The sequence below is a fragment of the Schistocerca nitens genome, chromosome 8, assembly GCF_023898315.1.
Source record: "Schistocerca nitens isolate TAMUIC-IGC-003100 chromosome 8, iqSchNite1.1, whole genome shotgun sequence".
In the NCBI taxonomy this organism is placed as follows: Eukaryota; Metazoa; Arthropoda; class Insecta; order Orthoptera; family Acrididae; genus Schistocerca; species Schistocerca nitens.
In genome coordinates this window covers 144,317,204-144,605,561 of record NC_064621.1, presented here as the reverse complement: position 1 = coordinate 144,605,561, position 288,358 = coordinate 144,317,204, and the positions used below count along the sequence as shown (strand labels likewise).

The 288,358-nt window shown below is 41.6% G+C and overlaps 1 protein-coding gene across 1 annotated transcript; it reads left to right on the top strand.

Moving 5' to 3' along the window:
• The first annotated feature begins 107,691 nt into the window (after positions 1-107,691).
• Positions 107,692-224,850, top strand: LOC126199453 (gastrula zinc finger protein XlCGF8.2DB-like). Its single transcript, XM_049936374.1, has 4 exons — positions 107,692-107,769; positions 192,531-192,917; positions 198,804-199,058; positions 224,683-224,850. Exons 1-4 carry the CDS (start codon positions 107,692-107,694, stop codon positions 224,848-224,850), a joined length of 888 nt encoding a protein of 295 aa, XP_049792331.1.
• The last annotated feature ends 63,508 nt before the right edge of the window (positions 224,851-288,358 follow it).

Sequence of the window (288,358 nt, the reverse complement as noted above, 5' to 3'; positions counted from 1 at the left end):
GGTGACTGTCGTCTATGCAAATCTACTGCAATAGGTAGTTTCGTCTTGAAAAAATAATGAGTTAACATTAGCGAAGATCACCATGCAAGGATGGTGTACACAGCGGATTCTATACTTTTTCAGAATATTATTCCTCACACAGATGGCTGGAAGTGGAACTGTAGCATTCTGATAATAGGCTACACCTCAGCGTGGCATGCAGGTACAACACGTTGTAACCAATGGTGCAGCAACACAGGTGCAAAGCAGACAGTGAAGCAAGGCATCCGATGTCACTCCAAGGAGGCAGAAGCACCTAGAGAATTTCCAGTTGATAATGACATGATCTACAGTTTGTAAGGCTCGAGATGTATATGCAGCACCTACGTGTAACATTTCAAACCACGTTGTGGTTTTCCCGATAAGTACGGAGGTGGGCTGATTTATATAAGGCATGTATTTTTTATATATTTATCCATTTATTCGATATTACAAATGTAAATATACAAGTATAAATTATCTCTTATTACTTACATAACCAGATGTAGTTTCCCATCTTTTTATACCATCCAACTATAATACAAAGTCCCTACCTACGCACGATACCTGCTTATTGATCCGAATGGCAACATTAATGTCAAAACCACCACTACATCACACACATACATAGACTGCTGTAGGAGGCAGTGTGTTGACGTTATTCTGTTGTAAACACACATAGCACAGTTGCACTATTTCACGTATTGGCTGCCAGCAGGGGCTGCAACTCCCTCCTCTGCTGACGCCGGAGTCATTGTCGAAGGCGGTGGGGGATCAGTTCTCTGTTGCCTCCAAATTGTGAATCCACCTGTGTTATGTATTTTAGATGTTAATGGTGGATTCAGCATCTCGTATGTAAGGGAAAATTATTCAGGATGTATCCAGCATTCGGTACATCCAGGGATACTGTTCAAGATGGATCCACCTGAAAAAAAAAAAAAAAAAGCTTCAAATGGCTCAGAGCACTATGGGACTTAACATCTGAGGTCATCAGTCCCCTACAACTTAAAACTACTTAAACCTAACTAACCTAAGGACATCACACACAGCCATGCCCGAGGAAGCATTCGAACCTGCAACCGTAGCGGTCGCGCCGTTCCAGACTGAAGCGCCTAGAACCGCTTGGCCACACCGGCCAAAAGTTCACGGTAATCCTTGGGGTGTTTCACGTGTGCAGTACCTCTGGATAATGTTCTGTATTGTTTCGGCCACGTATGATCCGAGGTATCATCTGAAAGGAGGATCAGTTGGCGTTACATCTGTGAATATTGTTTAGGATGGATCCAGCAAGTGGTATGTCAGGGAATGTTGTTCAGGCTGGATCCAGCTTTCGATTTATCAAATACTATTCAGAGTGGATCAACTTGTGGAAAGTATGGGGTAATGCTTGGGGTAGATCTCTATTTGCAATAATTCCTGGATCCACCAACTGCCAGATGTTGGCAGTGAACTACAATCTTATTCTTGTTTCTTGATAACCCGGCTATACGTAAGACTTTATGAAAATCCCTGCTTTATAAGGTAACCAAAGTTACCAACGTGACCGAGTGGATGAAATAATCTCACCTGAAGGGTCTTGTAGGAAGCGACTGGTCCTCCAATAATGAGGCTGGAAACCGGAAGAACAAGGCGAACAGATCATTATTTCCACATGTTACACGTGCTTTGGTTATCGGGACTTCAAGCTGCGGAAAAACTAATCATGTGCTAAAACTATTAACACACCCTAAGGGAGTTGACTTGGAGCATATCTAATCTGAGGGGGTAACATACCAGATGCTCATCGAAATCAATGATATTCTGCCGCCCAAAAAATTAAATCCATAGAGCGTTTTCGTATTTGACGATGTCGCAGTGGAACATAAGGATGAGATCGGCAGATATTTCTGCTTTGGTTGCGATATGGAAGTCATTATATGTTATTTAAGCCGACGTACTCCCACGGACACCAAAGCAGTTGACCGGGGTAATGCAAACTCTATTATCGTTTTCAAACAGGACACACTAAGTTTAAAGCTCATGTAAGAACTGATATTTCATTCAATGAATTCGTAATCATATTTAGAGGTTGATGGAATAACTCACAGTATGCCTTTCTGGTTATAGGTAAAACTAGGATATTTACGAGGGCCGAGACAGAAGAAACTTCAGGGAGATTCCGCATAAAAGACAGTGTATCAAAACGTAACTGTATCAGTGTGCTGTAGACAAAGCACACATCGCTGCTGCCGTTGCCTCCGACGACGCCTCTGGTGTTGGCAGAGGGAGTGTCAGCACTGCTATATCTCGAGCCTTCTAAACTTCAATGCATGTAATACTGAACTGATCACGTGATCATTAACTAGAAATTACCCTTTTGGTTCTGCCTATCTGTGAGTGACATCGGATGCCTTTCTTGTCTGCCCGATTTACGCCTATGGTGCTGTTATTTGGTTATAACGAGTTGTACCAGCATGCTAGGATGAGGTGTTGCCTTAGTATCTACCATTAACAGAACATAGTTCTGAACGGGTGTGCTGGTTGCCTGACGCGAGTCACCTGACGCATAACGCCCAGTGCCTGACACCTGACAGCCCTGCGAGCAAGTGACACACACGCACACACAATATTTGGGCTAGGAATTTACAATTAGACTGCAAGTACAAATAATGTTTGAAGCAATGAGCGGAAGATCATGTGATCAGAAGTACCGGCATCTTGGATCTTTAGAATGTAAAAGGTGGTTTCCGTGCAAGCGGAAATTACTAACATGTCTTTTTCCAGACGAGCGGTTCTAGGCGCTACAGTCTGGACCCGCGCTACCGCTACGGTCGCAGGTTCGACGGAGGAAGAAGAGCCCAACTGACAAACGCAGAACTGTAGAACGTGGACAACTTTCTCACTGATATTTGTCGTATAAATTACACCAAACATCGCACGCTTCTTAGCAGGAAGACTTCACGTGTTCTTACACCTCTAGGGGTAGCGTCTTTGATTAGTAATCATAACGCCCTCGTTCCTGGATTCAAATCACACCACCACTTCAATTTTGAATAAAAATCATATGCAATGTCGGTCGAAGACTTCCGGCAGAAGATACCCCCATTTCTCAGCCAACGGTCTTGTGAAAAAGAGCGGAGGAACAGACAGGGGTCCAGTGGTGATGTTGGGGTTGGAAACTGCACCTAAAGCCGAAATAATCAGCAGCAATAAATGGTATGAAGGTGCAGAAGGCAACGGAAACCCCTGCATTGAAGACACCAGGTCATGAGAAGAAGACTGACTAGCTAACGAGAGGTGGGATGTCAAAAGTTTGATCGTTGTAGGGAAACTAGAAAATCCGAAAAGCGAAATTTTGAGGCCCTGTCTAGACGTTGTGGGGCTCAGTGAAGTGAAACGGAAAGAAGACAAAGTTTTGTGTCCAGATGAGTATAGGATATCAACAGCAGCAGAAATCGGCGTAACAGGAACAGGATCCATTATGAATGTGAAAGTACGGCAGAGAATGAATTACTGTGAACAGTTAACCGATAAGGTTATTCACATCAGAATCGATAGCAAACCAACACCGGCAACAGTAGTTCAGATATACATGCCGACGTAGCAAGTCGAAGACAAAGAGACAGAGACAGCATATGTGGATATTGAAAGGGAATTCACTACTTAAAGGGATGTCAAACTACAATAGTCGTGGGGTATTGGAAAGGGTTACGGGAGAATATGAGCTTGGTACTAGGAATGAGAGAGGAGAAAGACTAATTCAGCTACGCAATAAATTTCAGCTAAAAATAGCGAATACTTTGGTCAAGAAACTCGAGAAGAAATGCTTGGAAAGGGTCGGGGCGTAATGGAGAATTTCAATTAGATTGCGTCTTGGCCAGGCAGAGACCCCGAAATGAAATACTGGATTGTAAGACATACCAGGAGCAGATAAGGATTCAGACCACAATTTGATAGTGATGAATAGTATGCTGAAGTTTAATCAGGAAGAATCAGTGCGCAAATAAGTGGGATACAGAAGTACCAAGAAATGAAAAGATATGCTTGAAGTTCTCTGAACTCTGAGGCTATAGGTTCTGCGATAGGAAGTAGCTCAGTAGGCATTTCAGCTGAAGAGGAATAGATGTCTCTTAAAAGGGCAGACACATAAATTGGAAAGAAAAATATAAATACAAAGAAGGGAACTTTGAAGAAAGCATTGGGTAACAAAAGAAAAGTTTCAGTTTATCGATGAAAAAAAGAAGTGCAAAAACATTGAGGGAAATTCAGGGATATAGGAATACAAGTCAAGTAGGAATGGAACAAAAAGAAATTTCGGGGAGCTAAGGAGAATTGACTCCGTGAAAAACGTGAAGAAATCGAAAAAAGATATCATTGTCGGATGGAGTGATTGGGCGTATAGAAAAGCCAAAACAAACTTCGGTGAAGTTAAAAGCAAGGTTGGTAACATTAAAAGTGCAATGCGAATTCCACTGTTAAAGGCTGAGTATAGGACCGATAGGTGGAAAGCGTACCTCATAGATTTCTGTCAGGGGGAAAACTTTATGATGACGTGTTAGAAGTGTCAGGAGTCGGTATAGAGGAGACACGGGATCCATTATTAGAATCAGAATTTAGAAAAGCTTTGGAAGACTTAAGATCGGTAACATTCTATCAGAATTTCTGAAAACGTTGGGGAAAGTGGCTACAAAACGACTATTCACGATGGTGACTAAGACGTATGAGTTTTGCCATATACCATCTGACTTGGAAAAAAACATTATCCACACAATTCCGAAGATTTCAAGAGCCGACAAGTGCGAGAATTGGCACACAATCATCTTAACAGCTCATGTATCTAAGTTACTGGCAAGAATAATATACAGAGGAATGGAAAAGAAAATTGAGGATGTGTTAGATGACTAATAATTTAGCTAAAAAGGCCCCTGATAGGCAGTTCTGACGTTGCGGTTGATAATGGAAGGGAGACTAAAGAAAAATGAAGACACGTTCATATGATCTGTCGACCTGGAAAGAACGTTCAGAAATGTTGTATGGTGCAAGATGTTCGACATTCTCAGGAAAATAGGAGTAAGCTGTAAGGAAAGATGGGTAATACAGTATTTTACGGACTATAAGACGGACTTTTTTCTTCTAAAAATTGCCTCCAATATTCAGGTGTGTCTTATACCCGAAATCAATATAATAAACGTCCAATTGTTTGATGTAAAATTCCCGCCAGTCATAAAAACGGCCATATATTCGATGCCGCGGAAAACCTATCTCTGTCTGGCAACATTCGATTCAATTGACAGCAGCAGTGCACTGATGCGACGAACATCAGTTTCGGAGAATCAAAAGCTTGCCAACGCTATCTCCTTCCCGCCCTGTCACCACAAACCCACAACACTGTCTAGCCACAACACATTGCAGAAGTGATTTGTCTTACGTGTAACAGTATAATACTTCATTAGTAACAGTTTCGTAAAGGAAAAAGAAGGTCCCAGCGGAGGTTCGAGTCCTCCCTCGGGCATGAGTGTGTGTGTTTGTCCTTAGGATAATTTTGGTTAAGTAGTGTGTAAGCTTAGGGACTGGTGACCTTAGCAGTTAAGTCCCATAAGATTTCACACATATTTGAACATGTGGAAAAAGAAGGTATTCATACGATGCGGGTTGTAAATTGAAAGTAACAACATATTTGCAGAATAACATGGAAACAAAGCAACTGAGCGGCATTTCGGCCCTCCACCGACAGAAAAACCATTTGCGACCGGCGGGCTAGTATAGAAGAACTGAAAAAAGTGAGGAAGACTAAATGTGCAAATAGAGCACTGAATGCAAAATGGCTAAAACTAAAAGATCAAGTATTGAAATAGCTTCTAGGAGACCGTGAAAATGCATTGGAAATAAAGCAAGAATGATCCAAATACACGTTATTCAGCTAGCGCTACAGTGGAACTCAACAGATTTTAAGGTTGGAGTTAGATGATGCTACAGGTTTATGAAGCGTCATGGACTTAGCATGCGAACCAAAACTAAAATATCTCAGAAAACGCCACAAGAGTATGGAAAGAAAATTTTAGCTTTTCACCGATTTATTACTCAATATCGAAAGAAAACCAGTGTGGAACTAAACCAGACAGTGAATATGGACTCGAAACACTTCTGATACTTGATGCGCCGAGTAATAGAACTGCCCGCATGAAAAGTTCTAAAAACGTAACTATGAAAACAAGTGGATATAAAAAAATACAGTGCACTATTGTCTTTTCATGTTGTGCTGACGGTACCAAACTTAATCCAATGATCGTTTTCAAGCCCAAAACAACGCCAAAACCTTCTGAAATACCGCCAGGTGTCAGATGGACAGAGAAGGTGTGAAATTATCTATTAACAGAGTGTGGGAGAGAAGGGAATCCGTTTCGTTGAAAAAGAGATCCCCTCATGTCCTAGATCAGTTTAGTAGACATTTGAAAAATTCTCTGAAAGAGAAATTGAGACGGGGATATACCGGTACAGAACTTGCTGTTATTCCGGCAGGACTTAATTCACTATTTCAGCCTATTGAAGACTCGATAAATTAACCACTCAAAGTGAATATGAGAGAGGAATGGAACAAGTATGTCAGTGGATAAAAGAGTCGTGCTTTAACGTGGAAGGAAGCATTATTGTTAATTTTTTCTGGAATTGAGGCATAAGTAACGCTCTCGATAGGAATGAAGACCATCTTATTTATGAAGAGTACAGTGATGACGACGTAAAGGAAGAATAACAAGAACAAGAAACTATAGACGACGATTTCTTGGGATTTTAAAGGTCATTTAGGTTTTATAAATTAAGAATTCCTTTTCTAGTCTGACTTTTCGGTGTAACAATAAAAATGTAATTTTTAGGAAAATTTCTCAAAAATCAACGTTCCCCTTAAAGTCAGTAGCGTCTCGAGTCCGTGAAATATTGTATACAATATGTACAAGAGCGAAGAGGGAACAATAAGAGTGAAAGACTGAGAACAAACTTCTTGGATTAAAAAGGGTGTAAGACAGGGATGATGTCTTCTATCCCTGCTGTTCTATCTGTACATCGAAGAAGAATTACGGAAATAACGCCAAATTGCAAAAGTGGAATTAAAATTCAAGGCGAAATGATGTCAGTGGCAAGATGACATTGCTGCCCTTAGTGAAAGTAAAGAAGAATTGCAGGATGTGTTGAAAGGAATGAACCGTGTAATGAGTACCGAATGTGAATAGAGAGTAAATCGGAGAAAGAGGAAGGTAATGAGATGTAGCAGAAATGTGAACAGCGAGAAGCTTAACATCATATTTGGTGAACACGAAGTAGATGAAGTGAAGCAACAGGATATCCCATGGCCGACGGAGCAAGGAGGACATAAAAGCAGACTAGCACTGGTACAAGAGCTTTCCTCGTCAGGAGAAATCTGCTAGTATCAAACTTGGATCTTCATGTGAGGGAGAAATTTCTGAGAACGTAAGTTTAGAGCACAGCATTGTATTATAGTGGAACATGGCTGTGGGAATACCGGAAAAGAAGAGAAGCATTTGAGATGTGGTGCTACAGAATAATGTTGAAAATGGGACTGATGAGGTTAGGAATGAGGAAGTTTTCAGCGGGATCGGTGAGGAAAGGAATATATGGAAAACATTGACAAGAAGAAGGAACAGGACGGTACGATATCTATTAAGACATTACGGAATAACTTCCATGGTACTGGAGGGAGATGTACACTGTAGAGGGAGAAAACTGTAGAGGAAGACAAAACGCCCATTACAGAACCGTTTTGCTATAACTTTATGGTTGTTAATATCTGTGATCAAGGAATCATTGGCAATCATTTCTAGAAAATACAAGCATCCTGTAGCTCTACCATATGAATTGGAATTCTCTGATGTTAAAATCCATGTTCTAATGGACGAGCGGCCTGGAATATTGCAGCACTTTTATACAGACTTCTATTATCTTTTGGATTTGGTCATAACACAAGATTTTTCTGGGATTAGGAGCAATTAGAGAAGGGGCGGTGCGTAATGATAAAGAAGGAGATGTGTGGATAACCGAGCTGTTAGCTACGAAGTAAATTCTCCAAATTCATCACTGGTAGGCATGGTGTTAACTCGAAGCTACCTTTTCGTCTACACGCGAACGACTGTGCGACAGCAAGAGGAATACTGGAGAAAATCGGCAAGGAATCCTTGGCAATCATTTCTAGAAAATACAAGCATCCGGTAGCTCTACCATATGAATTGGAATTCTCTGATGTTATAATCCATGATCTAATGAACGAGCGGCCTGGAATATTGCAGCAGCTTTATGCAGACTTCTATTATCTTTTGGATTTGGTCATAACACAAGATTTTTCTGGGATTAGGAGCAATTGGAGAAGGGGCGGTGTGTAATGTTAAAGAAGGAGATGTGTGGATAACCGAGCTGTTAGCTACGAAGTAAATTCTCCAAATTCATCACTAGTAGGCATGGTGTTAACTCTAAGCTACCATTTCATCTACACGCGAACGACAGTGCGACAACAAGAGGAATACTGGAGAAAATCGGCAAGGAATCATTGGCAATCATTTCTAGAAAATACAAGCATCCGGTAGCTCTACCATATGAATTGGAATTCTCTGATGTTAAAATCCATGTTCTAATGGCCGAGCGGCCGGGAATATTGCAGCAGCTTTATGCAGACTTCTATTATCTTTTGGATTTGGTCATAACAAAAGATTTTCCTGGGATTAGGAGCAATTAGAGAAGGGGCGGTGTGTAATGTTAGAGAAGGAGATACGTCCATAACCGAGCTGTTAGCTACGAAGTAAATTCTCCAAATTCATCACTGGTAGGCATGGTGTTAACTCGAAGCTACCTTTTCGTCTACACGCGAACGACTGTGCGACAGCAAGAGGAATACTGGAGAAAATCGGCAAGGAATCATTGGCAATCATTTCTAGAAAATACAAGCATCCGGTAGCTCTACCATATGAATTGGAATTCTCTGATGTTATAATCCATGATCTAATGAACGAGCGGCCTGGAATATTGCAGCAGCTTTATTCAGACTTCTATTATCTTTTGGATTTGGTCATAACACAAGATTTTTCTGGGATTAGGAGTAATTAGAGGAGGGGCGGTGTGTAATGTTAAAGAAGGAGATGTGTGGATAACCGACCTGTTAGCTACAAAGTAAATACTCTAAATTCATCACTGGTAGGCATGGTGTTAACTCGAAGCTACCTTTTCGCCTACACGCGAACGACAGTTCGACAGCAAGAGCAATACTGGAGAAAATCGGCAAGGAATCATTGGCAATCATTTCTAGAAAATACAAGCATCCGGTAGCTCTACCCTATGAGTTGGAATTCTCTGATGTTAAAATCCATGTTCTAATGGACGAGCGGCCGGGAATATTGCAGCAGCTTTATGCAGACTTCTATTATCTTTTGGATTTGGTCATAACACAAGATTTTTCTGGGATTAGGAGCAATTAGAGAAGGGGCGGTGTGTAATGTTAAAGAAGGAGATGTGTGGATAACCGAGCTGTTAGCTACGAAGTAAATTCTCCAAATTCATCACTGGTAGGCATGGTGTTAACTCGAAGCTACCTTTTCGTCTACACGCGAACGACAGTGCGACAGCAAGAGGAATACTGGAGAAAATCGGCAAGGAATCATTGGCAATCATCTCTAGAAAACAAAAGCATCCGGTAGCTCTACCATGTTGTTGTTGTTGTGGTCTTCAGTCCTGAGACTGGTTTGATGCAGCTCCCCATGCTACTCTATCCTGTGCAAGCTTCTTCATCTCCCAGTACCTACTGCAACCTACATCCTTCTGAATCTGCTTAGTGTATTGATCTCTTGGTCTCCCTCTACGATTTTTACCCTCCACGCTGCCCTCCAATGCTAAATTTGTGATCCCTTGATGCCTCAAAACATGTCCTACCGACCGATCCCTTCTTCTAGCTCTACCATATGAATTGGAATTCTCTGATGTTAAAATCGATGTTCTAATGGACGAGCGGCCTGGAATATTGCAGCAGCTTTATGCAGACTTCAATTATCTTTTGGATTTGGTCATAACACAAGATTTTTCTGGGATTAGGAGGAATTAGAGAAGGGGCGGTGTGTAATGTTAAAGAAGGAGATGTGTGGATATCCGAGCTGTTAGCTACGAAGTAAATTCTCCAAATTCATCACCTGTAGGCATGGTGTTAACTCGAAGCTACCTTTTCGTCTACACGCGAACGACAGTGCGACAGCAAGAGGAATACTGGAGAAAATCGGCAATAAATCATAGGAAATCATTTCTAGAAAATACAAGCATCCGGTAGCTCTACCGTATGAATTGGAATTCTCTGATGTTAAAATCCATGTTCTAATGGACGAGCGGCCTGGAATATTGCAGCAGCTTTATTCGGACTTCTATTACCTTTTGGATTTGCTCATAACACAAGATTTTTCTGGGATTAGGAGCAATTAGAGACAGAGCGGTGTGCAATGTTAAAGAAGGAGATGTGTGGATAACCGAGCTTTTAGCTACGAAGTAAACCCTCCAAATTCATCACTGGTAGGCACGATGTTAACTCGAAGCTACCTTTCCGTCTACACGCGAACGACAGTGCGACAGCAAGAGGAATACTGGAGAAAATCGGCAAGGAATCATAGGAAATCATTTCTAGAAAATACAAGCATCCGGTAGCTCTACCGTATGAATTGGAATTCTCTGATGTTAAAATCCATGTTCTAATGGCGGAGCGGCCTGGAATATTGCAGCAGCTTTATGGAGACTTCTATTATCTTTTGGATTTGGTCATAACAAAAGATTTTCCTGGGATTAGGAGCAATTAGAGAAGGGGCGGTGTGTAATGTTAGAGAAGGAGATACGTCCATAACCGAGCTGTTAGCTACGAAGTAAATTCTCCAAATTCATCACTGGTAGGCATGGTGTTAACTCGAAGCTACCTTTTCGTCTACACGCGAACGACTGTGCGACAGCAAGAGGAATACTGGAGAAAATCGGCAAGGAATCATTGGCAATCATTTCTAGAAAATACAAGCATCCGGTAGCTCTACCATATGAATTGGAATTCTCTGATGTTATAATCCATGATCTAATGAACGAGCGGCCTGGAATATTGCAGCAGGTTTATGCAGACTTCTATTATCTTTTGGATTTGGTCATAACACAAGATTTTTCTGGAATTGGGGGCAATTAGAGAAGGGGCTGTGTGTAATGTTAAAGAAGGAGATGTGTGGATAACCGAGCTGTTAGCTACGAAGTAAATTCTCCAAATTCATCACTGGTAGGAATGGTGTTAACTCGAAGCTACCTTTTCATCAACACGCGAACGACAGTGCGACAGCAAGAGGAATACTGGAGAAAATCAGCAAGGAATCATTGGCAATCATTTCTAGAAAATAGAAGCATCCGGTAGCTCTACCATATGAATTGGAATTCTCTGATGTTAAAATCCATGTTGTAATGGACGAGCGGCCTGGAATATTGCAGCAGCTTTATGGAGACTTCTATTATCTTTAGGATCTGTTCATAACACAAGATTTTTCTGGTATTAGGAGCACTTAGAGAAGGGGCGATATGTAATGTTAAAGAAGGAGATGTGTGGATAACCGAGCTGTTAGCTACAAAGTAAATTCTCCAAATTCATCACTGGTAGGCATGGCTCTACACGCGAACGACAGTGCGACAGCAAGAGGAATACTGGAGAAAATCGGCAAGGAATCATTGGCAATCATTTCTAGAAAATACAAGCATCCGGTAGTTCTACCATATGAATTGGAATTCTCTGATGTTAAAATCTATGTTGTAGTGGACGAGCGGCCGGGAATATTGCAGCAGCTTTATGCAGACTTCTATTACCTTTCGGTGTTGGTCATAACACTAGATTTTTCTGGGATAAGGAGCAATTAGAGGATGGGCGGTGTGTAATGTTAAAGAAGGACATGTGTGGATAACCAGGCTGTTAGCTACGAAGTAAATTCTCCAGATTCATCACTGGTAGGCATGGTGTTAACTCGAAGCTACCTTTTCGTCTACACGCGAACGACAGTGCGACAGCAAGAGGAAAACTGGAGAAAATCGGCACGGAATCATTGGCAATCATTTCTAGAAAATACATCCCGTAGCCCTACCATATGAATTGGAATTCTCTGATGTTAAAATCCATGTTCTAATGGACGAGCGGCCTGGAATATTGCAGCAGCTTTATGCAGACTTCTATTATCTTTTGGATTTGGTCATAACACAAGATTTTTCTGGGATTAGGAGCAATTAGAGAAGGGGCGGTGTGTAATGTTAAAGAAGGAGATGTGTGGATAACCGAGCTGTTAGCTACGAAGTAAATTCTCCAAATTCATCACTGGTACGCATGGTGTTAACTCGAAGCTACCTTTCCGTCTACACGCGAACGACAGTGCGACAGCAAGAGGAATACTGGAGAAAATCGGCAAGGAATCATTGGCAATCATTTCTAGAAAACACAAGCATCAGGTAGCTCTACCATGTTGTTGTTGTTGTGGTATTCAGTCCTGAGACTGGTTTGATGCAGCTCCCCATGCTACTCTATCCTGTGCAAGCTTCTTCATCTCCCAGTACCTACTGCAACCTACATCCTTCTGAATCTGCTTAGTGTATTTATCTCTTGGTCTCCCTCTACGATTTTTACCCTCCACGCTGCCCTCCAATGCTAAATTTGTGATCCCTTGATGCCTCAAAACATGTCCTACCGACCGATCCCTTCTTCTAGCTCTACCATATGAATTGGAATTCTCTGATGTTAAAATCCATGTTCTAATGGACGAGCGGCCTGGAATATTGCAGCAGCTTTATGCAGACTTCAATTATCTTTTGGATTTGGTCATAACACAAGATTTTTCTGGGATTAGGAGGAATTAGAGAAGGGGCGGTGTGTAATGTTAAAGAAGGAGATGTGTGGATATCCGAGCTGTTAGCTACGAAGTAAATTCTCCAAATTCATCACCTGTAGGCATGGTGTTAACTCGAAGCTACCTTTTCGTCTACACGCGAACGACAGTGCGACAGCAAGAGGAATACTGGAGAAAATCGGCAATAAATCATAGGAAATCATTTCTAGAAAATACAAGCATCCGGTAGCTCTACCGTATGAATTGGAATTCTCTGATGTTAAAATCCATGTTCTAATGGACGAGCGGCCTGGAATATTGCAGCAGCTTTATTCGGACTTCTATTACCTTTTGGATTTGCTCATAACACAAGATTTTTCTGGGATTAGGAGCAATTAGAGACAGAGCGGTGTGCAATGTTAAAGAAGGAGATGTGTGGATAACCGAGCTTTTAGCTACGAAGTAAACCCTCCAAATTCATCACTGGTAGGCACGATGTTAACTCGAAGCTACCTTTCCGTCTACACGCGAACGACAGTGCGACAGCAAGAGGAATACTGGAGAAAATCGGCAAGGAATCATAGGAAATCATTTCTAGAAAATACAAGCATCCGGTAGCTCTACCGTATGAATTGGAATTCTCTGATGTTAAAATCCATGTTCTAATGGCGGAGCGGCCTGGAATATTGCAGCAGCTTTATGGAGACTTCTATTATCTTTTGGATTTGGTCATAACAAAAGATTTTCCTGGGATTAGGAGCAATTAGAGAAGGGGCGGTGTGTAATGTTAGAGAAGGAGATACGTCCATAACCGAGCTGTTAGCTACGAAGTAAATTCTCCAAATTCATCACTGGTAGGCATGGTGTTAACTCGAAGCTACCTTTTCGTCTACACGCGAACGACTGTGCGACAGCAAGAGGAATACTGGAGAAAATCGGCAAGGAATCATTGGCAATCATTTCTAGAAAATACAAGCATCCGGTAGCTCTACCATATGAATTGGAATTCTCTGATGTTATAATCCATGATCTAATGAACGAGCGGCCTGGAATATTGCAGCAGGTTTATGCAGACTTCTATTATCTTTTGGATTTGGTCATAACACAAGATTTTTCTGGAATTGGGGGCAATTAGAGAAGGGGCTGTGTGTAATGTTAAAGAAGGAGATGTGTGGATAACCGAGCTGTTAGCTACGAAGTAAATTCTCCAAATTCATCACTGGTAGGAATGGTGTTAACTCGAAGCTACCTTTTCGTCTACACGCGAACGACAGTGCGACAGCAAGAGGAAAACTGGAGAAAATCGGCAAGGAATCATTGGCAATCATTTCTAGAAAATACAAGCATCCGGTAGCTCTACCATATGAATTGGAATTCTCTGATGTTAAAATCCATGTTGTAATGGACGAGCGGCCTGGAATATTGCAGCAGCTTTATGGAGACTTCTATTATCTTTAGGATCTGTTCATAACACAAGATTTTTCTGGTATTAGGAGCACTTAGAGAAGGGGCGATATGTAATGTTAAAGAAGGAGATGTGTGGATAACCGAGCTGTTAGCTACAAAGTAAATTCTCCAAATTCATCACTGGTAGGCATGGCTCTACACGCGAACGACAGTGCGACAGCAAGAGGAATACTGGAGAAAATCGGCAAGGAATCATTGGCAATCATTTCTAGAAAATACAAGCATCCGGTAGTTCTACCATATGAATTGGAATTCTCTGATGTTAAAATCTATGTTGTAGTGGACGAGCGGCCGGGAATATTGCAGCAGCTTTATGCAGACTTCTATTACCTTTCGGTGTTGGTCATAACACTAGATTTTTCTGGGATAAGGAGCAATTAGAGGATGGGCGGTGTGTAATGTTAAAGAAGGACATGTGTGGATAACCAGGCTGTTAGCTACGAAGTAAATTCTCCAGATTCATCACTGGTAGGCATGGTGTTAACTCGAAGCTACCTTTTCGTCTACACGCGAACGACAGTGCGACAGCAAGAGGAAAACTGGAGAAAATCGGCACGGAATCATTGGCAATCATTTCTAGAAAATACATCCCGTAGCCCTACCATATGAATTGGAATTCTCTGATGTTAAAATCCATGTTCTAATGGACGAGCGGCCTGGAATATTGCAGCAGCTTTATGCAGACTTCTATTATCTTTTGGATTTGGTCATAACACAAGATTTTTCTGGGATTAGGAGCAATTAGAGAAGGGGCGGTGTGTAATGTTAAAGAAGGAGATGTGTGGATAACCGAGCTGTTAGCTACGAAGTAAATTCTCCAAATTCATCACTGGTACGCATGGTGTTAACTCGAAGCTACCTTTCCGTCTACACGCGAACGACAGTGCGACAGCAAGAGGAATACTGGAGAAAATCGGCAAGGAATCATTGGCAATCATTTCTAGAAAACACAAGCATCAGGTAGCTCTACCATGTTGTTGTTGTTGTGGTATTCAGTCCTGAGACTGGTTTGATGCAGCTCCCCATGCTACTCTATCCTGTGCAAGCTTCTTCATCTCCCAGTACCTACTGCAACCTACATCCTTCTGAATCTGCTTAGTGTATTTATCTCTTGGTCTCCCTCTACGATTTTTACCCTCCACGCTGCCCTCCAATGCTAAATTTGTGATCCCTTGATGCCTCAAAACATGTCCTACCGACCGATCCCTTCTTCTAGCTCTACCATATGAATTGGAATTCTCTGATGTTAAAATCCATGTTCTAATGGACGAGCGGCCTGGAATATTGCAGCAGCTTTATGCAGACTTCAATTATCTTTTGGATTTGGTCATAACACAAGATTTTTCTGGGATTAGGAGGAATTAGAGAAGGGGCGGTGTGTAATGTTAAAGAAGGAGATGTGTGGATATCCGAGCTGTTAGCTACGAAGTAAATTCTCCAAATTCATCACCTGTAGGCATGGTGTTAACTCGAAGCTACCTTTTCGTCTACACGCGAACGACAGTGCGACAGCAAGAGGAATACTGGAGAAAATCGGCAATAAATCATAGGAAATCATTTCTAGAAAATACAAGCATCCGGTAGCTCTACCGTATGAATTGGAATTCTCTGATGTTAAAATCCATGTTCTAATGGACGAGCGGCCTGGAATATTGCAGCAGCTTTATGCAGACTTCTATTATCTTTTGGATTTGGTCATAACACAAGATTTTTCAGGGATTAGGAGCAATTACAGAAGGGGCGATGTGAAATGTTAAAGAAGGAGATGTGCGGATAACCGAGCTGTTAGCTACGAAGTAAATTCTCCAAATTCATCACTGGTAGCCATTGGTGTTAACTCGAAGCTACCTTTTCGTCTACACGCGAACGACAGTGCGACAGCAAGAGGAATACTGGAGACAATCGGCAAGGAATCATTGGCAATCATTTCTAGAAAATACCAGCATCCGGTAGCCCCAACATATGAATTGGAATTCTCTGATGTTAAAATCCATGTTCTAATGGATGAGCAGCCTGCAATTTTGCAGCAGCTTTATTCAGACTTCTATTACCTTTTGGATTTGCTCATAACACAAGATTTTTCTGGGATTAGGAGCAATTAGAGACAGAGCGGTGTGTAATGTTAAAGAAGGAGATGTGTGGATAACCGAGCTTTTAGCTACGAAGTAAACCCTCCAAATTCATCACTGGTAGGCACGATGTTAACTCGAAGCTACCATTCCGTCTACACGCGAACGACAGTGCGACAGCAAGAGGAATACTGGAGAAAATCGGCAAGGAATCATTGGCAATCATTTCTAGGAAATACAAGCATCCGATAGCTCTACCATATGAATTTGAATTCTCTGATGTTAAAATCCATGTTCTAATGGACGAGCGGCCTGGAATATTGCAGCAGCTTTATGCAGACTTCTATTATCTTTTGGATTTGGCCATAACACAAGATTTCTCTGGGATTAGGAGCAATTAGAGAAGGGGCGGTGTGTAATGCTAAAGAAGGAGATGTGTGGATAACCGAGCTGTTAGCTACGAAGTAAATTCTCCAAATTCATAACTGGTAGGCATGGTGTTAACTCGAAGCTACCTTTCCGTCTACACGCGAACGACAGTGCGACAGCAAGAGGAATACTGGAGAAAATCGGCAAGGAATCATTGGCAATCATTTCTAGGAAATACAAGCATCCGATAGCTCTACCATATGAATTTGAATTCTCTGATGTTAAAATCCATGTTTTAATGGACGAGCGGCCTGGAATATTGCAGCATCTTTATGCAGACTTCTATTATCTTTCGGATTTGGTCATAACACAAGATTTTTCTGGGATTAGGAGCAATTAGAGAAGGGGCGGTGTGTAATGTTAAAGAAGGAGATGTGTGGATAACCGAGCTGTTAGCTACGAAGTAAATTCTCCAAATTCATCACTGGTAGGCATGGTGTTAACTTGAAGCTACCTTTTCGTCTACACGCGAACGACAGTGCGACAACAAGAGGAATACTGGAGAAAATCGGCAAGGAATCATTGGAAATCATTTCTAGAAAATACAAGCATCCGGTAGCTCTACCATATAAATTGGAATTCTCTGATGTTAAAATCCATGTTCTAATGGACGAGCGGCCTGGAATATTGCAGCAGGTTTATGCAGACTTCTATTATCTTTTGGATTTGGTCATAACACAAGATTTTTCTGGGATTAGGAGCATTTAGAGGATGGGCGGTGTGTAATGTTAAAGAAGGAGATGTGGGGATAACCAGGCTGTTAGCTACGAAGTAAATTCTCCAAATTCATCACTGGTAGGCATGGTGTTAACTCGAAGCCACCTTTTCGTCTACACGCGAAGGACAGTGCGACAGAAACAGGAATACAGGAGAAAATCGGCAAGGAATCACAGGAAATCATTTCTAGAAAATACAAGCATCCGGTAGCTCTACCATATGAATTGGAATTCTCAGATGTTAAAATCCATGTTCTAATGGACGAACGGCCTGGAATATTGCAGCAGCTTTGTGCAGACATCTATCATCTTTTGGATTTGGTCATAACACAAGATTTTTCTGGGATTAGGAGTAATTAGAGGAGGGGCGGTGTGTAATGTTAAAGAAGGAGATGTGTGGATGACCGAGCTGGTAGCTACGAAGTAAATTCTCCAAATTCATCACTGGTAGGCATGGTGTTAACTCGAAGCTACCTTTTCGTCTACACGCGAACGACAGTGCGACAGCAAGAGGAATACTGGAGAAAATCGGCAAGGAATCATTGGCAATCATTTCTAGAAAATACAAGCATCCGGTAGCCCTAACATATAAATTGGATTTCTCTGATGTTAAAAAATATGTACTAATAGACGAGCGGCCTGGAATATTGCAGCAGCTTTATGGAGACTTCTATTATCTTTTGGATTTGGTCATAACACAAGATTTTTCTGGGATTAGGAGCAATTAGAGAAGGGGCTGTGTGTAATGTTAAAGAAGGAGATGTGTGGATAACCGAGCTGTTAGCTACGATGTAAATTCTCGAAATATATCACTGGTAGGCATGGTATTAACTCGAAACTACCTTTTCGTCTGCACGCGAACGACAGTGCGACAGCAAGGGGAATAAAGGAGAAAATCGGCAAGGAATCATTGGAAATCATGTCTAGAAAATACAAGCATCCGGTAGCTCTACCATATAAATCGGAATTCTCTGATGTTAAAATCCATGTTCTAATGGACGAGCGGCCTGGCATATTGCTGCAGCTTTATGCAGACTTCTATTATCTTTCGGATTTGGTCATAACACAAGATTTTTGAGGGATTAGGAGCAATTAGAGAAGGGGCGGTGTGTAATGTTAAAGAAGGAGATGTGTGGATAACCAGGCTGTCGGCTACGAAGTAAATTCTCAAATTCATCACTGGTAGGCATGGTGTTAACTCGAAGCTACCTTTTCGTCTACACGTGAACGAACGTGCGACAGCAAGTGGAAAACTGGAGAAAATCAGCAACGAATCATTGGCAATCATTTCTAGAAAATACAAGCATCCGGTAGCTCTACCATATGAATTGGAATTCTCTGATGTTAAAATAAATGTTCTAATGGACGAGTGGCCTGGAATATTGCAGCAGCTTTATGCGGACATCTATCATCTTTCGGATTTGGTCATAACACAAGATTTTTCTGGGATTAGGAGAAATTACAGAAGGGGAGGTGTGTAATGTTAAAGAAGGAGATGTGTGGATAACCGAGCTGTTAGCTACGAAGTAAATTCTCCAAATTCATCACTGGTAGGCATGGTGTTAACTCGAAGCTACCTTTTCAACACGCGAACGACAGTGCGACAGCAAGAGGAATACTGGAGAAAATCGGCAAGGAATCATAAGAAATCATTTTCAGAAAATACAAGCATCCGGTAGCTCTACCATATGAATTGGAATTCTCTGATGTTAAAATCCATGTTCTAATGGACGTGCGGCCTGGAATATTGCAGCAGCATTATGCAGACTTCTATTATCTTTTGGATTTGGTCATAACACAAGACTTTTCTGGGATTAGGAGTAATTAGAGGAGGGGCTGTGTGTAATGTTGAAGAAGGAGATGTGTGGATAACCGAGCTGTTAGCTACGAAGTAAATTCTCCGAATTCATCACTGGTGGGCATGGTGTTAACTCGAAGCTACCTTTCCGTCTACACGCGAACGACAGTGCGACAGCAAGAGGTCTACTGGAGAAAATCGGCAAGGAATCATTGGCAATCATTTCTAGGAAATACAAGCATCCGATAGCTCTACCATATGAATTGGAAATCTCTGATGTTAAAATCCATGTTGTAATGGATGAGCGGCCGGGAATATTGCAGGATCTTTATGCAGACTTCTATTATCTTTCGGATTTGGTCATAACACAAGATTTTTCTGGGATTAGGAGCAATTAGAGAAGGGGCGGTGTGTAATGTTAAAGAAGGAGATGTGTGGATAACCGAGCTGTTAGCTACGAAGTAAATTCTCCAAATTCATCACTGGTAGGCATGGTGTTAACTTGAAGCTACCTTTTCGTCTACACGCGAACGAACGTGCGACAGCAAGAGGAAAACTGGAGAAAATCGGCAAGGAATCATTGGAAATCATTTCTAGAAAATACATCCCGTAGCCCTACCATATGAATTGGAATTCTCTGATGTTAAAATCCATGTTCTAATGGACGAGCGGCCTGGAATATTGCAGCAGCTTTATGCAGACTTCAATAATCTTTTTGATTTGGTCAAAACACAAGATTTTTCTGGGATTAGGAGCACTTAGAGAAGGGGCGGTGTGTAATGTTAAAGAAGGAGATGTGTGGATAACCGAGCTGTTAGCTACGAAGTAAATTCTCCAAATTCATCACCTGTAGGCATGGTGTTAACTCGAAGCTACCTTTTCGTCTACACACGAACGACAGTGCGACAGCAAGAGGAATACTGGAGAAAATCGGCAAGGAATCATAGGAAATCATTTCTAGAAAATACAAGCATCCGGTAGCTCTACCGTATGAATTGGAATTCTCTGATGTTAAAATCCATGTTCTAATGGACGAGCGGCCTGGAATATTGCAGCAACTTTATGCAGTCTTCTATTATCTTTTGGATTTGGTCATATCACTAGATTTTTCTGGGATTAGGAGCAATTAGAGGATGGGCGGTGTGTAATGTTAAAGAAGGAGATGGTGGGGATAACCTGGCTGTTAGCCACGAAGTAAATTCTCCAAATTCATCACTGGTAGGCATGGTGTTAACTCGAAGCTACCTTTTCGTCTACACGCGAACGACAGTGCGACAGCAAGTGGAATACTGGAGAAAATCGGCAAGGAATCATTGGCAATCAATTCTAGAAAATACAAGCATCCGGTAGCTCTACCATATGAATTGGAATTCTCTGATGTTAAAATCCATGTTCTAATGGACGAGCGGCCTGGAATATTGCAGCAGCTTTATGCAGACTTCTATTATCTTTTGGATTTGGTCATAACACAAGATTTTTCTGGGATTAGGAGCAATTAGGGGATGGGCGGTGTGTAATGTTAAAGAATTAGATTTGGGGATAACCAGGCTGTTAGCTACGAAGTAAATTCTCCAAATTCATCACTGGTAGGCATGGTGTTAACTCGAAGCCACCTTTTCGTCTACACGCGAAGGACAGTGCGACAGAAACAGGAATACAGGAGAAAATCGGCAAGGAATCACAGGAAATCATTTCTAGAAAATACAAGCATAGGGTAGCTCTACCATATGAATTGGAATTCTCTGATGTTAAAATCCATGTTCTAATGGACGAGCGGCCTGGAATATTGCAGCAGCTTTGTGCAGACTTCTATCATCTTTTGGATTTGGTCATAACACAAGATTTTTCTGGGATTAGGAGTAATTAGAGGAGGGGCGGTGTGTAATGTTAAAGAAGGAGATGTGTGGACGACCGATCTGGTAGCTACGAAGTAAATTCTCCAAATTCATCACTGGTAGGCATGGTGTTAACTCGAAGCTACCTTTTCGTCTACACGCGAACGACAGTGCGACAGCAAGAGGAATACTGGAGAAAATCGGCAAGGAATCATTGGCAATCATTTCTAGAAAATACAAGCATCCGGTAGCCCTAACATATAAATTGGATTTCTCTGATGTTAAAATCCATGTACTAATAGACGAGCGGCGTGGAATATTGCAGCAGCTTTATGGAGACTTCTATTATCTTTTGGATTTGGTCATAACACAAGATTTTTCTGGGATTAGGAGCAATTAGAGAAGGGGCTGTGTGTAATGTTAAAGAAGGAGATGTGTGGATAACCGAGCTGTTAGCTACGATGTAAATTCTCGAAATATATCACTGGTAGGCATGGTATTAACTCGATACTACCTTTTCGTCTGCACGCGAACGACAGTGCGACAGCAAGAGGAATAAAGGAGAAAATCGGCAAGGAATCATTGGAAATCATGTCTACAAAATACAAGCATCCGGTAGGTCTACCATATAAATTGGAATTCTCTGATGTTAAAATCCATGTTCTAATGGACGAGCGGCCTGGCATATTGCTGCAGCTTTATGCAGACTTCTATTATCTTTTGGATTTGGTCATAACACAAGATTTTTGAGGGATTAGGAGCAATTAGAGAAGGGGCGGTGTGTAATGTTAAAGAAGGAGATGTGTGGATAACCAGGCTGTCAGCTACGAAGTAAATTCTCAAATTCATCACTGGTAGGCATGGTGTTAACTCGAAGCTACCTTTTCGTCTACACGTGAACGAACGTGCGACAGCAAGAGGAAAACTGGAGAAAATCAGCAAGGAATCATTGGCAATCAGTTCTAGAAAATACAAGCATCCGGTAGCTCTACCATATGAATTGGAATTCTCTGATGTTAAAATAAATGTTCTAATGGACGAGCGGCCTGGAATATTGCAGCAGCTTTATGCGGACTTCTATCATCTTTTGGATTTGGTCATAACACAAGATTTTTCTGGGATTAGGAGCAATTAGAGAAGGGGAGGTGTGTAATGTTAAAGAAGGAGATGTGTGGATAACCGAGCTGTTAGCTACGAAGTAAATTCTCCAAATTCATCACTGGTAGGCATGGTGTTAACTCGAAGCTACCTTTTCGTCAACACGCGAACGACAGTGCGACAGCAAGAGGAATACTGGAGAAAATCGGCAAGGAATCATAAGAAATCATTTTCAGAAAATACAAGCATCCGGTAGCTCTACCATATGAATTGGAATTCTCTGATGTTAAAATCCATGTTCTAATGGACGAGCGGCCTGGAATATTGCAGCAGCATTATGCAGTCTTCTATTATCTTTTGGATTTGGTCATAACACAAGACTTTTCTGGGATTAGGAGTAATTAGAGGAGGGGCTGTGTGTAATGTTGAAGAAGGAGATGTGTGGATAACCGAGCTGTTAGCTACGAAGTAAATTCTCCGAATTCATCACTGGTGGGCATGGTGTTAACTCGAAGCTACCTTTCCGTCTACACGCGAACGACAGTGCGACAGCAAGAGGAATACTGGAGAAAATCGGCAAGGAATCATTGGCAATCATTTCTAGGAAATACAAGCATCCGATAGCTCTACCATATGAATTGGATTTCTCTGATGTTAAAATCCATGTTGTAATGGATGAGCGGCCGGGAATATTGCAGGATCTTTATGCAGACTTCTATTATCTTTCGGATTTGGTCACAACACAAGATTTTTCTGGGATTAGGAGCAATTAGAGAAGGGGCGGTGAGTAATGTTAAAGAAGGAGACGTGTGGATAACCGAGCTGTTAGCTACGAGGTAAATCCTCCAAATTCATCACTGGTAGGCATGGTGTTAACTTGAAGCTACCTTTTCGTCTACACGCGAACGACAGTCCGACAGCAAGAGGAATAAAGGAGAAAATCGGCAAGGAATCATTGGAAATAATTTCTAGAAAATCAAGCATCCGGTAGCTCTACCATATAAATTGGAATTCTCTGATGTTAAAATCCATGTTCTAATGGACGAGCGGCCTGGAATATTGCTGCAGCTTTATGCAGACTTCTATTATCTTTTGGATTTGGTCATAACACAAGATTTTTGAGGGATTAGGAGCAATTAGAGAAGGGGCGGTGTGTAATGTTAAAGAAGGAGATGTGTGGATAACCAGGCTGTTGGCTACGAAGTAAATTCTCAAATTCATCACTGGTAGGCATGGTGTTAACTCGAAGCTAACTTTTCGTCTACACGTGAACGAACGTGCGACAGCAAGAGGAAAACTGGAGAAAATCGGCAAGGAATCATTGGCAATCATTTCTAGAAAATACAAGCATCCGGTAGCTCTACCATATGAATTGGAATTCTCTGATGTTAAAATCCATGTTCTAATGGACGAGCGGCCTGGAATATTGCAGCAGCTTTATGCGGAATTCTATCATCTTTTGGATTTGGTCATAACACAAGATTTTTCTGGGATTAGGAGCAATTAGAGAAGGGGCGGTGTGTAATGTTAAAGAAGGAGATATGTGGATAACCGAGCTGTTAGCTACGAAGTAAATTCTCCAAATTCATCACTGGTAGGCATGGTGTTAACTCGAAGCTAACTTTTCGTCTACACGCGAACGACAGTGCGACAGCAAGAGGAATACTGGAGAAAATCGGCAAGGAATCATAGGAAATCATTTCTAGAAAATGCAAGCATCTGCTAGCTCTACCGTATGAATTGGAATTCTCTGATGTTAAAATCCATGTTCTAATGGACGAGCGGCCTGGAATATTGCAGCAGCTTTATGCAGACTTCTATTATCTTTTGGATTTGGTCATAACACAAGATTTTTCTGGGATTAGGAGCACTTAGAGAAGGGTCGGTGTGTAATGTTAAAGAAGGAGATGTGTGGATAACCGAGCTGTTAGCTACGAAGTAAATTCTCCAAATTCATCACCTGTAGGCATGGTGTTAACTCGAAGCTACCTTTTCGTCTACACACGAACGACAGTGCGACAGCAAGAGGAATACTGGAGAAAATCGGCAAGGAATCATAGGAAATCATTTCTAGAAAATACAAGCATCCGGTAGCTCTACCGTATGAATTGGAATTCTCTGATGTTAAAATCCATGTTCTAATGGACGAGCGGCCTGGAATATTGCAGCATCTTTATTCAGACTTCTATTATCTTTTGGATTTGGTCATATCACTAGATTTTTCTGGGATTAGGAGCAATTAGAGGATGGGCGGTGTGTAATGTTAAAGAAGGAGATGGTGGGGATAACCTGGCTGTTAGCCACGAAGTAAATTCTCCAAATTCATCACTGGTAGGCATGGTGTTAACTCGAAGCTACCTTTTCGTCTACACGCGAACGACAGTACGACAGCAAGTGGAATACTGGAGAAAATCGGCAAGGAATCATTGGCAATCAATTCTAGAAAATACAAGCATCCGGTAGCTCTACCATATGAATTGGAATTCTCTGATGTTAAAATCCATGTTCTAATGGACGAGCGGCCTGGAATATTGCAGCAGCTTTATGCAGACTTCTATTATCTTTTGGATTTGGTCATAACACAAGATTTTTCTGGGATTAGGAGCAATTAGGGGATGGGCGGTGTGTAATGTTAAGAAGGAGATGTGGGGATAACCAGGCTGTTAGCTACGAAGTAAATTCTCCAAATTCATCACTGGTAGGCATGGTGTTAACTCGAAGCCACCTTTTCGTCTACACGCGAAGGACAGTGCGACAGAAACAGGAATACAGGAGAAAATCGGCAAGGAATCACAGGAAATCATTTCTAGAAAATACAAGCATCCGGTAGCTCTACCATATGAATTGGAATTCTCAGATGTTAAAATCCATGTTCTAATGGACGAGCGGCCTGGAATATTGCAGCAGCTTTGTGCAGACTTCTATCATCTTTTGGATTTGGTCATAACACAAGATTTTTCTGGGATTAGGAGTAATTAGAGGAGGGGCGGTGTGTAATGTTAAAGAAGGAGATGTGTGGACGACCGATCTGGTAGCTACGAAGTAAATTCTCCAAATTCATCACTGGTAGGCATGGTGTTAACTCGAAGCTACCTTTTCGTCTACACGCGAACGACAGTGCGACAGCAAGAGGAATACTGGAGAAAATCGGCAAGGAATCATTGGCAATCATTTCTAGAAAATACAAGCATCCGGTAGCCCTAACATATAAATTGGATTTCTCTGATGTTAAAATCCATGTACTAATAGACGAGCGGCGTGGAATATTGCAGCAGCTTTATGGAGACTTCTATTATCTTTTGGATTTGGTCATAACACAAGATTTTTCTGGGTTTAGGAGCAATTAGAGAAGGGGCTGTGTGTAATGTTAAAGAAGGAGATGTGTGGATAACCGAGCTGTTAGCTACGATGTAAATTCTCGAAATATATCACTGGTAGGCATGGTATTAACTCGAAACTACCTTTTCGTCTGCACGCGAACGACAGTGCGACAGCAAGAGGAATAAAGGAGAAAATCGGCAAGGAATCATTGGAAATCAGTTCTAGAAAATACAAGCATCCGGTAGCTCTACCATATGAATTGGAATTCTCTGATGTTAAAATAAATGTTCTAATGGACGAGCGGCCTGGAATATTGCAGCAGCTTTATGCGGACTTCTATCATCTTTTGGATTTGGTCATAACACAAGATTTTTCTGGGATTAGGAGCAATTAGAGAAGTGGAGGTGTGTAATGTTAAAGAAGGAGATGTGTGGATAACCGAGCTGTTAGCTACGAAGTAAATTCTCCAAATTCATCACTGGTAGGCATGGTGTTAACTCGAAGCTACCTTTTCGTCTACACGTGAACGAACGTGCGACAGCAAGAGGAAAACTGGAGAAAATCAGCAAGGAATCATTGGCAATCAGTTCTAGAAAATACAAGCATCCGGTAGCTCTACCATATGAATTGGAATTCTCTGATGTTAAAATAAATGTTCTAATGGACGAGCGGCCTGGAATATTGCAGCAGCTTTATGCGGACTTCTATCATCTTTTGGATTTGGTCATAACACAAGATTTTTCTGGGATTAGGAGCAATTAGAGAAGTGGAGGTGTGTAATGTTAAAGAAGGAGATGTGTGGATAACCGAGCTGTTAGCTACGAAGTAAATTCTCCAAATTCATCACTGGTAGGCATGGTGTTAACTCGAAGCTACCTTTTCGTCAACACGCGAACGACAGTGCGACAGCAAGAGGAATACTGGAGAAAATCGGCAAGGAATCATAAGAAATCATTTTCAGAAAATACAAGCATCCGGTAGCTCTACCATATGAATTGGAATTCTCTGATGTTAAAATCCATGTTCTAATGGACGAGCGGCCTGGAATATTGCAGCAGCATTATGCAGACTTCTATTATCTTTTGGATTTGGTCATAACACAAGACTTTTCTGGGATTAGGAGTAATTAGAGGAGGGTCTGTGTGTAATGTTGAAGAAGGAGATGTGTGGATAACCGAGCTGTTAGCTACGAAGTAAATTCTCCGAATTCATCACTGGTGGGCATGGTGTTAACTCGAAGCTACCTTTCCGTCTACACGCGAACGACAGTGCGACAGCACGAGGAATACTGGAGAAAATCGGCAAGGAATCATTGGCAATCATTTCTAGGAAATACAAGCATCCGATAGCTCTACCATATGAATTGGAATTCTCTGATGTTAAAATCCATGTTGTAATGGATGAGCGGCCGGGAATATTGCAGGATCTTTATGCAGACTTCTATTATCTTTCGGATTTGGTCACAACACAAGATTTTTCTGGGATTAGGAGCAATTAGAGAAGGGGCGGTGAGTAATGTTAAAGAAGGAGACGTGTGGATAACCGAGCTGTTAGCTACGAAGTAAATCCTCCAAATTCATCACTGGTAGGCATGGTGTTAACTTGAAGCTACCTTTTCGTCTACACGCGAACGACAGTCCGACAGCAAGAGGAATAAAGGAGAAAATCGGCAAGGAATCATTGGAAATAATTTCTAGAAAATACAAGCATCCGGTAGCTCTACCATATAAATTGGAATTCTCTGATGTTAAAATCCATGTTCTAATGGACGAGCGGCCTGGAATATTGCTGCAGCTTTATGCAGACTTCTATTATCTTTTGGATTTGGTCATAACACAAGATTTTTGAGGGATTAGGAGCAATTAGAGAAGGGGCGGTGTGTAATGTTAAAGAAGGAGATGTGTGGATAACCAGGCTGTTGGCTACGAAGTAAATTCTCAAATTCATCACTGGTAGGCATGGTGTTAACTCGAAGCTAACTTTTCGTCTACACGTGAACGAACGTGCGACAGCAAGAGGAAAACTGGAGAAAATCGGCAAGGAATCATTGGCAATCATTTCTAGAAAATACAAGCATCCGATAGCTCTACCATATGAATTGGAATTCTCTGATGTTAAAATCCACGTTCTAATGGACGAGCGGCCTGGAATATGGCAGCAGCTTTATGCGGACTTCTATCATCATTTGGATTTGGTCATAACACAAGATTTTTCTGGGATTAGGAGCAATTAGAGAAGGGGCGGTGTGTAATGTTAATGAAGGAGATGTGTGGATAACCGAGCTGTTAGCTACGAAGTAAATTCCCCAAATTCATCACTGGTAGGCATGGTGTTAACTCGAAGCTACCTTTTCGACTACACGCGAACGACAGTGCGACAGCAAGAGGAATACTGGAGAAAATCGGCAAGGAATCATAGGAAATCATTTCTAGAAAATTCAAGCATCTGCTAGCTCTACCGTATGAATTGGAATCCTCTGATGTTAAAATCCATGTTCTAATGGACGAGCGGCCTGGAATATTGCAGCAGCTTTATGCAGACTTCTATTATCTTTTGGATTTGGTCATAACACAAGATTTTTCTGGGATTAGGAGCACTTAGAGAAGGGGCGGTGTGTAATGTTAAAGAAGGAGATGTGTGGATAACCGAGCTGTTAGCTACGAAGTAAATTCTCCAAATTCATCACCTGTAGGCATGGTGTTAACTCGAAGCTACCTTTTCGTCTACACACGAACGACAGTGCGACAGCAAGAGGAATACTGGAGAAAATCGGCAAGGAATCATAGGAAATCATTTCTAGAAAATACAAGCATCCGGTAGCTCTACCGTATGAATTGGAATTCTCTGATGTTAAAATCCATGTTCTAATGGACGAGCGGCCTGGAATATTGCAGCATCTTTATGCAGACTTCTATTATCTTTTGGATTTGGTCATATCACTAGATTTTTCTGGGATTAGGAGCAATTAGAGGATGGGCGGTGTGTAATGTTAAAGAAGGAGATGGTGGGGATAACCTGGCTGTTAGCCACGAAGTAAATTCTCCAAATTCATCACTGGTAGGCATGGTGTTAACTCGAAGCTACCTTTTCGTCTACACGCGAACGACAGTACGACAGCAAGTGGAATACTGGAGAAAATCGGCAAGGAATCATTGGCAATCAATTCTAGAAAATACAAGCATCCGGTAGCTCTACCATATGAATTGGAATTCTCTGATGTTAAAATCCATGTTCTAATGGACGAGCGGCCTGGAATATTGCAGCAGCTTTATGCAGACTTCTATTATCTTTTGGATTTGGTCATAACACAAGATTTTTCTGGGATTAGGAGCAATTAGGGGATGGGCGGTGAGTAATGTTAAAGAAGGAGATGTGGGGATAACCAGGCTGTTAGCTACGAAGTAAATTCTCCAAATTCATCACTGGTAGGCATGGTGTTAACTCGAAGCCACCTTTTCGTCTACACGCGAAGGACAGTGCGACAGAAACAGGAATACAGGAGAAAATCGGCAAGGAATCACAGGAAATCATTTCTAGAAAATACAAGCATCCGGTAGCTCTACCATATGAATAGGAATTCTCTGATGTTAAAATCCATGTTCTAATGGACGAGCGGCCTGGAATATTGCAGCAGCTTTATGGAGACTTCTATTATCTCTTGGATTTGGTCATAACACAAGATTTTTCTGGGATTAGGAGCAATTAGAGAAGGGGCTGTGTGTAATGTTAAAGAAGGAGATGTGTGGATAACCGAGCTGTTAGCTACGATGTAAATTCTCGAAATATATCACTGGTAGGCATGGTATTAACTCGAAACTACCTTTTCGTCTGCACGCGAACGACAGTGCGACAGCAAGAGGAATAAAGGAGAAAATCGGCAAGGAATCATTGGAAATCATGTCTAGAAAATACAAGCACCAGGTAGCTCTACCATATAAATTGGAATTCTCTGATGTTAAAATCCATGTTCTAATGGACGAGCGGCCTGGCATATTGCTGCAGCTTTATGCAGACGTCTATTATCTTTTGGATTTGGTCATAACACAAGATTTTTGAGGGATTAGGAGCAATTAGAGAAGGGGCGGTGTGTAATGTTAAAGAAGGAGATGTGTGGATAACCAGGCTGTCGGCTACGAAGTAAATTCTCAAATTCATCACTGGTAGGCATGGTGTTAACTCGAAGCTACCTTTTCGTCTACACGTGAACGAACGTGCGACAGCAAGAGGAAAACTGGAGAAAATCAGCAAGGGATCATTGGCAATCATTTCTAGAAAATACAAGCATCCGGTAGCTCTACCATATGAATTGGAATTCTCTGATGTTAAAATAAATGTTCTAATGGACGAGCGGCCTGGAATATTGCAGCAGCTTTATGCGGACTTCTATCATCTTTTGGATTTGGTCATAACACAGGATTTTTCTGGGATTAGGAGCAATTAGAGAAGGGGAGGTGTGTAATGTTAAAGAAGGAGATGTGTGGATAACCGAGCTGTTAGCTACGAAGTAAATTCTCCAAATTCATCACTGGTAGGCATGGTGTTAACTCGAAGCTACCTTTTCGTCAACACGCGAACGACAGTGCGACAGCAAGAGGAATACTGGAGAAAATCGGCAAGGAATCATAAGAAATCATTTTCAGAAAATACAAGCATCCGGTAGCTCTACCATATGAATTGGAATTCTCTGATGTTAAAATCCATGTTCTAATGGACGAGGGGCCTGGAATATTGCAGCAGCATTATGCAGACTTCTATTATCTTTTGGATTTGGTCATAACACAAGACTTTTCTGGGATTAGGTGTAATTAGAGGAGGGGCTGTGTGTAATGTTGAAGAAGGAGATGTGTGGATAACCGAGCTGTTAGCTACGAAGTAAATTCTCCGAATTCATCACTGGTGGGCATGGTGTTAACTCGAAGCTACCTTTCCGTCTACACGCGAACGACAGTGCGACAGCAAGAGGAATACTGGAGAAAATCGGCAAGGAATCATTGGCAATCATTTCTAGGAAATACAAGCATCCGATAGCTCTACCATATGAATTGGAATTCTCTGATGTTAAAATCCATGTTGTAATGGATGAGCGGCCGGGAATATTGCAGGATCTTTATGCAGACTTCTATTATCTTTCGGATTTGGTCATAACACAAGATTTTTCTGGGATTAGGAGCAATTAGAGAAGGGGCGGTGAGTAATGTTAAAGAAGGAGACGTGTGGATAACCGAGCTGTTAGCTACGAAGTAAATCCTCCAAATTCATCACTGGTAGGCATGGTGTTAACTTGAAGCTACCTTTTCGTCTACACGCGAACGACAGTCCGACAGCAAGAGGAATAAAGGAGAAAATCGGCAAGGAATCATTGGAAATAATTTCTAGAAAATACAAGCATCCGGTAGCTCTACCATATAAATTGGAATTCTCTGATGTTAAAATCCATGTTCTAATGGACGAGCGGCCTGGAATATTGCTGCAGCTTTATGCAGACTTCTATTATCTTTTGGATTTGGTCATAACACAAGATTTTTGAGGGATTAGGAGCAATTAGAGAAGGGGCGGTGTGTAATGTTAAAGAAGGAGATGTGTGGATAACCAGGCTGTTGGCTACGAAGTAAATTCTCAAATTCATCACTGGTAGGCATGGTGTTAACTCGAAGCTACCTTTTCGTCTACACGTGAACGAACGTGCGACAGCAAGAGGAAAACTGGAGAAAATCGGCAAGGAATCATTGGCAATCATTTCTAGAAAATACAAGCATCCGGTACCTCTACCATATGAATTGGAATTCTCTGATGTTAAAATCCATGTTCTAATGGACGAGCGGCCTGGAATATTGCAGCAGCTTTATGCGGACTTCTATCATCTTTTGGATTTGGTCATAACACAAGATTTTTCTGGGATTAGGAGCAATTAGAGAAGGGGCGGTGTGTAATCTTAAAGAAGGAGATGTGTGGATAACCGAGCTGTTAGCTACGAAGTAAATTCTCCAAATTCATCACTGGTAGGCATGGTGTTAACTCGAAGCTACCTTTTCGTCTACACGCGAACGACAGTGCGACAGCAAGAGGAATACTGGAGAAAATCGGCAAGGAATCATAGGAAATCATTTCTAGAAAATGCAAGCATCTGCTAGCTCTACCGTATAAATTGGAATTCTCTGATGTTAAAATCCATGTTCTAATGGACGAGCGGCCGGGAATATTGCAGCAGCTTTATGCAGACTTCTATTATCTTTTGGATTTGGTCATAACACAAGATTTTTCTGGGATTAGGAGCAATTAGAGAAGGGGCGGTGTGTAATGTTAAAGAAGGAGATGTGTGGATAACCGAGCTGTTAATTACGAAGCAAATCCTCCAAATTCATCACTGGTAGCCATTGGTGTTAACTCGAAGCTACCTTAACGTCTTCACGCGAACGACAGTGCGACAGCAAGAGGAATACTGGAGAAAATCGGCAAGGAATCATTGGCAATCAATTCTAGAAAATAGAAGCATCCGGTAGCTCTACCATATGAACTGGAATTCTCTGATGTTAAAATCCATGTTCTAATGGACGAGCGGCCTGGAATATTGCAGCAGCTTTATGCAGACTTCTATTATCTTTTGGATTTGGTCATAACACAAGATTTTTCTGGAATTAGGAGCAATTAGAGAAGGGGCGGTGTGTAATGTTAAAGAAGGAGATGTGTGGATAACCGAGCTGTTAGCTACGAAGTAAATTCTCCAAATTCATCACTGGTAGGCATGGTGTTAACTCGAAACTACCTTTTCGTCTACACGCGAACGACAGTGCGACAGCAAGAGGAATACTGGAGAAAATCGGGAAGGAATCATAGCAAATCATTTCTAGAAAATGCAAGCATCTGCTAGCTCTACCGTATGAATTGGAATTCTCTGATGTTAAAATCCATGTTCTAATGGACGAGCGGCCTGGAATATTGCAGCAGCTTTATGCAGACTTCTATTATCTTTTGGATTTGGTCATAACACAAGATTTTTCTGGGATTAGGAGCACTTAGAGAAGGGGCGGTGTGTAATGTTAAAGAAGGAGATGTGTGGATAACCGAGCTGTTAGCTACGAAGTAAATTCTCCAAATTCATCACCTGTAGGCATGGTGTTAACTCGAAGCTACCTTTTCGTCTACACACGAACGACAGTGCGACAGCAAGAGGAATACTGGAGAAAATCGGCAAGGAATCAAAGGAAATCATTTCTAGAAAATACAAGCATCCGGTAGCTCTACCGTATGAATTGGAATTCTCTGATGTTAAAATCCATGTTCTAATGGACGAGCGGCCTGGAATATTGCAGCATCTTTATGCAGACTTCTATTATCTTTTGGATTTGGTCATATCACTAGCTTTTTCTGGGATTAGGAGCAATTAGAGGATGGGCGGTGTGTAATGTTAAAGAAGGAGATGGTGGGGATAACCTGGCTGTTAGCCACGAAGTAAATTCTCCAAATTCATCACTGGTAGGCATGGTGTTAACTCGAAGCTACCTTTTCGTCTACACGCGAACGACAGTACGACAGCAAGTGGAATACTGGAGAAAATCGGCAAGGAATCATTGGCAATCAATTCTAGAAAATACAAGCATCCGGTAGCTCTACCATATGAATTGGAATTCTCTGATGTTAAAATCCATGTTCTAATGGACGAGCGGCCTGGAATATTGCAGCAGCTTTATGCAGACTTCTATTATCTTTTGGATTTGGTCATAACACAAGATTTTTCTGGGATTAGGAGAAATTAGGGGATGGGCGGTGTGTAATGTTAAAGAAGGAGATGTGGGGATAACCAGGCTGTTAGCTACGAAGTAAATTCTCCAAATTCATCACTGGTAGGCATGGTGTTAACTCGAAGCCACCTTTTCGTCTACACGCGAAGGACAGTGCGACAGAAACAGGAATACAGGAGAAAATCGGCAAGGAATCACAGGAAATCATTTCTAGAAAATACAAGCATCCGGTAGCTCTACCATATGAATTGGAATTCTCTGATGTTAAAATCCATGTTCTAATGGACGAGCGGCCTGGAATATTGCAGCAGCTTTGTGCAGACTTCTATCATCTTTTGGATTTGGTCATAACACAAGATTTTTCTGGGATTAGGAGTAATTAGAGGAGGCTCGGTGTGTAATGTTAAAGAAGGAGATGTGTGGATGACCGCGCTGGTAGCTACGAAGTAAATTCTCCAAATTCATCACTGGTAGGCATGGTGTTAACTCGAAGCTACCTTTTCGTCTACACGCGAACGACAGTGCGACAGCAAGAGGAATACTGGAGAAAATCGGCAAGGAATCATTGGCAATCATTTTTAGAAAATACAAGCATCCGGTAGCCCTAACATATAAATTGGATTTCTCTGATGTTAAAATCCATGTACTAATAGACGAGTGGCCTGGAATATTACAGCAGCTTTATGGAGACTTCTATTATCTTTTGGATTTGGTCATAACACAAGATTTTTCTGGGATTAGGAGCAATTAGAGAAGGGGCTGTGTGTAATGTTAAAGAAGGAGATGTGTGGATAACCGAGCTGTTAGCTACGATGTAAATTCTCGAAATATATCACTGGTAGGCATGGTATTAACTCGAAACTACCTTTTCGTCTGCACGCGAACGACAGTGCGACAGCAAGAGGAATAAAGGAGAAAATCGGCAAGGAATCATTGGAAATCATGTCTAGAAAATACAAGCATCCGGTAGCTCTACCATATGAATTGGAATTCTCTGATGTTAAAATCCATGTTCTAATGGACGAGCGGCCTGGCATATTGCTGCAGCTTTATGCAGACGTCTATTATCTTTTGGATTTGGTCATAACACAAGATTTTTGAGGGATTAGGAGCAATTAGAGAAGGGGCGGTGTGTAATGTTAAAGAAGGAGATGTGTGGATAACCAGGCTGTCGGCTACGAAGTAAATTCTCAAATTCATCACTGGTAGGCATGGTGTTAACTCGAAGCTACCTTTTCGTCTACACGTGAACGAACGTGCGACAGCAAGAGGAAAACTGGAGAAAATCAGCAAGGGATCATTGGCAATCATTTCTAGAAAATACAAGCATCCGGTAGCTCTACCATATGAATTGGAATTCTCTGATGTTAAAATAAATGTTCTAATGGACGAGCGGCCTGGAATATTGCAGCAGCATTATGCAGACTTCTATTATCTTTTGGATTTGGTCATAACACAAGTCTTTTCTGGGATTAGGAGTAATTAGAGGAGGGGCAGTGTGTAATGTTGAAGAAGGAGATGTGTGGATAACCGAGCTGTTAGCTACGAAGTAAATTCTCCGAATTCATCACTGGTGGGCATGGTGATAACTCGAAGTTACCTTTCCGTCTACACGCGAACGACAGTGCGACAGAAACAGGAATACTGGAGAAAATCGGCAAGGAATCATTGGCAATCATTTCTAGGAAATACAAGCATCCGATAGCTCTACCATATGAATTGGAATTCTCTGATGTTAAAATCCATGTTGTAATGGATGAGCGGCCGGGAATATTGCAGGATCTTTATGCAGACTTCTATTATCTTTCGGATTTGGTCATAACACAAGATTTTTCTGGGATTAGGAGCAATTAGAGAAGGGGCGGTGAGTAATGTTAAAGAAGGAGACGTGTGGATAACCGAGCTGTTAGCTACGAAGTAAATCCTCCAAATTCATCACTGGTAGGCATGGTGTTAACTTGAAGCTACCTTTTCGTCTACACGCGAACGACAGTCCGACAGCAAGAGGAATAAAGGAGAAAATCGGCAAGGAATCATTGGAAATCATTTCTAGAAAATACAAGCATCCGGTAGCTCTACCATATAAATTGGAATTCTCTGATGTTAAAATCCATGTTCTAATGGACGAGCGGCCTGGAATATTGCTGCAGCTTTATGCAGACTTCTATTATCTTTTGGATTTGGTCATAACACAAGATTTTTGAGGGATTAGGAGCAATTAGAGAAGGGGCGGTGTGTAATGTTAAAGAAGGAGATGTGTGGATAACCAGGCTGTTGGCTACGAAGTAAATTCTCAAATTCATCACTGGTAGGCATGGTGTTAACTCGAAGCTACCTTTTCGTCTACACGTGAACGAACGTGCGACAGCAAGAGGAAAACTGGAGAAAATCGGCAAGGAATCATTGGCAATCATTTCTAGAAAATACAAGCATCCGGTAGCTCTACCATATGAATTGGAATTCTCTGATGTTAAAATCCATGTTCTAATGGACGAGCGGCCTGGAATATTGCAGCAGCTTTATGCGGACTTCTATCATCTTTTGGATTTGGTCATAACACAAGATTTTTCTGGGATTAGGAGCAATTAGAGAAGGGGCGGTGTGTAATCTTAAAGAAGGAGATGTGTGGATAACCGAGCTGTTAGCTACGAAGTAAATTCTCCAAATTCATCACTGGTAGGCATGGTGTTAACTCGAAGCTACCTTTTCGTCTACACGCGAACGACAGTGCGACAGCAAGAGGAATACTGGAGAAAATCGGCAAGGAATCATAGGAAATCATTTCTAGAAAATGCAAGCATCTGCTAGCTCTACCGTATAAATTGGAATTCTCTGATGTTAAAATCCATGTTCTAATGGACGAGCGGCCGGGAATATTGCAGCAGCTTTATGCAGACTTCTATTATCTTTTGGATTTGGTCATAACACAAGATTTTTCTGGGATTAGGAGCAATTAGAGAAGGGGCGGTGTGTAATGTTAAAGAAGGAGATGTGTGGATAACCGAGCTGTTAATTACGAAGTAAATTCTCCAAATTCATCACTGGTAGCCATTGGTGTTAACTCGAAGCTACCTTAACGTCTTCACGCGAACGACAGTGCGACAGCAAGAGGAATACTGGAGAAAATCGGCAAGGAATCATTGGCAATCAATTCTAGAAAATACAAGCATCCGGTAGCTCTACCATATGAATTGGAATTCTCTGATGTTAAAATCCATGTTCTAATGGACGAGCGGCCTAGAATATTGCAGCAGCTTTATGCAGACTTCTATTATCTTTTGGATTTGGTCATAACACAAGATTTTTCTGGAATTAGGAGCAATTAGAGAAGGGGCGGTGTGTAATGTTAAAGAAGGAGATGTGTGGTTAACCGAGCTGTTAGCTACGAAGTAAATTCTCCAAATCCATCACTGGTAGGCATGGTGTTAACTCGAAGCTACCTTTTCGTCTACACGCGAACGACAGTGCGACAGCAAGAGGAATACTGGAGAAAATCGGCAAGGAATCATAGCAAATCATTTCTAGAAAATGCAAGCATCCGCTAGCTCTACCATATGAATTGGAATTCTCTGATGTTAAAATCCATGTTCTAATGGACGAGCGGCATGGAATATTGCAGCAGCTTTATGCGACTTCTATCATCTTTTGGATTTGGTCATAACACAAGATTTTTCTGGGATTAGGAGCAATTAGAGAAGGGGCGGTGTGTAATGTTAAAGAAGGAGATGTGTGGATAACCGAGCTGTTAGCTACGAAGTAAATTCTCCAAATTCATCACTGGTAGGCATGGTGTTAACTCGAAGCTACCTTTTCGTCTACACGCGAACGACAGTGCGACAGCAAGAGGAATACTGGAGAAAATCGGCAAGGATTCATAGCAAATCATTTCTAGAAAATGCAAGCATCCGCTAGCTCTACCATGTGAATTGGAATTCTCTGATGTTAAAATCCATGCTCTAATGGACGAGCGGCCTGGAATATTGCAGCAGCTTTATGCAGACTTCTATTATCTTTTGGATTTGGTCATAACACAAGATTTTTCTGGGATTAGGAGCAATTAGAGAAGGGGCGGTGTGTAATGTTAAAGAAGGAGATGTGTGGATAACCGAGCTGTTAATTACGAAGTAAATTCTCCAATTTCATCACTGGTAGCCATTGGTGTTAACTCGAAGCTACCTTTTCGTCTTCACGCGAACGACAGTGCGACAGCAAGAGGAATACTGGAGAAAATCGGCAAGGAATCATTGGCAATCATTTCTAGAAAATACAAGCATCCGGTAGCTCTACCATATGAATTGGAATTCTCTGATGTTAAAATCCATGTTCTAATGGACGAGCGGCCTGGAATATTGCAGCAGCTTTATGCGGACTTCTATCATCTTTTGGATTTGGTCATAACACAAGATTTTTCTGGGATTAGGAGCAATTAGAGAAGGGGCGGTGTGTAATCTTAAAGAAGGAGATGTGTGGATAACCGAGCTGTTAGCTACGAAGTAAATTCTCCAAATTCATCACTGGTAGGCATGGTGTTAACTCGAAGCTACCTTTTCGCCTACACGCGAACGACAGTGCGACAGCAAGAGGAATACTGGAGAAAATCGGCAAGGAATCATAGCAAATCATTTCTAGAAAATGCAAGCATCCGCTAGCTCTACCATATGAATTGGAATTCTCTGATGTTAAAATCCATGTTCTAATGGACGAGCGGCCTGGAATATTGCAGCAGCTTTATGCGGACTTCTATCATCTTTTGGATTTGGTCATAACACAAGATTTTTCTGGGATTAGGAGCAATTAGAGAAGGGGCGGTGTGTAATCTTAAAGAAGGAGATGTGTGGATAACCGAGCTGTTAGCTACGAAGTAAATTCTCCAAATTCATCACTGGTAGGCATGGTGTTAACTCGAAGCTACCTTTTCGTCTACACGCGAACGACAGTGCGACAGCAAGAGGAATACTGGAGAAAATCGGCAAGGAATCATTGGCAATCAATTCTAGAAAATACAAGCATCCGGTAGCTCTACCATATGAATTGGAATTCTCTGATGTTAAAATCCATGTTCTAATGGACGAGCGGCCTGGAATATTGCAGCAGCTTTATGCAGACTTCTATTATCTTTTGGATTTGGTCATAACACAAGATTTTTCTGGGATTAGGAGCAATTAGAGAAGGGGCGGTGTGTAATGTTAAAGAAGGAGATGTGTGGATAACCGAGCTGTTAATTACGAAGTAAATTCTCCAAATTCATCACTGGTAGCCATTGGTGTTAACTCGAAGCTACCTTAACGTCTTCACGCGAACGACAGTGCGACAGCAAGAGGAATACTGGAGAAAATCGGCAAGGAATCATTGGCTATCAATTCTAGAAAATACAAGCATCCGGTAGCTCTACCATATGAATTGGAATTCTCAGATGTTAAAATCCATGTTGTAATGGACGAGCGGCCTGGAATATTGCAGCAGCTTTATGCAGACTTCTATTATCTTTTGGATTTGGTCATAACACAAGATTTTTCTGGGATTAGGAGCAATTAGAGAAGGGGCGGTGTGTAATGTTAAAGAAGGAGATGTGTGGATAACCGAGCTGTTAGCTACGAAGTAAATTCTCCAAATTCATCACTGGTAGGCATGGTGTTAACTCGAAGCTACCTTTTCGTCTACACGCGAACGACAGTGCGACAGCAAGAGGAATACTGGAGAAAATCGGCAAGGAATCATAGCAAATCATTTCTAGAAAATGCAAGCATCCGCTAGCTCTACCATGTGAATTGGAATTCTCTGATGTTAAAATCCATGTTCTAATGGACGAGCGGCCTGGAATATTGCAGCAGCTTTATGCAGACTTCTATTATCTTTTGGATTTGGTCATAACACAAGATTTTTCTGGGATTAGGAGCAATTAGAGAAGGGGCGGTGTGTAATGTTAAAGAAGGAGATGTGTGGATAACCGAGCTGTTAATTACGAAGTAAATTCTCCAATTTCATCACTGGGAGCCATTGGTGTTAACTCGAAGCTACCTTTTCGTCTTCACGCGAACGACAGTGCGACAGCAAGAGGAATACTGGAGAAAATCGGCAAGGAATCATTGGCTATCAATTCTAGAAACTACAAGCATCCGGTAGCTCTACCATATGAATTGGAATTCTCTGATGTTAAAATCCATGTTCTAATGGACGAGCGGCCTGGAATATTGCAGCAGCTTTATGCGGACTTCTATCATCTTTTGGATTTGGTCATAACACAAGATTTTTCTGGGATTAGGAGCAATTAGAGAAGGGGCGGTGTGTAATCTTAAAGAAGGAGATGTGTGGATAACCGAGCTGTTAGCTACGAAGTAAATTCTCCAAATTCATCACTGGTAGGCATGGTGTTAACTCGAAGCTACCTTTTCGTCTACACGCGAACGACAGTGCGACAGCAAGAGGAATACTGGAGAAAATCGGCAAGGAATCATAGCAAATCATTTCTAGAAAATGCAAGCATCCGCTAGCTCTACCATATGAATTGGAATTCTCTGATGTTAAAATCCATGTTCTAATGGACGAGCGGCCTGGACTATTGCAGCAGCTTTATGCGGACTTCTATTATCTTTTGGATTTGGTCATAACACAAGATTTTTCTGGGATTAGGAGCAATTAGAGAAGGGGCGGTGTGTAATGTTAAAGAAGGAGATGTGTGGATAACCGAGCTGTTAGCTACGAAGTAAATTCTCCAAATTCATCACTGGTAGGCATGGTGTTAACTCGAAGCTACCTTTTCGTCTACACGCGAACGACAGTGCGACAGCAAGAGGAATACTGGAGAAAATCGGCAAGGAATCATAGCAAATCATTTCTAGAAAATGCAAGCATCCGCTAGCTCTACCATGTGAATTGGAATTCTCTGATGTTAAAATCCATGTTCTAATGGACGAGCGGCCTGGAATATTGCAGCAGCTTTATGCAGACTTCTATTATCTTTTGGATTTGGTCATAACACAAGATTTTTCTGGGATTAGGAGCAATTAGAGAAGGGGCGGTGTGTAATGTTAAAGAAGGAGATGTGTGGATAACCGAGCTGTTAATTACGAAGTAAATTCTCCAATTTCATCACTGGGAGCCATTGGTGTTAACTCGAAGCTACCTTTTCGTCTTCACGCGAACGACAGTGCGACAGCAAGAGGAATACTGGAGAAAATCGGCAAGGAATCATTGGCTATCAATTCTAGAAACTACAAGCATCCGGTAGCTCTACCATATGAATTGGAATTCTCTGATGTTAAAATCCATGTTCTAATGGACGAGCGGCCTGGAATATTGCAGCAGCTTTATGCGGACTTCTATCATCTTTTGGATTTGGTCATAACACAAGATTTTTCTGGGATTAGGAGCAATTAGAGAAGGGGCGGTGTGTAATCTTAAAGAAGGAGATGTGTGGATAACCGAGCTGTTAGCTACGAAGTAAATTCTCCAAATTCATCACTGGTAGGCATGGTGTTAACTCGAAGCTACCTTTTCGTCTACACGCGAACGACAGTGCGACAGCAAGAGGAATACTGGAGAAAATCGGCAAGGAATCATAGCAAATCATTTCTAGAAAATGCAAGCATCCGCTAGCTCTACCATATGAATTGGAATTCTCTGATGTTAAAATCCATGTTCTAATGGACGAGCGGCCTGGACTATTGCAGCAGCTTTATGCGGACTTCTATTATCTTTTGGATTTGGTCATAACACAAGATTTTTCTGGGATTAGGAGCAATTAGAGAAGGGGCGGTGTGTAATGTTAAAGAAGGAGATGTGTGGATAACCGAGCTGTTAGCTACGAAGTAAATTCTCCAAATTCATCACTGGTAGGCATGGTGTTAACTCGAAGCTACCTTTTCCTCTACACGCGAACGACAGTGCGACAGCAAGAGGAATACTGGAGAAAATCGGCAAGGAATCATAGCAAATCATTTCTAGAAAATGCAAGCATCCGCTAGCTCTACCATATGAATTGGAATTCTCTGATGTTAAAATCCATGTTCTAATGGACGAGCGGCCTGGAATATTGCAGCAGCTTTATGCGGACTTCTATCATCTTTTGGATTTGGTCATAACACAAGATTTTTCTGGGATTAGGAGCAATTAGAGAAGGGGCGGTGTGTAATCTTAAAGAAGGAGATGTGTGGATAACCGAGCTGTTAGCTACGAAGTAAATTCTCCAAATTCATCACTGGTAGGCATGGTGTTAACTCGAAGCTACCTTTTCGTCTACACGCGAACGACAGTGCGACAGCAAGAGGAATACTGGAGAAAATCGGCAAGGAATCATAGCAAATCATTTCTAGAAAATGCAAGCATCCGCTAGCTCTACCATATGAATTGGAATTCTCTGATGTTAAAATCCATGTTCTAATGGACGAGCGGCCTGGAATATTGCAGCAGCTTTATGCAGACTTCTATTATCTTTTGGATTTGGTCATAACACAAGATTTTTCTGGGATTAGGAGCAATTAGAGAAGGGGCGGTGTGTAATGTTAAAGAAGGAGATGTGTGGATAACCGAGCTGTTAATTACGAAGTAAATTCTCCAATTTCATCACTGGTAGCCATTGGTGTTAACTCGAAGCTACCTTTTCGTCTTCACGCGAACGACAGTGCGACAGCAAGAGGAATACTGGAGAAAATCGGCAAGGAATCATTGGCAATCAATTCTAGAAAATACAAGCATCCGGTAGCTCTACCATATGAATTGGAATTCTCTGATGTTAAAATCCATGTTCTAATGGACGAGAGGCCTGGAATATTGCAGCAGCTTTATGCAGACTTCTATTATCTTTTGGATTTGGTCATAACACAAGATTTTTCTGGGATTAGGAGCAATTAGAGCATGGGCGGTGTGTAATGTTAAAGAAGGAGATGTGGGATAACCAGGCTGTTAGCTACGAAGTAAATTCTCCAAATTCATCACTGGTAGGCATGGTGTTAACTCGAAGCTACCTTTTCGTCTACACGCGAACGACAGTGCGACAGAAACAGGAATACAGGAGAAAATCGGCAAGGAATCACAGGAAATCATTTCTAGAAAATACAAGCATCCGGTAGCTCTACCATATGAATTGGAATTCTCAGATGTTAAAATCCAAGTTGTAATGGACGAGCGGCCTGGAATATTGCAGCAGCTTTGTGCAGACTTCTATCATCTTTTGGATTTGGTCATAACACAAGATTTTTCTGGGATTAGGAGTAATTAGAGGAGGGGCGGTGTGTAATGTTAAAGAAGGAGATGTGTGGATAACCGAGCTGGTAGCTACGAAGTAAATTCTCCAAATTCATCACTGGTAGGCATGGTGTTAACTCGAAGCTACCTTTTCGTCTACACGCGAACGACAGTGCGACAGCAAGAGGAATACTGGAGAAAATCGGCAAGGAATCATTGGCAATCATTTCTAGAAAATACAAGCATCCGGTAGCCCTAACATATAAATTGGATTTCTCTGATGTTAAAATCCATGTTCTAATGGACGAGAGGCCTGGAATATTGCAGCAGCTTTATGCAGACTTCTATTATCTTTTGGATTTGGTCATAACACAAGATTTTTCTGGGATTAGGAGCAATTAGAGCATGGGCGGTGTGTAATGTTAAAGAAGGAGATGTGGGATAACCAGGCTGTTAGCTACGAAGTAAATTCTCCAAATTCATCACTGGTAGGCATGGTGTTAACTCGAAGCTACCTTTTCGTCTACACGCGAACGACAGTGCGACAGAAACAGGAATACAGGAGAAAATCGGCAAGGAATCACAGGAAATCATTTCTAGAAAATACAAGCATCCGGTAGCTCTACCATATGAATTGGAATTCTCAGATGTTAAAATCCAAGTTGTAATGGACGAGCGGCCTGGAATATTGCAGCAGCTTTGTGCAGACTTCTATCATCTTTTGGATTTGGTCATAACACAAGATTTTTCTGGGATTAGGAGTAATTAGAGGAGGGGCGGTGTGTAATGTTAAAGAAGGAGATGTGTGGATAACCGAGCTGGTAGCTACGAAGTAAATTCTCCAAATTCATCACTGGTAGGCATGGTGTTAACTCGAAGCTACCTTTTCGTCTACACGCGAACGACAGTGCGACAGCAAGAGGAATACTGGAGAAAATCGGCAAGGAATCATTGGCAATCATTTCTAGAAAATACAAGCATCCGGTAGCCCTAACATATAAATTGGATTTCTCTGATGTTAAAATCCATGTACTAATAGACGAGCGGCCTGGAATATTGCAGCAGCTTTATGGAGACTTCTATTATCTTTTGGATTTGGTCATAACACAAGATTTTTCTGGGATTAGGAGCAATTAGAGGAGGGGCGGTGTGTAATGTTAAAGAAGGAGATGTGTGGATAACCGAGCTGTTAATTACGAAGTAAATTCTCCAAATTCATCACTGGTAGCCATTGGTGTTAACTCGAAGCTACCTTTTCGTCTTCACGCGAACGACAGTGCGACAGCAAGAGGAATACTGGAGAAAATCGGCAAGGAATCATTGGCAATCAATTCTAGAAAATACAAGCATCCGGTAGCTCTACCATATGAATTGGAATTCTCTGATGTTAAAATCCATGTTCTAATGGACGAGCGGCCTAGAATATTGCAGCAGCTTTATGCAGACTTCTATTATCTTTTGGATTTGGTCATAACACAAGATTTTTCTGGGATTAGGAGCAATTAGAGAAGGGGCGGTGTGTGATGATAAAGAAGGAGATGTGTGGATATCCGAGCTGTTAGCTACGAAGTAAATTCTCCAAATTCATCACTGGTAGGCATGGTGTTAACTCGAAGCTACCTTTTCGTCTACACGCGAACGACAGTGCGACAGCAAGAGGAATACTGGAGAAAACCGGCAAGGAATCATTGGCAATCATTTCTAGAAAATACAAGCAACCGGTAGCCGTAACATATAAATTGGATTTCTCTGATATTAAAATCCATGTTCTAATGGACGAGCGGCCTAGAATATTGCAGCAGCATTATGCAGACTTCTATTATCTTTTGGATTTGGTCATAACACAAGATTTTTCGGGGATTAGGAGCAATTAGAGAAGGGGCGGTGTGTAAAGTTAAAGAAGGAGATGTGTGGATAACCGAGCTGTTAGCTACGATGTAAATTCTCGAAATATATCACTGGTAGGCATGGTATTAACTCGAAACTACCTTTTCGTCTGCACGCGAACGACAGTGCGACAGCAAGAGGAATACTGGAGAAAATCGGCTAGAAATAATTGGAAATCATTTCTAGAAAATACAAGCATCCGGTAGCTCTACCATATGATTTGGAATTCTCTGATGTTAAAATCCATGTTCTAATGGACGTGAGGCCTGGAATATTGCAGCAGCTTTATGCAGACTTCTATTATCTTTTGGATTTGGTCATAACACAAGATTTTTCTGGTATTAGGAGCAATTAGAGAAGGGGCGGTGTGTAATGTTAAGGACATGTGTGGATAACCGAGCTGTTAGCTACGAAGTAAATTCTCCAAATTCATCACTGGTAGGCATGGTGTTAACTCGAAGCTACCTTTTCGTCTACACGCGAATGACAGTGCGACAGCAAGAGGAATACTGGAGAAAATCGGCAAGCAATCATAGGAATTCATTTTCAGAAAATACAAGCATCCGGTAGCTCTACCATATGAATTGGAAATCTCTGATGTTAAAATCCATGTTCTAATGGACGATCGGCCTGGAATATTGCAGCAGCATTATGCAGACTTCTATTATCTTTTGGATTTGGTCATAAGACTTTTCTGGGATTAGGAGTAATTAGAGGAGGGGCTGTGTGTAATGTTGAAGAAGGAGATGTGTGGATAACCGAGCTGTTAGCTACGAAGTAAATTCTCCGAATTCATCACTGGTAGGCATGGTGTTAACTCGAAGCTACCTTTCCGTCTACACGCGAACGACAGTGCGACAGCAAGAGGAATACTGGAGAAAATCGGCAAGGAATCATTGGCAATCATTTCTAGGAAATACAAGCATCCGATAGCTCTACCATATGAATTGGAATTCTCTGATGTTAAAATCCATGTTGTAATGGATGAGCGGCCGGGAATATTGCAGGATCTTTATGCAGACTTCTATTATCTTTCGGATTTGGTCATAACACAAGATTTTTCAGGGATTAGGAGCAATTAGAGCATGGGCGGTGTGTAATGTTAAAGAAGGAGATGTGTGGATAACCAGGCTGTTGGCTACGAAGTAAATTCTCAAATTCATCACTGGTAGGCATGGTGTTAACTCGAAGCTACCTTTTCGTCTACACGTGAACGAACGTGCGACAGCAAGAGGAAACTGGAGAAAATCGGCAAGGAATCATTGGCAATCATTTCTAGAAAATACAAGCATCCGGTAGCTCTACCATATGAATTGGATTCTCTGATGTTAAAATCCATGTTCTAATGGACGAGCGGCCTGGAATATTGCAGCAGCTTTATGCGGACTTCTATCATCTTTTGCATTTGGTCATAACACAAGATTTTTCTGGGATTAGGAGCAATTAGAGAAGGGGCGGTGTGTAATGTTAAAGAAGGAGATGTGTGGATAACCGAGCTGTTAGCTACGAAGTAAATTCTCCGAATTCATCACTGGTAGGCATGGTGTTAACTCGAAGCTACCTTTCCGTCTACACGCGAACGACAGTGCGACAGCAAGAGGAATACTGGAGAAAATCGGCAAGGAATCATTGGCAATCATTTCTAGGAAATACAAGCATCCGATAGCTCTACCATATGAATTGGAATTCTCTGATGTTAAAATCCATGTTGTAATGGATGAGCGGCCGGGAATATTGCAGCAGCTTTATGCAGACTTCTATTATCTTTCGGATTTGGTCATAACACAAGATTTTTCAGGGATTAGGAGCAATTAGAGCATGGGCGGTGTGTAATGTTAAAGAAGGAGATGTGTGGATAACCAGGCTGTTGGCTACGAAGTGAATTCTCAAATTCATCACTGGTAGGCATGGTGTTAACTCGAAGCTACCTTTTCGTCTACACGTGAACGACAGTGCGACAGCAAGAGGAATACTGGAGAAAATCGGCAAGCAATCATAGGAATTCATTTTCAGAAAATACAAGCATCCGGTAGCTCTACCATATGAATTGGAAATCTCTGATGTTAAAATCCATGTTCTAATGGACGATCGGCCTGGAATATTGCAGCAGCATTATGCAGACTTCTATTATCTTTTGGATTTGGTCATAACACAAGACTTTTCTGGGATTAGGAGTAATTAGAGGAGGGGCTGTGTGTAATGTTGAAGAAGGAGATGTGTGGATAACCGAGCTGTTAGCTACGAAGTAAATTCTCCGAATTCATCACTGGTAGGCATGGTGTTAACTCGAAGCTACCTTTCCGTCTACACGCGAACGACAGTGCGACAGCAAGAGGAATACTGGAGAAAATCGGCAAGGAATCATTGGCAATCATTTCTAGGAAATACAAGCATCCGATAGCTCTACCATATGAATTGGAATTCTCTGATGTTAAAATCCATGTTGTAATGGATGAGCGGCCGGGAATATTGCAGGATCTTTATGCAGACTTCTATTATCTTTCGGATTTGGTCATAACACAAGATTTTTCAGGGATTAGGAGCAATTTGAGCATGGGCGGTGTGTAATGTTAAAGAAGGAGATGTGTGGATAACCAGGCTGTTGGCTACGAAGTAAATTCTCAAATTCATCACTGGTAGGCATGGTGTTAACTCGAAGCTACCTTTTCGTCTACACGTGAACGAACGTGCGACAGCAAGAGGAAACTGGAGAAAATCGGCAAGGAATCATTGGCAATCATTTCTAGAAAATACAAGCATCCGGTAGCTCTACCATATGAATTGGAATTCTCTGATGTTAAAATCCATGTTCTAATGGACGAGCGGCCTGGAATATTGCAGCAGCTTTATGCGGACTTCTATCATCTTTTGCATTTGGTCATAACACAAGATTTTTCTGGGATTAGGAGCAATTAGAGAAGGGGCTGTGTGTAATGTTAAAGAAGGAGATGTGTGAATAACCGAGCTGTTAGCTACGAAGTAAATTCTACAAATTCATCACTGGTTGGCTTGGTGTTAACTCGAAGCTACCTTTTCGTCTACACGCGAACGACAGTGCGACAGAAACAGGAATACAGGAGAAAATCGGCAAGGAATCACAGGAAATCATTTCTAGAAAATACAAGCATCCGGTAGCTCTACCATATGAATTGGAATTCTCTGATATTAAAATCCATGTTCTAATGGACGAGCGGCCTGGAATATTGCAGCAGCTTTATGCGGACCTCTTACATCTTTTGGATTTGGTCATAACACAAGATTTTTCTGGGATTAGGAGCAATTAGAGAAGGGGCGGTGTGTAATGTTAAAGAAGGAGATGTGTGGATAACCGAGCTGTTAGCTACGAAGTAAATTCTCCAAATTCATCACTGGTAGGCTTGGTGTAAACTCGAAGCTACCTTTTCGTCTACACGTGAACGACAGTGCGACAGAAACAGGAATACAGGAGAAAATCGGCAAGGAATCACAGGAAATCATTTCTAGAAAATACAAGCATCCGGTAGCTCTACCATATGAATTGGAATTCTCTGATGTTAAAATCCATGTTCTAATGGACGAGCGGCCTGGAATATTGCAGCAGCTTTATGCGGACCTCTTACATCTTTTGGATTTGGTCATAACACAAGATTTTTCTGGGATTAGGAGCAATTAGAGAAGGGGCGGTGTGTAATGTTATAGAAGGAGATGTGTCGATAACCGAGCTGTTAGCTACGAAGTAAATTCTCCAAATTCATCACTGGTAGGCTTGGTGTAAACTCGAAGCTACCTTTTCGTCTACACGCGAACGACAGTGCGACAGAAACAGGAATACAGGAGAAAATCGGCAAGGAATCACAGGAAATCATTTCTAGAAAATACAAGCATCCGGTAGCTCTACCATATGAATTGGAATTCTCTGATGTTAAAATCCATGTTCTAATGGACGAGCGGCCTGGAATATTGCAGCAGCTTTATGCGGACCTCTTACATCTTTTGGATTTGGTCATAACACAAGATTTTTCTGGGATTAGGAGCAATTAGAGAAGGGGCGGTGTGTAATGTTAAAGAAGGAGATGTGTGGATAACCGAGCTGTTAGCTACGAAGTAAATTCTCCAAATTCATCACTGGTAGGCTTGGTGTAAACTCGAAGCTACCTTTTCGTCTACACGTGAACGACAGTGCGACAGAAACAGGAATACAGGAGAAAATCGGCAAGGAATCACAGGAAATCATTTCTAGAAAATACAAGCATCCGGTAGCTCTACCATATGAATTGGAATTCTCTGATGTTAAAATCCATGTTCTAATGGACGAGCGGCCTGGAATATTGCAGCAGCTTTATGCGGACCTCTTACATCTTTTGGATTTGGTCATAACACAAGATTTTTCTGGGATTAGGAGCAATTAGAGAAGGGGCGGTGTGTAATGTTAAAGAAGGAGATGTGTGGATAACCGAGCTGTTAGCTACGAAGTAAATTCTCCAAATTCATCACTGGTAGGCTTGGTGTAAACTCGAAGCTACCTTTTCGTCTACACGCGAACGACAGTGCGACAGAAACAGGAATACAGGAGAAAATCGGCAAGGAATCACAGGAAATCATTTCTAGAAAATACAAGCATCCGGTAGCTCTACCATATGAATTGGAATTCTCTGATGTTAAAATCCATGTTCTAATGGACGAGCGGCCTGGAATATTGCAGCAGCTTTATGCGGACCTCTTACATCTTTTGGATTTGGTCATAACACAAGATTTTTCTGGGATTAGGAGCAATTAGAGAAGGGGCGGTGTGTAATGTTAAAGAAGGAGATGTGTGGATAACCGAGCTGTTAGCTACGAAGTAAATTCTCCAAATTCATCACTGGTAGGCTTGGTGTAAACTCGAAGCTACCTTTTCGTCTACACGTGAACGACAGTGCGACAGAAACAGGAATACAGGAGAAAATCGGCAAGGAATCACAGGAAATCATTTCTAGAAAATACAAGCATCCGGTAGCTCTACCATATGAATTGGAATTCTCTGATGTTAAAATCCATGTTCTAATGGACGAGCGGCCTGGAATATTGCAGCAGCTTTATGCGGACCTCTTACATCTTTTGGATTTGGTCATAACACAAGATTTTTCTGGGATTAGGAGCAATTAGAGAAGGGGCGGTGTGTAATGTTAAAGAAGGAGATGTGTGGATAACCGAGCTGTTAGCTACGAAGTAAATTCTCCAAATTCATCACTGGTAGGCTTGGTGTAAACTCGAAGCTACCTTTTCGTCTACACGCGAACGACAGTGCGACAGAAACAGGAATACAGGAGAAAATCGGCAAGGAATCACAGGAAATCATTTCTAGAAAATACAAGCATCCGGTAGCTCTACCATATGAATTGGAATTCTCTGATGTTAAAATCCATGTTCTAATGGACGAGCGGCCTGGAATATTGCAGCAGCTTTATGCGGACCTCTTACATCTTTTGGATTTGGTCATAACACAAGATTTTTCTGGGATTAGGAGCAATTAGAGAAGGGGCGGTGTGTAATGTTAAAGAAGGAGATGTGTGGATAACCGAGCTGTTAGCTACGAAGTAAATTCTCCAAATTCATCACTGGTAGGCTTGGTGTAAACTCGAAGCTACCTTTTCGTCTACACGTGAACGACAGTGCGACAGAAACAGGAATACAGGAGAAAATCGGCAAGGAATCACAGGAAATCATTTCTAGAAAATACAAGCATCCGGTAGCTCTACCATATGAATTGGAATTCTCTGATGTTAAAATCCATGTTCTAATGGACGAGCGGCCTGGAATATTGCAGCAGCTTTATGCGGACCTCTTACATCTTTTGGATTTGGTCATAACACAAGATTTTTCTGGGATTAGGAGCAATTAGAGAAGGGGCGGTGTGTAATGTTAAAGAAGGAGATGTGTGGATAACCGAGCTGTTAGCTACGAAGTAAATTCTCCAAATTCATCACTGGTAGGCTTGGTGTAAACTCGAAGCTACCTTTTCGTCTACACGTGAACGACAGTGCGACAGAAACAGGAATACAGGAGAAAATCGGCAAGGAATCACAGGAAATCATTTCTAGAAAATACAAGCATCCGGTAGCTCTACCATATGAATTGGAATTCTCTGATGTTAAAATCCATGTTCTAATGGACGAGCGGCCTGGAATATTGCAGCAGCTTTATGCGGACCTCTTACATCTTTTGGATTTGGTCATAACACAAGATTTTTCTGGGATTAGGAGCAATTAGAGAAGGGGCGGTGTGTAATGTTAAAGAAGGAGATGTGTGGATAACCGAGCTGTTAGCTACGAAGTAAATTCTCCAAATTCATCACTGGTAGGCTTGGTGTAAACTCGAAGCTACCTTTTCGTCTACACGCGAACGACAGTGCGACAGAAACAGGAATACAGGAGAAAATCGGCAAGGAATCACAGGAAATCATTTCTAGAAAATACAAGCATCCGGTAGCTCTACCATATGAATTGGAATTCTCTGATGTTAAAATCCATGTTCTAATGGACGAGCGGCCTGGAATATTGCAGCAGCTTTATGCGGACCTCTTACATCTTTTGGATTTGGTCATAACACAAGATTTTTCTGGGATTAGGAGCAATTAGAGAAGGGGCGGTGTGTAATGTTAAAGAAGGAGATGTGTGGATAACCGAGCTGTTAGCTACGAAGTAAATTCTCCAAATTCATCACTGGTAGGCTTGGTGTAAACTCGAAGCTACCTTTTCGTCTACACGTGAACGACAGTGCGACAGAAACAGGAATACAGGAGAAAATCGGCAAGGAATCACAGGAAATCATTTCTAGAAAATACAAGCATCCGGTAGCTCTACCATATGAATTGGAATTCTCTGATGTTAAAATCCATGTTCTAATGGACGAGCGGCCTGGAATATTGCAGCAGCTTTATGCGGACCTCTTACATCTTTTGGATTTGGTCATAACACAAGATTTTTCTGGTATTAGGAGCAATTAGAGAAGGGGCGGTGTGTAATGTTAAAGAAGGAGATGTGTGGATAACCGAGCTGTTAGCTACGAAGTAAATTCTCCAAATTCATCACTGGTAGGCTTGGTGTAAACTCGAAGCTACCTTTTCGTCTACACGCGAACGACAGTGCGACAGAAACAGGAATACAGGAGAAAATCGGCAAGGAATCACAGGAAATCATTTCTAGAAAATACAAGCATCCGGTAGCTCTACCATATGAATTGGAATTCTCTGATGTTAAAATCCATGTTCTAATGGACGATCGGCCTGGAATATTGCAGCAGCATTATGCAGACTTCTATTATCTTTTGGATTTGGTCATAAGACTTTTCTGGGATTAGGAGTAATTAGAGGAGGGGCTGTGTGTAATGTTGAAGAAGGAGATGTGTGGATAACCGAGCTGTTAGCTACGAAGTAAATTCTCCGAATTCATCACTGGTAGGCATGGTGTTAACTCGAAGCTACCTTTCCGTCTACACGCGAACGACAGTGCGACAGCAAGAGGAATACTGGAGAAAATCGGCAAGGAATCATTGGCAATCATTTCTAGGAAATACAAGCATCCGATAGCTCTACCATATGAATTGGAATTCTCTGATGTTAAAATCCATGTTGTAATGGATGAGCGGCCGGGAATATTGCAGCAGCTTTATGCAGACTTCTATTATCTTTCGGATTTGGTCATAACACAAGATTTTTCAGGGATTAGGAGCAATTAGAGCATGGGCGGTGTGTAATGTTAAAGAAGGAGATGTGTGGATAACCAGGCTGTTGGCTACGAAGTGAATTCTCAAATTCATCACTGGTAGGCATGGTGTTAACTCGAAGCTACCTTTTCGTCTACACGTGAACGACAGTGCGACAGCAAGAGGAATACTGGAGAAAATCGGCAAGGAATCATTGGCAATCATTTTCAGAAAATACAAGCATCCGGTAGCTCTACCATATGAATTGGAAATCTCTGATGTTAAAATCCATGTTCTAATGGACGATCGGCCTGGAATATTGCAGCAGCATTATGCAGACTTCTATTATCTTTTGGATTTGGTCATAACACAAGACTTTTCTGGGATTAGGAGCAATTAGAGAAGGGGCTGTGTGTAATGTTAAAGAAGGAGATGTGTGAATAACCGAGCTGTTAGCTACGAAGTAAATTCTACAAATTCATCACTGGTTGGCTTGGTGTTAACTCGAAGCTACCTTTTCGTCTACACGCGAACGACAGTGCGACAGAAACAGGAATACAGGAGAAAATCGGCAAGGAATCACAGGAAATCATTTCTAGAAAATACAAGCATCCGGTAGCTCTACCATATGAATTGGAATTCTCTGATGTTAAAATCCATGTTCTAATGGACGAGCGGCCTGGAATATTGCAGCAGCTTTATGCGGACCTCTTACATCTTTTGGATTTGGTCATAACACAAGATTTTCCTGGGATTAGGAGCAATTAGAGAAGGGGCGGTGTGTAATGTTAAAGAAGGAGATGTGTGAATAACCGAGCTGTTAGCTACGAAGTAAATTCTACAAATTCATCACTGGTTGGCTTGGTGTTAACTCGAAGCTACCTTTTCGTCTACACGCGAACGACAGTGCGACAGAAACAGGAATACAGGAGAAAATCGGCAAGGAATCACAGGAAATCATTTCTAGAAAATACAAGCATCCGGTAGCTCTACCATATGAATTGGAATTCTCTGATGTTAAAATCCATGTTCTAATGGACGAGCGGCCTGGAATATTGCAGCAGCTTTATGCGGACCTCTTACATCTTTTGGATTTGGTCATAACACAAGATTTTTCTGGGATTAGGAGCAATTAGAGAAGGGGCGGTGTGTAATGTTAAAGAAGGAGATGTGTGGATAACCGAGCTGTTAGCTACGAAGTAAATTCTCCAAATTCATCACTGGTAGGCTTGGTGTAAACTCGAAGCTACCTTTTCGTCTACACGTGAACGACAGTGCGACAGAAACAGGAATACAGGAGAAAATCGGCAAGGAATCACAGGAAATCATTTCTAGAAAATACAAGCATCCGGTAGCTCTACCATATGAATTGGAATTCTCTGATGTTAAAATCCATGTTCCAATGGACGAGCGGCCTGGAATATTGCAGCAGCTTTATGCGGACCTCTTACATCTTTTGGATTTGGTCATAACACAAGATTTTTCTGGGATTAGGAGCAATTAGAGAAGGGGCGGTGTGTAATGTTAAAGAAGGAGATGTGTGGATAACCGAGCTGTTAGCTACGAAGTAAATTCTCCAAATTCATCACTGGTAGGCTTGGTGTAAACTCGAAGCTACCTTTTCGTCTACACGCGAACGACAGTGCGACAGAAACAGGAATACAGGAGAAAATCGGCAAGGAATCACAGGAAATCATTTCTAGAAAATACAAGCATCCGGTAGCTCTACCATATGAATTGGAATTCTCTGATGTTAAAATCCATGTTCTAATGGACGAGCGGCCTGGAATATTGCAGCAGCTTTATGCGGACCTCTTACATCTTTTGGATTTGGTCATAACACAAGATTTTTCTGGGATTAGGAGCAATTAGAGAAGGGGCGGTGTGTAATGTTAAAGAAGGAGATGTGTGGATAACCGAGCTGTTAGCTACGAAGTAAATTCTCCAAATTCATCACTGGTAGGCTTGGTGTAAACTCGAAGCTACCTTTTCGTCTACACGTGAACGACAGTGCGACAGAAACAGGAATACAGGAGAAAATCGGCAAGGAATCACAGGAAATCATTTCTAGAAAATACAAGCATCCGGTAGCTCTACCATATGAATTGGAATTCTCTGATGTTAAAATCCATGTTCTAATGGACGAGCGGCCTGGAATATTGCAGCAGCTCTATGCGGACCTCTTACATCTTTTGGATTTGGTCATAACACAAGATTTTTCTGGGATTAGGAGCAATTAGAGAAGGGGCGGTGTGTAATGTTAAAGAAGGAGATGTGTGGATAACCGAGCTGTTAGCTACGAAGTAAATTCTCCAAATTCATCACTGGTAGGCTTGGTGTAAACTCGAAGCTACCTTTTCGTCTACACGCGAACGACAGTGCGACAGAAACAGGAATACAGGAGAAAATCGGCAAGGAATCACAGGAAATCATTTCTAGAAAATACAAGCATCCGGTAGCTCTACCATATGAATTGGAATTCTCTGATGTTAAAATCCATGTTCTAATGGACGAGCGGCCTGGAATATTGCAGCAGCTTTATGCGGACCTCTTACATCTTTTGGATTTGGTCATAACACAAGATTTTTCTGGGATTAGGAGCAATTAGAGAAGGGGCGGTGTGTAATGTTAAAGAAGGAGATGTGTGGATAACCGAGCTGTTAGCTACGAAGTAAATTCTCCAAATTCATCACTGGTAGGCTTGGTGTAAACTCGAAGCTACCTTTTCGTCTACACGTGAACGACAGTGCGACAGAAACAGGAATACAGGAGAAAATCGGCAAGGAATCACAGGAAATCATTTCTAGAAAATACAAGCATCCGGTAGCTCTACCATATGAATTGGAATTCTCTGATGTTAAAATCCATGTTCTAATGGACGAGCGGCCTGGAATATTGCAGCAGCTTTATGCGGACCTCTTACATCTTTTGGATTTGGTCATAACACAAGATTTTTCTGGGATTAGGAGCAATTAGAGAAGGGGCGGTGTGTAATGTTAAAGAAGGAGATGTGTGGATAACCGAGCTGTTAGCTACGAAGTAAATTCTCCAAATTCATCACTGGTAGGCTTGGTGTAAACTCGAAGCTACCTTTTCGTCTACACGCGAACGACAGTGCGACAGAAACAGGAATACAGGAGAAAATCGGCAAGGAATCACAGGAAATCATTTCTAGAAAATACAAGCATCCGGTAGCTCTACCATATGAATTGGAATTCTCTGATGTTAAAATCCATGTTCTAATGGACGAGCGGCCTGGAATATTGCAGCAGCTTTATGCGGACCTCTTACATCTTTTGGATTTGGTCATAACACAAGATTTTTCTGGGATTAGGAGCAATTAGAGAAGGGGCGGTGTGTAATGTTAAAGAAGGAGATGTGTCGATAACCGAGCTGTTAGCTACGAAGTAAATTCTCCAAATTCATCACTGGTAGGCTTGGTGTAAACTCGAAGCTACCTTTTCGTCTACACGTGAACGACAGTGCGACAGAAACAGGAATACAGGAGAAAATCGGCAAGGAATCACAGGAAATCATTTCTAGAAAATACAAGCATCCGGTAGCTCTACCATATGAATTGGAATTCTCTGATGTTAAAATCCATGTTCTAATGGACGAGCGGCCTGGAATATTGCAGCAGCTTTATGCGGACCTCTTACATCTTTTGGATTTGGTCATAACACAAGATTTTTCTGGGATTAGGAGCAATTAGAGAAGGGGCGGTGTGTAATGTTAAAGAAGGAGATGTGTGGATAACCGAGCTGTTAGCTACGAAGTAAATTCTCCAAATTCATCACTGGTAGGCTTGGTGTAAACTCGAAGCTACCTTTTCGTCTACACGTGAACGACAGTGCGACAGAAACAGGAATACAGGAGAAAATCGGCAAGGAATCACAGGAAATCATTTCTAGAAAATACAAGCATCCGGTAGCTCTACCATATGAATTGGAATTCTCTGATGTTAAAATCCATGTTCTAATGGACGAGCGGCCTGGAATATTGCAGCAGCTTTATGCGGACCTCTTACATCTTTTGGATTTGGTCATAACACAAGATTTTTCTGGGATTAGGAGCAATTAGAGAAGGGGCGGTGTGTAATGTTAAAGAAGGAGATGTGTGGATAACCGAGCTGTTAGCTACGAAGTAAATTCTCCAAATTCATCACTGGTAGGCTTGGTGTAAACTCGAAGCTACCTTTTCGTCTACACGTGAACGACAGTGCGACAGAAACAGGAATACAGGAGAAAATCGGCAAGGAATCACAGGAAATCATTTCTAGAAAATACAAGCATCCGGTAGCTCTACCATATGAATTGGAATTCTCTGATGTTAAAATCCATGTTCTAATGGACGAGCGGCCTGGAATATTGCAGCAGCTTTATGCGGACCTCTATCATCTTTTGGATTTGGTCATAACACAAGATTTTTCTGGGATTAGGAGCAATTAGAGAAGGGGCGGTGTGTAATGTTAAGGACATGTGTGGATAACCGAGCTGTTAGCTACGAAGTAAATTCTCCAAATTCATCACTGGTAGGCATGGTGTTAACTCGAAGCTACCTTTTCGTCTACACGCGAACGACAGTGCGACAGCAAGAGGAATACTGGAGAAAATCGGCAAGCAATCATAGGAATTCATTTTCAGAAAATACAAGCATCCGGTAGCTCTACCATATGAATTGGAAATCTCTGATGTTAAAATCCATGTTCTAATGGACGATCGGCCTGGAATATTGCAGCAGCATTATGCAGACTTCTATTATCTTTTGGATTTGGTCATAAGACTTTTCTGGGATTAGGAGTAATTAGAGGAGGGGCTGTGTGTAATGTTGAAGAAGGAGATGTGTGGATAACCGAGCTGTTAGCTACGAAGTAAATTCTCCGAATTCATCACTGGTAGGCATGGTGTTAACTCGAAGCTACCTTTCCGTCTACACGCGAACGACAGTGCGACACCAAGAGGAATACTGGAGAAAATCGGCAAGGAATCATTGGCAATCATTTCTAGGAAATACAAGCATCCGATAGCTCTACCATATGAATTGGAATTCTCTGATGTTAAAATCCATGTTGTAATGGATGAGCGGCCGGGAATATTGCAGCAGCTTTATGCAGACTTCTATTATCTTTCGGATTTGGTCATAACACTAGATTTTTCAGGGATTAGGAGCAATTAGAGCATGGGCGGTGTGTAATGTTAAAGAAGGAGATGTGTGGATAACCAGGCTGTTGGCTACGAAGTAAATTCTCAAATTCATCACTGGTAGGCATGGTGTTAACTCGAAGCTACCTTTTCGTCTACACGTGAACGAACGTGCGACAGCAAGAGGAAACTGGAGAAAATCGGCAAGGAATCATTGGCAATCATTTCTAGAAAATACAAGCATCCGGTAGCTCTGCCATATGAATTGGAATTCTCTGATGTTAAAATCCATGTTCTAATGGACGAGCGGCCTGGAATATTGCAGCAGCTTTATGCGGACTTCTATCATCTTTTGGATTTGGTCATAACACAAGATTTTTCTGGGATTAGGAGCAATTAGAGAAGGGGCGGTGTGTAATGTTAAAGAAGGAGATGTGTGGATAACCGAGCTGTTAGCTACGAAGTAAATTCTCCAAATTCATCACTGGTAGGCTTGGTGTAAACTCGAAGCTACCTTTTCGTCTACACGTGAACGACAGTGCGACAGAAACAGGAATACAGGAGAAAATCGGCAAGGAATCACAGGAAATCATTTCTAGAAAATACAAGCATCCGGTAGCTCTACCATATGAATTGGAATTCTCTGATGTTAAAATCCATGTTCTAATGGACGAGCGGCCTGGAATATTGCAGCAGCTTTATGCGGACCTCTATCATCTTTTGGATTTGGTCATAACACAAGATTTTTCTGGGATTAGGAGCAATTAGAGAAGGGGCGGTGTGTAATGTTAAGGACATGTGTGGATAACCGAGCTGTTAGCTACGAAGTAAATTCTCCAAATTCATCACTGGTAGGCATGGTGTTAACTCGAAGCTACCTTTTCGTCTACACGCGAACGACAGTGCGACAGCAAGAGGAATACTGGAGAAAATCGGCAAGCAATCATAGGAATTCATTTTCAGAAAATACAAGCATCCGGTAGCTCTACCATATGAATTGGAAATCTCTGATGTTAAAATCCATGTTCTAATGGACGATCGGCCTGGAATATTGCAGCAGCATTATGCAGACTTCTATTATCTTTTGGATTTGGTCATAAGACTTTTCTGGGATTAGGAGTAATTAGAGGAGGGGCTGTGTGTAATGTTGAAGAAGGAGATGTGTGGATAACCGAGCTGTTAGCTACGAAGTAAATTCTCCGAATTCATCACTGGTAGGCATGGTGTTAACTCGAAGCTACCTTTCCGTCTACACGCGAACGACAGTGCGACAGCAAGAGGAATACTGGAGAAAATCGGCAAGGAATCATTGGCAATCATTTCTAGGAAATACAAGCATCCGATAGCTCTACCATATGAATTGGAATTCTCTGATGTTAAAATCCATGTTGTAATGGATGAGCGGCCGGGAATATTGCAGCAGCTTTATGCAGACTTCTATTATCTTTCGGATTTGGTCATAACACTAGATTTTTCAGGGATTAGGAGCAATTAGAGCATGGGCGGTGTGTAATGTTAAAGAAGGAAATGTGTGGATAACCAGGCTGTTGGCTACGAAGTAAATTCTCAAATTCATCACTGGTAGGCATGGTGTTAACTCGAAGCTACCTTTTCGTCTACACGTGAACGAACGTGCGACAGCAAGAGGAAACTGGAGAAAATCGGCAAGGAATCATTGGCAATCATTTCTAGAAAATACAAGCATCCGGTAGCTCTGCCATATGAATTGGAATTCTCTGATGTTAAAATCCATGTTCTAATGGACGAGCGGCCTGGAATATTGCAGCAGCTTTATGCGGACTTCTATCATCTTTTGGATTTGGTCATAACACAAGATTTTTCTGGGATTAGGAGCAATTAGAGAAGGGGCGGTGTGTAATGTTAAAGAAGGAGATGTGTGAATAACCGAGCTGTTAGCTACGAAGTAAATTCTCCAAATTCATCACTGGTAGGCATGGTGTTAACTCGAAGCTACCATTTCGTCTACACGCGAACGACAGTGCGACAGCAAGAGGAATACTGGAGAAAATCGGCAAGGAATCATTGGCAATCAATTCTAGAAAATGCAAGCATCCGCTAGCTCTACCATATGAATTGGAATTCTCTGATGTTAAAATCCATGTTCTAATGGACGAGAGGCCTGGAGTATTGCAGCAGCTTTATGCAGACTTCTATTATCTTTTGGATTTGGTCATAACACAAGATTTTTCTGGGATTAGGAGCAATTAGAGAAGGGGCGGTGTGTAATGTTAAAGAAGGAGATGTGTGGATAACCGAGCTGTTAATTACGAAGTAAATTCTCCAAATTCATCACTGGTAGCCATTGGTGTTAACTCGAAGCTACCTTTTCGTCTTCACGCGAACGACAGTACGACAGCAAGAGGAATACTGAAGAAAATCGGCAAGGAATCATTGGCAATCAATTCTAGAAAATACAAGCATCCGGTAGCTCTACCATATGAATTGGAATTCTCTGATGTTAAAATCCATGTTCCAATGGACGAGCGGCCTGGAATATTGCAGCAGCTTTATGCAGACTTCTATTATCTTTTGGATTTGGTCATAACACAAGATTTTTCTGGGATTAGGAGCAATTAGAGCATGGGCGGTGTGTAATGTTAAAGAAGGAGATGTGGGATAACCAGGCTGTTAGCTACGAAGTAAATTCTCCAAATTCATCACTGGTAGGCATGGTGTTAACTCGAAGCTACCTTTTCGTCTACACGCGAAGGACAGTGCGACAGAAACAGGAATACAGGAGAAAATCGGCAAGGAATCACAGGAAATCATTTCTAGAAAATACAAGCATCCGGTAGCTCTACCATATGATTTGGAATTCTCTGATGTTAAAATCCATCTTCTAATGGACGAGAGGCCTGGAATATTGCAGCAGCTTTGTGCAGACTTCTATTATCTTTTGGATTTGGTCATAACACAAGATTTTTCTGGGATTAGGAGCAATTAGAGAAGGGGCGGTGTGTGATGTTAAAGAAGGAGATGTGTGGATATCCGAGCTGTTAGCTGCGAAGTAAATTCTCCAAATTCATCACTGGTAGGCATAGTGTTAACTCGAAGCTACCTTTTCGTCTACACGCGAACGACAGTGCGACAGCAAGAGGAATACTGGAGAAAATCGGCAAGCAATCATAGGAAATCATTTTCAGAAAATACAAGCATCCGGTAGCTCTACCATATGAATTGGAATTCTCTGATGTTAAAATCCATGTTCTAATGGACGAGCGGCCTGGAATATTGCAGCAGCATTATGCAGACTTCTATTATCTTTTGAATTTGGTCATAACACAAGACTTTTCTGGGATTAGGAGTAATTAGAGGAGGGGCGGTGTGTAATGTTAAAGAAGGAGATGTGTGGATAACCGAGCTGTTAGCTACGAAGTAAATTCTCCAAATTCATCACTGGTAGGCATGGTGTTAACTCGAAGCTACCTTTTCGTCTACACGCGAACGACAGTGCGACAGCAAGAGGAATACCGGAGAACATCGGCAAGGAATCATTGGCAATCATTTCTAGAAAATACAAGCATCCGGTAGCTCTACCATATGAATTGGAATTCTCTGATGTTAAAATCCATGTTGTAATGGACGAGCGGCCTGGAATATTGCAGCAGCTTTATGCAGACTTCTATTATCTTTTGGATTTGGTCATAACACAAGATTTTTTGGGATTAGGAGCAATTAGGGAAGGGGCGGTGTGTAATGTTAAAGAAGGAAATGTGTGGATAACCGAGCTGTTAGCTACGATGTAAATTCTCGAAATATATCACTGGTAGACATGGTGTTATCTCGAAACTACCTTTTCGTCTACACGCGAACGACAGTGCGACAGCAAGAGGAATACTGGAGAACATCGGCAAGGAATCAATGGCAATTATTTCTAGAAAATACAAGCATCAGGTAGCTCTACCATATGAATTGGAATTCTCTTATGTTAAAATCCATGGACTAATGGACGAGCGGCCTGGAATATTGCAGCAGCTTTATGCAGACTACTATCATCTTTTGGATTTGGTCATAAAACAAGATTTTTCTGGGATCAGGAGCAATTAGAGAAGGGGCGGTGTGTAATGTTAAAGAAGGAGATGTGTGGATAACCGAGCTGTTAGCTACGATGTAAATTCTCGAAATATATCAGTGGTAGGCATGGTGTTAACTCGAATCTACCTTTTCGTCTACACGCGAACGACAGTGCGACAGCAAGAGGAATACTGGAGAAAATCGGCTAGAAATAATTGGAAATCATTTCTAGAATATACAAGCAACCGGTAGCTCTACCATATGATTTGGAATTCTCTGATGTTAAAATCCATCTTCTAATGGACGAGCGGCCTGGAATATTGCAGCAGCATTATGCAGACTTCCATTATCTTTGGGATTTGGTCATAACACAAGACTTTTCTGGGATTTGAGTAATTAGAGGAGGGGCGGAGTGTAATGTTAAAGAAGGAGATGTGTGGATAACTGAGCCGTTAGCTACGTAGTAAATACTCGAAATATATCACTGGTAGGCATGGTGTTAACTCGAAGCTACCTTTTCGTCTACACGCGAACGACAGTGCGACAGCAAGAGGAATACTGGAGAAAATCGGCAAGGAATCAGTGGCAATTATTTCTAGAAAATACAAGGATCAGGTAGCTCTACCATATGAATTGGAATTCTCTGATATTAAAATACATGTTCTAATGGACGAGCGGCCGGGAATATTGCAGCAGCTTTATGCAGACTTCTATTATCTTACGGATTTGTTCATAACACAAGATTTTTCTGGGATTAGGAGCAATTAGAGAAGGGGCGGCGTGTAATGTTAAAGAAGGAGATGTGTGGATAACCAACCTGTTAGCTACGAAGTAAATTCTCCAAATTCATCACTGATAGGCATGGTGTTAACTCGAAGCTACCTTTTCGTCTACACGCGAACAACAGTGCGACAGCAAGAGGAATACTGGAGAAAATCGGCAAGGAATCATTGGCAATCATTTCTAGAATATACATGCATCCGTTAGCTCTACCATATGATTTGGAATTCTCTGATGTTAAAATCCATCTTCTAATGGACGAGCGGCCTGGAATATTGCAGCAGCTTTGTGCAGACTTCTATTACCTTTTGGAGTTGGTCATAACACAAGATTTTTCTGGGCTTAGGAGCAATTAGAGAAGGGGCGGTGTGTGATGTTAAAGAAGGAGATGTGTGGATATCCGAGCTGTTAGCTACGAAGTAAATTCTCCAAATTCATCACTGGTAGGCATGGTGTTAACTCGAAGCTACCTTTTCGTCTACACGCGAACGACAGTGTGACAGCAAGAGGAATACTGGAGAAAATCGGCAAGCAATCATAGCAAATCATTTTCAGAAAATACAAGCATCCGGTAGCTCTACCATATGAATTGGAATTCTCTGATGTTTAAATCCATGTTCTAATGGACGAGCGGCCTGGAATATTGCAGCAGCATTATGCAGACTTCTATTATCTTTTGGATTTGGTCATAACACAAGACTTTTCTGGGATTTGAGTAATTAGAGGAGGGGCGGTGTGTAATGTTAAAGAAGGAGATGTGTGGATAACTGAGCCGTTAGCTACGATGTAAATACTCGAAATATATCACTGGTAGGCATGGTGTTAACTCGAAGGTACCTTTTCGTGTACACGCGAACGACAGTGCGACAGCAAGAGGAATACCGGAGAAAATCGGCAAGGAATCATTGGCAATCATTTCTAGAAAATACAAGCATCCGGTAGCTCTACCATATAAACTGGAATTCTCTGATCTTAATATCCATGATCTAATGGACGAGCGGCCTGGAATATTGCAGCAGCATTATGCAGACTTCTATTACCTTTTGGATATGGTCATAACACACGATTTTTCTGGGATTAGGAGTAAATAGAGAGGGGGCGTTGTGTAATGTTAGAGAAGGAAATGTGTGGATAACCGAGCTGTTAGCTACAAAGTAAATTCTCCAAATTCATCAGTGGCAGGCATTTTGCTAACTCGAAACTACTTTTTCGTCTACACGCGAACGGCAGTGCGACAGCAAGAGGAATACTGGAGAAAATCCGCAAGGAATCATAGGAAATCATTTCTAGAAAATACAAGCATCCGGTAGCTCTACCATATAAACTGGAATTCTCTGATATTAAAATCCATGTTCTAATGGACGAGCGGATTGGAATATTGCAGCAGCATTATGCACACTTCTATTATCTTTTGGATTTGGTCATAACACAAGATTTTTCTGGGATTAGGAGCAATTAGAGAAGGGGCGGTGTGTGATGTTAAAGAAGGAGATGTGTGGATAACCGAGCTGTTAGCTACGAAGTAAATTCTCCAGATTCATCACTGGTAGGCATGGTGTTAACTCGAAGCTACCTTTTCGTCTACACGCGAACGACAGTGCGACAGCAAGAGGAATACTGGAGAAAATCGGCATGGAATCATTGGCAATCATTTCTAGAAAATACAAGCAGCCGGTAGCTCTACCATATGAATTGGAATTCTCTTATGTTAAAATCCATGTTCTAATGGACGAGCGGCCTGGAATATTGCAGCAGCTTTATGCAGACTACTATCATCTTTTTAATTTGGTCATAAAACAAGATTTTTCTGGGATCAGGAGCAATTAGAGAAGGGGCGGTGTGTAATGTTAAAGAAGGAGATGTGTGGATAACCGAGCTGTTAGCTACGATGTAAATTCTCGAAATTTATCAGTGGTAGGCATGGTGTTAACACGAATCTACCTTTTCGTCTACACGCGAACGACAGGGCGACAGCAAGAGGAATACTGGAGAAAATCGGCTAGAAATAATTGGAAATCATTTCTAGAATATACAAGCAACCGGTAGCTCTACCATATGATTTGGAATTCTCTGATGATAAAATCCATCTTCTAATGGACGAGCGGCCTGGAATATTGCAGCAGCTTTGTGCAGACTTCTATTATCTTTTGGATTTGGTCATAACACAAGATTTTTCTGGGATTAGGAGCAATTAGAGAAGGGGCGGTGTGTGATGTTAAAGAAGGAGATGTGTGGATATCCGAGCTGTTAGCTACGAAGTAAATTCTCCAAATTCATCACTGGTAGGCATGGTGTTAACTCGAAGCTACCTTTTCGTCTACACGCGAACGACAGTGCGACAGCAAGAGGAATACTGGAGAAAATCGACAAGGAATCATTGGCAACCATTACTAGAAAATACAAGCATCCGATAGCCCTAACATATAAATTGGATTTCTCTGTTGTTAAAATCCATGTTCTAATAGACGAGCGGCCTGGAATATTGAAGCAGCTTTATGCAGATCTCTATTATCTTTTCGATTTGGTCATAACACAAGATTTTTCTGGGATTAGGAGCAATTAGAGAAGAGGCGGTGTGTAATGTTAAAGAAAGAGATGTGGGGCTAACCGAGCCGTTAGCTACGATGTAAATACACGAAATATATCACTGGTAGGCATGGTGTTAACTCGAAGCTACCTTTTCGTCTACACGCGAACGACAGTGCGACAGCAAGAGGAATACAGGAGAAAATCGGCAAGGAATCATTGGCAATCATTTCTAGAAAATACAAGCATCCGGTAGCTCTACCATATGAATTGGAATTCTCTGATGTTAAAATCCATGTTCTAATGGACGAGCGGCCTGGAATATTGCAGCAGCTTTATGCAGACTTCTATTATCTTTTGGATTTGGTCATAACACAAGATTTTTCTGGGATTAGGAGCAATTAGAGAAGGGGCGGTGTGTGATGTTAAAGAAGGAGATGTGTGGATATCCGAGCTGTTAGCTACGAAGTAAATTCTCCAAATTCATCACTGGTAGGCATGGTGTTAACTCGAAGCTACCTTTTCGTCTACACGCGAACGACAGTGCGACAGCAAGAGGAATACAGGAGAAAATCGGCAAGGAATCATAGCAAATCATTTTCAGAAAATACAAGCATCCGGTTGCTCTACCATATGAATTGGAATTCTCTGATGTTAAAATCCATGTTCTAATTTACGAGCGGCCTGGAATATTGCAGCAGCATTATGCAGACTTCTTTTATCTTTTGGATTTGGTCATAACACAAGACTTTTCTGGGATTAGGAGTAATTAGAGGAGGGGCGGTGTGTAATGTTAAAGAAGGAGATGTGTGGATAACTGAGCTGTTAGCTACGAAGTAAATTCTCCAAATTCATCACTGGTAGGCATGGTGTTAACTCGAAGCTACCTTTTCGTCTACACGCGAACGACAGTGCGACAGCAAGAGGAATACTGGAGAAAATCGACAAGGAATCATTGGCAACCATTACTAGAAAATACAAGCATCCGATAGCCCTAACATATAAATTGGATTTCTCTGATGTTAAAATCCATGTTCTAATAGACGAGCGGCCTGGAATATTGAAGCAGCTTTATGCAGATCTCTATTATCTTTTCAATTTGGTCATAACACAAGATTTTTCTGGGATTAGGAGCAATTAGAGAAGAGGCGGTGTGTAATGTTAAAGAAGGAGATGTGGGGATAACCGAGCCGTTAGCTACGATGTAAATACTCGAAATATATCACTGGTAGGCATGGTGTTAACTCGAAGCTACCTTTTCGTCTACACGCGAACGACAGTGCGACAGCAAGAGGAATACTGGAGAAAATCGGCAAGGAATCATTGGCAATCATTTCTAGAAAATACAAGCATCCGGTAGCTCTACCATATGAATTGGAATTCTCTGATGTTAAAATCCATGTTCTAATGGACGAGCGGCCTTGAATATTGCAGCAGCTTTATGCAGACTTCTATTATCTTTTGGATTTGGTCATAACACAAGATTTTTCTGGGATTAGGAGCAATTAGAGGATGGGCGGTGTGTAATGATAAAGAAGGAGATGTGGGGATAACCAGGCTGTTAGCTACGAAGTAAATTCTCCAAATTCATCACTGGTAGGCATGGTGTTAACTCGAAGCTACCTTTTCGTCTACACGCGAACGACAGTGCGACAGAAACAGGAATACAGGAGAAAATCGGCAAGGAATCATTGGCAATCATTTCTAGAAAATACAAGCATCCGGTAGCCCTAACATATAAATTGGATTTCTCTGATGTTAAAATCCATGTACTAATAGACGAGCGGCCAGGAATATTGCAGCAGCTTTATGGAGACTTCTATTATCTTTTGGATTTGGTCACAACACAAGATTTTTTTGGGATTAGGAGCAATTAGAGAAGGGGCGGTGTGTGATGTTAAAGAAGGAGATGTGTGGATATCCGAGCTGTTAGCTACGAAGTAAATTCTCCAAATTCATCACTGGTAGGCATGGTGTTAACTCAAAGCTACCTTTTCGTCTACACGCGAACGACAGTGCGACAGCAAGAGGAATAATGGAGAAAATCGGCAAGCAATCATAGCAAATCATTTTCAGAAAATACAAGCATCCGGTAGCTCTACCATATGAATTGGAATTCTCTGATGTTAAAATCCATGTTCTAATGGACGAGCGGCCTGGTATATTGCAGCAGCATTATGCAGACTTCTATTATCTTTTGGATTTGGTCATAACACAAGACTTTTCTGGGATTAGGAGTAATTAGAGGAGGGGCGGTGTGTAATGTTAAAGAAGGAGATGTGTGCATAACTGAGCTGTTAGCTACGAAGTAAATTCTCCAAATTCATCACTGGTAGACATGGTGTTAACTCGAAGCTACCTTTTCGTCTACACGCGAACGACAGTGCGACAGCAAGAGGAATACTGGAGAAAATCGACAAGGACTCATTGGCAACCATTACTAGAAAATACAAGCATCCGATAGCCCTAACATATAAATTGGATTTCTCTGATGTTAAAATCCATGTTCTAATAGACGAGCGGCCTGGAATATTGAAGCAGCTTTATGCAGATCTCTATTATCTTTTCGATTTGGTCATAACACAAGATTTTTCTGGGATTAGGAGCAATTAGAGAAGAGGTGGTGTGTAATGTTAAAGAAGGAGATGTGGGGATAACCGAGCCGTTAGCTACGATGTAAATACTCGAAATATATCACTGGTAGGCATGGTGTTAACTCGAAGCTACCTTTTCGTCTACACGCGAACGACAGTGCGACAGCAAGAGGAATACTGGAGAAAATCGGCAAGGAATCATTGGCAATCATTTCTAGAAAATACAAGCATCCGGTAGCTCTACCATATGGATTGGAATTCTCTGATGTTAAAATCCATGTTCTAATGGACGAGCGGCCTGGAATATTGCAGCAGCTTTATGCAGACTTCTATTATCTTTTGGATTTGGTCATAAGACAAGATTTTTCTGGGATTAGGAGCAATTAGAGGATGGGCGGTGTGTAATGATAAAGAAGGAGATGTGGGGATAACCAGGCTGTTAGCTACGAAGTAAATTCTCCAAATTCATCACTGGTAGGCATGGTGTTAACTCGAAGCTACCTTTTCGTCTACACGCGAACGACAGTGTGACAGAAACAGGAATACAGGAGAAAATCGGCAAGGAATCACAGGAAATCATTTCTAGAAAATACAAGCATCCGGTAGCTCTACCATATGAATTGGTATTCTCAGATGTTAAAATCCATGTTCTAATGGACGAGCGGCCTGGAATATTGCAGCAGCTTTATGCAGACTTCTATCATCTTTTGGATTTGGTCATAACACAAGATTTTTCTGGGATCAGGAGCAATCAGAGAAGGGGCGGTGTGTAATGTTAAAGAAGGAGATGTGTGGATATCCGAGCTATTAGCTACGAAGTAAATTCTCCAAATTCATCACTGGTAGGCATGGTGTTAACTCGAAGCTACCTTTTCGTCTACAAGCGAACGACAGTGCGACAGCAAGAGGAATACTGGAGAAAATCGGCAAGGAATCATTGGCAATCATTTCTAGAAAATACAAGCATCCGGTAGCCCTAACATATAAATTGGATTTCTCTGATGTTAAAATCCATGTACTAATAGACGAGCGGCCTGGAATATTGCAGCAGCTTTAAGCAGACTTCTATTATCTTTTGGATTTGGTCATAACACAAGATTTTTTTGGGATTAGGAGCAATTAGAGAAGGGGCGGTGTGTAATGTTAAAGAAGGAGATGTGTGGATAACCGAGCTGTTAGCTACGATGTAAATTCTCGAAATATATCACTGGTAGGCATGGTGTTATCTCGAAACTACCTTTTCGTCTACACGCGAACGACAGTGTGACAGAAACAGGAATACAGGAGAAAATCGGCAAGGAATCACAGGAAATCATTTCTAGAAAATACAAGCATCCGGTAGCTCTACCATATGAATTGGTATTCTCAGATGTTAAAATCCATGTTCTAATGGACGAGCGGCCTGGAATATTGCAGCAGCTTTATGCAGACTTCTATCATCTTTTGGATTTGGTCATAACACAAGATTTTTCTGGGATTAGGAGCAATTAGAGGATGGGCGGTGTGTAATGATAAAGAAGGAGATGTGGGGATAACCAGGCTGTTAGCTACGAAGTAAATTCTCCAAATTCATCACTGGTAGGCATGGTGTTAACTCGAAGCTACCTTTTCGTCTACACGCGAACGACAGTGCGACAGAAACAGGAATACAGGAGAAAATCGGCAAGGAATCATTGGCAAACATTTCTAGAAAATACAAGCATCCGGTAGCCCTAACATATAAATTGGATTTCTCTGATGTTAAAATCCATGTACTAATAGACGAGCGGCCTGGAATATTGCAGCAGCTTTATGGAGACTTCTATTATCTTTTGGATTTGGTCACAACACAAGATTTTTTTGGGATTAGGAGCAATTAGAGAAGGGGCGGTGTGTGATGTTAAAGAAGGAGATGTGTGGATATCCGAGCTGTTAGCTACGAAGTAAATTCTCCAAATTCATCACTGGTAGGCATGGTGTTAACTCAAAGCTACCTTTTCGTCTACACGCGAACGACAGTGCGACAGCAAGAGGAATAATGGAGAAAATCGGAAAGCAATCATAGCAAATCATTTTCAGAAAATACAAGCATCCGGTAGCTCTACCATATGAATTGGAATTCTCTGATGTTAAAATCCATGTTCTAATGGACGAGCGGCCTGGTATATTGCAGCAGCATTATGCAGACTTCTATTATCTTTTGGATTTGGTCATAACACAAGACTTTTCTGGGATTAGGAGTAATTAGAGGAGGGGCGGTGTGTAATGTTAAAGAAGGAGATGTGTGCATAACTGAGCTGTTAGCTACGAAGTAAATTCTCCAAATTCATCACTGGTAGACATGGTGTTAACTCGAAGCTACCTTTTCGTCTACACGCGAACGACAGTGCGACAGCAAGAGGAATACTGGAGAAAATCGACAAGGACTCATTGGCAACCATTACTAGAAAATACAAGCATCCGATAGCCCTAACATATAAATTGGATTTCTCTGATGTTAAAATCCATGTTCTAATAGACGAGCGGCCTGGAATATTGAAGCAGCTTTATGCAGATCTCTATTATCTTTTCGATTTGGTCATAACACAAGATTTTTCTGGGATTAGGAGCAATTAGAGAAGAGGTGGTGTGTAATGTTAAAGAAGGAGATGTGGGGATAACCGAGCCGTTAGCTACGATGTAAATACTCGAAATATATCACTGGTAGGCATGGTGTTAACTCGAAGCTACCTTTTCGTCTACACGCGAACGACAGTGCGACAGCAAGAGGAATACTGGAGAAAATCGGCAAGGAATCATTGGCAATCATTTCTAGAAAATACAAGCATCCGGTAGCTCTACCATATGGATTGGAATTCTCTGATGTTAAAATCCATGTTCTAATGGACGAGCGGCCTGGAATATTGCAGCAGCTTTATGCAGACTTCTATTATCTTTTGGATTTGGTCATAAGACAAGATTTTTCTGGGATTAGGAGCAATTAGAGGATGGGCGGTGTGTAATGATAAAGAAGGAGATGTGGGGATAACCAGGCTGTTAGCTACGAAGTAAATTCTCCAAATTCATCACTGGTAGGCATGGTGTTAACTCGAAGCTACCTTTTCGTCTACACGCGAACGACAGTGTGACAGAAACAGGAATACAGGAGAAAATCGGCAAGGAATCACAGGAAATCATTTCTAGAAAATACAAGCATCCGGTAGCTCTACCATATGAATTGGTATTCTCAGATGTTAAAATCCATGTTCTAATGGACGAGCGGCCTGGAATATTGCAGCAGCTTTATGCAGACTTCTATCATCTTTTGGATTTGGTCATAACACAAGATTTTTCTGGGATCAGGAGCAATCAGAGAAGGGGCGGTGTGTAATGTTAAAGAAGGAGATGTGTGGATATCCGAGCTATTAGCTACGAAGTAAATTCTCCAAATTCATCACTGGTAGGCATGGTGTTAACTCGAAGCTACCTTTTCGTCTACAAGCGAACGACAGTGCGACAGCAAGAGGAATACTGGAGAAAATCGGCAAGGAATCATTGGCAATCATTTCTAGAAAATACAAGCATCCGGTAGCCCTAACATATAAATTGGATTTCTCTGATGTTAAAATCCATGTACTAATAGACGAGCGGCCTGGAATATTGCAGCAGCTTTAAGCAGACTTCTATTATCTTTTGGATTTGGTCATAACACAAGATTTTTTTGGGATTAGGAGCAATTAGAGAAGGGGCGGTGTGTAATGTTAAAGAAGGAGATGTGTGGATAACCGAGCTGTTAGCTACGATGTAAATTCTCGAAATATATCACTGGTAGGCATGGTGTTATCTCGAAACTACCTTTTCGTCTACACGCGAACGACAGTGCGACAGCAAGAGGAATACTGGAGAAAATCGGCGAGAAATTATTGGAAATCATTTCTAGAATATACAAGCATCCGGTAGCTCTACCATATGATTTGGAATTCTCTGATGTTAAAATCCATCTTCTAATGGACGAGCGGCCTGGAATATTGCAGCAGCTTTGTGCAGACTTCTATTATCTTTTGGATTTGGTCATAACACAAGATTTTTCTGGGATTAGGAACAATTAGAGAAGGGGCGGTGTGTGATGTTAAAGAAGGAGATGTGTGGATATCCGAGCTGTTAGCTACGAAGTAAATTCTCCAAATTCATCACTGGTAGGCATGGTGTCAACTCGAAGCTACCTTTTCGTCTACACGCGAACGACAGTGCGACAGCAAGAGGAATACTGGAGAAAATCGGCAAGGAATCATTGGCAATCATTTTCAGAAAATACAAGCATCCGGTAGCTCTACCATATGATTTGGAATTCTCTGATGTTAAAATCCATGTTCTAATGGACGAGCGGCCTGGAATATTGCAGCAACTTTGTGCAGACTTCTATTATCTTTTGGATTTGGTCATAACACAAGATTTTTCTGGGATTAGGAGCAATTAGAGAAGGGGCGTTGTGTAATGTTAGAGAAGGAAATGTGTGGATAACCGAGCTGTTAGCTACAAAGTAAATTCTCCAAATTCATCACTGGCAGGCATTTTGCTAACTCGAAACTACCTTTTCGTCTACACGTGAACGGCTGTGCGACAGCAAGAGGAATACTGGAGAAAATCCGCAAGGAATCATAGGAAATCATTTCTAGAAAATACAAGCATCCGGTAGCTCTACCATATAAACTGAAATTCTCTGATATTAAAATCCATGTTCTAATGGACGAGCGGATTGGAATATTGCAGCAGCATTATGCAGACTTCTATTATCTTTTGGATTTGTTCATAACACAAGATTTTTCTGGGATTAGGAGCAATTAGAGAAGGGGCGGTGTGTAATGTTAAAGAAGGAGATGTGTGGATAACCGAGCTGTTAGCTACGATGTAAATTCTCGAAATATATCAGTGGTAGGCATGGTGTTAACACGAATCTACCTTTTCGTCTACACGCGAACGACAGTGCGACAGCAAGAGGAATACTGGAGAAAATCGGCTAGAAATAATTGGAAATCATTTCTAGAATATACAAGCGACCGGTAGCTCTACCATATGATTTGGAATTCTCTGATGTTAAAATCCATCTTCTAATGGACGAGCGGCCTGGAATATTGCAGCAGCTTTGTGCAGACTTCTATTATCTTTTGGATTTGGTCATAACACAAGATTTTTCTGGGATTAGGAGCAATTAGAGAAGGGGCGGTGTGTGATGTTAAAGAAGGAGATGTGTGGATATCCGAGCTGTTAGCTACGAAGTAAATTCTCCAAATTCATCACTGGTAGGCATGGTGTCAACTCGAAGCTACCTTTTCGTCTACACGCGAACGACAGTGCGACAGCAAGAGGAATACTGGAGAAAATCGGCAAGGAATCATAGCAAATCATTTTCAAAAAATACAAGCATCCGGTAGCTCTACCATATGAATTGGATTTCTCTGATGTTAAAATCCATGTTCTAATGGACGAGCGGCCTGGAATATTGAAGCAGCTTTATGCAGATCTCTATTATCTTTTCGATTTGGTCATAACACAAGATTTTTCTGGGATTAGGAGCAATTAGAGAAGAGGCGGTGTGTAATGTTAAAGAAGGAGATGTGGGGATAACCGAGCCGTTAGCTACGATGTAAATACTCGAAATATATCACTGGTAGGCATGGTGTTAACTCGAAGCTACCTTTTCGTCTACACGCGAACGACAGTGCGACAGCAAGAGGAATACTGGAGAAAATCGACAAGGACTCATTGGCAACCATTACTAGAAAATACAAGCATCCGATAGCCCTAACATATAAATTGGATTTCTCTGATGTTAAAATCCATGTTCTAATAGACGAGCGGCCTGGAATATTGAAGCAGCTTTATGCAGATCTCTATTATCTTTTCGATTTGGTCATAACACAAGATTTTTCTGGGATTAGGAGCAATTAGAGAAGAGGTGGTGTGTAATGTTAAAGAAGGAGATGTGGGGATAACCGAGCCGTTAGCTACGATGTAAATACTCGAAATATATCACTGGTAGGCATGGTGTTAACTCGAAGCTACCTTTTCGTCTACGCGCGAACGACAGTGCGACAGCAAGAGGAATACTGGAGAAAATCGGCAAGGAATCATTGGCAATCATTTCTAGAAAATACAAGCATCCGGTAGCTCTACCATATGGATTGGAATTCTCTGATGTTAAAATCCATGTTCTAATGGACGAGCGGCCTGGAATATTGCAGCAGCTTTATGCAGACTTCTATTATCTTTTGGATTTGGTCACAACACAAGATTTTTCTGGGATTAGGAGCAATTAGAGGATGGGCGGTGTGTAATGATAAAGAAGGAGATGTGGGGATAACCAGGCTGTTAGCTACGAAGTAAATTCTCCAAATTCATCACTGGTAGGCATGGTGTTAACTCGAAGCTACCTTTTCGTCTACACGCGAACGACAGTGTGACAGAAACAGGAATACAGGAGAAAATCGGCAAGGAATCACAGGAAATCATTTCTAGAAAATACAAGCATCCGGTAGCTCTACCATATGAATTAGTATTCTCAGATGTTAAAATCCATGTTCTAATGGACGAGCGGCCTGGAATATTGCAGCAGCTTTATGCAGACTTCTATCATCTTTTGGATTTGGTCATAACACAAGATTTTTCTGGGATCAGGAGCAATCAGAGAAGGGGCGGTGTGTAATGTTAAAGAAGGAGATGTGTGCATAACCGAGCTGTTAGCTACGATGTAAATTCTCGAAATATATCACTGGTAGGCATGGTGTTATCTCGAAACTACCTTTTCGTCTACACGCGAACGACAGTGCGACATCAAGAGGAATACTGGAGAAAATCGGCGAGAAATTATTGGAAATCATTTCTAGAATATACAAGCATCCGGTAGCTCTACCATATGATTTGGAATTCTCTGATGTTAAAATCCATGTTCTAATGGACGAGCGGCCTGGAATATTGAAGCAGCTTTGTGCAGACTTCTATTATCTTTTGGATTTGGTCATAACACAAGATTTTTCTGGGATTAGGAGCAATTAGAGAAGGGGCGGTGTGTGATGTTAAAGAAGGAGATGTGTGGATATCCGAGCTGTTAGCTACGAAGTAAATTCTCCAAATTCATCACTGGTAGGCATGGTGTTAACTCGAAGCTACCTTTTCGTCTACACGCGAACGACAGTGCGACAGCAAGAGGAATACTGGAGAAAATCGGCAAGCAATCATAGCAAATCATTTTCAGAAAATACAAGCATCCGGTAGCTCTACCATATGAATTGGAATTCTCTGATGTTAAAATCCATGTTCTAATGGACGAGCGGCCTGGAATATTGCAGCAGCATTATGCAGACTTCTATTATCTTTTGGATTTGGTCATAACACAAGATTTTTCTGGGATTAGGAGTAAATAGAGAGGGGGCGTTGTGTAATGTTAAAGAAGGAAATGTGTGGATAACCGAGCTGTTAGCTACAAAGTAAATTCTCCAAATTCATCACTGGCAGGCATTTTGCTAACTCGAAACTACCTTTTCGTCTACACGTAAACGGCAGTGCGACAGCAAGAGGAATACTGGAGAAAATCGGCAAGGAATCATAGGAAATCATTTCTAGAAAATACAAGCATCCTGTAGCTCTGCCATATAAATTGGAATTCTCTGATATTATAATCCATGTTCTAATGGACGAGCGGCCTGGAATATTGCAGCAGCTTTATGCAGACTTCTATTATCTTCTGGATTTGGTCATAACACAAGATTTTTCTGGGATTAGGAGCAATTAGAGAAGGGGCGGTGTGTAATGTTAAAGAAGGAGATGTGTGGATAACCAAGCTGTTAGCTACGAAGTTAATTCTCCAGATTCATCACTGGTAGGCATGGTGTTAACTCGAAGCTACCTTTTCGTCTACTCGCAAACGACAGTGCGACAGCAAGAGGAATACTGGAGAAAATCGACAAGGAATCATTGGCAATCATTACTAGAAAATACAAGCATGCGGTAGCCCTAACATATAAATTGGATTTCTTTGATGTTAAAATCCATGTTCTAATGGACGACCGGCCTGGAATATTGTAGCAGCTTTATGCAGACTTCTATTATCTTTTGGATTTGGTCATAACACAACATTGGTCTGGGATTAGGAGCAATTAGGGAAGGGGAGGTGTGTAATGTTAAAGACGGAGATGTGTGGATAACCGAGCTGTTAGCTACGAAGTAAATTCTCCAACTTCATCACTGGTAGGCATGGTGTCAACTCGAAGCTACCTTTCCGTCTACACGCGAACGACAGTGCGACAGCAAGAGGAATACTGGAGAAAATCGGCAAGGAATCATTGGCAATCATTTCTAGAAAATACAAGCATCCGGTAGCCCTAACATATAAATTGGATTTCTCTGATATTATAATCCATGTTCTAATGGACGAGCGGCCTGGAATATTGCAGCAGCTTTATGCAGACTTCTATTATCTTTTGGATTGTGTCATAACACAAGATTTTTCTGGGATTAGGAGCTATTAGAGAAGGGGCGTTGTGTAATCTTAAAGAAGGAGATGTGTGGATAACCGAGGTGTTAGCTACGATGTAAATTCTCGAAATATATCACTGGTAGGCATGGTGTTAACTCGAATCTACCTTTTCGTCTACACGCGAACGACAGTGCGACAGCAAGAGGAATACTGGAGACAATCGGCAAGGAATCATAGGCAATCATATCTAGAAAATACAAGCATCCGGTAGCTCTACCATATGAATTGGAATTCTCTGATGTTAAAATCAATGTTCTAATGGACGAGCGGCCTGGAATATTGCAGCAGCTTTATGCAGACTTCTATTATCTTTTGGATTTGGTCATAACACAAGATTTTTCTGGGATTAGGAGTAGATAGAGAGGGGGCGGTGTGTAATGTTAAAGAAGGAAATGTGTGGATAACCGAGCTGTTAGCTACGAAGTAAATTCTCCAAATTCATCACTGGTAGGCATGGTGTTAACTCGAAGCTACCTTTTCGTCTACACGCGAACGACAGTGCGACAGCAAGAGGAATACTGGAGAAAATCGGCAATAAATCATAGGAAATCATTTCTAGAAAATAGAAGCATCAGGTAGCTATACCGTATGAATTGGAATTCTCTGATATTAAAATCCATGTTCTAATGGACGAGCAGCCTGGAATATAGCAGCAGCTTTATGCAGACTCCTATTATCTTTTGGATTTGGTCATAACACAAGATTTTTCTGGGATTAGGAGCAATTAGAGAAGGGGCGGTGTGTAATGTTAAAGAAGGAGATGTGGGGATAACCGAGCCGTTAGCTACGATGTAAATTCTCGAAATATATCACTGGTAGGCATGTTGTTAACTCGAAGCTACCTTTTCGTCTACACACGAACGACAGTGCGACAGAAAGAGGAATACCGGAGAAAATCGGCAAGGAATCATTGGCAATCATTTCTAGAAAGTACAAGCATCCGGTATCTCTAAAATATGAATTGGAATTCTCTGATGATAAAATCCATGTTCTAATGGACGAGCGGCCTGGAATGTTGCAGCAGCTTTATGCAGACTTCTATTATCTTTTGGATTTGGTCATAACACAAGATTTTTCTGGGATTAGGAGCAATTAGAGAATGGGTGGTGTGTAATGTTGAAGAAGGGGATGTGTGGATAACCGAGCTGTTAGCTACGAAGTAAATTCTCCAAATTCATCACTTGTAGGCACGGTGTCAAGTCGAAGCTACCATTTCGTCTACACACGAACGACAGTGCGACAGCAAGAGGAATACAGGAGAAAATCGGCAAGGAATCATTGGCAATCATTTCTCGAAAATACAAGCATCCGGTAGCCCCAATATATGAATTGGAATTCTCTGATGTTAAAATCCATGTTCTAATGGACGAGCGGCCTGGAATATTGCAGAAGCTTTACGCAAACTTCTATTATCTTTTGGATTTGGTCATAGCACAAGATTTTTCTGGGATTAGGAGCAATTAGAGAAGGGACGGTGTGTAATGTTAAAGAAGGAGATGTGTGGATAACCGAGCTGTTAGCTACGAAGTAAATTCTCCAAATTCATCACTGGTAGGCATGGTGATAACTAGAAGCTACCTTTTCATCTACACGCGAACGACAGTGCGACAGCAAGATGAATACTGGAGAACATCGGCAAGGAATCATTGGCAATCATATCTAGAAAATACAAGCATCCGGTAGCTCTACCATATGAAATTGAATTCTCTGATGTTAAAATCCATGTTCTAATGGACGAGCGGCCTGGAATATTGCAGCAGCTTTATGCAGACTTCTATTATCTTTTGGATTTGGTCATAACACAAGATTGTTCTGGGATTAGAAGAAATTACAGAAGGGGTGATATGTAATGTTAAAGACGGAGATGTGTGGATAACCGAGGTGTTAGCTACGATGTAAATTCTCGAAATATATCACTGGTAGGCATGGTGTTAACTCGAAACTACCTTTTCGTCTACACGCGAACGACAGTGCGACAGCAAGAGGAATACTGGAGAACATCGGCAAGGAATCATTGGCAATCATTTCTAGAAAATACAAGCATCCGGTAGATCTACCATATGAATTGGAATTCTCTGATGTTAAAATCCATGTTCTAATGGACGAGCGGCCTGGAATATTGTAGCAGCTTTCTGCAGACTTCTATTATCTTTTGGATTTGGTCATAACACAAGATTTTTCTGGGATTAGGAGTAGATAGAGAGGGGGCGGTGTGTAATGTTAAAGAAGGAAATGTGTGGATAACCGAGCTGTTAGCTCCGAAGTACATTCTCCAAATTCATCACTGGTAGGCAAGGTATTAACTCGAAGCTACCTTTTCGTCTACACGCAAACGACAGTGCGACAGCAAGAGGAATACTGGAGAAAATCGGCAATAAATCATAGGAAATCATTTGTAGAAAACAGAAGCATCCGGTAGCTCTACCATATGAATTGGAATTCTCTGATATTAAAATCCATGTTCTAATGGACGAGCGGCCTGGAATATAGCAGCAGCTTTATACAGACTTCTATTATGTTTTGGATTTGGTCATAACACAAGATTTTTCTGGGATTAGGAGCAATTAGAGAAGGACGGTGTGTAATGTTAAAGAAGGAGATGTGTGGATAACCAAGCTGTTAGCTACAAAAAAAATTCTCCAAATTCATCACTGGCAGGCATTTTGTTAACTCGAATCTACCTTTTCGTCTACACGTGAACGGCAGTGCGACAGCAAGAGGAATACTGGAGAAAATCGGCAATAAATCATAGGAAATCATTTCTAGAAAATAGAAGCATCCGGTAGCTATACCATATGAATTGGAATTCTCTGATATTAAAATCCATGTTCTAATGGACGAGCAGCCTGGAATATAGCAGCAGCTTTATGCAGACTTCTATTATCTTTTGGATTTGGTCATAACACAAGATTTTTCTGAGATTAGGAGCAATTAGAGAAGGGGCGGTGTGTAATGTTAAAGAAGGAGATGTGGGGATAACCGAGCCGTTAGCTACGATGTAAATTCTCGAAATATATCACTGGTAGGCATGGTGTTAACTCGAAGCTACCTTTTCGTCTACACGCGAACGACAGTGCGACAGCAAGAGGAATACCGGAGAAAATCGGCAATGAATCATTGGCAATCATTTCTAGAAAATACAAGCATCCGGTATCTCTAAAATATGAATTGGAATTCTCTGATGATAAAATCCATGTTCTAATGGACGAGCGGCCTGGAATATTGCAGCAGCTTTATGCAGACTTCTATTATCTTTTGGATTTGGTCATAACACAAGATTTTTCTGGGATTAGGAGCAATTAGAGAATGGGTGGTGTGTAATGTTGAAGAAGGGGATGTGTGGATAACCGAGCTGTTAGCTACGAAGTAAATTCTCCAAATTCATCACTGGTAGGCATGGTGTCAAGTCGAAGCTACCTTTTCGTCTACACACGAACGACAGTGCGACAGCAAGAGGAATACTGGAGAAAATCGGCAAGGAATCATTGGCAATCATTTCTCGAAATTCAAGCATCCGGTAGCCCCAACATATGAATTGGAATTCTCTGATGTTAAAATCCATGTTCTAATGGACGAGCGGCCTGGAATATTGCAGAAGCTTTATGCAAACTTCTATTATCTTTTGGATTTGGTCATAGCACAAGATTTTTCTGGGATTAGGTGCAATTAGAGAAGGGACGGTGTGTAATGTTAAAGAAGGAGATGTGTGGATAACCGAGCTGTTAGCTACGAAGTAAATTCTCCAAATTCATCACTGGTAGGCATGGTGTTAACTCGAAGCTACCTTTTCGTCTACACGCGAACGACAGTGCGACAGCAAGAGGAATACTGGAGAACATCGGCAAGGAATCATTGGCAATCATATCTAGAAAATACAAGCATCCGTTAGCTCTGCCATATGAAATGGAATTCTCTGATGTTAAAATCCATGTTCTAATGGACGAGCGGCCTGGAATATTGCAGCAGCTTTATGCAGACTTCTATTATCTTTTGGATTTGGTCATAACACAAGATTTTTCTGGGATTAGGAGCAATTAGAGAAGGGGCGGTGTGTAATGTTAAAGAAGGAGATGTGTGGATAACCGAACTGTTAGCTACGAAGTAAATTCTCCAAATTTATCACTGGTAGGCATGGTGTCAACTCGAAGCTACCATTTCGTCTACACGCGAACGACAGTACGACAGGAAGAGGAATACTGGAGGAAATAGGCCAGGAATCACAGGAAATCATTTCTAGAAAATACAAGCATCCGGTAGCTCTACCATATTTATTGGAATTCTGTGATGTTAAAATCCTTGTTCTAATGGACGAGCGGCCTGGAATATTGCAACAGCCTTATGCAGACTTCTATTATCTTTTGGATTTGGTCATAACACAAAATTTTTCTGGGATTAGGAGCAATTAATGAAGGGGCGGTGTGTAATGTTAAAGATGGATATGTGTGGATAACCAAGCTGTTAGCTACGAAGTAAATTCTCCAGATTCATCACTGGTAGGCATGGTGTTAACTCGAAGCTACCTTTTCGTCTACACGCGAACGACAGTGAGACAGCAAGAGGAATACTGGAGAAAATCGGCAAGGAATCATAGGAAATTATTTCTAGAAAATACAAGCATCCGGTAGCTCTACCATATGAATTGGAATTCTCTGATGTTAAAATCCATGATCTAATGGACGAGCGGCCTAGAATATTGCAGCAGCTTTATGCAGACTTCTATTATCTTTTGGATTTGGTCATAACACAAGATTTTCCTGGGATTAGGAGTAGATAGAGAGGGGGCGGTGTGTAATGTTAAAGAAGGAAATGTGTGGATAACCGAGCTGTTAGCTACGAAGTAAATTCTCCAAATTCATCACTGGTAGGCATGGTGTTAACTCGAAGCTACCTTTTCGTCTACACGCGAACGACAGTGCGACAGCAAGAGGAATACTGGAGAAAATCGTCAATAAATCATAGGAAATCATTTCTAGAAAATAGAAGCATCCGGTAGCTATACCATATGAATTGGAATTCTCTGATATTAAAATCCATGTTCTAATGGACGAGCAGCCTGGAATATAGCAGCAGCTTTATGCAGACTTCTATTATCTTTTGGATTTGGTCATAACACAAGATTTTTCTGAGATTAGGATCAATTAGAGAAGGGGCGGTGTGTAATGTTAAAGAAGGAGATGTGGGGATAACCGAGCCGTTAGCTACGATGTAAATTCTCGAAATATATCACTGGTAGGCATGGTGTTAACTCGAAGCTACCTTTTCGTCTACACGCGAACGACAGTGCGACAGCAAGAGGAATACCGGAGAAAATCGGCAAGGAATCATTGGCAATCATTTCTAGAAAATACAAGCATCCGGTATCTCTAAAATATGAATTGGAATTCTCTGATGATAAAATCCATGTTCTAATGGACGAGCGGCCTGGAATATTGCAGAAGCTTTATGCAAACTTCTATTATCTTTTGGATTTGGTCATAGCACAAGATTTTTCTGGGATTAGGAGCAATTAGAGAAGGGACGGTGTGTAATGTTAAAGAAGGAGATGTGTGGATAACCGAGCTGTTAGCTACGATGTTAATTCTCAAAATATATCACTGGTAGGCATGGTGTTAACTCGAAACTACCTTTTCGTCTACACGCGAACGACAGTGCGACAACAAGAGGAATACTGGAGAACATCGGCAAGGAATCATTGGCATTCATTTCTAGAAAATACAAGCATCCGGTAGCTCTACCATATGAATTGGAATTCTCTGATGTTAAAATCAGTGTTCTAATGGTCGAGCGGCCTGGAATATTGCAGCAGCTTTATGCAGACTTCTATTATCTTTTGGATTTGGTCATAACACAAGATTTTTCTGGGATTAGGAGTAGATAGAGAGGGGGCGTTGTGTAATGTTAAAGAAGGAAATGTGTGGATAACCGAGCTGTTAGCTACGAAGTAAATTCTCCAAATTCATCACTGGTAGGCATGGTGTTAACTCGAAGCTACCTTTTCGTCTACACGCGAACGACAGTGCGACAGCAAGAGGAATACTGGAGAAAATCGGCAATAAATCATAGGAAATCATTTCTAGAAAATAGAAGCATCCGGTAGCTATACCATATGAATTGGAATTCTCTGATATTAAAATCCATGTTCTAATGGACGAGCAGCCTGGAATATAGCAGCAGCTTTATGCAGACTTCTATTATCTTTTGGATTTGGTCATAACACAAGATTTTTCTGAGATTAGGAGCAATTAGAGAAGGGGCGGTGTGTAATGTTAAAGAAGGAGATGTGGGGATAACCGAGCCGTTAGCTACGATGTAAATTCTCGAAATATATCACTGGTAGGCATGGTGTTAACTCGAAGCTACCTTTTCGTCTACACGCGAACGACAGTGCGACGGCAAGAGGAATACCGGAGAAAATCGGCAATGAATCATTGGCAATCATTTCTAGAAAATACAAGCATCCGGTATCTCTAAAATATGAATTGGAATTCTCTGATGATAAAATCCATGTTCTAATGGACGAGCGGCCTGGAATATTGCAGCAGCTTTATGCAGACTTCTATTATCTTTTGGATTTGGTCATAACACAAGATTTTTCTGGGATTAGGAGCAATTAGAGAATGGGTGGTGTGTAATGTTGAAGAAGGGGATGTGTGGATAACCGAGCTGTTAGCTACGAAGTAAATTCTCCAAATTCATCACTGGTAGGCATGGTGTCAAGTCGAAGCTACCTTTTCGTCTACACACGAACGACAGTGCGACAGCAAGAGGAATACTGGAGAAAATCGGCAAGGAATCATTGGCAATCATTTCTCGAAATTCAAGCATCCGGTAGCCCCAACATATGAATTGGAATTCTCTGATGTTAAAATCCATGTTCTAATGGACGAGCGGCCTGGAATATTGCAGAAGCTTTATGCAAACTTCTATTATCTTTTGGATTTGGTCATAGCACAAGATTTTTCTGGGATTAGGTGCAATTAGAGAAGGGACGGTGTGTAATGTTAAAGAAGGAGATGTGTGGATAACCGAGCTGTTAGCTACGAAGTAAATTCTCCAAATTCATCACTGGTAGGCATGGTGTTAACTCGAAGCTACCTTTTCGTCTACACGCGAACGACAGTGCGACAGCAAGAGGAATACTGGAGAACATCGGCAAGGAATCATTGGCAATCATATCTAGAAAATACAAGCATCCGTTAGCTCTGCCATATGAAATGGAATTCTCTGATGTTAAAATCCATGTTCTAATGGACGAGCGGCCTGGAATATTGCAGCAGCTTTATGCAGACTTCTATTATCTTTTGGATTTGGTCATAACACAAGATTTTTCTGGGATTAGGAGCAATTAGAGAAGGGGCGGTGTGTAATGTTAAAGAAGGAGATGTGTGGATAACCGAACTGTTAGCTACGAAGTAAATTCTCCAAATTTATCACTGGTAGGCATGGTGTCAACTCGAAGCTACCATTTCGTCTACACGCGAACGACAGTACGACAGGAAGAGGAATACTGGAGGAAATAGGCCAGGAATCACAGGAAATCATTTCTAGAAAATACAAGCATCCGGTAGCTCTACCATATTTATTGGAATTCTGTGATGTTAAAATCCTTGTTCTAATGGACGAGCGGCCTGGAATATTGCAACAGCCTTATGCAGACTTCTATTATCTTTTGGATTTGGTCATAACACAAAATTTTTCTGGGATTAGGAGCAATTAATGAAGGGGCGGTGTGTAATGTTAAAGATGGATATGTGTGGATAACCAAGCTGTTAGCTACGAAGTAAATATTCTCCAGATTCATCACTGGTAGGCATGGTGTTAACTCGAAGATACCTTTTCGTCTACACGCGAACGACAGTGAGACAGCAAGAGGAATACTGGAGAAAATCGGCAAGGAATCATAGGAAATTATTTCTAGAAAATACAAGCATCCGGTAGCTCTACCATATGAATTGGAATTCTCTGATGTTAAAATCCATGATCTAATGGACGAGCGGCCTAGAATATTGCAGCAGCTTTATGCAGACTTCTATTATCTTTTGGATTTGGTCATAACACAAGATTTTCCTGGGATTAGGAGTAGATAGAGAGGGGGCGGTGTGTAATGTTAAAGAAGGAAATGTGTGGATAACCGAGCTGTTAGCTACGAAGTAAATTCTCCAAATTCACCACTGGTAGGCATGGTGTTAACTCGAAGCTACCTTTTCGTCTACACGCGAACGACAGTGCGACAGCAAGAGGAATACTGGAGAAAATCGTCAATAAATCATAGGAAATCATTTCTAGAAAATAGAAGCATCCGGTAGCTATACCATATGAATTGGAATTCTCTGATATTAAAATCCATGTTCTAATGGACGAGCAGCCTGGAATATAGCAGCAGCTTTATGCAGACTTCTATTATCTTTTGGATTTGGTCATAACACAAGATTTTTCTGAGATTAGGATCAATTAGAGAAGGGGCGGTGTGTAATGTTAAAGAAGGAGATGTGGGGATAACCGAGCCGTTAGCTACGATGTAAATTCTCGAAATATATCACTGGTAGGCATGGTGTTAACTCGAAGCTACCTTTTCGTCTACACGCGAACGACAGTGCGACAGCAAGAGGAATACCGGAGAAAATCGGCAAGGAATCATTGGCAATCATTTCTAGAAAATACAAGCATCCGGTATCTCTAAAATATGAATTGGAATTCTCTGATGATAAAATCCATGTTCTAATGGACGAGCGGCCTGGAATATTGCAGAAGCTTTATGCAAACTTCTATTATCTTTTGGATTTGGTCATAGCACAAGATTTTTCTGGGATTAGGAGCAATTAGAGAAGGGATGGTGTGTAATGTTAAAGAAGGAGATGTGTGGATAACCGAGCTGTTAGCTACGATGTTAATTCTCGAAATATATCACTGGTAGGCATGGTGTTAACTCGAAACTACCTTTTCGTCTACACGCGTACGACAGTGCGACAACAAGAGGAATACTGGAGAACATCGGCAAGGAATCATTGGCATTCATTTCTAGAAAATACAAGCATCCGGTAGCTCTACCATATGAATTGGAATTCTCTGATGTTAAAATCAGTGTTCTAATGGTCGAGCGGCCTGGAATATTGCAGCAGCTTTATGCAGACTTCTATTATCTATTGGATTTGGTCATAACACAAGATTTTTCTGGGATTAGGAGTAGATAGAGAGGGGGCGTTGTGTAATGTTAAAGAAGGAAATGTGTGGATAACCGAGCTGTTAGCTACGAAGTAAATTCTCCAAATTCATCACTGGTAGGCATGGTGTTAACTCGAAGCTACCTTTTCGTCTACACGCGAACGACAGTGTGACAGCAAGAGGAATACTGGAGAAAATCGGCAATAAATCATAGGAAATCATTTCTAGAAAATACAAGCATCCGGTAGCTCTACCATATGAATTGGAATTCTCTGATATTAAAATCCATGTTCTAATGGACGAGCAGCCTGGAATATAGCAGCAGCTTTATGCAGACTTCTATTATCTTTTGGATTTGGTCATAACACAAGATTTTTCTGGGATTAGGAGCAATTAGAGAAGGGGCGGTGTGTAATGTGAAAAAAGGAGATGTGTGGATAACCGAGCCGTTAGCTACGATGTAAATTCTCGAAATACATCACTGGTAGGCATGGTGTTAACTCGAAGCTACCATTTCGTCTACACGCGAACGACAGTAAGGCAGGAAGAGGAATACTGGAGGAAATAGGCCAGGAATCACAGGAAATCATTTCTAGAAAATACAAGCATCTGGTAGCTCTACCATATTAATTGGAATTCTGTGATGTTAAAATCCATGTTCTAATGGACGAGCGGCCTGGAATATTGCAACAGCTTTATGCAGACTTCTATTATCTTTTGGATTTGGTCATAACACAAGATTTTTCTGGGATTAGGAGCAATTAGGGAAGGGGCGGTGTGTAATGTTAAAGAAGGAGATGTGTGGATAACCAAGCTGTTAGCTACGAAGTAAATTCTCCAGATTCATCACTGGTAGGCATGGTGTTAACTCGAAGCTACCTTTTCGTCTACACGCGAACGACAGTGCGACAGCAAGAGGAATACTGGAGAAAATAGGCAAGGAATAATTGGCAATCATTTCTAGAAAATACAAGCATCCGGTAGCTCTACCATATGAATTGGAATTCTCTGATGTTAAAATCCATGTTCTAATGGACGAGCGGCCTGGAATATTGTAGCAGCTTTATGCAGACTTCTATTATCTTTTGGATTTGGTCATAACACAAGATTGTTCTGGGATTAGGAGCAATTGGAGAAGGGGCGTTGTGTAATGTTAAAGAAGGAGATGTGTGGACAACCGAGCTGTTAGCTACGATGTAAATTCTCGAAATATATCACTGGTAGGCATGGTGTTAACTCGAAACTACCTTTTCGTCTACACGCGAACGAAAGTGCGACAGCAAGAGGAATACTGGAGAACATCGGCAAGGAATCATTGGCAATCATTTCTAGAAAATACAACCATCCGGTAGCCCTAACATATAAATTGGATTTCTCTGATATTATAATCCATGTTCTAATGGACGAGCGGCCTGGAATATTGCAGCAGCTTTATGCAGACTTCTATTATCTTTTGGATTTTGTCATAACAGTAGATTTTTTGGGATTAGGAGCAATTAGAGAGGGGGCGGTGTGTAATGTTAAAAAAGGAGATATGTGGATAACCAAGCTGTTAGCTACAAAGTAAATTCTCCAAATTCATCACTGGCAGGCATGGTGTTAACTCGAATCTCCCTTTTCGTCTACACGTGAACGGCAGTGCGACAGCAAGAGGAATACTGGAGAAAATCGGCAAGGAATCATTGGCAATCATTTCTAGAAAATACAAGCATCCGGTATCTCTACAATATGAATTGGAATTCTCTGATGTTAAAATCCATGTTCTAATGGACGAGCGGCCTGGAATATTGCAGCAGCTTTATGCAGACTTCTATTATCTTTTGTATTTGACATAACACAAGATTTTCCTGGGATTAGGAGCAATTAGAGAAGGGGTGGTGTGTAATGTTGAAGAAGGAGATGTGTGGATAATCGAGCTGTTAGCTACTAAGTAAATTCTCCAAATTCATCACTGGTTGGCATGGTGTCAACTCGACGCTACCTTTTCGTCTACACGCGAACGACAGTGCGACAGCAAGAGGAATACTGGAGAAAATCGGCAAGGAATCATTGGCAATCATTTCTAGAAAATACAAGCAACCGGTAGCCGTAACATATAAATTGGATTTCTCTGATATTAAAATCCATGTTCTAATGGACGAGCGGCCGAGAATATTGCAGCAGCTTTATGCAGACTTCTATTATCTTTTGGATTTGGTCATAACACAAGATTTTTCTGGGATTAAGAGCAATTAGAGAAGGGGCGGTGTGTAAAGTTAAAGAAGGAGATGTGTGGATAACCGAGCTGTTAGCTACGAAGTAAATTCTCCAAATTCATCACTGGTAGGCATGGTGTTAACTCGAAGCTACCTTTTCGTCTACACGCGAACGACAGTGCGACAGCAAGAGGAATACTGGAGAAAATCGGCAAACAATCATAGAAAATCGTTTCTACATAATACAAGCAACCAGTAGCTCTACCATATGAATTGGAATTCTCTGATATTAAAATCCATGTTCTAATGGGCGGGCGGCCTGGAATATTGCAGCAGCTTTATGCAGACTTCTATTATCTTTTGGATTTGGTCATAACACAAGATTTTCCTGGGATTAGGAGCAATTAGAGAAGGGGTGGTGTGTAATGTTGAAGAAGGAGATGTGTGGATAATCGAGCTGTTAGCTACTAAGTAATTTCTCCAAATTCATCACTGGTAGGCATGGTGTCAACTCGAAGCTACCTTTTCGTCTACACGCGAACGACAGTGCGACAGCAAGAGGAATACTGGAGAAAATCGGCAAGGAATCATTGGCAATCATTTCTAGAAAATACAAGCAACCGGTAGCCGTAACATATAAATTGGATTTCTCTGATATTAAAATCCATGTTCTAATGGACGAGCGGCCTAGAATATTGCAGCAGCTTTATGCAGACTTCTATTATCTTTTGGATTTGGTCATAACACAAGATTTTTCTGGGATTAGGAGCAATTAGAGAAGGGGCGGTGTGTAAAGTTAAAGAAGGAGATGTGTGGATATCCGAGCTGTTAGCTACGATGTAAATTCTCGAAATATATCACTGGTAGGCATGGTGTTAACTCGAAGCTACCTTTTCGTCTACACGCGAACGACAGTGCGACAGCAAGAGGAATACCGGAGAAAATCGGCAAGGAATCATTGGCAATCATTTCTAGAAAACACAAGCATCCGGTATCTCTACAATATGAATTGGAATTCTCTGATGTTAAAATCCATGTTCTAATGGACGAGCGGCCTGGAATATTGCAGCAGCTTTATGCAGACTTCTATTATCTTTTGGATGTGGTCATAACACAAGATTTTTCTGGGATTAGGAGCAATTAGAGATAGGTCGGTGTGTAAAGTTAAAGAATGAGATGTGTGGATATCCGATCTGTTAGCTACGATGTAAATTCTCCAAATTCATCACTGGTAGGCATGGTGTTAACTCGAAGCTACCTTTTCGTCTACACGCGAACGACAGTACGACAGCAAGAGGAATACTGGAGAAAATCGGCAAGGAATCATAGGAAATCATTTCAAAAAAATACAAGCAACCGATAACTCTACCATATGAATTGGAATTCTCTGATGTTAAAATCCATGTTCTAATGGACGAGCGGCCTGGAATATTGCAGCAGCTTTATGCAGACTTCTATTATCTTTTGGATTTGGTCATAACACAAGATTTTTCTGGGATTATGAGCAATTAGAGAAGGGGCGGTCTGTAATGTTAAAGAAGGAGATGTGTGGATAACCGAGCTGTTAGCTACGAAGTAAATTCTCCAAATTCATCACTGGTAGGCATGGTGTTAACTCGAAGCTACCTTTTCATCTACACGCGAACGACAGTGCGACAGCAAGAGGAATACTGGAGAAAATAGGCAAGGAATCATTGGCAATCATATCTAGAAAATACAAGCATCCGGTAGCTCTACCATATGAATTGGAAATCTCTGATGTTAAAATCCATGTTCTAATGGACGAGTGGCCTGGAATATTGCAGCAGCTTTATGCAGACTTCTATTATCTTTTGGATTTGGTCATAACAAAAGATTTTTCTGGGATTAGGAGCAATTAGAGAAAGGGCGGTGTGTAATGTTAAAGAATGAGATGTGTGGATAACCGAGGTGTTAGCTACGAAGTAAATTCTCCAAACTCATCAATGGTAGGCATGGTGTTAACACGAAGCTACCATTTCGTCTACACGCGAACGACAGTGCGATAGCAAGAGGAATACTGGAGGAAATAGGCCAGGAATCATAGGAAATCATTTCTAAAAAATACAAGCATCCGGTAGCTCTACCATTTGAATTGGAATTCTCTGATGTTAAAATCCATGTTCTAATAGACGAGCGGCCAGGAATACTGCAGCAGCTTTATGCAGACTTCTATCTTTTGGATTTGGTCATAACACAAGATTTTTCTGGGATTAGGAGCAATTAGAGAAGGGGCGGTGTGTAATGTTAAAGAAGGAGATGTGTGGATAACCGAGCTGTTAGCTACGAAGTAAATTCTCCAAATTCATCACTGGTAGGCATGGTGTTATCTCGAATCCACCTTTTCGTCTACACGCGAATGACAGTGCGACAGTAAGAGGAATACTGGAGAAAATCGGCAAGGAATCATTGGCAATCATTTCTAGAAAATGCAAGCATCCGGTTGCTCTACCATAAGAATTGGAATTCTCTGATGTTAAAATCCATGTTCTAATGGACGAACGGCCTGTAATATTGCAGCAGCTTTATGCAGACTTCTATTATATTTTGGATTTGGTCATAACACAAGATTTTTCTGGGAATAGTAGCAATTAGACGATGGGCGGTGTGTAATGTTAAAGAAGGAGATGTGTGGATAACCGAGCTGTTAGCTACGAAGTAAATTCTCCAAATTCATCACTGGTAGGCATGGTGTCAACTCGAAGCTATCTTTTCGTCTACACGCGAACGACAGTGCGACAGCAAGAGGAATACTGGAGAAAATCGGCAAGGAATCATTGGCAATCATTTCTAGAAAATACAAGCATCCGGTAGCCCTAACATATAAATTGGATTTCTCTGATGTTAAAATCCATGTTCTAATAGACGAGCGGCCTGGAATATTGCAGCAGCTTTATGCAGACTTCTATTATCTTTTGGATTTGGTCATAACACAGTATTTTTCTGGGATTAGGAGCAATTAGAGAAAGGTCTGTCTGTAAAGTTAAAGAATGAGATGTGTGGATATCCGAGCTGTTAGCTACGATGTAAATTCTCGAAATATTTCACTGGTAGACATGGTGTTAACTCGAAGCTACCTTTTCGTCTACACGCGAACGACTGTGCGACAGCAAGAGGAATACTGGAGAAAATCGGCAACGAATCATAGGAAATCATTTCAAAAAAATACAAGCATCCGATAACTCTATTATATGAATTGGAATTCTCTGATGTTAAAATCCATGTTCTAAGGGACGAGCGGCCTGGAATATTGCAACAGCTTTATGTAGACTTCTATTATCTTTTGGATTTGGTCATAACCCAAGATTTTTCTGGGATTAGGAGCAATTAGGGAAGGGGCGGTGTGTAATGTTAAAGAAGGAGATGTGTGGATAACCAAGCTGTTGGGTACGAAGTAAATTCTCCAGATTCATCACTGGTAGGCATGGTGTTAACTCGAAGCTACCTTTTCGTATACACGCGAACGACAGTGCGACAGCAAGAGGAATACTGGAGAAAATCGGCAAGGAATCATTGGCAGTCATTTCTAGAAAATACAAGCATCCGGTAGCTCTACCATATGAATTGGAATTCTCTGATGTTAAAATCCATGTTCTAATGGACGAGCGGCCTGGAATATTGTAGCAGCTTTATGCAGACTTCTATTATCTTTTGGATTTGGTCATAACACAAGATTGTTCTGGGATTAGGAGCAATTAGAGAAGGGGCGTTGTGTAATGTTAAAGAAGGAGATGTGTGGACAACCGAGCTGTTAGCTACGATGTAAATTCTCGAAATATATCACTGGTAGGCATGGTGTTAACTCGAAACTACCTTTTCGTCTACACGCGAACGAAAGTGCGACAGCAAGAGGAATACTGGAGAACATCGGCAAGGAATCATTGGCAATCATTTCTAGAAAATACAACCATCCGGTAGCCCTAACATATAAATTGGATTTCTCTGATATTATAATCCATGTTCTAATGGACGAGCGGCCTGGAATATTGCAGCAGCTTTATGCAGACTTCTATTATCTTTTGGATTTTGTCATAACAGTAGATTTTTTGGGATTAGGAGCAATTAGACAGGGGGCGGTGTGTAATGTTAAAAAAGGAGATATGTGGATAACCAAGCTGTTAGCTACAAAGTAAATTCTCCAAATTCATCACTGGCAGGCATGGTGTTAACTCGAATCTCCCTTTTCGTCTACACGTGAACGGCAGTGCGACAGCAAGAGGAATACTGGAGAAAATCGGCAAGGAATCATTGGCAATCATTTCTAGAAAATACAAGCATCCGGTATCTCTACAATATGAATTGGAATTCTCTGATGTTAAAATCCATGTTCTAATGGACGAGCGGCCTGGAATATTGCAGCAGCTTTATGCAGACTTCTATTATCTTTTGTATTTGACATAACACAAGATTTTCCTGGGATTAGGAGCAATTAGAGAAGGGGTGGTGTGTAATGTTGAAGAAGGAGATGTGTGGATAATCGAGCTGTTAGCTACTAAGTAAATTCTCCAAATTCATCACTGGTTGGCATGGTGTCAACTCGACGCTACCTTTTCGTCTACACGCGAACGACAGTGCGACAGCAAGAGGAATACTGGAGAAAATCGGCAAGGAATCATTGGCAATCATTTCTAGAAAATACAAGCAACCGGTAGCCGTAACATATAAATTGGATTTCTCTGATATTAAAATCCATGTTCTAATGGACGAGCGGCCGAGAATATTGCAGCAGCTTTATGCAGACTTCTATTATCTTTTGGATTTGGTCATAACACAAGATTTTTCTGGGATTAAGAGCAATTAGAGAAGGGGCGGTGTGTAAAGTTAAAGAAGGAGATGTGTGGATAACCGAGCTGTTAGCTACGAAGTAAATTCTCCAAATTCATCACTGGTAGGCATGGTGTTAACTCGAAGCTACCTTTTCGTCTACACGCGAACGACAGTGCGACAGCAAGAGGAATACTGGAGAAAATCGGCAAACAATCATAGAAAATCGTTTCTACATAATACAAGCAACCAGTAGCTCTACCATATGAATTGGAATTCTCTGATATTAAAATCCATGTTCTAATGGGCGGGCGGCCTGGAATATTGCAGCAGCTTTATGCAGACTTCTATTATCTTTTGGATTTGGTCATAACACAAGATTTTCCTGGGATTAGGAGCAATTAGAGAAGGGGTGGTGTGTAATGTTGAAGAAGGAGATGTGTGGATAATCGAGCTGTTAGCTACTAAGTAATTTCTCCAAATTCATCACTGGTAGGCATGGTGTCAACTCGAAGCTACCTTTTCGTCTACACGCGAACGACAGTGCGACAGCAAGAGGAATACTGGAGAAAATCGGCAAGGAATCATTGGCAATCATTTCTAGAAAATACAAGCAACCGGTAGCCGTAACATATAAATTGGATTTCTCTGATATTAAAATCCATGTTCTAATGGACGAGCGGCCTAGAATATTGCAGCAGCTTTATGCAGACTTCTATTATCTTTTGGATTTGGTCATAACACAAGATTTTTCTGGGATTAGGAGCAATTAGAGAAGGGGCGGTGTGTAAAGTTAAAGAAGGAGATGTGTGGATAACCGAGCTGTTAGCTACGATGTAAATTCTCGAAATATATCACTGGTAGGCATGGTGTTAACTCGAAGCTACCTTTTCGTCTACACGCGAACGACAGTGCGACAGCAAGAGGAATACCGGAGAAAATCGGCAAGGAATCATTGGCAATCATTTCTAGAAAACACAAGCATCCGGTATCTCTACAATATGAATTGGAATTCTCTGATGTTAAAATCCATGTTCTAATGGACGAGCGGCCTGGAATATTGCAGCAGCTTTATGCAGACTTCTATTATCTTTTGGATGTGGTCATAACACAAGATTTTTCTGGGATTAGGAGCAATTAGAGATAGGTCGGTGTGTAAAGTTAAAGAATGAGATGTGTGGATATCCGATCTGTTAGCTACGATGTAAATTCTCCAAATTCATCACTGGTAGGCATGGTGTTAACTCGAAGCTACCTTTTCGTCTACACGCGAACGACAGTACGACAGCAAGAGGAATACTGGAGAAAATCGGCAAGGAATCATAGGAAATCATTTCAAAAAATACAAGCAACCGATAACTCTACCATATGAATTGGAATTCTCTGATGTTAAAATCCATGTTCTAATGGACGAGCGGCCTGGAATATTGCAGCAGCTTTATGCAGACTTCTATTATCTTTTGGATTTTGTCATAACAGTAGATTTTTTGGGATTAGGAGCAATTAGACAGGGGGCGGTGTGTAATGTTAAAAAAGGAGATATGTGGATAACCAAGCTGTTAGCTACAAAGTAAATTCTCCAAATTCATCACTGGCAGGCATGGTGTTAACTCGAATCTCCCTTTTCGTCTACACGTGAACGGCAGTGCGACAGCAAGAGGAATACTGGAGAAAATCGGCAAGGAATCATTGGCAATCATTTCTAGAAAATACAAGCATCCGGTATCTCTACAATATGAATTGGAATTCTCTGATGTTAAAATCCATGTTCTAATGGACGAGCGGCCTGGAATATTGCAGCAGCTTTATGCAGACTTCTATTATCTTTTGTATTTGACATAACACAAGATTTTCCTGGGATTAGGAGCAATTAGAGAAGGGGTGGTGTGTAATGTTGAAGAAGGAGATGTGTGGATAATCGAGCTGTTAGCTACTAAGTAAATTCTCCAAATTCATCACTGGTTGGCATGGTGTCAACTCGACGCTACCTTTTCGTCTACACGCGAACGACAGTGCGACAGCAAGAGGAATACTGGAGAAAATCGGCAAGGAATCATTGGCAATCATTTCTAGAAAATACAAGCAACCGGTAGCCGTAACATATAAATTGGATTTCTCTGATATTAAAATCCATGTTCTAATGGACGAGCGGCCGAGAATATTGCAGCAGCTTTATGCAGACTTCTATTATCTTTTGGATTTGGTCATAACACAAGATTTTTCTGGGATTAAGAGCAATTAGAGAAGGGGCGGTGTGTAAAGTTAAAGAAGGAGATGTGTGGATAACCGAGCTGTTAGCTACGAAGTAAATTCTCCAAATTCATCACTGGTAGGCATGGTGTTAACTCGAAGCTACCTTTTCGTCTACACGCGAACGACAGTGCGACAGCAAGAGGAATACTGGAGAAAATCGGCAAACAATCATAGAAAATCGTTTCTACATAATACAAGCAACCAGTAGCTCTACCATATGAATTGGAATTCTCTGATATTAAAATCCATGTTCTAATGGGCGGGCGGCCTGGAATATTGCAGCAGCTTTATGCAGACTTCTATTATCTTTTGGATTTGGTCATAACACAAGATTTTCCTGGGATTAGGAGCAATTAGAGAAGGGGTGGTGTGTAATGTTGAAGAAGGAGATGTGTGGATAATCGAGCTGTTAGCTACTAAGTAATTTCTCCAAATTCATCACTGGTAGGCATGGTGTCAACTCGAAGCTACCTTTTCGTCTACACGCGAACGACAGTGCGACAGCAAGAGGAATACTGGAGAAAATCGGCAAGGAATCATTGGCAATCATTTCTAGAAAATACAAGCAACCGGTAGCCGTAACATATAAATTGGATTTCTCTGATATTAAAATCCATGTTCTAATGGACGAGCGGCCTAGAATATTGCAGCAGCTTTATGCAGACTTCTATTATCTTTTGGATTTGGTCATAACACAAGATTTTTCTGGGATTAGGAGCAATTAGAGAAGGGGCGGTGTGTAAAGTTAAAGAAGGAGATGTGTGGATAACCGAGCTGTTAGCTACGATGTAAATTCTCGAAATATATCACTGGTAGGCATGGTGTTAACTCGAAGCTACCTTTTCGTCTACACGCGAACGACAGTGCGACAGCAAGAGGAATACCGGAGAAAATCGGCAAGGAATCATTGGCAATCATTTCTAGAAAACACAAGCATCCGGTATCTCTACAATATGAATTGGAATTCTCTGATGTTAAAATCCATGTTCTAATGGACGAGCGGCCTGGAATATTGCAGCAGCTTTATGCAGACTTCTATTATCTTTTGGATGTGGTCATAACACAAGATTTTTCTGGGATTAGGAGCAATTAGAGATAGGTCGGTGTGTAAAGTTAAAGAATGAGATGTGTGGATATCCGATCTGTTAGCTACGATGTAAATTCTCCAAATTCATCACTGGTAGGCATGGTGTTAACTCGAAGCTACCTTTTCGTCTACACGCGAACGACAGTACGACAGCAAGAGGAATACTGGAGAAAATCGGCAAGGAATCATAGGAAATCATTTCAAAAAATACAAGCAACCGATAACTCTACCATATGAATTGGAATTCTCTGATGTTAAAATCCATGTTCTAATGGACGAGCGGCCTGGAATATTGCAGCAGCTTTATGCAGACTTCTATTATCTTTTGGATTTGGTCATAACACAAGATTTTTCTGGGATTATGAGCAATTAGAGAAGGGGCGGTCTGTAATGTTAAAGAAGGAGATGTGTGGATAACCGAGCTGTTAGCTACGAAGTAAATTCTCCAAATTCATCACTGGTAGGCATGGTGTTAACTCGAAGCTACCTTTTCATCTACACGCGAACGACAGTGCGACAGCAAGAGGAATACTGGAGAAAATAGGCAAGGAATCATTGGCAATCATATCTAGAAAATACAAGCATCCGGTAGCTCTACCATATGAATTGGAAATCTCTGATGTTAAAATCCATGTTCTAATGGACGAGTGGCCTGGAATATTGCAGCAGCTTTATGCAGACTTCTATTATCTTTTGGATTTGGTCATAACAAAAGATTTTTCTGGGATTAGGAGCAATTAGAGAAAGGGCGGTGTGTAATGTTAAAGAATGAGATGTGTGGATAACCGAGGTGTTAGCTACGAAGTAAATTCTCCAAACTCATCAATGGTAGGCATGGTGTTAACACGAAGTTACCATTTCGTCTACACGCGAACGACAGTGCGATAGCAAGAGGAATACTGGAGGAAATAGGCCAGGAATCATAGGAAATCATTTCTAAAAAATACAAGCATCCGGTAGCTCTACCATTTGAATTGGAATTCTCTGATGTTAAAATCCATGTTCTAATAGACGAGCGGCCAGGAATACTGCAGCAGCTTTATGCAGACTTCTATCTTTTGGATTTGGTCATAACACAAGATTTTTCTGGGATTAGGAGCAATTAGAGAAGGGGCGGTGTGTAATGTTAAAGAAGGAGATGTGTGGATAACCGAGCTGTTAGCTACGAAGTAAATTCTCCAAATTCATCACTGGTAGGCATGGTGTTATCTCGAATCCACCTTTTCGTCTACACGCGAATGACAGTGCGACAGTAAGAGGAATACTGGAGAAAATCGGCAAGGAATCATTGGCAATCATTTCTAGAAAATGCAAGCATCCGGTTGCTCTACCATAAGAATTGGAATTCTCTGATGTTAAAATCCATGTTCTAATGGACGAACGGCCTGTAATATTGCAGCAGCTTTATGCAGACTTCTATTATATTTTGGATTTGGTCATAACACAAGATTTTTCTGGGAATAGTAGCAATTAGACGATGGGCGGTGTGTAATGTTAAAGAAGGAGATGTGTGGATAACCGAGCTGTTAGCTACGAAGTAAATTCTCCAAATTCATCACTGGTAGGCATGGTGTCAACTCGAAGCTATCTTTTCGTCTACACGCGAACGACAGTGCGACAGCAAGAGGAATACTGGAGAAAATCGGCAAGGAATCATTGGCAATCATTTCTAGAAAATACAAGCATCCGGTAGCCCTATCATATAAATTGGTTTTCTCTGATGTTAAAATCCATGTTCTAATAGACGAGCGGCCTGGAATATTGCAGCAGCTTTATGCAGACTTCTATTATCTTTTGGATTTGGTCATAACACAAGATTTTTCTGGGATTAGGAGCAATTAGAGAAAGGTCTGTCTGTAAAGTTAAAGAATGAGATGTGTGGATATCCGAGCTGTTAGCTACGATGTAAATTCTCGAAATATTTCACTGGTAGACATGGTGTTAACTCGAAGCTACCTTTTCGTCTACACGCGAACGACTGTGCGACAGCAAGAGGAATACTGGAGAAAATCGGCAACGAATCATAGGAAATCATTTCAAAAAAATACAAGCATCCGATAACTCTATTATATGAATTGGAATTCTCTGATGTTAAAATCCATGTTCTAAGGGACGAGCGGCCTGGAATATTGCAACAGCTTTATGCAGACTTCTATTATCTTTTTGATTTTGTCATAACACAAGATTTTTTGGGATTAGGAGCAATTAGAGAAGGGGCGGTGTGTAATGTTAAAGAAGGAGATGTGGGGATAACCGAGCCGTTAGCTACGATGTAAATTCTCGAAATATTTCACTGGTAGACATGGTGTTAACTCGAAGCTACCTTTTCGTATACACGCGAACGACAGTGCGACAGCAAGAAGAATACTGGAGAAAATCGGCAAGGAATCATTGGCAATCATTTCTAGAAAATACAAGCAACCGGTAGCCGTAACATATAAATTGGATTTCTCTGATATTAAAATCCATGTTCTAATGGACGAGCGGCCAAGAATATTGCAGCAGCTTTATGCAGACTTCTATTATCTTTTGGATTTGGTCATAACACAAGATTTTTCTGGGATTATGAGCAATTAGAGAAGGGGCGGTCTGTAATGTTAAAGAAGGAGATGTGTGGATAACCGAGCTGTTAGCTACGAAGTAAATTCTCCAAATTCATCACTGGTAGGCATGGTGTTAACTCGAAGCTACCTTTTCATCTACACGCGAACGACAGTGCGACAGCAAGAGGAATACTGGAGAAAATAGGCAAGGAATCATTGGCAATCATATCTAGAAAATACAAGCATCCGGTAGCTCTACCATATGAATTGGAAATCTCTGATGTTAAAATCCATGTTCTAATGGACGAGTGGCCTGGAATATTGCAGCAGCTTTATGCAGACTTCTATTATCTTTTGGATTTGGTCATAACAAAAGATTTTTCTGGGATTAGGAGCAATTAGAGAAAGGGCGGTGTGTAATGTTAAAGAATGAGATGTGTGGATAACCGAGGTGTTAGCTACGAAGTAAATTCTCCAAACTCATCAATGGTAGGCATGGTGTTAACACGAAGCTACCATTTCGTCTACACGCGAACGACAGTGCGATAGCAAGAGGAATACTGGAGGAAATAGGCCAGGAATCATAGGAAATCATTTCTAAAAAATACAAGCATCCGGTAGCTCTACCATTTGAATTGGAATTCTCTGATGTTAAAATCCATGTTCTAATAGACGAGCGGCCAGGAATACTGCAGCAGCTTTATGCAGACTTCTATCTTTTGGATTTGGTCATAACACAAGATTTTTCTGGGATTAGGAGCAATTAGAGAAGGGGCGGTGTGTAATGTTAAAGAAGGAGATGTGTGGATAACCGAGCTGTTAGCTACGAAGTAAATTCTCCAAATTCATCACTGGTAGGCATGGTGTTATCTCGAATCCACCTTTTCGTCTACACGCGAATGACAGTGCGACAGTAAGAGGAATACTGGAGAAAATCGGCAAGGAATCATTGGCAATCATTTCTAGAAAATGCAAGCATCCGGTTGCTCTACCATAAGAATTGGAATTCTCTGATGTTAAAATCCATGTTCTAATGGACGAACGGCCTGTAATATTGCAGCAGCTTTATGCAGACTTCTATTATATTTTGGATTTGGTCATAACACAAGATTTTTCTGGGAATAGTAGCAATTAGACGATGGGCGGTGTGTAATGTTAAAGAAGGAGATGTGTGGATAACCGAGCTGTTAGCTACGAAGTAAATTCTCCAAATTCATCACTGGTAGGCATGGTGTCAACTCGAAGCTATCTTTTCGTCTACACGCGAACGACAGTGCGACAGCAAGAGGAATACTGGAGAAAATCGGCAAGGAATCATTGGCAATCATTTCTAGAAAATACAAGCATCCGGTAGCCCTATCATATAAATTGGTTTTCTCTGATGTTAAAATCCATGTTCTAATAGACGAGCGGCCTGGAATATTGCAGCAGCTTTATGCAGACTTCTATTATCTTTTGGATTTGGTCATAACACAAGATTTTTCTGGGATTAGGAGCAATTAGAGAAAGGTCTGTCTGTAAAGTTAAAGAATGAGATGTGTGGATATCCGAGCTGTTAGCTACGATGTAAATTCTCGAAATATTTCACTGGTAGACATGGTGTTAACTCGAAGCTACCTTTTCGTCTACACGCGAACGACTGTGCGACAGCAAGAGGAATACTGGAGAAAATCGGCAACGAATCATAGGAAATCATTTCAAAAAAATACAAGCATCCGATAACTCTATTATATGAATTGGAATTCTCTGATGTTAAAATCCATGTTCTAAGGGACGAGCGGCCTGGAATATTGCAACAGCTTTATGCAGACTTCTATTATCTTTTTGATTTTGTCATAACACAAGATTTTTTGGGATTAGGAGCAATTAGAGAAGGGGCGGTGTGTAATATTAAAGAAGGAGATGTGGGGATAACCGAGCCGTTAGCTACGATGTAAATTCTCGAAATATTTCACTGGTAGACATGGTGTTAACTCGAAGCTACCTTTTCGTATACACGCGAACGACAGTGCGACAGCAAGAAGAATACTGGAGAAAATCGGCAAGGAATCATAGGAAATCATTTCTAGAAAATGCAAGTATCCCGTAGCACTACCATATGAATTGGAATTCTCTGATGTTAAAATCGATATTCTAATGGACGATCGGCCTGGAATATTGTAGCAGCTTTATGCAGACTTCTATTATCTTTTAGATTTGGTCATAACACTAGATTTTTCAGGGATTAGGAGCAATTAGAGAAAGGGCGGTCTGCAATGTTAAAGAAGGAGATGTGTGGATAACGGAGCTGTTAGCTACGAAGTAAATTCTCCAAATTCATCACTGGTAGGCATGGTGTTAACTCGAAGCTACCTTTTCATCTACACGCGAACGACAGTGCGACAGCAAGAGGAATACTGGAGAAAATAGGCAAGGAATCATTGGCAATCATATCTAGAAAATACAAGCATCCGGTAGCTCTACCATATGAATTGGAATTCTCTGATGTTAAAATCCATGTTCTAATGGACAAGCGGCCTGGAATATTGCAGCAGCTTTATGCAGACTTCTATTATCTTTTGGATTTGGTCATAACAAACGATTTTTCTGGGATTAGGAGCAATTAGAGAAAGGGCGGTGTGTAATGTTAAAGAATGAGATGTGTGGATAACCGAGGTGTTAGCTACGAAGTAAATTCGCCAAATTCATCAATGGTAGGCATGGTGTTAACACGAAGCTACCATTTCGTCTACATGCGACCGACAGTGCGACAGCAAGAGGAATACTGGAGGAAATATGCCAGGAATCATAGGAAGTCATTTCTAGAAAATACAAGCATCCGGTAGCTCTACCATTTGAATTGGAATTCTCTGATGTTAAAATCCATGTTCTAATAGACGAGCGGCCTGGAATACTGCAGCAGCTTTATGCAGACTTCTATCTTTTGGATTTGGTCATAACACAAGATTTTTCTGGCATTAGGAGCAATTAGAGAAGGGGCGGTGTGTAATGTTAAAGAAGGAGATGTGTGGATAACCGAACTGTTAGCTACGAAGTAAATTCTCCAAAATTCATCACTGGTAGGCATGGTGTTAACTCGATTCTACCTTTTCGTCTACACGCGAATGACAGTGCGACAGCAAGAGGAATACTGGAGAAAATCGGCAAGGGATCATTGGCAATCATTTCTAGAAAATGCAAGCATCCGGTTGCTCTACCATAAGAATTGGAATTCTCTGATGTTAAAATCCATGTTCTAATGGACGAACGGCCTGGAATATTGCAGCAGCTTTATGCAGACTTCTATTATATTTTGGATTGGTCATAACACAAGATTTTTCTGGGATTAGGAGCAATTAGACGATGGGCGGGGTGCAATGTTAAAGAAGGAGATGTGTGGATAACCAAGCTGTTAGCTACGTAGTAAATTCTCCAAATTCATCACTGGCAGGCGTGGTGTTAACTCGAATCTACCTTTTCGTCCACACGCGGACGACAGTGCGACAGCAAGAGGAATACTGGAGAAAATCGGCAAGGAATCATAGGAAATCATTTCTAGAAAATACAAGCATCCGGTAGCTCTACCATATGAATTGGAATTCTCTGATGTTAAAATCCATGTTCTAATGTACGAGCTGCCTGGAATATTGCAGCAGCTTTATGCAGACTTCTATTATCTTTTGGATTTGGTCATAACACAAGATTTTTCTGGGATTAGGAGCAATTAGAGAAGGGGCGGTGTGTAATGTTAAAGAAGGAGATGTGTGGATAACCGAGCTGTTAGCTACGAAGTAAATTCTCCAAATTCATCACTGGTAGGCATGGTGTCAACTCGTAGCTGCCTTTTCGTCTACACGCGAACGACAGTGCGACAGCAAGAGGAATACTGAAGAAAATAGGCAAGGATTCATAGGAAATGATTTCTAGAAAATACAAGCATCCGGTAGCTCTACCACATGAATTGGAATTCTCTGATGTTAAAATCCATGTTGTAATGGACGAGCGGCCTGGAATATTGCAGCAGCTTTATGCAGACTTCTATTGTCTTTTGGATTTTGTCATAACACAAAATTTTCGGTGATTAGGAGCAATTAGAGAAGGGGCTGTGTGGATTGTTAAAGAAGGAGATGTGTGGATAACCGAGCTGTTAGCTACGAAGTAAATTCTCCAAATTCATCACTGGTAGGCATGGTGTCAACTCGAAGCTATCTTTTCGTCTACACGCGAACGACAGTGCGACAGCAAGAGGAATACTGGACAAAATCGACAAGGAATCATTGGCAATCATTTCTAGAAAATACAAGCAACCGGTAGCCGTAACATATAAATTGGATTTCTCTGATATTAAAATCCATGTTCTAATGGACGAGCGGCCAAGAATATTGCAGCAGCTTTATGCAGACTTCTATTATCTTTTGGATTTGGTCATAACACAAGATTTTTCTGGGACTAGGAGCAATTAGAGAAGGGGCGGTGTGTAATGTTAAAGAAGGAGATGTGTGGATAACCGAGCTGTTAGCTACGATGTAAATTCTCGAACTATATCACTGGTAGACATGGTGTTAACTCGAAGCTACCTTTTCGTCTACACGCGAACGACAGTGCGACAGCAAGAGGAATACTGGAGAAAATCGGCAAGGAATCATAGGAAATCATTTCTAGAAAATACAAGCATCCGATAGCTCTACCAAATGAATTGGATTTCTCTGATGTTAAAATCCATGTTCTAATGGACGAGCGGTCTGGAATATTGCAGCAGCTTTATGCAGACTTCTATTATCTTTTTGATTTTGTCATAACACAAGATTTTTTGGGATTAGGAGCAATTAGAGAAGGGGCGGTGTGTAATGTTAAAGAAGGAGATGTGGGGATAACCGAGCCGTTAGCTACGATGTAAATTCTCGAAATATTTCACTGGTAGACATGGTGTTAACTCGAAGCTACTTTTTCGTATACACGCGAACGACAGTGCGACAGCAAGAAGAATACTGGAGAAAATCGGCAAGGAATCATAGGAAATCATTTCTAGAAAATGCAAGTAGCCCGTAGCACTACCATATGAATTGGAATTCTCTGATGTTAAAATCCATATTCTAATGGACGATCGGCCTGGAATATTGTAGCAGCTTTATGCAGACTTCTATTATCTTTTGGATTTGGTCATAACACTAGATTCTTCAGGGATTAGGAGCAATTAGAGAAGGGGCGGTCTGTAATGTTAAAGAAGGAGATGTGTCGATAACCGAACTGTTAGCTACGAAGTAAATTCTCCAAATTCATCACTGTTAGGCATGGTGTTAACTCGAAGCTACCTTTTCATCTACACGGGGACGACAGTGCGACAGCAAGAGGAATACTGGAGAAAATAGGCAAGGAATCATTGGCAATCATATCTAGAAAATACAAGCATCCGGTAGCTCTACCATATGAATTGGAATTCTCTGATGTTAAAATCCATGTTCTAATGGACGAGCGGCCTGGAATATTGCAGCAGCTTTATGCAGACTTCTATTATCTGTTGGATTTGGTCATAACAAAAGATTTTTCTGGGATTAGGAGCAATTAGAGAAAGGGCGGTGTGTAATGTTAAAGAATGAGATGTGTGGATAACCGAGGTGTTAGCTACGAAGTAAATTCTCCAAATTCATCAATGGTAGGCATGGTGTTAACACGAAGCTACCATTTCGTCTACATGCGAACGACAGTGCGACAGCAAGAGGAATACTGGAGGAAATATGCCAGGAATCATAGGAATTCATTTCTAGAAAATACAAGCATCCGGTAGCTCTACCATTTGAATTGGAATTCTCTGATGTTAAAATCCATGTTCTAATAGACGAGCGGCCTGGAATACTGCAGCAGCTTTATGCAGACTTCTATCTTTTGGATTTGGTCATAACACAAGATTTTTCTGGGATTAGGAGCAATTAGAGAAGGGGCTGTGTGTAATGTTAAAGAAGGAGATGTGTGGATAACCGAACTGTTAGCTACGAAGTAAATTCTCCAAATTCATCACTGGTAGGCATGGTGTTAACTCGAATCTACCTTTTCGTCTACACGCGAATGACAGTGCGACAGCAAGAGGAATACTGGAGAAAATCGGCAAGGGATCATTAGCAATCATTTCTAGAAAATGCAAGCGTCCGGTTGCTCTACCATAAGAATTGGATTTCTCTGATGTTAAAATCCATGTTCTAATGGACGAACGGCCTGGAATATTGCAGCAGCTTTATGCAGACTTCTATTATATTTTGGATTTGGTCATAACACAAGATTTTTCTGGGATTAGGGGCAATTAGACGATGGGCGGGGTGCAATGTTAAAGAAGGAGATGTGTGGATAACCAAGCTGTTAGCTACGTAGTAAATTCTCCAAATTCATCACTGGCAGGCATGGTGTTAACTCGAATTTACCTTTTCGTCTACACGCGAACGACAGTGCGACAGCAAGAGGAATACTGGAGAAAATCGGCAAGGAAACATAGGAAATCATTTCTAGAAAATACAAGCATCTGGTAGCTCTTCCATATGAATTGGAATTCTCTGATGTTAAAATCCATGTTCTAATGTACGAGCGGCCTGGAATATTGCAGCAGCTTTATGCAGACTTCTATTATCTTTTGGATTTGGTCATAACACAAGATTTTTCTGGGATTAGGAGCAATTAGAGAAGGGGCGGTGTGTAATGTTAAAGAAGGAGATGTGTGGATAACCGAGCTGTTAGCTACGAAGTATATTCTCCAAATTCATCACTGGTAGGCATGGTGTTAACTCGTAGCTACCTTTTCGTCTACACGCGAACGACAGTGCGACAGCAAGAGGAATACTGGAGAAAATCGACAAGGAATCATAGGAAATCATTTCTAGAAAATACAAGCATCCGGTAGCTCTACCATACAAATTGGAATTCTCTGATGTTAAAATCCATGTTCTAATGGACGAGTGGCCGGGAATATTGCAGCAGCTTTATGCAGACTTCTATTATCTTTCGGATTTGGTCATAACACAAGATTTTTCTGGGATTAGGAGCAATTAGAGAAGGGGCGGTGTGTAATGTTAAAGAAGGAGATGTGTGGATAACCGAGCTGTTAGCTACGAAGTTAATTCATCAAATTCATCACTGGTAGGCATGGAGTTAACTCGAAGCTACCTTTTCGCCTACACGCGAACGACAGTGCGACAGCATGAGGAATACTCTAGAAAACCGGCAAATAATCATTGGCAACCATTTCTAGAAAATACAAGCATCCGGTAGCTCTACCATATGAATTGGAATTCTCTGATGTTAAAATCCATGTTCTAATGGACGAGCGGTCTGGAATATTGCAGTAGCTTTATGCAGACTTCAATTATCTTTTGGATTTGGTCATAACACAAGATTTTTCTGGGATTAGGAGCAATTAGAGAAGGGGCGGTGTGTAATGTTAAAGAAGGAGATGTGTGGATAACCGAGCTATTAGCTACGAAGTAAATTCTCCAAATTCATCACCGTCAGGCATGGTGTTCACTCGAAGCTACCTTTTCGTCTACACGCGACCGACAGTGCGACAGCAAGAGGAATACTGGAGAAAATCGGCAACGAATCATAGGAAATCATTTCTAGAAATTACAAGCATCCGGTAGCTCTACCATATAAATTGGATTTGGTCATAATGTAGGGAAGCAGCCTACTCACGCTGTAGTAAATTCATATCAGTCTTTCCATTGTGTGCCAGCCAGTCTGCTGTAACTAGCTGTGACGTCATAAATGCTGCGCAATACTTTAAAAATCAAGCGAAGAACCTAAAACTTTTCTTCCATGTCAGAAGTAATACTAAATTAATATGTGTTAAATATCAGTTCGATAACTTCAGCCATTTTCGAAATTTGGACGTTTTTCTGAAAAAATCATTGGCGCAACAGAAAAGAGCTAGAGACTTCAAAATTTATATTTAGATTCATCTTTCATAATGATTTAATAAAAACAGTACTTTGGATTTCACAAATTAAGATTTTAGTGGAAATTCATGATTTTCTGGTTTTCGTCTCAAAACTGAAGGAAGCAAGATAGATTAAGTAGGCTAATAAATAAGGCTACGATGTTTAGATTTAAATATGTTGGAGATCCGCTATAACTATGAAGATGTGAAAAGTTTCATTTGAATACCTATAAAATTATAGTGATAGCGGATCTCAAAAGGGCCAGTTCAGAGCTCATCTACTGCGTGCAGTGTAATTAAATTAATTCTCTCGCCCAAAATATTTAACTTAGCCATGTTAAAATTTTATTATCAATACTTACCTGCGTGCTGAATGCACATTTAAATTAAGAGCCTCATCGGCTATCAGCAAGAGAAGCTATGAATTATTATGTATCTTAATGTGGTACATTACTAGCCCAGCGGCTAGTCGGGAGAGCCGATTTGATCAGGCGTTCCCTTAGCCGTCCGCAGCGCGGCTTTGTATATAAGAACGCTGCGCGAGGAAGCAAGGCCCCAGTTCTCTCCAGACGCTGAATAACACGCCATCTGTGACGGTAGTCGCGTCGCATCGGTATCACTGCTACGAACAGCCTTGGGTGCCGTATTAAGTTACTAGAGATACGCGTAACCATGAAATCATTTCAAGTGAAGTGTTAATTCTGGGATGATTTTCATTATCTAGCTTCAGCTTGCATATTGTCGTATTTTCACGTGCCGTCGCGGGACAGACATTCTACCATTATTTAGCGTGGCGTTTGATGAAATATTCTCATCAAATTATGGCGAGCATTCATTTCAACATTTAATTCGGACATTTATAGTTGCATCAGCGCATTAGACTCTGAACTGCTCTGATAGTTAGGTTTTAGGGATACTTGTGTGTTTTTTTTATCTGTTACTTTGAGAATATACTCAACTAATTTGGAAAATCGTTTTTGATTAGAAATCCCAGACAATCTCCTAATTCCTCAGAGCTATAAGCTGCAGCTATAATTGTATTCTCAGATGAAGTAGGCACTAGGAACTCTAATTACAGGCTTCACGTTTTGTTAAATCACTTTCTGGTTGCTAAAAAGTAAATAGAGAGCCAGTGTTGAGAACGGCGAAAGACAGCATTAACAACAATCTAAAAGCCAGAAACTGATTCAACATTCAAACATTTGTACAGCAACAACAATATTTACAACAATCCGCCGCCCCACATATGGTGCATCGGCCGGGAAATAAACAGAGTAAAAGTGAAAGTGATTTTTTAACTATTCGGATTCGCGAGTGAAATGCGACACGCAGCTGAGTAATAGGACAATGAAAGTGTTACGTGTGCATGTGGACGACGCAATTGGATTAACAACGCATCTGGATTGACGGAGCTGGCACTGAGTCTAGCGGTGCTGCCGGCATCGAGAGACGCCAGTTTCACCTCACCGCAGTCGTCCGCTGGAGCAGCCGGAATCGCGCCTGCAATTGCGGGCCACGCAAACACACAACAGCCGTCGGAGTGCCGTCTGCAGTTCAACGTGCCACGTCGCATCAGTAATCCTGGTACGCCGCGCCGGCAACGCCATACGTCGTGCAAAAGGAACTAAGTTAAGTGAAAAGCTGTTAAAAATTTTACTAACCTGCACTAAAAGACTGTCGGTAATGGAACCGCCAAAAGAAACCGAGTTTAATCTTAAATTAGAACCTATGTCTGTTGAGGGAACTGTAAATTCAGACAACGATTCAAGTGTAAATATGTATGAAAGTAGTAATGTTAAGGTGAAATATGAAATATTGTCTCCTGACAATAGTTTAAAAAGGGGCAATGATTCAATAATAGAGACCCCTGTAGTAAAGCAGAAATTGTTAATTTATTGGATGATAGTTTCTCTGTTGAATTAAAAATGAATCAGTCAACAGAGGTGGTAGAGTTTAAGAAGGAGAAGTTAGATATGACTAACCAATCAGAAGTGTCGTTTAGTTTTGATGATTCTGGTGATGGAGCTAGTTTTTCGTCACCTGAGTGTGATAAAAAGCCAGCTAGTGAGCAACCCAAAGATGCTGGGGCTGTTGATTTAAATGTTATATTACAAGCAATAGCTGCCAGTAATGCTAGAATGACAGCTGAATTAAAGTCTGAAATAAGTGAACAGGTCAAAAGCAGTAATGCTGAATTAAAATCTGATATAATTGAGGTAAATAACAGGATTGTGGCCAGTCATACTAATTTTAATAAACGATTGGAGGTAATGGACGATACCTTCAAGGCTGGTTGCAATAAGTTGAAAGAGGATCTAGACAGTTTGAATTGTAAAATTGATTACAATCATGAGGATATTAAGAAAAAGGTTGCTCAACAGTTTTCTGAAATGTATAAAACAGTTGAATCCGAAGTTGCTGAGTTTCGCAAAGACTTCCAAATGGAAGATGCGAAGCTGGAGCAAAAGTTAACAGAAAAGATCGAGGCGGAATCTGAACTGTGCTAAGATAGATTTAAAGATGTTAATATAAAAGTAAACATATGTCAAGCAGACATAGATGCAATCAATACTGATACTACTCATATTGTACAAAGAGTAGATAATGTTGAAATGGAAGTAGAAAATATAAGTACTAACATTGCTAACATTGAGAGTAAAGTAGCTTCAGTAATTTCTGGTAATGGTAGTATACAACAAGCTGTAGCTGCAAACGCCGCTTTTATCGGGTGTCGGCAGTTCTTGCGGTTTTATCCAGATAAAAATATCCACCCGCTAGATTTCTGGAACGATTTTGAAGATGTGATTCCACCAACTTGGTCCGAACGAGAGAAAATCTCATTTATTAAAAGCCATTTAGCAGGTGACGCCATGCGTTGGTCAGCTGATGTTATGTTGAAGTGTAAAACATTAGCGGAGTTTAAAACAGCTTTCATTAATGAGTATTGGTCTAGCAATAAGCAAAATGAAGTGTTGAGAGAATTTTGGAGTGGAAAACGCTTCAATGCAGGCAAGGAATCAATTAAAGAGTTTGCTAGGTCATGGATCTCACGTTTATCACATTTGGCGGAAAAGCTAAGACCGGAAATGATTATACTAGGTCTTGAAGCCAAACTGCCATGGTATTGGCAGACTAGAATTATATCTGCCCCTAGAGACAATCGGGATCGTTTCATTGAGTATCTGGAACGTGTAGAACGTGTCGCTGCCAATGAGGAGCAAGCACATAATAACAGAAATGCCAATAACAATAATAGTAATTTTAGGAACGAGCCAAATGCCATTGTAAACATCAGAACAGTAGGTGTTCGCCATCCTAAGAGAGGTAGGAATTGGGGAAATAATTATCAGAACCAACAATGGCGTCCAAGGGATAATAATTTTGTTCCAAACAGAATTATGCATGTAAACAACGGTACGGAAAGTAATGCTGTGCCAGTTAACTATAATGAAAATAAAGGAAACAGTAATAGGCCGAGGCAGGAAAACTAGTTCCCGTCTATGAGGACACTGGCGCTCACCAGGCGGTTACTTTTCCTAAGCCAGTAGTTAAGGGAATTGGTAAGACAGATCAGAATACTCAAACTGAACATGTGGATGAAGAGTCGGTAGCACCTAAGGATACAACAGAAATATTAGATCACTCACAGTATTTGATAGATAGCGTGTTAGAGACGCTTTCTAAGTGGGAAGAGAAAGAGAAGGCGCAGCAGTGTACTGATAGGGAGGAGCTACAAAATACTGAATTGACATGTGAAGAAGCAGAAGAAATTCATGCTTATATTTACGATGAAGATGAGGTGCTCTTATATAAAGTGCCTGTGCAGGATGTTGATAATGTACTAATAGATTTAGGACAGGAGATAAGTGAGATTGTAGAGGGTAGGCTGTTGAGGGTCGATGAACCCAGTAGCTGTGACCAGTTGTCACTTGAGAAGGAAACCGACGATAATGGTGAAAGTGGTTTAGCTGTAACTAGTGTTATGCCCGGTCTGGAGGCGCAGAATCGCTCAGACTACAGTAATTTGAGTTATGTTCAGCAAACTAAATGTAATGAAGTTGTGCGGTGTTTCGATTTAAAATTAATAGACCGACTGGAAAAAGCAGCTGAAAATGTAATTCAGGAAACCCCTACACACTGTGACCTAAGTGTAATGAAGACAGATGTCGATCACTTTAGTTGGAGACAAATCCAAAAGGAACTATTAGATGAATTTGAGGAACCACCTGTACAACCTAGAATAAGCCACCCTATAATAATAGTGAATATGTTAGGTATCAGTGTACGTTGTCTCTTAGACAGTGGAAGTGAGGTGAGTGCAATATCTCAGTCCTTCTTTGATGCATTACCTGGTAAATACAAGCTTACAGTAATGAGGGTATCAGGACTAAGAGTAATTGGTGCTACTGGCAAGGTGTCAAAAACGGTAAAGCAAGAAGCTTTACTGCCCTTTAACATTAATGGTAATTTAATTGATCATCTATGTTTAATTGTAAACAATCTTAGTAATGAGGTTTTAATTGGCATAGATTTCTTGTCAAAATATCAGAGTGTTGTTGACTTTGAAAGAAGCCAGTTAAAAAGGGTCTTGCCAATAACCGGAGTAATTATAGTACCTTTTAGTGATAAACATGTAGTAAATGATGATGAAACTTGGGAGCTGCCTATACGAGTTCTGAAAAATAGGAGGTATTGGGACGAAGGTGTTAATCTAAGTACAAGTAAGCTAAACACAGAAGAAGAAGAAGAAGAAGAAGAAGCAATTATTTTGGACAAAATAGAAGCTAAATTGCAAGAAATCGATAAAATTTCCGCCAGTCAGAAGGAAGAACTGAGACTGGTTCTAAAAAGGCATCATAAGGTATTTTCAGATCGACGTGGCGTGGTCAAAGGTTATGAATGAATGCTGTAGGGAGGAGGTTGTTCTATAACCTCTACACAGTGTGGCAGCTGTGCAGTCCCAGCTGTGTGAGACCTTCTTTCCCTTTCAGGTCTCACTCAATCTTCATCTTCCCAATCTACAAAAGTTTTGACCTCTTCTTTCCAACACATGAAAAGTTTCCGTCATGGCTATCAAGCCAAGAGTTCTGTAACCATTCTATCCACCGATTAGTGAAGAAATATACCCAATGTGACAAACCTAATAGTGATAAACAATAGAGAAGTATGACGTAATTAAGATACAATGTATTTGAGTAACAAGTATGTATAGTACCCTGGTAATATAGTAAGTACAAAGTATTGTTTTATTGGAAATGGTCCCACAACAGTAGTTTAAAAAGATGTACAAATTCATGTTCAAGCAGGATCTGAAGTGGCAGTGAAACCTAGTGTATGCATTAGAGCTAACTAAGAAATTGTAAGAGAGAGTGCTTAGTGTTATGAAAAATATGCAGATAAGTTGTAAGGATGAACTCACCTTATGTAGCAAGGAAAGGCAGTGTAATAGAATTGAGCAGTGTTTGTGGTTGAGACGTGAAGGACACGTCCCTGAAGTATTTATAAGGTTGGAGCTGGCCATTATTTTGGTGTAGTGTGTGACAGGACACACCTACACGTATTGAGGTTATGAGTTGGAGGCGTGAATGCGACCATAGGTACCCTTATGTTAGATGAGACAGAGCAGCTCATGGTGTCCTATAGGTTTAAGGAATTTAGCGTTACGCTCGTCCATAATTACTTGATGCATTTTAGTGGTAGGTCGAGAGAGACTACCTGTGGTTTCAGCGTCCGATCGAGTGGAAATGGATTGCCACGTGAGCAAGCTGATCAGCTGCAATACACTACGGATATGAAATAAATGTGATATCCTGTGCTTTAAATTTTAATAGAGTGAGTATTACTTAAGTTCATACACTAACAAAGTTAATAAGTAACCTAATGGCAGATGTGAAACATTATTGATAGCTCAGCATAAATACACTTCAAAGTAAATAAGTACCTAATTGCAGATGTGGAACTGACACAGCAGCAGAGGACCAATAAGTGGATTTTGTAGTCAACTAAACGTAGTGTGTTTTGAACACTCAGAACTGTACTATTACCGAAAGTTACTCACATGTACAAAGAAGCTGAGAAAACTACTAATCAAATATACTCATACTATCTCTAAGAATAAGGTAATCTAAGATGAGTCAGCTAAATGAATAAAATACAAATGTATCAGGAATGTACCGAGCATTGATTCAGTGTTCCGGCCAGAAATAATAAATTCAGATTAAATATGATTTATGATTATATGCCTTGAGCATAAATTTTCTCTAGTATGTGACTAACGGCGTTTTGAGCCATTTGTTTACCGATTTTATGACAGTCAAGTAACCGTAAGAGTAAAATTGAAAAAGTTCTGTTAACTTTGTTCCAGCAACATATTGAAGGATAAAATGTATATATCCCCATTTCATTGTGACCCACCCTTAGATATTAATTGAACAGAGTCTGAGGCACTCTTTTTGTTTGTTCTACAGGACAAACCAGATAATGGCAGCCTGGTAGCTGCGTGAAAGCGTGGAGTGACTTGGACACAACTCACAGTGACCCCTCCCCTTTCCCCATGTAATTTAGAGTGAACGAGAAGGACGCACACCATAGCAACTTCCCTCCTCTACCCTTGTGAATGGAAGTGTAGAACGCCAGCCAAAGCGGCTACAACCACGTGTGTAAAATTTAGTTGTGAAATTTTCTTTCAGGTTTAGAAAAGACTGCTAAGAGATAATCATCTGTTTATGTATCATGTTATTTTCTTTGAATTTGTGTATGTAAAAATGTATTTAATGGATTTAAGAGTTTCAAAATTTTCATATTGTATGTGTTTGTTGTCTAAGGCAATATGTATGCCAAAGTGTTTCATTGATTTTGCTTGAATTTTGAGTAATAATGTTGCTTAAGAGGCAGTGAACATGCCCCCAATTTAAATAATTAATGTAGGTAAACAGTTTCTGTTAATATTTCTATATGTTTCCATTTCAATTTTAATTATCATAGGAAGTTAAGCTGTACTCTTGCTTCCATTTTGTAATTAAATTTTTTTTCATTCATTAACATTCAATAACAAAAAATTTAAGTAGAGGGTGATGTAGGGAAGCAGCCTACTCACGCTGTAGTAAATTCATATCAGTCTTTCCATTGTGTGCCAGCCAGTCTGCTGTAACTAGCTCTGACGTCATAAATGTTGCGCAATACTTTAAAAATCAAGCAAAGAACCTAAAACTTTTCTGCCATGTCAGAAGTAATACTAAATTAATATGTGTTAAATATCAGTTCGATAACTTCAGCCATTTTCGAAATTTGGACGTTTTTCTGAAAAAATCATTGGCGCAACAGAAAAGAGCTACAGACTTCAAAATTTATATTTAGATTCATCTTTCATAATGATTTAATAAAAACAGTACTTTGGATTTCACAAATTAAGATTTTAGTGGAAATTCATGATTTTCTGGTTTTTGTCTCAAAACTGAGGGAAGCAAGATAGATTAAGTAGGCTAATAAATAAGGCTACGATGTTTAGATTTAAATAGGTTGGAGATCCGCTACAACTATGTAGATGTGAAAAGTTTCATTTGAATACCTATAAAATTATAGCGATAGCGGATCTCAAAAGGGCCAGTTCAGAGATCATCTACTGCGTGCAGTGTAATTAAATTAATTCTCTCGCCCAAAATATTTAACTTAGCCACGTCAAAATTTTATTATCAACACTTACCTGCGTGCTGAATGCACATTTAAATTAAGAGCTTCATCGGCCATCAGCAAGAGAAGCTATGAATTAAAATGTATCTTAATGTGGTACATTACTAGCCCAGCGGCTAGTCGGGAGAGCCGATTTGATCAGGCGTTCCCTTAGCCGTCCGCAGCGCGGCTTTATATATAAGAACGCTGCGCGAGGAAGCAAGGCCCCAGTTCTCTCCAGACGCTGAATAACACACCATCTGTGTCGGTAGTCGCGTCGCATCGGTATCACTGCTACGAACAGCCTTGGGTGCCGTATTAAGTTACTAGAGATACGCGTAACCATGAAATCATTTCAGGTGAAGTGTTAATTCTGGGATGACTTTCAGTATCTAGATTCAGCTTGCGTATTGTCGTATTTTCACGTGCCGTCGCGGGACAGACATTCTACCATTATTTAGCGTGGCGTTTGATGAAATATTCTCATCAAATTATGGCGAGCATTCATTTCAACATTTAATTCGGACATTTATAGTTGCATCAGCGCATTAGAGTCTGAACTGCTCTGATAGTTAGGTTTTAGGGATACTTGTGTGTTTTTTTTATCTGTTACTTTGAGAATATACTCAACTATTTTGGAAAATCGTTTTTGATTAGAAATCCCGGACAATCTCCTAATTCCTCAGAGCTATAAGCTGCAGCTATAATTGTATTCTCAGATGAAGTAGGCACTAGGAACTCTAATTACAGGCTTCACGTTTTGTTAAATCACTTTCTGGGTGCTAAAAAGGAAATAGAGAGCCAGTGTTGAGAACGGCGAAAGACAGCATTAACAACAATCTAAAAGCCAGAAACTGATTCAACATTCAAACATTTGTACAGCAACAACAATGTTTACAACAATCCGCAGCCACACAATAAGACAAGATTTTGCTGGGATTAGGAGCAATTAGAGAAGGGGCGGTGTGTAATGTTAAAGAAGGAGATGTGCGGATAACAGAGCTGTGAGCTACGAAGTAAATTTTCCAAATTCATCACTGGTAGGCACGGTGCTAACTCGAAGCTACCTTTTCGTCTACACGCGAACGACAGTGCGACAGTAAGAGGAATACTGGAGAAAATCGGCAAGGAATCATAGGAAATCATTTCTAGAAAATACAAGAATCCGGTAGCTGTACCATATGGATTGGAATTCTCAGATGTTAAGATCCATGTTCTATTGGACGAGCGGCCTGGAATATTGCAGCAGCTTTATGCAGACTTCTATTATCTTTTGGATTTGGTCATAACACAAGATTTTTCTGGGATTAGGAGCAATTAGAGAAGGGGCAGTGTGTAATGTTAAAGACGGAGTGGTGTGGATAACCGAGCTGTTAGCTACGAAGTAAATTCTCCAAATTCATCACTGGTAGGCATGGTGTTAACTCGAAGCTACCCTTTCGTCTACACGCGAACAACAGTGAGACAGCTAGAGGAATACTGGAGAAATTCGGCAAGGAATCATTGGCAATCATTTCTAGAAATTACAAGCATCCGGTAGCTCTACCATATGAATTGGAATTCTCTGATGTTAAAATCCATGTTCCAATGGACGAGCCACCTGGAATATTGCAGCATCTTTATGCAGACTTCTATTATCTTTTGGATTTCGTCATAACACAAGATTTTTCTGGGATTAGGAGCAATTAGAAAAGGGGCGGTGTGTAATGTTAAAGATGGAGATGTGTGGATAACCGAGCTGTTAGCTACGAAGTAAATTCTCCAAATTAACTCGAAGCTACCTTTTCGTCGACACGCGAACGACAGTGCGACAGCAAGAGGAATACTCGAGACAATCGGCAAGGAATCATTGGCAATCATTCCTAGAAAATACAAGCATCCGGTAGCTCTACCATATGAATTGGAATTCTCTGCCGTTAAAATCCATGTTGTAATGGACGAACGACCTGGAGTATTGCAGCAGCTTTATGCAGACTTCTATTATCTTAGGATTTGGTCATAACACAAGATTTTTCTGGGATTAGGAGCAATTAGAGCAGGGGCGGTGTGTAATGTTAAAGAAGAAGATGTGTGGATAACCGAGCTTTTAGCTACGAAGTAAATTTTCCAAATTCATCACTGGTAGGCATGGTGTTAACTCGAAGCTACCTTCTCGTCTACACGCGAACGGCACTGCGACAGCTAGAGGAATACTGGAGAAAATCGGCAAGGAATCATTGGCAATCATTTCTAGAAAATACAAGCATTCGGTAGCTCTACCATATGAATTGGAATTCTCTGATGTTAAAATCCATGTTCTAATGGACGAGCGGCCTGAAATATTGTAGTAGCTTTATGCAGACTTCTTTTATCTTTTGGATTTGGTCATAACACAATATCTTTCTGTGATTAAGAGCAATTAGAGAAGGGGCGGTGTGTAATGACAAAGGAGGAGAAGTGTGGATAACCGAGCTGTTAGCTACGAAGTAAATTCTCCAAATTCATCACTGGTAGGCATGGTGTTAACTCGAAGCTACCTTTTCGTCTACACGCGAACGACAGTGCGACACCAAGAGGAATACTGGAGAAAATCGGCAAGGAATCATTGGCAATCATTTCTAGAAAATGCAACCATCCGGTAGCTCTACTATATGAATTGGAATTCTCTGATGTTAAAATCCATGTTCTAATGGACGAGCGGCCTGGAATATTGCAGCAGCTTTATGCAGACTTCTATTATCTTTTGGATTTGGTCATAACACAAGATTTTTCTGTTATTAGGAGCAATTAGAGAAGAGGCAGAGTGTAATGTTAAAAAAGGAGATGTGTGGATAACCGAGCTGTTAGCTACGAAGTAAATTTTCCAAATTCATCACTGGTAGGCATGGTGTTAACTCGAAGCTACCTTTTCGTCTACACGCGAACGACAGTGCGACAGCAAGAGGAATACTGGAGAAAATCGGCAAGGAATCATAGGAAATCATTTCTAGAAAATACAAGCATCCGGTAGCTCTACCATATGAATTGGAATTCTCTGATGTTAAAATCCATGTTCTAATGGACGAGCCGCCTGGAATATTGCAGCATCTTTATGCAGACTTCTATTATCTTTTGGATTTGGTCATAACACAAGATTTTTCTGGGATTAGGAGCAATTAGAAAAGGGACGGTGTGTAATGTTAAAGATGGAGATTTGTGGATAACCGAGCTGTTAGCTACGAAGTAAATTCTCCAAATTAACTCGAAGCTACCTTTTCGTCGACACGCGAACGACAGTGCGACAGCAAGAGGAATACTCGAGACAATCGGCAAGGAATCATTGGCAATCATTTCTAGAAAATACAAGCATCCGGTAGCTCTACCATATGAATTGGAATTCTCTGCCGTTAAAATCCATGTTGTAATGGACGAGCGACCTGGAGTATTGCAGCAGCTTTATGCAGACTTCTATTATCTTAGGATTTGGTCATAACACAAGATTTTTCTGGGATTAGGAGCAATTAGAGCAAGGGCGGTGTGTAATGTTAAAGAAGAAGATGTGTGGATAACCGAGCTTTTAGCTACGAAGTAAATTTTCCAAATTCATCACTGGTAGGCATGGTGTTAACTTGAATCTACCTTTTCGTCTACACGCGAACGACAGTGCGACAGCAAGAGGAATATAGGAGAAAATCGCCAAGGAATCATAGGAAATCATTTCTAGAAAATACAAGCATCCGGTAGCTCTACCATATTAACTGGAATTCTCTGATGTTAAAATCCATGTTCTAATGGACGAGCGGCCTGAATTATTGTAGTAGCTTTATGCAGACTTCTGTTATCTTTTGGATTTGGTCATAACACAATATCTTTCTGCGATTAAGAGCAATTAGAGAAGGGGCGGTGTGTAATGTTAAAGGAGGAGAAGTGTGGATAACCCAGCTGTTAGCTACGAAGTAAATTCTCCAAATTCATCAATGGTAGGCATGGTGTTAACTCGAAGCTACCTTTTCGTCTACACGCGAACGACAGTGCGACACCAAGAGGAATACTGGAGAAAATCGGCAAGGAATCATTGGCAATCATTTCTAGAAAATACAAGCATCCGGTAGACCTACCATATGAATTCGAATTCTCTGACGTTAAAATCCATGTTTTAATGGACGAGCGGCCTGGAATATTGCAGCAGCTTTATTCAGACTTCTATTATCTTAGGATTTGGTCATAACACAAGATTTTTCTGGGATTAGGAGCAATTAGAGAAGAGGCGGTGTGTAATGTTAAAGAAGGAGATGTGATGATAACCGAGCTGTTAGCTACGAAGTAAATTCTCCAGATTCATCACTGGTAGGCATGGTGTTAACTCGAAGCTACCTTTTCGTCTACACGCGAACGACAGTGCGACACCAAGAGGAATACTGGAGAAAATCGGCAAGGAATCATTGGCAATCATTTCTAGAAAATGCAACCTTCCGGTAGCTCTACCATATGAATTGGAATTCTCTGACGTTAAAATCCATGTTGTAATGGACGAGCGGCCTGGAATATTGCAGCAGCTTTATGCAGACTTCTATTATCTTTTGGATTTGGCCATAACACAAGATTTTTCTGGGATTAGCAGCAATTAGAGAAGGGGCGGTGTGTAATGTTAAAGAAGGAGATGTGTGGATAACCGAGCTGTTAGCTACGAAGTAAATTCTCCAAATTCATCACTGGTAGGCATGGTGTTAACTCGAAGCTACCTTTTCTTCTGCACGCGGACGACAGTGCGACAGCAAGACGAATACTGGAGAAAATCGGCAAGGAATCATAGGAAATCATTTCTAGAAAATAAAAGCATCCGGTAGCTCTACCATATGAATTGGAATTCTCTGATGTTAAAATCCATGTTCTAAAGGACGAGAGGCCTTGAATATTGCAGCAGCTTTATCAAGACTTCTATTATCTTTTGTATTTGTTCATAACACAAGACTTTTCTGCGATTATGAGCAATTAGAGAAGGGGTGTTGTGTAATGTTAAAGAAGGAGATGTGTGGATAACCGAGCTGTTAGCTACGAAGTAAATTCTCCAAATTCATCAGTGGTAGGCATGGTGTTAACTCGAAGCTACCTTTTCGTCTACACGCGAACGACAGTGCAACTGCAAGAGGAATACTGGAGCAAATCGCCAAGGAATCATTGGCAATCATTTCTAGAAAATACAAGCATACGGTAGCTCTACCATACAAACTGGAATTCTCTGACGTTAAAATCCATGTTCTAATGGCCGAGCGGTCTGGAATATTGCAGCAGCTTTATGCAGATTTCTATTATCTTTTGTATTTGGTCATAACACAAGATTTTTCTGGGATTAGGAGCAATTAGAGAGGGGGTGGGGTGTAATGTTAACGAAGGAGATGTGTAGATAACCGAGCTGTTAGCTACGAAGTAAATTCTCCAAATTCATCACTGGTAGGCATGGTGTTAACTCGAAGCTACCTTTTCTTCTGCACGCGGACGACAGTGCGACAGCAAGAGGAATACTGGAGAAAATCGGCAAGGAATCATAGGAAATCACTTCCAGAAAATAAAAGCATCCGGTAGATCTACCATATGAGTTGGAATTCTCTGATGTTAAAATCCATGTTGTAATGGACGAGCGGCCTGGAATATTGAAGCAGCTTTATGCAGACTTCTATTATCTTTTGGATTTCGTCATAACACAAGATTTTTCTGGTATTAGGAGCAATTAGAGAAGGGGCAGTGTGTAATGTTAAAGAAGGAGATGTGTGGATAACCGAGCTGTTAGCTACGAAGTAAATTCTCCAAATTCATCACTGGTAGACATGGTGTTAACTCGAAGCTGCATTTCGTCTACCCGCGAACGACAGTGCGACTGCAAGAGGAGTACTGGAGAAAATCGGCAAGGAATCATAGGAAATCATTTCTAGAAAATTCAAGCATCCGGTAGCTCTACCATATAAATTGGAATTCTCTGCCGATAAAATCCATGTTCTAATGGCTGAGCGACCTGAAATATTGCAGCAGCTTTATGCAGACTTCTATTATCTTTTGGATTTCGTCATAACACAAGATTTTTCTGGTATTAGGAGCAATTAGAGAAGGGGCGGTGTGTAATGTTAAAGAAGGAGATGTGTGGATAACCGAGCTGTTAGCTACGAAGTAAATTCTCCAAATTAACTCGAAGCTACCTTTTCGTCGACACGCGAACGACAGTGCGACAGCAAGAGGAATACTCGAGACAATCGGCAAGGAATCATTGGCAATCATTTCTAGAAAATACAAGCATCCGGTAGCTCTACCATATGAATTGGAATTCTCTGCCGTTAAAATCCATGTTGTAATGGACGAGCGACCTGGAGTATTGCAGCAGCTTTATGCAGACTTCTATTATCTTAGGATTTGGTCATAACACAAGATTTTTCTGGGATTAGGAGCAATTAGAGCAGGGGCGGTGTGTAATGTTAAAGAAGAAGATGTGTGGATAACCGAGCTTTTAGCTACGAAGTAAATTTTCCAAATTCATCACTGGTAGGCATGGTGTTAACTCGAAGCTACCTTCTCGTCTACACGCGAACGGCAGTGCGACAGCTAGAGGAATACTGGAGAAAATCGGCAAGGAATCATTGGCAATCATTTCTAGAAAATACAAGCATTCGGTAGCTCTACCATATGAATTGGAATTCTCTGATGTTAAAATCCATGTTCTAATGGACGAGCGGCCTGGAATATTGCAGCAGCTTTATGCAGACTTCTATTATCTTTTGGATTTCGTCATAACACAAGTTTTTTCTGGTATTAGGAGCAATTAGAGAAGGGGCGGTGTGTAATGTTAAAGAAGGAGATGTGTGGATAACCGAGCTGTTAGCTACGAAGTAAATTCTGCCAATTCATCACTGGTAGCCATTGGTGTTAACTCGAAGCTACCTTTTCGTCTACACGCGAACGACAGTGCGACACCAACAGCAATGCTGGAGAAAGTTGACAAGCAATCATTGGCAATCATTTCTAGAAAATACAAGCATCCGGTAGCTCTACCATATAAATTGGAATTATCTGACGTTAAAATCCATGTTCTAATGGCCGAGCAGCCTGGAATATTGCAGCAGCTTTATGCAGACTTCTATTATCTTTTGGATTTTGTCATAAGACAAGATTTTTCCCGGGGTTAGGAGCAATTAGAGAAGGGGCGGTGTGTAATGTTAAAGAAGGAGATGTGTGGATAACCGAGCTGTTAGCTACGAAGTAAATTCTCCAAATTCATCACTGGTAGGCATGGTGTTAACTCGAAGCTACCCTTTCGTCTACACGCGAACGACAGTGAGACAGCTAGAGGAATACTGGAGAAAATCGGCAAGGAATCATTGGCAATCATTTCTAGAAAATACAAGCATCCGGTAGCTCTACCATATGAATTGGAATTCTCTGCCGTTAAAATCCATGTTGTAATGGACGAGCGACCTGGAGTATTGCAGCAGCTTTATGCAGACTTCTATTATCTTAGGATTTGGTCATAACACAAGATTTTTCTGGGATTAGGAGCAATTAGAGCAGGGGCGGCGTGTAATGTTAAGGAAGAAGATGTGTGGATAACCGAGCTTTTAGCTACGAAGTAAATTTTCCAAATTCATCACTGGTAGGCATGGTGTTAACTCGAAGCTACCTTCTCGTCTACACGCGAACGGCAGTGCGACAGCTACAGGAATACTGGAGAAAATCGGCAAGGAATCATTGGCAATCATTTCTAGAAAATACAAGCATCCGGTAACTCTACCATATGAATAGGAATTCTCTGATGTTAAAATCCATGTTCTAATGGACGAGCGGCCTGGAATATTGCAGCAGCTTTATGCAGACTTCTATTATCTTTTGGATTTGGTCATAACACAAGATTTTTCTGGGATTAGGAGCAATTAGAAAAGGGGCGGTGTCTAATGTTAAAGAAGGAGATGTGTGGATAACCGAGCTGTTAGCTACGAAGTAAATTCTCCAAATTCATCACTGGTAGGCATGGTGTTAACTCGAAGCTACCCTTTCGTCTACACGCGAACGACAGTGAGACAGCTAGAGGAATACTGGAGAAAATCGGCAAGGAATCATTGGCAATCATTTCTAGAAAATACAAGCATCCGGTAGCTCTACCATATGAATTGGAATTCTCTGCCGTTAAAATCCATGTTGTAATGGACGAGCGACCTGGAGTATTGCAGCAGCTTTATGCAGACTTCTATTATCTTAGGATTTGGTCATAACACAAGATTTTTCTGGGATTAGGAGCAATTAGAGCAGGGGCGGTGTGTAATGTTAAAGAAGAAGATGTGTGGATAACCGATCTTTTAGGTACAAAGTAAATTTTCAAAATTAATCACTGGTAGGCATGGTGTTAACTCGAAGCTACCTTCTCGTCTGCACGCGAACGGCAGTGCGACAGCTACAGGAATACTGGAGAAAATCGGCAAGGAATCATTGGCAATCATTTCTAGAAAATACAAGCATCCGGTAACTCTACCATATGAATTGGAATTCTCTGATGTTAAAATCCATGTTCTAATGGACGAGCGGCCTGGAATATTGCAGCAGCTTTATGCAGACTTCTATTATCTTTTGGATTTGGTCATAACACAAGATTTTTCTGGGATTAGGAGCAATTAGAAAAGGGGCGGTGTGTAATGTTAAAGAAGGAGATGTGTGGATAACCGAGCTGTTAGCTACGAAGTAAATTCTCCAAATTAACTCGAAGCTACCTTTTCGTCGACACGCGAACGACAGTGCGACAGCAAGAGGAATACTCGAGACAATCGGCAAGGAATCATTTCTAGAAAATACAAGCATCCGGTAGCTCTACCATATGAATTGGAATTCTCTGCCGTTAAAATCCATGTTGTAATGGACGAGCGACCTGGAGTATTGCAGCAGCTTTATGCAGACTTCTATTATCTTAGGATTTGGTCATAACACAAGATTTTTCTGGGATTAGGAGCAATTAGAGCAGGGGCGGTGTGTAATGTTAAAGAAGAAGATGTGTGGATAACCGAGCTTTTAGCTACGAAGTAAATTTTCCAAATTCATCACTGGTAGGCATGGTGTTAACTCGAAGCTACCTTCTCGTCTACACGCGAACGGCAGTGCGACAGCTAGAGGAATACTGGAGAAATTCGGCAAGGAATCATTGGCAATCATTTCTAGAAAATACAAGCATTCGGTAGCTCTACCATATGAATTGGAATTCTCTGATGTTAAAATCCATGTTCTAATGGACGAGCGGCCTGAATTATTGTAGTAGCTTTATGCAGACTTCTGTTATCTTTTGGATTTGGTCATAACACAATATCTTTCTGTGATTAAGAGCAATTAGAGAAGGGGCGGTGTGTAATGACAAAGGAGGAGAAGTGTGGATAACCGAGCTGTTAGCTACGAAGTAAATTCTCCAAATTCATCACTGGTAGGCATGGTGTTAACTCGAAGCTACCTTTTCGTCTACACGCGAACGACAGTGCGACACCAAGAGGAATACTGGAGAAAATCGGCAAGGAATCATTGGCAATCATTTCTAGAAAATGCAACCATCCGGTAGCTCTACTATATGAATTGGAATTCTCTGATGTTAAAATCCATGTTCTAATGGACGAGCGGCCTGGAATATTGCAGCAGCTTTATGCAGACTTCTATTATCTTTTGGATTCGGTCATAACACAAGATTTTTCTGTTATTAGGAGCAATTAGAGAAGAGGCAGAGTGTAATGTTAAAAAAGGAGATGTGTGGATAACCGAGCTGTTAGCTACGATGTAAATTCTCGAAATATATCACTGGTAGGCATGGTATTAACTCGAAACTACCTTTTCGTCTGCACGCGAACGACAGTGCGACAGCAAGAGGAATACTGGAGAAAATCGGCAAGGAATCATAGGAAATCATTTCTAGAAAATACAAGCATCCGGTAGCTCTACCATATGAATTGGAATTCTCTGATGTTAAAATCCATGTTCTAATGGACGAGCCACCTGGAATATTGCAGCATCTTTATGCAGACTTCTATTATCTTTTGGATTTCGTCATAACACAAGATTTTTCTGGGATTAGGAGCAATTAGAAAAGGGGCGGTGTGTAATGTTAAAGATGGAGATGTGTGGATAACCGAGCTGTTAGCTACGAAGTAAATTCTCCAAATTAACTCGAAGCTACCTTTTCGTCGACACGCGAACGACAGTGCGACAGCAAGAGGAATACTCGAGACAATCGGCAAGGAATCATTGGCAATCATTTCTAGAAAATACGAGCATCCGGTAGCTCTACCATATGAATTGGAATTCTCTGCCGTTAAAATCCATGTTGTAATGGACGAGCGACCTGGAGTATTGCAGCAGCTTTATGCAGACTTCTATTATCTTAGGATTTGGTCATAACACAAGATTTTTCTGGGATTAGGAGCATTTAGAGCAGGGGCGGTGTGTAATGTTAAAGAAGAAGATGTGTGGATAACCGAGCTTTTAGCTACGAAGTAAATTTTCCAAATTCATCACTGGTAGGCATGGTGTTAACTTGAATCTACCTTTTCGTCTACACGCGAACGACAGTGCGACAGCAAGAGGAATATAGGAGAAAATCGCCAAGGAATCATAGGAAATCATTTCTAGAAAATACAAGCATCCGGTAGCTCTACCATATTAACTGGAATTCTCTGATGTTAAAATCCATGTTCTAATGGACGAGCGGCCTGAATTATTGTAGTAGCTTTATGCAGACTTCTGTTATCTTTTGGATTTGGTCATAACACAATATCTTTCTGTGATTAAGAGCAATTAGAGAAGGGGCAGTGTGTAATGACAAAGGAGGAGAAGTGTGGATAACCGAGCTGTTAGCTACGAAGTAAATTCTCCAAATTCATCACTGGTAGGCATGGTGTTAACTCGAAGCTACCTTTTCGTCTACACACGAACGACAGTGCGACACCAAGAGGAATACTGGAGAAAATCGGCAAGGAATCATTGGCAATAATTTCTAGAAAATACAAGCATCCGGTAACTCTACTATATGAATTGGAATTCTCTGTTGTTAAAATCCATGTTTTAATGGACGAGCGGCCTGAAATATTGTAGTAGCTTTATGCAGACTTCTATTATCTTTTGGATTTCGTCATAACAAAAGATTTTTCTGGTATTAGGAGCAATTAGAGAAGGGGCGGTGAGTAATGTTAAAGAAGGAGATGTGTGGATAACCGAGCTGTTAGCTACGAAGTAAATTTTCCAAATTCATCACTGGTAGGCATGGTGTTAACTCGAAGCTACCTTCTCGTCTACACGCGAACGGCAGTGCGACAGCTACAGGAATACTGGAGAAAATCGGCAAGGAATCATTGGCAATAATTTCTAGAAAATACAAGCATCCGGTAACTCTACTATATGAATTGGAATTCTCTGATGTTAAAATCCATGTTTTAATGGACGAGCGGCCTGAAATATTGTAGTAGCTTTATGCAGACTTCTATTATCTTTTGGATTTGGAGATAACACAAGACTTTTCTGCGATTATGAGCGATTAGAGAAGGGGTGTTGTGTAATGTTAAAGAAGGAGATGTGTGGATAACCGAGCTGTTAGCTACGAAGTAAATTCTCCAAATTCATCAGTGGTAGGCATGGTGTTAACTCGAAGCTAACTTTTCGTCTACACGCGAACGACAGTGCAACAGCAAGAGGAATACTGGAGCAAATCGACAAGGAATCATTGGCAATCATTTCTAGAAAATACAAGCATACGGTAGCTCTACCATACAAACTGGAATTCTCTGACGTTAAAATCCATGTTCTAATGGCCGAGCGGTCTGGAATATTGCAGCAGCTTTATGCAGATTTCTATTATCTTTTGTATTTGGTCATAACACAAGATTTTTCTGGGATTAGGAGCAATTACAGAGGGGGTGGGGTGTAATGTTAACGAAGGAGATGTGTAGATAACCGAGCTGTTAGCTACGAAGTAAATTCTCCAAATTCATCACTGGTAGGCATGGTGTTAACTCGAAGCTACCTTTTCTTCTGCACGCGAACGACAGTGCGACAACAAGAGGAATACTGGAGAAAATCGGCAAGGAATCATAGGAAATCATTTATAGAAAATTAAAGCATCAGGTAGCTCTACCATATGAATTGGAATTCTCTGATGTTAAAATCCATGTTCTAATGGACGAGCGGCCTGGAATAATGCAGCAGCTTTATGCAGACTTCTATTATCTTTTGGATTTGGCCATAACACAAGATTTCTCTGGGATTAGGAGCAATTAGAGAAGGGGCGGTGTGTAATGTTAAAGAAGGAGATGTGTGGATAACCGAGCTGTTAGCTACGAAGTAAATTCTCCAAATTCATCACTGGTAGGCATGGTGTTAACTCGAAGCTACCTTTTCTTCTGCACGCGGACGACAGTGCGACAGCAAGAGGAATACTGGAGAAAATCGGCAAGGAATCATAGGAAATCACTTCTAGAAAATAAAAGCATCCGGTAGATCTACCATATGAGTTGGAATTCTCTGATGTTAAAATCCATGTTGTAATGGACGAGCGGCCTGGAATATTGCAGCAGCTTTATGCAGACTTCTATTATCTTTTGGATTTCGTCATAACACAAGATTTTTCTGGTATTAGGAGCAATTAGAGAAGGGGCAGTGTGTAATGTTAAAGAAGGAGATGTGTGGATAACCGAGCTGTTAGCTACGAAGTAAATTCTCCAAATTCATCACTGGTAGACATGGTGTTAACTCGAAGCTGCATTTCGTCTACCCGCGAACGACAGTGCGACAGCAAGAGGAGTACTGGAGAAAATCGGCAAGGAATCATAGGAAATCATTTCTAGAAAATTCAAGCATCCGGTAGCTCTACCATATAAATTGGAATTATCTGACGTTAAAATCCATGTTCTAATGGCTGAGCGACCTGAAATATTGCAGCAGCTTTATGCAGACTTCTATTATCTTTTGGATTTCGTCATAACACAAGATTTTTCTGGTATTAGGAGCAATTAGAGAAGGGGCGGTGTGTAATGTTAAAGAAGGAGATGTGTGGATAACCGAGCTGTTACCTACGAAGTAAATTCTCCAAATTCATCACTGGTATGCATGGTGTTAACTCGAAGCTACCTTTTCTTCTGCACGCGGACGACAGTGCGACAGCAAGAGGAATACTGGAGAAAATCGGCAAGGAATCATAGGAAATCACTTCTAGAAAATAAAAGCATCCGGTAGATCTACCATATGAATTGGAATTCTCTGATGTTAAAATCCATGTTCTAATGGACGAGCGGCCTGGAATATTGCAGCAGCTTTATGCAGACTTCTATTATCTTTTGGATTTCGTCATAACACAAGTTTTTTCTGGTATTAGGAGCAATTAGAGAAGGGGCGGTGTGTAATGTTAAAGAAGGAGATGTGTGGATAACCGAGCTGTTAGCTACGAAGTAAATTCTCCCAATTCATCACTGGTAGCCATTGGTGTTAACTCGAAGCTACCTTTTCGTCTACACGCGAACGACAGTGCGACACCAACAGCAATGCTGGAGAAAGTTGACAAGCAATCATTGGCAATCATTTCTAGAAAATACAAGCATCCGGTAGCTCTACCATATAAATTGGAATTATCTGACGTTAAAATCCATGTTCTAATGGCCGAGCAGCCTGGAATATTGCAGCAGCTTTATGCAGACTTCTATTATCTTTTGGATTTTGTCATAAGACAAGATTTTTCCCGGGGTTAGGAGCAATTAGAGAAGGGGCGGTGTGTAATGTTAAAGAAGGAGATGTGTGGATAACCGAGCTGTTAGCTACGAAGTAAATTGTCCAAATTCATCACTGGTAGGCATGGTGTTAACTCGAAGCTACCCTTTCGTCTACACGCGAACGACAGTGAGACAGCTAGAGGAATACTGGAGAAAATCGGCAAGGAATCATTGGCAATCATTTCTAGAAAATACAAGCATCCGGTAGCTCTACCATATGAATTGGAATTCTCTGCCGTTAAAATCCATGTTGTAATGGACGAGCGACCTGGAGTATTGCAGCAGCTTTATGCAGACTTCTATTATCTTAGGATTTGGTCATAACACAAGATTTTTCTGGGATTAGGAGCAATTAGAGCAGGGGCGGTGTGTAATGTTAAAGAAGAAGATGTGTGGATAACCGAGCTTTTAGCTACGAAGTAAATTTTCCAAATTCATCACTGGTAGGCATGGTGTTAACTCGAAGCTACCTTCTCGTCTACACGTGAACGGCAGTGCGACAGCTACAGGAATACTGGAGAAAATCGGCAAGGAATCATTGGCAATCATTTCTAGAAAATACAAGCATCCGGTAGCTCTACCATACGAATTGGAATTCTCTGCCGTTAAAATCCATGTTGTAATGGACGAGCGACCTGGAGTATTGCAGCAGCTTTATGCAGACTTCTATTATCTTAGGATTTGGTCATAACACAAGATTTTTCTGGGATTAGGAGCAATTAGAGCAGGGGCGGTGTGTAATGTTAAAGAAGAAGATGTGTGGATAACCGAGCTTTTAGCTACGAAGTAAATTTTCCAAATTCATCACTGGTAGGCATGGTGTTAACTCGAAGCTACCTTCTCGTCTACACGCGAACGGCAGTGCGATAGCTACAGGAATACTGGAGAAAATCGGCAAGGAATCATTGGCAATCATTTCTAGAAAATACAAGCATCCGATAACTCTACCATATGAATTGGAATTCTCTGATGTTAAAATCCATGTTCTAATGGACGAGCGGCCTGGAATATTGCAGCAGCTTTATGCAGACTTCTATTATCTTTTGGATTTGGTCATAACACAATATTTTTCTGGGATTAGGAGCAATTAGAAAAGGGGCGGTGTGTAATGTTAAAGAAGGAGATGTGTGGATAACCGAGCTGTTAGCTACGAAGTAAATTCTCCAAATTAACTCGAAGCTACCTTTTCGTCGACACGCGAACGACAGTGCGACAGCAAGAGGAATACTCGAGACAATCGGCAAGGAATCATTGGCAATCATTTCTAGAAAATACAAGCATCCGGTAGCTCTACCATATGAATTGGAATTCTCTGCCGTTAAAATCCATGTTGTAATGGACGAGCGACCTGGAGTATTGCAGCAGCTTTATGCAGACTTCTATTATCTTAGGATTTGGTCATAACACAAGATTTTTCTGGGATTAGGAGCAATTAGAGCAGGGGCGGTGTGTAATGTTAAAGAAGAAGATGTGTGGATAACCGAGCTTTTAGCTACGAAGTAAATTTTCCAAATTCATCACTGGTAGGCATGGTGTTAACTCGAAGCTACCTTCTCGTCTACACGTGAACGGCAGTGCGACAGCTACAGGAATACTGGAGAAAATCGGCAAGGAATCATTGGCAATCATTTCTAGAAAATACAAGCATCCGGTAGCTCTACCATACGAATTGGAATTCTCTGCCGTTAAAATCCATGTTGTAATGGACGAGCGACCTGGAGTATTGCAGCAGCTTTATGCAGACTTCTATTATCTTAGGATTTGGTCATAACACAAGATTTTTCTGGGATTAGGAGCAATTAGAGCAGGGGCGGTGTGTAATGTTAAAGAAGAAGATGTGTGGATAACCGAGCTTTTAGCTACGAAGTAAATTTTCCAAATTCATCACTGGTAGGCATGGTGTTAACTCGAAGCTACCTTCTCGTCTACACGCGAACGGCAGTGCGACAGCTAGAGGAATACTGGAGAAAATCGGCAAGGAATCATTGGCAATCATTTCTAGAAAATACAAGCATTCGGTAGCTCTACCATATGAATTGGAATTCTCTGATGTTAAAATCCATGTTCTAATGGACGAGCGGCCTGAATTATTGTAGTAGCTTTATGCAGACTTCTGTTATCTTTTGGATTTGGTCATAACACAATATCTTTCTGTGATTAAGAGCAATTAGGGAAGGGGCGGTGTGTAATGACAAAGGAGGAGAAGTGTGGATAACCAAGCTGTTAGCTACGAAGTAAATTCTCCAAATTCATCACTGGTAGGCATGGTGTTAACTCGAAGCTACCTTTTCGTCTACACGAGAACGACAGTGCGACACCAAGAGGAATACTGGAGAAAATCGGCAAGGAATCATTGGCAATCATTTCTAGAAAATGCAACCATCCGGTAGCTCTACCATATGAATTGGAATTCTCTGATGTTAAAATCCATGTTCTAATGGACGAGCGGCCTGGAATATTGCAGCAGCTTTATGCAGACTTCTATTATCTTTTGGATTTGGTCATAACACAAGATTTTTCTGTTATTAGGAGCAATTAGAGAAGAGGCAGAGTGTAATGTTAAAAAAGGAGATGTGTGGATAACCGAGCTGTTAGCTACGAAGTAAATTTTCCAAATTCATCACTGGTAGGCATGGTGTTAACTCGAAGCTACCTTTTCGTCTACACGCGAACGACAGTGCGACAGCAAGAGGAATACTGGAGAAAATCGGCAAGGAATCATAGGAAATCATTTATAGAAAATACAAGCATCCGGTAGCTCTACCATATGAATTGGAATTCTCTGATGTTAAAATCCATGTTCTAATGGACGAGCCGCCTGGAGTATTGCAGCATCTTTATGCAGACTTCTATTATCTTTTGGATTTGGTCATAACACAAGATTTTTCTGGGATTAGGAGCAATTAGAAAAGGGGCGGTGTGTAATGTTAAAGATGGAGATGTGTGGATAACCGAGCTGTTAGCTACGAAGTAAATTCTCCAAATTAACTCGAAGCTACCTTTTCGTCGACACGCGAACGACAGTGCGACAGCAAGAGGAATACTCGAGACAATCGGCAAGGAATCATTGGCAATCATTTCTAGAAAATACAAGCATCCGGTAGCTCTACCATATGAATTGGAATTCTCTGCCGTTAAAATCCATGTTGTAATGGACGAGCGACCTGGAGTATTGCAGCAGCTTTATGCAGACTTCTATTATCTTAGGATTTGGTCATAACACAAGATTTTTCTGGGATTAGGAGCAATTAGAGCAGGGGCGGTGTGTAATGTTAAAGAAGAAGATGTGTGGATAACCGAGCTTTTAGCTGCGAAGTAAATTTTCCAAATTCATCACTGGTAGGCATGGTGTTAACTTGAATCTTCCTTTTCGTCTACACGCGAACGACAGTGCGACAGCAAGAGGAATATAGGAGAAAATCGCCAAGGAATCATAGGAAATCATTTCTAGAAAATACAAGCATCCGGTAGCTCTACCATATTAACTGGAATTCTCTGATGTTAAAATCCATGTTCTAATGGACGAGCGGCCTGAATTATTGTAGTAGCTTTATGCAGACTTCTGTTATCTTTTGGATTTGGTCATAACACAATATCTTTCTGTGATTAAGAGCAATTAGAGAAGGGGCGGTGTGTAATGACAAAGGAGGAGAAGTGTGGATAACCGAGCTGTTAGCTACGAAGTAAATTCTCCAAATTCATCACTGGTAGGCATGGTGTTAACTCGAAGCTACCTTTTCGTCTACACGCGAACGACAGTGCGACACCATGAGGAATACTGGAGAAAATCGGCAAGGAATCATTGGCAATAATTTCTAGAAAATACAAGCATCCGGTAACTCTACTATATGAATTGGAATTCTTTGATGTTAAAATCCATGTTTTAATGGACGAGCGGCCTGAAATATTGTAGTAGCTTTATGCAGACTTCTATTATCTTTTGGATTTCGTCATAACAAAAGATTTTTCTGGTATTAGGAGCAATTAGAGAAGGGGCGGTGTGTAATGTTAAAGAAGGAGATGTGTGGATAACCGAGCTGTTAGCTACGAAGTAAATTTTCCAAATTCATCAGTGGTAGGCATGGTGTTAACTCGAAGCTACCTTCTCGTCTACACGCGAACGGCAGTGCGACAGCTACAGGAATACTGGAGAAAATCGGCAAGGAATCATTGGCAATAATTTCTAGAAAATACAAGCATCCGGTAGCTCTACCATATGAATTGGAATTTATCTGATGTTAAAATCCATGTTCTAATGGACGAGCGGCCTGAAATATTGTAGTAGCTTTATGCAGACTTCTATTATCTTTTGGATTTCGTCATAACACAATATCTTTCTGCGATTAAGAGCAATTAGAGAAGGGGCGGTGTGTAATGTTAAAGGAGGAGAAGTGTGGATAACCCAGCTGTTAGCTACGAAGTAAATTCTCCAAATTCATCACTGGTAGGCATGGTGTTAACTCGAAGCTACCTTTTCGTCTACACGCGAACGACAGTGCGATACCAAGAGGCATACTGGAGAAAATCGGCAAGGAATCATTGGCAATCATTTCTAGAAAATACAAGCATCCGGTAGACCTACCATATGAATTCGAATTCTCTGACGTTAAAATCCATGTCTTAATGGACGAGCGGCCTGGAATATTGCAGCAGCTTTATTCAGACTTCTATTATCTTAGGATTTGGTCATAACACAAGATTTTTCTGGGATTAGGAGCAATTAGAGAAGAGGCGGTGTGTAATGTTAAAGAAGGAGATGTGATGATAACCGAGCTGTTAGCTACGAAGTAAATTCTCCAGATTCATCACTGGTAGGCATGGTGTTAACTCGAAGCTACCTTTTCGTCTACACGCGAACGACAATGCGACACCAAGAGGAATACTGGAGAAAATCGGCAAGGAATCATTGGCAATCATTTCTAGAAAATGCAACCTTCCGGTAGCTCTATTATATGAATTGGAATTCTCTGACGTTAAAATCCATGTTGTAATGGACGAGCGGCCTGGAATATTGCAGCAGCTTTATGCAGACTTCTATTATCTTTTGGATTTGGCCATAACACAAGATTTTTCTGGGATTAGGAGCAATTAGAAAAGGGGCGGTGTGTAATGTTAAAGATGGAGATGTGTGGATAACCGAGCTGTTAGCTACGAAGTAAATTCTCCAAATTCATCACTGGTAGGCATGGTGTTAACTCGAAGCTACCTTTTCTTCTGCACGCGGACGACAGTGCGACAGCAAGACGAATACTGGAGAAAATCGGCAAGGAATCATAGGAAATCATTTCTAGAAAATAAAAGCATCCGGTAGCTCTACCATATGAATTGGAATTCTCTGATGTTAAAATCCATGTTCTAAAGGACGAGAGGCCTTGAATATTGCAGCAGCTTTATCAAGACTTCTATTATCTTTTGTATTTGTTCATAACACAAGACTTTTCTGCGATTATGAGCAATTAGAGAAGGGGTGTTGTGTAATGTTAAAGAAGGAGATGTGTGGATAACCGAGCTGTTAGCTACGAAGTAAATTCTCCAAAATCATCAGTGGTAGGCATGGTGTTAACTCGAAGCTACCTTTTCGTCTACACGCGAACGACAGTGCAACAGCAAGAGGAATACTGGAGCAAATCGCCAAGGAATCATTGGCAATCATTTCTAGAAAATACAAGCATACGGTAGCTCTACCATACAAACTGGAATTCTCTGACGTTAAAATCCATGTTCTAATGGCCGAGCGGTCTGGAATATTGCAGCAGCTTTATGCAGATTTCTATTATCTTTTGTATTTGGTCATAACACAAGATTTTTCTGGGATTAGGAGTAATTACAGAGGGGGTGGGGTGTAATGTTAACGAAGGAGATGTGTAGATAACCGAGCTGTTAGCTACGAAGTAAATTCTCCAAATTCATCACTGGTAGGCATGGTGTTAACTCGAAGCTACCTTTTCTTCTGCACGCGAACGACAGTGCGACAACAAGAGGAATACTGGAGAAAATCGGCAAGGAATCATAGGAAATCATTTGTAGAAAATAAAAGCATCAGGTAGCTCTACCATATGAATTGGAATTCTCTTATGTTAAAATCCATGTTCTAATGGACGAGCGGCCTGGAATATTGCAGCAGCTTTATGTAGGCTTCTATTATCTTTTGGATTTGGTCATAACACAAGATTTTTCTGGGATTAGGAGCAATTAGAAAAGGGGCGGTGTGTAATGTTAAAGAAGGAGATGTGTGGATAACCGAGCTGTTAGCTACGAAGTAAATTCTCCAAATTCATCACCGGTAGGCATGGTGTTAACTCGAAGCTACCCTTTCGTCTACACGCGAACGACAGTGAAACAGCTAGAGGAATACTGGAGAAAATCGCAAGCAATCATTGGCAATCATTTCTAGAAAATACAAGCATCCGGTAACTCTACCATATGAATTGGAATTCTCTGATGTTAAAATCCATGTTCTAATGGACGAGCGGCCTGGAATATTGCAGCAGCTTTATGCAGACTTCTATTATCTTTTGGATTTGGTCATAACAAAAGATTTTTCTGGTATTAGGAGCAATTAGAGAAGAGGCGGTGTGTAATGCTAAAAAAGGAGATGTGTGGATAACCGAGCTGTTAGCTACGAAGTAAATTCTCCAAATTCATCACTGATAGACATGGTGTTAACTCGAAGCTACCTTTTCGTCTACACGCGAACGACAGTGCGACAGCAAGAGGAATACTGGAGAAAATCGGCAAGGAATCATAGGAAATCATTTCTAGAAAATACAAGCATCCGGTAGCTCTACCATATGAATTGGAATTCTCTGATGTTAAAATCCATGTTCTAATGGACGAGCCGCCTGGAATATTGCAGCATCTTTATGCAGACTTCTATTATCTTTTGGATTTGGTCATAACACAAGATTTTTCTGGGATTAGGAGCAATTAGAAAAGGGGCGGTGTGTAATGTTAAAGATGGAGATGTGTGGATAACCGAGCTGTTAGCTACGAAGTAAATTCTCCAAATTAACTCGAAGCTACCTTTTCGTCGACACGCGAACGACAGTACGACAGCAAGAGGAATACTCGAGACAATCGGCAAGGAATCATTGGCAATCATTTCTAGAAAATACAAGCATCCGGTAGCTCTACCATATGAATTGGAATTCTCTGCCGTTAAAATCCATGTTGTAATGGACGAGCGACCTGGAGTATTGCAGCAGCTTTATGCTGACTTCTATTATCTTAGGATTTGGTCATAACACAAGATTTTTCTGGTATTAGGAGCAATTAGAGCAGGGGCGATGTGTAATGTTAAAGAAGAAGATATGTGGATAACCGAGCTTTTAGCTACGAAGTAAATTTTCCAAATTCATCACTGGTAGGCATATTGTTAACTCGAAGCTACCCTTTCGTCTACACGCGAACGACAGTGAGACAGCTAGAGGAATACTGGAGAAAATCGGCAAGGAATCATTGGCAATCATTTCTAGAAAATACAAGCATCCGGTAACTCTACCATATGAATTGGAATTCTCTGATGATAAAATCCATGTTTTAATGAACGAGCGGACTGAAATATTGTAGTAGCTTTATGCAGACTTCTATTATCTTTTGGATTTCGTCATAACAAAAGATTTTTCTGGTATTAGGAGCAATTAGAGAAGGGGCGGTGTGTAATGTTAAAGAAGGAGATGTGTGGATAACCGAGCTTTTAGCTACGAAGTAAATTTTCCAAATTCATCACTGGTAGGCATGGTGTTAACTCGAAGCTACCTTCTCGTCTACACGCGAACGGCAGTGCGACAGCTACAGGAATACTGGAGAAAATCGGCAAGGAATCATTGGCAATCATTTCTAGAAAATACAAGCATCCGGTAACTCTACCATATGAATTGAAATTCTCTGATGTTAAAATCCATGTTCTAATGGACGAGCGGCCTGAATTATTGTAGTAGCTTTATGCAGACTTCTGTTATCTTTTGGATTTGGTCATAACACAATATCTTTCTGTGATTAAGAGCAATTAGAGAAGGGGCGGTGTGTAATGACAAAGGAGGAGAAGTGTGGATAACCGAGCTGTTAGCTACGAAGTAAATTCTCCAAATTCATCACTGGTAGGCATGGTGTTAACTCGAAGCTACCTTTTCTTCTGCACGCGGACGACAGTGCGACAGCAAGAGGAATACTGGAGAAAATCGGCAAGGAATCATAGGAAATCATTTCTAGAAAATAAAAGCATCCGGTAGCTCTACCATATGAATTGGAATTCTCTGATGTTAAAATCCATGTTCTAAAGGGCGAGAGGCCTTGAATATTGCAGCAGCTTTATCAAGACTTCTATTATCTTTTGTATTTGTTCATAACACAAGACTTTTCTGCGATTATGAGCAATTAGAGAAGGGGTGTTGTGTAATGTTAAAGAAGGAGATGTGTGGATAACCGAGCTGTTAGCTACGAAGTAAATTCTCCAAATTCATCACCGGTAGGCATGGTGTTAACTCGAAGCTACCCTTTCGTCTACACGCGAACGACAGTGAAACAGCTAGAGGAATACTGGAGAAAATCGCAAGCAATCATTGGCAATCATTTCTAGAAAATACAAGCATCCGGTAACTCTACCATATGAATTGGAATTCTCTGATGTTAAAATCCATGTTCTAATGGACGAGCGGCCTGGAATATTGCAGCAGCTTTATGCAGACTTCTATTATCTTTTGGATTTGGTCATAACAAAAGATTTTTCTGGTATTAGGAGCAATTAGAGAAGAGGCGGTGTGTAATGCTAAAAAAGGAGATGTGTGGATAACCGAGCTGTTAGCTACGAAGTAAATTCTCCAAATTCATCACTGATAGACATGGTGTTAACTCGAAGCTACCTTTTCGTCTACACGCGAACGACAGTGCGACAGCAAGAGGAATACTGGAGAAAATCGGCAAGGAATCATAGGAAATCATTTCTAGAAAATACAAGCATCCGGTAGCTCTACCATATGAATTGGAATTCTCTGATGTTAAAATCCATGTTCTAATGGACGAGCCGCCTGGAATATTGCAGCATCTTTATGCAGACTTCTATTATCTTTTGGATTTGGTCATAACACAAGATTTTTCTGGGATTAGGAGCAATTAGAAAAGGGGCGGTGTGTAATGTTAAAGATGGAGATGTGTGGATAACCGAGCTGTTAGCTACGAAGTAAATTCTCCAAATTAACTCGAAGCTACCTTTTCGTCGACACGCGAACGACAGTACGACAGCAAGAGGAATACTCGAGACAATCGGCAAGGAATCATTGGCAATCATTTCTAGAAAATACAAGCATCCGGTAGCTCTACCATATGAATTGGAATTCTCTGCCGTTAAAATCCATGTTGTAATGGACGAGCGACCTGGAGTATTGCAGCAGCTTTATGCTGACTTCTATTATCTTAGGATTTGGTCATAACACAAGATTTTTCTGGTATTAGGAGCAATTAGAGCAGGGGCGATGTGTAATGTTAAAGAAGAAGATATGTGGATAACCGAGCTTTTAGCTACGAAGTAAATTTTCCAAATTCATCACTGGTAGGCATATTGTTAACTCGAAGCTACCCTTTCGTCTACACGCGAACGACAGTGAGACGGCTAGAGGAATACTGGAGAAAATCGGCAAGGAATCATTGGCAATCATTTCTAGAAAATACAAGCATCCGGTAACTCTACCATATGAATTGGAATTCTCTGATGATAAAATCCATGTTTTAATGAACGAGCGGACTGAAATATTGTAGTAGCTTTATGCAGACTTCTATTATCTTTTGGATTTCGTCATAACAAAAGATTTTTCTGGTATTAGGAGCAATTAGAGAAGGGGCGGTGTGTAATGTTAAAGAAGGAGATGTGTGGATAACCGAGCTTTTAGCTACGAAGTAAATTTTCCAAATTCATCACTGGTAGGCATGGTGTTAACTCGAAGCTACCTTCTCGTCTACACGCGAACGGCAGTGCGACAGCTACAGGAATACTGGAGAAAATCGGCAAGGAATCATTGGCAATCATTTCTAGAAAATACAAGCATCCGGTAACTCTACCATATGAATTGAAATTCTCTGATGTTAAAATCCATGTTCTAATGGACGAGCGGCCTGAATTATTGTAGTAGCTTTATGCAGACTTCTGTTATCTTTTGGATTTGGTCATAACACAATATCTTTCTGTGATTAAGAGCAATTAGAGAAGGGGCGGTGTGTAATGACAAAGGAGGAGAAGTGTGGATAACCGAGCTGTTAGCTACGAAGTAAATTCTCCAAATTCATCACTGGTAGGCATGGTGTTAACTCGAAGCTACCTTTTCTTCTGCACGCGGACGACAGTGCGACAGCAAGAGGAATACTGGAGAAAATCGGCAAGGAATCATAGGAAATCATTTCTAGAAAATAAAAGCATCCGGTAGCTCTACCATATGAATTGGAATTCTCTGATGTTAAAATCCATGTTCTAAAGGGCGAGAGGCCTTGAATATTGCAGCAGCTTTATCAAGACTTCTATTATCTTTTGTATTTGTTCATAACACAAGACTTTTCTGCGATTATGAGCAATTAGAGAAGGGGTGTTGTGTAATGTTAAAGAAGGAGATGTGTGGATAACCGAGCTGTTAGCTACGAAGTAAATTCTCCAAATTCATCAGTGCTAGGCATGGTGTTAACTCGAAGCTACCTTTTCGTCTACACGCGAACGACAGTGCAACAGCAAGAGGAATACTGGAGCAAATCGCCAAGGAATCATTGGCAATCATTTCTAGAAAATACAAGCATACGGTAGCTCTACCATACAAACTGGAATTCTCTGACGTTAAAATCCATGTTCTAATGGCCGAGCGGTCTGGAATATTGCAGCAGCTTTATGCAGATTTCTATTATCTTTTGTATTTGGTCATAACACAAGATTTTTCTGGGATTAGGAGCAATTAGAGAGGGGGTGGGGTGTAATGTTAACGAAGGAGATGTGTAGATAACCGAGCTGTTAGCTACGAAGTAAATTCTCCAAATTCATCACTGGTAGGCATGGTGTTAACTCGAAGCTACCTTTTCTTCTGCACGCGAACGACAGTGCGACAACAAGAGGAATACTGGAGAAAATCGGCAAGGAATCATAGGAAATCATTTATAGAAAATAAAAGCATCAGGTAGCTCTACCATATGAATTGGAATTCTCTGATGTTAAAATCCATGTTCTAATGGACGAGCGGCCTGGAATAATGCAGCAGCTTTATGCAGACTTCTATTATCTTTTGGATTTGGCCATAACACAAGATTTCTCTGGGATTAGGAGCAATTAGAGAAGGGGCGGTGTGTAATGTTAAAGAAGGAGATGTGTGGATAACCGAGCTGTTAGCTACGAAGTAAATTCTCCAAATTCATCACTGGTAGACATGGTGTTAACTCGAAGCTGCATTTCGTCTACCCAGGAACAACAGTGCGACAGCAAGAGGAATACTGGAGAAAATCGGCAAGGAATCATAGGAAATCATTTCTAGAAAATTCAAGCATCCGGTAGCTCTACCATATAAATTGGAATTCTCTGCCGATAAAATCCATGTTCTAATGGCTGAGCGACCTGAAATATTGCAGCAGCTTTATGCAGACTTCTATTATCTTTTGGTTTTCGTCATAACACAAGATTTTTCTGGTATTAGGAGCAATTAGAGAAGGGGCGGTGTGTAATGTTAAAGAAAGAGATGTGTGGATAACCGAGCTGTTAGCTACGAAGTAAATTCTCCAAATTCATCACTGGTATGCATGGTGTTAACTCGAAGTTACCTTTTCTTCTGCACGCGGACGACAGTGCGACAGCAAGAGGAATACTGGAGAAAACCGGCAAGGAATCATAGGAAATCACTTCTAGAAAATAAAAGCATCCGGTAGATCTACCATATGAATTGGAATTCTCTGATGTTAAAATCCATGTTCTAATGGACGAGCGGCCTGGAATATTGCAGCAGCTTTATGCAGACTTCTATTATCATTTGGATTTCGTCATAACACAAGTTTTTTCTGGTATTAGGAGCAATTAGAGAAGGGGCGGTGTGTAATGTTAAAGAAGGAGATGTGTGGATAACCGAGCTGTTAGCTACGAAGTAAATTCTCCCAATTCATCACTGGTAGCCACTGGTGTTAACTCGAAGCTACCCTTTCGTCTACACGCGAACGACAGTGAGACAGCTAGAGGAATACTGGAGAAAATCGGCAAGGAATCATTGGCAATCATTTCTAGAAATTACAAGCATCCAGTAGCTCTACCATATGAATTGGAATTCTCTGATGTTGAAATCCATGTTCTAAGGACGAGCGGCCTGGAATATTGCAGCAGCTTTATGCAGACTTCTATTACCTTTTGGATTTGGTCATAACAAAAGATTTTTCTGGGATTAGTAGCAATTAGAGAAGGTGCGGTGTGTACTGTTAAAGAAGGAGATGTGTGGATAACCGAGCTGTTAGCTACTAAGTAAATTCTCCAAATTCATCCCTGGTAGGCATGGTGTTAACTCGAAGCTACCTTTGCGTCTACACGCGGACGACAGTGCGACAGCAAGAGGAATACTCCAGAAAATCGGCAAGGAATCATTGGCAATCATTTCTAGAAAATACAAGCATCCGGTAGCTCTACCATATGAATTGGAATTCTCTAATGTTAAAATCCATGTTCTAATGGACGAGCGGCCTGGAATATTGCAGCAGCTTTATGCAGACTTCTATTATCTTTTGGATTTGGTCATAACACAATATTTTTTTGGGATTAGGAGCAATTAGAGAAGGGGCGGTGTGTAATGTTAAAGAAGGAGATGTGTGGATAACCGAGCTGTTACCTACGAAGCAAATTCTCCAAATTCATCACTGGTAGGCATGGTGTTAACTCGAAGCTACCTTTTCGTCTACATGCGAACGACAGTGCGACAGCAAGAGGAATACTGGAGAAAATCGGCAAGGAGTCATTGGCAATAATTTCTAGAAAATACAAGCATCCGGTAGCTCTACCATATGAATTGGAATTCTCTGACGTTAAAATCCATGTTTTAATGGACGAGCGACCTGGAATATTGCAGCGGCTTTATGCAGACTTCTATTACCTTTAGGATTTGGTCATAACACAAGACTTTTCTGGGATTAGAAGCAATTAGAGAAGGGGCGGTGAGTAATGTTGAAGAAGGAGATGTGCGGATTACCGAGCTGTTAGCTACGAAGTAAATTCTCCAAATTCATCACTGATAGACATGGTGTTGACTCGAAGCTACCTTTTCGTCTACACGCGAACGACAGTGCGACAGCAAGAGGAATACTGGAGAAAATCGGCAAGGAATCATAGGAAATCATTTCTAGAAAATACAAGCATCCGGTAGCTCTACCATATGAATTGGAATTCTCTGATGTTAAAATCCATGTTCTAATGGACGAGCCGCCTGGAATATTGCAGCTGCTTTATGCAGACTTCTATTATCTTTTGGATTTGGTCATAACACAAGATTTTTCTGGGATTAGGAGCAATTAGAAAAGGGGCGGTGTGTAATGTTAAAGATGGAGATGTGTGGATAACCGAGCTGTTAGCGACGAAGTAAGTTCTCCAAATTCATCACTGGTAGGCATGGTGTTAACTCGAAGCTACCTTTTCGTCGACACGCGAGCGACAGTGTGACAGCAAGAGGAATACTCGAGACAATCGGCAAGGAATCATTGGCAATCATTTCTAGAAAATACAAGCATCCGGTAGCTCTACCATATGAATTGGAATTCTCTGCCGTTTAAATCCATGTTGTAATGGACGAGCGACCTGGAGTATTGCAGCAGCTTTATGCAGACTTCTATTATCTTAGGATTTGGTCATAACACAAGATTTTTCTGGGATTAGGAGCAATTAGAGCAGGGGCGGTGTGTAATGTTAAACAAGGGGATGTGTGGATAACCGAGCTTTTAGCTACGAAGTAAATTTTCCAAATTCATCACTGGTAGGCATGGTGTTAACTCGAAACTACCTTCTCGTCTACACGCGAACGGCAGTGCGACAGCTACAGGAATACTGGAGAAAATCGGCAAGGAATCATTGGCAATAATTTCCAGAAAATACAAGCATCCGGTAGCTCTACCATATGAATTGGAATTCTCTGACGTTAAAATCCATGTTTTAATGGACGAGCGACCTGGAATATTGCAGCGGCTTTATGCAGACTTCTATTACATCTACATCTACATCTACATCTATACTCCGCGAGCCACCTTACGGTGTGTGGCGGAGGGTACTTATTGTACCACTATCTGATCCCCCCTTCCCTGTTCCATTCACGAATTGTGCGTGGGAAGAACGACTGCTTGTAAGTCTCCGTATTTGCTCTAATTTCTCGGATCTTTTCGTTGTGATCATTACGCGAGATATATGTGGGCGGTAGTAATATGTTGCCCATCTCTTCCCGGAATGTGCTCTCTCGTAATTTCGATAATAAACCTCTCCGTATTGCGTAACGCCTTTCTTGAAGTGTCCGCCACTGGAGCTTGTTCAGCATCTCCGTAACGCTCTCGCGCTGACTAAATGTCCCCATGACGAATCGCGCTGCTTTTCGCTGGATCATGTCTATCTCTTCTATTAATCCAACCTGGTAAGGGTCCCATACTGATGAGCAATACTCAAGAATCGGACGAACAAGCGTTTTGTAAGCTACTTCTTTCGTCGATGAGTCACATTTTCTTAGAATTCTTCCTATGAATCTCAACCTGGCGCCTGCTTTTCCCACTATTTGTTTTATGTGATCATTCCACTTCAGATCGCTCCGGATAGTAACTCCTAAGTATTTTACGGTCGTTACCGCTTCCAATGATTTACCACCTATGGCATAATCGTACTGGAATGGATTTCTGCCCCTATGTATGCGCATTATATTACATTTATCTACGTTTAGGGAAAGCTGCCAGCTGTCGCACCATTCATTAATCCTCTGCAGGTCTTCCTGGAGTACGTACGAGTCTTCTGATGTTGCTACTTTCTTGTAGACAACCGTGTCATCTGCAAATAGCCTCACGGAGCTACCGATGTTGTCAACTAAGTCATTTATGTATATTGTAAACAATAAAGGTCCTATCACGCTTCCTTGCGGTACTCCCGAAATTACCTCTACATCTGCAGATTTTGAACCGTTAAGAATGACATGTTGTGTTCTTTCTTCTAGGAAATCCTGAATCCAATCACAAACCTGGTCCGATATTCCGTAAGCACGTATTTTTTTCACTAAACGTAAGTGCGGAACCGTATCAAATGCCTTCCTGAAGTCCAGGAATACGGCATCAATCTGCTCGCCAGTGTCTACGGCACTGTGAATTTCTTGGACAAATAGGGCGAGCTGGGTTTCACATGATCTCTGTTTGCGGAATCCATGTTGGTTATGATGAAGGAGATTTGTATTATCTAAGAACGTCATAATACGAGAACACAAAACATGTTCCATTATTCTACAACAGATTGACGTAAGTGAAATAGGCCTATAATTATTCGCATCTGATTTATGACCCTTCTTGAAAATGGGAACGACCTGTGCTTTCTTCCAGTCGCTAGGTACTTTACGTTCTTCCAGAGATCTACGATAAATTGCTGATAGAAAGGGGGCAAGTTCTTTAGCATAATCACTGTAGAATCTTAAGGGTATCTCGTCTGGTCCGGATGCTTTTCCGCTACTAAGTGATAGCAGTTGTTTTTCAATTCCGATATCGTTTATTTCAATATTTTCCATTTTGGCGTCCGTGCGACGGCTGAAGTCAGGGACCGTGTTACGATTTTCCGTAGTGAAACAGTTTCGGAACACTGAATTCAGTATTTCTGCCTTTCTTCGGTCGTCCTCTGTTTCGGTGCCATCGTGGTCAACGAGTGACTGAATAGGGGATTTAGATCCGCTTACCGATTTTACATATGACCAAAACTTTTTAGGGTTCTTGTTTAGATTGTTTGCCAATGTTTTATGTTCGAATTCGTTGAATGCTTCTCTCATTGCTCTCTTTACGCTCTTTTTCGCTTCGTTCAGCTTTTCCTTATCAGCTATGATTCGACTACTCTTAAACCTATGGTGAAGCTTTCTTTGTTTCCGTAGTGCCTTTCGTACATGATTGTTATACCACGGTGGATCTTTCCCCTCGCTTTGGACCTTAGTCGGTACGAACTTATCTAAGGCGTACTGGACGATGTTTCTGAATTTTTTCCATTTTTGTTCCACATCCTCTTCCTCAGAAATGAACGTTTGATGGTGGTCACTCAGATATTCTGCGATTTGTGCCCTATCACTCTTGTTAGGCAAATAGATTTTCCTTCCTTTCTTGGCATTTCTTATTACACTTGTAGTCATTGATGCAACCACTGACTTATGATCACTGATACCCTCTTCTACATTCACGGAGTCGAAAAGTTCCGGTCTATTTGTTGCTATGAGGTCTAAAACGTTAGCTTCACGAGTTGGTTCTCTAACTATCTGCTCGAAGTAATTCTCGGACAAGGCAATCCTTTAGGATTTGGTCATAACACAAGACTTTTCTGGGATTAGAAGCAATTAGAGAAGGGGCGGTGAGTAATGTTGAAGAAGGAGATGTGCGGATTACCGAGCTGTTAGCTACGAAGTAAATTCTCCAAATTCATCACTGATAGACATGGTGTTAACTCGAAGCTACCTTTTCGTCTACACGCGAACGACAGTGCGACAGCAAGAGGAATACTGGAGAAAATCGGCAAGGAATCATAGGAAATCATTTCTAGATAATACAAGCATCCGGTAGCTCTACCATATGAATTGGAATTCTCTGATGTTAAAATCCATGTTCTAATGGACGAGCCGCCTGGAATATTGCAGCTGCTTTATGCAGACTTCTATTATCTTTTGGGTTTGGTCATAACACAAGATTTTTCTGGGATTAGGAGCAATTAGAAAAGGGGCGGTGTGTAATGTTAAAGATGGAGATGTGTGGATAACCGAGCTGTTAGCGACGAAGTAAGTTCTCCAAATTCATCACTGGTAGGCATGGTGTTAACTCGAAGCTACCTTTTCGTCGACACGCGAGCGACAGTGCGACAGCAAGAGGAATACTCGAGACAATCGGCAAGGAATCATTGGCAATCATTTCTAGAAAATACAAGCATCCGGTAGCTCTACCATATGAATTGGAATTCTCTGCCGTTAAAATCCATGTTGTAATGGACGAGCGACCTGGAGTATTGCAGCAGCTTTATGCAGACTTCTATTATCTTAGGATTTGGTCATAACACAAGATTTTTCTGGGATTAGGAGCAATTAGAGCAGGGGCGGTGTGTAATGTTAAACAAGGGGATGTGTGGATAACCGAGCTTTTAGCTACGAAGTAAATTTTCCAAATTCATCACTGGTAGGCATGGTGTTAACTCGAAGCTACCTTTTCGTCGACACGCGAGCGACAGTGCGACAGCAAGAGGAATACTCGAGACAATCGGCAAGGAATCATTGGCAATCATTTCTAGAAAATGCAACCATCCGGTAGCTCTACTATATGAATTGGAATTCTCTGATGTTAAAATCCATGTTCTAATGGACGAGCGGCCTGGAATATTGCAGCAGCTTTATGCAGACTCGTATTATCTTTTGGATTTGGTCATAACAAAAGATTTTTCTGGTATTAGGAGCAATTAGAGAAGAGGCGGTGTGTAATGTTAAAGAAGGAGATGTGTGGATAACCGAGCTGTTAGCTACGAAGTAAATTTTCCAAATTCATCACTGGTAGGCATGGTGTTAACTCGAAGCTACCTTCTCGTCTACACGCGAACGGCAGTGCGACAGCTAGAGGAATACTGGAGAAAATCGGCAAGGAATCATTGGCAATAATTTCTAGAAAATACAAGCATCCGGTAGCTCTACCATATGAATTGGAATTCTCTGACGTTAAAATCCATGTTGTAATGGACGAGCGGCCTGGAATATTGCAGCAGCTTTATGCAGACTTCTATTATCTTTTGGATTTCGTCATAACACAATATCTTTCTGCGATTAAGAGCAATTACAGAAGGGGCGGTGTGTAATGTTAAAGGAGGAGAAGTGTGGATAACCGAGCTGTTAGCTACGAAGTAAATTCTCCAAATTCATCACTGGTAGGCATGGTGTTAACTCGAAGCTACCTTTTCGTCTACACGCGAACGACAGTGCGACACCAAGAGGAATACTGGAGAAAATCGGCAAGGAATCATTGGCAATCATTTCTAGAGAATACAAGCATCCGGTAGACTTACCATATGAATTCGAATTCTCTGACGTAAAAATCCATGTTTTAATGGACGAGCGGCCTGGAATATTGCAGCAGCTTTATGCAGACTTCTATTATCTTAGGATTTGGTCATAACACAAGATTTTTTTGGGATTAGGAGCAATTAGAGAAGGGGCGGTGTGTAATGTTAAAGAAGGAGTTGTGTGGATAACCGAGCTGTTAGCTACGAAGTAAATTCTCCAAATTCATCACTGGTAGGCATGGTGTTAACTCGAAGCTACCTTTCCGTCTACACGCGAACGACAGTGCGACACCAAGAGGAATACTGGATAAAATCGGCAAGGAATCATTGGCAATCATTTCTAGAAAATGCAACCATCCGGTAGCTCTACCATATGAATTGGAATTCTCTGACGTTAAAATCCATGTTGTAATGGACGAGCGGCCTGGAATATTGCAGCAGCTTTATGCAGACTTCTATTATCTTTTGGATTTGGCCATAACACAAGATTCTTCTGGGATTAGGAGCAATTAGAGAAGGGGCGGTGTGTAATGTTAAAGAAGGAGATGTGTGGATAACCGAGCTGTTAGCTACGAAGTAAATTCTCCAAATTCATCAGTGGTAGGCATGGTGTTAACTCGAAGCTACCTTTTCGTCTACACGCGAACGACAGTGCAACAGCAAGAGGAATACTGGAGCAAATCGCCAAAGAATCATTGGCAATCATTTCTAGAAAATACAAGCATACGGTAAATATACCATATAAACTGGAATTCTCTGACGTTAAAATCCATGTTCTAATGGCCGAGCGGTCTGGAATATTGCAGCAGCTTTATGCAGATTTCTATTATCTTTTGTATTTGGTCATAACACAAGATTTTTCTGGGATTAGGAGCAATTAGAGAGGGGGTGGGGTGTAATGTTAAAGAACGAGATGTGTGGATAACCGAGCTGTTAGCTACGAAGTAAATTCTCCAAATTCATCACTGGTAGGCATGGTGTTAACTCGAAGCTACCTTTTCTTCTGCACGCGGACGACAGTGCGACAGCAAGAGGAATACTGGAGAAAAAGGGCAAGGAATCATAGGAAATCATTTCTAGAAAATAAAAGCATCCGGTAGATCTACCCTATGAATTGGAATTCTCTGATGTTAAAATCCATGTTCTAATGGCCGAGCGGCCTGGAATATTTCAGCAGCTTTATGCAGACTTCTATTATCTTTTGGATTTGGTCATAACACAAGATTTTTCTGCTATTAGGAGCAATTAGAGAAGGGGCGGTGTGTAATGTTAAAGAAGGAGATGTGTGGATAACCGAGCTGTTAGCTACGAAGTAAGTTCTCCAAATGAATCACTGGTAGGCATGGTGTTAACTCGAAGCTACCTTTTCGGCTACACGCGAACGACAGTGCGACAGCAAGAGGAATACTCGAGAAAATCGGCAAGGAATCATTGGCAATCATTTCTAGAAAATACAAGCATCCGGTAGCTCTACCATATAAATTGGAATTCTCTGACGTTAAAATCCATGTTCTAATGGCCGAGCGGCCTGGAATATTGCAGCAGCTTTATGCAGACTTCTATTATCTTTTGGATTTGGTCATAACACAAGATTTTTCCTGTGGTTAGGAGCAATTAGAGAAGGGGTGGAGTGTAATGTTAAAGAAGGAGATGTGTGGATAACCGAGCTGTTAGCTACGAAGTAAATTCTCCAAATTCATCACTGTTAGGAATGAGGTTAACTCGAAGCTACCTTTTCTTCTGCACGCGGACGACAGTGCGACAGCAAGAGGAATACTGGAGAAAATCGGGAAGGAATCATTGGCAATCATTTCTAGAAAATACAAGCATCCAGTATCTCTACCATATGAATTGGAATTCTCAGATGTTAAAATCCATGTTGTAATGGACGAGCGGCCAGGAATATTGCAGCAGCTTTATGCAGACTTCTATTATCTTTTGGATTTCGTCATAACACAAGATATTTCTGGGATTAGGAGCAATTAGAGAAGGGGCGGTGTATAATGTTGAAGAAGGAGATGTGTGGATAACCGAGCTGCTAGCTACGAAGTAAATTCACCAAATTCATTACTGGTAGGCATAGTGTTAACTCGAAGCTAGCTTTTCGTCTACACGCGAACCACAGTGCGACACCAAGAGGAATACTGGAGAAAATCGGCAAGGAATCATTGGCAATCATTTCTAGAAAATACAAGCATCCGGTAGCTCTACCATGTAAATTGGAATTCTCTGACGTTAAAATCCATGTTCTAATGGCCGAGCGGCCTGGAATATGCAGCAGCTTTATGCAGACTTCTATTATCTTTTGGATTTGGTCATAACACAAGATTTTTCTGGTATTAGGAGCAATTAGAGAAGGGGCGGTGTGTAATGTTAAAGAAGGATATGTGTGGATAACCGAGCTGTTAGCTACGAAGTAAATTCTCCAAATGAATCACTGGTAGGCATGGTGTTAACTCGAAGCTACCTTTTCGTCTACACGCGAACGACAGTGCGACACCAACAGCAATGCTGGAGAAAGTTGGCAAGCAATCATTGGCAATCATTTCTAGAAAATACAACCATCCGGTAGCTCTAACATATGAACTGGATTTCTCTGATGTAAAAAGCCATGTTCTAATGGACGAGTGGCATGGAATATTGCAGCAGCTTTATGCAGACTTCTATTATCTTTTGGATTTGGTCATAACTCAAGACTTTTCTGCGATTAGGATCAATTAGAGAAGGGGCGGTGTGTAATGTTAAAGAAGGAGATGTGTGGATAACCGAGCTGTTAGCTACGAAGTAAATTCTCCAAATTCATCACTGGTACGCATGGTGTTAACTCGAAGCTACCTTTTCGTCTACACGCGCACGACAGTGCGACAGCAAGAGGAATACTGGAGAAAATCGGCAAGGAATCATAGGAAATCATTTCTAGAAAATACAAGCATCCGATAGATCCACCATATGAATTGGAATTCTCTGACGTTAAAATCCATATTCTAATGGAGGAGCGGCCTGGAATATTGCAGCAGCTTTATGCAGACTTCTATTATCTTTTGTATTTGGTCATAACACAAGACTTTTCTGCGATTAGGAGCAATTAGAGAAGGGGCGGTGTGTATTGTTAAAGAAGGAGATGTGTGGATAACCGAGCTGTTAGCTACGAAGTAAATTCTCCAAATTCATCACTGGTAGGCATGACGTTAACTCGAAGCTACCTTTTCGTCAACCGGCGAACGACAGTGCGACAGCAAGAGGAGTACTGGAGAAAATCGGCAAGGAATCATTGGCAATCATTTCTAGAAAATACAAGCATCCGGTAGCTCTACCATATAAATTGGAATTCTCTGACGTTAAAATCCATGTTCTAATGGCCGAGCGGCCTGGAATATTGCAGCATTTTTATGCAGACTTCTATTATCTTTTGGATTTTGTCATAACACAAGATTTTTCTGGTATTAGGAGCAATTAGAGAAGGGGCGGTGTGTTATGTTAAAGAAGGAGATGTGTGGATTACCGAGCTGTTAGCTACGAAGTAAATTCTCCAAATTCATCACTGGTAGCCATGGTGTTAACTCGAAGCTACTTTTCGTCTACACGCGAACGACAAGGTGACAGCAAGAGGAGTACTGGAGAAAATCGGCAAGGAATCATAGGAAATCATTTCTAGAAAATAAAAGCATCCGGTAGCTCTACCATATGAATTGGAATTCTCTGATGTTAAAATCCATGTTCTAATGGACGAGCGGCCTGGAATATTGCAGCAGCTTTATGCGACTTCTATTATCTTTTGGATTTGGTCATAACACAAGAATTTTCTGGGATTAGGAGCAATTAGAGAAGGGGTTGTGTGTAATGTTAAAGAATGAGATGTGTGGATAACCGAGCTGTTACAACGAAGTAAATTCTTCAAATTCATCATTGGTACGAATGGTAACTCGGAGCAACCTTTTCGTCTACTCGCGAGCGACAGTGCGACAGCAAGAGGAATACTGGAGAAAATCGGCAAGGAATCATTGGCAATCATTTCTAGAAAATACAACCATCCGGTAGCTCTAACATATGAACTGGATTTCTCTGATGTAAAAAGCCATGTACTAATGGACGAGCGGCAAGGAATATTGCAGCAGCTTTATGCAGACTTCTATTATCTTTTGGATTTGGTCATAACAAAAGACTTTTCTGCGATTAGGATCAATTAGAGAAGGGGCGGAGTGTAATGTTTAAGAAGGAGAAGTTTTGATAACCGAGCTGTTAGCTACGAAGTAAATTCTCCAAATTCATCACTGGTACGCATGGTGTTAACTCGAAGCTACCTTTTCGTCTACACGCGAACGACAGTGCGACAGCAAGAGGAATACTGGAGAAAATCGGCAAGGAATCATAGGAAATAATTTCTAGAAAATACAAGCATCCGATAGATCCACCACATGAATTGGAATTCTCTGACGTTAGAATCCATGTTCTAATGGAGGAGCGGCCTGGAATATTGCAGCAGCTTTATGCAGACGTCTATTATCTTTTGGATTTGGTCATGACACAAGATATTTCTGGTATTAGGAGCAATTAGAGAAGGGGCGGAGTGTAATGTTAAAGAAGGAGATGTGTGGATTACCGAGCTATTAGCTACGAAGTAAATTCTCCAAATTCATCACTGGTAGGCATGGTGTTAACTCGAAGCTACCTTTTCGTCTACACGCGAACGACAGTGCGACAGCAAAAGGAATATAGGAGAAAATCGCCAAGGAATCATAGGAAATCATTTCTGGAAAATACAAGCATCCGGTAGCTCTACCATATGAATTGGAATTCTCTGATGTTAAAATCCATGTTCTAAAGGACGATCGGCCTGGAATATTGCAGCAGCTTTATGCAGACGTCTATTATCTTTTGGATTTGGTCATGACACAAGATATTTCTGGTATTAGGAGCAATTAGAGAAGGGGCGGAGTGTAATGTTAAAGAAGGAGATGTGTGGATTACCGAGCTATTAGCTACGAAGTAAATTCTCCAAATTCATCACTGGTAGGCATGGTGTTAACTCGAAGCTACTTTTCGTCTACACGCGAACGACAGTGCGACAGCAAGAGGAATACTGGAGAAAATCGGCAAGGAATCATTGGCAATCATTTCTAGAAAATACAAGGATCCGGTAGCTCTACCATATAAATTGGAATTCTTTGAAGTTTAAATCCATGTTCTAATGGCCTAGCGGCCTGGAATGTTGCAGCAGCTTTATGCAGACTTCTATTATCTTTTGGATTTGGTCATAACACAAGACTTTTCTGCGATTAGGAGCAATTAGAGAAGGGGCGGTCTGTATTGTTAAAGAAGGAGATGTGTGGATAACCGAGCTGTTAGCTACGAAGTAAATTCTCCAAATTCATCACTGGTAGGCATGGTGTTAACTCGAAGCTACCTTTTGGTCTACACGCGAACGACAGTGCGACACCAAGAGGAATACTGGAGAATATCGGCAAGGAATCATTGGCAATCATTTCTAGAAAATACAAGCATCCGGTAGCTCTACCATATAAATTGGAATTCTCTGATGTTAAAATCCATGTTCTAATGGCCGAGCGGCCTGGAATATTGCAGCATTTTTATGCAGACTTCTATTATCTTTTGGATTTGGTCATAACACAAGATTTTTCTGGTATTAGGAGCAATTAGAGAAGGGGCGGTGTGTAATGTTAAAGAAGGAGATGTGTGGATTACCGAGTTGTTAGCTACGAAGTAAATTCTCCAAATTCATCACTGGTAGGCATGGCGTTAACTCGAAGCTACCTTTTCGTCTACACGCGAACGACAGTGCGACAGCAAGAGGAATATAGGAGAAAATCGCCAAGGAATCATAGGAAATCATTTCGAGAAAATACAAGCATCCGGTAGCTCTACCATATGAATTGGAATTCTCTGATGATAAAATCCATGTTCTAAAGGACGATCGGCCTGGAATATTGCAGCAGCTTTATGCAGATTTCTATCATCATTTAGATTTGGTCATAACACAAGATTTTTCTGGGATTAGGAGCAATTAGAGAAGGGGCGGTGTGTATTGTTAAAGAAGGAGATGTGTGGATTACCGAGCTGTTAGCTACGAAGTAAATTCTCCAAATTCATCACTGGTAGGCATGGTGTTAACTCGAAGCTACCTTTTCGTCTACACGCGAACGACAGTGCGACAGCAAGAGGAATACTGGAGAAAATCGGCAAGGAATCATTGGCAATCATTTCTAGAAAATACAAGCATCCGGTAGCTCTACCAAATAAATTGGAATTCTCTGACGCTAAAATCCATGTTCAAATGGACGAGCGGCCTGGATCATTGCAGCAGCTTTATGCAGACTTCTATTATCTTTTGGATTTGGTCATAACACAAGATTTTGCTGGTATTAGGAGCAATTAGAGAAGGGGCGGTGTGTAATGTTAAAGAAGGAGATGTGTGGATAACCTAGCTGTTAGCTACGAAGTAAATTCTCCAAATTCATCACTGGTAGGCATGGTGTTAACTCGAAGCTACCTTTTCGTCTACACGCGAACGACAGTGCGACACCAACAGGAATGCTGGAGAAAGTCGGCAAGCAATCATTGGCAATCATTTCTAGAAAATACAAGCATCCGGTAGCTCTACCATATGATTTGGAATTCTCTTATGTTAAAATCCATGTTCTAATGGACGACCGGCCTGGAATATTGCACCAGCTATATGCAGACTTCTATTATCTTTTGGATTTGGTCATAACACAAGATGTTTCTGGGATTAGGAGCAATTAGAAAAGGGGCGGTGTATAGTGTTGAAGAAGGAGATGTGTGGATAACCGAGCTGCTAGCTACGAAGTAAATTCACCAAATTCATCACTGGTAGGCATAGTGTTAACTCGAAGCTACTTTTCGTCTACACGCGAACGACAGTGCGGCAGCAAGAGGAATACTGGAGAAAATCGGCAAGGAATCATAGGAAAACATTTCTAGAAAATACAAGCATCCGGTATCTCTACCATATTAACTGGAATTCGCTGATGTTGAAATCCATGTTCTAATGGACGAGCGGCCTGGAATATTGCAGCAGCTATATGCAGACTTCTATTATCTTTTGGATTCGGTCATAACACAAGATTTTTCTGGTATTAGGAGCAATTAGAGAAGGGGCGGTGTGTATTGTTAAAGAAGGAGATGTGTGGATAACCGAGCTGTTAGCTACGAAGTAAATTCTCCAAATTCATCACTGGAAGGCATGGTGTTAACTCGAAGCTACCTTTTCGTCTACACGCGAACGATAGTGCGACAGCAAGAGGAATACTGGAGAAAATCGGCAAGGAATCATAGGAAATCATTTCTAGAAAATACAAGCATCCCGTAGCTCTACCATATGAATTGGAATTCTCTGATGTTAAAATCCATGTTCTAATGGACGAGCGGCCCGGAATATTGCAGCAGCTTTATGCAGACTTCTATTATCTTTTGGATTTGGTCATAACACAAGATATTTCTGGGATTAGGAGCAATTAGAGAGTGGGTGGTGCGTAATGTTAAAGATGGAGATGTGTGGATAACCGAGCTGTTAGCTACGAAGTAATTTCTCCAAATTCAACACTGGTAGAAATGGTGTTAACTCGAAGCTACTTTTCGTCTACACGCGAACGACAGTGCGACAGCAAGAGGAATATTGGAGAAAATCGTCAAGGAATCATTTGCAATCATTTCTAGAAAATACAAGCATCCGGTATCTCTACCATATTAACTGGAATTCTCTGATGTTAAAATCCATGTTCTAATGGACGAGCGGCCTGGAATATTGCAGCAGCTTTATGCAGACTTCTATTGTCTTTTGGATTTGGTCATAACACAAGATTTCTCTGGGATTAGGAGCAATTAGAGAAGGGGCGGTGAGTAATGTTAAAGAAGGAGATGTGTGGATAACCGAGCTGTTAGCTACGAAGTAAATTCTCCAAATTCATCACTGGTAGGCATGGTGTTAACTCGAGGCTACCTTTTCGTCTACACGCGAACGACAGTGCGACAGCAAGAGGAATACTGGAGAAAATCGGCAAGGAATCATAGGAAATCATTTCTAGAAAATACAAGCATCCGGTAGCTCTACCATATAAATTGGAATTCTCTGATGTTAAAATCCATGTTCTAATGGACTAGCGGCCTGGAATATTGCAGCAGCTTTATGCAGACTTCTATTACCTGTTGGATTTGGTCATAACACAAGATTTTTCTGCGATTAGGGGCAATTAGAGAAGGAGCGGAGTGTAATGTTAAAGAAGGAGATGTGTGGATAACCGAGCTGTTAGCTACGAAGTAAATTGTCCAAATTCATCACTGGTAGGCATGGTGTTAACTCGAAGCTACCTTTTCGTCTACATGCGAACGACAGTGCGACAGCAAGAGGAATACTGGTGAAGATCGGCAAGGAATCACAGGAAATCATTTCTAGAAAATACAAGAATCCGGTAGCTCTACCATATAAATTAGAATTCTCTGATGTTGAAATCCATGTTCTAATGGACGAGCGGCCTGGAATATTACAGCAGCTTTATGCCGACCTCTATTATCTTTAGCATTTGGTCATAACACAAGATTTTTCTGGGATTAGGAAAAATTAGAGAAGGGGCGGTGTGTAATGTTAAAAAAGGAGATGTGTGGATAACCGAGCTGTTAGCTACGAAGGAAATTCTCCAAATTCATCACTGGTAGACATGGTGTTAACTCGAAGCTACTTTTCGTCTACACGCGAACGACAGTGCGACAGCAAGCGGAATACTGGAGAAAATCGGCAAGGAATCATTGGCAATCATTTCTAGAAAATGAAAGCATCCGGTAGCTCTACCATATGAATTGATATTCTCTGATGTTAAAATCCATGTTCTAATGGACGAGCGGCCTGGAATATTGCAGCAGCTTTATGCAGACTTCTATAATGTTTTGGATTTGGTCATAACACAAGATTTCTCTGGGATTAGGAGCAATTAGAGAAGGGGCGGTGTGTAATGTTAAAGAAGGAGATGTGTGGATAACCGAGCTGTTAGCTACGAAGTAAATTCTCCAAATTCATCACTGGTAGGCATGGTGTTAACTCGAAGCTACCTTTTCGTCTACACGCGAACGACAGTGCAACAGCAAGAGGAATACTGGAGAAAATCGGCAAGGAATCATAGGAAATCATTTCGAGAAAATACAAGCATCCGGTAGCTCTACCATATGAATTGGAATTCTCTGATGATAAAATCCATGTTCTAAAGGACGATCGGCCTGGAATATTGCAGCAGCTTTATGCAGATTTCTATCATCATTTAGATTTGGTCATAACACAAGATTTTTCTGGGATTAGGAGCAATTAGAGAAGGGGCGGTGTGTATTGTTAAAGAAGGAGATGTGTGGATTACCGAGCTGTTAGCTACGAAGTAAATTCTCCAAATTCATCACTGGTAGGCATGGTGTTAACTCGAAGCTACCTTTTCGTCTACACGCGAACGACAGTGCGACAGCAAAAGGAATATAGGAGAAAATCGCCAAGGAATCATAGGAAATCATTTCTGGAAAATACAAGCATCCGGTAGCTCTACCATATGAATTGGAATTCTCTGATGTTAAAATCCATGTTCTAAAGGACGATCGGCCTGGAATATTGCAGCAGCTTTATGCAGACTTCTATTATCTTTTGGATTTGGTCATAACACAAGATATTTCTGGGATTAGGAGATTAGAGGGGGGGTGGCGTGTAATGTTAAAGATGGAGATGTGTGGATAACCGAGCTGTTAGCTACGAAGTAAATTCTCCAACTTCATCACTGGTAGACATGGTGTTAACTCGAAGCTACTTTTCGTCTACACGCGAACGACAGTGCGACAGCAAGAGGAATACTGGAGAAAATCGGCAAGGAATCATTGGCAATCATTTCTAGAAAATACAAGCATCCGGTAGCTCTACCATATAAATTGGAATTCTTTGAAGTTTAAATCCATGTTCTAATGGCCTAGCGGCCTGGAATGTTGCAGCAGCTTTATGCAGACTTCTATTATCTTTTGGATTTGGTCATAATGTAACACCATAGCTCTAATGATCTACTGATTTATTTTGCTTTTATTTATTTAATGTTACTTCTGTAAATGTGTGTGTGATTGAATGGGTAACACATAACTGTATATTTCTTTATTTGTTAATATGTGCAATAGTTCTGTGTTATCCAATGCGTTTGTTTGTTGTTATGTAAACTGCTGATCCTCACTTAGGAATCTTAGCAATTATTGCACCATAAGGTGTAGTGGTTCCCCACGGGAACAGTATTGCATCAGAATGCGCAAATTGTGTTTGGCCTTGCGGAAAAAGGTGGGACTGGTAGCCACCAGTCGGAGAGCGCACGGAGACGGAGCAAGTCGGAAAGCACACGGAGACGGAGACGGAAGCCGTCGTAGACGAGCCACCAGACGGACACGAGTTACGAGTCCGTGCTATTCCATGGGAAAGACGCATATTGTGCTGATTTCCAAGAGAGGATTTTCATGTTTCTCTCCAAGGGCTCGAATAGTTGGAAATATTCTGGAATTTGTCTCTATCATCGCCATCAAGAAATCGGCCTGCAATTCCACCTACCTGCATGCAGTTGCCACCACATTGCGCAATCATTGCTTCATAGTGACATTATGATGTACGGTGAAGGATCAGCTTAAAGGATGTGCTAATGTGCTGAAATATAAGGTAATTTATATCTGAATTTGTGTATCTACCTTGACTTTTCTCCTCATCATAACCTCTTAGGATCCTCACCGTTTGGACTATACTGATTACCGAGTGTCCTTACTGAAAGTACATTGGAGCCTAGAGTGATTTTGTTAATTAAAGCCTCTTGAACTGAAAAATAATTTTCCTAGTGAAAACTGCTTATTAACGTGTTGTTGCCAACTTCAAGTAAAAGTTCCTAAGACTGAGGCTTATAATGTTTCTTGCTTAGTAAATGATTACATTACTGCTTATTATTGCAAATCGCAGAAGGTGAGTCAGTGTCTTGTATATATGTTCTTTCTGTGTCTCACTGTAGTAAAAGTGGAAAACTGCAATAGTAGGAAATTATATATTCAGGTTTACTCTTTCTCTCTCTCGTGTATTAGAAGTGCATATTAATAATAACGTTATAAAGACAAGTCACTTTGTGTAAAGTAATAGTGTGTTTTTAGTAGATGTTATAATTTTGCAAATTGCTTCTGCTGCTCTAATTGTTGGTTTCAACTTTATCATATGTATATGTATGTATCAGAGTTAATTGCACTCGCTTGTGGTCAAGTATAGGTTGTGTTTATCTGTTAAAATTATTAATTACTATTTTCTTCAACGAGAATGTTGATCATTCTTTTGCCTAGTTAGGCTGGCGGCCGTTTTACCATTATCAGTTTAACAGTGCAGGAAGGCAATTTCTTCGTTAGTCACTGTTTAATTAGTTACGCAATTCTGACTTTCATTTCCGATAAGCCACTTTCGTTAGGTACAACATGGTCAAACAACAAAATTCCTCTCAGAGGGTAACACTGTTCTGAGTGCGTTATACCATAATTACTATAACAAAATAATTTTGTTTTGTAAACTGACTCCTACTTTGGGGTTATGGTGTAATAGTAGCAGAGTGTAGTGTTATACGTGGCTTTTCTTTGACAGGATTACTTTTTCTGTTAGGACATAATAAGTAATATACCAAACTTGGTATTTGATTACGCAAGCTACGTAAACATTGCGCCACCACGCAGCCCAGTAGTGTTATATGTGGCGCCGCGTGACAGGACGTTGTTCAGTCTGCACCTACAGACGAAAAAAAAAAAAAAAAAAAAAATTATAAGTAGTTAGCCTTTTACTAACATAGAGTGAACATAAAACGTCCAGCGGCACGAACCTGTGCATTATTTGAGAGACCGGATAGTGAAAGTTCAGTTTAAATCGAAAATAAAAAGTATCAGTACTGAACAGTAATTAAAATGGACAGGAAACTAGAAATGAATCTAGATACGCGAGATCAGAATGTAACCGAAAGCAGTTCAGGCAGCACACCAACAGATGCCACTACACGCGAGTTAAATTACGTACGTTCTCACGCAGACGTCAATAAACAGATCGAAGCTATGTGTGTCGCGCGTTCTAAGCAAGACAGTATGAGCGACGTTGTGGAAGACAGTGGCTATGCTAATGAATCGCGGGATATGTTTGAATCACCAAAAACTGAAAGGAAAGTAGATCTTGAACAGAAAAATGTAGCAGAACCTAAAAGTGAAAAGAATTCAGATATGTTAGAATTGTTAAAAATGTTGTCTGCACAAATTGCAGCACAGGGACAGCAAAATGCTGCGCAAAATGACAATATTAGTAAACAAATGCAAGAGCAAGGAAAGAATCTTAGTAAACAGATTGAGAAGGTTGATGTAAAAGTAGACATTGTGAGTAATGAAATTAAAAACCTTAAAAGCGAAATTACTGTCATCAATGGCAATATTGCCAATGTACAAGGACAAATCGATGACATTAACGAAAGATTTGACACTGAAGTAATTAAAATACAAGATCAAATAGAACCCTTAGTCATCACTAAAGTGGACGAAAAGGTATTCGGTATTAAATCCGAAATACAAACTGAATGTAACGTGGAATTTGCGCAGATTAAACAGTCTGTAACAGAAACAAGTAGAGAATTAACCAAACAGATTGTTACTTGCGAAAAGAAGTGTGAACATAACACTTCACAAATCCAAGGCAAAGTGCATGACTTGGAAATAAAAATACAAACAGGACCTACACATTTTACTGAAAAAATGCCTTTCAGTAAAATATTAGAGGGCGAGGAAAAATTCGACCCTGCAAAGAGATATATCGGTTGGCACCCTCTTGATTTTGTAAAGAATTGCGAAAGAAATTTTCCTGAATATTTGACTGACCAGGAAAAAATTAATGTTGTAATCAGTGCATTAACAGGAGAAGCAAAAAGGTGGGGGTTGAATCTGGATACAAACCAGATGTCTTTTGAAAGCTTTAAACAAAAATTTATTGACGAGTACTGGTCAGAACGAAAACAAGACCAGTTGTGGCGTGAGTTCCTAATGGCCAGGGTGTATGATACCAGGGGTAGACAAACTATGAAAGAGTTTTGCGAATCGTGGTACAGGAAACTGATACATTTGAAAGCAAGAAGGACTGAAGCCGAGATCGTTTGGGTTCTTTGGCAGAAACTGCCTGAGGATTCTAAACGGTATGTTGGGAGTACCCACAGTAGTTTTTCTGTATTTCTGGAAAGGGTAGAAGATGAAGATCACTGGCGAAGAAATCGCGATTCCCGTCCACGTAATAACAACAATTATTCGCGAGAAAGTAATGACCAAGCTGAACGACACGAAAATGATAAATTTCGTGTAAATACGGTTCAAAGAGGTCGCGCGAGAGGTAGAGGAAATTATACGATGCGTGGCAGAGGGTACATGACGCGGAATTTCCAAACTAGAGACGAAATGGAAAACTGAAAACCGCGTGTGTTACGGGTCAGATTCACGCGGAAACCGGTTTTGGGCCCAAAGAAAAGATGTCAAATATTAGATTCGAGAAGGAAAGATGTAAACTACGGGGCAGGAAGTTTAAGGCCGCGCCTATAGCAGATGGGCGCGAAATGTTACGTAGTGGCATTCCCAGTACGCAGTTGCGTGACCGTTCGTCCTCGGGCCAGCGGTTGCCGGAGCAGCGTACATTGTATTTGGCAGCAGACACAAACAGCAGACGTCAGAACAAGATGGCTGCCGTAGAGAGAAACAGGAGAGGCGGGATCGGACACTTCCGATGGCCGGTTTCAGTAGTAGATGAGTGTAAAAATGAAAATAAAGTTAATATGTCATATAATAAGGATAACTTAGTATCGGAATCGTGCGAAAAGACTTTATTAAAGAACGAAAGGGAGGCAGAAAAGGCGAGTGAAAAGGGAAATATTGGCACTGTTATTGATGTGTGTGAGGTAAAAGACGTAGATATGAGGGAAGTTATGATGAATAAAGAGGCAAGGGAGGTAGAATATGCCACGCAAAAGACGTGTGCACAACGAAAAATACGTGAAAATGATGTAAAGGAGGACGTTAGTGAACATGACATTATAAGCAGTGCAGACGAAATTGTTGTTGATGGAAAGGTATTTTATGATTCTAATGCAGAAGGGTCTAGTAAATATTTCGCACAATTACCTGAGAATGATAATAAAGAGGAAAATGAAATGAAAGTTATCGAAATATATGACGATTATACTAAATATGAAGTTAAGGCTGAAATCGTTCAAAGTGATATAACAGAAGTGTCTGACTGTCCAAATGATGTGCATTATGTAGAAAATGAGTCGAAAAACGAAGTGGTTGAAACATCTAGTGATAATCTGCCTCACTGTTTAAAAGTTGCTTTCCTACTAGAATCTGATAACGAAAATGAAATCAGTGATAGTTCAGATGATGAAGGGTATATGAATATAGATCAAAATGAATATACTAACTTTCTCTATTGTTCAAAAGTTGAGTACTTAAGTGAATCTGATGGTGAGGAAGGGAGTAGTGATGACTCCAGTGAAGATGAATTTTCAGGTGTAAATGAAAGTGAATATACTTTTACTGAAAGAGGGTATGAGAAAATTAGTGACATTTTTCCAAAGCAAGATATAGAAAGTAGAACTGGGCCGAAACCGAATGAATTATTCAATAATGTAACACAGGGGCATAATTTACAGGAACCCCCAGATGATACTATACTGGGGCAAGCCTTAATAAATGTTTTAACTGAGTGTGAATTACAGGAACGAAAAGAACCACCTGATAAAATAATAGCAGGACAGGAGATGTTATATCTTGCTAAAGATTTTAAAATTCCAAAACCTAAAAAGCCACCTGATGAAACAAAACGTTGGCAAGATCTGGATAGCTTAGTGAAAGATGTAGCAAGTAGGAGGCCTAAAAAGCCACCAGATTTAAGTGACTGTTTTAATGAACCATAAGAGTGCCTGGTTAATAAAGAGACAGGGGGCAGGATACTGTATGTATATATATTTTTAATATAATGCATGACTTTATTATTATTGTATCTGAGTGTTACCCGAAGGTGAATGTTGTTTTGTTGATCCTGAGACCTGTGGGAGGTTGCTTATTATTTGAACTGTACTGTGTGACTCTGCTTAGGAACTGTTTCAATTTTAAATGGATACTTACTGTTGCCAGTCTAATTATGAAATAGGGCAATATAGTGTGACAAACCTGAAAACTTTATGAATAATGATGCTTATAGTAACTTAATGAGAGTGCAAAGAACTCCAAAAGGATAATAATTTATTTCTAATGTACTTACAAAATTAGAAAGGACTTATGTTTGCACCATGTTGTGTATTTAAAAGTACATGTCCTCAGATGAGGTTTGTTAAGCCTCAGGGGACATGCATTCTTTGCATTGTCAGGTGCCTGACGAGCACCAGGGACCCGAGTTGTTGCCAGCACTACTTCCGTTTCTTTTCGTGCTGCCAATCTTCCTCTTCATCATTCAGAACTTTTACTATCTTCTTTCCTTCTTCTCTATCAGAGTAAAATGAAAAGTGTAGAAATAATGTAAGATACTGTGTATTGGTTGTGGACAAGTATATTGGGCACACTAGAAAATGACCAATATGAATGTAATTATTGTGAATATTGTAAAAGGAAAAAATGTAATAGGAATGTAAAAGGAAAAATATGGATGAGAAATGGTAAGAATATTGAAAACAAGGTAAATAAATGCCACAATATGACTAAATGTAAATGTTTTGAAAAATGTTCTGTGTCAAAATTGAGGAGAGAAACCTGATTAATATGTGTAAAGTAGATATGAGATATATGTGTCTAGTGCCACAAAGAGTAGGCAGAAGTCACTTACAGAAGGACGTAAAGTTACTGTTCTGATTTTGACATATTTGATAACCTAAATGTGTAATTATACTGAATACTGACTTTAGAAGAAATATTGATGAGTAAGAAAGAGGGGAGAAAAACTATAAATCAGGGACTTAAATAATCCCTGAACATTGTCATTATGCCAAAAATGTCATTTAAAATTTTCTTGACCAATGTATATATTTTCTGAAGTTGTCATTTGAAAAGAAATGGTTTTGTTGCCAGTGTCTAATAACTGTTTCAAAGTTGCAGGTATCATGTTTTATACCATTAATGCAATTTGTACCAAAAGTGTGACAGAATGATGAAAAACTTGAAGATGATGATAATGAACTGCTCAAAAGTATGTTGTTGGGCAATGAAACAAGATAAATGAATAAAAATGCTGTGGTCCTGAAATTAAGGACTACCAAATATGCTGTGTTGAGCAGTAGCCAAAGGACTTGCCATTGTGGGGCAAGGAGCTGATACGTGGGCATGAACTGCCAAACCTAAAGTGTGTTTTTGTGCCTAAATGTTTATAAAGACTGCCAAAACAAAAATGGGCAGAATGTGTATAACTTGGACTGCTAGTGCTGAGGCAAGCAGTGAAGTAAGTTAGGTTTTTTGCTCAATGAGCTATGAACTGACTATTCTTTCTGCAGTCAGTGAGAACTTATTATAAAATAAAAATGGATTATAATTCAAATGGACGTAGATGTTTGTTTTGGACTGCCTTGTTTTAAAATTACAGCAGTGATGATTAAAGATAGGATCTGAATAGGTTAATGTGTTTATGTGCAACAAACATTTTGGACTGCTATTAATGAAGAGCAGCTTTAAAGTTAACTATTTTGAGAAAACCTTGAAAAAGTACTATAATCATTAACATGCTTGTGTGTTTGAATATTTACATTCCTTTAAAAATATTGAATGATAAATTTCTGCTTTGTTAGGTTAAAATGTTCTGTGCTATTGTATGTGTGTTTATTTTCTTTGAAAGCTATACCTATTCTACTAATGTATAGATTATTTTGTGTACTGTTTGTCTTTTTTTTAAACTATATGTGTGTGAAATGAACATGCTTAAAGGTATCCTGTGTAATGATGAAAATTAATTTCCTTAAACCAGTCTGTGGATGAAAATTAGTGTAAATGTCTCAATTTTTCTTAATGTATATGCTGTATGTCTGTAATATGTATTTTTTTTTTTTTCTTCCCAACTGAAGTTGGATGGTATAATTTCTTTTCTGTAGCCACCACCACTTAGGTGTTATGGATGTTTCCTTGAAGTGTCCCTTACAGGAAACTTCAACGAAACATGGGGCATGTGTAACACCATAGCTCTAATGATCTACTGATTTATTTTGCTTTTATTTATTTAATGTTACTTCTGTAAATGTGTGTGTGATTGAATGGGTAACACATAACTGTATATTTCTTTATTTGTTAATATGTGCAAAAGTTCTGTGTTATCCAATGCGTTTGTTTGTTGTTATGTAAACTGCTGATCCTCACTTAGGAATCTTAGCAATTATTGCACCATAAGGTGTAGTGGTTCCCCACGGGAACAGTATTGCATCAGAATGCGCAAATTGTGTTTGGCCTTGCGGAAAAAGGTGGGACTGGTAGCCACCAGTCGGAGAGCGCACGGAGACGGAGCAAGTCGGAAAGCACACGGAGACGGAGACGGAAGCCGTCGGAGACGAGCCACCAGACGGACACGAGTTACGAGTCCGTGCTATTCCATGGGAAAGACGCATATTGTGCTGATTTCCAAGAGAGGATTTTCATGTTTCTCTCCAAGGGCTCGAATAGTTGGAAATATTCTGGAATTTGTCTCTATCATCGCCATCAAGAAATCGGCCTGCAATTCCACCTACCTGCATGCAGTTGCCACCACATTGCGCAATCATTGCTTCATAGTGACATTATGATGTACGGTGAAGGATCAGCTTAAAGGATGTGCTAATGTGCTGAAATATAAGGTAATTTATATCTGAATTTGTGTATCTACCTTGACTTTTCTCCTCATCATAACCTCTTAGGATCCTCACCGTTTGGACTATACTGATTACCGAGTGTCCTTACTGAAAGTACATTGGAGCCTAGAGTGATTTTGTTAATTAAAGCCTCTTGAACTGAAAAATAATTTTCCTAGTGAAAACTGCTTATTAACGTGTTGTTGCCAACTTCAAGTAAAAGTTCCTAAGACTGAGGCTTATAATGTTTCTTGCTTAGTAAATGATTACATTACTGCTTATTATTGCAAATCGCAGAAGGTGAGTCAGTGTCTTGTATATATGTTCTTTTTGTGTCTCACTGTAGTAAAAGTGGAAAACTGCAATAGTAGGAAATTATATATTCAGGTTTACTCTTTCTCTCTCTCGTGTATTAGAAGTGCATATTAATAATAACGTTATAAAGACAAGTCACTTTGTGTAAAGTAATAGTGTGTTTTTAGTAGATGTTATAATTTTGCAAATTGCTTCTGCTGCTCTAATTGTTGGTTTCAACTTTATCATATGTATATGTATGTATCAGAGTTAATTGCACTCGCTTGTGGTCAAGTATAGGTTGTGTTTATCTGTTAAAATTATTAATTACTATTTTCTTCAACGAGAATGTTGATCATTCTTTTGCCTAGTTAGGCTGGCGGCCGTTTTACCATTATCAGTTTAACAGTGCAGGAAGGCAATTTCTTCGTTAGTCACTGTTTAATTAGTTACGCAATTCTGACTTTCATTTCCGATAAGCCACTTTCGTTAGGTACAACATGGTCAAACAACAAAATTCCTCTCAGAGGGTAACACTGTTCTGAGTGCGTTATACCATAATTACTATAACAAAATAATTTTGTTTTGTAAACTGACTCCTACTTTGGGGTTATGGTGTAATAGTAGCGGAGTGTAGTGTTATACGTGGCTTTTCTTTGACAGGATTACTTTTTCTGTTAGGACATAATAAGTAATATACCAAACTTGGTATTTGATTACGCAAGCTACGTAAACATTGCGCCACCACGCAGCCCAGTAGTGTTATAATAACACAAGACTTTTCTGCGATTAGGAGCAATTAGAGAAGGGGCGGTCTGTATTGTTAAAGAAGGAGATGTGTGGATAACCGAGCTGTTAGCTACGAAGTAAATTCTCCAAATTCATCACTGGTAGGCATGGTGTTAACTCGAAGCTACCTTTTCGTCTACACGCGAACGACAGTGCGACACCAAGAGGAATACTGGAGAATATCGGCAAGGAATCATTGGCAATCATTTCTAGAAAATACAAGCATCCGGTAGCTCTACCATATAAATTGGAATTCTCTGATGTTAAAATCCATGTTCTAATGGCCGAGCGGCCTGGAATATTGCAGCATTTTTATGCAGACTTCTATTATCTTTTGGATTTGGTCATAACACAAGATTTTTCTGGTATTAGGAGCAATTAGAGAAGGGGCGGTGTGTAATGTTAAAGAAGGAGATGTGTGGATTACCGAGTTGTTAGCTACGAAGTAAATTCTCCAAATTCATCACTGGTAGGCATGGCGTTAACTCGAAGCTACCTTTTCGTCTACACGCGAACGACAGTGCGACAGCAAGAGGAATATAGGAGAAAATCGCCAAGGAATCATAGGAAATCATTTCGAGAAAATACAAGCATCCGGTAGCTCTACCATATGAATTGGAATTCTCTGATGATAAAATCCATGTTCTAAAGGACGATCGGCCTGGAATATTGCAGCAGCTTTATGCAGATTTCTATCATCATTTAGATTTGGTCATAACACAAGATTTTTCTGGGATTAGGAGCAATTAGAGAAGGGGCGGTGTGTATTGTTAAAGAAGGAGATGTGTGGATTACCGAGCTGTTAGCTACGAAGTAAATTCTCCAAATTCATCACTGGTAGGCATGGTGTTAACTCGAAGCTACCTTTTCGTCTACACGCGAACGACAGTGCGACAGCAAGAGGAATACTGGAGAAAATCGGCAAGGAATCATTGGCAATCATTTCTAGAAAATACAAGCATCCGGTAGCTCTACCAAATAAATTGGAATTCTCTGACGCTAAAATCCATGTTCAAATGGACGAGCGGCCTGGATCATTGCAGCAGCTTTATGCAGACTTCTATTATCTTTTGGATTTGGTCATAACACAAGATTTTGCTGGTATTAGGAGCAATTAGAGAAGGGGCGGTGTGTAATGTTAAAGAAGGAGATGTGTGGATAACCGAGCTGTTAGCTACGAAGTAAATTCTCCAAATTCATCACTGGTAGGCATGGTGTTAACTCGAAGCTACCTTTTCGTCTACACGCGAACGACAGTGCGACACCAACAGGAATGCTGGAGAAAGTCGGCAAGCAATCATTGGCAATCATTTCTAGAAAATACAAGCATCCGGTAGCTCTACCATATGATTTGGAATTCTCTTATGTTAAAATCCATGTTCTAATGGACGACCGGCCTGGAATATTGCACCAGCTATATGCAGACTTCTATTATCTTTTGGATTTGGTCATAACACAAGATGTTTCTGGGATTAGGAGCAATTAGAAAAGGGGCGGTGTATAGTGTTGAAGAAGGAGATGTGTGGATAACCGAGCTGCTAGCTACGAAGTAAATTCACCAAATTCATCACTGGTAGGCATAGTGTTAACTCGAAGCTACTTTTCGTCTACACGCGAACGACAGTGCGGCAGCAAGAGGAATACTGGAGAAAATCGGCAAGGAATCATAGGAAAACATTTCTAGAAAATACAAGCATCCGGTATCTCTACCATATTAACTGGAATTCGCTGATGTTGAAATCCATGTTCTAATGGACGAGCGGCCTGGAATATTGCAGCAGCTATATGCAGACTTCTATTATCTTTTGGATTCGGTCATAACACAAGATTTTTCTGGTATTAGGAGCAATTAGAGAAGGGGCGGTGTGTATTGTTAAAGAAGGAGATGTGTGGATAACCGAGCTGTTAGCTACGAAGTAAATTCTCCAAATTCATCACTGGAAGGCATGGTGTTAACTCGAAGCTACCTTTTCGTCTACACGCGAACGATAGTGCGACAGCAAGAGGAATACTGGAGAAAATCGGCAAGGAATCATAGGAAATCATTTCTAGAAAATACAAGCATCCCGTAGCTCTACCATATGAATTGGAATTCTCTGATGTTAAAATCCATGTTCTAATGGACGAGCGGCCCGGAATATTGCAGCAGCTTTATGCAGACTTCTATTATCTTTTGGATTTGGTCATAACACAAGATATTTCTGGGATTAGGAGCAATTAGAGAGTGGGTGGTGCGTAATGTTAAAGATGGAGATGTGTGGATAACCGAGCTGTTAGCTACGAAGTAATTTCTCCAAATTCAACACTGTAGAAATTGTGTTAACTCGAAGCTACTTTTCGTCTACACGCGAACGACAGTGCGACAGCAAGAGGAATATTGGAGAAAATCGTCAAGGAATCATTTGCAATCATTTCTAGAAAATACAAGCATCCGGTATCTCTACCATATTAACTGGAATTCTCTGATGTTAAAATCCATGTTCTAATGGACGAGCGGCCTGGAATATTGCAGCAGCTTTATGCAGACTTCTATTGTCTTTTGGATTTGGTCATAACACATGATTTCTCTGGGATTAGGAGCAATTAGAGAAGGGGCGGTGAGTAATGTTAAAGAAGGAGATGTGTGGATAACCGAGCTGTTAGCTACGAAGTAAATTCTCCAAATTCATCACTGGTAGGCATGGTGTTAACTCGAGGCTACCTTTTCGTCTACACGCGAACGACAGTGCGACAGCAAGAGGAATACTGGAGAAAATCGGCAAGGAATCATAGGAAATCATTTCTAGAAAATACAAGCATCCGGTAGCTCTACCAAATAAATTGGAATTCTCTGACGCTAAAATCCATGTTCTAATGGCCTAGCGGCCTGGAATGTTGCAGCAGCTTTATGCAGACTTCTATTATCTTTTGGATTTGGTCATAACACAAGACTTTTCTGCGATTAGGAGCAATTAGAGAAGGGGCGGTCTGTATTGTTAAAGAAGGAGATGTGTGGATAACCGAGCTGTTAGCTACGAAGTAAATTCTCCAAATTCATCACTGGTAGGCATGGTGTTAACTCGAAGCTACCTTTTCGTCTACACGCGAACGACAGTGCGACACCAAGAGGAATACTGGAGAATATCGGCAAGGAATCATTGGCAATCATTTCTAGAAAATACAAGCATCCGGTAGCTCTACCATATAAATTGGAATTCTCTGATGTTAAAATCCATGTTCTAATGGCCGAGCGGCCTGGAATATTGCAGCATTTTTATGCAGACTTCTATTATCTTTTGGATTTGGTCATAACACAAGATTTTTCTGGTATTAGGAGCAATTAGAGAAGGGGCGGTGAGTAATGTTAAAGAAGGAGATGTGTGGATTACCGAGTTGTTAGCTACGAAGTAAATTCTCCAAATTCATCACTGGTAGGCATGGCGTTAACTCGAAGCTACCTTTTCGTCTACACGCGAACGACAGTGCGACAGCAAGAGGAATATAGGAGAAAATCGCCAAGGAATCATAGGAAATCATTTCGAGAAAATACAAGCATCCGGTAGCTCTACCATATGAATTGGAATTCTCTGATGATAAAATCCATGTTCTAAAGGACGATCGGCCTGGAATATTGCAGCAGCTTTATGCAGATTTCTATCATCATTTAGATTTGGTCATAACACAAGATTTTTCTGGGATTAGGAGCAATTAGAGAAGGGGCGGTGTGTATTGTTAAAGAAGGAGATGTGTGGATTACCGAGCTGTTAGCTACGAAGTAAATTCTCCAAATTCATCACTGGTAGGCATGGTGTTAACTCGAAGCTACCTTTTCGTCTACACGCGAACGACAGTGCGACAGCAAGAGGAATACTGGAGAAAATCGGCAAGGAATCATTGGCAATCATTTCTAGAAAATACAAGCATCCGGTAGCTCTACCAAATAAATTGGAATTCTCTGACGCTAAAATCCATGTTCAAATGGACGAGCGGCCTGGATCATTGCAGCAGCTTTATGCAGACTTCTATTATCTTTTGGATTTGGTCATAACACAAGATTTTGCTGGTATTAGGAGCAATTAGAGAAGGGGCGGTGTGTAATGTTAAAGAAGGAGATGTGTGGATAACCGAGCTGTTAGCTACGAAGTAAATTCTCCAAATTCATCACTGGTAGGCATGGTGTTAACTCGAAGCTACCTTTTCGTCTACACGCGAACGACAGTGCGACACCAACAGGAATGCTGGAGAAAGTCGGCAAGCAATCATTGGCAATCATTTCTAGAAAATACAAGCATCCGGTAGCTCTACCATATGATTTGGAATTCTCTTATGTTAAAATCCATGTTCTAATGGACGACCGGCCTGGAATATTGCACCAGCTATATGCAGACTTCTATTATCTTTTGGATTTGGTCATAACACAAGATGTTTCTGGGATTAGGAGCAATTAGAAAAGGGGCGGTGTATAGTGTTGAAGAAGGAGGTGTGTGGATAACCGAGCTGCTAGCTACGAAGTAAATTCACCAAATTCATCACTGGTAGGCATAGTGTTAACTCGAAGCTACTTTTCGTCTACACGCGAACGACAGTGCGGCAGCAAGAGGAATACTGGAGAAAATCGGCAAGGAATCATAGGAAAACATTTCTAGAAAATACAAGCATCCGGTATCTCTACCATATTAACTGGAATTCGCTGATGTTGAAATCCATGTTCTAATGGACGAGCGGCCTGGAATATTGCAGCAGCTATATGCAGACTTCTATTATCTTTTGGATTCGGTCATAACACAAGATTTTTCTGGTATTAGGAGCAATTAGAGAAGGGGCGGTGTGTATTGTTAAAGAAGGAGATGTGTGGATAACCGAGCTGTTAGCTACGAAGTAAATTCTCCAAATTCATCACTGGAAGGCATGGTGTTAACTCGAAGCTACCTTTTCGTCTACACGCGAACGATAGTGCGACAGCAAGAGGAATACTGGAGAAAATCGGCAAGGAATCATAGGAAATCATTTCTAGAAAATACAAGCATCCCGTAGCTCTACCATATGAATTGGAATTCTCTGATGTTAAAATCCATGTTCTAATGGACGAGCGGCCCGGAATATTGCAGCAGCTTTATGCAGACTTCTATTATCTTTTGGATTTGGTCATAACACAAGATATTTCTGGGATTAGGAGCAATTAGAGAGTGGGTGGTGCGTAATGTTAAAGATGGAGATGTGTGGATAACCGAGCTGTTAGCTACGAAGTAATTTCTCCAAATTCAACACTGTAGAAATGGTGTTAACTCGAAGCTACTTTTCGTCTACACGCGAACGACAGTGCGACAGCAAGAGGAATATTGGAGAAAATCGTCAAGGAATCATTTGCAATCATTTCTAGAAAATACAAGCATCCGGTATCTCTACCATATTAACTGGAATTCTCTGATGTTAAAATCCATGTTCTAATGGACGAGCGGCCTGGAATATTGCAGCAGCTTTATGCAGACTTCTATTGTCTTTTGGATTTGGTCATAACACAAGATTTCTCTGGGATTAGGAGCAATTAGAGAAGGGGCGGTGAGTAATGTTAAAGAAGGAGATGTGTGGATAACCGAGCTGTTAGCTACGAAGTAAATTCTCCAAATTCATCACTGGTAGGCATGGTGTTAACTCGAGGCTACCTTTTCGTCTACACGCGAACGACAGTGCGACAGCAAGAGGAATACTGGAGAAAATCGGCAAGGAATCATAGGAAATCATTTCTAGAAAATACAAGCATCCGGTAGCTCTACCATATAAATTGGAATTCTCTGATGTTAAAATCCATGTTCTAATGGACGAGCGGCCTGGAATATTGCAGCAGCTTTATGCAGACTTCTATTACCTGTTGGATTTGGTCATAACACAAGATTTTTCTGCGATTAGGGGCAATTAGAGAAGGAGCGGAGTGTAATGTTAAAGAAGGAGATGTGTGGAATCCCGAGCTGTTAGCTACGAAGTAAATTCTCCAAATTCATCACTGGTAGGCATGGTGTTAACTCGAAGCTTCCTTTTCGTCTACACGCGAACGACAGTGCGACCGCAAGAGGAATACTGGAGAATATCGGCTAGGAATCATTGGCAATCATTTCTAGAAAATACAACCATCCGGTAGCTCTACCATATGAATTGGAATTCTCTGATGTTAAAAACCATGTTCTAACGGACGAGCGGCCTGGAATATTGCAGCAGCTTTATGCAGACTTCTATTATCTTTAGGATTTGGTCGTAACACAAGATTTTTCTGGGATTAGGAGCAATTAGAGAAGGGGCGGTGTGTAATGTTAAAGAAGGAGATGTGTGGATAACCGACCTGTTAGCTACGAAGTAAATTGTCCAAATTCATCACTGGTAGGCATGGTGTTAACTCTAAGCTACCTTTTCGTCTACATGCGAACGACAGTGCGACAGCAAGAGGAATACTGGTGAAGATCGGCAAGGAATCACAGGAAATCATTTCTAGAAAATACAAGAATCCGGTAGCTCTACCATATAAATTAGAATTCTCTGATGTTGAAATCCATGTTCTAATGGACGAGCGGCCTGGAATATTACAGCAGCTTTATGCCGACCTCTATTATCTTTAGCATTTGGTCATAACACAAGATTTTTCTGGGATTAGGAAAAATTAGAGAAGGGGCGGTGTGTAATGTTAAAAAAGGAGATGTGTGGATAACCGAGCTGTTAGCTACGAAGGAAATTCTCCAAATTCATCACTGGTAGACATGGTGTTAACTCGAAGCTACTTTTCGTCTACACGCGAACGACAGTGCGACAGCAAGCGGAATACTGGAGAAAATCGGCAAGGAATCATTGGCAATCATTTCTAGAAAATGAAAGCATCCGGTAGCTCTACCATATGAATTGATATTCTCTGATGTTAAAATCCATGTTCTAATGGACGAGCGGCCTGGAATATTGCAGCAGCTTTATGCAGACTTCTATAATGTTTTGGATTTGGTCATAACACAAGATTTCTCTGGGATTAGGAGCAATTAGAGAAGGGGCGGTGTGTAATGTTAAAGAAGGAGATGTGTGGATAACCGAGCTGTTAGCTACGAAGTAAATTCTCCAAATTCATCACTGGTAGGCATGGTGTTAACTCGAAGCTACTTTTCGTCTACCCGCGAACGACAGTGCGACCGCAAGAGGAATACTGGAGAATATCGGCTAGGAATCATTGGCAATCAATTCTAGAAAATACAACCATCCGGTAGCTCTACCATATAAATTGGAATTCTCTGATGTTAAAATTCATGTTCTAATGGACGAGCGGCCCGGAATATTGCAGCAGATTTATGTAGACTTCTATTATCTTTTGGATTTGTTCATAACACAAGATTTTTCTGCGATTAGGAGCAATTACAGAAGGATCGGAGTGTACTGTTAAAGAAGGAGATGTGTGGATAACCGAGCTGTTAGCTACGAAGTAAATTCTCCAAATTCATCACTGGTAGGCATGGTGTTAACTCGAAGCTTCCTTTTCGTCTACACGCGAACGACAGTGCGACAGCAAGAGGAATACTGGAGAAAATCGGCAAGGAATCATTGGCAATCATTTCTAGAAAATACAAGCATGCGGTAGCTCTACCATATGAATTGGAATTCTCGGATGTTAAAATCCATGTTCTAATGGACGACCGGCCTCGAATATTGCACCAGCTTTATGCAGACTTCTATTATCTTTTGGATTTGGTTATAACACAAGATTTTTCTGGGATTAGGAGCAATTAGAGAAGGGGCGGTGTGTAATGTTAAAGAAGGAGATGTGTGGATAACCGAGCTGTTAGCTACGAAGTAAATTCTCCAAATTCATCACTGGTAGGCATGGTGTTAACTCGAAGCTACCTTTTCGTCTACACGCGAACGACAGTGCAACAGCAAGAGGAATACTGGAGAAAATCGGCAAGCAATCATAGCAAATCATTTTCAGAAAATACAAGCATCCGGTAGCTCTACCATATGAATTGGAATTCTCTGATGATAAAATCCATGTTCTAAAGGACGATCGGCCTGGAATATTGCAGCAGCTTTATGCAGATTTCTATCATCATTTAGATTTGGTCATAACACAAGATTTTTCTGGGATTAGGAGCAATTAGAGAAGGGGCGGTGTGTATTGTTAAAGAAGGAGATGTGTGGATTACCGAGCTGTTAGCTACGAAGTAAATTCTCCAAATTCATCACTGGTAGGCATGGTGTTAACTCGAAGCTACCTTTTCGTCTACACGCGAACGACAGTGCGACAGCAAGAGGAATACTGGAGAAAATCGGCAAGGAATCATTGGCAATCATTTCTAGAAAATACAAGCATCCGGTAGCTCTACCAAATAAATTGGAATTCTCTGACGCTAAAATCCATGTTCAAATGGACGAGCGGCCTGGATCATTGCAGCAGCTTTATGCAGACTTCTATTATCTTTTGGATTTGGTCATAACACAAGATTTTGCTGGTATTAGGAGCAATTAGAGAAGGGGCGGTGTGTAATGTTAAAGAAGGAGATGTGTGGATAACCGAGCTGTTAGCTACGAAGTAAATTCTCCAAATTCATCACTGGTAGGCATGGTGTTAACTCGAAGCTACCTTTTCGTCTACACGCGAACGACAGTGCGACACCAACAGGAATGCTGGAGAAAGTCGGCAAGCAATCATTGGCAATCATTTCTAGAAAATACAAGCATCCGGTAGCTCTACCATATGATTTGGAATTCTCTTATGTTAAAATCCATGTTCTAATGGACGACCGGCCTGGAATATTGCACCAGCTATATGCAGACTTCTATTATCTTTTGGATTTGGTCATAACACAAGATGTTTCTGGGATTAGGAGCAATTAGAAAAGGGGCGGTGTATAGTGTTGAAGAAGGAGATGTGTGGATAACCGAGCTGCTAGCTACGAAGTAAATTCACCAAATTCATCACTGGTAGGCATAGTGTTAACTCGAAGCTACTTTTCGTCTACACGCGAACGACAGTGCGGCAGCAAGAGGAATACTGGAGAAAATCGGCAAGGAATCATAGGAAAACATTTCTAGAAAATACAAGCATCCGGTATCTCTACCATATTAACTGGAATTCGCTGATGTTGAAATCCATGTTCTAATGGACGAGCGGCCTGGAATATTGCAGCAGCTATATGCAGACTTCTATTATCTTTTGGATTCGGTCATAACACAAGATTTTTCTGGTATTAGGAGCAATTAGAGAAGGGGCGGTGTGTATTGTTAAAGAAGGAGATGTGTGGATAACCGAGCTGTTAGCTACGAAGTAAATTCTCCAAATTCATCACTGGAAGGCATGGTGTTAACTCGAAGCTACTTTTCGTCTACACGCGAACGACAGTGCGACAGCAAGAGGAATATTGGAGAAAATCGTCAAGGAATCATTTGCAATCATTTCTAGAAAATACAAGCATTCGGTATCTCTACCATTTGAACTGGAATTCTCTGATGTTAAAATCCATGTTCTAATGGACGAGCGGCCTGGAATATTGCAGCAGCTTTATGCAGACTTCTATTGTCTTTTGGATTTCGTCATAACACAAGATTTCTCTGGGATTAAGAGCAATTAGAGAAGGGGCGGTGAGTAATGTTAAAGAAGGAGATGTGTGGATAACCGAGCTGTTAGCTACGAAGTAAATTCTCCAAATTCATCACTGGTAGGCATGGTGATAACTCGAGGCTACCTTTTCGTCTACACGCGAACGACAGTGCGACAGCAAGAGGAATACTGGAGAAAATCGGCAAGGAATCATAGGAAATCATTTCTAGAAAATACAAGCATCCGGTAGCTCTACCATATAAATTGGAATTCTTTGATGTTAGAATCCATGTTCTAATGGACGAGCGGCCTGGAATATTGCAGCAGCTTTATGCAGACTTCTATTACCTGTTGGATTTGGTCATAACACAAGATTTTTCTGCGATTAGGGGCAATTAGAGAAGGAGCGGAGTGTAATGTTAAAGAAGGAGATGTGTGGAATCCCGAGCAGTTAGCTACGAAGTAAATTCTCCAAATTCATCACTGGTAGGCATGGTGTTAACTCGAAGCTTCCTTTTCGTCTACACGCGAACGACAGTGCGACCGCAAGAGGAATACTGGAGAATATCGGCTAGGAATCATTGGCAATCATTTCTAGAAAATACAACCATCCGGTAGCTCTACCATATGAATTGGAATTCTCTGATGTTAAAAACCATGTTCTAACGGACGAGCGGCCTGGAATATTGCAGCAGCTTTATGCAGACTTCTATTATCTTTAGGATTTGGTCGTAACACAAGATTTTTCTGGGATTAGGAGCAATTAGAGAAGGGGCGGTGTGTAATGTTAAAGAAGGAGATGTGTGGATAACCGACCTGTTAGCTACGAAGTAAATTGTCCAAATTCATCACTGGTAGGCATGGTGTTAACTCGAAGCTTCCTTTTCGTCTACATGCGAACGACAGTGCGACAGCAAGAGGAATACTGGTGAAGATCGGCAAGGAATCACAGGAAATCATTTCTAGAAAATACAAGAATCCGGTAGCTCTACCATATAAATTAGAATTCTCTGATGTTGAAATCCATGTTCTAATGGACGAGCGGCCTGGAATATTACAGCAGCTTTATGCCGACCTCTATTATCTTTAGCATTTGGTCATAACACAAGATTTTTCTGGGATTAGGAAAAATTAGAGAAGGGGCGGTGTGTAATGTTAAAAAAGGAGATGTGTGGATAACCGAGCTGTTAGCTACGAAGGAAATTCTCCAAATTCATCACTGGTAGACATGGTGTTAACTCGAAGCTACTTTTCGTCTACACGCGAACGACAGTGCGACAGCAAGCGGAATACTGGAGAAAATCGGCAAGGAATCATTGGCAATCATTTCTAGAAAATGAAAGCATCCGGTAGCTCTACCATATGAATTGATATTCTCTGATGTTAAAATCCATGTTCTAATGGACGAGCGGCCTGGAATATTGCAGCAGCTTTATGCAGACTTCTATTATCTTTAGGATTTGGTCGTAACACAAGATTTTTCTGGGATTAGGAGCAATTAGAGAAGGGGCGGTGTGTAATGTTAAAGAAGGAGATGTGTGGATAACCGACCTGTTAGCTACGAAGTAAATTGTCCAAATTCATCACTGGTAGGCATGGTGTTAACTCGAAGCTTCCTTTTCGTCTACATGCGAACGACAGTGCGACAGCAAGAGGAATACTGGTGAAGATCGGCAAGGAATCACAGGAAATCATTTCTAGAAAATACAAGAATCCGGTAGCTCTACCATATAAATTAGAATTCTCTGATGTTGAAATCCATGTTCTAATGGACGAGCGGCCTGGAATATTACAGCAGCTTTATGCCGACCTCTATTATCTTTAGCATTTGGTCATAACACAAGATTTTTCTGGGATTAGGAAAAATTAGAGAAGGGGCGGTGTGTAATGTTAAAAAAGGAGATGTGTGGATAACCGAGCTGTTAGCTACGAAGGAAATTCTCCAAATTCATCACTGGTAGACATGGTGTTAACTCGAAGCTACTTTTCGTCTACACGCGAACGACAGTGCGACAGCAAGCGGAATACTGGAGAAAATCGGCAAGGAATCATTGGCAATCATTTCTAGAAAATGAAAGCATCCGGTAGCTCTACCATATGAATTGATATTCTCTGATGTTAAAATCCATGTTCTAATGGACGAGCGGCCTGGAATATTGCAGCAGCTTTATGCAGACTTCTATTATCTTTAGGATTTGGTCGTAACACAAGATTTTTCTGGGATTAGGAGCAATTAGAGAAGGGGCGGTGTGTAATGTTAAAGAAGGAGATGTGTGGATAACCGACCTGTTAGCTACGAAGTAAATTGTCCAAATTCATCACTGGTAGGCATGGTGTTAACTCGAAGCTTCCTTTTCGTCTACATGCGAACGACAGTGCGACAGCAAGAGGAATACTGGTGAAGATCGGCAAGGAATCACAGGAAATCATTTCTAGAAAATACAAGAATCCGGTAGCTCTACCATATAAATTAGAATTCTCTGATGTTGAAATCCATGTTCTAATGGACGAGCGGCCTGGAATATTACAGCAGCTTTATGCCGACCTCTATTATCTTTAGCATTTGGTCATAACACAAGATTTTTCTGGGATTAGGAAAAATTAGAGAAGGGGCGGTGTGTAATGTTAAAAAAGGAGATGTGTGGATAACCGAGCTGTTAGCTACGAAGGAAATTCTCCAAATTCATCACTGGTAGACATGGTGTTAACTCGAAGCTACTTTTCGTCTACACGCGAACGACAGTGCGACAGCAAGCGGAATACTGGAGAAAATCGGCAAGGAATCATTGGCAATCATTTCTAGAAAATGAAAGCATCCGGTAGCTCTACCATATGAATTGATATTCTCTGATGTTAAAATCCATGTTCTAATGGACGAGCGGCCTGGAATATTGCAGCAGCTTTATGCAGACTTCTATTATCTTTAGGATTTGGTCGTAACACAAGATTTTTCTGGGATTAGGAGCAATTAGAGAAGGGGCGGTGTGTAATGTTAAAGAAGGAGATGTGTGGATAACCGACCTGTTAGCTACGAAGTAAATTGTCCAAATTCATCACTGGTAGGCATGGTGTTAACTCGAAGCTTCCTTTTCGTCTACATGCGAACGACAGTGCGACAGCAAGAGGAATACTGGTGAAGATCGGCAAGGAATCACAGGAAATCATTTCTAGAAAATACAAGAATCCGGTAGCTCTACCATATAAATTAGAATTCTCTGATGTTGAAATCCATGTTCTAATGGACGAGCGGCCTGGAATATTACAGCAGCTTTATGCCGACCTCTATTATCTTTAGCATTTGGTCATAACACAAGATTTTTCTGGGATTAGGAAAAATTAGAGAAGGGGCGGTGTGTAATGTTAAAAAAGGAGATGTGTGGATAACCGAGCTGTTAGCTACGAAGGAAATTCTCCAAATTCATCACTGGTAGACATGGTGTTAACTCGAAGCTACTTTTCGTCTACACGCGAACGACAGTGCGACAGCAAGCGGAATACTGGAGAAAATCGGCAAGGAATCATTGGCAATCATTTCTAGAAAATGAAAGCATCCGGTAGCTCTACCATATGAATTGATATTCTCTGATGTTAAAATCCATGTTCTAATGGACGAGCGGCCTGGAATATTGCAGCAGCTTTATGCAGACTTCTATTATCTTTAGGATTTGGTCGTAACACAAGATTTTTCTGGGATTAGGAGCAATTAGAGAAGGGGCGGTGTGTAATGTTAAAGAAGGAGATGTGTGGATAACCGACCTGTTAGCTACGAAGTAAATTGTCCAAATTCATCACTGGTAGGCATGGTGTTAACTCGAAGCTTCCTTTTCGTCTACATGCGAACGACAGTGCGACAGCAAGAGGAATACTGGTGAAGATCGGCAAGGAATCACAGGAAATCATTTCTAGAAAATACAAGAATCCGGTAGCTCTACCATATAAATTAGAATTCTCTGATGTTGAAATCCATGTTCTAATGGACGAGCGGCCTGGAATATTACAGCAGCTTTATGCCGACCTCTATTATCTTTAGCATTTGGTCATAACACAAGATTTTTCTGGGATTAGGAAAAATTAGAGAAGGGGCGGTGTGTAATGTTAAAAAAGGAGATGTGTGGATAACCGAGCTGTTAGCTACGAAGGAAATTCTCCAAATTCATCACTGGTAGACATGGTGTTAACTCGAAGCTACTTTTCGTCTACACGCGAACGACAGTGCGACAGCAAGCGGAATACTGGAGAAAATCGGCAAGGAATCATTGGCAATCATTTCTAGAAAATGAAAGCATCCGGTAGCTCTACCATATGAATTGATATTCTCTGATGTTAAAATCCATGTTCTAATGGACGAGCGGCCTGGAATATTGCAGCAGCTTTATGCAGACTTCTATAATGTTTTGGATTTTGTCATAACACAAGATTTCTCTGGGATTAGGAGCAATTAGAGAAGGGGCGGTGTGTAATGTTAAAGAAGGAGATGTGTGGATAACCGAGCTGTTAGCTACGAAGTAAATTCTCCAAATTCATCACTGGTAGGCATGGTGTTAACTCGAAGCTACTTTTCGTCTACCCGCGAACGACAGTGCGACCGCAAGAGGAATACTGGAGAATATCGGCTAGGAATCATTGGCAATCAATTCTAGAAAATACAACCATCCGGTAGCTCTACCATATAAATTGGAATTCTCTGATGTTAAAATCCATGTTCTAATGGACGAGCGGCCCGGAATATTGCAGCAGATTTATGTAGACTTCTATTATCTTTTGGATTTGTTCATAACACAAGATTTTTCTGCGATTAGGAGCAATTACAGAAGGATCGGAGTGTACTGTTAAAGAAGGAGATGTGTGGATAACCGAGCTGTTAGCTACGAAGTAAATTCTCCAAATTCATCACTGGTAGGCATGGTGTTAACTCGAAGCTACCTTTTCGTCTACACGCGAACGACAGTGCAACAGCAAGAGGAATACTGGAGAAAATCGGCAAGGAATCATAGGAAATCATTTCTAGAAAATACAAGCATCCGGTAGCTCTACCATATAAATTGGAATTGTCAGATGTTAAAATCCATGTTCTAATGGACGAGCGTCCTGGAATATTGCAGCAGCTTTATGCAGACTTCTATTATCTTTTGGATTTGGTCATAACACAAGATTTTTCTGGGATTAGGAGCAATTAGAGAAGGGGCGGTGTGTAATGTTGAAGAAGGAGATGTGTGGATAACCGAGATGTTAGCTACGAAGTAAATTCTCCAAATTCATCACTGGTAGGCATGGTGTTAACTCGAAGCTACCTTTTCGTCTACACGCGAACGACAGTGCGACAGCAAGAGGAATACTGGAGAAAATCGGCAAGGAATCATTGGCAATCATTTCTAGAAAATACAAGCATGCGGTAGCTCTACCATATGAATTGGAATTCTCTGATGTTAAAATCCATATTCTAATGGACGAGCGGTCTGGAATATTGCAGCAGCTTTATGCAGACTTCTATTATCTTTTGGATTTGGTCATAACACAAGGTTTTTTCTGGGATTAGGAGCAATTAGAGAAGGGGCGGTGTGTAATGTTAAAGAAGGAGAAGTGTGGATAATCGAGCTGTTAGCTACGAAGTAAATTCTCCAAATTCATCACTGGTAGGCATGGTGTTAACTCGAAGCTATCTTTTCGTCTACACGCGAACGACAGTGCGACCGCAAGACGAATACTGGAGAAAATCGGCAAGGAATCATAGGAAATCATTTCTAGAAAATACAAGCATCCGGTATCTCTACAATATGAATTGGAATTCTCTGATGTTAAAATCCATGTTCTAATGGACGAGCGGCCTGGAATATTGCAGCAGCTTTATGTAGACTTCTATTATCTTTTAGATTTGGTCATAACACAAGATTTTTCTGGGATTTTTAACAAAATCGAAATGTGTGACAACCCAATGTAGAACTGCAGCTTCTGCTTGGACAAAAACTACCAACAATGTGATTGTGGGCAACGATAAGACAACTGCTTAACGTGGCTGAATTCCAGTTGTAGAGGAAAGCTGTGTAATAAATTAATATTTCAAATCACAAGCCCGGAAGTAAACAGAGTTATTTCCAACCATCATTTGAGTTTTACAATATGTGTGGACAAACGACAACGAGAAATTTTGAGGTCTTCCTCGGCGGAGGAGCATGATATTACCTGGCAGTAAGTTACAATACAGAACAGATCGTGTGTTTGACTCCGTATAAGACTGTTTAAGTGTTTAAGACCATAACAAACCACATTTACAATTTACTCCACTAGTCTCCATACCAAACATGTCCATTCGATGTCCGCTAAGAAATAGTTTACTGAACGGCTGCTGTATGGTATTTAACAACGTTCCATTGTTTGTCTTTTGGGGTAATAAGAATACCCAGAAGCTGGTATACAAATAACACTGCATCGCACTCAAGACAGAGAAAAGCTTATAAATTATGCTCTGCCGGCAAATATTTCAAACTACGTGGAAACTGACTCCACCAAAGACAGTATAAGTATTACATAGAAGTGCTGTAGTAATAGACCGGAAACATATTTCTCTCAGTTTAGGGAGCTTTTCTCCAGAACAACGTTAGATATAGATACCGCCGAATTAGGACTGGAGTCCACAGACAACATTGTCCCACAAGTCATATGAAAAGGAGAAAGTGTATTGTTATACACACATAAAAAAAGTTTTGCATCACCTCGGTTTCGAGAGTTCCGGAACCTGTACAGAAAAGTGGAACGGAGATCAACATAAACATCATTTCCGCCCTTTTTATTGCTCATGAAAACCACACATTGCGTGTTGTACCACCATACAGCGACCCTTCAGAGGTGGTGGTACAGATTGGTGTACACACCGGTACCCCAAACACCCAGTAGCACGTTCTCTTGCATTGATACATGCCTGTATTCGTCGTGGCATACAATCCACAAGTTCATCGAGGCACTGTTGGTCCTACACTACAGCACTGCATCGTGTCGTGGTTGTAAAGACGGACCGCGCCATTTGCATCGATGCATGCCTGTATTCGTCGTGGCATACTATCCACAAGTTCGTCGAGGCACTGTTGGTCCTACCTGTACCGCACTGCATCGTGTAGTGGTGGCAAAGTTGGACCTCGCCATGGACGTCGGGAGAGATGTTGCGCATCATGCAGACAATTGCGCATAGTTTGAATCGTAACACGACGTCCTGTGGCTGCACGAAAAGCATTATTCAACATGATGGCGTTGCTGTCTGAGTTCCTTCGAGCCATAATCTGTAGGTAGCGGTCATCCGCTGCAGCAGTAACCCTTGGGCGGCCTGAGCGAAGCATGTCATCGACAGTTCCTGTCTCTCTGTATCTCCTCCATGTCCGAACAACATCGCTTTGTCTCACTCCGCGACGCCTGGACACTTCCTTTGTTGAGAGCCCTTCCTAGCACAAAGTAACAATACGGTATTGACAGTCTAGGCATGGTTGAACTACAGACAACATGAGCCGTGTACCTCTTTCCCGGTGGAATGACTGGAAGTGATCGGCTGTCGTACCCCTCCGTCTAATAGGCGCTGCTCATGCATTGTTGTTCACATCTTTGGGCGGGTTTAGTGACATCTCGGAGCAGTCAAAGTGACTGTGTCTGTGAAACACTATCCACAGTCAACGTCTATCTTCAGGAGTTCTGGGAATCGGGGTGATGCAATACTTTTTTTGATGTGTGTAGAACTGATGCCTTCAAGTGCTATTACTGTGGTGTGTGTACGAAAAAGAAAACTAGAAATGGAAGAGTTCGAAGCCAAGAAACGAAAACTAGAGTATATGGCGAAGACGACTGCTATACTGCTATACTGAACTGGAGTTATAAAAGGAAAAAGCTGTTACAGATTTACAGGCACGACTTGCATATTTCTTTAAACAGTGCGTATGGCGAAATCTGCCGTCGACTGTGGGACGTAGAATATCTGAATTTAATGTAAACGACACTGATAAGTGGTCATATGCTGGAGTCGTAGCCGGAAATGATGGATTGGAGCACGTTTGCTACGTTAAAGAACACATGAAAAATCTGTCTGTAAAGCTAAATTCTCACTCGGTTCCGATTACAAAGGATTGTTACATTGTATCTAAATGGACTGGTCTGGGCGTTGTGCATATAGCAACAGAGCAACTGTTTACAAAGTTAAAAACCAACAGAATGAGAACACTTGTTGGTCACTCGTTTACAAAAGTTGTAAACATAAAGTTCTACACATAAATGCCACGATTGTGTGCAGCAGAAGTGCTGGTGTGTGCACCGAGGAAGATGTGGATTATTGTAACAATAGCGTTATGCATGAAATAAGAAGTAAAATTAAAATTCCCGAATGATCTCGCCTAGAGGTGCTGAAAGATACAGAGCTAATGGCCAAAGCCATTAAAGAGATAGTTCACACGAAAAAATTTGACAACATATCTTCCTTGTTCTCATCAAATTACTGGTTGAGGGGAGAATTAGAGGAGACCAATCAAATTATGAGTTAAAATTTAAGCTGGATGCCATTAAAACTGCACCACATAAAACTATACAGCGAGTTGTGTGCTGCGTGTGATGCACATGCAGGAATTAGTAAATTTTGAGGATGTATTATGCTTTCTTATATGCTGCCCTGGTAAGAATCCTACAAATTCTCACATTTAAAATGATCTATGTGTGTGGGATGCCAGCAGTCGTATAATCTTGTAAAGGAGATGAAACTAGGTAGTTGAAAGCGTAGCGACCCCATGTCTGATTTCGAGATTTTATTTTTCCTCTTTTATCTATTTTTCCGTTTTACTCTTCTTTCCTGTATGTAACATACCAACTGTCCAGCAAACAAACTGTGGAAGACCATACATAGACTGACATTTGTTTAAGTACGAAATAAAACAGCAGGCTGCTACGGAGCACTTCGAAATTACCATTGCAAGCTGACATTACATCTGTTTTAATCTCTGCAAACGGTTATTATGTTGTCAGCGCCAGAACATTACTTTCAGCTGTCCGCAGCTCGTGGTCGTGCGGTAGCGTTCTCGCTTCCCACGCCCGGGTTCCCGGGTTCGATTCCCGGCGGGGTCAGGGATTTTCTCTGCCTCGTGATGACTGGGTGTTGGGTGTTGTGTGATGTCCCTAGGTTAGTTAGGTTTAAGTAGTTCTAAGTTCTAGGGGACTGATGACCATAGATGTTAAGTCCCATAGTGCTCAGAGCCATTTGAACCATTTTTTTTACTTTCAGCTGTTTTTTTATTTTTTTTTATTTTTTTTATTATTTTTTTTAGACAGACTACCACTGCGTTCAGAATTCAAACAAAGGGTACGATAAAATCTTATTGCTGAGAACACAATGGATCGTGTGTTTTGGCCCCGTGCAAAACTCCTGAATTGTATTAGAAACCAACTAAGAATATTTAACGATGTGCTTCACTCTGCGCCAATTGCTTTTTATGAAGTATCCAGAGGTGTGACTTAGGAAAGATTTTAGTCTTCCTTGGCTAAGGAGTATGGTATTACCACACAGGAGACGACTGCAGAATGGATCGTGTGTTTGATCCCTGTGCAAGTCTGTGGCTTATACCTTTATTTTCGTCTTCTGTGTCACGGAATATTGTTCACTCAATTGGCAATTCCACACCGCTACTGCCGCTGTAATCACAATATTTTGTCTCTGCTTTACGTGTATTACGTCCTCGAAATCTTCATCTCTGAAGACTGGCACTTTCATGTTGTCACACTGAAGAGTTGAGCAGCATATCTTGTAATAGTTCGAGAGTCTTTCTTTCGTTTTGCTTATTCGAGGTCAGAATATGGACCATGTGGTTGAAGGCTTGATATTTAGCGCATATTTCAGCCGAGGCAACATCATGGTGGATAAAATCTCTAACGTCATTTCCGGCTGTGATCTACTAATTTTTAGAACATGACGACTTTCCCATCTACGTCTACATATATGTACAGTATAGAGACTAGCATCACTTTAATACGTGTAGCGGCATTTGTCTGGTATTCATAGGAGCCTTGCAATTGGCTTTAAAACTAGTATGATAGTTCTTTGTGCAGATGAGACGTACAAAATCGAATTTTCGTAGCGGTTTTGTTCATTTTTTCGTATTTTAATGAGTTACACAACGAATTTACATGCATCGATATTTAATGTGTGCTTCCCAAACGTGTGACGTCTCTGAATATACGTTAAGTAGTTTTTCCGAGATATGAACTAGTGACACTGTGTATGGAAGTGTCATATCTCTCACTGGTACCATCTTTGGTCATGTATTTACAAGATGTGCATATTTTTCTGAGGTCTAAGTAATAGTTTGGAAATAAAAACATCTTGTTCATTCTTTCCCTAAAAATTGAACTGTATTTTGTGTGTGTTAGAGTTGGTATAGTTGGATACAGGTTTTTATTTTCGTGCCGGCCGAAGTGGCCGTGCGGTTCTAGGCGCTGCAGCCTGGAACCGCGAGACCGCTACGGTCGCAGGTTCGAATACTGCCTCGGGCATAGATGTGTGTGATATCCTTTGGTTAGTTAGGTTTAAGTAGTTCTAAGTTATATGGGACTGATGACCTCAGATGTTGAGTCCCATAGTGCTCAGAGCCATTTGAACCATTTTTTTTTATTTTCGTGAACTGTATTTTCCAGAAATGCAACTGTGCACATTGAATACACACATCATATATTAGTATACTGCTGCCACATGAGTACTGCAATTTTTGCGCTGCTAACATATTTTTTAGAATATCGTGAAATACAATTTAGTACAAATAAACTCTGCATAGCCTTTAGGGAGCCTTCTGACAGCAAAGTGCTGTTACTGTGCAAGGCATACAGTAGGCATGCGCTTTTTTTAATAATAGCACCAACTGCTAATGAATAGCATCGTTTATATTTTTTCTAGAGAATACCATGATGCATTATCTTTTTCCCTTCCAAATTGTGCTTGAGATCATTTATAAATGTGGGAAAATATACTTTGAGAACGTGTTGTTACTTACACCAAGATCAGGACTAATTAGTCGCATTCAGTCTGTCTACTTGACTGCTTAGCTGACATGTATTTTTCTGCAACTGCAAGTCTGGTCAGCATAATTTTACGAAATCAAATTATTGGGCCTAACATCTGAAATGTCACCTGTCATTAATAATAGAAATCTACCACTAGATGACATACTTTGGAATTTTGGGGTACTAATTTGATGAATATGTGTATATGTGGTAATTAACTCATGTTTTGTTCTACATTCCAAATTTATTTGACATCACATTAACTGATTTCAGTCTTACAGCGTTTTTTCACGTACTAACTTCAATTAAAAATGTAAATGACCTACTTTATGAGCTGCCTACTTTTTTGCAAACATTTTTGAATTTTTTCAATATCTTAGTTGTGGAACATAATCAGTTAACGACTCTGTTGTATTTTACCACTATAGGTCTGACTCAAAACTGCTATTATTGTATTAGCCTTCAGTAGGGCGGTGTCATTTGTAATAACAACAGTAATTAGCAATTAGTAACGCTATTTGTATTGTTTCTAGTCAAGAACATGGTGCCTTATATTTTTATCTTTTCAATTTGAGGTACCTACATCACGTAATTATAAAACTCATCATAATTTTTTATTTATAATGCATGTTTGCTTGTTTCTAATGACATATTGGACGCGAAAATATTGTTTTCATTTCAAATACAAATTCTTAATTATCTATGTTTTATGAAAGACCATAAAAGTTGCTTAAATTAAGAAAACATAGCAATTTAATTTTTAAGGTGAAAATGAGAAACCAAAACCTCTTTATTAGGACTATCTCCTTAGTTTTACACCACATAGGTAGATAGGTATCGTAGAAACAAGAAAAACAACCATTTTCACAGCATCGAGGACATCATACAAATGCTGCATTTTTACATTTGCTACTGCACCCTTACAATATGAACTCAACAGAACTGATCTGGAGCCAAGCCGGCCGAAGTGGCCGTGCGGTTAAAGGCGCTGCAGTCTGGAACCGCAAGACCGCTACGGTCGCAGGTTCGAATCCTGCCTCGGGCATGGATGTTTGTGATGTCCTTAGGTTAGTTAGGTTTAACTAGTTCTAAGTTCTAGGGGACTAATGACCTCAGCAGTTGAGTCCCATAGTGCTCAGAGCCATCTGGAGCCAAGCTGCGGGATTTGGCCCGGGAAGTAACAAGACTATTAAACCGTCAGGCGTACTGGAACTAACGCACGCAGCTTTTTCATATGTCACTGCCGAACGCTGGAGGGATACAGAACGGCTCGTAATAAAAGAAGAAGGCAAATTGCGGCGCCTGGTTGGCTTCGTGGATTCTGTTGTTGATAGGCTCGTTATCAACGTAGCAGGTGACGCTTTCAGAACTAAAATGTATTTCTCGGTTTCGGATAAGGAAGGAGCTAAGAGATTACCAGGCTACTGATTGTAATTAATACCTTCAGTGGCTCCAGTGTTCAACAGTACGGTGAAACCCCTGCAGTACGCTTCTGCATTACACACAACTCGTTCAGAAAAATTACCCTATGTTTAAGTTACAAATTTTCATCGCTCTTGTTTGTAATTAGAATACTATGTCAGGTGAAAACGAGTGCATTCCATTTTTTGCATCTGGTCACCTAAGAAGCGCTCGGCGAATATTATTTCATTCTAGAATGAAATTATCACTCTACAGCGGAGTGTGCGCTGATATGAAACTTCATGGCAGATTAAAACTGTGTACCGGACCGAGACTCGAACTCTGGACCTTTGCCTTTCGTGGGCAAGTGCTCTACTGGCTGAGCTACCCAAGCACGACTCACGCCCCGTCCTCACAGCTTTAGCAGTTTAGAGCACTTGCCCGCGAAAGGCAAAGGTTCCGAGTTCGAGTCTCCGTCCGGCACACAGTTTTAATCTGTCAGGAAGTTTCATTATTTCATTCTCTTCAAAAATAAATGAGGTTCTATGCTATATCGTTTCTTCGCTCGTCTCTTTTTACATCTGAACTGCAACTGCTCAGATCATTGCAGACCAGTTGGACCGCTGTTCGGCCAGTGCTGTCCTACTTTAATGCACCGGTAAAGCTGTTGTCCCGCGTTATCGCTCAGTCTATGTGCGTTTAACACAGCATATAACGCATCCTTATGATTGTACGTTACTGCACTGGTCACAGCTTGGCTTCCACTCCGCGTGAAACGAAATCCAAAGAGATTCTAGTAATCGCAGAAGAATGCATGCCGTAATGTTTATATCAGGTTTCTTCTTATGATGAACGGCTTATAGTTTCTGATCAAAGAATTCTTCTATTACTGGCTACATATGGTTTGTTTCGTGCTATGCCTTCATACAGACTGGAGTATTGTCACCAGTGTGTATATGATGTTTCATAACAGACCTTGCTTGCTAACAGATTACTCGTATTAAACAAATCCATGAATCATAGCAGCAGTACTTGCATCGCTCGTTGATGAACAGCTTCTCTGTCCCTCTGGTCTTTGCCAGTCCTATCAGTGTCTTCTTCAAACAAAACATCTAAACTGCCAATCATTCAGCACTTAGACATAGCATCCTCATCCAGGCCAAAATTATTAGGCTAAAAACGAACTGTAGACTCACTGACTATATTGCTAAAGCGCACTAAGCTTCTGTGCACAAACCGATGCATCTTATCTAATTCCTCATTCTTTTACAAATAGTTCTATAACACATATATTTTGGTAAGTCGGTACCACAGTAACTCAAAGGAACGCCCCTGTGGCTTACAGTATGTCGTCATGTGAAACAGACCTTGTGTGCCTACAGTTTAGCTGGCAACACCATCATCATCGGTGCTTCACTTCCAGCTGTTTCTCTTAGCAGAAGGAAATTGGCACCACGGTCAACAGCATATGGCAAAAGATTCATTTTAGCATGATTTTTATCAAGGAAGTGAAGCCGAAAATTGCAGAATACTGTCCACCAACATGTGTCAGCGCTTTCATGTGCTCAAGGAAACTCATAGCTCAATGTTAGAGTTGATACGTGTTGTCCCAAACGATTTTACGTCAGAGTTACCTAGCCCATATATTCTGTAAAGTGGAGACTTGAGTCTCTTCCTGAAAATGCGGTACCGACAGATGTCAGGCATGCGTGGACCGGTCTCCTCGTACCACTTCGTCTGCATTTACAGTGTTCCAAAGTGACCAGAGACTCTTTTAAGGGGATAGCAACCAGCCACAAATTTATTTTCGATTCCTTTATTCAAAGGGTAGCGTTACCGATTTCGAATCGTTATGATTCATCTTCAGACGGTTTTCAAGCTTTCATTGCATGTGGTGCATTTTTTACAGATTAATTGTCCTAAAATATAAATAATACATAATTATAAGCACGCTACACAGATGGTTGCGTTACAGATTTTCATTGGATGTGACTTGCGTGAAATGTCGGTTTGGAGTGTTTGTTTTCATTACATTCGACCAACAGATGTGAATACATTCCCACTGCATTCTTATCGCTGCACAAGTAAATTTTTCTCACTGAACACTTTATATTTGTCACAGGAGAAATTTCTAACGCCCACCACATGTTTTACTACAAAGTACTTACAAACATATGAGTGTCAAAGGTGCTATGATGTATCGTAACATTATGAAGATGCCCCATGTATCGAAAAAGATCATATATTCACTTATGCAACTAAAACATCTTTTACACTATTTGTTGTTATTTAATGTTACCTAAAGCTACTTATTTACATACATGAGATTCTGAAAATGAAAGTAGGAGACGAGGTACTATCGGAAATAAATCTCTGATTACGGACCGCAAGTCATACTTCTGTTGCTCATTTGGTGGAGCACATACCCTGGAAAGGCAAACTTTCCAATTCCAAGTCTCGGTCCGGCATACATTTTTAATCTGCCAACAAGTTTCGTACATGAGGCTATTTAAAACTGTATTCACAACGACAGACGCTTACGTATTGACTCCCCCTATTCCACACCTGCCGTCAGTTTAATCCGTCGGCCACGTCCACTTCATAATGAGCTGCCTGGTGTCTTTATTTACAAACATTTTCAAACCCTCGTCGCCAGTTTTGTGAACCCTAATCGCCACTTTTGTGTACTCTCGCCGCCAGTTTTGTAAAGGCCTCATCGCTACTTCTGTGCCGGCGGTGTTGCCACTGTTGTTACAGTAGGCCGAGATTGTGAGTTCGTGGAACGGTGACTGGAGCAGTACACCGCTACGACAATTTCTCCCTACCACTATTACACAGCTAGGCCCCAGGGTCAGGTAACAGGAAACGAGAACGAAGGTTCTACAACACTGCAAGAAATTAGTAACGAAGTCACACAAATGAGTTAAAAAGGTGTACTTATCTTTGTGACTTGGTGAATGATTAAGTCTGCAACGCTGCATGTAATATTACACAAGAAAGGACCTCAGTAGCTAGGTGCAAATAATCGTAGGTACACTTCACAGTACATAGCAAATGCAGTTTACAAGAACTGTCTGTTCCCTTATAAGAGCTCACTAAGCGATATTACCTGTCTACGTCAGCCCTGGACGATGAACTATATCCAAGTGGGCCAGAGTTGCTCTTCTGTCTTCAGACTAGGCTTCTCTCCGTTATCGTTCTGTCATTGTCGGTCAGCAGTTGGCCTAGGCGATGTCGGTATGCCGGCCAGTGTGGCCATGCGGTTCTAAGCGCTTCAGTTTGGAACCGCGTGACCGCTACGGTCGCAGGTTCGAATCCTGCCTCGGGCATGGATGTGTGTGATGTCCTTAGGTTAGTTAGGTTTAAGTAGTTCTAAGTTGTAGGGGACTGATGACCTCAGAAGTTAAGTCCCATAGTGCTCAGAGACATTTGAACCATTTTTGATGTCGGTATCTTCATCCTCAGATCCGCCCATGAGACTCACGCAAGTGGCGAGTCTCTATGGCACTGGCACCAGCTTGCATCTTTGCTCCTGTGGTGCTTTAGCCTTGGCTGTGTCTAGATCGGACGACAACGCACAAAAACTGCGTGGTGTGGCACCTATCAGACTTCTTCACGTATGGCGCAGCATATTATTTTGCTTAGGACTACATCCATTTGTTTACAACCATGTCTCCGCAGTGACTACCAGTAGTCCATCGCACAGACAGTGCACTACTACTCGTCAACAATGCGGATTTACTCCAACTAATGATCGCTCTTCACCGTCATTCGCTGTCTGATTTCACTGTAGTGTACGCTCTTAAGTTTACTGAACTACATTCAAACATTACGTAACGTTACGCCTTAACATGAAATACCTGGAAAATGATTTAACACAACACATTGTGTATTATGAACACAGCAAGACCCAGCTCCCTAAATAAAACCTACTCTCGTAGTATATCGGTATTTTTAATAGACCTTCGTTTGTTATTAATTAACCTGGTTGGTTGAGCGGTTTCCTCGCTCGTCGTTTAGCTGTATCGAAGGGCACCTTTTCCTTCGAACAAGCATTCTGTTCCACTTGTTTTTCTACTATTTTGTTTCGTTCAATCAGCAAAAGAATGCTTGCTCTTTCTGTTAGTGCTCTATCTCTGACAACATGTGAGTTGAATTCGTAAGTTGAATTGTACGTCTATAAACCTTCGTTCCTGCAAAAGTTTATGTTTACCAACTAAATGTTCTGCTGCATCTGACCTCTTCATTGTAAGATTTCCATCATCACTCTGCCTCCCACTATATAGCACGTTGACTGGATCTTGTCTCTTTTGAAAGGTAGGCTCACTCACAAACTTTTCTGTTAATATTGATCACTCCACTACAGTCTCCTTTCTCTAATTTTCCTCTTCCCCTTCTCCTACATTTTTATCTTAGTCCTTCTATTCCTCTTCTTCCTTGTTATTGACTTGTCTCTTCCCTTCATCTCCATAATGGTTCAAATGGATCTGAGCACTATGGGACTTAACTTCTGTGGTCATCAGTCCCCTAGAACTTACACCTACTTAAACCTAACTAACCTAAGGACATCACATACATCCATGCCAGAGGCAAGATTCGAACCTCCAACCGTAGCGATCGCGCGGTTCCATACTGTAGCTCGTAGAGGCCGGCCGGTGTGGTCGTGAGGTTCAAGGCGCTTCAGTCCGGAACCGCGTGACAGCTACGGTCGCTGATTCGAATCCTGCCTCGGGCATGGATGTGTGTGATGTCCTTAGGTTAGTTAGATTTAAGTAGTTCTAAGTTGTAGGTGACTGATGACCTCAGATGCTAAGTCCCATAGTGCTCAGAGCTATTTTGAACCATTTTTTTCACTCTTCATACTGCATCCATTTTTTCATGATAATACTCTACTGACCATTAAAATTACTACATCACGAAGATGACGTGCTGCAGACGCGAAATGTAACCGACAGGAAGAAGATGCTCTGATATGCAAATGATTAGCTTTTCGGAGCATTCATACAAGGTTGGCGCCGGCGGCGACACCTACAACGTGCTGACATGAGGAAAGTTTCGAACCGATTTCTCAAACAGCAGTTGACCAGCGCTGCCTGGTGAAACGTTGTTGTGATGCCTCGTGTAAGGAGGAGAAATGTGTACCATCACGTTTCCGACTTTGATAAAGGTCGGATTGTAGCATATCGCGATTGCTGTTTACCGTATCGTGACATTGCTGCTCGCGTTGGTCGAGATCCAATGACTGTTAGCAGAATATTGAATCGGTGGGTTGAGGAGAGTAATACGGAACGCCGTGCTCGATCCCAACCACCTCTTATCACTAGCAGTAGAGATGACAGGCATCTTATCCGCATGGCTGTAACGGATCGTGCAGCCACATCTCGATCCCTGAGTCAACAGATGACGTCTGCAAAACAACCATCTGCACGAACAGTTCGACGACGTTTGCAGCAGCATGGTTTATCAGCTCGGAGACCATGGCTGAAGTTACCGTTGACGCTGCATCACAGACAGGAGCGCCTGCGATGGTGTACTCAGCGACGAACCTGGGTACACGAATGGCAAAACGTCAATTTTTCGGATGAATCCAGGTTCTGTTTACAGCATCATGATGGTCGCATCCGTGTTTGGCGACATCGCGGCGAACGCACATTGGAAGCGTGTATTCGTCATCGCCATACTGGCGTATCACCTGGCGTGATGGTATGGGGTGCCATTGGTTACAGGTCTCGGTGACCTCTTGTTCGCATTGACGACACTTTGAACAGTGGACGTTACTTTTCAGATGTGTTACGACCCGTGGCTCTACCCTTCATTCGATCCATGCGAAACCCTACATTACAGCAGGATAAAGCACGACCGCATGTTGCAGGCCCTGTACGGGCCGTTCTGGATACAGAAAATGTTCGACTGCTGCCCTGGCCAGCACATTATCCTGATCTCTCACCAAGTGAAAACGTCTGGTCAATGGTGGCCGAGCAACTGGCTCGTCATAATACGCCAGTCACTACTCTTGATGAACTGTGGTATAGTGTTGAAGTCGCATGGGCAGCTGTACCTGTACACGCCATCCAAGCTCTGATTGACTCAATGCCCAGGCGTATCAAGGCCGTTATTACGGCCAGAGGTGGTTGTTCTGGGTACTGATTTCTCATGACCTATGCACCTAAATTGCGTGAAAATGTAATGACATGTCAGTTCTAGTATACTATATTTGTCCAATGAATACCCGTTTATGATCTGCATTTCTTCTTCGTGTAGCAGTTTTAATGGCCAGTAGCGTAATAAGAATATCCATATCACCACCTCCATATCCATCTTTTGCAACATCATTATCTCCGGCTGCTTCGACACCTCCCTTATCTCTTCTCTCCCTTGTCAGTTCTATTCTTCTTCTCTTTCGCTCAGCTCACGTACGTTCCGGTTTCGGACCCGTACACCTTTGCAGGTGCACGCGCTCACGCATACGGGAGAGAAGCCGTACCAGTGCACCGAGTGCGGCAAAGCGTTCACCCAGCAGCGCAACTACAAGTACCACATGTCGGTGCACGCGGGAACGCACGAGTTCGCGGCAGCGTGCCCCGACTGCGGCAAGGTGTTCAACAACGGCGGCTACCTCAGCTCGCACATGAAGATCCACCGCAACCGCAGGGAGTACGCCTGCACCGAGTGCGGGCGGCGCTTCAACCAACGCGTCGCCTACACCACGCACAAACGCATACACACGGGAGAGCGGCCATATGCCTGCTACCTCTGCGACAAAGCCTTCAAGCGCAAGACGCTGCTTAACCAGCACATGCGCACGCACACGGGTGAGAAGCCCTTCAACTGTGAGGTAAGTTATCGGGAACACTGTTTTCTTCCAGTTTACTCTTACTTTCACTGATTAACATTTCCGTCCACATTTCCAAAGCAGACCTGTTCGTGTGGTGTAACACACAATAAGCTAGTTTCTGACGCACGGGTGTGAGCCAGACTTCAATCCAATCAGGCAGTTTCCCACGCTCGTTCAGGCAAAGGTTGGGATGGCGCCTAGATTGCGCCTTAGAGAATATGATACTCAATGCGTTAAGATACGATAACTCACCGAACAAAGATTACATTATACTCAGACAGATAGCACACACGCCGGCCGAAGTGGCCGTGCGGTTAAAGGCGCTGCAGTCTGGAACCGCAAGACCGCTACGGTCGCAGGTTCGAATCCTGCCTCGGGCATGGATGTTTGTGGTGTCCTTAGGTTAGTTAGGTTTAACTAGTTCTAAGTTCTAGGGGACTAATGACCTCAGCAGTTGAGTCCCATAGTGCTCAGAGCCATTTGAACCATTTAGATAGCACACGGTCTATTCCTCTCGTAGATTACCTTGTCGACTGTGGTTTCAGGAAGGACATAGGACCACAAAGTTATATAATAAAAACATAATTTTCCAAGCCCCGAAGAAATAGCCGCTTTACTAGATGGGAAAAGAAGAGAATAGATTATCTTTTAAAACCAACTGGATTGATTTCTATTCATTTTGCTGTTACTTCTTTGTGTAGATGAAGATGTAGGTTTCTGACGCTACGTATTTATAGCTCTTTTACAGTTAAATTGCAAGACACTGGGGTGATATATGGGTGAGATATTCAAATCTTTATGCTAACATCGTTGTTTAAGTTTTCATTGGTTTCCTAAAATCACTTGAGTGAATAATGGAATAGCTGATGAAACAACATCACTATCACTTTCCAATTTTATCCTTCATGAACTGAAATACCGCTTATTCCTTCATTCCTAGAAATTAGCGATGTCGATAATTTGGCGGTTCTAGGCGTTTCAGTCCGGAACCACGATGTTGCTATGGTCGCAGGTTCGAATCCTGCCTCGGGCATGGATGTGTGTCAGGTCCTTAGGTTAAGTTACTTTTAAGCAGTTCTAAGTCTAGGGGACTGATGGCCTCAAATGTTAGGTCCCATATTGCTTAGAGCCACTTGAACCATTTGATAAACATAATGCTCGTTTATGTTGAGAGGGTACTAGACTAAATGTTCCTCTATAGGATTACGCCAATTTCACTGGGCTACACACAGTTACCACATAAATACTGTTCTGCAGTAGACTGTTTCTCCACAACAACATTCCTCACCGTTTGTTGTGGGTGGCACAAACCAGTTTGCTTGTGTCTTTCAGGAGACGTAAGCATTGGTAATGAATGTTCCACTGAATCAAAAATTTAATGCGTCTTTGTTCTTTTCTATTCCAAAAACTGAATGTCGTGATTAATGCAAGTAATTGCAAGGTTTCGGACCACTGTTCATTTATTTCGGTTGAATGTGTTCTTCAGTGTAGTCGTTAAATTGACCAGTGTGTGCTTTATGGTTTCAGTTTTTTAAGTTCCTGATACAAAGTTAGATTATTTTTCCAATTCATTAGATTTTAGCTATAAACCGGAACGTATTGGTGATTAACTTCAACAACTGCATTGGCTTCCACAATTTTAAATCTCAGTGCTACCCTCAACTTTGTCCGTTATTACTCTCTGCACAGCCACTTGGAATTCATAAAAAATTTTGAAATGTGTGTGAAATCTTATGGGACTTGGCTGCTAAGGTCATCAGTCCCTAAGCTTACACACTACTTAACCTAAATTATCCTAAGGACAAACACACACACACCCATGCCCGAGGGAGGACTCGAACCTCCGCTGGGACCAGCCGCATAGTCTATGCCTTCAGCGCCTTCGACCGCTTTTTTTTAAAAATCTCATTTTGTTCGTTTTCGTTCGTTGCAGCTGCTCGTGGCGGACGTCGTAAGACATCCGTTTAAGTTCGTTGTTGCTCGATTAGCTCAGTTTTTTTATTACAGGGGCCAGCTAATCTTCTGACAGAACACGTTGAGCTACCGTGCCGGCGAACAAGTACAGTAAGCAGCTGTTCTATAGAGTGAAATACCATTGCTGTAAGAGTCACTGCCAGCCTTTTGACCTTTTAAATTATGCAGATCCTAAATCTACGAATTTAACTGTTTCCAGACAAAGAATATACTTAGAATAAGCTCTCCTGAACATACGACAGTAGCGTCTATGAATCCATTCAAAGCTTTTAAGTCTCATAAAGTAATCGACTGAGATTATAAACGTGACAGAAGATTGTTTCAGTGTGAAATAATTTCTGAAAAACACTGACGGATTTGTAAGTTCAAATGGTTCAAATGGCTCTGAGCACTATGGGACTCAACTGCTGAGGTCATTAGTCCCCTAGAACTTAGAACTAGTTAAACCTAACTAACCTAAGGACATCACAAACATCCATGCCCGAGGCAGGATTCGAACCTGCGACCGTAGCGGTCTTGCGGTTCCAGACTGCAGCGCCTTTAACCGCACGGCCACTTCGGCCGGCCGGATTTGTAAGACAATAAGTATTTTGATATCTCAGATATGTGCCATCATCAGATAATGTTCCCTTGCGTGAAAGAAGTAATGAACAATTGTCCTTCTAAATGAGACAATTTCCTACATTCTTTGCATTTTTGTGTATGCGTCACTTTAATTTACTTCTACCTGAATTGCATAAGTAAAAAATAACCGACCACGTTTTTTGCTGAAATCTTGTTCCGTTTCTCCACGACGATTTAACACAAAAAAATAAACTATCTGTGCGTTCTGAAACGTTAGAGAGAACCTTGGTCTTAGTACATGCCTCTGGCGTTGTACTGATGTGTTGAGATTTTAGGTGCAAAATACGGAGGTCCCTTCAAGTACGTGTACAAAAGCCACACTACGTTGCAAATACTTCTAGCTGTGTCACATCGTTTCAATACGCTACCTAAACAGTTTCTCTCCTGTTAAGTGCTTCGTTAAATCATAGGACATGCAGATTCATTGTCTGTGCTGTTATGGTACAGGCTTATCCATTACGCAATATGTTATGATGGCAACGACAGTCTTAATGCATCTTCGGTTTCTATCAAACTTTTACATGAATTGGCTATGTGATATCTATAGGAGCTGTGGCTAGTTCACTTAACCGATACCAGTAAAATATGCAACATAACGTCATGGATTATTCACACGCCTCCAAAAGGAATCATCGATACTTGCGAGAAACACTGCAATGAAAACTATATCTTCCTCCTAATGATGGAGGTTTAATTGTCGTATCACATAGTTGACGAACAAAATGCTTTATGATTGATGTAGAAATATATTTTCCCCCTACGCAATGTTCACCCTAAAGGTCAGAAACTGTAAAGTTCTTTCGAGAAAAGCCTCAAGGTCACTAGCTTTCAAAATGGTTCAAATGGCTCTGAGCACTATGGGACTCAACTGCTGAGGTCATTAGTCCCCTAGAACTTAGAACTAGTTAAACCTAACTAACCTAAGGACATCACAAACATCCATGCCCGAGGCAGGATTCGAACCTGCGACCGTAGCGGTCTTGCGGTTCCAGACTGCAGCGCCTTTAACCGCTAGGCCACTTCGGCCGGCCTCACTAGCTTTGCTCATCTTTCGCACGACTGTAGTAAATACTTAGACCTTACGACGGCTGCTCTAGTACTAAATGCTCCTCTTGCATTTTTGAAAAATAGACATTCGAAGCTTTAATAGCCGGATGGAAACTATATGAAGGAATCGACTTCCGACCAGCGGCGATATCCTGATCAGCTAAGGAGGCCTGTCCGTACTGTGTTTAATTTTTATCCTAGTCTTTCATCAAACACTTGTATCCCTACAACGAATCGTATTTATTCGGAAAACAACAATAATAAAAACGATTATCATTGTGGTGCAGTTACAGTGAAATGCAATCAAGAAATAATAAAGGGTCATTAATTGATCGATACTGCCGCGTGGGATAGCCGCGTGGTTTGAAGCGCCTTGCCACGGTTCGTGCAGCTACCCCCATCGGAAGTTCGAGTCCTCCGTCGGGCACGGGTGTGTGTGCTGTTCTTAGCGTAAGTTAGTAGTGTGTAAGCCTAGGGACCGATGACCTCAGTAGTCTGGTCCCAAAGGAACTTACCACAAATTTCCAATTTTTATCGATTCTTTCGTGAACGTATCGCAGTGAGAACATATCGAGCTGTACCTGATTCGAACAGAGTACCTGTTGTAATTCTTCATGCTTTCCCGGCGATCTGTTGACATCTTGGATATTCGGGAATCCAGCCGGATACTTCAACAGCGTGCCTCGCTGTCTTCTTCAGGTGCTACCTGAGACTGGTCCTTGGGTCGATCGAGTCCTGTATTTATGCCTGGAAGAAGCTGGGCGTTCTGTCTTCGGTCCGCGCCGAGTCGAGTGTTCCCTCTGTGGTCCGCGCCCGCCTGACTCGGCTTCAATGGACCCCTCCAGTCGCGGATGTTCCGACTGTCGTCCGCGCCCGTTTTGGCCGTCCCCAACGGTTGTGGACGTCATCTGAGGTGTGTCAGACCCGATCTGATATGTTGTGTACCATGTATCATGACTGTTACTATGATTTCCACTTCTGTTTCGTGCTGGGCGCTCCATAATCGGTCCGCGCCGTGTCGTGTGTTCCGTCTGCGGTCTGCGCCCGCCAGACGCAGCTATATTGGCCTTCTCTGGTCGCCAGTGTTCCGACCGCCGTCCGCGTCCGGCCTGGCCGTCTTTTGAAGTCGAGTTCATGCTCTGGGGTGTGTCAAATCTGGTCTCTAATGTCCGACACCTTGTCTCACGGCTGTTATCTCGGTCTCCGCTTCTATTTCTTGTAGAATCCCGGAGTGTCCTGCGTTGAGTCCTGGATCCCAGGCAGTGCTGATTTGGTATCCCGAGTCACGGTCGATTAGATTATCTGTGACCTTAAACTCAATGGCTTCTTTAATGAGACTGTTCTAAAATCTTGGTGTCATTGTAATCAATTGAGTGACCAAGTTCCAGACAATGCTCTGCTATGGCTGATTTAGTTACCTGTCTGAGTCTGGTGTGTCTCTGGTGTTCTTTACCCCTGATGTCCACAGTTCTGGTGATCCGGACAATGATGACATCCCACACTAGCATGGTATGTGGTAAATACGTGGCTTAAGTAGCCCCAGGTCATCCTGGAACATCTGCGACTGGAGGGGTCCATTGAGGCCGAGTCAGGCGGGCGCGGACCACAGAGGGAACACTCGGCGTGGACCGAAGACGGAAGGCCCAGCTCCTTCCAGGCATAAATACTGGACTCGATCGACCCAAGGACCAGTCTCAAGTAGCACATGAAGAAGACAGCGAGGCACGCTGTTTAAATATCACGCGAGAACGGCGCGAATATCCGGCTGAATTCCCGAATATCCAAGATGTCAAAGTACCTATTATTTGCGTCAGTGTACTGATAAGTATACAAAAGATGCAATACCAAGATTGTACCACAATGATTACCATTATTATCTTTGTTCTTCTCCGTAGAAACATGGCTTTTTGTAGTGATTTTGGTGGAAGATTAGCAAAAAAATAAAAAAAAGACATGGCTGCAATGTACTTCGGGAAGACGTGCAGACCTCAGCCTTATGTTTTGGCGCCTCTACTTGGCGGCTTGTATCCTCTTGTTATATTTAACAGGATCGTGACACTTGGAATACTGACTTTTGGAAACGCTTGAGAAGGGAATCGTACTACAGCAACATTTGTTACATACAAATATTTAATAAAATCGTGTGGAACACTGGCAAAATCGGTGACCCATTAGATGTAGGACTCCAGTGTGAATGAGTTTGGTGAACTAACTAAGAGTTGTTTGTTATTATCGGCGCAGGTGTGCGGGAAGCGGTTCGCGGACCGCAGCAACATGGTTCTCCATCAGCGCCTGCACTCGGGCATCAGGCCGTACAGCTGCGGCGAGTGCGCCAAGGCGTTCACCAAGAAGCACCACCTCAAGGCGCACATGTCCTGCCACACGGGGCTGCGGCCCTACGCCTGCGACCGCTGCGGCGCGCGCTTCAGCCAGTCCAGCAACATGCGCACGCACCGCAAGAAGTGCACAGCGCCGGGTCCGCCCCGCGGGGGTGCTGTCGGCGTCGAGGGCGGCGCCGGCGGAGGAAGCGGAGGGCCCACGGCGAGAGCGGCGGGCGCCAGCGTCATCATGCGCGTGTCCGGCGAACTGGTGCAGCGCGTGCTGCATCGCACCGACGATGTAGCCACCGCCAGCGCCCGAAACGTCACGTTCACTGCCGACTCCGCTATGTCTCTCGCGGCTCCGACAGCCACCCACACAAGAAAAGATGGGAAGGCTCCACTCTCGAATTACAATGTCTCACATACTGCCTGAGTCGCTGCGAGCCAGTATGCCAAGGCAATGCCAGTTACTAATTGTAAGAGACGATTATGTAGCAGCATCCACATTAAGGGTTATTATCGTATCTAAGTTTTGTTCAACAGTGTTGTTTTTGGTGTAATACTGATCTCTATGTGATTAACGTCTCATGGTTGGGGTTCACAGTCATATAATATTTCTTAAAAGACATCATAGTCACCGATGACTGTATAAAACATTTATTATTACGATTGCAATTTCGGTCTTATGGCCGTTTTCAAGCAACACTGCAAAAGTTACCTACACACAAAAAATTCAAAACTGAAGCATAGAATGTATATACATAATTAAGCAAACATTTCATTAAGATACTGGCGCATTTATAAAAATTTGTGAGAAATGAAACATTTAATTGTATCCGAAGAATGTGATTTATTGTATCAATCTACTTCAACAGTGAAACACAGAACTGTACAGTTATTTTAGACACTCATCGAAAACATTTTAAGCAATTTCGATGGAATAGTATACATATTTACTTCGTCGTATTTGCTACAATAGAGCCTGGTTGAAGGATGCATCCTGTATTTGTGTGGAGGCATTGTGATGTTTTGTCCCAATTTGTGGTGCTACACAATGAATTGGATTGCTGGCGAGCATTTTACGCCATTCATATTCGTAAAATGTATACGCATACAAAGTATTATATATGTCAGAGCTCTGTCTTCATCTCATTTACGAGCACTTAAGTCAATGTGAGAGTTTTTTTACAGATAACACATGTATTAACCTCTATTATGTTATAAATAAATATTCCCATCTTATCCTACTGCCCCTTACAATCATAGCACTATTTAGAAAGCTGTACGATGTCGACAGATGAAAAGACTTTACGATATAAATCTTATAAGTTGCATCCTTCGTGTACACTATCTTTGCTCCGTGCACGGGCAGTATCTTTAGTAAAAGTATTTTCGCGCCAAAGGACTTAGCTCCACATGTCAGTGCACCTGAGCTTGTATGTGTGACAGATTATTAGAACGATGGTAACATTGACAGTTCAGTACATACTAAACAACATATTACGATGTAATAAGTGACGACATGTAATGTCAGATGGTCTTATATTCTGACAGAATGTAAGTAATGTACATTTCTCACCAATTTTTATAAGTGCGCTACTATCTTAATGAAATGTTTGCTTAATTATGTATATACAGCCTGTGCTTCGCTTTTGTATTTTTTGTGTTTAGGTAACTTTTGCAGTGTTACTTGAAAATGGTCATAAGGACAAAATTACAATCGTAATAATAAATATTTTATATAGTCAACGGCGACTATGATGTGTTTTAAGAAATGTTCTCTCTTTATTTTCCAGCCCTTCCATCGTTCCCAATAGTCTTGAGAGCGACTCAGTGGTAATCTGCGTTTTCTTACCAAATTTATGGCTCAGACTGCACTCTACAATTTTTATTATTTCACTCCACATTATCAAACCCTGGAAATTCTGTCCCATCATCAAATGTGCCCTGAAAACTCAAGGAAATAAAACGAAAACAAGATATGTCTGCTTTGTAAATCGGTCTATTCTTTTTGCCACCATTCACAAAGAGCATCAAACTGAATTTCATCCACCGTCTAATTGCCACTTCTCTGCATCCAGTTATTTTTAGCAGAATGTCTCTTACTGAGAAATAATAATGATCATTGATCCTTCCCTTTGACATTTTAGGCGGGCTGTGAACAGTTACTTATTTTGCTAACCACAGCCGATGAAAACAGATTACATGAAACTGTGTTGCTCTCCATTCCTACAGCCGTCATAGATTTCGCGTAAAGACTGTCTCATCTTGAGAAATTCTTTGCCCATTTCATCTTAAATCTTCCTTAAATTTTACTACTTTTGTTTTCCTTTGTATCAAAACAACAGAACGAATTAAACCAATCAGCTCCTGAATCCTTAATAATCATATGAATTTATTACACCGCACTCATCTTCACATGCTCTGCATGGAACTCTTTGAACTCTGCATTATCTCTTGTTTATGAATTCTGTTAGAATCTTAGCAGTAGTCTTGTCCTTCAATGTCGTACATAAATTTTCGTAAGAGTGGCGTCTATCACCAGTCATTGAGCAATATGGCATCTTTGAACATATATTTACATACTTGCATATTCATTATGTAATTAATTGTAAACGCTGATCCAATGCAGTACCATACGAAACAGCGTTGATAAAATCCATGTCTCGATCTCTTTATTATTGACACTAGCAGCTTCTTCCGTAATAACTAATATGCCTTAGAAAATGAAATATTCTGTGAAGATTTTGGCAGAAAATTGTAGCTCCGCCATTTCTGTCTAATGCTTCTGATTTAACAGTGTTCTACTGATGTTAATTGCACACATGCCTTTGTTCCACCACGTTTCAAATTTTCCCTGTTTTATTCCCCGGGTTTTCTGTTAATCACGTCTCCCTGTTAAACGGAAGATTACTTGTAGAGGACCGGTTTAGGTAACTGTTCCTCATTTCCAAGCTAATACGTAACAGTAGCAATTTTAAATTGTTTCGAGGACAAATCTCCACTCTTGCCGGTCTTCTTTGGTTCACTCTTTTTGCAGTTGTTCGAGTCTTCAGTTCTGCTTTACTGGGGCTTGCCTTAATTTCTACTACTATATTTTGCGTTGACCAATGGTTCCTTTCTGTGCTTTTGCTCAATGTGTATCACAACCAGTCTCATTAATATCAAAATAGAGAGTTTTTTTCAGATAAAAGTTCTCCCATTGCTCCAGTAGTTTTATGTAATGCGAAATTTTTGTGTACTTTACCACTATTTGACATCAGAACGTGTTTTATGAAGCTTCTAATAGACGGATGTATTTAATTCCATAAAATATCTCCATCAGTTGTGTAAAGTAATGGTTTACAAGGAGGACAAGCAGAGAACTAAAAACAATTTGTATGGGCCGTGCATATGAATAAGAAGTGTTCCAATTATGTTACAGGATCAACATACAGAATCAAGGACACTGTTAGCGAGATAAAATCTCTTACAATAAACGAGACAAGAGACGACCAGTTATCAAATCTGCGCTATGTAAGCTACTGTCGTTTTCAGATTGATACACTATCATAAATATCAACACGTTATGGAACTAATTTTCGTTTTCTAAAATCTCATCACCAATACCAAAGAATGATGTGTATCTCGTCTTTACTTACATATAACGAAAGTATCATGTGTCTAGTCCTATTGAATCATTTGCAAAAGTGGGATGTTTTGACACTGATGATGTCACAAGGTCCGCCAGGTCGAATCATCTGTTTATTGATCCATTTCTTTCGACGGAGACCCACCAGTCAAACCACATACTTGGGTTTCTTAAATTTTCGTTTAAAGCACTTACATCACAGAAACTGTGACTTAGTAATTTTCCGTAATGCCATGTAGCATTAAGTATGGTGCTGTTACGCATTAGCATGTTGCTCACTCATCTGTTAGAGATTCTTATTACAACAGCAATCCATAATTAAATGAAACCTGTGAGAACTTGCATTGTGCTGATGATAACTGATAGCGTATTTTCCACATTCGAAATTTCATGCCGTACGTAAACATTGAGCAAATTATGTGGGATCGTTCAGTCGAAATATTCAGTCTCTGTAAAAGATCGTATTACTTCATAATGGATTCAAATCTTCTTAAAATATGGATAGGTTGTAACATTTCCTGGTATATATTTATCTCACATTTACTTCATGCTCTTCTAGTCACGTAAAAATGAACAAAGTCTTTAAGTTTCGGAAGCTGTAATTTATTTTTAATTCTTAAATTTCTTGGATGTATCTTCATTCAAAGGTTCAGGGCATATTTTCTGTTATCGGGAACCGAAGACCTAAAAAACATTAGCAGTAATAGGTCTAGAATCGCATTCCTTTTCAGTTGCTTTCTGGTTACTCGAGATCGTCAACAATTGTTTGTCTACGAATTTTCTATCGTTATCACATCTATTCGGTATGCTTGTACCTACCTGGATGTTTTTCATCGTGCTTAACAGAAAATGTTATTCAGATTTTCATTTCCTTTAAAAGCCCTAAAATAAAACAGAAATAAGAAATGTTCCAAAATTATTTTATCCAGTGGAAGAACACTTTGCTTCCAAAGATTTAATTTAGTCCTTGGTTCACTATTACTATACACCGTGTATAACGCATACGGAACACTATTACCCAAAAGCAGAATCATAGACAGGTACATTGTTGTTAGCTAAATATTAACCCCAACACTGCTGTGAAAAGCAGTCTGTGATGGCCTATTCTTCCGCAGTAGGCAATGTAGTCGGGAATGATTCAGTATATTTTCGTATCCCATAATTTTTGTACGAGATTTCTGTAATTTGTTTTCTAAACGTTGACGTGGCTTGTATTAGGTCACGTGTAGAGAAACCCCCTGCCCCTATGCCGACATAAGGAAGCGCATAATCATTTGTTGGTGACATAGTCGCTGCCACATCCGCTTGTCTTTCAGTAATTCGGCAATAAATCGGTATGACTAATACATCCACACCACTCTATCTCCAGCTTCATGAAAAGGTTATATTGGTACTAAATATCAATTTTTAAGTCTTCTTAATCTGGATGCTGCTACTGAATAATATAATTTTTGTCTTTTGAATTATCGAGTACTGTATTCTCTTGTGCGTTCTACTCTTGTTGTGAGAGTACAGTTAACAAACCTTATAGGTAGCTCTTTATAAGAACGACCGAGAAAAGCGATTACCACAGGTAATTATGCTTTTATAAGAAGAACTATTCCAGGTACTGATATCTAGTTTTGGTAAGGGTTGTGAATGAACCTCGACTTCGAAATTGAGGGACACTACAAATGGAAACTGGAAAGGAACTTGATTTGCACATATGCTTCAGGGAACTTAATCAAAACTGTTATATATGCCTGCCTTGCTACTCCCTGCAGCTTATGGATCTTCGGCTGCTCACAAATGTCTATGGAAAACTAACCTATCTCACGATGTCAGTACTCCATAAAACTTTGTCTTCTAGTGTGGAATATTCTCTGCATCTGCTGCTTCGATCTTTTACTCATGTTTTCTTTTCACAGAACAGAATATTTCAAGTGGTTCGATTCCAATTATCAGACTGCTTTCTCAGTATTAGAGTCGCAGCAGTTTTGTTACTTTTATTTTTTAGAAACTGGTTTTCGAACCTTTTACTCAGGTTTTCTTTTCACAGAACAGAATATTTCAAGTGGTTAGATTCCAATTATGAGACGGCTTTCTCAGTATTAGAGTCGCTGCAATTTTGTTACTTGTATTTTTTAGAACCTGGTTTTCGAATTTGGTTTCTGTTATATTACGCCGCCCACAGTACTCAGAATATTTGTTTAACACTACAAACGACTCGCCAACAAAAATTGTGCCTTGTGGCGTCACCAAATCATTGTCTGGAGGGAGCTGTAAAAAACACAGGACTTTAAGTTGTTGCTTTGTGTGATCTCAGCAATATTTACAAAGAAGTGAACCGTGTACATGGAGGTTGTTTTTTGAAAAGGCGACAAACAAACAAAGAATAGAGTAGCTTGTAAGTTCTTACTTCACAGTGGCCGGCCGAGGTGGCCGAGCGGTTCTAGGCGCTACAGTCTGGAACCGCGCGATCGCTACGCTCGCAGGTTCGAATGCTGCCTTGGGCATGGATATGTGTGATGTCCTTAGGTTAGTTAGGTTTAAGTAGTTCTAAGTTCTAGGGGACTGACGACCTCAGAAGTTAAGTCCCAATTTGAACCAATTTGAACTTCACAGTGTAGATTTGAAATACCATCCACGGGTACACAAGTGAAGCTTGAATTGTAGAAAATTGAGGGCCAAACTATCTAGAGCTCCTTTTGTATATGAATTTTTATATTTGTAGCACGATGCATGGAAACAACAGTTCTGTTGTTAGAGCTACCATATGGACGTGAGTGCAGCCGGCCCAGACACAGTATTACAAATAAAGAAAGCATATCCGATGATGCTTTCGCACCAGTTTTTATGGCAGTACGTTTGACAGGAAAGCATTCGTGTGGTTGATAAAAGAGGTGGTTTTCCGAATTTTTTGCTAAAGTTTCTGGTGGGTGTGATATCACTATTTAGAAGAAATTGTTTTCCTAAGTTTCCCCATATTTTAAAAGGGAATAATACCACCTTGTTCGACATATTCCTGTTCGAAAACACATGTAACTGATGGGTTATTAGATTATATAATTATGGTGGATAAATGAGAAGATTAAGACGACTACATTTATTCAGATATACTTAAGTCAAGCCTTATGTTACGAGTACATCCTTTTAATCTCTGGTTCACTAGAACTAACATCTTGATATGACTGTACTAATCACGGAAGGCTTCCAGGTAGTATTTCTCGCTTATTTTACTACATACCGATGTTTAATGTAAGAAAAAGGTCAAAAGGTAAAGTAGAAATTCTTTCACAACCTGCTTCACTGCTGATAAACGGAGAATTCGTGGTTTATTGATCTCTGTAGGACTTGCTTATGTATGTGGATCAATGATCTGTGATACGTTTTTCACTATTAATATCCCATGAAGATATAAACACCATTTCAGTATGAGATAGACATAGAGACGAAATCCAAAAGTACGTTTCATATCTAGATTTTCGATGATCTAACTATGTGAGATAAAATATGTGATAAAAGAGTGAGGATATTGGTATGAACACATACCTAGTTCCTACTTGGCTTTTCTGTGTTGATGGCCCCCTTTGTTGTTGAGAATCTCTGTGAAGAAACATATTTTCCTTATTTTTATGTAAATTTTACCTATATTTTCAATAAATAAGTTGCTAAAAATAAATTGTTCTAATTTCTTCTATTCCATATTACGTTATGTTACTCTGATATTAGGTATCCAGATGCATGTAGTATCAGACGTAGTTACTACTGGAACAAAAGGTATAATAGCAGTCAGAAACGATTAAAAACTGAAAATTCGTAGTTTAGCATCAAGTATTAATGGAGAAGACAGCTGGTAACTCATGGTTTTAGTGTGTTTCTGTAAATCATTATTGACTGAGTCAGATAACATTACAAAATTAATATTTGTAAGTACAATATCAGAAAACGTTTCACATAAGATTGTTAAAAGCGTTAACGAGTCAGTTCTCTGACTGTAATTGTTTCACTCAGCGAAAATATGATCGTTAAAATCGAAAACTTTTTCACCTTTTTCCTTGGATAAAGGCTGTTCTATATGGTACACAGTGGGTTCTAGGCGAATCATTACAATGGTGAGTATGAAACGTTTATCAGTAAATTCCTACAAAGTTTCTTAATAATTAACCCTTTACGAGACTGGGACTTGAAGCTCGCAACTTTTAACTTACAACGATGTGAAAAAATCAGCAATTGTAACTGTACAGAAAATCTCAGTAGAAAAATGTTGCACCTCATGAAGCGCTAATTGGAGTGACACGAACTTGGCACTTCGTTAAGGCTTAATACAGTTATGTGGGTGTAAAATTATAACACTGACATTTTTATTGCTGGAACACTAACAATGCTACGACAATAGATCAACTGAATCATGAATGACAAGCAGTGCAGTTAGATTCGTGTAAACTGATTCACTGAATGAACTCTCAACATTTACCTGAACTAGTTACTATAATTTGAGAGTGCACCCTGGCTTGCTCCAACCAGATGGTTTTAGATACTAGACTGCAGTGGACGTTGATTGGTAGGGGATTTTGATTAATAGGTTGTCGAGCAGACAGCACTGATTACAGGCACACTGAACAAAATTAACGTACGCGGTCGGAGCTTCGGTAGTAATCGGGCCTTAGCTTCTGCACATTTGCAGTGGCGTGGAAAGGGGTGGGGAGGCGTTTGGGGGTGCGGCAAAGTCCGTGCAGCGCGGTCGGCACCAAGTACTAGCTCCATGGGGGTAACAAGACTTACATATTCTGTGGCACGAGCTGCAAATATATTTTTTCGTCATACAATCCTGAAAGTTTAGAGAGTGGTCAGGGAACGAGTGAGTTCATGTATTTTGTGTATGGAGTGAGCCTGACACCTTTCCATGGGTGCATTTTACTGCTACAGTAGTGTGCAAAGAAAACAGTGTATTTTCTCCGATTGTCTACATGTCTGGAACAGCGTAACCGGAGTCACCGTCGGCGTTATTGTCTCACCTTTAACAGGCAGTACATTCTGTTTGAATAGATGCGATTGTTGGCATTGTCCTGCTATCGCGCATGACAGAATAAAACATTCATTCATTTGTACGCTGTCGTAAGACTAAGAGGCTTCACTTTTCTTAATGCCGTAAGCCTGGAAATTCTTTCGGGCTAGTTCATCTACATGTGCATCTACATAGATACTACGCAAGCCACCGTAAGGTGGCGCAGAGTACCCTGTACCACTGCGAGTCATTTCCTTTCCTGTTCAACTCACAAACAGAGCAAGGGAAAAGGACTGTCCATGCGTAGCCGTATGAGCCCTAATTTCTCTATATTATCTTCGTGATCCTTACTCACAATGTACATTCCTGGAAATTGAAATAAGAACACCGTGAATTCATTGTCCCAGGAAGGGGAAACTTTATTGACACATTCCTGGGGTCAGATACATCACATGATCACACTGACAGAACCACAGGCACATAGACACAGGCAGCAGAGCATGCACAATGTCGGCACTAGTACAGTGTATATCCACCTTTCGCAGCAATGCAGGCTGCTATTCTCCCATGGAGACGATCGTAGAGATGCTGGATGTAGTCCTGTGGAACGGCTTGCCATGCCATTTCCACCTGGCGCCTCAGTTGGACCAGCGTTCGTGCTGGACGTGCAGACCGCGTGAGACGACGCTTCATCCAGTCCCAAACATGCTCAATGGGGGACAGATCCGGAGATCTTGCTGGCCAGGGTAGTTGACTTACACCTTCTAGAGCACGTTGGGTGGCACGGAATACATGCGGACGTGCATTGTCCTGTTGGAACAGCAAGTTCCCTTGCCGGTCTAGGAATGGTAGAACGATGGATTCGATGACGGTTTGGATGTACCGTGCACTATTCAGTGTCCCCTCGACGATCACCAGTGGTGTACGGCCAGTGTAGGAGATCACTCCCCACACCATGATGCCGGGTGTTGGCCCTGTGTGCCTCGGTCGTATGCAGTCCTGATTGTGGCGCTCACCTGCACGGCGCCAAACACGCATACGACCATCATTGGCACCAAGGCAGAAGCGACTCTCATCGCTGAAGACGACACGTCTCCATTCGTCCCTCCATTCACGCCTGTCGCGACACCACTGGAGGCGGGCTGCACGATGTTGGGGCGTGAGCGGAAGACGGCCTAACGGTGTGCGGGACCGTAGCCCAGCTTCATGGAGACGGTTGCGAATGGTCCTCGCCGATACCCCAGGAGCAACAGTGTCCCTAATTTGCTGGGAAGTGGCGGTGCGGTCCCCTACGGCACTGCGTAGGATCCTACGGTCTTGGCGTGCATCCGTGCGTCGCTGCGGTCCGGTCCCAGGTCGACGGGCACGTGCACCTTCCGCCGACCACTGGCGACAACATCGATGTACTGTGGAGACCTCACGCCCCACGTGTTGAGCAATTCGGCGGTACGTCCACCTGGCCTCCCGCATGCCCACTATACGCCCTCGCTCAAAGTCCGTCAACTGCACATACGGTTCACGTCCACGCTGTCGCGGCATGCTACCAGTGTTAAAGACTGCGATGGAGCTCCGTATGCCACGGCAAACTGGCTGACACTGACGGCGGCGGTGCACAAATGCTGCGCAGCTAGCGCCATTCGACGGCCAACACCGCGGTTCCTGGTGTGTCCGCTGTGCCGTGCGTGTGATCATTGCTTGTACAGCCCTCTCGCAGTGTCCGGAGCAAGTATGGTGGGTCTGACACACCGGTGTCAATGTGTTCTTTTTTCCATTTCCAGGAGTGTATTTTGGCGGCAGTAGAATCGTTCGGCAGTCAGCTTCAAATGTCAGTCCTCTAAATTTTCTCAGTGGTGTTTCTCAAAAAGAACCTCCAGGAATTTCCTTTTGAGGTCTCGAAGCATCTCCGTAAGACTTAACGTGTTGTTCGAAACACTGGTTTGTGACGATAATCGTGATGAAACTGTGAGATGTTTCTCTGTGCTTGAGATGATAACATTTTAAACACTGAGTACAACACTCATTCTGATATTGCTGCCACTTCTCGCTAGGGCGCCCATACCCAGGAGCAAGGGAGGGTTGCGGTCCTCCCGACATGTAGACCTCTGGGAAAGGAAAATGGTAGTGTAGTCACGCGTTTTTCTTTAAAGAAAATGATTTAAGAGTTGGCATTTCCAATTTTTTAACAGGGCCGCAACTGGAATTTTGTATGAGCAGTTGCAAGTCGCCATTTGTCTTCGAAGATATTAAAAATACTCCATACCCCCTCGTCTAACACCACACCATCACAAACTATTTTATGAGCAGCCTTGAAATGTAGTATTTAAACGGTTGTAGTAAATAATGGGAACTTTCTGATCTGGACGGAAACAAATGAGACATCAGCCATTTACCCAAACGGTCCCTGCTAAAGGACGTAACATTAGTTTCACATATCTACCTGGTGGTAGGGTGGTCAAGTGCTCAGACGGACGAAATTAGAACCCAACCGTTGCTACTAGTTTGGTACTTTACATTCTGTAGTGTAACAATAAGACATCGAAAATTACAAGAAAATACAATAAGGGTTCATTATCTAACGCAACCATGATATCAATTAGTGGCATTACTCGATAGTTAAACATTAAGAACATATTTACAAGGGGACAAAATATGCCTATTGTTTACTAATCGTGAATTTCTGACCTTTACAGGGAAAAATATATGACAGCATATTCTCCTACAGAATATCTTATGACTGAAGAAAAACTCATTCCATGTCGGGAGCGCTGACTTTTAAAACATTATTTTCCAAAGGATCCAAAACAATTTGGAATGATAGGTGATTGCGATAGTGGCACATAGAAGTTTGTATTTGGGCAAAGGTTTTGCCGGAACGCCGTCTGATAGTTCGTTCAGGCAGTCTAATTTGCTATCGCGTTTTCTTAAACATCATGTTGCTCACATGAAAGACTCAGGGAGAAACACAAGCTTTCATAACACATGCCAGTGTCCCAGATGGCAGAACACTGATCGACTCAAAACTGACTTTATTTGGAATTTGGAAATACTACACAATAACAGACTCGTAATTCTTGCTGATATCCACCTCAATAAACACAGAAATGTTGAGTTTAAGTTTGCTTGGATGGGCGAGACAAATGGGTATTCTGTCTTACGTTCTGCGGAAGTTACACTACGTAGTTCTAATATAAACGATGGAAAGTGACGACAACATCCGTGAAGAAGTCTGTAAAAAATGTGACTTTCTACAACTTCACTAACTAAGGATTCGACACATGCAAACACCTATGTGACAGGTACACTACTGGGCGTAAAACAAGCATCAAGCATATAATTTAAAATGTAGGCATCAACATGAAACGAAATCGTCCATGTGGCACACAGAGCAAGAAAGAAGGAAAAAAACATACCGCTACAGTTTTGGAAGACCTATCGCTGGTCAGGTCAAAGCTTAAATTTGTTAAATCGTCACCATATTATTAAAAAAGCGCCAGATCAAAAATTCATGGAAGAAGATGTAAAATGTCTACTGTAGTAGTAACAGAATATGAGCAGGTTGAACAGGCATTACAATGGTCTATATGACATAACAAACACATACATTAGTAACAAGAGAATATATGGATTTCATCTAAATTTAGTTACTGAGTGAATAATAGAAAAATATTAACAATGATTAAGCAGACACAGTAATAAATGAAGAACCTTTTGGATAACACAACCTGTAGACACTGATAATCACTCAACCACATCACTGTATGGGCAAGAAGAAATGTAATACCTATAGTCTAGACTGAACAGATAGAAAGTGAGAAAAAAATAGTATTTCATATGGCAGTAACACAACCTAGTTAAATCTCACTCGATTAGAGTGTCCTCATAAAACTTCATAATAATCAGAAATGAATGTTTGTGCTTAAGGACAACAGCAGCTGACATATATAAAGATTCAAATACGTCACATATATCATTCAGTCATTAATATTGCTCATGGTATAGTTTAATGTTTTCCACATGGTGCCTGCCCTTGTGGCATGAGGTATGCTGATGATTACACCCTCAAAATAGGTTATATACTCTTTCCACTTGCTATGTTTCCAGTTTCGCTCCTGGCCATCTGATGCATCGTGCCTTGAGTTCTAATATCCGTAGCTTCCACGGTCGCCTCTGTAACCACCATGACCACAGAAACCACCATAATGTCTCCTGTCATTATTAATATTCCAATGTCGTCCACCATGTCTTTTGTATGGTTTGAATGGTTATTTGTGTTGGGTTCATTCTTCCCTGATAGTCTTCGATCATCTTCGTCTCCCTCTGTTCCTCTTGACTCATACACGTCTAATTGTCCTAAGGCCGACTTCATTGCATCTTGTCATCTCTAGGGATTGCTAGCAAATTATCCTGAACTCTAGTTGGTTGTTTACTGATGATCAGGGACACTGTTGCTTCTGTCGTCATTGGTTCACCTAAAAACAAGTTCCTCTCACAATAATATTGACCTTGAAAAATTTTCCTTAAGTTCTGGTAACCCCTCTCTCAAATCTTCTACCTTGCTATAGACTGTTACGTACTTCATTTTGCTTCTGTCACAACCAATATTGTTGCAAAACTTCCTTTTCAAATTCAGCAAAGGTCGTACACTCGTGTCCTATTCTGATACCCCACGTACCAGCTTCACCTTCCAATCTTGCTGCAACGAAGGGTACCTTTCTTTGCTTGTCCCATAATTCAGGTAACACGCCCTTAAATTTATCTAAGAAATCTCCAGGATGCCATCTTCCATTTGGTTCGAAGTTCTTAAAATTCCCTTTGTCAAGGAAGGCCTCATCATTTTGTATACCAATTAAGCTACGTCCGGCAATGCTTCCATCACGTAATAGTGATTTCACTTCACTCTTCACCTGCTGATTGACCTGTTCCTTAGTCTTGCCTTCCTCACTGTACACCTCTTCCACTCGCCGTGCATATGCATCCTGGTTTAGTGCAACAGCTGATATTCTGTGTTTACAGTTTTACACTTCCTCATCCATTTGTTTGCAATGCTCGTCGTAAATCTCAACCCTTTTACTAAGTTATTTTTTCACTTCTTTCACATCTTACTCTGCCTTTTCAAAACGTTTAGCACTGTCTGCAACGTTCTCCTCAAACTGAACGGTAAGTTCATCTATTCTCTGATGACTTGACTCAGCCAGTTTCCTTAGAGCCTCATTAGTCTCGTCGATCGTTTTACTGAGTTGTTCGTTTATCTGCTCTACCGATTGCCTAATATCTTCCCTTAATTGTTTGTTGTTATGCTCTAGTGATCACCTAACATCTTCCTTTTGGCACATAATATCTTCCCTCTAGCGCTTAATGTCTTCCTTTATTTGTTTATTATCATACAATAATGTTTTGAACATGTCAACGGTAGACATGTCAGACCTAAATCTACACTCATCTCGTCTAGGCGTCTCCACGATTGGTGACGACATTGCATTAGGACATCCCATCTCTGTTGATATACTACTGTCACCTATACCGGAATCTTTCGACATATCCCTACTACTTGTTTCTGTTTTCGTCTCCACCTGATTAATTTCACCGAAAGAGTCTCCTTTCACCTCCCTCTCTACTGCAGTTGCACCAACCTCATTATCTGCAATATTGAGCCACACATAAGTCACTCAAGGAAGCAATAAACAAATCACAATAACGCTCGTAGCACCGAATGGATGGCAATAGCTACAACAAAACTACAACGCCGTATGCACTCAACGCTGTAATTCGTGCTCAGAAGCACACATAACATACAAGATCACGTAAAAGAAGAAAAAATGAAATATAAGCTAAGGTAAATACAGTTTGGCAATTGTATTACCTATTGTTAAAAAATTTGTCTACTAAATAAGCGGGGTCTGGCAGTGACATTTACTTTACTGTACGGTCGGCAAGGTAAATAATGTCTCGTGACATTAATTTAATGATACAAAAGAATTTTAACTGTCACTGTTTGTAATTACATAATTAGAGAACGCAATCTGCGCTGCCAGTTAATTACTCTCGTTGCTTCAGTTGCGTGTGGTAACGTTGTGATGCGCGACTTACTCTGCGTTGTATTCTGGCCCCGTAGTAGCAGCTGTTCCGTAGCGCCGACTCAGTAGACGCCGTCCGGCTGTCAGCACTGCACCCTCTCTGCATAGCATGGTAATATTTGCGGCATCGCTCCTAGGCGCCGCTCGCGTCGTATATGACGATGGCTGCCAAAAAGTTTTCACTTTTGCCCATAGGTGACACTAGCGTCGTCTACCGTTATGGCTGTCAAATAAGTGCTCACTTTCGTACCTAGGTGCCGCTAGCGTCGTCAAAAGCGCACCACTGTGGAGTATGTTTACTTCGTACTTCGACCATAAATATAATAGACTGGCCCTGACGTCATTTTCGTGGCTCCGACATCTCAGGGTTAAAGTCACGTGAATGTTGGCAAAACGTGATTGTTTCGTGTTGCGCTTATGGCTGTACTCAGCGTTTAGTCGGGGGAAATGGCATTACATTTCACCTGTGTTTCTGTGATATTGCAACCTCCCGCAAACTCGATCCTCCTCATCCGCTTGTCTCACCCGTCCTCTCCCACCCCCACCCGCTGCCGCACCTGTATTCCCACGTCCCACCCTGTCTCCATCTCTCCACCCTCCTTACCCTCTCCCAAGGTGGCTTCCGCCAGCTCCCCCTCCCTGATGATGTCCTCCTCCCCTCCATCTACCCCTCCTACCAACTTTGATCCTCCCTCCCTCTTCCTGTGTCTGTTCCTTTGGGCACCCTCCATCCCTCCTCCCCTTCTCCCCACTCCTCCCCCGGGCCTCCCCTCCCCTGTCCCTCTACTCCTCATCCCCTCCTCAGCCATTGGCATCTTTGTTCTCCCCTCTCCACCCTCTCCACCCCCCCTCACCTTTCTTCCCCTCTTCGCAGGTCCCCAGACTCGCACATGCTACGTGGACTTTCGCGCGCCGGAGATCATCGCCATCAGTGTCTCGTGTGTGTGACGTCGTTTTGTGTTTTTAGTGTCCGCCGTCACGCTTCTACGTTCACTTGTGCCGTCGGATTCATCAGTGTTCTGTGCGCCGTGTCAACGTGTTTTCAGTGTCGTTATCGTCGAGTGTGAACGGCTCCGTGTTTTTTGTGTGTCTGTGCCTACTATTTTTTGCCCGTCACTATGTTCATTTTCATTATCCATTATTGTACTGTGATTTTCAACTCTATGGCTGAAGAGCGGCGTAGCATGCCGCTGCCAGCCTACCTGATTGTTCAGGTGTTAAAATAACAATAAAGAAAAAAAATATGATATTGAAATTCGTTTATTGAAATCTGCTGAAGTGACTTTTATATGTTTTTTACACTTGAAATAGAGTATCACGTAAATTAAAGTGTTAAAAGTGATGCCTGTAAAGTCAGACTCATATTACATTTTGGAAAGTATCTGTGATAATTCGGTTACAGAAGTAAGTATAAGTGTTTCTTGTTCCTACTCATAGGTTCCCTAAGGATGAAAAACGAAGGCAGCTTTGGATACAGGCCCTGAAACGGAATAACTTTAAGCCATCTGCACATACACGCCTTTTTGTATATACAAGTGGGATTATAATAAGGTAAGAGCACCTATAGTCGGCACATGAAGAGAATTTTTTTCTACCTTCTAATACTATTAAATAAATGTATGCTCCAAAATTATTTTCTGAAACTTCAAAGTCTCACCTTTCCTCTAAAATATCATTTTTTTAAACTGATAGTTTAAACTTTTGTAAAAATAGTGGGAACTGAACCTTTGAAGTGCACCTAAAATTGATTAAAATGGACCTGCTCCTAAAGTCGACAATTTTTGTACCTATAGTTGACATAATTCCCATATCCCATTTTCTTTTATAAGTGACTAGAGCTCAAAACTCGGCGAATCCAATGTTTAAAGTTTTGACACGAGCCCACTCTTACTGTTTAAAAGAATTTTAACATTTTACTTTAATTGATAGTTTACAGTAATTTCATCCGGCTGCCCACCAGAGGGGCGTTCTATGAGTTTGTTAGATTTTATAACTGGTACTGTGAACAAATCCAGGTCAAATGTAGTTCTGACATAATTTTTCGCAAATAAAAAAGTAATTTCTGTTGGAAGCGTTTGGCAGTCAATTGAGAAATGTGGGTAAAATGCGATACAAACTTAGGATGGCAGACCGCTGATTTGAAATCCCGCCACGTTTTGGCTACAGTCACGTGGTTTGTGTTGGAGCCGCAACTGCCCTACAGCTTCTGCACGGCAAGGCCAGTCTACTAGTATCTATGGTCGTAGACTTGGCAGCACTAGACCATAGCACTGTCTCGGATCAGACGAGTACGTACAGAGTGTTACAAGCTGTTTGGCGTACACATCCCACTCAACAATCCAAATTAACAGTCACCGTTTATACAGAAATAGTTCACTCTCCTAATTAATTATATCGCACTTCTTATCCGAAAATTGCAAGTACTGAATACACGTTACCATGTAACACGCCCAGGGGTACCAATGGCTGCTGTTCTTGCTCATGCGCCCTGTCCACACCACGTACCGAAGTGGCCGTGCGGTTCTAGGCGCTGCAGTCTGGAACCCGAGACCGCTACGGTCGCAGGTTCGAATCCTGCCTCGGGCATGGACGTGTGTGATATCCTTAGGTTAGTTAGGTTTAACTAGTTCTAAGTTCTAGGGGACTAATGACCTCAGAAGTTGAGTCCCATAGTGCTCAGAGCCATTTGAACCATTTGAACCACACCACGTATCTGATAATGCCGTGGCGGTCGTATTGTTCTGCTCCACACTGCTGCTGGCTTGCCTGGAATTACGAATCTACTTTTGCAAGCGGATTTAGGTGAGCCACTTAACGTCAAGCACAACACAGTCTTACATCTGGTATGAACATCTATATTCTGAGACGATATGAAATCACAGGTTGCACTGCCTACATTCTAAGTCATAAGTGTTTATCGCAATTAATGGCTGATTACCAGTCCACAGTCTGACGAGTGTAGGCGTAACCGAACACGGCACGGATGATTGATGAAGCGGAAGCCGAATAATCGAACGAAAGTTCTTACGCTCGTCACGCATACACATATTTCTTTTGGTACCAGTCCTCCTTGACACAAGTAATGATATAACTCTGTTCATAGAGTTAATTATGAAGTTCTCAGTTCTCACTTGTGCAAGCATAGGCGTAACCGTCGCGACGCGGCTGATTGTTGATAATGCGGAAACACGATGATCGAACGCACGTTCTCACGCTCGCTACAGACACTGACACTTGACTGCACTCGTTTATAGTAACTAATTTTTACTGATTCACATTAGTTCATTCTGAGAGATAGAACACGTCGCGGATAAATGACGTATGGCGCGACGCGCGACGTGAGGATACGCAAATACGTTACTCGTGGCACTGCTCTTTTTTAATTACATCATTACGCATCTTCCTCTGAATCACTTCCATTTTTAATCACTTCTGTAATAGCACTTGCAGCAACACTTGAACTTCCATAATAACAGTACATCGCAAATGCAGAGCTACCTACAAAACACGTAACAGTTCCGTGTCCCGTGTTCGACTCTGCAGATGCGGCTGCCCACAAAGATACTCCACAACCAAGCCAGCGATATGACAAATCGCTTACACAGTGTCGGAGCGCGAGTGTCCTCTGAAATATGTAATCTTCTACTTCCCGCATTTCTCTTTTGTTCTGTGTATTGACTTGATTCTGATTTTGTTGGAATTTCCTAATTTGGTCGTACTCTTCTGTGTCAGTAAAGGCTACCGGTGTTGTATCATTCAGATCATCATCTTCCTTCGCAAATAAATTAGTTGGTCCGAAAGTTCGACTACTTTTTCCGGTAATGTACTGATATCCTCCGTGTGTTTTTCTGAACCAAGTTTCAGAGTGTCCATTTGTGTCGAAGTCGTATATACTGTGTGCTTTAGGTTTTCCTGATTTTGTACAAGTTGCGTGACCGCATCGGTAGACGGAACTGAGTCAATTTTAGCCTGCAAGGTGTCGTGATTTTCGTGAACAATAATCTGATGATCTTTTATTGCTGCTTCATGATTGTGTAATGCGTTTTCATGTCGCGAAAGAATAGGCTGGAAATGTTCACCAATTTGAGTTTAAAATATTCAGAAATTTTTTGACATTAAGATTCGATCTTAAGTAACTCAGTGGTTAAACCGACACGTGTTTGTTCAAGCGTTTCTTTAATTTGTTTCTGATTTTGTTCCATTTGTTGCTGTGATGGTTACTTATTTTGTTCCATTGTGTCTAATTTTTGAAGCTATTCTCTAATGTCTTGCATTAATTGTAATAACAATATATTAGTGTCTGGAACATGTTCCTTTGTGCTTTTTGGCAGTGCATTTGCACCGGCAATATTCACGTTTTGAAAAGCAGAGTGTGAGCCTTGACTTAATTGAGAAAGAGGTAAGGACGTAAAACCTGAATATACGGTATTTGCAACAGTTTGTTCTGTCATTTCGCATTTCTGAGGCGAGCTATTGCTGACCGATCGATCGACAATACTTCCCTGTTCACTAATTGATCCACTGTCTACACGATTATTTACTGCGTGGTCCATTTCCCTACGCACAATTTCCTAATTATTTTGGACATTTTTCACTTCACTACAAGGTTGTGCGGACACGCTACGCTCGTCGTCACTGTTGCTGTTGTGGTCTTTAGTCCTGAGACTGGTTTGATGCAGCTCTCCATGCTACTCTGTCCTGTGCAAGCCTCTTCATCTCCCAGTACCTACCGCAACCTACTTCCTTCTGATTCTGCTTAGTGTATTCATCTCTTGGTCTCCCTCTACGATTTTTACCCTCCACGCTGCCCTCCAGTACTAAATTGGTGATCCCTTGATGCCTCAGAACATGCCCTACCAACCGATCCCTTCTTCTAGTCAAGTTGTGCCACAAACTTCTCTTCTCCCCAATCCTATTCAATACTTCCTCATTGGTTATGTAATCTACCCATCTAATCTTCAGCGTTCTTCTGTAGCATCACATTTCAAAAGCTTCTATTCTCTTCTTGTCCAAACTATTTATCGTCCATGTTTCACTTCCATACATGGCTACACTCCATACAAATACTTTCAGGAATGGCTTCCTGACAGTTAAATCTATACTCGATGTTAACAAATTTCTCTTCTTCAGAAACACTTTCCTTGCCTTTGCCAGTCTACATTTTATATCCTCTCTACTTCGACCATCATCAGCTATTTTGCTCCCCAAATAGCAAAACTCCTTTACTACTTTAAGTGTCTGATTTCCTAATCTAATTCCCTCAGCATCACCCGACTTAATTCGACTACATTCCATTATCCTCGTTTTGCTTTTGCTGATGTTCATCTTATATACTCCTTTCAAGGCACTATCCATTCCGTTCAACTGCTCTTCCAAGTCCTTTGCTGTCCCTGACACAATTACAATGTCATCGGCGAACCTTAAGTTTTTTATTTCTTCTCCATGGATTTTAATACCTACTCCGAATTTTTCTTTTGTTTCCTTCACTGCTTGCTCAATATACAGATTGAATAACATTGGGGATAGGCTACAACCCCTTCTCACTCCCTTCCCAACCACTGCTTCCCTTCATGCCCCTCGATTCTTATAACTGCCATCTGGTTTCTGTACAAATTGTAAATAGCCTTTCGCTCCCTGTATTTACCCCTGCCACTTTCAGAATTTGAGAGAGAGTATTCCAGTCAACATTGTCAAAAGCTTTCTCCAAGTCTACAAATGCTAGAAACGTAGGTTTGCCATTCCTTAATCTAGCTTCTAAGATGAGTTGTAGAGCCAGTATTGCCTCACGTGTTCCAACATTTCTACGGAATCCAAACTGATCTTCCCCTAGGTCGGCTTCTACTAGTTTTTGCATTCTTCTGTAAAGAATTCGCGTTAGTATTTTGCAACTGTGACTTATTAAACTGATAATTCGGTAATTTTCACATCTGCCAACACCTGCTTTCTTAGGGATTGGAATTATTATATTCTTCTTGAAGTCTGGAGGTATTTCGCCTGTTTCATACATCTTGCTCACCAGATGGCAGATTTTTGTCAGGACTGGCTCTCCTAAGGCCGTCAGTAGTTCTAATGGAATGTTGTCTACTCCCGGGGCCTTGTTTCGGCTCAGGTCTTTCAGTGCTTTGTCAAACTCATCACGCAGTATCGTATCGTATCTCCCATTTATCTTCATCTACATCCTCTTGCATTTCCATAATATTGTCCTCAAGTACATCGCCCTTGTATAGACCTTTTATATACTTCTTCCACCTTTCTGCTTTCCCTTCTTTGCTTAGAACTGGGTTTCCATCTGAGCTCTAGATTTTCATGCAAGTGGTTCTCTTATCTCCAAAGGTCTCTTTAATTTTCCTGTAGGCTGTATCTATCTTACACCTAGTGAGATAAGCCTCTGCATCCTTACATTGCCCTTTAGCCATCCCTGCTTAGCCATTTTGCACTTCCTGTCGATCTCATTTTTGAGACGTTTGTATTCCTTTTTGCCTGCTTCATTTACTGCATTTTTATATTTTCTTCTTTCATCAATTATTTCAGTATTTCTTCTGTTAGGCAAGGTTTTCCACTAGCCCTCGTCTTTTTACCTGCCTGTATCCTCTGCTTCCTTCACTACTTCATCCCTCAAAGCTACCCATCCTTCTTCTACTGTATTTCTTTCCCCCATCCCTGTCAGTTGTTCCCTTATGCTCTCCCTGAAACTCTGTCCAACTTCTGGTTTAGTCAGTTTATCCAGGTCCCATCTCCTTAAATTCCCACCTTTTTGCAGTTTCTTCAGTTTTAATCTACAGTTCATAACCAATAGATTGTGGTCAGAGTCCACATCTGCCCCTGGAAATGTCTTACAATTTAAAACCTGGTTCCTAAATCTCTGTCTTACCATTAGATAATCTATCTGAAACCTGTCAGTATCTCCAGGCTTCTTCCATGTATACATCCTTCTTTTATGATTCTTGAACCAAGTGTTAGCTATGATTAAGTTGTGCTCTGTGCAAAATTCTACCAGGCGGCTTCCTCTTTCATTCCTTAGCCCCAATCCATATTCACCTACTACGTTTCCTTCTCTCCCTTTTCCTCGTCGACACAATCATTTCTCAATTTACTTTGTAACCTAGTGTTGCGCTTTTCACAGGCCATGATTATCATAGAATTTCACACGATATCACAGAAAAACACAATTTAAAGAGCAAAAATAGCCTTGAAAATAATAAATATGTAATTAATTGCAAAAGCTACTGCAAAATACTTAGTGCAAATCCACATGCATGCCACAACTGCTTTGTTCATTACAATATCGTACAACAATTAAAAACTACAACTACAAAGGAAATTCTCTACACAATTACGCGCTAGCAGGAACAAGAATTTCTAATCATGCATTAATTATTCAAACTACCAGAAAAATCAGAATATTTCAGTGAGGTGTCCTCGGCTAAGGGTTGACAGATGAAACTTCTTTACTTAAAATGAGTGTGTCTGTACATAAATTGCTGAATGCCTGATACGCACAATATCCTAGCGCAACGCAATCTGAGTGCTCAAAAAGAGATAACCTGAGTTCAAATAATTAACTCAAAAGAATGGCCCTGAATAAAAGGAAGTCCTAACAATAACATATACATTTCATTAAGCACTTACCTCACAAAAATCTTCATTACCCGAATTACTGCAATACAGCGAGCGTCAATACTACCAGCTAAATAAAACATTCTAACTACTAAAGCCACTAACTACTAATAGGCATGTGGTCAGCAAAGGGAAGATTTTGTTGCAAACCAAATAATGTATTTTTTTTTTACCTTAGTAATGTGACATCCAGTTCAGAACGTATATAAATCGTCAGTGACACCTAGAACAAAGGTTTATAATCATGGACAATATTCAGCCTACAGGTCGAACATGTACAGATCGTTAGCCTATGCTAACACTTCAGACCTCTGCCTTCCATCAGTGCCAATGTCTCACATCTAACATCATTACCTCTGGCTGTTCACCTCGAACTGCCCAACAGTGCTTCCATCACTGCTTTCGACTAACTTCCAACTGCCCAGCACTACTGGCGATTAACTTCCAACAACGAGTCCGACCAGCCACAGAATCTCTTACATAGAAAACGCAGTCAGAGATCCAATGCAAAGCGCTACACAGCGTTACCAACACAGAAGCAGCGCACTTAGACTTTGAGCAGGTCAGTATTAGTCTTGGTACTGACCTGATGCCTTACCGCTTTCACTGAGTTGTATTTCACTGTAAGGCTTCCATGGCGTGTTTTACGGTATCCCATTGGGTTGATTTGTAGGAGGAGACCAAACAGCGAGGTCATCGGTCTTATCGGATTAGGGAAGGATGGGGGAGGAAGTCGGCCGTGCCATTTCAAAGGAACCATCCCTGAACTTGTCTGAATCGATATAGGGATATCACAGGAATCCTAAATCAGGATGGCCAGACGCGGGATTGAACCGCCGTCCTCCAGAATGTGAGTCCAGTGTGATAACCACTGTGCCACCTCGCTCGATAGTATCCCGTATATTCTTATTGTTTCGAAAGCCACCCCGACAATTCAGTTTTTCTCATTGAAATGACACTCACTGCTGCATTTGAGAAGCTCACTATAATATGATGTTATATACGTATGTGTACCACTCAGTCACTACTGTGCCGTTCTTAAACACGTCAATCATAAACTAAACGCATGCCGTGTGCGGTTCACGTAACGACTACAAAATTCCTCACTACATCAATCAACGGCATGCAGCAGTGAGTATACTTGGCGTGTTTTATTTGTCGACAGCGGTATACCTTTTAAAATTAGTTGGTCTTTATTGCATTGAAAGTTCGACATAGTCACAGCTTGTTTTGTTTGTTGTTTTTTGCTGGTATATAATACAACTGAGCAGAAGAACAAATAGACATAAGCTGGTATTGTAACACTGATTTATAAACAACGTGGGAGTAACATGCGGCTGTCATAAGAAGATACTAGCTGTTATTCGCCTATCTTCCCTAATTCGTTCTCATTGGAGCAGTCTTCAAATAATTTGACGACAATGGACACTGCGATGTAGTAAAAATACAAAGGCTCTTTGACCTCTTCGACACGGCTTGCCGAACAAATGAAAGCGCCAACCTATATTAAAATACACTGAAATTCGTTGCGACAAATCCACAATTCTCCCAGTTTGTGACACAATCTCATACAAAATATTGAAATCAAAGAATAATCAAATTGAAAAGTGTAACAGGCTCCATATTTATTATTGGCTCCTGAAAAAATTTTTAAAAAATTATTAAATATGACTTTAGCATAATTTCAGGGGGCCCGAAAACCGGACTTCGACGTCCGGTTGGGACGTTCGACTGGTCACAACAGTTTTTGTTTGGAAACTGGACTATTCGGTCTAAACCCAGACAGTTGGAAACCCTGGACGAAATGGTTGTGTGTGTTATTAGACGGCAAATTCGTCGCTACGCTGTTGTGAACAATATGAGGAAATAACAGATTGTGTCACAGGGAAGGCTTGCAAGAAAATTTCGACATAGACTGGGATTTGGTTTTCAGAGGAACCAAAATAAGCATCCTGAGAACCGATATGACAGAGTTTCATAATAAGCACACTATATATGATTTTTACTAAAAAAGTTGGCATCAATATGGAAGTGGTGAGTGGTTTCATCGGGCGAAATGTTTATACGTACGGATTATAATTAGAGCAAATATTGTGAGAGTGGTAGTGTGCGAGAAATATTGTGCAACGAAGTTGGAGTACACTGTTTGATTGTTATGTTATGCAGGGTATTGTTGTACAGACGTGAGAGACCAGCACCTGTAAAAATACGGGAGTGTACGCTATCACTACTCCTCCTCCTTGTTGCTCGTGCTATAACATAGTGGAGCTGCCAACCTGGCCAGGTTTTCTGTTTGCTTTGCTGCGTTGAACCTGATGATGGAGGGCATCAAGTGAACCCATACTGCTAGTATAATGTTACATATCCACGTACAGAATGTTCGTAGATGTACAGAAAGTAAATATCCTACGCTTAACTAGCTATTCTCGTGTGACACTTTTATATAATTCTGTAAGGTCGGAAGTGTTATATTAATAGATAAATGTTATTTATGTTGCTATGGCTGTCTCGTTGTCTAGAGTGTCGCTTCCTGCTCGTGCTTTCCAATTAATAGGTCCAACGTTTTTTGTTTCAGTAAAGATCTCTGGAATATTGTTGTTTTTCGGAATAATCGTTATTTGTTCATAAATTCTTGACACTTTCTACAAAGCCACTTGTTAACTAAATGCATTGTACAGCATTTCAACAAGACACAAAGAACTTGACAGCTACATTGATCGATTTACACAACAACTGAGACTGTTATGGTATGTTTCGAGCTTAAAATTTCTACAAGTATTACGTACGTAGCTTCCAGATCCTTCTGCAACAGGACGTATTTCTAATGTCTCAATTGAAATTACTGTTTAGGTATAATTTACATAATGTTTTCTGCAACTAGTTCTTTGTATAAACATTTATGCACCTAATAATTAATAATGATGTTTGCAAATTCTGTCAATACATAAACTATCTGCTTCCTCCCTTTGTGTAACTGACGATTGAATTATCAATAGTACAACTAGAAAAAGTAAAAATGAAAACAGAAATTTGTTTACAGGAAATCTAAAGTCTGATAACATTGGATTCACTGTGAAGTGGTTTTTGACTCCTTTACGTTAAGAGTTGTGATTACTAATTTTCATGGTTCAAGATCGATGTTGCTAAATGGTTCGATATGAAATGTAAATTTGTACTATCAGGAAAATTTCAATTTGGTGATCAGATCGAAGCAAAATTGTCTTTAGATGTGGACTATATAATTTAACAATGAAAATTCACCCCCCCCCCCCCAGGTTTTTACGGAACGGAACGTTTCAACTGAAGTACGAAAGTCCTGAGGAGGCAAGATTCATTACGCTAGGTAAACATAGAAGTGGTTCTGCGACGCTATTTGATTATTAAAATTGTACGTATATTTAGTTTTGCTTTCTGCAGCGTACCTGCTCTAGGTTAGGCGTGCGGGGCTTCTGACTGACGCAACCAACTTGCTGTGCGGCCTGCTCTGCAGGCGTTCCGCCGCGCACTCTCCGTGCCGCCCACACGGTTCAGCTCCCGGCCCTCAGTAGCAGGCACAGGCAGCGGCCGCAACGACTCGGCGGGCACGCGCCTCTGCTGCCCACACAAGAGCTCTTGCGTCGCCTCGTCACCTGGACGACAGGTGCTACTGGCCGATTGAGATGCCGTGCTGTGTCGCCTTGTCAACTTCACAACTTGCTCACCGAGCTGTCGTGCGGGTGACAAGACGACACAGGATCTCAGGCGTGGGCAGCAGAGGCGCGTCCGAGCCGGCTTCTTGTGGCCGCTGCCTGCTACTGCGGCCCGAGAGCTGAACCGTGTGGGCGGCGCGGGGAGTGCGCGACGGGACGCCTGCAGAGCAGGCTGGTCACGACTATTGGAAGTTCTCACGCGTCTCATTTAGCGATGTAATGGTGCAGAAACCAGAATTAAATATGTGGTTGCACTACAAGTTTAGTTGAAAAAAAAAATGAGCGTTTGGCGTCAATGGCCGGGAGGCCCCTTGCGGGACAGGTCCGGCCGCCGTGGTGCAGGTCTTATTACTAGGGCCCGGATTTTAACTACCTAAAAAAACAGTGAAATATGCAAGCATTTATGACCTAAAACTTAAACAAATGTCACCTTAAAAGTAAAATATGACTTAATAGATGTTTATTTAAAGCATTCTTGTTTGTTTATTTAATTTTTTATTCACCATAAAGTAATTCAAAATTCACTTCTCAAAATATTGTAAGTATAATTCTTTCTTTCTGCAGGGTTTGTGGCTAATTTGCACTTATTTTTTTTTAATGTCTGAAAGTTTTATTTTCTAAACACTAAGTGCAGTGAAAAGATCGTCCATCGAAACAGGGCCTCAAGCGACACAGTAAAACCATGTTTTTATTTCTACATAGTATTTAAAGCGTTTCACATTATTTAATACCGTATGTCAATCTTCAGTATCTGCAAAGTTGCACTGGATCACAAGGTGCATTTTCAGGTTTTCCATTGTCAAAGATCTACGGCTGTCGCTGAGGATAGTTTTGTACCTGGAAAAGCTCCTCTCCACTACACAAGACGTCACTGGAGCGTATTTGAAGGCAGCCAGGTCACTGGAGTTCAGCTTTGTTTCAGTATCTGCAAATGTTGCGGCATTCCCTGAAAGACTGTCACTAATTTTGCGCAGTGTAGAAAATCCAGGATTCCGTTGCAGAGCACTTTGCAATTTGGGTTTCACTTTGTCAGCCACATGACCACGAGCTCGGCCCAACTCACTCTGCACATGTTGCACAATACTCAGGGCCTCACGTAGCTGAGTGCCAATAGCTTCCAGTCGTTTGATGGCTTTTGATATCACTGAAAAATTGGCGTTGATGTATGCCAAGTTTCGAGACAATGTATCTGTAAAAACGTCTTTCACAATTTTGATAGCACTTGATTCATCGCTATCAAGGTCACGGAAGATTGTCTTTATTTGGGTGTAGTTGATGCAGTAATACTCAGCAGCATTAAGCCAAGAACCCCATCGTGTAAGAACAGGTTTAGGTGGGAGGGGCGTTGAAGGTGCTTGTTCCTTGAATGTCTGCACCCGTAGCGGAACCTTCACACAGATTTTATTCCCACATGAAATTAATTTGTCCACATCAGCGTAATTTGATCACACCTCTTCGGCAACTCTATGCAGCGCATGTGCAAGACAAGTGGCGTACATCATACTGGGGTAGAGAATCTGAAGCCCTCTGGCTGCTTTAGCCATATATGAACCACCATCTGTTACAAGCAGCAAAACGTTGTCTCTTTTCACACCATCCGGCCATAGTAGCTTCAGAGAGTTGTCAAACAAAATAGCAATCGTCGAATTGTTTACTCTATCGAGAGTTTCACACGTTAGTAGAAACAGATCTCTCCAGGGCCATCAACTTTTAGAACAACAACAACAACATTTGCAATATATCGCCCACTAATATCCGTAGTTTCATCTATCGACAGGCAGATCTTTTGCTCAGCAATAGTAATTCGTATTTTGTTGAACACGTCATTGTAGCATACGGATAAATAGTTCTTTCTCAGTGTAGATTCGTCTGGATCTGGATGTGTTGTGTACTTCTCCAAGAACCGTCTGAAGCGTTGGGACGTTGCAGGACACCATCATCTCACACAAATCCCTGCAGAATGATTGCACGGTACACGATTGACCTGTTTCTTCAAATAACAGCGTTTACCTGCTGTTATTTGCAGCACTTCGTTTCACACAGCTACTGTGTTTAGCGGTATTACACTATTGTCGCACATTAAAGCGCTTTTCTGCACTAACTTTCACGTCATACAGTTTACAAAATAATATTTTCCCATCAATACTAAAGAACTTCTCTCCAAATTCTCGAACATATCCTCGCAACTTCACGCTGTCAGAGCACTTTGCTTTAATCATGTTGAACAAGGCAAAGGCTGCATTCAAACTGGTTACTGGGAACACATGTGCGACAGCGATGATTATTACGGCAAAAGCCGCCTTTGTTGGCTCTGAGATCGTCTTGTCAACTCTGCGCACCAATGTTTTATGTTCTCGAAACGACTGTTATGGTACACCGATTTTCTGCTACAGTCCTGAGAAATAAAGCTGATAACTAATTTATCTGTTTATCTTTCATAATAGCACGTTAAATATTGTCTTGTGAGCGCAATATTCATTTTCTTATTCGTGTGTCCCGTAAGATACGAGAAAAACGGTATGTGCATTTTTGGCAAAAGTTGACGGAAATATGACCTATTATATTAAACGTTAGCCGCAATATTACCTATTACTAAAGTTTGTTAAAATATGACTTTATATGCACAATCAAAATACATTTTTCGACACTAAAATGCCTTGATTTGTGTATAAATTGTTCTAAAATTGACCCTATAGTTCAGAAAAAAATATGACTTGTCATTAAAATCCGGGCCCTACTTATTATATTCGTCGCCACATTGGGCGACCTGCGCGCCGGATGGGGATGATAAAGGCAACACAACAGCCATTCCCTGAGAAGAGAAAATTCCCCGTCCCAGCCGGAAATCGAACCCGGGCCCATAGGATGGCAACCCGTCACGCTGACCACTCATCTATCGGGATGGACACAAGTTTACTGTTTAATTGTCTGATATTAAAATGTGTGACAAAATTGACGACTCCATCGAGTGTGATGTTAGTAGCATAATTTGATTTCTGTCTACAAGAAGAAAACGAAGAAAAAAGTGATGAAATTTGACCCCCTATGCTACAAAGTCATTTTGAACACTATGTCATTAATCCCATCGGTGAACTTCAGTACAAGAATTGAATTTACAATGTTATTCGTTTAATAACCTTAATCACGGATGGCTATAGTCCTATCTCTAGTCTCAATAAATATACAACAAACTGAAAGTAACAATGGTAGACCGTTCCTCTCTTATAAAATCCCGCGACACATCATTTCTCACTGAACCGCATCAGGCGTCAGCATGTAGTTTGATATCCTTGGATCACGTGTACCTGTGGGTCACATGGGTGGGTGGCTCTCTGCCTACAATAGATGGAAGCTGCACAGACTACACGGCCGGAGCTCACCAGAGAAAACATCAGTATGGTAAAACCACAAGGAAGACACAAAAATATGGAGCAGTGATATTCCCGAGAATCCATGCCAAATCTTCACTATTGAAGGAACAAAACAAGAATTGGCGACTCACGTACATACGACCATGTAAGATCGCAGGGGCCTGTCTAATCTCGCATCGCACGAGTGAAAAGATCAAGGATCTGCACACCCCATACACATTTAAAACGTTACTACAGTTGAGTATTCGCTCGAATATGTCTTGAAAATTGCTGAATGTAGGAATAAGTAATGTAATTTAAGATTCACATTGTTCTGTTTCAATTATTCTCCAATTAGACAAGGATTGTTACTATGATTATGTATGTATCTCATTATGTAAACGTCCAACTCATTAAGTTACATGAAGCTTTCCTTAATTAATTCAGGTTTTGAGAATTTCTGTCGTAACTAAGGTCATTATGTAATTGAACTCATTTAGAAATTAATGGATCTCATGAAGTTCTCTCAGCAGTAATGTATTACTGAGTTGTGGTGGGCGAGCGATGCCAGTTTACTGCTACGCTAGTTACATAAAGGAAAAATTGGATTTCTAGGGTGCATGTTAAGCTTTTTTCCTTTTCTAAGCTCAGTACCCAATCCTTGGTATTTGTGAAACCTGGACATTCGGAGTAGTAATGTAGGTGAACTTTCACACTGATGTATAGCACATGGCGTACTGTAACCATTGACACATCTATTAAGGAAAGCTATGTGTGACAGTTAACAGCCAATTAGTAACTAGAATGAAAGTAGAGACGGACTGAAGCCCATATTCAATCTGTTTTGAATAATTGGGGTACGAAGCTATTGTCAAATGTAATAAACTCTAACATGAATAATCCTAAACGCACGAACTACCATAGCTGACGTCGTGTGAGGAAGTCATTACCCCTTGAACATGTTTATTAGTGTATTCTCAGTGACTGTATTGGTGAGTCTACTAGTTAGATGATGCTAATCTGCTGTTTACTAAAGAGTGAATGATGATCATAATATTCTTCGGGACTCCAGTTAAATCGAGTATGAATGAGTGATAACTGTGGACTAATCTACTTCCTCCAGCCCAATCAGTATTTTTGTTTTTCTTATCCTATTTTTCAATTTTTCCGTGTCCGTACCAAGCTTGACGTCTGTGCCTGAATGCAAGCCATCGCTTTCCGAACGAGTGCTGCTGAGAACGTACATCGCCGTTTATCACATCACTGGTTCCTAACGTGATTCCTTCAGCCTTGCTGCCTACTTCTAACTACAACTGCAACGCCTACTATAGCCGTTATCCGCTGATCTACACAACGTGAAGACCGTATGAACAACCTGTATATCCATCCATGGACTGTATCCACGTTGTCAATGGCTGTGATTACGCTTCAGTCGATCATAATACACTCCTGGAAATGGAAAAAAGAACACATTGACACCGGTGTGTCAGACCCACCATACTTGCTCCGGACAATGCGTGAGGGCTGTACAAGCAATGATCACACGCACGGCACAGCGGACACACCAGGAACCGCGGTATTGGCCGTCGAATGGCGCTAGCTGCGCAGCATTTGTGCACCGCCGCCGTCAGTGTCAGCCAGTTTGCCGTGGCATACGGAGCTCCATCGCATCTTTAACACTGGTAGCATGCCGCGACAGCGTGGACGTGAACCGTATGTACAGTTGACGGACTTTGAGCGAGGGCGTATAGTGGGCATGCGGGAGGCCGGGTGGACGTACCGCCGAATTGCTCAATACGTGGGGCGTGAGGTCTCCACAGTACATCGATGTTGTCGCCAGTGGTCGGCGGAAGGTGCACGTGCCCGTCGACCTGGGACCGGACCGCAGCGACGCACGGATGCACGCCAAGACCGTAGGATCCTACGCAGTGCCGTAGGGGACCGCACCGCCACTTCCCAACAAATTAGGGACACTGTTGCTCCTGGGGTATTGGCGAGGACCATTCGCAACCGTCTCCAGGAAGCTGGGCTACGGTCCCGCACACCGTTAGGCCGTCTTCCGCTCACGCCCCAACATCGTGCAGCCCGCCTCCAGTGGTGTCGTGACAGGCGTGAATGGAGGGACGAATGGAGACGTGTCGTCTTCAGCGATGAGAGTCGCTTCTGCCTTGGTGCCAATGATGGTCGTATGCGTGTTTGGCGCCGTGCAGGTGAGCGCCACAATCAGGACTGCATACGACCGAGGCACACAGGGCCAACACCCGGCATCATGGTGTGGGGAGCGATCTCCTACCCTGGCCGTACACCACTGGTGATCGTCGAGGGGACACTGAATAGTGCACGGTACATCCAAACCGTCATCGAACACATCGTTCTACCATTCCTAGACCGGCAAGGGAACTTGCTGTTCCAACAGGACAATGCACGTCCGCATGTATCCCGTGCCACCCATCGTGCTCTACAAGGTGTAAGTCAACTACCCTGGCCAGCAAGATCTCCGGATCTGTCCCCCATTGAGCATGTTTGGGACTGGATGAAGCGTCGTCTCACGCGGTCTGCACGTCCAGCACGAACGCTGGTCCAACTGAGGCGCCAGGTGGAAATGGCATGGCAAGCCGTTCCACAGGACTACATCCAGCATCTCTACGATCGTCTCCATGGGAGAATAGCAGCCTGCATTGCTGCGAAAGGTGGATATGCACTGTACTAATGCCGACATTGTGCATGCTCTGTTGCCTGTGTCTATGTGCCTGTGGTTCTGTCAGTGTGATCATGTGATGTATCTGACCCCAGGAATGTGTCAATAAAGTTTCCCCTTCCTGGGACAATGAATTCACGGTGTTCTTATTTCAATTTCCAGGAGTGTATTTTGTGAAACATCGGTATAGAATGAAATTTTCACTCTACTGCGGAGTGTGCGCTGATATGAAACTTCCTGGCAGATTAAAACTGTGTGCCGGTCCGACACTCGAACTCTGGACCTTTGCCTTTCGCGGGAAAGTGCTCTATCAACTGAGCTACCCAAGCACGACTCACGCCCCGTCCTCACAGCCATCCTTCTGCGAGTAACTCGTCTCCTACTTTCCAAACTTCTCAGAAGCTCTCCTCTGAACCTTTTTAACATCGGTGTAGCTTACGTATGATTACATTTGCGTTATGTAATACACATTAACAGGAAAAGAAATTATGTCCCTCAGAATCGAATACCTTCCTCAGGTTTCACCGGGTTTCATTATGAATGAAACCCCTATGGGGAGATAAAGTTATTAATCCCTATTTTAAAATCTCTTCCGATTCTGAGATTCTTAGTTGCACTAGTTGTTCCAGTAATACAACACCAACAGCAAAATAACTGTCATAGAACATTCCGATAGCCGGCCGTTGTGACCGAGCGGTTCTAGGCGCTACAGTCTGGAACCGCGCGTCCGTTACGGTCAGTTTCGAATCCTACCTCGGGCATGGATGTGTGTGATGTCCTTAGGTTAGTTAGGTTTAAGTAGTTCTAAATTCTAGTGGACTGATGACCTCCGAAGTTAAGTCCCGTAGTGCTCAGAGCCATTTCAACCATTTTCGAATATTCCGATAACGAAATTTTTCAGCCAAGGATAGTTAAAGGATATCATCCAAAAATGGTCGTTTATCACTTCACGAATTCATGGTTAGGTTACCACTTGGTGGGGATTATATTATCCCCTGTATTAGCCCCTTTTGCGGCTGAAGAAACATTCACGTGATGGGACATTCTTAGTATTTAAGTAAGGACTGCTCTAAAGGTACTTGCTGAGCAGATATACAATGAACTTGTCATAGACTCCCCACGGGATACTTAACTTTTGCTATTATTCTACGGTTAACTTATGATACATGAATACCATATTGGTTTTCTTGTGGAATGGATATAAATTTTAAATGAGTGTGAGCTGTACGTGATCCGCCGGCCGAGCGGTTCTAGACGCTTCAGTCTGGAACCGCGCTACCGCTACGGTCGCAGGCTCGAATCCTGCCTCGGGAATGGATGTGTGTGATGTCCTTAGCTTAGTTAGGTTTAAGTAGTTCTAAGTTCTAGGGGACTTATGACCTCAGATGTTGAGTCCCATAGTGCTCAGAGCCATTTGAACCATTTATTTGTGCGTGATGCTATCAATACAGTTTTTGGACGACAGTTTTAATCTGTGACCTTAAGGCACTAGGGAAAGTTAGAGAGCATGGACTGAGGAAGGGTGGTTAGAGGGTGACCGAGCTACCGGCGGCCTGTAGTGCAAGAAGGGCTCAGCCAGTGGCCGGCAAGTGAGGAGCAACTCGAAGGACAAACTCTGCGGGTCGGAGCCTGTTGTTATGAACTGGCTGCGGACGGTTGACCACCCGATATTGCAGACATAATCACCTACAATGCTATTGTTATGGACTGTGGGCCACAATCGATAAAGCGCCTTGTTCTGGGTTTCGTGCTCCTTGATGTCAACTGCATTTACGAGGCTCGGGATGCTACAGGGAGGCCTGTTGTTGCTTGCAGTCCTACTACAAAAGCCCTTGCAGCTTTGTGAAAAGAATGGCTTTCACTTCCTACAGAATTTATAAACAACATCGTGAACAGCATAAAACCTGCACGGGTAACCGGGCTTGGTAACGCACCGCTTTCGGTTTTCGGGGAGGCAAGCCTGCCCCAGATCGAATCCTCCTCGCCGTTTAATGACGATGGCTGTCGAGCCGGCCCTACCGGATGTGAGTTTTAGTTGGTCTCCCAGACTTAATCAGAAGAATACGGGGCTGGACCCAAGACCCACCACGGATACATGGTACGCAAACATTTAGAAAAACAGAAACGAAACGTCATGGCAGATTAAAACTGTGTGCCGGACCGAGACTCGAATTCGGGACCTTTGCCTTTCGCGGGCAAGTCGTAGAGCAAATAGTTTTAATCTGCCAGGAAGTTTCATATCAGCGCACACTCCGCTGCAGAGTGAAAATCTCATTCTGGAGACATCTCCCACGCTGTGGCTAAGCCATGTCTCCGCAATTACGTTTCTTTCAGGAGTGCTAGTGAAAGATATAGGTTATTGTTAGTCAGGGCCATTCTTTTGTAGGGATTTTTGAAAGTCAGACTGCGTTGCGCTAAAAATATTGTTTGTCAGTTTACTGTTGGTCAAAATAGGTAAAGAGCGAAATGTCTGAGTACGTTCAGTTCTATTCAGCTGTTTGAAAATCAAATAATGTAAGAGGTTTATCAGCACAGTCATTGATAAATTTTTCTAAGGGGACGTTTCACTAGTTCTGCAAGATTCGCAGGAGAGCTTCTGTAAAGTTTGGAAGGTAGGAGACGAGGTAATGGCAGAAGTAAAGCTGTAAGGACGGGGCGTGAGTCGTGCATGAGTAGCTCAGTTGGTGGAGCACTTGCCCGCGAAAGGCAAAGGTCCCGAGTTCGAGTCTCGGTCGGGCACACAGTTTTAATCTACCAGGAAGTTTCATATCAGCGCACACTCCGCTGTAGAGTGAAAATCTCATTCTGATTTAAAAAAACGACTCTCACACTTGAACATAGATTCGCTCTACACACAGACAGATCGGATACACAAGATTCTGCCCCAGGAGAAATGGTGGTTTCAGAAAGGGCATCCGGCCACCGACTACCACTAACATTGCCTCAACTCATATAACAGTGACGACCTCGTAGAAGAAATGAAAAAAAAGGCAAAGGAGAAGAAGAAGAAGAAAAAAGAAAAATATCGTTAACAGCGTAACTCTCCGCTATACGGGTTGTTTTGTTCTTGCCGGCCTGAGTTGCCGAGCGGTTCTAGGCGCTACAGTCTGGAACCGCGCGAGCGCTACGGCCGCAGGTTCGAATCCTGCCTCGGGCATGGATGTGTATGATGTCCTTAGGTTAGTTAGGTTTAAGTAGTTCTAAGTTCTATGGGACTGATGACCTCAGCAGTTAAGTCCCATAAGGCTCAGAGCCATTTGAACCATTTGTTTTGTTCTTCGATGTACTCAACTCTGTACTGACATTAATTATTGGAATGGACTGTGGGCCACAATCGATGGAGCACCTTGTTGTGGGTTTCATGCTCCTTGATGTCAACTGCCTTTACCAGGAATATGGATGTATTAACTTACCTGTCTACAGTCGGGACTACATAGCACTGGTGGGCCATTTTGGCGTTTGTGTAATGCGGCGCCGTAGTTTGCATGTGCTTGCCGACGTGTGAGTCAAGTTTAGATTCAAGGCTAAACCTGGCGTCGAAGATCGATCTACTGTATTATAAGAAATGATGACTAATTCTGCTTCTGACCGTATCCTGGCGGAAACAGTTAGCTGGCGCGTATGCAACGCTAGGCAGATGTACGGTATCCTTGCATGTTTGGTATTCCAAAAGTAATCTTTGAACGTCAGTCCAGTCCAAATTGTTGAGCCAACCCCTCCCTTATGTTTCTATTCAGATTCCATGATGCTTCATACGAACGGGCACAATATGTTCCCTTGTGTTGTTGGTAGAGAAAAGCGCTTTCGACCTGCTAACCGTAATTATGTAGCTTCTTGTACCGGCGAAATTGATTATCTCTCTGTTTGCTACAAAGGTTTATTTATCTCTTAAATTGTAGAGCTCGTATGCAGGCTGAATGGCGCTGTGGGGGCACGGAGAGCCTCGTGCTGGGGTTGAATACTTGTCTCATTAAAGTAGTTTCATTCACAGATGGCCGTTGTCGCTCAAGAGCTGTCATACAGCTGCTTTCTTTTATCAACTGAGTTCAACCAAGTAAATATAAATTTTGCTATGTAGTTGGCCCTGGCCGTCCTGAGGATTATTCACAAAAAAATAAATGACCTCAAGCAGATATTTCCCCTGAAGTTAATATTTTTAACTATTAGTAATGTAAGTCGTATGATTAGTGCTGCTAAAACAGGAGATCTTCTGGAAACATACTGGAATTTTCTTAAATGCATTGAATACTGTAAGGGTCAGATTTTTGGTCGCCATTTTAGTTCAGTACTCAAATTTTTTTATGTTTGTACGTGAAATGTAATTCTGAATTTCAGTCTGTCGTGGTAACTGGTAACTGCCGTTCTGTCCGAGCATGTAGGCACGTCGCATGATCCTGTTATGGCGACTGGGTGCGCGTTTCTTAAACTGTGACATTTAACTGTGAATGGTGTATGGAAAAAATTTAAGTTGTTGTGGACTGGCCCTACTAAAAACAACTAATTACGATGACGTTATGGTGGCATCCCCGGTTTAAAATAGTAGCTATAGAGTGTGGTTGTTCATTGGGGATACTTAACTTAAAAAAATTTTTTACAGTTGAAAAAAATATTTCTCCCTTTGTATTTTGTTGTGCGTGCAGATACCATCGTCTCCTCGCTGTTTCAGGATAATGGAGCAGAGGTAATGTAGCCATGAGGTTGCATGAGTATAGTATGACTTAGCTGGGAGCAGCCCCTATACAAACTATAATTTCGCTGCCAGTCGTGAGATGACAGCGTTGCCGAATTTAGGGCACGCTTGCATACCGCTTTGAACTGTCCTTTGCGCTTCACCACTGACCACATTGGTGAGTCAGGTCCAGCTCTTGATATCTGCGCCGGCCGCGGTGGTCTCGCGGTTCTAGGCGCGCAGTCCGGAACCGTGTGACTGCTACGGTCGCAGGTTCGAATCCTGCCTCGGGCATGTATGTGTGTGATGTCCTTAGGTTAGTTAGGTTTAAGTAGTTCTAAGTTCTAGGGGACTAATGACCACAGCCGTTGAGTCCCATAGTGCTGAGAGCCATATGAACCATTTTTTTGATATCTGCACTGCAGCTCTCTGTAGCGTGCATGGGAACACTAATCTCTTGGAAGCCAGAATGCGATTTCACAATACTCATTGGGTTAACTGGTAGCAAGATTTTAAACACATTAAGACAAATAAGAAACAGACTCTTGCTATTGAGCAGTTTCTCAAGTGGTTTGTGCCTTTATAAATCATGCTTAAAATGCTGCGATGAGCCAACTCTGGGATGATAGATCAAGAGGGTAGTTGCAACCCAATCGATACGACTAAATCAGGTTGTCAAGGAAATAAGGGAGTTGCAGATGGACCGATACCAAAGTAGTTTGCTGGATTGTCGAATCTCATTGTGCACTTATGGCAAGGAATTACAGGTCTATCCGTCAGGGCTCTTGGATAAGATGTGGATATTTCCTGCTGTATCGTCTGTTTCGAATTTTACACTGTCGCACAAGTGAGTTGTTCTTACAGTAACCAGTGGCACAGTCTTTCTGTAGTGATCAATAATGCACAGTACAGATGTTACAAATTCGCAATGTTTTATTGCTATGCTTGTGTCCCATGGGGTTAATCCTAGCATTGCATCACCAAACAAATCACCTTTTGTGAATGTAGGCCCATACTTATGAACGTCTGTTGGATTATGGTATGGATCATACTCGTCTCTCATCCAATTCTTTATACATCCCATCATATTACACACATACTTCCACTCATATTATGAATATTGATTTCTGGGAGAGGCGCACTGCATGTTTGCAACTTCAGGTACCACTGCAAAGTCATTATCTGTTGATAGACCAACAGTAATATGGCTAGAGCCAGTTACAATTAAATTACATTTGGTGCTGAATAGTTGTGGACAATTTTCCTGTGGTTGTGTGAGATGAGGTGGTGGCTGCTGTTGCTTGTACTGCTGCTGTGGCGCAGTGGCAAATAGTATGTGAGCGACCTTGTCCAGCATTTCCGCTGCTGTCGGATCAGGAGTGCGCTGCACTGTTGGAAAAATAAAAACCCGTAAGCATATTTGAATATATTTTTATTAATAATGATGTTAATGATCATTATAATGTTATTAGACACTCACTCTCGAATCTAAAAGTCTTATTCGTCTTATGCATGACAGTACCGGTGTATCCCCATTGACGCCTCAACCTCTCAATACGATGATCATGTATCAAATGAGGCATGCTTTGACTTAAATTCTCTTAAATATCTGTCATAGGACTCAAATCTGTCTACATTCCACAGTAATCACTGTATAGCAGTTCCCTCCAAATTATTTACAACAAAACGATCTTTTGTTCAGTAGTCCGAAGCTACAGGTAAGATTATACAAAGCGAACCGAGCGAGATGGCCCAGTGGTATAGCCGGCACGGTAGCTCAGCGTGTTCGGTCAGAGAGCCGGTTGGCCTCTGTAATAAAAATCTGAGTGGGAGGACCAACCACGGAACTTGAACAGGATGTCTTGCGAGGTCCGCAACGACCAAACACAACGATCACTAACGAACATAATGCAAAAAAAAAAAAAAGTGGTTAGCGCACTGGACTCGCATTCGGAAGGACGACGGTTCAGTCCCAAGTCCGACCATCCTGATTTAGGTTTTCTGTGATTTTCCTGAATCGCTTCAGGCACATGCCGGGATGGTTCCTTTCACAGGGCACAGCCGATTTCCTTCCCTGCTCCGATGAGACCGATGACGTCGCTGTTTGGTCTCTTCCCCCCCAAATCAACCCGGCCCCCAACCACAAAACGTCTTCAGGAAGGTTCTTGAGGCAGTTCTTCTTTATGGGTCAAAGATGGGAGATTACTGATTTGCATCTGTGCCCATTTCAAACTAAAACTCTTCCTAAAATTGATTCCCATTACCATTCACTTCGAATCCTCTCTCGTAAAATGTCTTCATCCTCCCAATACGCTAAGGAAAGGATATTCTTACTTTTGCTACTACGCCCCAGACTTTCACATTTATCACAATCACGCCATCCACAGATAAATTATAATCTCTTAACTTTGTTATTCATTTTGAAACGTCCCCTTAGAAAAATTATACATGACTGTGCTTAAACTGACACACAGTATTTTTAGCGCAACGCAATCTGACTTTCAAAAATCCCTACAAAAGAATGGCCCTGACTAACATTAACCTATACCTTTCACAAATCACTTACCTCACCAAAAATCTTCGTTACTCGAACTACTGCAATACAGCGAGCGCCACTACTGCCAGCTAAATAAAAGATTCAAACTACTGAAGACACTAACTACTGATAGGCATAGTTAGCAAATGAAAGATTTTGATAGAGAACAAACAATGTATTTACCTCAATAGTGTTCAAAAGTCATAATATATATAGCAGTTCATGACATTCAGTCTTACAAATTTCAAAACTCCGCCATTTCTCTCCCCACATCCACCACTGCTGGTGGCTCATCTCCAACTGCGCAACACTACAATGGCCAACAACAATGCAAACCAGCCACAGACTGCACACAGCACAGCCAGTGATTTTCATACAGAGCGCTACGTGGCGTTACCAATATAAAAACCTAAACAGCCTACTTACATAGCCCCCATGCACCCACAAAAAATTTTACAAATTTTTTTGGGCAGTGGCCAATACAGATTTGGAAAAAAAATTTCATAATTACAATAACAAAGAAATCAAATGCACACACTTACTAATACAATGTTGGTCAAAAGCTAAAATTTTCTCACAGTCCATAAAGACAGTCCTGATCGTTCATCACAGTAAAATTGCAGTGTTTTTCTCAAAGTCTGAGCAGTAAAAGAAAATGCACACGGAAGTAGTGGATTTCCATGCAGTCTTGAAGAAGTAGTGTTGTCCTTCCAACGGAAAGACAGTGCTGACTCTTGAAATGCAGACAGGTAATGGGCCACAACAGAGCAAACCCATAGCAGAGTCAGTCGAAGTTGAAGAATGTTGGTAGGTAGGTCATCATAGAACAGACCCACTGTAGTCCTTGTAGAAATAATGGTATTGGTGGATCATCATAGGTGCAGACCCACTTCAGTCCTTGTAGAGATGCCAGCAGCCATCTGTTGCGACTGTGCAGGTGTACAATGACCATCGAAGAGTCTTGCACTATATAGCAAGTCCATAAACCACCACTTGTGCACTAACAAAGTTTTTGGAGTTAACCTTAGAACCAGCAGTGCTGTTAACCAGTCCCTTGCTGAATTATCAACACACGTGCAAACACTAACAGTCCTCCTTTTTTTCACATATTGTGCATATACTATGACCTACAGAAATGTGTGCACTGAAATAAATGCTTACAAGTTACTTAATTTGATGAACTGGTGTCAATTACAATTTTATAACATGAGAATACAATTACAAAGGTACAAAATACATCATTAAAGAACATAACATTTGTAGTAAAACAGGCTTTACAAAAGAATAGAAATAAACAGATGCATCAGGAATTATGACATAAGTAAATACACTCCTGGAAATGGAAAAAAGAACACATTGACACCGGTGTGTCAGACCCACCATACTTGCTCCGGACACTGCGAGAGGGCTGTACAAGCAATGATCACACGCACGGCACAGCGGACACACCAGGAACCGCGGTGTTGGCCGTCGAATGGCGCTAGCTGCGCAGCATTTGTGCACCGCCGCCGTCAGTGTCAGCCAGTTTGCCGTGGCATACGGAGCTCCATCGCAGTCTTTAACACTGGTAGCATGCCGCGACAGTGTGGACGTGAACCGTATGTGCAGTTGACGGACTTTGAGCGAGGGCGTATAGTGGGCATGCGGGAGGCCGGGTGGACGTACCGCCGAATTGCTCAACACGTGGGGCGTGAGGTCTCCACAGTACATCGATGTTGTCGCCAGTGGTCGGCGGAAGGTGCACGTGCCCGTCGACCTGGGACCGGACCGCAGCGATGCACGGATGCACGCCAAGACCGTAGGATCCTACGCAGTGCCGTAGGGGACCGCACCGCCACTTCCCAGCAAATTAGGGACACTGTTGCTCCTGGGGTATCGGCGAGGACCATTCGCAACCGTCTCCATGAAGCTGGGCTACGGTCCCGCACACCGTTAGGCCGTCTTCCGCTCACGCCCCAACATCGTGCAGCCCGCCTCCAGTGGTGTCGCGACAGGCGTGAATGGAGGGACGAATGGAGACGTGTCGTCTTCAGCGATGAGAGTCGCTTCTGCCTTGGTGCCAATGATGGTCGTATGCGTGTTTGGCGCCGTGCAGGTGAGCGCCACAATCAGGACTGCATACGATCGAGGCACACAGGGCCTACACCCGGCATCATGGTGTGGGGAGCGATCTCCTACACTGGCCGTACACCACTGGTGCTCGTCGAGGGGACACTGAATAGTGCACGGTACATCCAAACCGTCATCGAACCCATCGTTCTACCATTCCTAGACCGGCAAGGGAACTTGCTGTTCCAACAGGACAATGCACGTCCGCATGTATCCCGTGCCACCCAACGTGCTCTAGAAGGTCTAAGTCAACTACCCTGGCCAGCAAGATCTCCGGATCTGTCCCCCATTGAGCATGTTTGGGACTGGATGAAGCGTCGTCTCACGCGGTCTGCACGTCCAGCACGAACGCTGGTTCAACTGAGGCGCCAGGTGGAAATGGCATGGCAAGCCGTTCCACAGGACTACATCCAGCATCTCTACGATCGTCTCCATGGGAGAATAGCAGCCTGCATTGCTGCGAAAGGTGGATATACACTGTACTAGTGCCGACAATGTGCATGCTCTGTTGCCTGTGTCTATGTGCCTGTGGTTCTGTCAGTGTGATCATGTGATGTATCTGACCCCAGGAATGTCTCAATAAAGTTTCCCCTTCCTGGGACAATGAATGCACGGTGTTCTTATTTCAATTTCCAGGAGTGTATATAAAATAATGAGAATAGTTTTCGAAACATTAATTTCACACTTGAGCATTGAAACAGAACAGAATTAATAATGTCTAAACATCTCTACGAAGTAAATAACATATTATTAGAAAAATTCTACAACATAACTCTTATTAGCTAAACACATAAAGACAGGAAAAACACAAATTCACATAGCATAATAACACAGAAGTACAGGACAGGGTTCGTTTTCAGTGTGACATTTGGTACTGCAGTCCAACCCAGATCTTCATTCCGTAGAGCTTTCCTCTTATTTCAATATTTGTTTCCACCAAAAAAATCCTATCCAAGCATGCTTTCTGTATTCTGTTCACATCCTCTTTCAAAAATAGTTTTTCTCCACTGTACACTACTTTTTTTTGGCCAAACCATTTTCTTATAGCATCTCAATGCATTTCTTCCAGTACATCATAGTTTGTTTCTTATACAGTTTACCCCCTCTTAAGCTAACTTAAGCTAACTTAAATCTACTGAGCTCAGATGCTAAACTAAGGGACGACGCAATGCAGCAGCACAAAACAATTAACACAAACAGCAATGACAAAAAAATGCAAATTGGCAAAGCAAGCAGCAATATATATATATATATATATAAGTTATAAGCAAATGCAACATTATCACTAATATGAGCCAATGTGCAGCAAAAAGAAAAATAAAGCAGTAGTAAAGCTGGCTTAACAGAGTAATACAAAGTGAAATTTAGTAGCACTATGACGGACAAACAACAGCAGCAAATGCTATAACTTATATCTAAACATGACAAAGCTCAAGCAGAAAAAATATTACAGTAAAAATGGCCATGTTTAATACCTATGTTTCATCTTAACACTAGAGTGATGCATCACCTTGACTTACTCTAGCAGACAAGTTATCAAACCGTTAAAAAATTATTTTTGCAATTCCTGTGAAGGGAAATGTCTATTTGTGCTGTCTTTTGTACGAAAGTACATCATAAAATTATTCTTTACTGAGTCTGTAGACAGAAAATAGTGATATTAATACATCTATTAAATTTTATTTTAACCAATGCTGCAGTGCTGCTAGAAACAAGATATTAAACAAAATGACCAAATATGTACAAAGGAAGGCATGAAACATCATTCACTAGCCATATGGCATTTCAAAACGCAGTAAAAAAATCTCTCAACTAGAAAGACAGTAGTCATAATCAGGTGTATAGACATAAAATATTTCTCGTCATTTCATTAGGCATTTCAGTAAATATCATAAATTAAGAGCTCCACAGTGTAGTCATATGTTTTCAAGTTTGAGTGTGTCGTATTTGTGATGCTTTCTACAAAGAAATGTCAATAGCGAGAATAATGGCCCTTTTTTTTCTCCACCTGTACCTCTGAAAGACTTTTTTTCCAGGCGGCTGTCGTGCAGCTGGGTGCCCACCATTACGTGAATGTCACTTAACTCCCCTACCGAAATATTTACGACACCAGTTTGCACTACAGTGACAGTCTCATATAAAAATTTCACAGGTCGAAAATATGCATTTCAAATCTGTATAAACAAAATCCTGTAAATATAACAGTGTCCAAAAAATTTTCGCCAGCATTGTAATACATTCACGCATTTACATACATTTCATAACTCTTAAAGTACGATTCTTGGTTTCCAACAACCTTTTTTACAAGTCAGAGTCCCTAAGCACTACTCATTATTCCTTACCTTATTACACATATACATATTCGTCGACAGTTCTTCAGTATTTCATCATAATAAATACATAGCATAATCAAATTCCTCATATCACATCAGCTTATGGACCATAAACATACCTCAACAGCATAATACACACCGTCGTTGTAAAAATAACATCGTAACACCTCAGTCAAATCTCTAAAACGCTGTAGCTTTCTGCAATGATGTCAAAACCTAAAAAAAATTCTCTGCTCATTTCAACAGTGTCATTTACCTCAAACGTTCTTTAAAAATCATGATCTCATACCAAATACGACATTCATAGCTCTCATAGTATCACAATGGTTCCGAAAAAAATGAACAGTTCACAAGGTACAGACAAATACAGTTTCATAAGTGTGAAGTTATCCAACGGTGTAATTACGTAAACATCTGTCACTGATGTAGTAAAAAAAATGTTTGTTTCTCTGTTAAATAGTCAGATAATTGTGTAATTCTGTGTTAGAGGAATATAGTACCGATGTGTAAAGTTGTATAAGCAAATACCATATTAGCTAGGGCTCCTTGTGTTTGCCAAACACATGGTACACAAAGTAGGCGTGTACCAACTGGGGATTAATGTAATTATACCCTCAGGTGTTACAGATTTCAGCAATGGAATGAAATGTATCACGGAAACCCTTTGTAACATTGTAATTCAAAAATATTTAAAAATAAATGTTTTAAGTACAAAATTAATCACGCAAATACCTGTACTGTAGCGCTAAACCGTGCGTCTTGTTCTAAGATAATCTCTGTGGAAGTGTCGTAGTTATCGTCCTCCGAAAGCTAAGTTCTGCAGAAGTCAATGTACTTACCTCATGATAAACAAAAGTGAAATGCTTTGCGTATAGATATTTTACTTATTACGCTTATTGCCCTGATGAAGAAAGTACTGTGCTGTAACGTATTGTTGTGCTACGGAAAAGGCTGTCTCACTGTAGCTATATCACAAAAGTTACTACTAAAACATGTTTTACTTTCCAGAAGAATTCAGAAAACTGTGCAGATATAAAACAAATACACCGCTAAAGCAACATTGTAAATTGTCACTCATTAGTAGCGTCGTGATAAAATCGTGTAGCTGTCACATAAACTAACCAGTGTGTCATCTGGTACCTCACAGAAAGTACTTTAAATCCAGAATGTATTTTCAAGTAAACCAAAATGTTGCATTAAAATCTCATTAGCAGTACTGGTAAATGTTCTAAGTATGTGAGCCTTATAGTCGTTACATAATCGTGCAACTAACAAGCAAGAATGTACAAATAACAACACTGTGTCGTCTGTTCACTATAACAATGCATTCGTAATTTCTGTTGAAATAAGTTCTCTTGGTTCTTGACTGGATATTTAACTTCAAACATTGTTGCATGTTAACAGATTCTGACAAAGCATACTAGCAATGCAAAGTGAAAAGTTACATGGCAAAGACAAAGTTAAAAAGCAGATTATCTTTCAATAAACGGTTTTACATGTGAAATGTGGTGTAAACCTTTACTCTTCCTAGTACGCAGAGTTTCAACTTCAACGCAATTATCATGTGGTATACGTCGGATTCTGTAAGGTCCATTGTAAACTAGAAAGAATTTGTGACTCAAGTGTTTCTTCTTATGTGACAATGAATGAGCTTTAATGAGAACTTTCTGACCAATATATAATTTCTTTACATTTGCTTTACCGTGTAGTTTTCTCCTTTTGTCTGCTGCAGATTTTATATTTTTAATAGCCAAATCAATTATGTCTTTGTGTCGAAGTTTACGTGTATTCGGGAAAGGTACAAGCTCTCTGATTCTGTTCGGTGGTCCTTTATTCTTCAGTACAAGGATAGGTGGTAAAGCAGTGGAGTCATGAGGCATTTCATTCAGCACGTTTTGAAATAAGCGTAAATATCTGTCCCAGTGCTGATGCTTTCTGTGACAATAAAGTCTGCAAAGCTTATTGATTTCTTTCATAATCCGTTCGGAGGGGTTGCAATGTGGTGAGTACAATGAAATAAAAACAAGTTTGATTTTATGATTCCGAAGCATGCGTGACCAAACAGTAGATCTAAATTGCGGTCCGTTATCTGAAATGACCTTAGCAACGTGGCCAACTTCACGTAAGAAATTTTTAACAAAGGCGTTAGATACAGACCGTCCAGTGGCTTTACGTAACTGAGTGAAAGAAAAAAATTCTGAAGTAAGTTCAACAGCGACTAGAACGTACGGAAATCCATTCGATATTCTGACAAGGGGTCCCAAGAGATCAACAGCAGCAAATTCTTTTAATTTAGAATGAATGATAGGAAACAACGGAGCACGATGTGAGATAGTAGATGGTTTCGCCTGTTGACAAAGTTTACAAATGGACAATACTCTTCGAATTCTCTTTTCCATATTGTTAAAATAACAAGTCGTCCGAAGAATATGATAACATTTTCGTGGGCCGAAATGTGCATAGCTGAAATGAATGTACCAAATGAGCTTATTAACAAAATCTTCAGGAATACAAAGTACCCATAGCTTGTCATCAACAGTGCAGCGTTTGAAGAGTATGTTGTTTCTAACCAGATAATAGTGCCGAATCTGTGTGTGTGTCTTTTCATGCCATTTGCGTTTAATCTCTTTCCAAATCGGATCTTTATCTTGTTCATGAGCAATGTCCTTTAAAGATGTGGAGATGAAGTTTTCAAAGGCGACTTTCTGAATGTAAAGAATACTGAAATTTTTCTCGAGGTTGCCTTCTGTGTTACTTTTCTCAAGCCCAGCCGGTGCGCGTGACAGTGCGTCCGCAACAATGTTCTCCTTGCCGGTAATGTAGACTATTGTGAAGTGGAATTCTTGCAGAAACAATGCCCAACGTTTTAACCTGTCATGATTTAATTTTGAAGAAATAAGAAATTGTAATGCACGATGATCACTGTATACTTTTACGTGTTTACCAGAAAGAAAGAAACGGAATTTGTTAAATGCCCAAAGATAGCTAAAGCCTCTAATTCACTAACGGAATAATTTTTTTCAGATTTTGTTAGCACTCTGCTAGCAAAAGTAATGGTTTTCTGAACAGTAGTGTCATTTTCTGTGGCTTCTTGAAATAAATGGGCACCAAGACCGACTTTAGAAGAATCCGTGCTAAGGCAGAAATCTTGCGACAGATCTGGATGAGCTAGTATTGGCGCGTTAAGTAGAGATTCTTTCAAATAATTGAATTCCAACTGTGCTTGTTCGTCCCAGTTCCAAATAGTATTTTTTCCAGTGAGAGAACAGTTTTGGTGTAACTAGAATTTGCATATTCAGAAAACGACTGTAAAAATTTACGAGACCTAGAAAACTGCGGACTTGTTTTTTTGTGGATGGAACTGGAATAGCACTGATTGCTTCTAACTTTTCAGGATCCGGCTGAATGCCTTCAGAAGAAATAATATGTCCCAAAAACTTCACCTTTGTCCTACCGAATTGAGACTTTTCCAAGTTAACTGTAATTCCAGATTCTGCAGAAATATGTAACACGCTGTTGAGGATGCGATTGTGTTGTTCCCATGAGGCTTCTGCTATCAGAATATCGTCCACATCTAAGGTGATGTGATGTTTTAAGAACTTAGGTAATATGGAATTTAGCCCGCGAATGAATGCTGCCGAAGAAATGTTCAAACGAAAAGGAAGTTTCCGAAACTGATAACAAACGCCGAAACAAAGGAAAGCTGTGTATTTTCTACATTCTGGATGAAGTTCGATCTGATAAAAGCTGGATCTGAGCTCAATAGAAGACAATACTTTTACACCATTAAAATTTTGAAGAAGTTATTCTAACGTTTGCGACCTGTCTGTTTCAGGAATGATGATAGTATTGATTTGTCTCGAATCCAAGACAAGCCTGATCGATCCATTTTTCTTCTCAACAACATGTAATGGATTGTTGTATGAGCTTACTGCAGGCTCAATAATGCCCTCGTCAAGCATAGATTGTACTTCTGTTCTAACACAGTCCCTATAATGCGCCGGAATTACGTATGGTCTAACACAAAATTTAGTATGCTCACGAACACGAAATTGGTATTGAAATTCCTTGATTGTTCCTGTTTTTGTGAGTAAAAACTGTGGAATGTGCTTGTAAAATCTCAAAAAGGTCTTGCCTATCAGTGTCATTACAATTCTCAATTGTTTGAATTTTATTCTGAATTAACTCATTACTATCAAATGCGCCGTCGATATCATCCCTGTCAGTACTTGCAGAGTGATTGTTAGTGTCAAGTTCCGTCGAAAATTCCGAACTGTTGTCTAACAGGAGGTAAAGCCGATTAATTTCTTCGTCATGGTTTGAGAGCCAATCTTCAAATTTCAAAGCTATTGACTTACCTTCTATCTCTAAACTTACTTCAGCATTGTCAAAGTTTAAGATTTCTTTGTATTCATTCAGAAAGTCTACTCCCAATATAATTTCCGTCGACAATAATGGAACAATAAGAAAGTTCATAGAGAAGCTGTGGCTTTCACAAAAGAATTCAAAGTTGGTTTGCTGGCTTACATCTACACTTTTTCCAACGATTGCACCTTGTAATTTAATCTTACATAATGGAAGTGTGGGGCAATCGTTCGATTTGTTGCATTTGCTAAAGGCTGTTTCACTAATTACTAAAATGGGACTGCCAGAGTCAAGAACTGCCATAAATTTTACGTCATTTACTGTAATGTGAATCACAGGATATGCAATGTTGTTATGTTTTACGTCGTGTTCCTGGAGAAAGATGTCCCTAATGTCTTCCATTTTTACGTAATTACTAGGTACGGCAGCTGCGTCGTCAGTTTCAGAAGTACGTTTCGTGGCTGCCAGCGGTATGAGTCATTGCCTATTGTCTCTTGGTTGGCGCGCGTCGTTATTGGGATTTGGAGACCTAACTTCTACAAATTCACCTTGTCGAGAGGGCCCCACCCTGTTTGAATCCCGCCAGTTCTGATGAAATTCAGGTCTGTCGTTACGATCATATCGTCTGTCGTCATGTCGGTAGATTCAATAGTTTCTTTCTTGTCGGTCATGTGTTGGAGAATTTCTCCCTGAATCGTAACTGCGCGCTGGACCGTTGCGTCTAAAGTTATTCTGTCTCCCTTGATAATAATTATTTTGGTTCCCATATTGTCTGTTTCTCTGATTGTCTCTGTGATAGTCACTACCGCGGAGAGGTGATCTTTCCCTGTAATTATTACTACCCTGCCAACGGTTGTCATACGCGTGGTGTCTGTTTTGGTCACGATATGTGTTGTGAGAATAGCCTTGTCGTGTCCAGTTATTATTTCTTTCATCGCGGAATAGTGACGAAGGTGACCTGTAATATTTGTGTTCCTGTTTCCGCGTTCCGCGATTGTCAGTGTCAATTTCCAAGTCTTGTAACGGTCCCTGAAAAGCTTCAATGTCATCTTTGCAACGTCCTGCCACAATAATATCTCGTAAATGTTCAGGTAGTTTGATTAAGCAAATGCGGATGAGTTCTGAGAGGCTGTATGGGCAATCGTGAATGACCGATCGCATTCTTACAGCTGGTTCATTCTCTAAATAGCCACACATAAATTCTAATCTGTGCTCTAATGACCAGTTGGGAGGAAAACAATGAGAGAATTGATGGAGCGACGCTTGTCGATGAAAGTCGTTGCCAGAATTCTTAAATGTTTTGAATTTACGTGTAGTAATGAACAGCTTATAGTCAAAATCATCGTGTCGGCGAGTAGCATATCGGTCATTATTACGTCGTGTCGGCGGGTCCATATCAAAATTCGGAGCACCTTGCCAATTTCTTTCATAATTTCCGAAATGACCTATGTTATTATTTTGTGGCTTTTCCGTATTTCTAAGTCCCTCTTCCCGTGTTGGAGCGCGAGTGTCCTCTGAAATATGTAATTTTTGTATTACTAGTGCCAACTGATCTTGTACTTCCCGGATTTCTCTTTTGTGTTGCGTATTAATTTGATTCTGCTTTTGTTTGAATTTCTTAATTTGTTCATACTCTTCTGTGTCAGTGATGGCTACAGGTCTTGTGTCATTCAGATCATCATCTACCGTTGCAGATAAGTTAGTGAACTGATGCGAAAGTTCGGCTACTTTCTCCAATAGTGTACTTATTTGCTCAGCGTGTTTTTCGGAACCAAGTTTCAGAGTGTCCATTTGTGTTGAAATCGTATCTACTGTGTTCTTTAAGTTTTCCCGAGTTTTTGCAAGTAGCGTAACAGAATCGGTAGATGCAACTGAGTCAATTTTAGCCCACAAGGTCTCATGATTTTCATAAACAATGGTTTGCAGTTCTTTTACGGCTGCTTCGTGATTCTGTAATGCATTTTCATGCCGCGAAAAAATAGGTTGAAAATGCTCACGTCATTTCAGACTTTTTGACAAAAAAAATGGTTCAAATGGCTCTGAGCACTATGGGACTCAACTGCTGAGGTCATTAGTCCCCTAGAACTAGTTAAACCTAACTAACCTAAGGACAGCACAAACATCCATGCCCGAGGCAGGATTCGAACCTGCGACCGTAGCGGTCTTGCAGTTCCAGACTGCAGCGCCTTTAACCGCACGGCCACTTCGGCCGGCACTTTTTGACATTTCATTTCAATGTTATGTAACTCAGTAGTTAAATCTTCACGTGTTTGTTCAAGTGTGGTGTCTAACTTTTGAAGCTTCTGCTGTGTTTGTCTCTGATTTTGTTCCATTGTGTCTAACTGTTGCTGTGATTGTCTCTGGTGTTGTTCCATTGTGTCTATCTTTTGAATATTTTGTTCCATTGTGTCTAACTGTTGCTGTGTTTGTCTCTGGTGTTGTTCCATTATGTCTAACTTCTGAAGCTTTTGTCCCATTTGTTGCATTAATTGTAATAACAATGCACTGGTGTCTGAAACATGTTCCTCAGTGCTATTCGGCAATGCATTTGAACCGGCAATATTCGCATTTTGAAAAGCAGGAAATGTGTCTTGACTTATTTGAGAAAACGGCGAGGACGCAAAACCTGAATCTACAGTATTTGCAGGATTGTGTCCTGTCATTTCGGATTCCTGAGGCAAGCTGTTGCCGACCGACCGATCGATAATGCTCCCCTGTTCACTAATTGTTTCACTGCCTACACCCTTATTTGCAGCCCGCTCTATTTCCCTATGCACAGTTACCAAATTACTACTTTGAACATTAGTTAATTCATTACACGGTGGCGCTAACACACTGCTTTCGTCTTCACTGTCATTTCTCAGTTTACTTTGGAGCCTAGTATTACGTTTTTCACATGCCATTATTGTCACAATATTTCACACGATAACACAGAAAAGCACAATTTGAAGAGCAAAATAAGAAAACACATTAACATAGCATTGAAAATGATATCTCGTTAATTGCAAGCGCAGCTGGGAAATACTTGGTGCAAATCTACATACATGCCACAACTGTTTTACTGAACAACAATGAAAGACTGCAACTACAAAGGAGATTCTCTCTACAATTGCGCGCTAACAATAAACAAAAGCTACACTAAATACACAAACTACAAGTAAAAATCAGAAGATTCCAGTGAGGTATCCTCGGCTAAGGGTCGACATATGAAACGTCCCCTCAGAAAAATTATACATGCCTGTGCTTAAACTGACACACAGTATTTTTAGCGCAACGCAATCTGACTTTCAAAAATCCCTACAAAAGAATGGCCCTGACTAACATTAACCTATACCTTTCACAAATCACTTACCTCACCAAAAATCTTCGTTACTCGAACTACTGCAATACAGCGAGCGCCACTACTGCCAGCTAAATAAAAGATTCAAACTACTGAAGGCACTAACTACTGATAGGCATAGTTAGCAAATGAAAGATTTTCATAGAGTACAAACAATGTATTTACCTTAATAGTGTTCAAAAGTCATAATATATATAGCAGTTCATGACATCTAGTCTTACAAATTTCAAAACTCCGCCATTTCTCTCCCTACATCCACCACTTCTGGCGGCTCACCTCCAACTGCCCAACACTACAATGGCCAACAACAATGCAAACCAGCCACAGACTGCACACAGAACAGCCAGTGATTTTCATACAGAGCGCTACGTGGCGTTACCAATATAAAAACCTAAACAGCCTACTTACAATTTCCTTGTCTAAGAATTTCAACTCTGGTTGAACACATAGGCTTTCCATCTTAAATGTCTCAATGTCAGGGAGCTATTTTTCAATCTTTGCTTTCACTTTCGCTTCTTCCACTGCACATTCCGATACTATACCACTAAAATATATGATTTGGTCATTAATTTTACATATCTGTTCCGAAAATTAAGCTTCCACGGTTTCCTTAAACCATTCATGATGTTTGCGACATCGCAAAGCGAGTTCCATTTGTAAGTCATCTACTAACATTTTATTCTTTTTATCATTCTCCTACTTCTCCTTTTTCCAGCCTTCTGCCAGTCCACTTCTTATCAGTTACTAGAAAACGAGCAGAAAGCTCCTATCTGTCATCACTACTAGCCATCTTGTCGAAATATTGTTTTCAGATACAGAAATAAATTACAGTATATCCTCTCAGTATTTTCGGTTCTACCAAAACTATCGTACCAATGGCAAACAAATTTTGTACAGATACTGCTAATGAATTAATCACTTCTCCAAATTCGAAATAAAAACAAAAATTAAGGTTTCTAGGCCTGGAAATTACTAGTCACTGCTGGATACGCACAGATACACAGAAAATATGCTATTTAGTCTTCCCCGCCAGTACTTTTTTCCTTACGTTTAGTACAAGTACATGCATAAATTAATTGTTAATCTTCGCTCAACAGTTTTCCTTATTCCTTAAATGCATGTTTTAATCCGCCATACTTTCCTAATCTCATCCAGACTGCCCTTTTATCCCTTCGTCGACGACAACGTTGATTACATTTTCTCGCCAGCTTTCGTACAAAAGCGTTCACCTACACTCAGGACACGCCAAGCAGTACTAAACTTATCTAAAGATTATTATCTTAGGCAAGTAACGAATAAAAACGTAGGTTTACATTTCCAGAAGACAGACTGCCCTATTACGTATTACAGATTCTGGTGGGACGAAACTTCTCCTACCCTAATAGTAAACAAAAATGTGAGGGCTCCTACATAAGAAGTGGTAGTACCGCCATGTTATCCTTGTACATCGGGCTTCTTCCGTGGATCGAACGAAGTATTGAATGCAGTGAAAGTATTTGCAAAGTTCAGTTTCCAGGATAGCAGGCGAAAAATCTGCATCTTATGTTTTTCTGCGAGGGCGTAAAAAGTAACGCCTCCGACTTTTCATGTGAACATTCTTAAAGCTTTTTAAGGAAAACCAACTTTTTTAACATTCTACATCACTATTCTTCATGTCTACGTACTTACATTGAGGCGACAAAAGTCCAGGGTACCTCCAAATTTCGTGTCAGACCTCTTTTGCCCGGTGTAGTGCAGCTGCTCGACATGGCATGGACTCAACAAGGCGGTAGAACACGCCTGCAGAAAGCCATGCTGCCTGCCGCGGCGCGCACAGCCACACAAACGCGGCTACTGCGGCAGCGTCAAGCGGCGCCGGCACCGTAGTACCGGCGCGTTCCGACAGCCAGCGCTAGAGGCGTTCCGGCCCAACATTCAATCATCCGCCAACTACGCACGAGCACGAACCTTTTTTCTACGCGGATGGTCACACGACGATATCACCATCCGCCAATCAGGGACCGCCAATCATCCCTCCGGAATCAGCGGAGGAAGACTAGCGCCGCCGGATTAAATAGCCGGAAGGAAGGAAAGCAGGCGTCTTTCGACCCGCCGTGGACTGCCGCCCGGAAGAGGTTACGACGCAGCCGGAACGTCCAGGTGCCACGTCTTCGCTACGCCGGCCAACGACCCCGGACTCTGCGCCCGTCAACTTCCTCGGCATCCGCCGGAAAGAGTCGAGAGAAAACGAGACAAAGGAACGTAAATTCAGTTCAGTTGCTAATATTTCAATTCAGTAAGGTGGCATAATCCTTTGGTTTGTTATAAAACTTTGGCAGTAGAAGAAGCTTTTTGTTTTCGAAGGAAGTTAATGTTTTTGTAAAATTAAGCCGTGGCCTTGCTCTACCTAATAAAATTTTTTTGTTCGCAAATGTGTGTTAATCTGTGGATATGACACTGTCTCTGTAGACGTCCACGACTGCGAAGTATTGCCAGTGCAGAAAGTTTTGCACGAACCGACCTGTCGATTACATTCCGTTAATATTCGACGGAATTCAAGTCGGGCGACCTGAGTTCCACGATTGTCAGCTCGAATTGTCCAGAATGTTCAAACTAAACGCGAAAAATTGTGGCGCGGTGACATGACAAAGTCGATTGATAACATGAAGCAATGTCCTCAAATGGTCTCCAATTACCCGAAAATAATCATTTCCAGTCAATGTTCTGTTCAGTTAGACCCGAGGATCCAGTCGATTCCAAGTAAACGAAGGTCATGCCGTTATGGAGCCACCACTAATTTCTATAGTATCTGGGTCCTTGGTATCGTGGGGTCTGCGCCACAATCGAACACTAACATCAGATTTTAGCAAATGAAATCTGGACCCATCCGACTAGGCCATGGTTTTCCAGTTGTATAGGGTCCAACCGATTGATCAGGGGCACAGAAGAGATGCTGTAGGCGATGTCGTGCGTTACCAAAGGCACTCGCGTCGGACGACTGCTGCCATAGCCCATTAACGCCAGATTTCGCCGTATTGTCCTAACGGATACGTTCGTGGTACGTCCCACATTAACTTCTCCGCCAGTTTCACGGAGTTTTGCTTGTCGGTTAGCACTGGCAACTCTACAGAAATGCTCTCGGTCCAAATGTTCAGATGTGTGTGAAATCTTCTGGGACTCAAAAGCATCAGTCATCAGTCCCTAAGCTTGTACGAGGTGTGGCTAGAAAAAAACCGGACTAGTACTGGTGAAACAATAAACCGAATGCAATAAGGCTGAAAGTCGCGTGGCCTGTCACGTGAGTCTCGCTCCGCCTACTGCTCGGGTTTCATCTGCCTCCTGCACTCAGTCTGCCCGTGGCGTCTGTTTTAAGTAGTTGACGTTTTGTCTGTGCGTCGGAAAATGTTGAGTGTACAGAAAGAACAGCGTGTTAACATCAAATTTTGTTTCAAACTAGGAAAATCTGCAAGTGAAACGTTTGTAATGTTACAACAAGTGTACGGCGATGATTGTTTATCGCGAACACAAGTGTTTGAGTGGTTTAAACGATTTAAAGATGGCCGCGAAGACACCAGTGATGACACTCGCACTGGCAGACCATTGTCAGCAAAAACTGATGCAAACATTGAAAAAATCGGTAAACTTGTTCGACAAGATCGCCGTTTAACAATCAGAGCAGTGTCTGAGTTAACAGGAGTTGACAAGGAAAGTGTTAGGCAGATTCTTCATGAAAGTTTCAACATGAACAGTGTGTGTTCAAAAATGGTTCCAAAGTGTCTCACAATTGAACAGAAGGAACGCCGAAGAATGATTTGTTCTGACATCCTGGAAAACATTGAAAGTGATCCCACCTTCTTACAAAATGTTATTACTTGCGATGAATCGTGGTTTTTTACTTACGATCCCGAAACTAAACGCCAATCGATGCATTGGAAAACTCCTGGTTCTCCACGACAAAAAAAAGCACGAATGTCAAAATCGAAATTCAAGGCAATGATGATTTTTTTTTTTTTTTTTTGACATCAAAGGAATTGTGCACATTGATTGGGTACCAGAGGGACAAACAGTGAATCAGCATTACTACATTAGCGTCCTGGCTACCCTACGTGAGCGAGTACGGAGAAAACGGAACGATTTGTGGAGAAAAAAGTCATGGATCCTTCACCAAGACAATGCCCCAGCTCACAGTGCGTTGTCAGTGAAGACGTTTTTGGCAAAACACAACATTCCCATCTTAGATCATCCACCCTACTCACCTGATTTGGCCCCCTGTGACTTTTTTCTTTTCCCTAAAGTCAAGTCAGCTTTGAAAGGAACTAGATTTGAGACTGTTGAAGCAGTAAAAGAAAAAGCGACGGAAGTAATGTATGGACTTACCGAAAATGATCTGCAGCATTGCTATGAACAGTGGAAAATTCGTATGGAGCGGTGTAGAGACCGAGGAGGAGAGTACATTGAAGGAGATAACATGAAATTGTAAATAATTGTAAATAAATGTTTTTTCCAGCATCAGTCCGGTTTTTTTCTAGCCGCACCTCGTACACTACTTAACTGACTAACACATTTCTCCCAACGAGAGACCGGTTTGGCGATAACGTCACTGTGGAATGTTTGACTTTGTTGAGGATGCCACAACCTCACTTATTCTTGCACCGCTTCATCAATATCAGAGTGAAGTCCTTGAAGGTGCTCTTCAAGTTTTGGAAACAGATGAAAGTTGGATGGGGCAAACTCGCGGTTGTATGGAGTATGATCGATTACATTGAATCCAAGGCATTGGATTGTTGCAGACATCGCAGCGTTTGTGTGTGGTCTGCCACTGTTATGCTGAAGGAGACGGTGCTCCACGTGAGGACGAACTCTTCCAATCCGCGCCTTCAGCTTTTTGAAGATCTCCTAGTACCTGTAACATCCACGAGATAAATTTTAGCTACAGTGCGACGGAGGAAATTATGACTCTAACAGTTATAAACATTATCTATCCGACATGTAGAAAAACAGTGAAATAAAACAGAACGATGATAAATATTATTTATATAACATTTTATGACGTAATTGGACATATAGATGTGTATCATACAAAGACAATAACAATTGTATATGTCTTTCATGATCTGCATTTGTCTTCCTTTGTTTTTACCTTTTCTTTGATTGGCTTTTTTAGGTTGCGGATGCAAGACGCATGTAAAACTGAGGTCTGTTAAGAAATTGTAATTATTTGTTAATCATTACTTGAGAGTAGAGTTTATTATTATTGTAAATATGAGTGAATAATTATTGGTAACTTTAATTCCTCTGTCAATGAGCATTATTTCTTTTCGCTGCAAGGAGCGCAGCCATTGATGATAGCGATTTGTATCGCATTTTTATCTGTGTTTCTTACGAAAGTATCAAAGGTTTGCTTGATGAAAATTAGTCTAAATAGTGTCCGCAGCTCGTGGTTTTGCGGTAGTATTCTCGCTTCCCGCGCATGGGGTCCCGGGTTCGATTACCGGCGGGGTCAGGGATTTTATCTGCCTCGTGATGACTGGGTGTTGCGTGTTCTTCATCATCATTTCAACATCATTGGCTCGCAAGTCGCCGAAGTGGCGTCAACTAAATAGGACGTGCAATACGGCGGCCAAACTTCCCCGCATGGGGAATGCCATACGATCATTTCATTTCATTTCAGTCTAAAAAATGCACAATATAAAAGTAAAGTTTAATAGGCATTGATTCAAATACTTATCCTCTTAAAAGGAAATATGCTCTAACAATAGAAAGTCTCTGTCAATTGTCTGCCGCCATCTTAACAATTATCTCAGCGGCAAATTCAAATTACGCAACTCTGCAGACATAAATGCCGAAGGAAATAAAAATGCGTAAAAATAAATGTGCATCGGTGGTCCCGAACTCATTTTAATGAAAATAATTCGAATCAGATTGGTTCTTTAAAAACAGTGCTCTTAGCACGATCCATATAACAAACTTTTTCTTGCTGATCTATGGAGCCGAAATTAATTACGCACGAGTTACGAAGAATATTGTTTCAGATAACATACGTCAGTGTTGTGTGTGGCTGATATTCGATGGTTTTAATGATCATTTTGATGGAGATAACTGTTTCCATCATTATCAATAGTTGTATAGAATCTGTTGTATGAACTGTGATTTAGTGACACACAGCTTACATACAACACTTAAACACAACGTTAACTTGGATTTCCTTAGCAATTTGGGAAAATCTTTAGCCGGAAAAAAAATTATTTTGTAATTACTCACTGTAATGAAATAACATTATCATTTTCATTTAAAAATTAGTTAAATACCAAACCACTGAATAACACAGCAAACGCCACACACCTTATAGAATTTATGGTGGTGCGTTTAGGTATGAATTCCAAATGTAACACGCCTTGAAAATCCCAGAACACTGTTAGCATGACCTTGCCTGCTGCTGGCACGGTCTTGAAGTTGTTGGGCGTTGTTGATGCTTACTGACGGGATCCATTGATGTCCTCTCGTTTTGGTGGTCAAAATGGGGAACCCAGCTTCCATCACCTGTCACAATGTGTTAAGGAACCCACAATCCTCACGCTCAAAACGCAAAGAAATTGTTGACGGATTTCAGATTTCCTCTATTTTATTTCAGGAGTGAGCACTCGAGGCACATACGGTGCAAACAGTTTTCTGGACCGCAGTTCTGCAACAATGGCCTGTAAACGTTCTCGTGAAGTACCACACATAAGTGAGAGCTTTGTCTGTTATTATGTGTCTGATTTTCTCTTATGCGTTCATCAACCAATTTCCGATGACTCTCTTCGTTTGCCACACCTGATTGTCTAAATGGTTCAAATGGCTCTGAGCACTATGGGACTTAACTTCTGAGGTCATCAGTCCCCTAGAACTTAGAACTACTTAAACCTAACTAACCTAAGGACATCACACACATCCATGCCCGAGGCAGGATTCGAACCTGCGACCGTAGCGGTCGCGCGGTTCCAGGCTGTAGCGCCTAGAACCGCTCGGCCACTCCGGTGGGCCCTGATTGTCCACCTCGATCTGTGTCACACACGTTGACGATAACGTCACGGTATCCTTCATTATGGTCACTGACCGCTCAATGTCGCACATTACTGTTGCCTATACAATCGTCACCGCACATAGATTTCATTCTTCAATGGATTTCAACAGAAGGCACGTTTTTTGCGTCTGGAAACTCGATTACAGCACGCTGTTTCTCACGCACCGTCGTAGTTACGGTACACGTCTCCATGTTACATGCCACAGTTCGAAGATCTCTATCGCAGAAAATTGCAACTAGCGTCAGCGAATCGAAAACTTCGACAGAGTAGCGTACGTGACGTGTAATACTACAGCCGATAGTCGACTGTCAATGGTTTTCTTTCAAGTTATCGTAACCCAAGCCAGCTACCACTAACCTTATCTGTTACAGATTTTATTCAGAGTTTGTATCTTTCATAGTGAGAAGGTTGTTGTCTCCCCTGTCACTAAGTTTATCTTTCTCAGTAGAGAATAACAGACATTTCTTCTGCGCCATGAAAACACGCACACACACAAAAAGAGTTTCTATGCCCTCTTTGTCTACGTAGTATAAAAAAATTTAACGCCAATTGTAATTTAGTTTGGGTAGTGAAAAAAAATTTGCAGTTCTGCTGGGATAAATACGCGAAGCTGTTGAAAGGAATTCGGTAGTCCAGCCACTGAAATGCAACCATATTGTTATCTCCGTACACAGCCATGTTAGATACAGCAGTGTACATGGCTTCTGTTTATTCGACGTGAAGCCAGTTAGTTGCTTTCGGTTTCTTTGGTTATTGTCAATATGTCACGTTGCCTCTGAAATACTCCGTGAACACAGATGTTTATGGATAGTGGAATGTGGTACAATGAGAGAGAATGGAGGAGTTCAGTCGCTCACGTGGAGTCATACTGAACAGTCAGGCAGGCATGGGCAAGAAGCGCGGTAGCAGCCAGTTTATTGCACCAAGACAGTGGTTGCTTGATGCATGACGCAAGAACGCACATTCACTGGCTTTTCACATGCTAACGTAGAAATATCGCCCCATGAGATCCTAAAATCGGGGTAGAACTGTCACTGTCAGTCAACTAGCAAGGACAGTAACATGTCAATTATAGAAATTTCAAGCGCCCATTGTTAATTCTAATAGTAGATACATGGCGCACAGTCCAGAAAATCACCTTCATATCCAGTGTTAGGCAACTATAGTACAGGAATACTGTGTAACATACAAAGCTGACTGCTATGTATGGAATGCAGAAGCCTATAGAAGTTCGCTAAATCTGTCGTAGTGATACGGATAATGCTAATGGTCAGAATGATATACTTTGCAAAAACAGACATAATGTCTTGTGGGATAACAGCAATCAGTGATTTTATAATGTTTCTAAAAATCCGTCTTTATTGCAAATTTTTTCATGCATATGACCGGTTTCGGTTCATTCATAACCATCTTCAGATCTGTAAAAATAATGATACTAATTTACTATTTCACGGAAGCAAATCTTTTTCATCCTATCTAATCAACATCAAATGTACCAGAACGTACCTGATATTTCAGTTACAGGAGTAACCCGTCCAAATCCGGTAACTTTCACATGCTACGTCACATAAAATTAGTTGGCAGAGTGCACGTCATTTATATTAATTATAACACTATTACCGACAGGTGGCGTCTGGTACATATGTTACATTCCATTTGCACATACTGTATTCAGTAGATCTTTTTTTATATATTAAAAATACTTAATTAAAATATGTAGATGTCAAGGTTAAAATCTGTACTTATCAGAATTAAAAAACAGTAAAATTATCATTTTTATACGATCTAAAAAACATAGGGCGATTTATATATCTATGCTGCTGGTGTGAACTTGTTTTCCTCTACGGTCTGCTTCCGTGGTTCCCGCCATTTTGGTGTTGTGCCGCGGTCCGCTCAGTCGTCTGATGTCCATCGCCGCGGGCAAGAGGGCCGCACCGGAGGGCCCCGTCAACGACGCCAGGCGCTGCACGCGTTTTCCGGCTTCTCCACCGCACACCATCTCTCATCCCTCGGCCTGGATCTCCACACGCAACAGTTGTCATCTTAGTAGGTCGTCATAAATGCTAGAATAGGCGTTATGATTGAATTGTCTTTGCTCGTTGAGGATTAAATCCGGATCTTTACTTTTGTGGGTGTATATTTCAATTTCTTCCAAAATGTTAAGAAACCGTCCCTTATGAGCTCTATGCAGGATGACTAAATTGTGTTCAATGTTCGTGACTGAGTGCTTTGTCGCAGCCATATGCGCCCCAAAAGCTGTTTTGTTTTGAGAGTAGGTGTGCTCCCTGAATCTGGTTTCAAAGTTCCTACCAGTCTGCCCTATATATTGTTTACAGCAGTCATTACATTTGATCTTATATTCACCTGAATCCTGAAATTTATTCCTACTATTACATATTCTATGCCGGAGCTTCAATTTTAACGTGTTATTTGTTCGGAACTCTATTTTAACGTCGGATTTACGAAAGCATCTTTCAATTTTATCTGTAATTCTTCCATTGTAAGTGAGAGCTACATATTTTTTCTTGATGTTCCTCTTAACTGCGACTTTACTTCCTTCTCTTTGTTCTATTTGCCTCTTCTTTGTCTTCCTATAAATAGTCATCACCTGCTTACACGTATATCCGTTCGCTACGGCCACTTGTTTTAAAATACTTAACTCCATTTCTACTTCCTGTTGGCTTAATGGGCAATCTTAGTAGCCTGTATACCATCGAAGTAAAATATGCCCGTTTGTATCGCGGTGGGTGACAAGAGCGCTCATTGATAACTAAACATGTACACGTAGGTTTTCTGAATATGCTAAATTCATGCTTCCCATCTTTCTTTATTAGTGTTAAATCTAAGTAATCTATACGGTTGTTTTCTTCAAATTCCATGGTGAATCGAATTTTCGGGTGTTGAGAGCTCATTTTTGTGCTAAGTTTTCGATATCATTTTTATCTCCTTTGTATAATAAAATGGACGTGCACTCTGCCAACCAATTTTATGTGACGTAGCATGTGAAAGTTGCTGGATTTGGACGGGTTACTCCTGTAAATGAAATATCAGGTACTTTCTGGTACATTTGATGTTGATTAGATAGGATGAAAAAGATTTGCTTCTGTGAAATAGTAAATTAGTATCATTATTTTTACAGATCTGAAGATGGTTCTGAATGAACCGAAACCGGTCATATGCATAAAAAAATTTGCAATAAAGACGGATTTTAAGTAACATTATAAAATGATATACGTGTGTGTCTTTACAATTCTGCTTGGTTAAACCACTGCTTTTAAGGGACATGACGAAAAATTCCAACGTTAGTGGAACCCTAAATAAATATCTGACTGCGTAATATTTATGTTCTGCCACAGCAGTGCCTCTCATATAAGAATTGAATTAAGAGCTGAGATTCCAAATAATACTATACTAGCATCTAACAATCGATTACGCCTTCTTGTTTTAAAACTTTACTCTGTCTAAAGCAACTGTAAACACTGAACATACACCTCTCTGATTTGTTTCCCACATTCTTTTAAAATACAAATGCTGAATGCCAATAAAGAGATGACATATTCTCCAATAAAATTACAAACACCGCACCTTCTTGCAATGTCTGACCGAATCTGATTTGAGAATATAAAGCAGTAAAATAGCCTAGCGCAAACAAAAGTTGCCAGTGCAATTGTAATACAGAGCAACGACCGACTTTATTAATATGCAGTGTTCATTCCTTTTATTTAAAAACAACTGATGGTTTGGAGGTTGCATAATTATGTTTCCTTCCCATTCTTCATAGCCTCCATCGCCATCATTTTCCTCTGTTGTCTCCCTTTTATTAACACCCAACAACGAATCCATATGGGTCATTCTATTCATCGCATTTCACGGGACAGAGAGAATAGCGTATACCCATGAGCGTTACCCCGACGACACCTGAAGCATTGGTAAACGTCTGGACTGGGATAGTTGCTGACACGAATACTGCGGAAGTCACATGAGGCGACATGAATCCACCAGGTTTTGGTGGATATATTCTTTTGTAGGTAACATTTACACTGGATGTAATGAGATCCCTGACACGTCTACCATCATCTCTCACTGTATACAGCACGCAGGAATCCAGTGTGCAATTATGTGGATCCGTTTGCTCCCCTACTGGACCAGACAGCACCTTCAGCGTGAGTGTGCAATGCCTCACCGCTTCCGAATCTCGCTTCAGTGATTCAAACATTACTTCACAGATAAGAAGCTTCTTGCCTTGACCCCAGGTAAATAGGATTCATTGTTATTGAGCACACTGTACGCCATCCAGCAATACGTGCAAGCCTTGAAGGTAGCACCGCTTAACCCATGAATCGGCCACGCAGCTTTTGATCGTAATAGGCCCTCAGAGTGCAGGTCACCACGAGGTGTCTTCATAGCCAACAGGTGCCACAAATATTACATACAAGCCTTTGATTCATTTGTTCATGACTGTGAGGTTCCATATTACATGCTACAGAGTCTTTTTTATGTACGTGTAAGTTTTACACAAATAGATATGATTTGACTAACTTTCTGATGTAAAAATTACCAATAGAAACCACTGTCGTTCGGCAACGAAGTCGTCCTGAGTATAAATAATGACGAAATTGTAGAGGAAAGCGTGCGGGCGGAGGCTATGTGCGTTTTTGACCGAGACGAGGATTAAAAGCTAATGGATTTAAATAGCGTTTAACAGAAGCAGGTTCGTAGGTGACTTGTGACAGCAAATTGCCTGTATGAGGGGAATAATTAAAACATTTCAAAGCTTGACTAACGTTTGTAGACAAAGAAGCAGTTGGCTGTAAAGCAGACATACTGATTTTAAGTACACGGAGTGCGACACAGCTCAGTGGCCTGTGGCAGCAGCCACAAACATGAGCCGGTTTACAGTGTTGCACTGCCGCTGCTGCAGGCTGGTGGCGGTGCAACTGCAGCCTGGCAGTACAGAATGTGGGCATCGCGACGCGAGGTGGATGCGGCACCAGCGGTGCGTCCAGGTGCCGCACCTCAGTCACACGCTGCAATCCTCACTGGCAACTGGTCCCCTTCTGTACATTTGCTGTACTAGCCCTTGCTTGCGTCATAAGAAAACAAACTGGAAAGGGTAGAAAATCTTCACTCTGTCACTGTTCTCACGTCGTTGTGTCGTATATGGTTTGTAAACGTCGCTTACTCCTAGATTTTTCTGCCTTTAATTTTTACGAGTATGAGCCTGCTACCAGGAAGCTACAGCAGATAGTAAATTTCCATTGTTTACTATATAAATTATCCTATAGCTTTATTTGATAAATGATTTCAGCTAAATAACATTTCACTTCGAATTACGTATTATTACTACGTAACTTATTAACAAAATTTTAATGCCTACAACCATAACTTCTTATTCAGATCTCGGCCGTTACATTTCTTTTATATCCTAGGTTGCCGAAACTGACTGGCTTTCGTGCCGCAATAATACAGGAGTAATGGGATGTGGGACTCAGAGTGCACTTTTGATGTCAAATTTAAATGCGCTTTAATTAACTGATAAATTACTGATCCCGCACTGCAGATAACGTCATGGGTTCTCTCGAGCTGGCAAGTGATTCCCCACCCCCTCTTTCTCCCGTTCCCTCCCCTCCCCCTCCTATTCCCTCTGTCCTATTGGTGGGAATTTCGAATTTTGGCGGGATATTCAAAAAATGATGGGAACTTCAAAATTGTGGGAACTTCTTTTTCCCAAACCGTTCCTGATGTCCCACATCACCCCACACCCGGGAATTGACGGGAAATTCAAAACTGTGATGCCCCTTCCGCGCCTCGAACCCTAGTCCTTCTGAGTGAAAGCCGAAGTGCTCCCCACTACAAAGGAAAACTGTCCAGCTGTGGGAGCGTAGGGTTAGGTTTGTGTGGTTTATTTTCGTTGCTAAACTGAACTAACATTGGTTCTAATAACATAACTAATCGTACAGATTAGGCCTAATTACACATCTATATACATAGTCCAACCCCAGGAGCGCCTAAAATCGCAATACAAAACTAAACCAAACTCCGTCCGAACAGGCCTTGGAAGGCCCAATGGTACAGACCGGCCACCGTGTCATTCTCAGACCACAGGCGGCACTGGATGCCGAAATGGAGGGGCATGTGGTCAGCACACCACTCTCACAGCCGTATGTCAGTTTACGATGCCAAAGCTGCTACTTCTCAGTCAAGTAGCTCTTCAGTTTGCCTCACAAGGGCTGAGTGCACCCCGCTTACCAAGAGCGTTCGGCAGATCAGATGGTCACCCATCCAAGTGCTAGCCCAGACCTACAGTGCTTAACTTTGGTGATCTGACAGGAACCGGAGCTACTACTGTCACAAGGCTGCTGACCCTAAAATCGCAATATGTATAAAAAATTGATACCGTTATACAACTAGCGTTATCCTGCTGCGGAAATAGTGGCTGATGTATTGAAACTCTTGACCTACAAGCAGGCGGAAGAAAGGCTGAACTGGAAGGTATCATTATCCAAGGTATCATTATCCAAGATGGTGGCTTTTGGCGGGAAAGTGCCACGACCCCTCCCCCAGAAAAATGGCAGGAAGTTCAAATTCCAACAGAATAATGCATAACACCATGGTTATCTCTACTAACCTACAAAAATCGCTGGAAGATACGTCACTTGGCCTACCTCCACTAACCCGAATTTTGGCCGTAAATAAAGGTCAATTCACGTATCTCTACTAAGCTAAGAAATTGGCTTGAAAGGAAGGACACTTGGACTAACCTCAGTCACCCGACCGCCACCTCCTCCTAGGAACTGGCGCCAAGTTTGAATTTTGGCAATAAAGAAAGGTCACTGGGAGTTTTGCTACCAACCTAAGAAAACTGCGGCAAACAAAGCTCACCTCCACTAACCTAAGTCACCACTCATAAAAAACGCAATACATTTATGTCCAAAGAGTCAAACAAATCGTAAATTGTGATAGTAATAATCCATCTAAAAGACTCTGGAAACATGCTTGCTAATTGCCAACTGTAGAAATCATGCACCACTCTTTATTGAAACAATTAGAGGCAGCACCACCAAGCAGTTTGTTTGCCATGAGGTCGACACTCCAACTGACCTAGTACACAGCGCCGCTACCAGAGGGCGCTGTCGTCCAAGATGGCGGCCATGATGTCAGGTGATGATGCAGGTACCATTATCCAAGATGGCATCAAACCGTGTATTCACCATGAGATCTTACCTAGTACTCAGTACCACCACCAGAGAGCGCTGTCATCTGTTTCGTGATGTAACCCAAGATGGTAGGGGGAAATGGCGGGAAAACGACTCTACCTGTGCTGAGTGTAAGTTTCTAGTTTTCAGGCAGTGTCTCCACCACGAGATCTAGACTCCAACTGACCTAGCACACAATAAAGCCACCAGAGGGTGCTGTCATCCCTCCTGTGACGTAATCCCAGATGGAGGTCTGGGGTGGGGGAAAATAACTCTGCCTGTGCTGGACATGAGTCTTTATTTTGCAGACAGCCTCTCCACCACAAGATCTAGAGTCCAACTGACCTAGTACACAGTGCTGAAACTAGAGTGTGCTGTCATCCCTCATTTTACATAATCGGAGATGGTGGTCTGTAGGAGGGAAATGGCGCAAAAATGACTCAGCCTGCACTGGGCTGCTGGGGAGAGTAAGGGTGGAGTTTATTTATTTTCGAACATTTTATTTAGGGATGGAGTATATTTATCACACTGACACAAAACAGTAGCCCTGGTGTGCTTGGGATCACAATACACAGTCTTCAGATCTGTAAGCTACTTCTAAATAAAGCTTTACTGACACACAAACAACTCCTAATTTTCTGAAATAATTTCAGTACAGACCTGAAAACTGCTACTAAATAATGTGGCACACAGTCGTAAACTGTCCAAATAGCGCATAGCACAGCCTACGGTCCCACTTGCAAAATAATGCAATGGACACACAATCAATGCCCCCCACGCCCTGTCCACTGGACTGCACAGGACGTTAGTGGTAACCCCCGAGAAGTGATGCGGCCGTCAGCTGTCAAACCACACACAGGTGCCCTCAGGCATGAGGCAGTGACATCCATTTCATACTTGACACCAGAGAAATTCTCATCTAAGTACATGTTCACCTAGACACTGGTGCCGACGTGATCTGGCGGGGTGGAGACGATCCAGGAGCGTGCACAGCCATGAGCCACTGCCAGATGCAGGTGAAAGTTGCCTCTATTTTTGTGTATACAGTCTCTGTTATACCGATGTCGCAGAACTCCAAGGCACAATCACGTCTGTCTCATATACGAGACACCTCAGGGCAGCACTTGTCTTTACCGCTCATGACAGAATAGCACAGGCTGCTTTCCCCCTAAAGGAACATATGAGCTGCATCCAGCTGTGCATACCTGCCCCAGTGTCACTGACACCTCGCCGCAAAATGTCCGCATGGCGACTTGCCATCTAAACGGTTCTCAATGTTATTCTTATGTCACATGGCTTTGTAAAAAGTAACAGCCAAGTCGACCTCTCAGGAATTGTATAGTGTCCCAGAAATCGTTAATGCTTGCTCTCTTGATGTCTCAGCTAGTATGCACAGGAATTCTTTCCCTAACAGATCCTGTTTACGAAAAAAAACGCCGAATGCAGTCTTCCTCATGGACCTAAAGTGATACCCAGTCCATAGCATGTTACCCTTCCTGCTTTTAACACACACAAACCTTCTCTCCACCATGTAGAGGCTCCTATATCCCACCACAAAGGATGTGAATGAATCGAGCATTATGATTGGCTCTTATCGAATTTACCTATCGAATTGCTGATGCCGCCGGTATCGAAGCATCGTCAGCCTTTTATTTCCTTCTGCAGATGAGACTTTCAACGACAATAAACTGTTTTATCCTGATCAGAATATTGCACCAACAACTAAACCTCACAAAGTGCCATACATAAAGTCAAATACAGAAAGGCTCTTACTCATTTACACTGCTCCCCCACTGAGGACAGGAGCTTAAATATTAGTCCACGAAACGAGCTTAAATATTAGTCCACGAAACCTATCTCCAACCCAGTAATGTATCACTGTGTATCGTGTCGATGTAGTAGATATACAATTCAAATCCTATGCCATACAATAAAGTCAGACAGTACCGTATATACACTCCTGGAAATGGAAAAAAGAACACATTGACACCGGTGTGTCAGACCCACCATACTTGCTCCGGACACTGCGAGAGGGCTGTACAAGCAATGATCACACGCACGGCACAGCGGACACACCAGGAACCGCGGTGTTGGCCGTCGAATGGCGCTAGCTGCGCAGCATTTGTGCACCGCCGCCGTCAGTGTCAGCCAGTTTGCCGTGGCATACGGAGCTCCACCGCAGTCTTTAACACTGGTAGCATGCCGCGACAGCGTGGACGTGAACCGTATGTGCAGTTGACGGACTTTGAGCGAGGGCGTATAGTGGGCATGCGGGAGGCCGGGTGGACGTACCGCCGAATTGCTCAACACGTGGGGCGTGAGGTCTCCACAGTACATCGATGTTGTCGACAGTGGTCGGCGGAAGGTGCACGTGCCAGTCGACCTGGGACCGGACCGTAGCGACGCACGGATGCACGCCAAGACCATAGGATCGTACGCAGTGCCGTAGGGGACCGCACTGCCATTTCCCAGCAAATTAGGGACACTGTTGCTCCTGGGGTATCGGCGAGGACCATTCGCAACCGTCTCCATGAAGCTGGGCTACGGTCCCGCACACCGTTAGGCCGTCTTCCACTCACGCCCCAACATCGTGCAGCCCGCCTACAGTGGTGTCGCGACAGGCGTGAATGGAGGGACGAATGGAGACGTGTCGTCTTCAGCGATGAGAGTCGCTTCTGCCTTGGTGCCAATGATGGTCGTATGCGTGTTTGGCGCCGTGCAGGTGAGCGCCACAATCAGGACTGCATAAGACTGAGGCACACAGGGCCAACACCCGGCATCATGGTGTGGGGAGCGATCTCCTACACTGGTCGTACACCACTGGTGATCGTCGAGGGGACACTGAATAGTGCACGGTACATCCAAACCGTCATCGAACCCATCGTTCTACCATTCCTAGACCGGCAAGGGAACTTGCTGTTCCAACAGGACAATGCACGTCCGCATGTATCCCGTGCCACCCAACGTGCTCTAGAAGGTGTAAGTCAACTACCCTGGCCAGCAAGATCTCCGGATCTGTCCCCCATTGAGCATGTTTGGGACTGGATGAAGCGTCGTCTCACGCGGTCTGCACGTCCAGCACGAACGCTGGTCCAGCTGAGGCGCCAGGTGGAAATGGCATGGCAAGCCGTTCCACAGGACTACATCCAGCATCTCTACGATCGTCTCCATGGGAGAATAGCAGCCTGCATTGCTGCGAAAGGTGGATATACACTGTACTAGTGCCGACATTGTGCATGCTCTGTTGCCTGTGTCTATGTGCCTGTGGTTCTGTCAGTGTGATCATGTGATGTATCTGACCCCAGGAATGTGTCAATAAAGTTTCCCCTTCCTGGGACAGTGAATTCACGGTGTTCTTATTTCAATTTCCAGGAGTGTATATACCCCTCTCAGCACTAGTGCATCTACGCCTGATGGGTGGCCACAGCACGTCAGCAGGGCGATGTTACTCTCAGTACTGTTCTAGAAATTTGGTATCGTCTACCCTTGGCACAAACGCTTTACTGTTTCTGCTCCGAACCTGCTTCCTTGCCTGCTCGCTTTTCTACGCACAACTCCAGTCTTGGGGATTAAAAGGACACACGTATTTTCGAATGGGTCGCAATAATATTATACTATTTTCGCGGTACTTCTCGATATCAAGCACTAGGCAGCAGCCTACCGATCGCTAACACAACATAATTCTCAAGATTCCCACCTTTTTCTTAGTAGAGGTTGCATTGTTCTGATGGAATTTGAACTTAACACCAGGGCAGTGGGGTGGGGTGGGGGGCATGGCAGGGGGGGGCACTTTTCCCGCCATCTTGGATAACCTCAAGGCCGCCATCTGGGATGACATAATAAACTGACGTCACGGACGCCATCTTGGATGATGTCATCAGCTGATGTCAGTACATGATGTCATCGCTGCTTTCTTGGACAATGGTACTTTGGGGCCGTACCAGCCTTGGGGTTGAGTGACGTCATTGCTGCCATCTTGGATAACGATACTTTGGGGCCGCACTGGCATTGGGGCTGTATCATCATTGGGGCCAAATCGGCTTTGCCTCAACACTTTTCTATCGTCATCTAGTGATGCCTATCAACAGAGGATGAGACTGCGGTTGATCAGTACTATTGCATCTTCGGATATTATTTTAGTTTTTTTGTAAATGCATGATGACATTTTTGGAGCATGGAAATCTCCTCCTCAATAATCAACATGTATTCTACAAAGAGAGGCCATGCAAAACTCAACCCCTTCTGTTCCTCAGTGAAATTCACACTATTGTAAATATCAGACCTAATGTTGCCATTATATTCCTGTTCTTCATGAAGGCATTTGACCTCGGCCTGCACTGCCAGTGAAGAAAAATAAAGGCTTACCGAGAATAGCACCAAATTAGCGACTGGGTTCAAGACTTCCATGCAAACAGAGCTGAACATGTCACCCTTAGCCAGCCGGTGTGACCGTGCGGCTCTAGTCGCTTCAGTCTGGAACTGCGTGACTGCTACGGTCGCAGGTTCGAATCGTGCCTCGAGCATGGATGTGTGTGATGTCCTTAGGTTAGTTAGGTTTAAGTAGTTCTACGTTCTAGGTGACTGATGACCACAGATGTTAAGTCCCATAGTGCTCAGAGCCATTTGAACTGTTACCCTTTACAGACAAAATCAACAGATATGAAGGTAATTTCAGGAGTACCTCAAGAAAGTGTGATATGACTGTTCCTGCTTACAATGTGAGTAGTGGGACAAAGCTGCTATGAGTACAGTTTCGATATCAAATTGATATCCAATTAATTATGTGAATTACCTAATATCAATTTTATTACCCCACCCTACCCCCAGATGATATCACGGGTTCACCCTGGCCAGCATGTAGGTTCCCCTCCCCTTCCCACCACCTTCTGTGTAGATAGGAATTTCGAATTTAAGTGGGAAATTCCAAAATGGAGAGAACTTCTTTGTCCCAAGACGGTTCTCACGCCACAACCCACCTCCTACCCAGGAATTGATGGGAAATTCGAATTTGGGTGGGAATTTTTTTACCCACTCACATGACCAGAAATGGTGGGAGACATTCAGTCTGTGCTGAGCTTTCATTGTGGAAGCATCACAACGTGTTCGATCAATGAGTTCAATGTGAAGGGTAGACTGGCTTTCAATAGTTGTATTACATATATTCATTTGAGGGAGGATTGTAGCCATTACTTAGTACCCAGGGGATGGAAGACTGTAGTAATGGATGAGTGTACAAGAAAGAAGCAGTTGGATTCAATTCAGCAGAATGTTGCATTACAGAGGGATAAAGCCAAGATGTATATTGCAACTGATGCACGGTTATGCACATGCACATAATTCTGAGATATTTCACATGAAGTGTTCACTCTTCGAAAATGGAAGAGGGGTCCGGTTGGTACTAATTTGCTTCCATAGAAGCATATTCGTACATATAATATACACCACTGAAAAGCATGAACTGCTCAACCTCATCCGCTTTCCCTCCACCAACCCATCTTCTCGTCCCATCGTCAGTCACTCACCATCCTCGGTGCTGTGTGCAATGTTTTCTTTCGAAGAGCTGCTAGTGTCTGACCAGGGGTTTAACAGCCATGTTGCCCACAAGCATAGTAACGAGGACTGCGCCTGCGACCTCCTACATGCAGAATGTAAAGGGGCTGTACTGGATGAGTGCCAGAAGAAGAAGAGAAATATTGTCCAGCAGATATGGCTATGCAGCAGAATGGTATGAAGGTGCATTCTGCAAGTCATGCAGACTACTGCAGTTGTTATAACTGCTTGCAGTTTTTTGATAGGCATAGACAGTTTTCTACCACACACAAGACATTTGCCTCTGATCCACAGGACCGAGAAACTGATCTAGTTCACTATTATGCCACAAGAGACGCTCGAAATTGGCAGTAGCCAATAGAAATGCACCATCTGATCACATTGGGGATATAAGGCTGGCCCAGCACCTCTCCAGCCTCGGTAGCAGTCAGTCAGTCAGTGTGAAACACTGGTTAAAATGGTTCAAATGGCTCTGAGCACTATGGGACTCAACATCTGAGGTCATCAGTCCCCTGGAACTTAGAACTACTTAAACCTAACTAACCTAAGGACATCACACACATCCACGCCCGAGGCAGGATTCGAACCTGCGACCGTAGCAGTCACGCGGTTCCGGACTGAAGTGCCTAGAACCGCACGGCCACCACGGCCGGCGTGAAACACTGGCCCAGATCCCCTGGCACTGCCCAGTCGCAGCAGCAGAATAGGAAGAATCCATGGAAGAGTAAGTACCGCTAGCTTAATGTCTTTGTTTACTGTTATTGTGATAAAGATGAAGTCCTTGTGCTGTTATTATCGCTTGTAACGATTTTTCTTCTTTGTTCATTATGGGGCTGTGCCATATCCCAGCCCATCAGGACCTGCAGCAGCAGTGTGTCCCAGCAAGTCAGAATCTGCAGTGGTAGCACCACCTAGCGTGTCAGGACCCGCCGCAGTGGGAGCAACTTGGTATCCTGTTGTTCATCTGGTCATCTTATTGCAGCAGAATAAGGAGTTGTCACTGTTGGTTGAAGGCAGCCAGTCCCTGATTTGCAGAAGTGCAGTGAGAGTCCTTAACAGAGTGTTGCAGGTCGGTAATGGACCCCATCATGTGCGCCATCACACAATATTCCCGTCATGCTGCACAAACAGAGTGAGGATATAGTGGATGACAAGAATTCAGTTACGCCCTGTGCACCACTATTCTTCATTTCAGCATGTAAATTTAATGTTCGGAGCATTGGTATAGAAGCTGTGCTGGCGTAAGCTGTCGCCAGCACACTGTAGGGCAAAGACGAAGCGAAAAGCGATTAGTAGGTGCTGGATCAAGTGCGCCTATCAAAAGAGAGGCCAGAGATACACTGACCAACAACATGGCACCAAAGCTCTTCCGACAGGAAGTACTGAGGGCACCACCACTCAATCGAGGGCCCCACCAACTCACACCCATTTTGGCATCTGTTAGTTGCAGTGGGGGCTCAGTTCACACCGCAGGTTACAACAGTACATAGCGGAAAGGTTAGAGCCTATAACAGGACTAGCAGAGGGGCTGAAGTTTGTAATAGCAAGGTTACCGATACTGTCTGCAAGAGCATATTTACTGATGAGCTTTGTAAGGGGTCCGTAGGCCCTTACTATAACTTTGCACTTGGCACAGGTCGATAGGGCGAACAATGGATTGTGACGTGTTGCGAGAGCGAGTGTCGAGATGCGCCAGAGTGGTTGGCGGGAATGGTGTGTGTGTGGAGGCCATTACTGGAATACAGGGTTTTTTAACCGAGAAGGGCGTCACCATCGCCGTTGTTAGACTCATAAATAATAAATAAATACCGGGAAAGTGATGAAGTATCTTTATAAAAGTGATCAGTGGCGTTACTAGCACCGATATTTAGATTCGCGTCTACCGCGCCGGCCTAACCTTGGATTGCAGTGTTGGATGCAGTGATGGATTAGCGTGTGCCGATAATGGCAAATGAAGAAAGCCTGTGCTGAGATTAGCCGTATTTAGATATGTATGACGAAGGCAGTGGCTGTATCCTTTTTATGTTTTGAGAAGAATATAAGTTCGTAATTAGTAAAACTGTGTTGGTGTTCCTTATTACCATACATTCAGTACTATAGTATTGAACAGGACGAAATGGAAAGTAACAACTTCCGTAGCAGTCAATTCCGATTACCAGCCCCATTAGGTTCACGGTCATGTTAATAATAAATATTGGGTTGCTATTCTATCAGATCAGGTCAGGATAAAAAACGGAGGTGTTACAGCTTGTACCACACAACATGGACTCTATTCAAGTTAAGTAGCAGCTTCATGTAAATAAAGAAACATATAGTCCATGTGTGCAGTTCTGTTGTAAAAAGAGGATATCGGCCACCCATAACAACGTCCTCTCCGTTGCTTCCTTGCGGTACAATACTCTACATGTTGCGTTGAGGGTTCTACAGTGGCGATGAGGACAATTCAGTGGCGATCAACTTTTCCGAATATTGTGCTTGCTTCTCTTGTGTTTTAGCTTGCAGAGGTATCGTGTTCAAGTGTTTCTATATGCTGATTTGTTGTTGTGTTCTTGCATTTATTGCAGAAGGGGATGCGCAGAACTAATCAAATTTCTCTTTTCAGAGGCTGCTTGCTTTTCACTACAACCATGACTTTCCCTATCCCAACGCTACAGCCACAGACGGGCAATGTGATGGGTCTATCACCCGTTTTTCAGTTTCATAACCAAAACTGGCAATCTTACTGATGACGGTACAACAACTACTGGCTACACAAGCTGCGTCGGCCGCAAAACCGACCAAACAACCAGGCCAACAAGTGCCGCCGACCAGTATACCAATGTTCCGGCAGTGTAAAGAAACAGAAGAGGAATTCTCGAGTAACTGACTCAGTTCCAAGCACATTGTCAAGTTCATCATGTTCAGGGTACTGTAAAGTTACAATACTTCCTTTCGATTGCAGCATCCCCAGTGTTCAGGTTAATACAAAAAGCTACTCCCAAACGCCTCTCCTGACGAACCTAGCTATGACCAAGTAATCGCTACATTAACTCAATACTATGATCAGCAAGTCCAAGTAGCTGCAGCCAGATATGGTCTTTCGCTTGCAGAAAAGGCCGGAACAGACGCACCTCCAGTGGTACACAGAATCAACGGGCATGACAAGGAAGTGTAAATGTAAGTGTAGCTGTGGCAACTTCAACAGTGATTTAATGATCCACGATGTAATAACATTCAATGTCCCAGATATTAGAATACGGGAACAGATCTTAAAGTAGTTTCATTCATCACTTCCCCAAGTGTTGCAATATGATTCGGGTGCAATAGCAGCCGATAAGTTTGACCAGGCCCCAATTTGACGGGTCGAGTCGCCTTTCGTTCGCGAGCGCTCCAAGCAGCCACAGCAACGAGGGTGTACACAGTCGACCGGACAGCCACTTAGACATGAAAACAGGCCTGTGAATTTAGCGAATGTCTTGCTCTAGATGTTTTGCCCGCCATAAAAGACAGGATTGCCCACCACGTAACGCAACGTGTCACGCCTGTGGAAAAAAGTCCATGACCAAGCAGTTTGTTTGCAATGGCAGAAAAACGAAAATTTGGCCAGCTCCCACAAAAAACAGGCTGGTACGCATGCAGCGAACGCTGTGTTTTCGAAACCTACAACAGGTGCAGCCAAATTAAGATTAAGGTTGTGCGTGCTTCTCGCCCGAGTGCTGTGCAACGACGATCTAACAAATTATTTGTCTCATTACGAATTGCTGGCCATTGTGTGAACTTTCAGTTAGACAAGAGTGCCTCGGTAACTTCGCTTAATTGTGCCACGTACGAACAGTTAGGCTTACAGCGCCTTTCTAAATCTAGCAAGCATCTCACTGCTTACAACAGACACGAAATTCCACTGCTTGGACAGTGTAGTTTATCTGCAGCTTACAAATCTCTCACTGGGACTGTGAATTTTAATGTGCTGAAATCAAGAGACAGTGAGAACATATTCGATTTATATGCCTTTGATTTGTTTGGACTTAGTTTTAGCTGGCTTAAAGAAATTCCTGAAGTATTTTCAGTACGCATGGGAAAATGTAATAGCTTTGTAGCATATGTTACATTTAAAGACAATGCACAGCCTAAGTTTTTCCGGGCTTGCCCTGTTCCATATGCTTTCAGAGACAAAGTACCCAATGAACTGAAAAAAATTCAAGATAATAGTTTTGATTCTAATCAGTGGGCAAGTCCTCTCACTTTGTTGCCTAGGCATTCTGATGGCATTCGCATATGTGTTGACTTCGAGTCTGCAGTCAACCCACAGACAGTAGTTGTCACTTATCCGTTACCTCGCCCTGCGGGACTCATGCACAGGCTTCGCACGGGACGTTACTTGTCTAAGATAGATTTACGTGATGTCTACTTGCAAATTCCATTGGATGAAGAGTCACAGAGAGTGTTTGTTGTAAATACACAGTTAGGACTGTTCAAGTATTTGTGTTTGCTCTTCGGCAGTGCTTCAGCACCCAACACATTTCAACGTCACTTGGAAAACCTGACTGCAAAATTGTCATTTGGTTCGAACTACCTTGACGATATTGTCGTCTCAGGTCGTACACCAGAGGAAAACATTGCTAATTTGCATACTCTTTGTCGAGTGTTGTCGGAAGCAGGACACAAATGTCGTATCGAAACGAGTGACTTATTTCAAACTTAACTTCAGAACTTAGATCATGTGATTAAGAGGATCAGGGTGAGCATCCCTTCCAATAACATTTGCTTGCAATCCGTGACCTGCCTGTTCCTCGCAATGTGTCTGAACAGCAAGCATTACTGGACAAGATGACATACTACATTCGATTCATACCGAATGTCACTCAGATCGCGGTTCCCTTGCATCGCTTGCGTCGCAAAAATGTGCCATTCGTGTGGGCCAATGAGTGTCACGACCCATTTCAGCAACACAAAAATGCTTAGCTTAGTTACAGACGTTTAATGCATTTCACCCTGCCCAGCAAGTAGTACTGCAAGTCACCGCTTCTTTCTACGGAATCGACACTGTGCATTCGCACAGAATTGGTGCACAAGAGAGACCTATTGCTTTTGCCTCAAAAGCTGTAAACTCAATCTTAGTGCAATTATTCACAAATTGAAAAAGAGGCTCTCGCCATTGTTTATGGTGTGACAAAATTCCATCACTATTTGTAAGGTCGCAAGTTCTATTTAGTGACAGATCACAAGCCTTCACAGTTCTTGTTCCATCCGTCAAAGTCGTTTCCTAAATGCACTACTGAAAATTGCAAAAATTGCAACGAGGGACTTTGTTGCTTTAGTAGTGTCAGTATGAAATAGTGTACAGGCCTAATGCAAAGCATGACAATGCAGACGCCCTATATCGCCTTCCGATTGGTTCAGACTCTGATTTTGATGCATCTGCCGCACCTAGTTGCCAAATCGATGCGCAGGACTTGAATTGCTGGAATCTTTTCACTTGTACTACATAAAAATAGCACAGGCCACGGAAGCAGGCCCAGATCTGAAGATTTTGTTGCATTACATTCACATGTTTTGGCCTTGTTCATTGAACAGTATCCAGAACTCAATTGTGCGTCTATGTTCTGCACGTCGGCGTAACCTTTCATTTCAACAGGGTGCGACTCCAGTTCAGAATGACAGTGGACAATCGCGTGTTCTTATTCCCAAAGTGTTGTAAAAGGTGTGTTGCGACTGCTCCACCAAGGAGATTAAAGAATTGTTTGCACTAAACAGCTAGCACGCCGGCACTGTACTTGACAGGGTACGGACGCCCGTATTGAACAGATGACGTCCCATTGTCGCGCATTTGTGGAAGACTAATCCGCTCCACCACAGACATTCTGAGCTTGGCCTTTGACTCAATAAACATGGTAACGAGTGCACACAGACTTTGCAGGACCATTTTGGAACACTCATTGCCTAATAGTGGTAGGTAGATCCTTTTAGGAAGTTCCCATTTGCGGTGCCTATGACTTCTACCAAATCACGTAGCACCATTCAAGCGTTGCCCTCCGTATTTTGCATTGAAGGTTTGCCAGAAGTACTTCTGTTAGACAACGGACTGCGGTTCACTTCACATGATTTTGAAAAGTTTTGTGAACAAAATCACATTCGTCATTTAACAAGTGCTCCCTTTCACCCCCTGCGGGACCGATGGCCATAGCAGTCTGGTCCCTTCAATCCCACAAACCAACCACTTCCTGTCCAGCGGAGAACTAGAATGCTTCGTACGCACTTTCAACTAACAGAACGCCAAGCTTCGCACCACCTAGACACGGGAACTGGCACTGCTGCTCATTCTCGCCTCCTGTCGCTCCAATCCACAAGACGGACCATCACTGGCGGAACTTCTGCATGGCCGCCGCCATCGGACGCTGCTCCACTTGCTACATCCACCGCAGCATCCGTCGCCGTCAATGGTCCACAAGTATCGCTTTGCGCCGCTCGATCTTTTCCATTCAGGATTTATAGCAACCGTGGGCGCAGGAAATTAGGTATCCTCGAGGAACACATTGGCTCGTTTATGTATTTGACCGCATGTCTCGATGGTTTTCAGCGCTGCCACCAGAACCTGATTCGTTCATGTCATTTGCCTCATGATTCTGCTGCTTTTCTTCCCACAAGATTCACCGCCTCACGGGGCCACGTGCCCTTCGCAGCTGCCCACTGGTGCCGCCAGGGTACCCAAGGAGGAGCGGGTGGACGATGCGTCCTCGCCCCCGCTGTCCCCACTCGCCGATCTGATGGACCTGGACTCGCCATCGCCGTCGCTATTATCGTCCCAGGACATGCACTCCATCCTGGACTTGTTCCCTGGCAGCAGTTTTCTGGAGGATGCTCCTGTTGCTTCGCAAGCAAGATCGTGGGATATGGTTGAAAGTATGCCATCCTCCACAGTCACATCTCCTGGCTCAGCTCTACTTCCAGCGCCTTACTTCTCTTCCGTTTTCGTTCGCATCGTCCCAACATGAAGATGGTGTGACATTTCAGGGCGGGATGTATGTGCTGGTGTAAGCTGTGGCCAGCACACATGTCAGGAAAGATGAAGCGAATAGCGGTTAGTAGGCACTGAATCAAGCGCAGCACCTATCATTATGGAGGCCAGAGAAACACTGACAAGCAACAGGCCACCAACAACCTCTAGACAGCAAGTATTTAGTGCGCCGCCAATGACTTGAGGGCCTCACTAGCTCATCTGTCAGTTACAGAGGTTGGTTCTTAAATAGTGGTAACTATGTACTCACAACCGATTCAAAAGTGTTACATGTTTGCACCTGTTACTGTCCTTCAAAGTAGTCACCAGCGTTGTGTGGAACCCATTGCCAGCGCTGTGGAAGGCGCAGTATACCGTTAGCGGAGCCTCTTCTGTTGATGGCGCGAATGGAGCGGTCTACTGCCTGTCGAATCTCTGGAACAGTTCTGCAGCGAATGCCACGATATGGTTCCTTCATTTTCGGAATCAAATCAAAGTCACAAGGACTTAAGTCTGGGGAGTATGGTGGATGGTACAGTACTTCCCATTCCCATCGACCGAACAAAGCAGCCAGTGCTTGCGCTGTATGCGCCCGCCCACAGTCGTGCAAAATGATTGGTGGGTCGCGCAGATAGTGTCACCACTTCTTCCCCAAAGCTGGTAGCAGGTGATGCTCCAAAAGCGAACAGTAATACTGTGCATTGACGGTCTGCCGCGGAGGAAAGTAATGCATTAGGACAACAGCATCACAGTCGTACACGAGACTCACCACAACATTCACAATACTGGGTCTCCGACGCACTTTCGACTTTCGCAGCGACCCATAAAGACGCCGTTCGTTGGCGTTTCAGTTTTGGCTCTTACGATGTGACTCATGTCTCATCCAGTGTTACGATACGGCGAAAGAAAGCCTCTCCTTCGCGCTCATAGCGTTCCAAGTGCGTCTGAGCAGCGTCGTAACGCATCCATTTCTGCATTTCCGTCGAGTCATGCGGAACCCATCGTGATGCAATTTTTCGCATGCCCAGGCGTTCCTTCAGAATGTGAAGCACGGTCGTATCAGCTAATCCGGTTTCGTTGGCAAGCTCACGAATCGTATGGCATCGATGACTGTCCACTAACGCGGCAACAGCATGCACTTCTTCTTCAGAGACGCTAGGACGACCTGCCCGATGCATATCCGCCACAGTCTGCCGACCTTCGTTGAAGGCTTTCACCCAAAGTGCCAATATTCTGTACGGCAATGCCGATTCCCCGCACACCTCTTTAAGACCTAATGACACTGTCGTGCTGTACGACCTCTGGCACATTCAATCTTGATCCTACTCCGTTGTTCCTGTTTCGAAAACATAGTGACACTGTTAAGTTAGACCGGTGACGTGGGACGGGAGAGTCCATTTGCTCGGACGTAAGGTAGGTATGTCAACAACGTATGCTATCAGGGAGAACTGTAGATTCCACTGCATAGTGTCTTCACGGCAGTATTGCCACTATTTAAGTTCCAACCGACGTAGTTTCAATGCAGGCTCAGTTCATATCGCAAATTACGGCAGCATATAGCGACCAGTGGGATTGGCAGTGAGACTACAGTTTGTCATAGCAAAATTACCAACACTGGGTGATGAACGTGTACCGAAGAACATGTACTCTGTTCAAGTTAAGTGACAGTTTCATGTAAATAAAGAATCGTATTTGTTGGATCCTGCCCACTCGTCACTTATAGGGTGTCTAAAGTATGCTGCGTTCTCAGAATACTATACAACAATTCAGGCAAAATACGTTAGTATTATTTGTATAAATCAGATTTGACAATACTTAACTTTGGAGTCACATAGGTGTCGTACGTGACATGCAAACAGTAATGTACATCTCTATAGACAAAGTCCAGACACGCAACTGATGATGTTCACTACTAGCTGTTCTCATACTGACAAAGGAACCTCCCCATCGCACCCCCCTCAGATTTAGTTATAAGTTGGCACAGTGGATAGGCCTTAAAAACTGAACACAGATCAATCGAGAACACAGGAAGAAGTTGTGTGGAACTACGAAAAAGATAAGCAAAATATACATATATATATACTGAGTAGTCGATGGCAACATAGGCAACTTCGACAGTATGAGCTCAGGAGCGCCGTGGTCCCGTTGTTAGCGTGGGCGGCTGCGGAGTGAGAGGTCCTTGGTTCAAGACTTCCCTCCAGTGAAAATTTTAATTTTTTATTTTGAAACAATTATTATCTGACAAACTCTTATGTTTTCATCACTTTTTGGGAGTGATTATCACATACACAAGAAAACCTAAATCAGGCAAGGTAGAAGAATCTTTTTACCCATTCGCCAAGAGTAAAAGTTTGGTGGGTCGACAACATATTTCTGTCATGTGACGCACATGCCGTCACCAGTGTCGTATATAATATGTCAGACGTGTTTACCTATGGAGGAATCGGTTGACCTATGACCTTGCGATCAAATGTTCCCATTGGAGAGGCACGTCCTTTCGTCTACTAGTCGCACGCTTTTGCGGTGCGGTCGCAAAACACAGACACTAAACTTATTACAGTGAACAGAGACGTCAATGAACGAACGGACAGATCATAACTTCGCGAAAATAAAAAACTTAAAATTTTCACTCGAGGGAAGACTTGAACCAAGGACCCCTCGTTCCACAGCTGCTCACTGTAACCACGGGACCACGGCGATCCTGTGCTCACATGGTCCTCGATGTTGCCTATGTTGCGCATGGACTTCTCAGTTTGTATATTTTGCTTATTTTTTTCATAGTTCCACACAACTTCTTCCTGTTTTCTCGATTGATCTGTGTTCAGTTTTTCAAGGCCTATCCACTGTGCCAACTTATAACTAAGTCTGAGGGGGGGTGCGATGGGGAGGTTCCCTTGTGAGCCGATACTGAGCGGCCGACGCTGCCAGCAGTGCCACTTTTGTTCACTTCTTGCAGGGGGCGCTCCTGGCGCAGCGCGGTCCAATGCCGCGCACCATTGGCCGCCGTTCCTCACCGCCTTCTGTCATCTTATGTTCCGCATCTTTATTCCGGCGCTGGTGGTTACGCCAGAACGGTATTAATTCTTGTGTGCATTTGTGATGTAGAAAGAGTTCCTTGGAGTTCAAGACTCTCCTGTGGCGATGAGGATACTACAGATCCATACACTGGTATGTCGTTATAGAGATCAAAAATGTAGCCAAAAATGTTATAGGAGTGCAATGGGATGAACTGTGTCGTGCAGAAGCCAACATTTCGAGATTCCTAGGTGTGTTAACAGGGAATACATTACGGAAGACTATGTGGAAACCAGGAGAATACGGATTTGTGGATATAGATGTAGCAGGGGGATCTGGTAGCATATGTTAATAAAGAAATACAAATAACATCTACTATTTCGACTCATTCTGCTACCTGCAACCTCCAGAATAATTACAACAGTACTTCACCAGCAAAAAACATGTGTTCTACAATCTTCGACGCTACAAAACTTTAATTTATTCCTGTGTAATCACCTATGCATCATGTTCCTCCTGACGCTCACAAATGACACACAGGGACGGGCATTAGGCATCCCTTCACCAGTTGCCCTTTAGATGCAGTGTCATACACTCTGACATTAAAAGAGCGATCATCTATATTACATGCAAATTACTTCCCACCAGTCGATCTAAGCATTGCAGATTGTAGTATCACATTGATGGGAATGGAGAAATACAACACTATGTCAAAAATCACAGAGACTAACAATGAAATGCATCTGGACATTAATCGTGAAAACGAAATTGTGGATTGAACATGGTACATACGATACTGACAACTTAAACGAAGCTTTAAATCAGTCAAGAAAAGGGACTGAGCTCCGTGCAAACATGTGTACACTTAAATATGAAATAAGGATGGTGAATGCATCGATTGACTTTAAGTAGAAAGGTGCAATAGGCCCACTATTGGGCTTCACAAAAGGACAGATTTTAAAGATGAATCCCAGTAAATTTCATAAATGTCATCAGATAGTGGATATCCTGCCTCTCAGCAAAATCTCTCTGAGTGTAACATTCAAACGAACACATATCTCAACGATAGATCCATTCACTCAATTAACGGATTCTTCCCATCAGTTGGAACAGGTATACGATTGCTGAGACTCCTACCAATGCTATATACCTTCCAGTGACAGCTCAGACATTGTACTACCTGGAGCTGCGTATTGTGGACTAGAATAACCAACTTGTTTACTTTTGCGTTGAGGAGATCGTTGGACGATTACATCTGAGACAAGGTGGGCATAATGTACAAAACCAGCCCACACAGCGTCCGCAGCTCGTGGTCTCGCGGTAGCGTTCTCGCTTCCCGAGCACGGGGTCCCGGGTTCGATTCCCGGCGGGGTCAGGGATTTTCTCTGCTTCGTGATGACTGGGTGTTGTGTGTTGTCCTTAGGTTAGTTAGGATTAAGTAGTTCTAAGTTCTAGGGGACTGATGACCCTAGCTGTTAAGTCCCATAGTGCTCAGAGCCATTTGAACCATTTTGAATCAGCCCACACAGCCTACAGCACAGCACTTCGCAACAGAACCGCAAAGTGATAACAATACGCTTGAAACCTGAGAATGACGTCGTTGCTCAATACATCTCAACCAGTTGGACACGATGAGCAATACATACGCCAGGAATACTTCTCACATAAACCTTAGGCTTCAACGTCATTTAACAAGATCGATGAAATAAGGATTGTCATCCAGCACTAATACGCGTCAGCTCTTCCATACAGGAGTTTCATATACTGGGATGGATCATTTAAGAAAAAAGATAGTAGTCATACTGTGGGATCAAAGTTTATACGTAACGCTTTGGCATTCCTGATCCAGGAAGCATGATACGAACTTAATGGGACTGAGATCGATCGTACACGTAATGTGAACATAGCATAGACCCTTAAAACATTTGGCCGGCCGGTGTGGTCGTAGGTTCGAAACCTTCCTCGGGCATGGACGTGTGTCATGTCCTTAGGTTAGTTAGGTTTAAGTAGTTCTAAGTTCTAGGGGACTGATGACCTCAGAAGTTAAGTCCCATAGTGCTCAGAACCATTTGAACCATTTGAACCACTACAAGCGAACTCAGTCAGGGCGGAAGAGTATCTACCTAAATATTTCAATTTTAATTAAAACGTAAGTTGAAGAGGGGGTACCAAGTGCTGCACTTGACTATTACTGCGAATTCTGGTATCATCACAGTCTGAAAGGAACCTAACTGTTATACGGTCTGGATCGGAAGACTTGCTTTTGTTAAGTGATTTAACTTGCTCCACTAAAATTCCAGGTACACAATTTTAGCAGAGATACTTTCAATCCACAGTTACACTGTTTTTCGAATAAGCTAAAAGTAATGCAGATGTGCTTCTTTTAACACCATTACTAGAATTTCAGGGGAGATACATTAAACCCATGGTCCACCTACTACTTTCACAATACACAATTCATACAGTAGCATTGGCTAAGTGGATTTACAGTTTACAGTTGGGACAGTAGCTCTTTAACACCTCGCAGTTGATGCAGTAGCACTGGTTGAGTACAGTTTACAATTGACACTGTAGCACTTTCACAGTTGTCAATGGACTGGAGACTATATCTACATTAAACACCAATGTGATTGGGTGAGTGGCAGTGGGTGTAACTTAAAAACTAGAAACTATTTATCTTTCACACACATTAGCACACATGGTGTGTATAAAAATTTACTGTTATATGTGGTACACATGGTAAACGTTTATAGATACTTACACACACACACACACACACACACACACACACACACACACACACACACACAAACAGGACACATGTACTCTCTCTCTCTCTCTCTCTCTCTCTCTCTCTCCCTCTCAGTCAGCCTCCCCCACACCCAAACTCTCGTCAAGTGAATAGTGCGAGTGCGGGCTAGTTGCAGTCCATCCTCACAAACGTCCTGCTTATCGTAATAACGTGACAGGCCGACTTCAGACGGCAGCACAGTGTACAACTCATGTCCTAGGGATCGAATTCTGGTTCGCTATACCATGTGTGGCGGATACAGCGGAGCATCGTGAACACCACTATACAAGCACAGCAAATAATTTTCGATTTCGAGGACCCTTGACGCCACATGACAAACACCCTTTGCCCACCTTTGGGTTTCCCCTTCCACTGCGCGAAATTCCTACATATTGGAATACAGACCTATAAATTTCACACTCAGAGACCCATCCTCCTCATCTTTCATTAGACCGATAAACTTCTTGTTCTGCAGAACAATACCTTAAGGATTATGAGCCATGAATGAGGAAGTTTCGAATTCTTCAACACAGTACCTCATTATGGATCATAGTCCTTCACCCAGTAGATGAAGCTATCTGTATCCATATAAAATAACTTCAGATCTGCCAAATGAGTTTTCGCAAACTACTTTGCAATAAGCGCATGTGGAGTTTAGATAGGTCCAGTGTTCATATCCCCATGTACATAGTTTTTTTGAACTCCAATGCGACCTACGCCATCTCCACAGCAACAAAGTCTTTATTGAAAACAGTAACCCACTTAAAATTTGGTCTTTCTGTACATTTCCTTACGCCATAACCTCCATCCCATTAGGTTCTAATAAGAATATTGCGGTGTTTTCTCAAATTTTCCATTGTTTTGCCGAAAATTGCATTATTGCTTAGTTTAAAAAATCTTTATGATAATCATATATTGCAGAAGAGCTCTTTGCGGTACTTAGATCAACGTTCTCCTTCAACCAGAGAGACTGCTTGAAGGAGATAGCCCAGGTGTTTCTATCGATCTTCATCTCCAAACTGAGACACTGCTGGAAATTACAGTCGGGGTCAAGAGCTAGGGGTGTAGCATCCCCGTGGAACTACTTTCTGTGGACAAAGTGGCAAGTCGCTATGCACATCATGCAAACTAGTAGGGTATGTGAGGTATTTCTCAGCAACATACCCTACATCAGAATGAGCTGCTACCGATGGATTTCTTCACCTAATCCCTCACATCTAGGGTCTCAGATATCCAACAATACTTAGCAATCTGCAGCAATTGCTGCATGGCGTGGCTGTATAAGTTACGTCCAAGTATATATAACTAGAATCGAGGGATGAGTCAAACTTCATACCAATTTAGGGATTACTCATCTTGGCGTGCCTATGGTCACATTGGCAAAGTCCTTCGGGGATCCTGCACTCAAAGAAAAAAAGCCTATCAACATCAGTCAACAGTTCGATGCTGTGCTTCATTTTCTTGACCATAGCATCCCAAGACAACTCAGGTGCTGTGTAATAAAATGTGAGGTCCAGAGCACAAGTGGTCATGCAAACACTCCGAAATTTACGTGCGCGTATCACAAACGCTTAAATTATGTAAGGGAACGGATATGTGCATTGGTAACTGATACTTCAGATTGAATGCATTGTGAGCTGCACCATAGAATTTCCTCATAAGATAGTGATCTCTAAGAAGAGCTTGTGCTTTTCTGTCTAATAACAGAACACAAATATGGCAATCAACCTCGTCATTGTACAAATAATCATTCTCCTTTGACTTGGTCATGGGAATGTAGCCGATGTAAAACCCATCAACCTCCCATGGAAGGTTTTTAAGCTCAGTAAGCAGTCAAATCGCCGTATTATCTCCAACAAATTATCTGTGGAGGTTAAGACTCGAATCAAAAAAGCACATGACCTGGAAAGTCAACACGTATTAAATGCATTTCTCTGTGAAGGTTTTATTTGAGATACTTGGGTTGCCTTCACAGCGTGTCACAGTGCGAGGAGGCACTATAAGTCAGCATACACTGCAAAGTGATATCGCTCTTGGTAGTGGGCATTCTTAAACTTTAAAGAATTTTTTCTCCTCAGTGGACATTTCAGCAGATACTGCTTTCTGTGAAGAGCAACCATCAAGATGCTTTGCTGAAAACTCTGTAGTGGAGAAGGCATTGACGCATGCTGCTTATGTCCTTGTTTACTCAGTTAGGATTGAAGGAGTTGAGACAAATCTTTGATAAAGATATAGTGAAGATTGTCTCCATTGGGCAATAACAGCATGTTCAAATGTTCAAATGTGTGTGAGATCTTATGGGACTTAACTGCTAAGGTCATCAGTCCCTAAGCTTACACTCTACTTAATCTAAATTATCCTAAGGTCGAACACACACACCCATGCCCGAGGGAGAACTCGAACCTCCGCCGGGATCAGCCGCACAGTCCATGACTGCAGCGCCTGAGACCGCTCGGCTAAACCCGCACGGCTGCAGCATGCTCACATATAAATTACACTGACCTGCAAATTTGGATAAATGGGGATGTCTGACAACTTTAGGTGTGACTCTAGTCCTCATCATCTTCATGTGACTGCTCTTCTTCAGACCATAAACGTTAACCGAAATTCCCTCATTGTGCCTCTCAAATTTTGGTATGTACAGAAATTTCAAGGGTAACCTGATGCTGTCAAAGTAACCCTGCACCAGAGAGATGGGCGCTGCTGATATTTCATCCAATTTTTTGCTAAGCGAGGATGGACCATGCAAAACAAAAGGTATCACTTTCATTTCTGACATTTGTACGTGCCTGCTTAGTAGCTATATCGACAGGAATCTTGATATAGCTAAACCCCTCATTTATTGGATCATGTGTGTGGAAGTGCAGGTGTAGTACACAGTTCAGTGCTTTTCCTGAACCTCTAACTTCCATCTCGGAGAACTGACCCAGCACAGCACTAAAAATGGATTCATAAAAGTGCACAGAGACTGACGTGCTCTGTTACATAACACCATTAACCTCCCCCCCCCCCCCATACACACACACATAAGCATTGTGACTTGGCCTTTTCAGAGGAGGAGGACTTACCTGAGTGGGTGGGGCAAATTCCTGATAAGGATGATGAAGTGTTCCTCAACACCAACGTCCTGTTTGGGGATGAGTGAACTCAACTTATAGCACTGTGCTACGCTTAATGGTAGGATACCGCAGATTGCTTATGATTTTTGGGAGCTCTGTCTCTATGACATGAAGGCATGCTTTCAGAAACCTGACTGGGGCTTGATAGCCTTCCGCTGCGTTCTCTATATGAGAAAAAAGATATTCTCTTGAAAAGCTGAAATTACCGACAGTGAGAGACTGATCATACATAACTATGGAAAAGGAAGTTCTTGCCAGATGGAAGTGATGACTGCTGGTCATCATCCTCTAGCATACCCCTGCTCTTGCTCCATAGCAACATCTACAACAACGAAGAATATATGTCACACACAGCTGTATGTGATGAAAAAAGGATTATCTAGTATCAATTATATTACAAACGCACTTACATTACTCAATTTTGGTCACATGCTGCTCTAATGATGCAACAGCGAGATGAAAACTTTTGTAAACACTTGTTGTAATTTGAATACACCAACAGCTGTTTTATGAACACGTAAACTATCACAAGCACACAGAACCTGGAGATGTGCTTGCATGATGGTACCATAATCTCTTCGATTTGCTGCTGTTGTAGACTCTCAGCATCCAGCTCCCACTCTAATGCTAGTGCAATATAAGCACTTGTTACGATTTGAATAGTTTTGATATGTTTTCTGAACATGTAAACACACATAATTTGGAAATGTTCTTACATGGCTGCTTCTCTGCTTCAAGCTGATGCTATAGGCCGTTCACCATTTCAGGAATGAATGCTTCAACAGAAAGAGACCATTTAAAACCACTTGTTACGAAAATATAGCACGATCTCAAATATTGGATTACTTTACTGCAAAATTTTATAATATTGCTATTTTTTATAAACATGTACATAGAAGTTGCTCCAAATTTGGCCATTCCGATCACCACTACTACCTGAACGTTTTGCCAAAGGCAGACTGATGATAGATATGGAGGGGTTTCACCCACTATTTCATATAGAAGCAACAGGAATTCAGAATGCCATGCAAGCAAGTCAGGACACGCCTTGTTTTTGTTCAACCAGGCTGGAGCACGCTTTTTGTATGTGGCTGAGGTAACGGAATAGTGCTACGAGTGGAGAGCTGTCTTTCAAATAAACTCCTGGGACAAATATATAGAGGGAACTTTCGAAAACATCGTCAACAAGTGGTTGCATGTGGCTGGAAAATAGGACACAGCTGCTATCTTTCGAAAAACACCCATTTATCATCACGGCACAGCTATGGGAGGAATACAATGTCTCTATAAAACAAGTCTTTTGTTCGTTCTAGAGGGTGCAGCAGGCACCCCCCACCTCACACCTCAGGAACAGTGACTTAGCTAGCATTACTATCGATTGCCAGTTCCATTTTATCGCTGCCCAGCTCTCCGGGCTGTTTCTTTGTGTTACAGTTGGATCATATTGAGAAAGGTAATGTACGGAATGTGTGGGGCACAGCATAGAAGGGTAGCAGGAGGCGGAGCCCTCTAGATCGTGCGAGGCAGCTGTGGTCTGGCATGGGGCGGATCAACCACCACACACTGCACCAAGTGGCGTGGTCAGTCAGTCCAGAGCACCGTGTGAGTAACGCACCTTCCCGGGTAGCCACAGAATGCACTACGCGCTATGTGTACGCTGCTTCAGGACTGCTCGCCATGCCACACTGCATATTAAATACGCGATTACGAGCGCTGTGTTAAGCAGCTTTAACTGCCACTGCACTGGCACCCAGAGGTGCACCATGGAGCGTCTTAACAACGGTGCAATCACAGTGTTCAATGCAATTAGAAATTAAAGAACATTGTCCCTGTCCTACGAAAAGCAACTTATGTTCTACAGTGCATAATTCGCCGTTATCTGTACTCTAAACTTTTTGATTTCTACCATCTCCTCCAGTTTTATAAAGATTTCCATCAACAATTTCCATTTACAAACAATCTCCATCAACAATTTCCGTTGATATTATGTGCGCTGAATTGACAACTGAATGTTACCGCCAAAATTCAAAATTCCTACGAAATTCGATTTTACTGCGAAAATTGATATTTCTCGCCAAAATTCGAAATTCCCGCCAATAGGGTAGGTGAATGGATGGGGAGGGGAAAGGGACGTGTGAGGGAGGGATGCAGCCCCACGTGCCAGCTGTGGAAGACCCATGATGTCATTTTGAGCTGGGGGTAATTAATTGTTCAATAAATTAATTCGCATAATTAATTTGATATCAATTTGTTGTCAAATATGTGCTCTTGGTGGCTTTGCCCTGCTACTAATATATACAAATGATCTGGTATAACTTGTAGGAAGCTCCATGAGGCTATTCACAAATGATGTGGTTGTCTATTCGAAGATAGGAACGCCAGAACACTGT

Bases quoted from the DNA above. Each gene is read 5' to 3' on its own strand.
- LOC126199453 (XM_049936374.1), top strand. From the start codon at position 107,692: ATGACAGCTGAATTAAAGTCTGAAATAAGTGAACAGGTCAAAAGCAGT. The intron at 107,770-192,530 runs GTAAATAACAGG...ACACCTTTGCAG, and splicing joins TAAAATCTGATATAATTGAG to GTGCACGCGCTCACGCATAC. The intron at 192,918-198,803 runs GTAAGTTATCGG...TTATCGGCGCAG, and splicing joins AGAAGCCCTTCAACTGTGAG to GTGTGCGGGAAGCGGTTCGC.